The following is a 215,977-nucleotide window of genomic DNA, read 5'->3' as shown; positions in this document are numbered from 1 at the left end:
CTTACAAAAGCATGGTGCAGGTGGCATTCGAGAAAGTGAGAATGATGGGTACCTTGTAGATTTTCTTGATGATGTTGCAGGAATTTACGCTGTCACTGCATCATAGAAGATCCTAGAGATGGTGGTGTAACTAAGTACTTTACAAATGATGCAGCAATGGTTTTGCAATTCCCATTTAAAGACTGGTATGGCAGAATTAAATGCTCAGCTGGAAAATGAAGTGTAATATATTGTAGAACTATAAAACGAAATGTAGTATAATACAATTAACAAAAATACTTTATCATCCCTACTTTGAAGGTGTCACTGGTTGGAATGGTGATCTTTTGTTTCGTTTTCTTTTGGTTTTCCTTCCTTTTTTGGGATAGGGAAGACTTACCAGCAGTATGATAAATTTTTGTTCAAATTTTGCAGATTTGGAGAAGAAAAAACTTTCAAGTTGCAGTCAGCTCCAGCAATTTCTTCAGCAACACAACGCAATTGCTCACTGCCTCCCATTGGTGTTTGGCTTGTCCCCCAATGTTGCCTGTCTCCCTCAACCAACTCTCGTGGTTTCATTGTTTTTCAACCTACTTCACATTGTATGAAATATCCTTTCGGCCAGTCCTGGTTCTGTCTCCTCCCAGCATCTTGAGCTCAGCTGGTCCCCCTCGCTGGGAAGACAGAAGGAGAAAGAGGAATGTCCTTGGATCTGTGCAGAACTGCTCAGCAGCAACTAAAATACTGGTGTTTGATCAATGCTTTTTTTTCTCCTAAAGCTGAAACTCAGCATCATACTGGACACTAGGAAGAAAAGTCAACTGTTCCAGCTGAAACCAGAACACTGACTTTTCAAAGGGGACAGAGAGTGGTTCAGCAATCAATTCTTACAAGTCCATCAGCATGTATGAGTGCAACCAGCCTGGTGGAGGCATCTGGGCTGGCAAGGCCACAGCTCAGCCCAGAGAGCTGCCCTGCCCTGCCCTGCCCTGCCCACACACGCCCGATGCGCTGCAGCACCTCGAGGTTTGCAGCATCCCCAGACCAGAACCAGCCATCAGACCTGACAGCACTGCCCACAAGCAGGAGGAAAGCACAAGCTCTTACACAGCTGGAAGCAGCCCTGAGGCTGACACACACCCAAGCCCAAATCCGGACTGCCCCTGCCAGTGCAGCTTGGGTTCTTGAGGAATTTGGACACTGCCCCCCACTGGGGATCTGGCCAAAACGGTGCCAGGTGAAGTGAAGTCTGGGAAGGAGACAACCCTGCTGTCAAGGTCCCTCTGCCCACCTCAGCAGAAGCAGGGAAGGATGACGCTGACAAATGTGGGTGGGGGAATTTCTGATCTTTATTGTGTTGGTGTAGCAATTTGACAGATTGATACAATGGGAAAGTGTTATAACAAAATGTTATAACAAAGGTGTGATAACAAAAAGACTGGCACAATAGAAAGGTGCTGTAAAGGAAGGCAAGAAGATTGCTTGCCTGTATCAGAAAATTGTAGGTTTGTAGGAAAAAGCTTCACCAAGGAGAAATCTCTGGAAAGAGAACCTTCCCCAGTGGCAGACAGCCCTTAAATGGGGTCTAAGAGAGGGGCAGACAGACTCCACCCCTTCTGGTTGCACAGCTGAACTACCTTCAGCTGTGCTTCTAGGGCTGACCAAGTCCTTTTCCTAGCTGGTCAATCAGTGGTTTGGGCTGTGATTCAGCAGTTCCCATACAGTTGGACTCAGGACCAGAGAAAAGCAGGTGGGACTGGTACATGGCTACTCCTGTGCAGGCTTGGGGGCTGGCTGCACAGACTTTGGCTCTGATGTTGGATCTAGGAGTAGCTTTATGCCTGAGGTGGTCTCTGGTGGTGGGACTGGCTCCTGCTGCTTACTCAGAGCCAGCTGTGGAAATTTTAATCTCTGCGCCTCGCTGGGTAACGGCTTTCTGTGAGAGCCTGCGCTCCATGCACAGATCGTCCCCTTTGTTCAGGCACTGGGGAAGCCCTCGAGGACCTCAGTGTTGCCAATCTTTCTGATCTGCGGATGCTGCTCTGATCACGAGGAGCTGGGGTTCCTCTGCTCCCATGGCGTCTTCTTGGCCGGCTCTGGGAACTCGAGGCCCGACCTTGCAGCGGGGAGCGGCTTCGTGTGCGGCTTGTTCTCCGCTGCCTGGGACGCCTCCTGCGTGCAGCCCCTGGGGACTCTCTGGAAGATTCTGATGTGCCCCGTCTGGTGGAGGTGCGGGAGCAACACTCAGCACTTTGGGCTGCTGTTTGTCTGCTCCTGTGGCATCCTTGGTGCTGCTCAACCATATTCTCTGGTAAACATGAGGGAATTGTCCTGTTTTCTGTCCCCAGCTCGCTACTCTGGCAGCTGAGCTCTGGCAGCTGGGAACTGTATGATGGCTCTGATGCTGCCTGGCTAGTGGGGCTGGAACAGCTGTCCTCATGTTCCTGGAGGCTGTGGGATGGCCCTTGCCCGTCCTGGTTGGCAGTGCTGGAGCTGGCAAGCTCTGAGTTGCTGCTGGAAGCTGTAAGGGGAGACGGGCAGGTCAGCAGGATGAACCCCTGAGTTAGGAGAAGCTGACATCCCTCTTGGGGCAGAGAGACTCTGGCAAAGCTGCCCTGAGCACTTGCTGCAAGGCCTTGCCTGGCCCCAGCGCGGAGCCATGTGGCTGATTGCCTCTTACCGGTACCCAGGCCAGCACATCTGTCACACTCCCATGTGGCTGTGGTGTTGTTCAGGTAGGAGCACTCTCGGTGGGTGCCCTCAGCAGCACAGGAGCTGCACAGGAGCAGCTGCCAGGGCCTGGGGAAGCAAGGGGGTTGTGGCTTTGAGGACCAAGTGAGTCAAGCCAGAGAGAGCCTGGCACAGCACATATCTGCTGCTCAGTCCTTGCTCTCCCAGCCTGTGCTGAGGCTGAGATCCTCCACAGAGCTAGAGAGAGCTGCTGTGGTAACTCACCCCTCTTCTTCTGCCAGCTCCCTGCCTTCAGGGTGACGGCACCTGATGGCATCACAGCGCCTGTGCCTCTGTAGAAATGATGCATATGCATCATTGTCCTCCTGTTCTGGTCTTCTACAAGAGAAGGAAGGGAAAGTGATGAGGCCCCAGCATTGCCAGCATCAGATCCAAGGTTATCCCCTCTCATCCACCCCAACCCCATTTCCAGCTTCTCCATGAAGCTGAGGCACGTGCTCCTGTGACGGCCAAAGGCCAGGACTGCCAAGACATTCCCTGGCAGGCCCAGCGCTCACGCCTTCTCATCTGTATGGTTTGGCAGAAGGACACCAACCTGTCTGGGATTTGGATCCCGAGGATGGACATTTCCAATAAGAACAGAAGACTGTTTCGACATCCGGGACACCGGAAGCATGCATTGCCAGTTAAGGCCTGTTGCTGCAGGAGAAGAACAAGCAGGGTGAGCGAAGTGGTGCTTGGTGCTGCTGAGCACCAAGCATGTCTGCAGGGTGAGGAGAGGACTCCTACCTGGATGCAGCCCCGGTGGAACCAAGTGTGTCTGCACGCTGGACAAACCAGGGTGTGGTAGGACAAACTGCCCCCCACAGGCCCAAGGCAGATGACGCAGGTGGTATCTTTTGCTGGAGCTGTCACTGCTATCTGTCGAGGGCGGTGCTCAAAGCAGTAGGATCTGGGGGAAGATGGAAGGGATGGGCACACTGAGAAGTGATGGGTGGAAGGCAGAGGACCGTGAAGAAGCTCCAGGCCCTGTCTCTGGCTCTGGCAGCCTGCTGGGAGCTGTCGCTGCAGGATCCTCCCTGGCTTGGCTGCTGCTGACAGCCCTTACCTGTGCTGCCCAAAGAACTGGGTGACGCACTGCCCGTCCTTGGCACACGGCAGGTGGAAGCTTCGTTCACAGCCGCTTTCAGCACAGGTGATGGCAGCGCCCCTCTCTCCACAAACACAGCATTGCTGGAAAGAGCAGAACAGCCCCATCAGCAGCAGGCTCAGGGCCTCTGCAGCCAGCCCCAGACTTCTGGGCAGGGCACAGGGTGTGGGAATTGCTTGGTCACACTCTACAAAGCTGCCTGGCGGACAGGGCGCATCTCCAATTGCAGGACTTTGTCCTGGAGGCAGGTTGGAAAAGTTCCAATTGCTTTCTTGGTGTCCAGGCTAAGCTGATGTGAGCCCCTCAGGGGACAAATCTGCCTGCTCCATTCAGATCCTCACCTTCTGGTTTGCCTGCTTGGCTTTGAGTGTGATGTCATCAAGGGGGATGCCCACAGTTCCATCTCTTGAGAGTGTTTCTGCATAGAAGATGTTGGCAAAAATCTGTAGGAGAGAAAAGAGCAGGTTCTCATTAGGACAGGAAGGGGAGCATCTCTGGCAGTAATTTGGAAGGAGCCCTTGAGGGAACTCACCAAGCAGAACTCATGGACACGAATCCAACCCTGGCCAAATGTGCGCCCAAAGATGTTTGGGTCATCTTCTGCCCGGCCACAAAGCATGCAGGCTGAAAAGAAGAGAACAAATGTGAGCAGCAGTGAGCACCTTAGAGCCAAGTATCCCTAAGGGCCGTCCCCTGGGTCCTGCTCTCTGCCTGCCATGCTGGCTGAGGGGCAGAGCTGGTGGTGGTGGTGGAAAAGTTCCCAATGAAGGCTCAGTAGTGCCAGCAAGCAGCACAGCCCAAGCTGGGCCCCTTGCCAAGCAGTGGAAGGACTCTGCTGAATGGTGGGTGGGAGCTCCTGCCTGCTCCTTCCTTGCCCCTCATCCACAGGCACATCCCCCAGCTCTCCTCTGCCTGTTGGCAGGATCTGTGCTCAGGGATGCTGTGCTCTCACCTGGCTCCTCCGAGCCGGAGGCCTTCCTCTTCCTATCGGACATGATTGTGCGTTGATAGCGAGCACTGTGAGATAGCGAGCACTGCGAGAGTCCTTGCTCTCTCTGCGCCTCACCAGACCGCACTGATGCTCTGCCTGAGCCCGGCAGCCTTTGCTCTGCTCCAAGCTTCACGTGTCACAATGGCTGCTCTGTGACACCTACTGTGACATCACGGTCACCGCCTCATGGGCGCCTGTGGGCGTGGGCCCTTGGCTTCCATGCAAGATAGTGGCAGCTTCACAGCTCCTAGGTCTCTCATGCTTTCTCAAACAAGAAATGCTGCTGGTCCCTCATCATCTCCGCCAGACTCTTTGTAGAACATCCCTGCCTGTTTTGAACAGGGGAGGCAGGAATTGAATACGATATATTCCAGGCATGGCCTCACCAGGCCAGAGAAGAGGAAGAGGATCACCTCCCTCACCCTAACTTCTTGCAGTAGTTAGATCAGGGGACTAAACACACTGAAACCTACTTCTGACAATGATCTGCTCATGGGTTACTCACCCATTCCTATCATAACAGCTTCCAACAGAATTTTGTCCATCCTCCTAAAACGTGTCCCACATGTCCTGTTTTGCCTTGCCCAAGTCTTCAGACATTTGACTTTGCTATGCCAGAAGGTGTCCAGAACTTACTTGCTTCTTGCAAGTAAGTAATCCAAGACTCTCTGATGTGAAAAGCATTGAAGGCTTATTGTCTGCCCTCACAGAGTTGTTGCATTTCCTCAGCATGCAACAGCCCTTTCTGTTCTCTCAGATATTCACATAAAATGGTAATTTGTGCTACAGCTGCTGAAATGTAAGTCTGGCTTTGAAGGAGTAGGTGTCAAACACTTTCCATCTTACAAGCAATGCGTGTGACTTGAGAAATCTTGCTGTCAATCTCTTTGAGTTTTATCCACATGTTCAGGACCTGTTTGTCTTAGTGAACACAACAGCAGTGAGAAGAAACATTGATGCTAATCTTACTTTTGCTCTTCTGAAAGTCCTGTTATTCCTATCAAGATGTCCCCACAGCAAATCTTTGCTGGGACACCGTTCCAGGGAGCAGGTTGCCCCAGCCACAACCCTGCGCATGGGAACACAAAGCAGCCACAGACCATGGTTTTCAGGCAGGCAATAAGAAAAGAGTTAAGAAGACACTGAACAACCTTTGTTGATGTGAGATTCTCACCAGAGTAAAGAGGAATGGAAGAAAGTACAGTATAACATATACTTTCTTTTTTTTTTTTTTTTCCAAGGGAAAACAAGAAGTGCATAGTAGCTTTGGGTTATGAACATCTTGATTTCTTAATGCAGTCTCAGCAACTGGCTGCAGTCACTACAAGCTAAGTAAATTTTGGAACCTTTGGAAAACTACTGTTGCCCTTTCTGTAAGAAGCCATTTGTCTTAAGTGTTTTTAGTTCAGCGAGTCCAGAAGTCTCTGCTATGTGATGACAGGAAAAACCATAGTTGTATGTATATTCTTCAGTATATTTATGCCTTCAATACTTATGAAGATGACATTCCTTTGCTGCAATGGAGGTAAGAAGGGGCTAGAACATCTATGAACATCTTAAATCCACCAAAACTTGAGATATAAATCAGCATGCTGTAGAATGAAAACAAAATCCAGAGGCTTTTTCCCTTGTTTGACTTCACTCTTTTCCCATGCTTCCATGCCAGTCCCACGTGCACTGCTCTCCCTGTGTTGGGAAAGAGCATTGAATATAGAAAGCAGTTTGGAATCAAGGATCATGAAGCAAACGACATGGTAGACACCTGAAAACTCTGATGATGCAGGTTTGGCTCTCTCTTCTACATGCTACACTCATCTGACTTCAGGAACTTTGGTTCACTTTGGGCTGAGCACCTGTCAGCAGCTGGGATAACTGACTGCAAACCAACCAAAAATGGAATGCCTGGGCTGTGCTCAGCAGCAGCTCTGATGTTGGGATTTGGGAAAGGATTAATGTAATCTGCACTATTAAAGAACAGCAGGGAAGGAACACAAACATGCCTGTTACGTAGCCAAGCTTTATTTTACAATAGCTCTTTTCTGTAACTTTGCTATATTTTGAAAAAATACACATTGTTGTCTCTGCAGTGAAGTATGCCAAGTGGGCATCCCTGGTGGGGAAGGAGCCACCCTGCCTGTGTTACCTGGGAGACCAGAAAGACAGTAGAATGTACAATTGCAAGGGTCCTCTGTCAAAGCAAGCAAAACAAATCAACAAAAATATTTGACCTGGAATATAAAATTCCAGTGCTCCCAACTCATGCAAGTATTAAAGGAAAAGAGAGGAGGTTCAGGCTGAGAAGGAGCGATGAGGAAAGATTTGATTAGGAAAGTTGCAATGGGGGCATAATGGAGGAATGAGAACATTACAATGCACCAGAGGGTCTTGAGTTGAACACTGGGAATTGACTATCAAAATACAGACAGATGAAATTATAAAATGATGAAACCTGAGCACTGAATAATATTCTGCTGGGGATTGTTTTACTGTGCTGCAAATAGCAAATTTCAGCTTGTCTCTGCTTGAAAATCCTTTATGCAAAGAAGACCTTTGGCAACTTATACCTGAATTTGGCATTACAAAGTAACTTTAATCCTCAGAGCACTTTCTAGACAAACCTCACTCCCCATCGAACAGGAAGGAGGAAGGGACAAATTTTGTAATTTGTCTCCGAGGACTGAGTTATAATGGAAATATTTATGCAGCAATCAGAGAGCAGCTGTACACCATGCAGATAAACCTGTGAGAACTTTGAATAGCTAAATAGCTGTCTTGGGGACAGAGATCAGGGCAGCAGCCACTAGATGAGCACTCATTTCTTGCTCCAAACCCTGCCTGAGGCACAGGTTATGCAGGAGCTGGGCATTCTTTTTTTGCTGTTGTTGTAGGTCTTCACCCAGATGACTCCAAGAATCAGCTGATGGAAAACAGTGGGGTCCTTAGCTGGAAACATTGGTGTGTGGGTGCACTCTGGAGGACAAATTAGCCCATAGGGATCCCTGGAGCTATAGTGACTGGCCAGCAAAGTGAAAGCCTACGGAGAAGAGATTTTTCCCCCAAAAAAGAGCCTCAATCAAGAAGGATGGATAATTGCCTGGCTAATTTTACAAGGAAGAAGAAATACTGCAATCTGTGGGATAAAACCTTAACTAGATTCTGGAAGTGGTCCATGGATCACTCCTATGCTGTTGAGGGAAGGAGGCAGAAGCCCACCAGGGCTAATCCTTGACAGTTTTAGGCATGTGGCTCAGCTTTCCTCCCAGAGAGTGGCCAAGTACAAACGGAGATGAGAAGGGGACTGCCTGGGAAGGAAGCAATACTGCAGAGTAAGATTTTGTAGGATGGATTGAGTCACTTGGGAGAATCCCCTGATGTTGATGGAGTGGCCAAGGTCCTCTTTCACCTTCCTACTCCTTTCAAGGATGTTTTCCAACAATAAAAAAAAAAAAAACATTTCCTCACTGAATCAGCATTTAGACTGCTAAAACAGTTGAACAGAATGATAAAGTTCCTTAGAGCATTTTGCCTGGTTTGTTTTGTTTTGTTTTTTTCACAGCATGTGATTTCCAAAATGAAGGGTAGCCAGAAGATGGAATCTAAGATTATAAATAAATATTAGATCCTAAGAGGCTGTAAACAACTCAACCATCTGTAAATCCTACATTCTATGGGACAGGTCCTGCTGAAGGGGGATGAAAACTGAGTACAGACGCTGCTCTTTTCTGCTGTAGTAGTATTTTCCTGCTGAGAATAATGAATGGGCAGAGCCAAATTGCTGCCAGATGATCCCAATCAGCTGTTGTTTATATCAAGACCTGGAAGGCAGGTCAGTCAAGCTGCCCTGACCCTAATATTTTCTGTTGAAAAATAATCAATTTACAAGGCTGGGATGAGTGACCTGTTAGCCCTGTTTGTTGATCCAAAACATAATGGCTCAATGGCTTTAATTATTAAAGCCAGGAAGATACAACCATTGATCATCCCATTTAGTGCCATCTCTCTGGCTTAGATTTCAGAATTTTTATCAAGGACACTTGGAAGGAAAGAGAGAGAAATAAAACACCTTGAATGCCTGATCCACCGGCATCACCTCAATTTTGGACCCTGATATTGATGGTGCATCTCCTTCAGCCTGCATTACATCTTCTCAGAGCAATCAAGGGATGGCACTTCCCTGAGAACGCAAGTCCTGACTTTTGGCTAATAAGACATTGAAAAGACCATTTATGAGTTGACCCAGATCATCTTTTCTCTCCAACAGTTCAAAAAGCAGTTGGTAGAAAGGACATTAATTGAGTTGGCACTAGGAGGTAATTGAAGATTGTAATTACTCAGTTTTTATAAAGCTGGAAATGAAATAAGGATTTTAAGAAAGTAATAACTGAAGCTTTCTGCAGAGAGATCCCCTGGTGCATACACTTTAGCTAAGGGCCTAGGTTTTTAGAAATACATTTTCTTGTAGTTTTTACATCACTGTCTTGCTGGGACATCTCTCCTGAGCCTTTCTAGCTGTAATGGGCTTTGCTAAATCTGAATATACTTTCTCTCTGCATTCTGACTTACTGTGTTGCACTGACACATTCAATATAGCAATAATTCAGAGAACAGAAAACATCCCCATTTCTCTACCTTCTCTGCGCTCCTGGCTTCCCTTTTCAAAGCTGGCAGATTTCTGTCAGTCTCCCAATTTTTCTTTCTCCTTTGGATGTCATGAGAGAAAAGGATCTGAGTCAATATCTCAGAGGCATATGCACCTCACCTGGTAGCTCCTAGGCTTTGTGGACAAAAGTTGATGCAGATTTTCCCAGCAGGCTCAGAGCACATTTTATCTTGCTGTGTGTTTAGTTGCTTAAATCACAAGACTGCAACTGAAAGATGAACACCAGTGAAATGGCAGATTCAGCTTCATTTAAACCTGGTGAAATTTGGCAGAAGTTTCCCTCTCTGTTAACTTCTATCTAAATTATCTACTCCGTTCTTGGGAACTGGACTTCACACTACTGCTTGTGCCATCCCAGAATTTGGACTGAGAACTTGTTCCTCTATTTCAGTGTTAAAAGAACAAAGCAATCTGGCTCCCTTCACAGCAAGGCAGCCTGTTACTTTTTTTAGGACAGGATCTCCACTTCCACTGCAAAAGACAGGTCAGATAGACAGATGGACCTCAAGAGGAGCATTGCTCTTTGTAGTTCCTTCTCACCTAGCATACACTGTGCTTTGAACTCCCATTTCCTGCTATGCAATGGCCTTCCTTCTCCTCTTTATGTGTCGTAAACTGAATATTTACTCTTTTCTTACCTTCCCTCTCTGCAGAACCATATACAAGTTGAGTATCACACCATATAAATACGTTTAAGTAGTCCAGAGCTGTCTCTTGGCAGAGACCGTAAATTCTTTAAGGTGAGCAGCAAACATGTTCTGAATTTGTACCGTGCTTTGCACAACAATGCTGGCAGAATCAGGTATGGCTGTACCGAGAAGGAACATTGATCTTGGATGAATAGTCTGCAGCTCGTGTGTATATAGTGAGATGAAGAATCACGGATTCATAGAATCACTCAGGTTGGAAAAGACCTTAAAGATCATCGAGTCCAACCACAACATAACCAAACTACCCTAACAACCCTCCGTTAAATCATGTCCGTGAGCACCACATCCAAGTGGTTTTTAAACACATTCAGGGATGATGACTCAACCTAAACTTACCCTGGCGCGACTTAAGGCCATTTCCCCTCATCCTGTCACCTGTCACCAGTGAGAAGAGACCAACCCCGCTCTCGCTGTAAGCACCTTTCAAATATTGGAAGAGAGCAATAAGGTCTCCCTTATGGTCTGGTCCATGTGCTCAAACTCATCATTTGTAATATCCTTGTTTTTTGCTCAGTTGCTGTGAATGTTTTGTGGAAGAGCAGATGTCTGCACAAGTGACAACCACAACATCCACCTTTCGTGACAACCACAACATCCACCCTTATAGTGTGTGAACTGTTGCTCTCACAGTTTTCCCATATATCTCAGCTTGCTCAGCTCTGAGGGATATGAATTGTATCAGGCTCCTAGGATTGTTGTGGAGGCCGTTGGTGCCTGGTTGGAAAATAGAAAAGCACTTGGCAAACACTGAGCAGTGCTCCCTTGCCTGAGTCCCGAGGATGCAATAGAAGATATTCCTTCACTCATCACTCATGCCTTCACTCATCTCTGTACACATAGAAAGGATCCTATTCCTCCTTCACATGGTGGCATAATAAGTTTTTCTACATTTGATATTGTGTCAATTTTTACAAATGTTTTAATACATATTCAAGCTACAACTGCATTCAAACGTCTCTGGGCGGGGAGGACACATTCGTACTGGGAGGTGTGAAGAGAAAGTCGAAGCCTGACAACCACATTTGAGCTATGTCTTGTGCTGGCTCTCACTCAAGTGCAAACAGCTCATTAGGAGCAGGGTGCTTCTGTCCTGCAGGATGTAGAAGCTTGCTGGCTCAAAGCTTCATTTCAAGACAGGGGTCTCCTCAGTGCCTTCTGCTTAACTAGGACCGTTCCCTCCAGAGAAAAAAAAAACACTTTCTTGTCCTTTGCTGGGATGTGTCCATCTGGACTGCTTCTTAAATGGCTCTGTTTCCATTCTTTCCCTGCCACACAACCAAATAAAGATTTCTGGAGCTTTGGGAAGAGAAAATTGTATTTAAATTAATTGCTTGTGGTTCTAGATGTAGAACTTCTCTGCATTTTCTTCATCATGTAATTCATCTCTGCATTCACTTATTCGTCCCATTCGTTTTGATGAAAATTTGGTGGGGGTTTCTAAGACCTACTGACTCATCCTGATACATGCTGGCAATGTATTCGGGTCAATTAGACATCTGCCGGTTTCATATTCATAGGCCATGACATATGTTTGCTCAACAGGGTATGGCAACAAGGAGAAACTGAATTTGCATCCTGAACAAGGTGGCACAACGGTGTATCGATATCGTTTTTTAATGAGATTTGCTGGCTTTTGCAGACTTGAGATAGTGTAAATTTATGCTAAAATGTCAACAAATGCCAGTCAAATAAAGTTCTGTATCATGCCTGAATGCAAAAGACGCAGAGAGTTCTGGTGAATCATTTTTGTCAACATGTTAACTCCAGGAATCACATCGATTTACATTTAGTTATACTTGCCTAAGCCAAAAGCTCCGTTCTGTGAGTACTTTCTGCCTGTTCAGAGGCAGTTGTTTTAGCTTTAGGAGACCAATTTCTCTCATATATATCATATTAATAGAATCATAGAATGGTTTAGTTTGGAAGGGCCTTTACAATCATCTAGTTCCAATATCCCACCCACGTTTTTTGAAACTGTGAGCTTAAAGTGGATGACCTAAAATCTACAAGACATCAACATAGATCTGACAGTGTGCAGAATACACCATTGTTTTTGTAATAGGAGTGCATTTGGGAAAGGTGAAGGTATCGGTGCTGTTTGGTGAGAGGCAGATAAGCATAACGTAATTCCAACTGACCTTTCTCTGCAAAGCTAATTAGGTTTAGCATTGTCCCTGTTGAAATGATGCAGCTCTTCTTGCACTGCTTTCCAGTTTACCAAAGGTCTATTTTATCGTCTTTGTATTTGTGCTGATGTCCTCTAAGAGAGGTGCATACCCAGCCCTGGGCAACTGGCAGCCTAAATAGAAAGCACTGACTCCAGGCACAGCAGGAGCACAGAACGCCATGATGACTTTCCCCAAGTTGGGCCACAGAGTGGTGGCAGACTCACAAAGAGTCCAGATGTCCCAGATGGAGATGATTTAACAGGGACTCTGCCTTTTACTTACATGTACAATGTATGATGGCTGCTCCGAAAGCAATGCTTCCCATTTTATTATGCTGGACCACGATGTCTGAAGCAGATGTTGGTATGGCAGTCAAGGTTGAACCTTCCCACCACTATTTCACCACATTCTGTCACCATGTGATAGATGGCAGAAGAGGAGCAGTCTAACAAAACAGCATCTGACACGGAAATGTGCATGAAAAAAATAACGTAATGAAATCAATGTGAAAAAAAATGGAACTCAATGACATTCATTAATGCTTGTTGAACTATTCTGGACACCAAACAGTGTCTCCACAGCTGTGAGCAGAGTTAAGTGGTACATGGTGCCTTTCAGTAGTGGCAAAAGTGTGTGCTGATGCAGATTTTCATAAGCATGGCATACAGGCTCTTGTTCATTGCTAGAGAGGTTGCATATGCTAATGGTGGTGGCCATTATAAAACACAGTAGCCAAGAATTTGCTCTATAAAATACTGTTCTTGAGCTCTCTGTCTCTTGCACTTACAATTGAAATAAATACGAGGGATTACACTCAGAGTGACCTACATATGCACAAGTTTTGTAGCAGTGTGTATTAAAAATAAAGGAAGACAGGGAGTATAAATCTAGCTCCCTCAAAATAAAAAAACATCAGTCGTTAATACACAAGAATGTTAGAGAACACGGTCTATATGATACGAAAATTTCTATTATTTGCTCCAAGAAGTAGTTGTTCAAGAGTTTAGCTGAGTAACTATTCTTTACCAGTTGTTCCAAATGGAGAAAATTGTATATATTTTAGATAATTAGCTAATTTGACTAAATAATTAAGCGTTAATACTAAAGTTGTAAGTTAAATATCACAAAAAAAATAGCCTGGGAAGAATATACGGAGATTGCCTGCATGTTCAGAGATAAGATCAAAAAACACAAGACAAAGATGGAGTTGAAATTGGCAAGGGGCGAGAAAAATAGCAAGAAGGGGTTATGCAGGTACATAGGCAGGAGGAAACAGAGCAAGGAGAATGTAACCTCTCTAATAAACGAGAACAGAGACCTGGCTTCCTCAGAGATGGAAAAGCTGAGGTGCAAAGTCAGCCAGTCTGAAGATGACACCAAGCTGAGCTCGTGGTAGTGATGGTGATGAGAGCACGGTTGGACTAGATGGAGGAGCAGCTGAGGGAGCTGGGATTGTTTAGTCTGGAGAAGAGGAGGCTCAGGGCAGACCTCATTGCACCGTACAACCTCCTGAAGGGAGGCTGTGAAGAGGAATTTGGCCTCTTCTCCCAGGCAACAAACAGGACCCAAGGAAATGGCCACAAGTTGTACCGGAGGAGGCTAAGATCAGACATGAAGAAAAACTTTTTCCTCCCGACAGTGGTCAGGCACTGGAATGGCTGCCCACGGAGGTGGTGGAGTCGCCGTCCCTGGCAGTGTTCAGGAGGCGTCCGGATGAGGAGCTACGAGATATGGTTTAGTGGTTTGTGGTACGAATGGTGACGGGAGGACGGTTGGACTAGATGGGCCTGTATGTCCTTTCCAACCTTGTGATTCTACAATTCTATGATTCTATGAAAGGTTGCCCCCAGAAACCTTTGGTGGAGCTGCCACCCTCCTGCTTGGAAGCCAAGGGCCCACGCCCATGAGGCGGTGACTGTGATGTCACAGTGGGTGTCACAGGGAGGCCATTGTGACGCGTGAAGCTTGGAGCAGAGCAAAGGCTGCCGGGCTCAGGCGGAGTCACTGCGGCCTGGTGAGGTGTGGAGAGAGGAGGGACTCTCGCAGTGCTCACCGTCGACGCAAATCATGTGTGCTAGGAAGCGGAATTTCTCTGACTCACAAGAGTCAGGTGAGAGTGCAGCATCCCTGAGCCCCGCTCCCGACACTGGGCAGAGGGGTGCTGGGGCTGTGCCTGCTGCTGAGAGCTGAGAGGGGAGGAAGGGGCAGGCAGGAGCTCCCAGACAGGCCTGGGGCAGGGCCCCTCTGCTCCTTGGCAAGGGGACCCATCTTGGGCTGTGGCTGCCTTGCCTTGGACCTGCTGTGGCCCCTTCCCTCCACCGCCTCCAGCCAGCACGGCAGGCACAGAGCAGGACCCTGGGGACGGCCCTCAGGGACACCTGGCCCCGCCAGCTGCTCACCGCTGCTCACATTTGCTCTCTCCTCTGCAGTGTGCATGCTGTGTGGCTGGGTCGATTTCGACCTGGACACCTACGGGCGCTTATTTGACCAGATTTGGTTTTGGGTCCATGAGTTCTGCTTGGTGAGTTCCCTCAAGTGATCCTGACTGCTTCCTGCCGGGACGCTCCCCTTCTTCCTGTCCTCATGAGATCCCGCTCTTTTCTCTCCTACAGATTTTTGCCAACATCTCTTTTGACGAAATACCAAGAGACCAGGGAACTGTGCACATTGATTGTGCTGCCCTCACACGCAAGGTCAAGCAGGCAAAACAGAAGGTGAGGACCTGAACGGAGCAGGCAGATTTGTGCCCCGAGGGGCTCACACCAGCTTAGCATGGACGCAAAGAAAGCAATTGCAGCCTTTCCAACCGCCTCCAGGACAAAGTCCTGCAATTGGAGATGCGCCCTGTCTGCCAGGCAGCTTTGTAGAGTGTGACCAAGCAATTCCCACACCCTGTGCCCTGCCCAGAAGTCTGGGGCTGGCTGCAGAGGCCCTGAGCCTGCTGCTGATGGGGCTGTTCTGCTCTTTCCAGCAATGCTGTGTTTGTGGAGAGAGGGGTGCTGCCATCACCTGTGCTGAAAGCGGCTGTGAACGAAGCTTCCACCTGCCGTGTGCCAAGGACGGGCAGTGCGTCACCCAGTTCTTTGGGCAGCACAGGTAAGGGCTGTCAGCAGCAGCCAAGCCAGGGAGGATCCTGCAGCGACAGCTCCCAGCAGGCTGCCAGAGCCAGAGCCAGGGCCTGGAGCTTCTTCATGGTCCTCTGCCTTCCACCCATCACTTCTCAGCGTGCCCATCCCTTCCATCTTCCCCCAGGTCCTACTGCTTTGAGCACCGCCCTCGACAGACAGCAGTGACAGCTTCAGCAACCGGCACCCGCTGCGCCATCTGCCAGGCGACGGTGGGGAACACTGCATCCTACCACACCCTGGTGTGCTCGGTTTGCAAACATGCCTGGTTCCACCGGGGCTGCATCCAGGTAGGAGTCCTCCCCTCACCCTGCAGGCACGCTTAGTGCTAAGCAGCACCAGGCACTGCTCACGCTCACTCTGCTTGTTCTTCTCCTGCAGCAACAGGCCTTGAATGATGGCAAGGCGTGTTTCTGCTGTCCTGTCTGCCAAGACAATGCTCTTTTCCAAATAGAGATGTCCATCCTCGGGATCCAAATCCCAGACAGGTTGGTGTCCTTCTGCCTGGTTCTGCTGACATTAAGGCTGCAGTGCCAGGCTGTCTCGGCAGTCCTGGCCCTTGGCTGTCACATGAGATGTGTCTCAGCTTCATGGAGAAGCTGAAAGTGGAGATGGAGTGGATGAGATGGGATAACCTTGGATCTGATGCTGGCAATGCTGGGGCCTCATCACTTTCCCTCCCTTCTTTTATAGAACACCAGCACGGGAGGACAAGCGTGCATTCACATCACTTCTGCAGAGGCCCAGGCTCTGTGATGCCATCGTGTGCTTTTACCCCGGAGGCAGAGAGCTGGCAGAAGAAGAGGGGTAAGTTACCACAGCAGCTCTCTGTGGATCCGTGGGGGATGTCACGGAGCCTCAGCACAGGCTGGGGGAGCAAGGACTGAGCAGCAGAGATGTGCCGGGGACTCCCTGGCTAGGGACCCTTGCTTCCCACAACCCCCTTGCTTCCCCAGGCCCTGGCAGCTGATCCTGTGCAGCTCCTGTGGAGCGGAGAGCACCCACCGGCAGTGCTCCTACTCAAGCATCAGGATGAACATGTGGGACTGTGACAGATGTGCTGGCCTGGGTACCTGTAAGAGGCTATGAGTCGCGAGGCACGGGGCTGGGGCCAGGCAAGGCCTGGCAGCAAGTGCTCCGGGCAGCTTTGCCAGAGTCTCTCTGCTCCAGGAGGGATGGCAGCCTGTCCCTACCCGGAGCTACAGGTTCCTCCTGCTGACCTTCTGTCTCCCCTTACAGCCTCCGCCGCCATCTCGGAGCTCGCGGCACTCAGCACTGCCAGCCAGCAGAGCAGCCTGGAGCCATCCCACAGCCCCCAGGAACACGGGCACAACTGCTCCAGCCCCGACAGCCAGGCAGCATCCGGGCCATCACACAGGTCCCAGCTGCCGCAGCTCAGCTGCCAGACCAGTGAGCTGGGGACAACCTGCTCACATGTTCCTGACCATCAGGATACAGTGGAGCAGCACCAAGCACAGCATGGGAGCAGCCATACACCCACCCCAGCCACTGAAAGCAGCTCCTGCATCTCCACCAGATGGGGCAGATTGGGATCCTCCAGAGCAGCCACAGCAGCCGCACGCAGGAGGCGTCCCAGGCAGCGGAGAACAAACCGCACACAAAGCCGCTCCCTGCTGCAAGGTCAGGCCCCAGGATCCCAGAGCCGGACCAGAAGACCTCGAGGCAGCAGGCGAACACCATCTCCAGCTGCTCAGAACAGAACCCGCAGCACCACCAGAGCGGCAAGGCGGAGGTCCTCGAGGGCTCCCCTGCATTCACACCCTGAGGAGTGGCCCGGGCAGACAGGGGAGGCCCGCATGCGAAGCTGTTCCTCAGTGGCACAACGAGCCACAGATGTCCACACCCGGCACAGAAGAGGCGGCAGGAGAAAGCCACAACCACAGAGGCTATCCCGGCCATGAAGTGACTCCCGGGTCTAATATCGAAGCCAACATCCGCCCCCCATAAGCCCAAAAGAAGATGCCGTGTTCCAACAGTGCGGTCTATCCAGGCATGTTGTCACTCCTGGGTGCAACATCGATCCAACATCTGCTGACCCCCCGCACAATCAGCCCAAAAAAGGTGACATGGAAGCAGTTCCAACTGGCGGGGCATCCCAGTCACAGAGGCACTCCTGAGTCTAAGATCGGAGCCAACATCCGCACCCCGGCACAATTCGCCTGAAGGCAGACGCATGGAAACAGCCGTGGGCCAGTACCATGTGCTGGCTCTAGCCCCAAGTGTCCAACACAATAAACCCAACCATCCCCCACCCATTTCTTTGTCAGCTTCTTTTTCTCCGCTTGTCCTGATGTGGGCAGACTAAGGAGCTGGGAACACAGGGTTTCCTCCTCCTCAACACCTTCCTTGATGAGGCCTTCTTGCTTCAGCTGCAGCAAGTGTCACGCTTGCAGGCTCTTGTCCTGATGGGGGATTTCAACCACCCGCATGTATGGCCGCTGGGATAGCGGCACGGCGGGTGGCAGACAATCCAGGGCATTCCTGGGGCCTGTTGAGGATAACTTCCTGGTCCAGGCATGAGATGGAGCGAGCCGAGGTGAAGCCTTGCAAGAGCCGCTCTCCATCAGATTTGAGAAACCATGGCAGTTGGGTGAAATCCCCGGTGACTGGCAAAAAGGAAACATGACTCCAAGTTTAAGAAGGGCAGAAAGGATGAGCCAGGGACCTAGAGGCTGGTGAGCCTCACCTCTGTGCCTGGGATGATCATGGAGCAGATCCTCCTGCTCACCATGTGAAGGCACACAGGAGACCAAGAGGTGACCCGAGACAGCCAGCGTGGCTTCACCAAAGGCGGATCTTGCCTGACCAATCAATCTGGTGGCTCTTTGTGATGGAGGGTGGCAGCGGTGGACGGGGAAAAGGCGAGGGATGTCATCTCCCCGGCCTTCTGCAAAGCCTTTGACACGGTCCCTCACCTCATCCTTCTCTGTAAATGGGAATGGTATGGATTTGAAGGAGGCAGTGCTCGATGGATTAAGAAGTGGTTGGCTGATGGCAGCCAAAGGCTTGTGATCAACGGTTCTCTGTCTGGGTGGAGGCCGGTCACGAGAGGTGTCCCCTAGGGATCAGGGGGCTTGGGATGGGTGCTGCCATTGTCTGCATGTGTAGAGATGAGATCAGGAAAGCGAAGCCACAGAAGGATCTGAACTTGGAAGGGATGTGAAAAATAGCAAGGGTTTCTACAGGTACATGGGCAGGTAGAGACTGACCAAGGAAAGTGTTCCACCTCTGATAAAAGAAAACAGAGAACTTGGGTCCTGTGCTCTTCAACACCTTGATAAAGGATATAGACAATGGAGTTGGGCGCACTCTCAGCAAGTTTGCAGACAACACCAAGCTCAATGGTGCTGTCGATCCATTCGAGGTAAGGGAAACCATCCAGAGGTACCTGGACAGGCTGGAGAAGTGGGCCTATTGGAACCTAAGGCGTTGCTCTGTGGCTTGGGCAATCCCAGATATTTACACAGACTAGAGGAAGAACCCCTTGAGAGCAAGCCTGCAGAGAAGAACTTACATGTCCTGGTGTTCAAGAAGGTGTTCATGAGGCAGCAGTGTGGCTAGCAGCCCAACAAGCCAGCTGTATCCTGGGTAGTATTAAACAAAGAGTGGCCTGCAGGGAGAGCTAGGGGACTGTCCCCCTTTACTCACCTCCTGTGAGACTCCATTTGAAGTATTGCATCCAGGCCTGGGGCTCCCAGTACATGAAGGACGTGGAGCTCTTGACGCAGGTGCAGAGGAGGGCCACTAAGACCAGAGGGCTGGAGCACCTCTGCTATGAGGAAAGGTTGAGGGAACCGGCTTTGTTGCTTGGGGAAGAGAAGGATTCAGGAGACCTCATTGTGGCCTTCCAGTACTTGTACTGAGCGTAGAAACAGAAGGGAGCCCCTCTTCAACTTTTTAACAACTTGAAGCTGCAAGACGGCTGGTTGAAATTCAAATCTTTAAGAGCTGTTTTCACTGGGAACTGTGGAAAATGTTAGGTGCGTATGAAATACAAAAAGCAACACATTCACATCCTCTCACTCATTCACATTCTTAATTAGTTTTGTTTTGTTTTTTTTTTTTATTTTTATTTTTCTCCCAGATCTTCTAAGGAGTTCTTAGAGCCTCAGCATAAGCTGCTCATTTTGACCCTGGTGCATAAGTTCACCATATCTTTCTGACCCCTTTTACAACTGCTTACAGGGGTGGATAATGATAGGAGACAAAGGGGAATGGTTTTAAACTAAAACAGGAGAGGTTTAGATTAGATATTAGGGGGAAGTTTTTTCACTCAGAGGGTGGTGAGGCACTGGAACAGGTTGCCCAAGGAGGTTGTGGATGCTCCATCCCTGGAGGTATTCAAGGCCAGGCTGGATGTGGCTCTGGGCAGCCTGGTCTGGTGGCTGACAATCCTGCCCATGGCAGGAGGGTTGAAACTAGATGATTTTTGAGACACTTTTCAACCCAGGCCATTCTCTGATTCCATGAAATGTACTCATTAAAGAGAAAAATCTGCATTTTCTCCCATTTTTCCTGTGTTTTTTACTCTTAGCAAGATGCACTGGTGAAATCAGGACTTCAGGGAAATTCATGTGATTAAATAAATGAGGTTATATTGCTGGACAAAAAGGGATGTATCAGAATGTGAAAAACCTTTTACAGAAATATAGCAGTCTCATCTGACCTGTTTAGCAATGACTCCAGGCTCCTGCTCAATTGTTCCTCCTGAATTTTTCCCATCTCTATGTGCCACACTTCTCATCCAGAGGGCTTTTCAGGAAAGAATCTTTTCAGGCTGTGCTACAAGGCCCCTTTTCTCACACATCCTTCTTCTCTAATGTCCTGGCTCACTTTTTCCCATCTCTATGTGCCACAGAATCCATTGTGCAAATAGGGTAAGTCAACAAGGTGTATATGCAAAGCTGTATCATTTGAGACTTGCTACTTAGGGATACTGCAGTAAGAAAAAGGATGGAGAGCTAGAGTTCTGGGATATAAGAAAACAGGAACACTCCTTGAGGAGCAACAGAACAGGATGATGTTAATTACCTTCATTTTGATCTCATAATTCTTTGCAAGAAGTCGTGGTCATGGTATAAGGAAATGAGCAAATCTTTAAAAACCCTTTGTGTCAGTGTGACTAAGGACACAGGGATGTAGCCATCTGCTCAGCCAAAGACTATGCTTCATTACTTCAGATACTGGGGTCAGTGAGATGATCTCCAGAGGTTTGTTTCAGTGTCAGCTGTCCTGTGATTCTCTAATTTCTTCTATTTCATTGGAGTCTGATTGTAAAATAGATACAATAATGAAAGGAATTGCAATGCGAAGATAGTTTACTCATGGAGATACTCAGGCATACCAGCCACAGAGATTGCAAAATGTCCTATCTGTACACAAGTTCTGCACCAAAACCTGCAATTGGATGGTTGTTGGTGCGAAGATGCATTTTTTCCAAGGGACTAAGGCACTCCTGAAGGTACCTCAGGTGAGAAAACACACAGACAGATTGGGGATCTCAAGAGGAGACATAAACATGGAGGGCTGCAAGGAGAGAGAGGCTCTTCAACGTTTTCAGTTTCAGCACTAATGAAGAGCAGTGAGCGTGCTTACACTGAAGTTGCTTATTAGGAAAAAATTCTTTCCAGAAAGAGTGGTTGGACATTGGAGCAGCCTGCTCAGGGAGGTGGTGAATTCACTTTCCTTCGTGGTGTTCAAGAAGAGGATAGATGTGGCACTGAGAGACATGGTTTGGTGGGCATGGTGGGGATGGGGGTTGGTCTACGTGATCTTAGTGGTGCTTTCCAACCTTAATTATTTTGTTTCTATGATTCCATGATCAACGATTTTTTGGAAAGATGGTAATCCAGTGGAGAATGTTACATCACAGGATCTGGCGGACAATAAGCTTTACCTATCTCAAGAGCTGACCCTGACCATTTCCTGTTATCTAAGCCAATGATTCCACTGCTATTTAGAATAGTGCAGGAATATCCTTGCATAACTTTGCAGCTAAATTAATCCTTGGTTTGAGTGTGTGTGTGTGTGTATGAACAATAGATTTTCTGTGCTAAAACTATCAAAGCCTCTGACAGGCAGCTGCTCTGCTCCCTTGGGCAAATATCTTACAAGGAGCTGCTGCAACAGCCCTGATTTGCATGTTTGATGCATTGCTGTGTCTCAGTTTAAAAGGAGGCAATCTGCTGGGTCTTAGTTCATTGCATGCCTGTTGAAGCACTGGACTGCAGCACAGTAGCAATGGTGGAGTTTTTTTTGAGACACAGAAATAATTTTCTCTCCCAGGAGTATAATTTATATCTTGATTAATCTAAAAATTTGGGGGTTGTATGCTAGGGGATGCAGGGGGAATCTTTTAGTAGCACAAAAAAGGAAAGGAAAGCATCTGCTGAAATTGCTTTCATACTGGAAAATCAGCTACGCTTAAGGCAAATGCAGTGCCTCAGCAGAGCAGAGACAATTTCAGGTAATTAATGTTCTTCCTTTACCAGCACTGGGAAAATAGTGGACTTTAGCAGGAGATTTATACAACTTCATGCCAAAACTTGAAGCTGTGGAAAGAGGGTGATTCATAAGAGAAAGTTCAGAATTGGCATGCCGGAGCTAAGTCCTGAGTCAAGGACGCTGAGTTGTAGTTGAGGTTTAAGCCATTCTCTTCCATAGGTAGTGAGTTGCTTAAGTCATTTTTCTTATTCTGAGTCAGACATCCTCCTAACAAACCCATGTTTGGGAAATAGATGCAGTAACAGCAGGGAACTGAACTCTGCTTTACAGCTCCAGGAACACATGCCTGCCCTGGCATGTGACAGTGACAGCAGTGGAAGCAGTAGAATTTTTTTGTCATCTCAATGGATACCTTCATCAGCCAAGAAAGTTTCATCTTGGAGGTCAGAAATTAAGAACTGCAAAAGCCAATCTGAGATAAATCCACTCATGAAATGAAACTAAACGTGAAAAAGTCCCTATGAATTGCACTTGCAGTGACATAAGGTTGAGGATTCAGATGTTGGAGATTCCCTCACCTGCAGTAATCACTGACAGACATTTCTCTTCTCACCATACTCCTAGGGTATAGGCAGACCAACAGTTACTTATTTCTTAGTCTTCAACATGCAGAGCAGAGCAATGTAGTGTGAATATAACTAAAAATGGATATGATCAGGTTTAATGGAAGTAAGTCTAATTCTATTTCTTTTTCTTTTTTAGCCAACCTTTCCTAAGAGATGGAGTATTTACTCCATCTCACTTGCTACCACAGCCTGTCCTGGAACACAGCTGCCAAACTATTGTGATGAGTTGGCTTCTTGCAAGTATGTGGTAGGCTTGCACTTTTGCTGTTTGTGCTTTGTCCTCCAATGTAAAATTTTACCAGGCTCTTACATAGTCAATGGTTGTGCAAAGGATGCTTGAGAGATGTCCTGCTAGAAGTGTGGAAAAAAGAAGCAAAAGTTAATGTTGTGGTTTCTACATCCTTTCAACTTTATTTGTATCCTCTACTTTTTAATATGTTATCTGTCCTACATTTGATCACATGGGATTAGAAGAGCTTTCAGGCCCAGGACATAAAACACATAGATGTGTTAAATACATGCATGTTAACATTTGTCTACAAATCATTCCATTTGGTTATTTCTTGATGAAATAACTGAAGAGATTTTGGCAATGCCATACGATGTGGCTGTTCTTGACTACTTTTCTATAACAGGTTCTGGCTATTTCCAAACTCAGCAAGTGTTGTGGTTTTGGACATGAAGAAACTTCAGCCTCAGACAGATAGAGAGGACACGACCTGTACTAAACCTACTAATAAATTGCTCAAATCTAAAATATGCTACGTTTAAGGAAAGATTCCCCCTTTCTCTCTCTTTCTGTTCTTAACTCCTTTTGTAAATCAGTGTCATTGTAAATCACATCTCTCAGTTTTCTTGTCCTCAAGACAAACCACGTTTTCTCTAGTCACAGCTCCATACAGCTGCTTCTGGAAATTATCTTGGGGCTTGTGGTGGCATTTTGCTGTGCACTAAGCTGACATTGCTCAGTAGTGCTAAGGATTTCTAGGAGCTAAGTGCTCCCAGAATCTCCTTCAGTATGGTGCAGTTTTTTGGCATGGCCTCAAGCAAGAGAGGACAATTTGCCTGCCAGAAAGATAGGATGGTGCAAGGGTAAGAACAATGGAGATGAGGTTGATATAGAGGGCAAGGCCTGGATTTATTTTAAGGACTCTAGACTTTTGCTCGGCAGAAACATCCACAAAAGCTGCATGAGCAGAGACAGGAGAAAGGTGTGCATGTGTAGAATCATAGAATCATTAAGGTCAGAAGGACCAATAAGATCATCTAGTCCAAACCATCAGCCCATCCCCGTGACCATTCTAGACCATGTCCCTCAGTGCAACATCTTCACTTTTACTGAAATCCTCCAGGTTTGGTGACTCCACTGCTGAGCATAAGTAGAGATGGAAAACTGAATTTTGTTTTCATGTCTATTTTTGTGAATCCATTGCTCTTGACACGAGAAGTGCTGAATCAGAGCTCCTGGAAATTGATTCAAAACCAGAAATCATCTATTTACAATTTTTTTCTACTGGGACAAGAGACCTGACCAAGGAAGATGTAAATAGACTCTACACCTGTCCTAGGACTAACTTGACAGTGCCCTTGGATATAACTGATGCTCCCTTCATGTTTACAGACAAAAAGTTTACAACAAACTTTTCAGAAGCACATCTGTACTTATCCTTAACAGGAGGAGGACATGAAAATAGTTCTGTAGCTCTTAGGACTTCATTAGCTGAAAGATCCGTGTAGGTGCCTATTGATATTCACAGGTCGCCTACTGTTAAAAACATCACAACTCTGTTGGTAAGAAACCTCTTCCTCTAGACTGAAGTTCCGCTTCCAAATTGTCTGACCTTTATCTCTGCAGCTTGATGAGTTAAATCAGTGTCACAGCCCATGGAGCTGTGAGGTTCCTTTGACAGAAGTGCAGAGCCACTGTCAGGTCTGTTTTTCATGCTCAAGGATCTCACTGCTCCTGTAAGATGCAATTTGCACTCCCTTCACTTGCAACACCTCAGCGTGGAGGGGAGGGCACAGGGGGAGAATTTGGATCTCTGAGGTGCACAGAGGATTGGTTTGAGTGAGGTGCGATCCTATGGGGGGCAGAGGGGTGAACCAGAAGACCAGGGTTTATCGCCACCTCCACCACCTGTGAGGTACAGAGCCATTGCTGGGGTCAGCCATCAAACCCCAAGCAAATCCCAAGTGCCCTCCGAACAATAGGCTAATTCAATTCAAAATGGATTTGTATTCTTGCTTTGAGACACTTGATTTCATAACTATGATTAGCAGCATAAAAATAAAAAGAACATCTAACACTGATTAACATCTGAGTCATGGATTTTTGGGCTGTGTTACGCCAGCTGAATTTAGCTATTCAACTGGCATGACGACTCCTCTGTAATACTAAACTTTTCTGGCATCATTTGCCATCCTCATTCATTTGTGCATATGCTCAGCACGCGGTCCCAAAGCTTGCACAATGATTTTCCCATACATAAAAGACACACTGACCTTTCATCAATAAGATCTGTATCGTTATTTGACAAGAACAATGTGCTCAGAGAACAGGTTCACAATAGCTTCTATCAATCAAGCACTCTGTGGAAAATAAAAAATGACAATGGAAACTACAGCATTAAATAACCCACGTTGCTGGAAATTAATCAGGAATCTGGTGCGGTTGAAAAACTAATGTGTTTTTAATAAATTGGATTTGAGTATCACTTACAAGTTGTAGATTACCAGCTGCATGGAGGCTGTTTTGATTTGCACTGATAAACTCTGAGGGAGCTTGCCCTTGTATGTATTCAAACCTTTGAGGCTACTATAAACCTGCTGGGCTTGGTGACATTTAAGCTATGTGGACACTATTCTTTTAATACAAGCAGAACACATGCTTATAAATAAACCCAAGTCTCGGATCCTGCTCCCAACTATGCCTGAACAACCTAATGGTTAATAAAAACCTCTGAAAACCAAATTCTTCCCAACATGTAACAGCTCACCCTTAGAGGAAAAGATGAAAGAGAATGAAGAGCATATGACATAAATTAGCAGTGTCACTGGTTGTCTGAGCGGAAGGAACTTGGGTGTGACATGAAAAGGGAGGGAGAAGACCTCACCAGAAATAGCACAGAAGGCAGAGGACTCCCATATTTTCAAGTGCTTGCTACAGTGCTAATATTAACTCATTCTTCTGAGCAAGCTGGGAATGAGTAGCTACTTTTCCAGTAGCTGTTCCTTCTTGATTCAAAATTTCTAGTGCTCAGAATGAGGATAAGTTGGAATCATAGAATTGTTAAGGTTGGAGGAGGCCACTAAGGTCATCCAGTCCAACCATCAGCCCATCAAAGTTGTTCTCTTTCCATTTATTTTCAGTATTTGCTATCTACCACCAGCAGACCCTCTTCCCTTTTTTCTCCATCCTTTTGTTTCAATAAAAATAGAATATTTCCAGGAGTCTCCTCATTATCAGAATCAGGATTGAACCCCCTCTCTGTTGCTCAACCAATTGCTCAACCAATCTGTTGCTCTAGTGAGACGCTCATTGAGGACAGGAAGAAAACTGAATACTGTTCCTGGGATTTGGCTTATAAGGTTAGCACATGTAATGATAATTTCAGCTACTGAGGACTGCAGTCTTAACAGCACAAACACAGACAGTTAGCTTGGTATTTGGGGGAGTCCTGAGATTGTATCTATGCTACTGCATGGAATAAATATTCTTAAGTGAATGAAAATGCTGAAGACTGCACCTCAGGATTACATAGTAAATCTCCCTAATGGTGGGAAAAATTTGCAGGAAACCAAATAGTCTGTGGAATGCAGAGTAAGATTTCTAGTCTTTTCCCACCACATGACAGCAAAGCAGACAAAATGGTGAAGCAACAAATTCAAAGTGGAGGAAAATACTTTTTTTTTTGCCAAATTTCTTTGCCCTTTTCATGCAACAGTGCCCCATCCCTGGGGCTGTTCGAGGCCAGGTTGGATGGGGCCCTTGGCCGACTGACCCTGTAGGGGGCAACCAGCCCATGGCAGGACTTTGAACTGGATGAATTTTGATGTCCTTCCCAACCCAAGCCACTCTATGATTTTGTGATTCTACTTCATCAAGGATTTATTAGTTAATCTGCACTCAAACACAGTAGTGGATACGCACAGAAGTTAATGTGCATGCTTGAAATAAGCACAAATTTCCAGAAGAACTCGGAAAAGAATATATATATTTAAGCTTAGGTGTATAAGCCATGTCCTCACTCTGAAAGGATGGGAACAAACTCTTTCCAAGATGTATAGTAGTAGGTCACAGCTGAGCCTCCTGGGAGCCAACCACCACTGGCTGCCCTCAAAGACAACTGTAAGAGTTACACAGCCTGATGGTCTGGTCATCTCTGAGTGTCCCTGTGTGCCTGTCACAGACTTCTGATTTGAAGGAAGCTCATTCTTTTCCAGGACAATTGCCTCCAACATTGTTAGATGCAGATCTGGGTACACTACATGTATCATTCTCATCTGAACAGAATTCTCATTGACTTCAGTGGGAAATATCACTCTAGCTCCAGAGAATTAGCAAACTTCTGAACAAAACTCCAAACCTGATTGTGTAATTCCTGTTGATCTCAGCCAAAGCTGTGAGCATATCAGAAAAGAATGAGTCCCAGCTTCTGTGGTTTCTTGTCCAGTCTTATGGATCCTGGGCTCTCTTCTGCAATTATACTGATAATTAAGAAATAAATATAAATTTATTTATAATACAAATAAGCATAATATAAATGAATAGTTGATGGCTACCACTGTTAATATCAGGGATAAATTGAGCAGTAATCTGCAAAGGATGTTATTGCTATTATAAAAATAAAGATCTGTCTCCCCAGCCAATCAATTCAGCAGATATATACCAACAATCAAATTGTTAAAAATGACTTCTATAAATTACCCAGTCTTCCATCTAATGGAGCTAGAAACAGCTGTGAGACAATTTAGAGCTGATATAACCATACGTTGGGAGTGCTTTTTCATCCTGATGCCTTTCCATTCTCTTCAAAGCTGTTGTACTGTAGCAGGCATCTTTGTTTAATGCACCCATGTGAAAACAGACTGTATTTCACACCGTGGGTTAGCAGAGTAATTTTGGCAGAAACACTCAAGAATATATGCATTTAATATGGGTGGAATAATTCAATTTCCTCCTTATTATTTCAGCTATGCAGTTACAATCTCCTTAATTCTTCATTAAACCCTCAGGGCTTGGGGGATGTTGCTGTGTTTTATATTCTGCCATACTTCTTTCAAATGAACATGGAAAGACACGCAAAGGAGCAGTTATAATCATGTATTTTTTAGTCAGATATACCAGTGATCTCAGCTAAAGCAGAACAATTTAGCACCTTGCTTTGGTCATGGCAGCACCAGCAGCGTGGCACATTCATGCTGCTGACTGTTGTCACTTGGGGCTGATCATACAATGGGATTTATGGGTGGCACATTTTTCCTTTTGCATCCTCACCCTGGCTGTGCCCCAGCATGGAGTCCTCCAGCTGGAGGCTACCAAGTGGCACTTCTCTGCCTCCAAGATACTATCTGTGCATTGATGTAAGGTCAAATGGATATTTTCCATGCTGGCTGCTGCATAGAGTCCTCAGTGGAATAAATCAGGGAAATCCTGCCTGGGTAGGGTGGGGAATAGGCTGATGTCCATTGGAAGCTGTTCTAACATCTCTGGCAATCTAGTCCTGTGAGTTGCAGCTGATGGCTGCTCCAATGGCTTTCCCAGTCCCTAAGAAGCACTTCGCCTGTTGGTTTCCAGAAAGCTTTCCATGAGTTTTGCTCTCCATCATGCAGTGAGTTCTTACCTCTCTGCTCAAGGCCCTGAGCACATTGCTTCTCCTTGACTACCACACTACCAAACCACTGCCCAGATCCTAGATGCAAGAAGATGCTGCCATGGTCAGCTTAATGCAGAATGGACATCAGGTGGGAATTAACCTGAAAACATTCTGGTTGAAGAACTCATCTACGTGCAAAAGTAGATCTTCCAATTTTTTTCTGCTCTTTCTGATTCTGTGCAACTCTTAAGTTGCTTTGAATTAACTTATCATGCTTCTCATTTCAGGCCTTAAAACCAGCTCCAACTTCTTCAGCTCTCTGTACCCTAATCCATAAACATTTTCTTCTTCCTCACCTACCTTAATTCCAGTTTCAGTAACACTCTTGTCTTCATGAAATACATTCTACAAGGTTCATCCTCCTTTCCTGTTATAGCTCCATCTCTTTTCACTCCCTCCTGTTTATGCACCTCTCTCACATTAATTTTTCCCTCCCCACTTACTTCCATCTGATATCCTTTGTCTCCGTGGAAACTGCTTTCAAATTATTTCCACCTGCATGAGTGTACAAAACTTTACTTCTTTTTCATCTTCCACCATATTTCCCTTTTTCTTTCTGCAACTTGTCACTTCTCTGGGTGCTCTCCTGAGCGTTCCCCTCTCTGAAGGTACCTTCTTCTTCTCAGTTGTTCCAATATTTTGGAATCCTTCTCCAGATTTTATTTTTCCTATCAACTGATGATTTTTGGCTAAGGCAGAATTGAAACTATCCTGCACATCTCGCTAGCATCTGTCTTCTTGCACCTTCACCCACCTTTCTGAGCTCTCAGTTTGATCATCTTTTGGAGAGCACAAACTACGTGCATTATTTATCCACACTGGCAGACCTCAGGTCATATCAGGGGCACTATTTTATCATTCATTTATGCCTTTCATCTATTTGCTGTTGTTTAAAATGTTATTTGAATTTCCACTCAGGCAGCTCAGAAACTGTACTTTTCAGATTGAGCTTCCCAGAGCAGTCACTTTCCTCTAAACTCTTGCTATTACCTCCATTAACTAATACACCCAACAACACCATTTTTTTCTCTTTCCTTCTGGCTGATTAAACTGAAGATCATGTTTGACTTCCCTTTTCTCTCCTATTCCACTTAATGCTATAAACCGCCCCCCACCTTATTTGTCCTGACAGCTAAATTACCTTCCCACTTTTCCTAAAGCAATATGCCTCTGTCTATCTTTGCTTCATCAGACCCTAAAAACTTGCTATTGCAGCACTGATGTCAAGGCACTTGCTTCTCTTGGAACAAAGTATGTTGGGATACACAACTGGTTCTGAGAGACTGATAGTCGTGAGAATCCCAATCTGTGTCCTGCACTACATGGACCCTCTAGACATGCTGAAATGCTTCACTTGCTTTTAATGACATCTGAGGAGTTCAGATGCTCTAGAGCAGGTTATGATGCACTGAATTTTACAGCACAGGTTCAGCTTGGTATTCTTAGACAGGGAAAGGCGATCACGTAATAGATTGCAGACTTCATTGTAGATGTCCCAAGTGCATCTATGTGGGGGCAAGGTACATCTCTTTCCTGCAAAACGTTCAGCAACTTATTTTATGACTGAAAAGTGACAAATAATAGTCGTAATTTCATATGCCAACTGGCAGTAAGCAGTATCTCCCACATGCACTCCATCCACCCAGAGGCAGGTATCTTGCAGTGTAGGAGGTATTTCACACTTAATTCCACCCAGATCATGTTCTTCCCAGAACTGTATTCACTGCTTCCACAAGAGGGTAATTTAAGTAATAACACTATAACCTAAGCAATTCTGTGTTGTCAGCTGGAACGAGCACGTCACATTTTGATAGGAAGATGCCAGTGCCTTTCCTCTTGTTCAGCTTTTCTAACATGCCTCCCCATTAGAGATGTCTTTCTTGAGTAATGCCAAGACCAGCTAGAGTGGGTCAGAAGTGTCAGTGGTACCCTACTGCCATTAGACCAGCACAGCAGGGGTAGTCTTCATGGACATGCTTGACATACTCATCAAAACAGCAGGTGCACCAGATGTGGATATTGCCTAAACTTTCAGTAGTAACCAAGCAGTTATGGTACCCAGGATGGCAGTTGTACAAATGAAATGAGGATGAGGAGGAGGAGGGGGAAGAACAGTATTCCTGTTTGCTGCACTATACTGAGCTTAGACGTACAGTATTGTTTAGATGTTAGTTTGTATAATGCAGTTCTTATACATGTATCTAAATACCAAAAAGCCCAGTGAGGTGGGTATTTACCTTGACCAACTTGTCTGCCCATCTCTACAGGCAGCAGAGACAGATTGGTTCCCCAAGGGCAGTGCTGAGGAGTGAAGTGCTTTGAGCCGTGTGCTGGAGAAACTTCTGCCCCTACACAGAAATTTAAAAAAAAAAAAAAAAAGATTAGTTTCCCAGCTTGTCTGATTTAATGTAAAAATACAGATAAGGAGTATCTGTCGAAAGTACAACCACTGTAACAGGGCTCTGTTCTAAACAGAGATGTGTTTGTGTGCAAAGTTAAACACACCAGTGCATAATGAAGTGCTCTTTGTCATAACATGTCATGTTTGATATCATTAGGACCCAAGCTGATGCAATCCAACCGACCAGACTGTACTACCCTAATGATACATGCAGGGAACACACAGCAGTATGTCAGTGCACTTAGTCAGACAAGGCAATAAAATAAATAAAACAAAAGGGACCTCTTCTCTTGGCATCTTAGCAACAGAATGGTTTTGTGTTACAATTTGGTTTGTTTTTAGTTTTGTTGTTTTTTATTTTTATTTTCTTATTTGCAGCTACAAGTATAATATATATTTTATAATAATTAAATTAGTCAGAAAAAATTGGACAACTCCAGAACGGATGCAGTGCTGCTGGACTTCATATTATGCCACCACCATTTTATTTCAAAACCCAGAATGAAAACACAACATAAAATCACCTCTGGGAGGAAAAGACAAAGGGAGCATTTCCTACAAGAAGCAATGCACTACATCAAGAACCTGAGGTCTGCATCAAATGTGCTAAGAGGATCCCCATTCAGAAGGCATCACAGTGGTCCTGTTACTCCAAATTATGTTCTGAACTGGGACTCTGCCTTTGATACAGAATGCATCTCTGTTGTCATGTGTCTGTTGTGAAGAGACTCAGAGAAACAGGGAAAATTGGGTTGTTTCACTGAAAAAAAAAAAAATATATATATATATATATGGAAATATATAAATAAATATATATGTAAGTATATATGTATTTTATAGATATAGATATATGCATGTATATACAGGTGCAGTTTCTTCCTACTTATGCAAAGACCTGAATTTTGCAAGTGCATAGAAAGGATCTTAAGAGCAAATATCTCAACTCAATCTAAAGGTGCTCCTAAAGGGCTATGAGTCCCCTCTTTAGCAGGGCCTGTTGTAACAGGACAAGGAGAAATGGTTTCAATCTAAAAAAGGAGAGATTTAGACTGGACATAAGGAAAAAAATTATGATGATAAGGGTAGTGAAGCACTGCCACAGGTTGCCCAGAGATGTGGCAGACACCCTGTCCTTGGAAACACTCAAGGTCAGGCTGGACAGGGCTCCAAGGACCTGATGGAGCTGCAGGTGTCCGTGTTCATTGCAGGGGGACTTGACTAGATGATCTTTGAAGATCTCTTCCAACTCAAACCATTCTGTGATTCTATTAAACTATTAGTGAACAAGAGACCCCTCTTCATGGTTTCCACGTCCTTTCATCTTTTCACAGATCTCTATTACACCCTTCCCTTCCCCTTATCTTTTCCTCATATCCCCATACAGAAAAGCCGTGTAGCCCTTATAAACATTCCAGCCATGAAAACCATTCCACTGCTTGCCACCTTTCTCTCAACCCTTTCTAGCTCCACATTATCCTTTCCCATAATGGAAATCCAGTGCTATGCCATATTCATGGCACACTGGGGATATTTTCAGCAACACTGTGATGCTCTGCTGCATTTTCACACATGTCTAAGTGAGAGTGTACATTGGCAATGTGCAAGTGGAAAAGCAGAACACAGCAAGATCAAGGAGCTACACAAAATCCTTCATGCCGAATTGTACCAGGCCTTATTTACACTGGGAATTGGGGCAGTAGCACATATTAACAGTTAGGAAATATTGGCAAATGGTAAGAAAATTTAAGGATATCAACAGCAAATCAATGGCTGGGGGGAAGTATGGACAATAAGATGCCCCAATAACAAGGCTAGTGTGAAAATATAAGAAACAAATGAAACCTTTAGGATATGCATAATACCAAATAAAGCTAATAAAATTGGTGATTGTGGTTTAGGAAAATATGAAAAGCTTCATAAGTATTCATTTTTAATAGAAAGAAGACAGATTTTATATTCATGTCTTAGTGTAATGAGGAGACGCTTTTGATTTTAAGAGTGATTAGGAGGCATATTAAACAGCAACTATTAAAGTTAAACATACTTATATTAGCAGGCCATATAAGTAACTCCTAAGAGTATTAAAGAAATAACTGAAAGGCTCTCTGAGCTGTTAAGGGTGGATTTTTCATAAATCTAATACCAGTGGGAAAGCTCTAGAGGACTGGTAAAAGTTCATGCAGCACCACTATCCCACAGGATAAGTGTGGCGGCCTCGAAAGCTTCTTTTCTACAATTCCTTGAAAGGAGGTTGTGGCAAGGTGGGTATTGGCCTCTTATCCTGGGTGTCAGCGATAGGGTGAGAGGTGATGGCCGTACTTTGTGCCAGGGGACGTTCAGGTTGGATATTAGGAAACATTTCTTCTCAGAAAGAGTGGTGAGGCATTTGAACAGGCTGCCCAGGGAGGTGGTAGAGTCACCATCCCTGGAAGTGTTCAAGAAATGTGGAGAGGTAGCACTGAATGACAAGTTTCAGTGGGCAATATTGGTGGTAGGTGGATGGTTGGACTTGATGAACATAAAGGTCTTTTCTAGCCTTAGTAAGTCTATGATTCTATACTCAACCTGGGATAAAATTATGGGAAGATCGACATGGATTGCAATCAGTACAAGCTTATAAGGAGGTGGGATAATTGTGGCAATAGGTTGGCCTGTGTGGACTCCCAACAAGCAAGTTTAATTTTTTGCTGGTCTGCAAGCTTGGTTGTGAAAGATGACTGTGATGGCATAATAGATACAATAGAAGGCTCTGAGAGACGGACACTGGAGAACCTTGCTGTATCAGGGATTTGCTGGGGCAGGGCTTGGGGTAGAGCATTCTGATGGGGAATACTACTCTGTCCTATGATAGAAGGCACAGCTGGTGGCTGTGCTGCCTTGCACTTCCATAGAAAGATTTGCCACTCTTCAGCCAAAGTTGTGATTGGACAAAAGGGAATGGCTTTAAAATAAAAGAGAAGAATTTAGGTTACAAATCAGAAATTACTCAGAGGGTGGCGAGTCCCTGGAACAGGCTGCCCAGAGAAGTTGTGGATGCCCCATCCCTAGAGATGTTCAAAACCAGGTTGGATGGGGCCCTGGTCAGCTTGATCATGGCCATTAAGGTCTCTCCCAGCCTAAGACATTCTATGATTCTATGATCTAATGACTTCCCTTGGCATCAAATAACTATGCCTGTAACTGCTAGGACTTCACTGTGAAGTGACCCTGCAAGTCACATTTGCAGATGACTCAGAAATTGGAGACTGTAAGTACTTTCTGAGCTAGAGTGATCTGGCCAGGTAGAGTCATTTGAACTTGATTGTTAATGGAGTCACTGCAAGGTTATGGATCCAGCTCTGAAGAATGTAGGTCACGCTGACAAGACAGGAGACAGAATCTGAAATGGCTGTGTGTCAATGACAGAGCCTCACCTGGAGGTGAGCTCACAGCATGATGCTATTGCTCAAAGGGAAGATGTGATCCTCAAGCACAGGAGTGAAAGAAAGACCGAGAAATGAAAACACAGCAATCTTTCTCCATCCTTCCTATTTCTTTGTTCCTTTTGAAAACTGCCTTCAACTTAGTTGGAAGCCTAGAAATGCTTTTAGGAGCTTGATGTGTTAGAATTTGGAGCATATCTCCATGGCTCAGTGAAGAGTTCACAATGGACAGCCTCATAGATACCTGTGAAGTGCAGCTCTGAAAAGTCCAATTGCTGTTGGTGCTAAATCTGCAAAGCCTGTAGCTAACCTGTACAAATCTCCAAGATGCTGTATTTTACTCTATAGGCAATAATCTATGCCTGGACAGTGGTGACAGCAAAATTATTCTTCTGCTTGGCTCTATTCCAGTACAATACATGGATTTCTGCCAAAAAAGGCTATTGATTCTGAATGGCTTTTTGTTCAGGGGATTCTAAAGCAAGGGCTAGAGATGTGTTAGAAGCCATTTTAAAATGGGAACACTTCAAGCCAAGAAGTTGCCTCTGTACAGCCTTTGTGTTTTGTAGAATGGCTGCGTACATCTGAGTATGCATGTTTGAGTAGGTTTGAATTATGGCTGAGTAAGAAACTCCCTTGCTTTGGCTGGTTTTTGTTTCTTTATTCACCTGTTGCTCATGATGATTGAAATCAGAAAAACAGAGTTGTTCCAGGCAAGTTCAGAGAATGAGGTGAGAAAGTGACAAAAGATCCAGGCAGCGCAGCCCAAGAAGGGCATCAGACAGAAGTTCAGCACCAGAGCTGTTTGCAAACCCAATGGAGAACAGTGTCAAGTCTTGACTGAGAAACAGAAGATCGTAGAATCACAGAATGGCGAAGGTAGGACGGGACCTTAAAGGCCATCTAGTTCCAACCCCTGCCATGGGCTGGTTGCCCCCTACCAGATCAGGCTGCCCAGGGCCTCATGCAGTCCAACCTTGAGCACTCTCAGGGATGGGGCACCCACAGTTTCTCTAGGAAAAAGATATCAACCATATCAGATTCAATAGCTACGTTCAAAATCGAGGCGAGACAGATTATAAGGTGAAGAAGACTTGATCACAATTTACAGGCTGTAAACAACACCTTATGTGTGTTGAGCTGCTGTGACTAAGGGCGTGAGGAAGGTCAGGGGGGAGAAAATGGTGATGGATTTAGTCAGCAATCTGAAAGGATTGGAAGAAATAAGTAAGATCTGAGGGTCTCAACAGTTCTGGAAGTTATGACAAGGCATAAAAAGGATCTATGTGTCCAAAAGTTAGTCTCCTCCAGCTGGATCACTCATTTTGGTTGAGGCTATCAGTTTGCCTTCCACACACCTTGCCTCACCCATTGGTGTAAATTAGGTAGATCCAGCGATATCTGTAAATGTCTGAAAGCTTTTAGCAGCAGAGCATCTGGCTCATTCATTTGCAAAATGTTCAGGGATTAGTAGAGGTTAAACATACTACATAAATGTCAGATGTTGACAGCGTTACATTTGGTGATAATAAACTTTAAGCAGAAGAAAGTTCCCTTAAAATACCAACCTTTCACCCAGCAGTGCTCATGTAAGAGCTTAAAAGATGCTGAACATTACAGGCCTATAAATATTAGTAATGAAAAGGTTGAGCAACCTGTTAGAAAGATACTGTTCAGTGAATGAGCCCACTGAATCACAGCCAGTGTGGAAACCCAGAATTAGAGCTCTGGGTTTCATTTGTGTCTGAACTGCCCGAATTTAAGGTGGAAGAGCTGGCAAATCTTGTAAACCATTTATATTGGTAAGGTTAGCAATTTTTTCAACAAGAATGCTTTGGTCTTTAAAAAAAGCACCACCTTTTCCTCTTACAGAGAACATCAAAAGCTTTGGAAACAAGTGTTTTACTGGGGGAAAAGAAAGCAAAGAATGGAAAAAAAAGGCTATGGTAGAGGTAAAAATATAGAAATGACCCTCAAAATAGAATGAAAGCCTTTGGGGAAATGTTGACTTAAAATTTAAAGAGAAAAGATTAGATTTTGTTGATTTTTTTCTTTTTTTTTTCCCCAATGAAAACGGAATTATAGGATCATAGAACTGTAGAATCATTAAGGTTAGAAAAGGCCACCAGGATCATCCAGTGCAACCATCAATCCATTCCCACCATGCACATTAATCCATGTCCCTCAGTGCCACATCTGCCCTTTAGGACCATCTTCCCATGGATGGTGACTCCCCCACCTCCCTGGCCAGCCCATTCCAACACCTCACCACTCCTAATATTTTCCTAATATCCAACCTAAACCTTCCCTGGCACAACTTAAGGCCATTACCTCGTCTCATCGCCATTACCTGGGAGAAGAGGCCAACCCTCACCTCGCCACAGTGTTTTTCGCAGAACATCTTTCCAGCTATTTCAGAAGTTTATTTAAAAAACAAAAAACCAACAAACCAAACCAACCAACCAACCAATCAAACAAACAAAAAAATGGAATTGGTTTAATAAACTTTGAAAGAGATGGAATAGGGAGCAAAACTTGTAGGAGATTCTCAAAGGTAGGAGCTTTCTCCATGAGATTGTCTTAGTTTGACCCCACACAAATCCTGGCAGTGCTGCTCATTTAAACCATTCAAATTCTCCTCTCCTGATCATTTATCTCCACATTTGCATCTTGTATCACATCTCACACATTGCTGTAGTTCTTCTGGAAATTTTACTCCCAAGTCTTTTTCAGCAGTGCCATTCACTGTTGGACTGGGCTTTATTAGATCTCTTATTAGATCTTGCAGAAGTCCTTCAAGTGCTTTGGCTTTGACATAAGAAGCAGAATGCCAGCCCTTGGAAATCTTCCACTGTGTTTTTAAAAGCAGAACTAAACGATGCAGAAAGTTTCTACCATGCAAGCTGCATTCATTGGTGTGATCTCACCAAAACATTTGTTTTTTTAATTATTCAATTTCATTTATTTCATTTTTTTTCTATTTCCAGTGAAAACATAATTCTGGGGGAAAGAAAGCAAGTTTTATGAAGTTTTCTGTCAGAACCAGGCTTCTCTAAACATTTCTGAATGCTCAGCAGTATTATTATTTTGGCTGTTTCACTGGAACTGTATGATCTGGGTCAGATCCACAAACCCACTGAGGCGCTTGGCCTGAGTGAGACCACAAGGATTCAATTTCATTGGTTTTGAGGGCATGATGTAGAAATTGAACAAGGGACGGAGAAATAGCAGGCAACCCACCTTCCTCTGCTTCCTCCACTGGATTCCAGTGGTAACTGATGTATCTCCCAGAGCTGGGAAGGCAAGACAGGACTTACATCTCCCAATCCTCTTCTAACCATCAGACCACTTTAATAAAAATATCTTAGTTCATACTGATGATTCAGTATAGTTTTCTTCCAAAAGCACCAAAACGCAGTGTCAATCTTTTCTCCTGTTGTTTCCAAAAGCTGAATATCTATGGAAAATAAAAAGTGTGTATGAATTTACAGCAGGGTTTTTATTTCCCTTATTAGGTTGCAATACAGATTAGGCAGGTCAGTGCTGTGCTGTTCAAAAGTTTATTTACCTCACACTGTGATTTCTCCTTGAAAGAGTAAGGGCAGACTAACCTTTGCATCTTCAAAAGCTCTGACACTGCTGTGATTTCTCCAAGAGAAATTTGTATATTGTTAGGTTGGCAGTGAGCTGCTCAATCCATCCCACCAGAGATTCAGCTAATAGCTCAGGTGAGCTGAGAAGAGCTCTGGTTACTGGGCTGTTTCTGTACTGCATATCATTAATTAATCTACTACAGCTTGCTCTTTTTGAACTATTGTAGATTCCTTGCTTATACAGTCCGATCGACCTGACCCTAGGGAAAATCAATTCTTGTAATGTATTTTATTACATGCAAATATATCTATAGAACCTGAAACAGTACAAAAGCAGTTGGGATAGAAAGAGACAAGGAAAAATGGGCAGAAAGAAGGAGAAAAAGGAAGGGGAAAACATAACATTTCTATACACGAAGGTAAGACCTTCAGATCTGTCCGGCTTCAGTTTTTCCAAATTTGCACCATTATAACTGAAGAACTTGGTCTGATGGAGTGGAAATCATGGACCGTTTCTTCTTGAGTGTATTTCTGGGCATAGGAAGGAGTATAAAGAAACTGGGAGAGGTTAGCATGGATTACCCCAGCACAGATCACGGCTGACCAACTTGACCAGACTCTTCCTGGTGCTACCTTGTAGGAGCACAATAGACAGTGGATATGAAAACAAGAGTGAGTCAGACTAGAAATAACTACAGTTTTGTCACAGATTGCAGTCAAGCAGTGGTAGAGGTTTCCCAGTGAGACCATGCAGTTTCCATCCTCAGAAGTTTTCAAGATGCAAATGTTAACCCCTTTGCAGCCTGGTCTGATCTGAAGGGTGACATTGCCTTGCACAGGTTGGCATAGAGATCTCCTAAGTTTCCCTCCAGCTTGAATAATTCTGTGATTCAGAGTCTACATATTGTAGAAGCAGCAAAGACACAGTTGTTGCCATTAAGAGAACGGCAAATCCTCCATTTTCACTTGGTGAGCCCAACATTCAGAGTCACTCTTGAGAAATAGGGATGGGGATTCACATAACGGGGAACCAAAATTTGCTGGTGTGGGAGAGGGCATTACATGGGGTAATACTATACTGTAAAAACAACCTTGATTTGCCCATTGTTGGTAAATCTGCTTCTCTACAAAAGAATCGTAGATTGCAAAAAATAGGAATTGCATTAAATTCTAAGGGAGAAAATTGATTCTCTTGTCATCATTTTTACTTTCATTTGTATGTATGTATGATGAGTACTGAAACAGACCCACCAAGAGATTAGAAGTGCAGGCACTATAAAAAAATTTGTTAAGACAAAGGGCAGATATGGTGAGGGTGATTTTGTAGTACAGACGGAATTGTTGGTGTGAGCTGTTGAGCTGTTGGGTAATTTGTTTAAAATTGGTGAATTATTTAAAAGTGGCCAATAAAACCCCCGGAGCTTTGAACAGTTGGAGTTACCATCAGCTAAGTAAAGTTATCATAGAGCACTCGTGTCTCCTGTTGTCCCATTTTCAGCTATGCCTTTCGTATGAAATGGGAAATGTGTGAAGTTACCACAGCCAGCTGAATCCACGAAAGCTTTCCTGTGATCTAGAACAATACTTGAGTAGATTAGCATGGGTGCAAGTGCTAGAGATCGGGGTAATTATGTGAAAACACAAGTTTATAATGAGAATTTGAGCATGTGATGAAGATGTTTCACACAGGTGCCTTTCAGCCCTCTCTCACCGCTTTGCACCTCTGTTTTGTTTTCATAAGCCAACTGGAGAAAAGGGATAGGAAAATCCAAAAGCTTTGCTTTGGCTCCCTTCCCTCCAACAGCAGAGGCAATGACAAACCTGAGGTGCTCCCAGCCCTCCTTGAAGGGCTGGATTGATGTCCCTGCCTTGTGGTTAGACCCAGCTGGGAGAAGGGGAATTAGGCCTTGTCTTTCAATTACTGCTGTTTTGCTCAGGGCCGCACACTGAAGCCTCCCAGCGGACAAGTCCTTCTTACTGCTTATAATCTCTGAATTGTATTTGAAAATAAAGCTTTTAATTAAAACTGGCATTTCTCAGCTTCCCACTGGCAGCCGACATCTGCCAGCAAAGAGATATCCTTTGTGACACTCGCAGTACAGAAGCCCAGTGTTAAAAAGAGTAAACTAATTCCCCCCTCTCCTGCCATCAGACGAGATGTGAAAGACAAGCTCCTCAACACTGACAGCCATTAAAAATCCCAGGGCATTGCGCAGCAGCGAGGAGCTTAACCCCCCTGACCCGGCTGGATTCCAGCTCCACCATTCTCTATTTCAAATCCCCTCCTGCAGTTTCTTACTTGACTTGATCCCCTTCCCACCCTGTGCTCTATTGCTATGGGGAGTGGTTGGTGCAAACAGTTCAACAGCTGCTTGGGTGGCTCTAAGGCAATGGTGCTTTGTAGGTGGGCCATTCCCCATGCACCCAGAAATAATACAGTGCCATCTTTTTGCAATACTTTGACCAGAACACAAATGTCACAAAAAAATTTTGTGCCCAGGGCAAGAATTGGCAGAATCTTCTGCAGCTGTCATGGACCATTTCAAGCCAAAGTCCTGGTATAACCTAAGCATTTCAGTAATGCCATCTGAATTATCTTTCTTCATTAACATTCATGGATGTAGAGAGTCTTAACAATACTGGCAAGGTTCTTTAAGGATATCAAATTCACAGTGATAAAATCGAATCCTTTTATAACATCCTTTGAGTCAGATGGGAGACTTTTTGTGTTTTAAGTGAGGATCTTGATATGTAAATTAATTTTATTACATCTTTTTCTCCAGGGGTCCTGAGGGCAAGGTTTTTCCTCTGTCTGCTCACAGTCGTGTAGTCTGATGAGGGCACTTGTCCTCCTCCCTGAAGCAGGCAGTGCTTCAGGCATTTTTTGCACCAAATCTGTCATGTGCAGTGTAATCCTAGTCAGGGAAAGCTTGAAGATGGCAGATTGGAACTCCTTATTGGTAATATCTCTGGCACATTGGAGGTCTGTGTTGTGAGTTGTACAGCAAGTTTCATGATTTCTTGGAATTCCATCCACCAACAAAACATGATGTGAAATACTGTGGATTCAAAACCAGAAAATCAAAATCAAAATCTCTCCTCCTCCAGCACTGATAATCCCAAAGTGCCATGAAAGTCAAGGGAAAAACAACAGACAGAAAACAAATGTGGCCTCAGGAGTTTGCTCATAAATTTATACAGCAATAACACTGCATGGAATAGCCTCAGATAAGACATTAAAATCCAGAATCGTCTCTGCTATTGTATTATTTCTACCTGATACAACAGAGATTACCCTGTAGTTATTTTATGTTTTTAGCATATCTTTTTCTCCCACCATTACATATTTAAGAGCTCTAATTTATCACTTTAATATTGAGTTGTTTTGGCTCAGATGTTTGGACTATGAACTGAATTGCACCTACAAAATAGGAACCTCAGCGCACGTTCATTCGAGATTCATACTGAAGACAGACACTCCATACTTACACCTGCAATGCCTTGTGCTACAGTAATTACTTATATCAAGAGAAGATTCAGTACCCCTTCTGTGAACTAGTGCTATGCGGCACCAGCTCAGCCTAAAATTGTTATTTTCATTCCCTAAGCTTTAAAAGCTTAAGAGATCAAGGCTTCAGCATGCCAGGTACCCTACAGACATAAGGAAGGGACAGAGCACCTCAAAATACAAATGGGCAGACAGTGAAAAGATGCCCCAGCATCTCATGCCCCATTCAATGCTCTGTGCATTGCTGCGTTCTTCTTGATGCTAACACACAAGGTAGCCAAGAGATGAGTGCCCTGGAGTGGAATTTATCTGCCCTGACTTGGGTACACAAGTGTCAGATGGCTACATTTAAGTTAGTTACACCAGGTTCCCCTTATAAACAGAGGAAAGCAAGAGGCCCATCCAGAGGACAATGTATTGCATCTTAAAAACAGATGTCTAGAACAGCTTCTGAGAGCAGACACCTAATTCCACTGCTGTCCCTGTGCTGGAGTATGGATATACAGTGCACAATCCATTTCACTGTGCCTTTCCTATTAGGAGAGCAAAGACAACTCATCTGTCTTCAGTTTCAGCACATAGCCTCTGCCAACAGCCAAGCTTTGTTTTTGATGACTGGCTCTCTAAGCCAGGAAAAACCATTAGGAGTCTTTCCAGCCTTGGTTGTACTGGCTACATTTGTGTAGGAAGCCCAATAACCTTGTTTAGCCTTTTCCCTTAAAACTGCTTCTAGAACACTGCATTCAACTTCTGCCATGGTGATGACAATCTGCTTTAAGCCAGCCAACCTCAATATCTGGAGATAGTGAGGGTATGTGGAGAGCATGAGAAGTGACACCAGACCAAGAGAATCTGTGTACAACAGAAGCTGGGGATGCTAACTCATAGCCTGAACAGTGTTGTGTTAACAGTGCCAAGGAGAAATTGAAAGAATAGCATCAGCATTTCAGGAATATCTGAACTTCTAAAATCATGACAGGGAAATTGTGAAGCATGAAAATGAATCACGTTGTGGTGCTGCTTAGCAAACTGAGACCAGACTGCTTTCATCCTCATCCTAAGAGCCAGGTCATTATGAGAAGGTAGGGACTTCAGTTGGCTGTGAGCACAGTGCAAAAAATTGTCATAGCTTCAGTCCCACTGGCTGTAGGTGATTCAGACATGAATTCAGACATGAATCACTGTGAGGGACTTGAGGAATCCAGCTACAGGTCTAATGTGCCAAACCAGTACTTCAGTGTAGACAACAGCATCAGAGTAAGAAAGAACATTTCAAGGACAAGGCAATTTTGGGCCCCTCAGTACAAGAAAGACATCAAGGCCCTGGAGCATGTCCAGAGAAGAGCAACAAACTGTGAAGGCTCTGGAGCGCAAGAGTTATGGGCAATGGCTGAGGGAACTGGGATTGCTCAGTCTGGAGAAGAGAAGGCTCAGAGGAGACCTTATTGTTCTCTACAACTGCTTGAAAGGAGTTTGTGACCAGATGGGAGTAATAGGAATAGGATGGGAGGGAATGGGCTCAAGTTACACCAGGGGAGGTTCAAGTTGGATAGTAGGAAAACTTTCTTTTCAGAAAGGCTGTTTGGGCACTGGAACAGGCTGCCCAGGGAGGCAGGGAACTCACTGTCCCTGGAAGTATTCAAAAAACATGGAGATGTGGCACTGAGGGACTAGTGGGCATGGTGGGGCTGGACTGATGATTGGACTGGATGATCTTAGTGGATTTTTCCAACCTTAACGATTCTATGATGAGCAGTGCCATTTCTTCCTGGTCTTCCTGCCTTGGGTCTCTTCACATTGAAAAGCAGCACACTGGAAAAAGAGATGAGAATTGATACTATCCCAGTGGAAGATCCAATACAGAAACCACATGAATCTTAATGGAAGAGACTTGGCCATCTCTCGTACCTGTCTACTGAGTGGACATATCTGCAAAAACAGTCTGTTCCTCCATATTCAACAAACTGTGGCCTGTGGCCTGTTCTGTAACAGTCTTGGCAAAAAGTTCTAGTATTTTTCTGACTTATGCATTTCCCAAAAGGACTTGAGTGAGAGAAGGAAGAACTATATTCTCTCAAGGCTCTTCTGAAGAATCATACCCTTAAAATGTTTTGAGTTCCCTGAACAGCAAATGTGATAGAAGTGGACATTTACCCACGGGATGTGATGCTTCAGGCCTGAGCTGTCTTTCAGTGAGGGTCATTTCATTAATTCAGCCTCACTCTGCTACACTCAAGATTTTCTGCATTCAGAACAGGGCTCTGTGCTTATTCTAGACAGCCATTAAGAGAAAAGAAGAGTAATCCAAATTTGTATGAAGATCTGAACAGACAGAACCTGAGTTGCATTTAAAAAGTGAAGTACAATCAGCATTTCTACTAGAAATCAAAATATAACTCATGAAGTCTAAATCTTTCCTCACACTCAGCTGTCCGTGGAAATAGTAACATCCACTTCTGCAAGTTCCCAGTGATTGACTGGCAGTGAAAATCAGACAGAAGAACTGGCCTTAGGCTGATTTGTGAGATAGAACATGAATGATTGAGTGAAAGTTGTCAAATATCTTGCTTGCAAGTGAGTACAAACAAACAAGTCTCGTATTTCTTCCCATCTGAGGTGCAGAAAGTCACATAACACCAGAGAAAAGGGGTTGTGCCTAAGAAAGCTTATTTTTTGTATAATGATTTAAATTGCTTTATTGACGAGTCAATAATTAACATTAATTAGGAATTTTGGAATATTAGACTTTCAAAATATGAATTGGAATAACAGATTCCGGGCTTTCACAATTTCAATCTGCTAACAAATTATTGGCTCCATCTTTATTGTGTATATATTTCTATGTATATCTTTCTCCTTTTTTTTTTTTTTTCTCTTTTTCCATAACAATAGTTTGGAAGGAGAGTAGCCTGTTCTGGGTTTCATTCCCTTAGGGCTGAGAGCTCATGAAGCTGATTTTGTTTTGCCCTGCAGCATAATTTCCAGCCCTGAGCTGGCTTTGAGCTCAGCCAAGTACAGCTCTGAGGGTATCTTAAACTATCTGTCTTTGACTTGGCTTCACCAGTAATACTGACCCTACATCTTGCAGAGCAAAATTTTCCTCTACAGACAACAACATTATTAAGAAAATATTCACCACTTGATTTTTAAAAGGGAATCAAACACTCCTCTCTCCTCTCTTCTATCTCAGCTGCACCCAGGGCTGAAGAGATGCAGGAATTTCTCTCCCCCTGACAACACTGTCCCTGAGAACAAAACGAAGTGTAAGCTGGTTGCCAGTGTCATCTCCAAGATAATCAACTATTGACTTAATTAAAAAAATCCTTTTAAGTGATTCACGGAGATAATTTTTTTTAAGTGTTCCTCATTTGTAATTATTATTTCACTTGTGAATCTTGCACACTCCATTGAAAATGCCATATGGAAAACAAATTAGTTTGCTACTGTGACTAATGTTTACTGCCACTTCTGCTCTGAAGTTTTGGGCCAAGTTTCAAAATCATCAGACCTTTCTCTGGCAAAACTGCTGGTGAGACTGGTCTGTACAATTAAAGCCAGAATTTAAGTAAAAGCAGTGCAGTAGGAAATGGCAGCATGCCTAATCTGGTCACCAAGAGCAATCGAGGTATGTAACAGCAGGCAGATCTTTATTTAAGCAGTTGCCTGAAAGTATTTTATATGCTAAATATGATGGAATTTAAATTGCACTGCTTTCCATGGGAGAGGGATGATATAGCCTGGTTGCATCATGTTGCTGATTACGGAGAGCGTCACACTCTCTTAGGACCTTCACAACCTTGCAAGTCATTTGTACTTTTCCTTAGCTCAGGCTCTCAATTTGGAATAATACCATACTCTAGTTCTGAAATATGATTTCCTTAATTATACACTCGTACTGCACCTGTCACTCCTGTCTCATATATTTCCCCTCCCCTTTGCTGTTCCCTGATCCTCCAGGGTAACAGTGAGCACATTTTTTTCCTTGCAGTATTGCCCTTAATTTCACTGAGTGTAGGAGTTACTCATACAGAATAGTGACTCTCAGGGTTATACTCTTCTCTTTTTTGAAGTCTGGCCTTAAATTGGATTTTCTCGCACCTTCTGCTGTTTTCTCAGTGTACTCTGTACTGTTTCCCAGCAGTCAGTAGTACAAGAAATTCATTTACTGTCAAGGATTGGCCTTATACTGCACATATTTGCTCAGATAGAAGTCGTCGGCTTGCCTTCCGGCCATGTACAGAAGGTTATCGCAATAACTGTAAAGAATGGGATTTTACTTTTCCTTTCAAATGAACACTTGAGTTCTGTGGAATTGGAAGGGGCCAACTAGATATGAATGCGTGAAGCAGGCCAGAGTTTTTGGCTCCTCAGCTCTGGGTATCTAATGAAAGTTTTGATTAAAGTTGCTATGGCTGAGTCCTGCATGAGCAAATTCTGTTCTAAGCACCATATGGAATTCCCATTGGTGAGAGCTCACGCGGAGGATGCCATGAGAATCTGTATTAAAAAATACTGATTGCTAACAGAGATCAGAAAGGAGGACTTGGCTCTGTTGAGCAAAACACTTAGTCATCCAAAGATACGAGTACAAAGTACTGAAGGGTGTAGGAGTTGCTTAGGACTGAGGACTTCAGGGTTTGGACTGTTTGTATCATTATTATGTATTATTTATTAATAATAGTAAATCTAATCACTACTTGGAGGACAGGACAGTTGGCAACAGTAACTCTATTAGCCAAAATCATGAGTGTTTCAAAACACCATCTGTTGATGGTTACCTCTAAGCAATGAAAATAGAAACCAAACTGACATCGTGATTTACGATGGAGCAATCCAGGACTCAAGGATTCTGGCTGAGGACACACAGTTGGGCACAGACTTTATTATTTAAAGGACAACTGCTTTTTACCGTTCCCATTTATTTATGTGTGGATGGATGTCTTGGCTTCTTTTCCCCAATAGTCTTGTAAATTACCTCATTTTTGTCACATACAACCATTTGTTACTAAACCTAAGCAGAAGAATAGCACAGAAGTGTCCCTTTTGCATCACCAAATGTATCTCCCAATTATCACAGGCAACCACATCATACGGAGTGGAAGGTATTCTGCTACATCTACCTGAGCAATCTTTGAAATCAAAATAGACATCTACATTTAAGGTTTCCATCCCAGAGCAAAGCCTAGTATTTAAAATATAGGGCACAACACATATCAATTTAACAGAAAACCCTGTTAATGTTGCAAAGTAAAGCACTTGAAAATTAGGGAATGACAGATTGATTGTTGCCATGGAGAAGTTCTTGAGAGCATTAATCACTGACTTGAGTGCTGGGATTGAATAGTGTGTAGAAAAGAAAGCACGTGGCCACACACAGAACCACAATGTGAAAGCAAAATATCACATAGCTGCTCATTAGAGGAGTACCATTATCCTGCACACTGAAGGTAGGTGTCCTGTGCAAAGGAACAGTATGGGATCACATAATTAACATTCTACATCATGCATATGCACAGTGAATGTTCTGAGAGCTTGCTGGCATCTCTGAACATTTGAGCACTTGACTATGAAAGTTTGTTCTTTTATGCAGTTGTGGTTGAATGAAAAATCTGCATTTATTTCTCCTAGAAAAGATGTGCCCTGACAGAAGATTTGTTATAGTTTGCACTGCTTCATTTCAGCCCAAGGGTCCTCATTTACAGTGGAAGGAGGGCAATGTTCAGACTACAGAAAGCACGGTTAAGAGCCTGGAGATTTGGGTCATGGCTTCACTGTAAGGCAGGTGAGCAACTTGTGGGGCTCTGGGTCTGCTCCCTTGGGATTTCGGGCAGGAAACCTTGTGCAGCACACCATAGAGCTAGAGAGAAAAGTAGAGCAGGGCTGGGATGAAGATGTGCACCAGCCTGGATGTACAGGATGCTCCACAAAGCATCTTCCCACAGTGAAAACGCTGAGGTCCTCTCTGCTCTGACACAAACACGCTGTGCGATATTGAGGAAGACACTCTTCAGTTCTGCACCTCAGCTTTTCTATCTTTAAAAAAGGGTAACAGTGCTTAACCTTCCAAATGTCTTCGCGAGCAATGGGTAAAAATATATTTAAGCTCAGTATGTTATATGGATGCATTTATAAAGTAATTCAGAATTTTTCAAAATAGCAATCTACATTTTAGATGGCCATTTTTGTTTCTCCCTCCCTGCTTTGTTCCTTATTTACCATTTTAATTGATTAAAAAAAAAACAAAACTTACTCTTTTACTGCTCATTTATGTGAGCATTGGCTGCCCTTTACACACCAGTCACGTTTAATATTCCCAATTTTTATTTATCTGTTATTTACAAACTGCCTAATCAAACAGATTAACAAGCAAGACTCAAAACAAGACAAAAGATCCTGTGTTAGTCTCTTACTGAGTAAATAATCTGCTTGGGTCATGTATAATTAATCAATCTGCAGTTTCACAGTCAACCATTCCTGTCCATCCTGGCAAACAATACAGTGCTCTACATTTTGTTGTGGTCACCTCTGCTGCAAAAAAACTTAGCAGAATGACTCTCTGGAGAAGGTAGACAACTGCCAGCACAAACTGGAGTCTACTGGGGTGTATGAGTGGAAGGGCCAATGTGTGACCACTGTTCCCTCTGCTAGATTGAGTCAAACTCAGTGATGGACCAGACTTATTGTAACTGCCCACGCTGGATGCTCTGGCCTCTGTCAGAAGGAATAAAGCTTGACAGAAACTGGTGTGACAGGTTCCTTTGAGGCCTCAGCCTCAGCCAGCTTGCATTTCTGAAAGTCACACTTCCAGCACAGGCTGAGGGGCTTAACACTGACAATATCATAATATGGTTTCCTGAGTTACACTCTCTTGTTTGCGTAGGATGACCCCACACAGATCTGAGTAGATACCTCACTTTCCAAAGCAGTGTGAGAGTTTGTTCCCTATTTTCTTCTTCTACGTGCCTGTGATAGGCAGGTAAGTTGATAGAGAAGTCCTAGCAGTCACAGGCATAGTTTTTTAATTTCAAGTCATTAGGTCACCTACTTTGACTGATGCCATTCACAAATGCTATTCATTCAGTTTCAACCACTTAACCATTTACAAACAACTTCTGCCTTTCTAATGAAGAACTTGTGGTGCACACTCAGGTAGGGGCCAGAAGGTTTACCTCCTCCTGTGAGTTTGTCTCAGTTTGTTGTGGATCTGTTCTGCAAATTGCATGATTTAACATCCATTTGCTATTATACTTTATTCTCTCAGATTGAAAAGCTCCAATATTTTCTCTTTGTAAAGTGCTTAAGCACTACAATCAAATTACCTATCAATCTTCTTCGTGTCAAGATAGAAACATCAAACTCTCTGATTCACTTTCAAGCTTTGTTTTAACCTTTTAATTGTTTCCTGGACTGTCATCTGTCCTGCCTCTACTTTGGAATACTTCCAAATTTTGGGGGCAGAATGCCATTATTTGTGTTACTCATGCTATATGCAGAGGTAAATTCACTTCTTTACATAGTTACACCACTCATGAATTGTTCAATCTCCTGTTTAATTATTATGGCACTTCACTAACTTAGCTGACAGCCTCCTTGAAGATTTACTACTGGAAAAGTAAACAGTGTAAATGGAATACCCTGGATAGCAAACAGAGGACTTTTCCCCATTGATTCCCACAGACTATGTCTTGTTTAAAGCTACTATAATGAGATAAAGGGAATGCAGGTACTTTTCAATTAAATAAAAATGATCTCCTTGGGGGAAATTCTTCAAGACCATTGTGTGAAGAAAGAATCTAATGCTACTCCATTTTCTTTTTGGATACATGAAATTAAGATCACTTGAAGAACAAAATACTTCTAGCTTCAGGCAATTTCCAGCTAAGTGGTGTTGATCATTTTTCCTTCAGTATCATTTGGGGCATTAGATTTAACCAAAGGTTCACTTTTCTCCCAGATATTAACCATAAGATTGAGGCTAGTTCACTTGGGATGAGTTTCCCTGTGGAAATGACTATAGGAAGAGTTTTAATGAAGTTAGTATTCAGAACTGCTAAGTATTGCTTTTTCTCTTGAACACCAAGCTACTAATAATAGCCTTCCATTTTGGAATAGTTCTGCATGCATCCTGTGTTTCATACTTGTCCTTTCCTTTCGGACTATGTCAAACAATATAATAGGCATGCCAAATAAGCTTTTATAAAGGAAGAAACAAAGTCCTTTTAGTAGCTGTATTGATGATATTCCAACACACAATGACTTCTCTAATGCTTACTGGAGGGATTGGGGATCATGGAATCATAGAATGACTTGGGTAGGAAGAGACCTCAAAGATCACTTAGTTCCAGCCTCCCTGCTATGGGCAGAGTTGCCAGCTACTAAATCAGGCACTAGATCAGATCGTCCAGGGCCTTACCCAACACCTTTGAACACCTCCAGGCATGGGGTGTGTACAGCTTTCCTGGGCAACCTGTTCATGTTAAGGTTTTGGGCTGAGGCTGAGTTCTTCAGCATCGGAAAGTTCACATATTATTTGGGATTTGCAGTGTTGTGTATCTCTACAAAGCTCACCATAATCATCCTCTTCCTACTTGCTCACTCTGCCCACTGTTCAGGCCTATTCTGTGCCTAGGTGCCTGCCTAGGTGGTGAGGAAGCATAAATAATATGCAGAAGTATCAGGTAACTGTTTTCCAGAGAGGAATTGTACATTTCAGCCCCAAAAAGTTGAAGTAGTAGAGGAAGCATCTAATGATATGATGGAAGAAGAAGTGAATATTAACTGAGATTACTTCAAATCTCTTCAGGCAGAGCAGAAAGAATAGATAATGATCAAAAAAACCTGCTTCTGAAAATGCAGCTCCCAGCCCTTGTGACTCAAGCCCCAGTGGAGCGAGGCCACAGAGACTATCAATGCTGAGTCCTCTAGCCCTTGATGCTCTCTGCAGGAGGCACTTGAATGTGTCTAAGATGATGCTACAGCCCAGCCAAGTTTTCTGATGAATAACTCCATAGGGGGCAGAGGCCTGTTGAAGCTCATGAAACGTTTCTGCTGACATTGATGTTAAATACTAAATCCTTCTGCTTTTGTACCAAAGCAGCTTGAACCCAGTTCTGTGCTGCAGTCCCAGCCACTTGTCTATTTATGAAGGCAAGTGCAATGAAGCTGGCACAGAAGACCACCTCTGATAGGCAAACCCTGTCTTCAGCAATCACCTGAATCCATGAATCTCTTTGTGACATCCAGTACAATCCAGTTACAAACTTCCTCTACTAAGAAATCAATTTTTGTATTCCCTTAGACCTTCCTGTGTATTAAAGAGACAACTTCAGGAAAAACAACAATCCAAAAGACAAAAACAAAAAGCTTTTCTCTTTGCCCTGCATTGCCAGAAGCATCTTAATTTATTAAAAAAAAAAAAAAAAAAAAAAAAAAAAAGCAGATAAAACTGAATTTTCATTCTTTGTTTTCTATAGGCTTTTAGAAATTGAAGTGAGGCTTCAATTTCTGTGCCAGACTTGAAGACCTTTCTGTATGTCCAAATATATTTGTTTCTTCCAAGTATTTTTACTGTTCTTATTCTCTGTCCTGCTGTCCTGCAGACCTTGTCACATTGATAATGTAGCCTATTAATGTGTAGTAAATGTGATTTTTAGCAGCAGTCGAAGCCCATGGGCTTTGTGCTGACCCAGCACTGCAGCATCTCAAGATAGCTAGGCTTGCTGTGGGCTGAGCTGGGTGTCCTCATGATCACAAATGTCCCCTGCCCAAGGGATGCAAGCATGAGCTCAGTGGCCAAGGGCTGGGAAATGGGGCAGCTCTGACACTGGCACTGGAGATCAGGGGAAGGGGCAGGAGGTGGGAGGTGGGAGAAGATGATGAAGATGGCTTTGGGGATTCAAGAATGAGAAGGCAGAAACCTCACTCTGGCATCATAGTCTTTCCAAGGAAGGCCTTAGGGTGGAAATGACTTGTAACCCTATCCCTTGACTTGGCTCAAGGGAGACTGAACCTGTCAACCCTGGGATGCAGAGGAATGTTGGCAGCATGAGCATCACACAGAGATTAGGGGAATGGAGCAAAAAGGCTTTTCTGTATAGCAGTTCAAACTGCATTATTGATGAGTCTTCAAAAATATTAACTTGTTTGGACTACTATAATGTTACAATATTATCTGGTCTAACAAATTCTTTGCTCTACTCCATAACATAAATTTCAGTGCAACAAGTGAAAGCCTCTCATACCACAGACAGGTGGTTAGGCTTTTCCTTGAAAGTATCTTCATAGATAATGTAATGGATGCAGGATTGTTTCAAATACCTCAGCTGTCTGAAGGAGTTGAGCCTGATTTCTTCAGTGCAGACACATTGCTTGGCTGTTAGACCTCATACTAGGCACATATTCCTTCTTTAGGAATACAGTTGCATCGGGTTGTTTTGTTATCTCTAAAGGTAATTCAAGTATTGGTGACTTAATTATGAAGCTTATTTGAGTTTAAGGGAACCAACCTCTAGAGGGAGATATGAGCTGTGATAGGGCCATGACCTGTGCTTTTTGTAATTGTACACTCATCTGCAGATCTCATCCACCAGCACTCTTCTGGGAAGTACCACAGACACCTCTTGGCCAGATGAGTAATTCTGTTGCCTAAAAGCAGCAGGAGATTGTTGTCACAAACTGGATGAACCACTCAAGGAGACCGAGCACAAGCTTTGTACTGTGTGCCTCTTTGAAATAATTTGAGAAACCTATTTGTACAAGATACACTGGACACTTTGAAATGTTTTCAGATGCTCTCCAGTTGGAAAATGTGCTCTATAAAACTCAAAATATAACCTAGAATAGAAGTGCTTTCATCTGACTCATCTGACCAGACACAGAGGAGTGCATGAATGCACAGAGCAAACTGAAAGCAAACCATAGCCTACGAAGTGTATTGTTAGAGTGTGAATTCAGCTCCCTGCACAATGTACTTAGCTGTGCCTGGACTGCAGATGTTTCCTTGTGACAAAAGTTCTAATAGTCAGTTCTGTGAATGATTATTTGACTTTTTTTTCCTGAGTGTTAGTTTCCCTTTAGAAGTACACCTGTTGCATGCTAGTGGGTGAAGAAAGGGAAATATTCTTAGCTTATCCCTTGTATCTGCCCCTGCTCTTGCCCTTGTGTAAACTACAACCCAGGAACTCCTGAAGTGGCACAGGTGAAGGAAGGATGTGGGCACCATACATATCTCCGGCACCTTTGAAAACCAATCTGAATTGCTGCTGGAACTCAGCAACACTCTTGCACAAATACTTTCAGGTGGAGCCCCAGCTGGATCTACTGTTCCTGTTCAACCATGGTCGGCAGGAGACAGCTTCCTCACTTCTATTTGAGACTTCACCAATTGCTTTTGCTGTATCAGTGTCTACCACTGGTCCAAATCCCTGCTAAAGCAGGTTTACTATAGTGGGATGCATTCCACACTTCTGGTGTTCAGTTCATATAGCAGTGTATACAGAAAGCCATATAAATATTATTCACCTAACATTGTGCTTTTGCTCTTGCAGGCCTTATAGCAGTGTTTGGTAATTTCACAATTTCTCCTACTGACATTGCTTGGAATTGATGGAATCATGCTTCTTTTTCATTTGTTCAGTCAGTAGGGAAGGCCGAGCTCATCATCTGAACAGGCAAGCTAGATAAGACAGGTTTGGAAAAGAATTTTTATTGTTCCAAAGATTTCGTATTCAGATACTATAGACTTGAGTAAATTCTAATTGTGTTTCTAACTCTACATTTAATAAATGGACCATGGAGAAGGAAAAAAAGAACTGTGAGCAGTGGGAGGAAAAACAGGAAATGAGACCATGAATCAAATCTGGTCTTGGAAGTGACAGGCTGGCTACAAATCCTGCAGCTCACTCGCTACTGATGTGAACCACACTCGTCAGATAAAAGTATATCAACATAAATAATCACAGATTAATATGACATAATATTAATATATTAAGCTTGGAAGCCCACAGGCAAATCCAAGGGTCCTGAACTGTACAATATGCATTAACTAAATAAGCTTTGCAACAACTTCCTGTGGATAGTGCTGCAAGGCGTGGAACCCAGGCTGCCCTCTGTGGAAAGTACAGAGATCTCTGGGGTGATTTGAGTATAATCGTAATCCAGTATCAGTGTGTAGTAGCCAATAGGGAAACAAAGAATAGAAAAATAGCACAGGTCCCCTAGAAGTGTTCTTGAGGAGATAGTGGTATTCTGAAAATGGCACTCATCACATGGAAGTCTAAAACACCGACTAGAAATCCAGTTTCATGCCTGCAATGTGTATGATGAGTTGAATTTGACTTTTTTGCTCAGAAAAATAGTTATTATTTATTGATGAGGTTGTTACCTTTCATTGCACAGGAAACCAAACCATATAGATGTCATATCAACTGGTAATTGTTGCAGATAGGGTGCCACTGAGCGTGTGGCAAAATTCAGAAGTGCCCCTGTCTTAAACTAATGTGAATAAAACACTGTGAAAAATGAAACAATGATTGCAGCATCGATGCTGAGATAAGCCATGGTCATTCATCCTCTGGAAGAGCTGAACTAGAATTGAAAGGGAATGTATTCTGTCCTCTATATAACCAAAGCTCTTAAATATGTATGAAAAACTCGTTTAGAAGAATTTGATGGTTCAGCTTAATGTGCCCTGTAGCCGTAGCAGGTACCAAAAGTTGTGCCAACAGTACCAAAGGAGGCAGGATCTAGCACACTAGGAATGCACTGATGATACATTATTTACAGATGAAGTTTCATCTTAGAGCAGAAAGCACGTGGGCTGTTACATCCAACAGGAAAGAGTAATTTCCAGACCTGGAGAACTTGCAGACTTTGCAATTCTGATCAATGCTGACAGGAGGAACCTAGGTACTACCAAAGTCCATCCATGCTGAACATTTCTAAGGACTAGATTACCATCAAGGGACAACCATTTTAAGTCATGCAGTACAACACGCTCACCCTGGCAAGGACTGAACTGGATGACCCTCTGCAGAATAAAAACTCACAGTGGGTGTGCAATGAGCCTTTATATGTCATCTCACCTATCAAGTGTTTTCGTGGCATTTTATAAACCTCGAGACAACAGTCAGAAATTTAATACTGACATGTTCCTGGGTTCATTGGGATTTATTTGTTAGTGAATGTCTGGCAACCCTGTCCTTCACTGCTCTGTGGCTTCACATTGTAGCTAACATCTTGAGTATTGAGTGGTACAAGACCTATTTCTACCACAAAGGAATATGTTAAGGCAAGAGCAAATCCAGACTGGACAAGAGCACTGCTTTTTAATGAAGTATCAGTTGTTTATTATCTGCCCATGGAAATGTCTGGAGTATGTGGAAAAGATCACAGCACCATGAGAAATAAATGTTTTAAATTTAGTAAAATACTGCTTGTTTTTCAGCTACACGATGAAATATTTGAAGCCAACCAGTTTGAGATGGATTTTCAGCTTACACAATTCATAAATACTTTCAGATCAAACAAGAATCAGAAGCAGTTAATAAGCTTGTATTGATTGCTATATTTTTATGTGCCACTTTGCTCTTGCATTATCTTTTCTTCTTAGTAGAAAAATACTCTCTAGGAAGCACTAAAGGGAAGTAAGACCAGCATTCTACTTTGGCACTGACTTACTGCATGTCCTTGGTCATGTCACTTTATCAAATATACTTCAGAAAAGTTTTGCTGTGACTGAAGATTAGGATGCAGTCATTTGAGGTAACACACATCAAAATAAGCCTGACTTAGCTGCACAGAACTCCTGTAGATGGATTAACACTGCTGAGTAGTAATGGAAATTATTCTGTGCTGAGCTCTTTTTTGATGCTTTACTTATGTCTGCTGCTTGCACTGCTTAGTCTAAACTAGGTTGTTGTTTTTTCTATGGCACATCTATATACCACATTGATAAACACTAGTTTTAAAATACGCATGTTACTCATGAGAACATGTAAACCGTTTGAAGTTATACACAGAACGACTTCTTTTTCTATTTGCAAATCACTTGTGAGAGTTGCAAAATAAACATGAGTATTTGCCAGTTGTTAATGAATGTTTTTTCATCTGCAAATGTGAAGTAGCTTTTTCTGCCATTGATTTGCAATAGTTTTCATCTGGCAGTGTCCTTGAAAGAGCTCTCAGATATGTTTGACAGTCCACCAGAAAAGCTTCTGACATATAGATTGCTCTGGCCTGCAGCAAATAGTCTTTCATTTCCACCTATTATAGGGGAACCATAAATTCTGGGGTACCTCAGCCCTGCTTTTTCTACAGTGACTGAACCTTATGGACACATTAAAATGACCCAAAGCAATTTGGGGTTGTAATTTCTGACCATTTGTTCTTTAAGAATGATCTCTCCCCTTGCCCACCATCTATGCATATATTACAGAGTTCTGTAATTCCAAGTCATTCAAAGCAAACATAAAAAACCACCGTAGGAAATAGGTGCTGTTAAAACCTTAATTCCTAAATATAAATCTTTCTGCTCAGTGAGACATGAGTATTTTCTCAGAACTCGTCAAGCAGAGGAGAGGACAAATATATTAGAAGACATATATTCAGGGTTGAAGAAGGCATTCCCACAGTAGTTCCATAGCTAACTGAATAAATACAATTTGACCCTGGTGCAGAAAAAAAAATACAATACCCTCAGCTTGCTGGTGCTAACAAAGTGTCATGCCAAACAGATACACAGTCCATTTATTCCCTTAGAAGTTTACAGCTACATGGGTGTTGAACTTCTAATACTGGCCCTTCATAAAAACTACTTTAACATTGATAAAAACAGGCATCAACATTACGTCACACACATCAAGAGAACACACATCAAGCTCATCTGTCTTGGATATAGTTTCAAGCAATTTTTATTTGGTAGTAAAGTGGCTATCAGCCAATGCTTCAGCAATATCTTAAGCCCCAAGGAAGGCAGATACTGCTGAAATGCCAGCTGACAAACACTTTAAATCCAAATAAAAATTGCTTGAAAATATATTGAGAACATGTGAGCAGTGCTGTTGATACAACCAACATGATGTTTATATCTACTCAGAGAAATGAAATGAGTCAGTTGACACAGGCTGCAGTAATCCATTGTGATCAGCAGTAAACACATTGGGACAGACATCTTGCAAAGGAGTGGAAAGGATCAGTGTAATTTAGTACAAATAGTACTGCCTTCCTCAAGCTAGGAAGAAGACTTGGAAGGGGGGCAAAAAAATCTGCTGTACCAAATGCATCCCACTATAGTAAACCTGCTTTAGCAGGGACTTGGACATGATGATCCTCACTGGTCCTTTCCAACCTCTACAAATCTGTGATTCCATGAAAAAAAGACTTTGTAAATTATTATGGTTATTATTATTCTTCAGCAGTGCAACAAGTCCCAGAAGACAAGAGAGGCTTCACTGTGCATTATATCTTGGCTAATAACAAAATGCAGTGAATGGGTAAAATAAGTGAAGAGGCCAGATGGTAGAAGAGGAAAAATCACGTATATTCATGTACGCTGGAAAAGACTTGGAGGTACTGGTGTATGGTAAGCTGGACATGAACCAGCAACATCCATATCCTGGGCTGCATAAAAAGCAGCGTGGTCAGCAGGTGGAGGGAGCTGTTCCCCCTCCTCTGCTCTGTGCTGGTGAGAACTCACCTGGAGCACTGGAGTCCATATGTGGAGTCCTCAGTACAGCAGAAATGTGGACCTGTCAGAGTGCATCCAGAAGAGGGCCACAGAAAAGATCCAAGGGATGGAACATTTTCCTTACGGGGACAGGCTGAGAGAGCTGCTGCTGTTCAGCCTGGAGAAGAGAAGGCTCCTGGGAGACTTGAGAGCAGCATTTCAAGATCTAAAGAAGGGGTATGAAAAAGAAGAGGACAGATTCTTCAGCAGGGTATGTTACAAAAGGATAAGGTAAAAAGGTTTCAATCTAAAAGAGAAGAGATTTTACAGAAATAGTGGTGAAGCACTGGAAAAGGATGCCTGAAGAGGTGATGGATGTCTCATCCCTGGAGACAGTCCAGGTCAGGCTGGATGGGGCTCTGAGCAACCTGATGTAGATGTAGGTGTCCCTGTTCAATGCAGGGAGTTGGACCAGATGACCTTTAAATTTCCCTTCCAACCAAAATAATTCTATAATTCTGTGAGATATACCTGCTATGTAAATGTATTTCTTGCCTCACATTTAGGACAGAGAAATTCAGAGATGTTTCCGACATTACTGGCATCCAAAATGCAACATGTTTTCCGAGGTTATACACCAGAGAACACCTTGTTCTCCCCTCAGGCCTCCCCCCAGCACAAATCTCTGCAGTTCTGGCAATCTTGGCAGGCCACCAGCCCCATCCAACCTACAGAACAGATGTTACCTGCAGAGCAGCCAGATCCAAGTGAACCTTTTATTTTAGGCTGAGGAGAAAATACATTATGTGTTACTAACATTATTCAGTTCTCGGAACGAAGATTACATGTCTAAAGGGCTAATGGTAATTACTGACAGGAGTTAATGGTCCAAGAGGGTTAATGGTAATTTTATAACGTTATAAAAATGGATTGAGGTGCCAATTTGGACTGGATGACCTTCAAAGGTCCCTTCCAACTCAAACATCCTATGATACAGGCTTAGGGCTCCAGCACAGCCTTGAGGAACACTTCCCACAGGGGCCCATCCTGAGGCACTGTAACATCTTTGGGATGACAGATGTACAACTACACCCCAAATCCAGAACGTACCTTCACACAGGGATAGCCACATTGGGCCACGACGAACGGCATTTCCCCACATGCACAGCTCCCTCAGCCTGGGCCAGAGAGAACTACACTACCCAGCGGGCCATGCGCAGGAGCCCAGCACTCCGCCCCCGCCTGTCAGCGCTAAGGATCCTGGGAGTAGTAGTCTGTGTCCCTCCCTCGGGAAGTTTAACTGAAAAAGTTTCCTCTGCCTTTCCGGGTGCCTCGCCGCTCTTCGGCGGGTGTGCGCGGTTTCCATGGCTACGGCCCCGCTGCCAATAGGAAGAATGTTTCTAGGCGCGGAGGGCGGGGTGAAGCGAGCGACGGCCCAATGAGAGGCGGCGTTGTTGAGGGGCGCGCTGGCAGAGGGTACAGAGAGTCTCCTTGGGGCCGTCCCTGGCAGCGGCCTGGTAGCGCCGGGCGAAGATGGGCGCCACCGGCAGCACTCGGCGTGTCACCTTCGAGGCGGACGAGAATGAGAACATCACGGTGGTGAAGGGCGTGCGGGTGAGAGCGGGGCTGCCCCGGGCCTGGGCGTCTTCTCTGGGACAGATTCTTCTCCGTTCTCTGAGGGGCACGTGGGGCCTGGCCTGCCCGGCGCTGCCCCTGCGCCTCTCTCGTCTTTCTCCCCGTTTTGTGCCGCTGTGCTGCCGGCGTCTGCCTCCCGTTCCCTTCTCTCCTTGAGCTTTGCTCGTTTCCTTCTCTTACTCCTTATTATCCTAAAGTCTTGCTGTCACTTTCTCCTTTGGTGAGAAGCTTGCTGTGACTGTGCTGGCCCCTCGGTCTTGTCTCCAAGGGCAGCACGGTGCTGAGAGAGATGTGTGACTGGAAGAACTTGTTTTGTGCCTTCTCTGATCTCCACGTCTCAGAGCTGATCATTTTCCCACGTTCTCTTACAAGCTGTGTGAGCCAGCAACATGCTCTCGCAGCCCAGAAGGCCAACAATATCCTGAGCTGTGTCAACAGAGAGGTGGCAGCAGGGAGGGAGGTGATTGCCACTCTCTACTCTGCCCGTGTGAGGCCTCATTCGGAGAACTGTGTCAGGGTCTGGGGTCCCCAATACAGTGGAGCTGTTGGAGTGGGTCCAGAGGAGTGCACGAAGATGATCAGAGGGTTGGAGCACCTTTCCTGTGAAGACAGGCTGAGGGAACTGGGCTTGTTCAGCCTGGAGAAGGCTCCAGGGACACCTTATTGCAGCCTTTCAGTATTTAGAAGGAGTTTATGAACAAGAGGGAAACCAACTTTTTATGCAGGTAGATAGTGATAGCACAAATGGGTGCTTATAATCAAGGAATGGTTTTAAACTAAAAAAGGGGAGATTCAGAGTAGGTGTCAGGAGGGAACCTCTCACTGAGAGGATGGTGAGGAGCTGGCATGGGCTCCCTGGGGAAGTTGTGGATGCCCCATCTCTGGAGATGTTTAATGTTAGGCTGAATGGGGCCCAATAAATTCTGTGATTCCATGATTCCGTATATCCAGTTTTCAGTTCACTCTACAGAAGCACTCACGTTCTTTCCCTGTTTGTGGCATGCTGTTGCCTGTAACACAGCAAAGGGCAGATAGCTCGTGGCACAAGACACTGCAAAATCTTGCAGCACAGTGATTTGTCAACAGAAGACACTGCAGTTCATAGCAGGAATGATAAGGTGTCTTTTATCCCTGCTGATAGGGAGGAGTGTTGCACAACAAAGGATGGTGGTAACTCCTGCTTTTTCTTTTGTCATACTAATATTTCCCTGTTCTGGATGCGTAATGGTCTTGGTCAAATAGGTGACTGTATCTTAAGTTACTATTTAATTACTGTCACTATTAAGTTACTACAGAGTTTATCATCTTTGTAACTTCATTTGATTCCTGTGCTTGGTGAGCATTTGTTGGTTTATTGTTGGCTTCAGCTGCTTCAGTACTAGGAAGTGCTGTTGAATTTTCTGTGTTGTATCGTATTGAAACTTCTATAAAGTATTCTGTATCTTGAAATATTGACTATGAAAACTGCATGTTATCACAGGTGATAGGGAAATACAGATTCATTAATCAGTGGGATATCTGTAAGTGGTTCTCTTTATATACCTAAGACTAATTGTGTCAAGTTTGGTTGAAAGATTTGATATTAAGGCAAGAAATCATATGATGGAGGAATTTTACCTTTTCAATTGCGTGTTAGAGCTCAAATTGTAGCAAAACTTCTCTAATGCAGATTTCTGCCAGTGAGAAACATTGTGCTGTAAAGAACTCTCCAATGAAAAATAGTTTTTAAGGGTAGTCGAAGCTGTGTTCATGGTGTTCAAGGAAAGTTCTAAGTTGAAAAATAAGAACTTACATGATGTTTTTTTCTGTTAAATGTAGGGTTGCTCCAGAAGTAATGCCTTCTTTTTATTTCTGTGGAGAATATATCAATTACAAAGAGCATAATAACACTGTTTAATAGAGCAGTTTCTCAGCTGCAGAACTTTGTTTTTCAGTGTGATCATCACTATTAGCTCTGTATTTTTGCCAGTGATGAACAAGAGCCTGCGTGCTGTGCACTAAAGAATCTGTACCAGTGGAAGTAACCTGCTGTTGCCACTGCTGACAGGCACCACCACCTCACGGTGCTCACATCCACTCTTTGGAATCCATAAACATTCAGCAAGTGTTGATGAATGTCACTGGGTGCCATTTTTGCCACATGGAGGAGTTCAGTTCCACCTCTTTGCTTCATACGCACTTTTGTGTCAGATACCGCTTTGTCAGACTGCCCCTCTTTTGCCTCTCTTGCACAGCAACAAAATGTAATGGGACATTGGTGGGAGGGTTTAACATCTACTGCCATATCACCAACATCCACCTCTGACGTTGTGGACCAACGGGCATTATTTCCAGGGCAGCCCTTGTGTTTTTTCCTTGGGGTACAGTAGATCTGATATTGGGCGCTCCTCTTACTCTCAGTTTGATTTCATGTGATTTGTGACAGTGTTTTTGGGTATGCACGTGTTAGCAGTAGGCTGAACCCTGTGGGTGACAATCCTTGCTATGACTGCTGTTGCTCCAGTGCTTTGGGAGCCCTATTGGAATGAAGTTCCTGTTGGCCCAGGTGCTCTGCAACTGCACAGTGTGGTGTCTGACCATCATCCAATAGCAGAGAAAGGCAAAAAGGCTGATTTAATAGAAGCAACGATGTGCTGGGGGATCGTGGTGTATCCTGTGTTTGATTGTACAGCTTTCTTGTGTTCCACGAGAAGCAAAATGTTCTGATTCTTTGTACTCGCAGAGAAGTGCCCACCCCACCAAGGAGGGGAAGGCTGCTGGAAATAACTTATGTTGTTCTGTTGATAACATTTCAGCTGTCCTTGTGTCTTATTCTGAAGCTCTGTCCTATTTTATTTAATAAGTTTTACTTCGTTTTTGTGAGGGCAGGGGGTAATGGAGGTGAAGGAGGAGATGCAGGCTGACTGATGGGGCTGGGGGTTTTGTTTTCCAGCTATCTGATAGCGTCATTGATCGGATGAAGGAACCTTCTTCGCCCAGTGGAAGACCGCAGTCTCAGCGCCGATCACCTGGTGCAGGTATGCATTTATTTTCTCTGTTCTAGTGGAGGAAAAAAAAAAAATGAAATGTGTCATTCAGATTACTGTAATGAACTCATTGCCATTTCATTGATCTGGCTTTTATCTGACATCCAACATTTTTCCTTTCAAAGAAAGAAGCAGTTGATGGCTTTTAGATGAGTTACATTACTCTTTGGTTTTCTTCTAACAGTAAAATTTAAAACACAGCTGTTCTATAGGCTTTGTTTTCTAAGTTATTATCTGTTCTTAAAAGCTCTTCTTCATTTTTATTTATAAAAAGGCGTATACCGAAGTATATATTGAGTTTTGAAGTGAAAATTCTTGTGCACTTAATCAACATTGAGTTTTCCTTATAGCGAGTTGCAGTTGAAATACACTTAAGCAAATGATAACAGAATGATGTTATTCCCCTGTTGTGGAAGAGCGAAAATGAGTTGTGTACATTCTGTACAGATTGCTGTCTGAAAATGATGGCTTTCCTTATATTTTTATTTCATTACTGAGGTCTGTCTGCATGTAGTCTAATTTAAAATAGTTCAGCACTGTGGACACGAAAATGAATGGCAGAGAATTGGATTTATGGCAGTGGTGCCTTGTGATTTACGTCTGTTGACTATGTGGGACCTGTAAGGTTCAAGGAAGGCTTCTTACCACTTCTCCAGAAATATTCCTGATGTCAGTATTCCTGAGGGGCCTACTGCCTTGTTATACACAAAGCAGAACCCCCAGATCTCACCTCATGATAAGAAGCATGTCAGAGGCGGACCTTGCAGCAAGACTTGAATGAGTGTCATCTTTCATCCAGCTTAAGCATAGAAAGTTGGTTTCCTTTTGCTTAACTGAAGATGTTTATGGAGTAGAGGTGGCTTTATCATGGCTGGGTTCCTTCTATAGTCAACGGAAAGAAAAATGTATTTTTGGGAGACAATTCATGTATTTTGTTTGAAAAATCTACTTCAGGATGAGACAAACTGCCCTCTAGGAATACCAGGGTGAAGAGTTCAGGTGTCAGAGTCTATGTGCTTCAGGTGAACCTACCCCAGCATGTTTTATTTTATAATGATGCTCCCAAATGTTGCTGCTCTAGAGGTTATTTTTCAGCTTTATAAGTGGTAGAAGTGTGACATGTTGAAGACTGAATAAAATATCAGTGCTAAAAAAGCCTCAAGTTGTCACCTGGCTGCTGAAATGTAGATTGCTCAATAAAATTACTTAGGATTTGGAGCTTGCCTAAGTAAGGTTTAGATGAAATAGGGCTGTAGTTTTGTGTCTGAACTGCCGGGTTGTCCATCTTCTCTTGTTTGAATAGCATCCATATGATGATGTTAATGTGTTTTACTGTGGTGGAGAATTTATTTTAAGACAATGATTTATGTGAAATAATATCTGTGCATGCTAACTGCTTACACTGTGATACCTGTTGCTTTTCATCCTTAAATGAACGGAAGTAACCTCGAGAACAAGAAAGTGGGATTTTTGGGATGTGATTGCAGGGATGAATTTCTGAGGCATTCCAGCCTTCTTTACTCATCCACAGTTTGCACATAGCTTGGTCTTCTGCTTCTCTTTGTGTGTTGGAAAACTTTTTTTTTTTTCTTTCTTCACTGAAAGGTTTAATGAATCTCTCGATCCTTTGCAAGCCTGGGAGATGTTACTTGTATTTCTGCTTTAAGAGCCAGTAATTGAGGTGGAGTGCTTGTATTTACACAGGATAATCAAGGTTATACCTCTGTTGCTCAAATGATTTGTATTTGAGAAGATTAAATTATACTTAAGTACACGTTGCCATACCATCTATTCCTCAGCCACTGAATGACTTTTGATGAAGAATTACAAACAATCGAGTTTCTTTGATGCTGTAAGAGCAGTCAAGCTACTTACTTTGGATCTAGGGACTGCACTTGTTTGATACAGTGTCATTACAAGGACACTCCTATCAAAGCCAGTGCTCTGGTGATTTGGTATTGAAGTATGGCTTTGGGGGCTGGATCCCAAATCTGGAGATCTTCCTTCTGCTATGATGCAGCTGTGCTTGGTGTTGGTTTCTTCCTTAAGCCCTCTTGCTGCTGATGAGACGTGTCTCCCACGGCTCCTCCTGCATATGAATCTGGTCAGAGTGACTTGCTTTTCCGTCTGGGTGGATCACCCACAGCTTCTGAAGAGAGTTTTTGACGAGCGGTGTTGTTTGAAGGCTGGTTCTGGCTGCTGGATTCCCAGCTGCCTGATTTCAGAACTTGGCAGTTTCTTAGCCTGCATTTACATCGTGGTGCATTCTAGATAAACGACGCTTGTTTCTCCCTCTAGAGTTTTCTAATTTATGTAGACAGTAGAAACAATCCTTAACTCAAGTCTTCGGTAGCTTTTGGTTGAGGAATAATTGATTGGATTACGTGTAAAAGTGTGTATCTTGCTGCTTGCTGGTATATGATGTATTTATTGACTTCAGTTTCGGGTTGGAAAATGAAATTGCATACATTTACAATGAAACCTGACATCTAAATACTGCGTCTTAAAACATCCTTGCTTGCTCGGATCATTTTATGACTGCTGAGTAATATTGAATGCGCTGAAATATTTAACAAGAGTAAAATCTTTAAAGTATGTCTGTAATTCCTAAAGCGATATTGATGAAAAGTAATTTGGTCAGATGAGAGGTGGTTTTTTTTTTTTTTTTTTTTAGGATTCATTATACCTAAAGCTTCAGTTGGAACAGACAAAGGGAATGGTTTAATTCGTTTTAGTATAGTGGATATCTAGAAAGCTTGTAGTCTATTATAAGTGAGTTTAAAAAACGAAAAAGTGATTAAATTATCAAGTTTCTGCATCTCAGCTTTTTTTTCCTTGGTTGTCATTACAGAAGCAAACTACACTGTGGACGCAGAGGATTGTTTTATTTATTTTTAACTGTATGTTTGCTGTTGTTACCATGCCTATGAAAAGACAGTAAAGGACACATATCACAGTGCTGTGTGTTGTGAAGGTGTGAAATAAGGCTGGTACTGCTGGTGCCTCTGCAGAAGTTGGATTAGATTTGAAATGCTTCCCGTGGAGAAAAATGTATTTCACAACCGTGTTTGTTTGTGTGGAATGACATCTTTTCATTGTGTGCTCTGTTGTGTTGGTGTCCATATATTTTGGTGAAGTTTCTGGAGCCCATGGTATCTCAGTTCAGTTAGAAACACAAGAAAGCATTGCTGAGATGGGCAGGAATGTGCATTTGAAGAGTTAGGTTCTAGTTGAAGATGCAACTGAAATTGAACTAAACTCTAGTAGAGTAAACTTAAGCTTCGTCAAGCTTGTTAGTAGGATCCCATGGGAGGCAGCTCTGAGAAATGAGTTCAGGAAAGCTGTCAAATCTTTAAGGGCGACCTCTTCCTACTGCAAGAGCAGTCCATCCTCATACTCAAGGGAATGAACAGATCCCCATTTAATGAGACCACTCTCAGGATGGAACTCATGACAGGGCTCAGGAGGAGCTTTGGCAGGAGATAGAAGCAGAAATTTACTACGAAAAGATGGGATCTTTCTATGAGGTAAGGACAGTAAGCGTCACTTACTTCAATCTTGACAAGACTTTCAGTGCTCTTACAATATTACTGCATCCATATTAGGATGTTAGAATGTGGATGGCCAAAAGACAAGCTAGATTAAAAAACTTTGATCAGGATCAGCAGGTTGTGGTTAATGGGTTTCCCCTTTCTGGAGGCTGGCAACAAATGATCTACTGCTGGAGCTTGTCTTGTATGACAGATCTAATCTTCCAGAACATGTATAAAGGTGGAGTGCATATTCCTTAATGCAGGTGACTCCAGTTAGATCGACTCTGACAATATGCTCAAGGGCAGGGCTGCCATCCAGAGGAACCTAGGCAGGCTGGAGGAGTGAAGCCAACAGGAGCCTCATGAAATGTAACAAGGATAAATGCAAAGTCCTGCACCAGGTGAGAAGCAATCAATTGCTGCAGTGCAGGCTGTGATGCCCTCTAGGGAACAGCTGTGCAGGAAAGGAACTGGATGCTGGAAGGCAGCATACAGTGTGTGAGTCAGCTCTGTGTCCAGGAGGCAGTTAGCTAGCAGCATCCTGGGCTGTAGAAATGGGAGCAAATTAGCACAGCAGGGGAAGGGGTTTTCCTCTTCTCTTCAGCAGTTTTCTGATCACCTCTAGATTACTGCATACAGTTTTAGACCCATCAGTACAAGGCATTGATCAGCTGGCTTGAGGTCAGCAGTGGTCAGCTGCTGAAGTGTCTTCTCTATGAGGAGAGGAAGCTTGGCTGCTTCAGCTTGCAGGAAAGTAAGATTTTGGAGACATTATAATAGCATCCTTCCTATAGCTTATTGAAATGGTGGCAACAGCTATTTTATGGTGATGCACTGTATGAGAATAAGAGATAGTGGATGGGAAAGCAGGAGAGATTCAGACTGGAAATAAGGAAAAACTATGTCATGGTGAGGCTGGTCAGGCACTGGGAGAGGCCTCCCAGTTGAGGCTATGCAGCCTTCATCGTTGGAGGCTTTCAAGGTACAAGTGGTTAAAACTTCTGGGCAACCTGATCTGATCTCAGGGCTGACTCCGCTTTGAGCATTGCATTTGACAAAGTTACTTCCTAAGCCTTTTGTAATCCCATAATTTGGGTGCAGAGTGTGAAAATAAAATGCTTGGCTGCACCTAACAAATTTATTCTTTATAATGCAAGTGGAAACGGTTAAAGTCACCTGGGCTGGTGCAGCGTGCAGTTCCAGGAGAACATAGCTGAGAGGTTTTACACTGCAGTTACTTGGTCCAATATTTAGGAAAATCTTATTTCAACACTAAAGAATGACAGCATATATATGTATTGTCCTTACTCCTGCTGGTGGTGTTTCTGGAGAGTTGGATGCTGGATGAAGAAAATAAAACTGTTTTCTGATGACAAGTATTCTTGGAGGCTGTGCTGTGTTGCTCGTGACTTTGAGTTGTGTTGTATTTACATGTTTTGTGTATATCTGGAGGCTTACAGAATTTTGCTAAATTTATGCTAGTTAAGCAAGAATCTTCTGGAAATAAATCCTTAGTTCTGTGCCCTTTTATATATTTGCTATTTTCATCTATTTTTTGTTGCAGTAACACTTTTTCTCTGCATAAATGGAAGATTAAGTAAATTGACATTTCTGTGATGTTATTGTGTAACATTGACTCTTATTTCTAGGAAAGAAAGAAAAACAACTTATAACCTTAGGAAAAAAAGATATTTTTGATGCCTTGTTGTTTGTCTTGCTATGTACATCTCTTGCTATACTTGTACATCTCTGACTGTTTCTTTCAGCCACTGGCATTCTTTTAGCAGTAGCCAAGAAAGCCTGGTCTCTCCATTTGCTAATACTTTGTCCTGCTCTATCTGCAGCTCTGGGTATTCTTTAATAGTTTTTAGGTGTAAAATCAATTGGGTTGGAATCCCCAGGCAACAAACTGAGCTAACCTATGGGCCACCACAAGTAGCCTGAATGGCCCAGATTTGAATCTTATACAAACCACCACACTTGTGGTTTTGCACTAATTTCCCTTTGACTGTTCTTTTCTTTTTTCACCAAGTTTAGAGAGATTTGTGAGAATTTCTGAAGCTTCTCATCATGCTATTGTGACAGAAATATATAATAAGACTATACAATTCTGTGGTATTTCAGAAAACATTCTGCAGGCATAAAGGCATATCCTTATGAGGGAAGTGGTATAAAACACAGCTTCATCTGATCATCATTGCTTCTCACTCCCAGGCTTTTGTCTGCACAGGATATGTAGCTTTTTTGGTGCTTGATTTAAAGCTGAGCAAAGTTCTTGGGTGTTCTTGGATGTGATGCTGCAGTGTTCACTCATGCTCTCACATGGCTTGTTATATTGCCACTTAGTTGTCACTGAGTTTCTTGGAGATAACATTATTTTCAGTGATGTATATTGATATTCTTTGGGTTAAAGGTTCACTATTGATGGAAGTATTTTATTATCAAAAGGTGAAACGTCTTGTAACTCACTCGACTACTAAAGATGCCTAACTTTTAGTGCTGTCACTCTAACAGCAAATCTTTAGCTGAGCCTGACATTCATGTCACTGGATTGCAGGAGTATAGGGAATGTAGAATTATGCATGGGAGATGAAGTAAGTATTGCATAAATTTAACTTCTCACTGTCTGTGTGACACACAAGGTGTTCTGCGAATGCTTTCAGATGGCTGGCTATGTCCTTGTAAAATAGTTCTTAAATTAGAAGGATAAATGAGTAACTAATGCAACCCGTACTTCTGGTTTTGTTTTCACCCATAGTAATTGGAAGATGAAAGCTGTGGGAGGGCTTAGTTCTTCACTCTGAGTCCTGAAAGTACCGTATTAGCTGTGTCACAAATGGTGTGAAGAGTTGGATAGATGTAATGAGAATGTTAGAGAGCAGGGAAAAGTCCACATTTAATTGTTTGGAAGACTTTCACATTCGTTGAATGTGAAAAAGTTACTCAGTTGTATGGGAGCAGTGCCTAGAACCTTGCTGGTTTCTTATGGTGAGAATGCAAGAGTCTGTATGTACAGACTTAATGTGATGCTCATGACCTATAAGAAAGGTCATAACGAGGAACCACAGGGTTACTAAGAAAAATTTCTTGGCAGAAATAGTGATTAGGCATTGAAACAAGCATTGAAACAGTTGCCCAGGGAAGTGGTGGAGTCACCATCCCTGGAGGCGTTCAAAAAGAGGGTCAGTGTGTCTCTGAAGATATCTATGGTTCAGTGGGCAATATTGGTGGTAAGTGGGTGGTTGGACCAGATGATCACAGAGTTCTTTCCCAACCATAATGATTCTATTATTCTGTGGTAGGGAGTACTCTGTTGCCCTGTGTGCCCAATGTTTGTCAAATTTAAACTAGTTGTGATTCTTCACTGAAATACTGTCTTTGAGATAACATCACAACCGTGCCTTCAGGCTGCCTATTTTGAGTTTTGTGTGCTCGTACATTCTGGACTGCAACAGTTGTCTTAAGTGACCAGAAGCAGGAGCTGTTGAAACTTCTCAAGCAAACATCACATATCCTAAGGCTACAGTCTTTGAAGAAGTTTTGCAAATCATGTCTAACTTAAGGGTTTTTTTTCTCTGAAGCAGCTTCTTTAGCAACTTCACTACTGGTGTTTTAAGTGCAAATGACAGTGGGAAGGAACGAGCACAAAGATGCTGTTGCTGGAACTGGAGAGTGTGGAGATGGCTTGAGCAGGCTGGGATGTGGGAAGAGCACCAAGTCTTGTGCATTTCAGCTCTGGGGATTACACCATCAGTTAAGGGAAAAGCTGAATTGGGATGATTTGTAGCACAGGCTTCTATTTGAAACTATTATGTGGAAATTCTTGGAATGGTATCATTGAGTGCCAGAGATGTTATAATTGCTGCATACGGTACAACAGTCCTTACCTTTCCAGGTATTAATTTTGACAGTGTTTTCTCAGAAGTACACTTAGTCCAATGTGTAATAGTCCAGAAAATGGTTTGGATTGTTTTCTGTAAGGTAGTTTGTGTTGCTGCTCATAATAATGATCTTGAAATAATCCTTAAGTTGTCACAGGCTAGGTTTTTATCCCTAATAAAGAAATAATGTGCTATTCAAGGAAGGAGTCGCTGTTTTCTGTTTAACCAAAAAACACCACTTACAGTTAAATTATCAATAGCAAAGCCCAGAAAACCTACTTAACCCTTGAAAAACCTTACTCACCTCTGAAGTGCACTGTGTGATACAGGTACACTTAAATACGGTCCAAGAATGGCATTTGCATTATTGTTATCCCAGAGTTTGGCGTGATGCGCATTTGACTTGTACAACTTTGCAATTGGAAGGGCCCCATGCAGAGGATGTCTATCTCTCTCTCTCTTTTCTTTGTTTTATTGTAATGTAATCATTGTGTTGAACTTTGTATGAAGAAGTGGCCCATTTGTGGGAGGCATTTAAGGCTGGAATTGAACTAATCGCTCCCCTTACTTTTCTTCTGCTTTTTTTTTTTACTTCTTGTTGTTCAGTGTTGTAAAAGGAGCTAAAAAAGCCAATTCTGAAAGCTTTCAACTGTTCTGCAAGTATAGGCATTGAATTTTTGAGAGCTTATGGCATTGAGTTGTTTTTTCTCTTTTGCATTCTCACTCTGACCTTCGTGTAGGTCTACCACATGGGTATTGCTGTGTGTTAGGTGGGCATCTGATGTAATTAGAGGATCTTGTTTTACAGTTGATAAAGAACTTTGCTATTCCGAATGAAATTTAAAGAGAATAGTCTGTGTGAGGTCCTGTCCTATCTGTGCGCATAAATACGTAGGTCTTAGGTCTAGATAGATTCATAGAAAAGAATTGGCTTCTTTTATAGTTATTTTTTTTTCTGTTACAAATGGTTTTCTGTGTTTGTGGCTTTTGGTGGATAGACAGAATTTAGCTGTCAACTGGCACTCAATTAGAAGTGTCATTTTTTGTTTCCATGTATTCTTTGAAACAGTTAAGTCTTGTGTACTGCACACTGTGTGCTTTTTTGGTCTCAAGTGGATTTGTCAAAATTAAATTTCATGCTATTCTGCTTAAGGCTTCATGTGCTCTATTAGGGTTTACCGAGTGCAGGCATTTGCTCCAAAAAATCTTTCTGAGGAGTTGTGCAGTGCACGCATAAAGCAATTTTGTCATAGGTGGTGTAAAAAGCATAGCCAAAGAATTTGCTTAGAAAAGGCTTCTTGGTTGGAACCGTCTGCTTTTTGATGTTAAAAGCACAGGATCTGTGTGTGCTACAGCGCAGCTTTCTAGTACTTGGGGGGAAATTCCTGGAGGCATTCAAGGCCAGGCTGGATGTGGCTCTGGGCACCTGGTCTGCTGGTTGGTGACCCTGCACATAGCAGGAGGTTGAAACCAGATGGTCATTTTCAATTCTGTGATTCTATAAAAATCAACTGCTTGTTGTGGCATGTGAATCTCATACTAATTTCTAGTGCTACAACAAGCTGGATTTAAAAACAAAACAAAAACACAGTGAAACTATCTCAAAAAATGTAGGAAAAGAACCTGGAAAAAAAAAAAGAGATTGCAAAGGGCTCTGTGAAATGTGTACAAAATAGCATTCGGTAAATAATTTTAGGGTCTAAATGGTTATGCATTTATGCATGGAATTGGTGCTTTTACTCGTGCTGAGCACTGAATTGTTTGGGAGTGAACTCCTGATAAAGATTTAGACCTTTGATCAGAGTCTTAGGCTGAACTTGCGGAAAATGCTGCCAGAATCCATCATATGTTTATAAGGCAGACTTGGGGAAGAGACAGAAATCACAGTTCACACGTGCTGAAATTCTCGGTTCGTACAGAGAGTTGAATGTGCTGGAAATTACCCAGAGAAGAAGAGCTCTGAACAATTTAACATTTCCTGTGAAATTTCTGCCTTTGACTTCTTCAGTCCGTGCAGTGACGAGGCACCAGAACAAAACCCAGCTATTTCTCCTTTGTCCTTCAGAGACCTTTCGTGGGATTAGAGGTTGGAAAGGGTCAAAAAGACCAGATAGCTGGCTGAGATAAAAGGGTATGTAATTGAAATGATTGTTAGAGTAGAAGTCATTTGGAGCAGCTTGAATAGTTCTGCTATCTTGAAGAACAAAATCAAAAATATTGATAGTCTTAGTGGTGTAAAGCTGAGAAGTAAATTAGAATACTTGGCTTTTACCATTATTTGTCCTGATAGCTCTATGCCAAGGAATTGTCGTTCTGCTCTGCAGCATCCTCTCCAGTTTTTCAGTAAAATATGTTCTTGCCCAACTCTCCACTGACTACAACTGTCAATAAAATGAAAATAAGTGGGGCACTGTAATAAGGGCAGAATGCTTCAGAATATTTCTAAACCAAGCCTTCGGTAAGAAGTGATTTTAAATCACATGAAGAGGAAGTGGGTTCTGAGTGCTTTTTTTTCTTTCCTTATTTAAAAATGCCACTTGTTAGGTGTTATGTTACTCAGAGGCCTCCTTATCCTGTGTAAATAATACGACTTGGTGGTTTTAATAGATTACGCTACTTTTCTTTCTATCATGCTTTATATACAGGCAATCTTTGGCGTGATGTTAAAGAATACTTCAGAGGTATGGTTTATCACATTAAGATGAAAAGAGAAGCTTTGTTTTATTCTTTCATCTTCCAGCTGCAACCAAGTGTTACTAAACCTCTTCATCACCTGTCAGATCAGACAAGTTAAGTATATTGTATAGTGCTTTTTTTTTTTTTTTCCCTGAAAGCTTTCTACTACTTGTTTTTTTAGTTAAACAGGAGGTAACCACTTAGAGACATTTCTCCTACCTCAAGGGAGCTGTCGGCAGTTTCATTTACTGCTACAGTTTCCTTTTTTTTTCTGAGACTTCTGCATGTTTGCATGTATGCTGAATTTCTTGAGCTCATGTTGAGATATATTCCTGAAGTTCTGAGGAGCACCAGACTGGAAATTTCAGTTTTCAGCTACTGCTACCCATTGTTTTAAAACTAGAAAACAGATGAAGGAAATTCTTTTATGGTAGAATCATAGAATGGCTTGGTTTGGAAGGGACCTCAAGGATCAGAAATCTCCAACCCCCCTGCCACATGCAGGGCCACCAACCTTCACATTTAATATCAGACCAGGCTGCCCAGAGCCCCATCCAACCTGACCTTGAACACCTCTGGGGATGGACGGGGCATCCACAACCACTCTGGGCAGCTGTTCCAGCACCTCACCACTCTCATAGTAAAGAACTTCCCGCTGACATCCAACCTAAATCTTCCCTCCTTCAACTTCAAAGCATTTCCCCTTGTCCTGCAGTTATCTACCCTTTCCAAGAGTTGGTTCCCCTCCTGTTTGTAGGCTTCCTTTAGGTACTGGAAGGCTGCGATGAGGTCACCCAGCAGCCTTCTTTTCTTTCTTCTCTTTGGCCTCAAGGTTTGTTGTGTATCTGTTTTAACATCTGTGTGTTTGTTCTATTATCCAGCAGTATTTCATAAAGCCAATTAATTGGATTCTCATTTTTAGCTTTGTAAGTGCTTGATGTCACCTGCAAAGTAAGCATCAAGTCTAGGGTGAAGCATTGGGGTTTATCCCATTCTGCGAAAGTCTTCTATTTCTCTTTGCTCTCAAGAGCTCTCTGCAGAAAGAACATTCATGAATTGTTCATCTGTGATGATTTTTTAATTATTTTTTCTTTCGCGTCTGTGAGAAGGGATAGCTTTATTTAAGGGAAAGGACTCAATTATCCTTGATGATACTGAGTGACACTTCTCAACAGGCAGAGATGGCACTGAGTGTTCTGCAGTCTAAGTAGGAAAAGCAATATGTGCAGAAATTGGCTGGAAGAATTAGAAAGGCCATGATAATTATTTAAGGGTGATTTCAATCAGACACCTAAGGAATCTGATTTTTGGAGAAGGAGCACTGGATGATGCCTCATGTCTCTGTCAACTAAGTTTTGACCAATTGACTACTATGGCTACACCCAGTTCACTTTTAATCTGCACTGTTATTTGCGGAAAAGGGGGCAGAATGTTTTAATGGAAGGAAGAAATGAACCTCATGAATTCCTAAATTAATGGGAAGCATCTTTGCTGACAATCAAACTATTATTTTTTTTGTGAGGACAAACAGCACCGTTAAAAAGCTGTCAGTGGGGAGGGGTGGTACATCAATTTAAAGATCAGTCATTTTGAGAAGTTGTTTTTGTTAATGTGTCTCATTAACACATACATTTTTAATAACAAGTAGATTGTAGTTGCAACGACTTAAAACATTTCAGTGTGGCCTTCCAAGCATCTGAAGGGAGCCTACAGAAAAGCTGGGGAGGGATTTTTAATAACAGTGTGTAATGACAAAACGAGGGGAAATGGCTTTAAGCTGGAAGGGGGTAGATTTGGGCTAGATACTAGGAAGTCATGCTTTACTGTGAGGGTGGTGAGACACTGGAACAGGTTGCCCAGCGAGGTTGTGGATGCCCCCTCCCTGGAAGCATTCAAAGGCAGGCTGCATGGAGCTGTGAGCAGCCTGGTCTGGGGGGAGGCATCCCTGCGTATAGCAAGAGTTGGAACTTGATCTCAAAGATCTCTTCCACCCCAAACCATTCTATGATTTTTTTTTTTTTCATTTGTGAGTATTTTCAGTGTTCAGAAATGATTGCAAGTGTCACAGTTTTGTATGTAGTTTTCATTTATGATTACAAGCAGTTGTATGGGGCTAAATGCTGGTTTGAGACTATTTCAGTCCCATACTTCAAGATTAACAATTTTGTAGCGCTTGATGATGAATACACTGGCTTCAGCAAAACTGGCTTTGTAAGACACATTACAGTGTTTTGTAGTTCTCTTCCATTTTCCTCAACAGAGATGAATCCTTGCTCCTGTGTACCTTAACACCCTCCATAGTCAAAGTGCTTTGATGTTCTTCCCTCTGTAAGTCAGTGATTTTGATTGACAAGACCTTCTGACAAATGCTGATTACATGTTCTTATACTTTAGGTATGGATTTAGTTTCTTTGTATATTCTGGTTGTCATCTGATTCGCCATCCTGTTGACCAGACTGCATGCTCTGTAGTTTTCATCTGAGCTGAATAAACAAACTCTGGAATTACTGTTTTCTCTGCGCTGAGACAAAACATCAATGTTATCAGTCTGTTATTGTAACTTGAATGAATCAATTGGAGATTAGGTGTGAGAGCGCCACAACAGCTGTTAAAGATCCACTTATTTATCTCTGCAGGCTTCCCTTTGTATCTAATTTTAAGTGAAGTGATTGCTTTCAGATTTTGTACACAGATTCAGTGCTCATCTCGCTGGTTAAAATTATGATTTGATGTGGTTAAAAAATGGTTATATTTTCTGAATACTGGCTTCTACTGGATTTTTATTTTATACTCTTTAAAACTTAGTGATAACTTTGTTAAATTGCTATAAACATACAAGGTAGAAGTTTGGCATCTTGCTTTATATTTGTACACAACTCCAACTGCTGAGAAATCACGTTAACAGGATCAGCAGGTGTATTGATCAGTGTTATCTTTGTATAAAACGCTTTCTTTTTTCCTCTTTATCCTTTCATTAACCTTTATAGGTAACAACCTACTTTCTCTGCATGTTCCCCCCCCCCCTCCAGCACTGTGATTGCCTTAAGGCCTTTCATATAACTTGGTTTTATCTCTTCTCTTTCCCACAATAATTTTCAAAGCTGTTAACCAGTTCTATCCAAACTTCTCAGAGGGATTTTCTAAATTCTCAGCGTGTAAATAAATTCTTCATCTTTTTAGAAGTCACTTGGTGACAAATGGTACAACCGCAGTGCTTCTGAATAAGGTTACTGATCAGTATTACAGACTGCCTTCGTACTGGTGAGCAGCTTTACAAAATGAAAATAACACTGCTGTTCCTACAGACAGCGTGTTCTGTATTTTGACCATTAAGGCTTTTCTTGTGCTCCTAGGAATTTCCTCAAAACGAAAAGGTTGAGCAGAGCTTCTTGCTGAGTGATGCTGATCTGTGACGCAGTATTTACAATGAATGCTTCTCACCACAAACACTCATACCTCACAAACAGTCTTTTCCCATCATTATGGTTTTTGCTGGCTTAATTGTAGCTTGCCCTCCCTGGATTCTGTACCTCTTCCCTTTCACCTTATCAGTGCTTTAAAATTGCTTTTTCCCATTGTCGTCTCTTATCTTTTGCCTTGCTGGACTTCTTCTCTAGCCCCTTTCCTTGAAAAGGCTCAGTCTCCTTGGTTGGAAGGGTAACTGCAGTGTTCTCTGATGTCTATCCCTGTCTGGAAAAACTTGGAGCACTATGAGGCATGGAGGCTTCCTGATGCTTATTGAATGGCAGAGTAGGGAAAGTCCTGCAGTGCTGGAAGGTTGCAGAAAAGCCCATCAGTGAGCTGGGGGATTTGGGAGAGCTTGGATAAATAGGAAGGGGGAGATTCTTTAGGGCAGTGAATGTGCCATGTGAGGTTTTGGGATCTGATACTGCTCTTTGTGTGCTTCCTGATGCCTGGCTGTTGCATGCATCTGAAATTTGGTATCTGGAAGGAGCCAGGTGCAGAAAGATGTTGTTCTTCAAAAGCAGCTGTGGGATGGGACAAATAAGCAGTTGCTCTGCTCCTGATAAAATAAAAAGAGGATTTCTTAAGTTGTGATGTTGGCTTTAAGTAACAGAGCACAAGTTGGTAATGGGCACAGGTATCAGTGAGTGATGGTGTTGGTATGGGATAGTCCTTTGGAACCAGTTTTATTCTGCTACTTACTATGTGACCCCCTCAGGAGACTGGGAGGCCTGTGGTTTGTGCCCTGCTAGGGGACAGGTAGGTAAAATGCTTCTGTAATGGACTGTGCAGCTGATGAGCTGATACAGAGATGTACAGATACAAAGCCATGTGTGAAGCTTTGGGCCAGTTATAGAATTCACTTTCCTGGTTTAAATAGTACGGTGCCCTGAAAGAAAGCAGGGTTAATGTGTTTATGAGAGAAATGGGGCCTAAATCCACAAGAAGCCAGGTTATCGTTGATTTTAGTGCGAAGGAAAATATTGCTGGTTGTTAATTTTGCAGAGCAGGGAGAATTTCCTTTGGCACTGGGAGCTGTGAATAAGCAGCAAGCTTTGGAAATTGTGGAAAGGATTGAATGTCAGAAAGCTGAAGCATCGTTGTCATCACAAAGCTGTATCCACCATCAAATACCAACCTGTGGTTATCTTTCATTGTGTTTGCCCTCTTCTTCCTGATTGATTGTTCAGTTTGGTTTTGTTTGGAATCTCTTTGTGGCTGTTAGAGAAGGACTGACTATTACAGAGCATGCTAAGATCATTTGAAGTTATCAATACATGGGTGCAAATGGAAAACACAAAAATCAGCTTAGGTTGGAAAGTTAAATGAATATAGATTTATATGTTTCAAGACGTTTATTTGAAGAGGGGAAAAAACAGTTCCTTACACATATGGATAGTGACTTGTGCTGTGTATGAGATACACAACGATAGAAAACAACATTAGTCTGTCTTTATCCCATTACATACTCCTGCTCATCCCGTTCAGTCACTCATTGAGTCTTTACTTACCATGTTTTCCAATGCCTAAAGCTACTGTGAGCTGGCGTTCCCACCAATGGAAAGGTATGTGAAATTACTCTCAACAGAGGCCTTTTTGTCTGAGTGATGAATGACTTTGTGAATCTTGTTCCTGTTGAAAGCCACTGCAATCCTGAGCTGTAATTGGCTAAAATTGACTTTTCAGTGCTGCTGATAGTATGCAATCACAGCTGGAGAATCTTCTTTAAAGACAGTGGCAGTAGATGGAACATGAAAATGTGCTATTTATGTAGCCTTGACAGTACAGACAGTCCTATTCTGGAATGCTGGCCTGGGCAATAGTAGTTATAATTCTTTGCAGTTAATGGTAACTTCTAAATGTAAAATTAGGGAGATGTTTTAGTTTATGTGCTTTTTACTCAGCTGTTACACGTAGTTATACCTGATATCACACTGTCCCATGTAGTGGTAGAGGATGTTGATTGAGATACATGTTATAAAATAACATAATTTCAGGCGTTTTATTTACCCCAACCTGCCCAAGTAAGAATTCAGATAAGGCTGACTATCACAGCTTCTGTAGCGTTCACTTGGTTCCATCTTATTACTTCTGTGAAACAAGATTGTTTTTATTGAAGTTTCTTTGATATTACCTAGCTTTAATCAATAACCTTCAAGTTTATTATTTGTGTTAACAAAAATTGTGGGTTCCATTGCAAATGTAGTGATATTAAAGTGGTATTTAGTGGCATGGCAGTACCTGAAGGGGACCTATAGAAAAGCTGGGAAGGACTTCTTATAAGGGCAGGTACCAGCAGGACGAGGGGAAATGGCTTTAAGCTGGAAGGGGGAAGATTTGGGCTAGATACTAGGAAGTCATGCTTTACTGTGAGGGTGGTGAGACACTGGAACAGGTTGCCCAGCGAGGCTGTGGATGCCCCCTCCCTGGAAGCATTCCAGGCCAGGCTGCATGGAGCTGTGAGCAGCCTGGTCTGCTGGGATGCATCCCTGCCTATAGTGAGGTTGGAACTAGATGCTCTGAAAGGCCCCTTTCAACCCAAACCATTCTATGACATACATATTCAGAAAACACTGCTGTCTATTAAAAATGAGGCAAATATTTTCAGATTTCACATTGTTTTTTGTACACAGGGTTAGATGTGATTTTTTTTTCTCCAAGAAGATAGAAGGAGTAGCAGTAAATTTCCCCATACAGTCAGATAAAATAATTTCACTGTAAACTTATGAGCCATGAAGATCAGAAACAAGACAGCTTAAATTGTCTTGAAAGGACACTACATGTTTAATCCAACTGAAGGCAGTCTGATAAAATCCTTCCCATTATCATCTACAGTGTGTTTGTTTATTTTTTAAATGGTGAGTTATGGGAACCTGATGCTTTTATCCATTGTATTCAGCAACAAAACACTTACAGCTGATGTATAGTAGGAAGTACCAGTGCAGACAGCTGAAATAGCCAGTCTCTCACCTGTTGCTTGAAATCTAAGGACGTGCTGCTAGTGGTAGCCTTATAAAGGTATGTGATTCTTCTGTATTTAATGTATACACAAGCATGTTAAATGAAGAGGACAACAAACTGGCTTATGGCTAAATAGTGATGAAACAAATTATTGTGTGTGTGTGTGTGTGTGTGTGTGTGTGTGTGTTGCAGAGGCACATGGGAAGTGTGAGTTATTAAGAAAACTTGGTTGAAACGATTCACAACTTTGTAACAATAATGACTTGAATTTATATCCCTACATGAAGATTTATTGTAACTGACAAAGCATGATTCTTAGAGAAAATGCACGCTTGTACCTAATTTTTAACTGCCTTTTTTTTTAAATTCAGTCTTACTGGTGATGAATTATTTATTGTATCAGCTCTTGGGTGTTTCTAGATGGATACTTCATATTTCATGTTTCTGTTCTTGCAGTATTTCCCTATCTCTGTCCACCTGTTATACGTAATTTAAGTTCTTTACGACAGGAAATCTTTTGTCATGATGTTTTTTTTTTCCCTGCAACTAATTTTAAGTTTGAAGAAAATTCTAAGCATAAACATCATTCGAGGCCAGGCTGGATGGGCTTTGAGCAACCTGCTCTGGTGGGAGGTATTCCTACCTACAGCAGGGGGTTGGAACTAAATAATCTGAAAGGTCCCTTCCAACCCAAACCATTCTAGCATTCTACGAAGCATCCCCTTATAGATCTTTTGAGGGTTCTCTGCATTGCGTTGAAATTCTTTCTCCATGCACACATGCACACAGACATGGGTTTTTAATAATCATGAAGTCTTACAGAGGAATTGCACCAACACAAAATCATGTAGTAGAAAAGCTCAGCCAATGGGAATGAATCTCAGGAATGAATTATTGGTGAATAGATCTTGTAAGCACAGATAGAAACCCATCGAAAGAAATACAAGGCAAAACCTTGCAGTTCAGCTCTCTCCTGTTTTTTCCAGACCACCCTTATTAAGTCTGCACTGATTCACTATTGGGATTTACTGCTGAAGTTACAATAATGGAATACTGGAAAGAAGATGTTCCAAATGCAGTGTAACCAACTTTGCTTCGTTATTTCTAGATCATCTACCAGCTTATTGCTAATTTAAATGAGTATAAATTGGTTGAGATCCGCATTTACATTGTAAAACAGATACTGTAATATATGCAAGAGCGCCTTTTGAAACTAAAATATTAAATAGTTTTAAATTATGCACACTTAATTGCATTGTTTTTTGTATTAATTATTCTGTGAGCTTGCTTAGGTATCGCTGCACATTACCAATATTTAACAGTTAATACAAAATCCTGTCCTTGGAGGCGCGCTCTGTGTTTGTACTGAATCCCTGATTGCTGGAAGTGGCTGTAATTCTGAATTGAAATGGAAGAGCTGCTGTATGTTTTGGTAGCTAAATTTGTACGAGTCTGAAAACTGAGCTTATGCTTAACTATATTATTATTTAAAAAAGATGTTGTATGGTAGGAAGGCCAGTGCGCTGTTTGCAACAGTTACAATCCCTAAGAGATTGAAGGCTCTGAGCTGAAGCTTTTGTGAGCACACAGTTGTACATGGAGGAGTGAATGAAGCTGCCTTGCAGTGATTCACCATTGCTCTTTAACCTGGACCTCACGTAATCTATTTTGGGAATAGGATGAATTTATGTCCGTGGTTCGTCAGTCACTTGAGATAATTTTGAGAATGCAAGTAAAGGCTGCAGTGTTTTGATTAAATGAATAAGAAATAATATGAACACTTATTTCAGTCTAGTCTACTGGAAGTTATTGTGTGCTGCTTAAGCGTGTATTCCTTGTTTAGATTTCTCCTGGTTAGAAATGAATTCACAGATCAAATGTTTTGTCTTTGCTGTCCTACTTAGACAGCTGCTGTTGATATTGATGGTTTTTTGTCTGATGTGTGGAATTTAGATGTGGTCCAAACTGGAGAGCTTATAAAGTGGAAAGAATAATTTGAGAGTATATGCATATTATCTTTGCATGTTATGGATTTGATTGGAGTATGTGTAGGAAAACGTTTTAATTGCAGAAGACTCATAACTTATTTATAAGCCCATAGCTTGATGTCATGAATCCATCAGGTTGCCACTGTGCTTTCTGATTCAATATTTATGGCTGTTAGTGTGCTGTTAGGAATCTTCCTTGTGACATCTTCATTAACTTTAACGTCTACAAAGCTGTAGTTGCTCTGCCAGCTCCTGAGAGAGATGATGGGGTGGAAACCAGCCCTAGGGTGGGTTGTCCCAGGTGAGGTGGTTAATGCTCATCCTTAATGCACGCAGGGACATGAGAAATGCTTTGTTGCAGCAGATCAATGGTTTGAATGGCCTGATGCTCTGTTGTCAATACCAGGTGCTACGGAGGTGAACACAAGTTCTGTAGTGACTGGGGAATGTTCTTATTTTTTGTAGGGGGAAAAAATAAATTCCTTCTGGTATTGAAGCCAAATTCTCTGACTGCACTTCATATATTTTATAGCCTGTTGTTGTTCTTCAGTGTTTTACTCACCTTTTGATTTTACTTGATTTTAGTTTGGCTTCAACAATTTGAAGAAAAAGGTGCCTGTTGTTCATTTCAAGCAATACAAAATCTGTCTTTTAAGTACTGCCCAATCAACTTTTCTGTGAGTCTTTTCAACAGTGTGTTATGGAAGAGTGAATAGAAGCCCTGAACTGCCTGTTTTGCATTAATATCTGGCCCTCTGTCTTCTCTGTGTTGAGTCGTTCCGGGTTTTCTTGCCGTTATTTCACAGAATATTGGGGATCATGGAGTCCAATCTCCCTGCCAGATCAGGAACACCTAGTGCTTTTCCAATGGGAAAGGGCTGTGTGGTAGTGCCATATGTCATATATAATCATTATATAATAATATATTATATATAATATATATTATGACATATTATTTTCAATATATATAATCATTATTTCAACTGAATCTAATGGGAGCTTAATGCCCTGATGTTTCTGTAAGTTTTGATAGGGCTATGTTGAAAAAGAGACCGCATGACCAAGACCTTTGTGCCTCATTCACTGACTGTCTTTGTGTTGTTAGAAAAGCTGAATGAGAAAGATCAGTAGATCTGCTTCAGTCTCTGAATATTGTTTTTCTAAGCATTCTCTAAAACATGTGTGATTGTACCAAACCTAAGTGTCTCTTAATAACTTAATGCACCTGCCCTTTCAGGAGGATTTCGTTAAGGTGCCTGATGGTAAATGCTGTTTCCATTAACTTTTTTTTTTTTTTAAATCCCAAAACTAACAGGCAGACTCCTAGCTCTGCAAGCTAGAGGTTGTTTGATTAATGTGTCTGTATCATATTTTCTCTATCTAATCGTTTTCAAGCTGCAAGTAACTAATGTGTGTTGTTTGCAGCTTTGGGTGCTGCCTTCTTGCTATGCTGTGCTATCTTGTTAAATACTTCTTCTATAAAACAGCTTTAAGCAAGAGAAGTTATGAATCTCTATCTTTTGATTTGAATGGACAAGGATGAAGCAAATGGAAGAAAGTACTGTCCAAATGCATGAGTTGCATACATCCTAACGCAGCAATCGATAGTAGACATAGAGTTAGGGTTGCTGTTGTCTTCTAAAGAATTTTGCTTGTTACAAAGCTCTTGGCTTTGGGTCCGTGGTGCTGGTCGATGGCTTTTGAGTGTTCCAACATGGAGGTGTGTTTCTTTTTCTTTTTTTTTTTTTCTTCTCTGAAGCCTCTGTAACTATTGGGAAATGCTTGAGCTCTTCAGTACCCCTAGAAGCCATCAATGAGGACTGAGGAGTTATAACTAGTCTTTTGGACTACTCTGTTAGTCTTGGGCCCTGTGAATATGTATGTTTTATTTTTTCATCTGATTTTGAAGGACACATAAAGAATGTTAATTACTTTGTACACTCCTGTCGTTCTGTGGGCTCTTTTTCTTAAAGCAATTATATTACACTTCATGTAGATTACAGAGAACAATATCTATCTGTATGAGTGAGGTATTCTGCTCTTTTTTTTATTAAAATAGCTTTGATGCAGAAATGCTGTTGCACTTGCATAACTGTTGGTCTGCTTGTGTGTTTGTCAAAACCCTGCTGCAGTGTAAATGTGCTGCAGCTTTTATTTTGGAAGTTTTCTTTCTGTTGGGCACGGCCATAGGTTTTAGCCATTAGATAGCTGTTGGCTGTAATTTATAGTTTTTCCAGATCTCTTAAGTCTTTGTCTTGAGTGTTGAAGAAGCTGAATGTACCAAGTCCACGTATTGGCATGTCACTGAAGTACACAGAAATGGTTTGTTTAAAAATTGGTGAACTTACCTTTGCTCATCTTCAAGTTAAATTCTGTGTGTGAAGGGGAGGAAATGCATCTTACGTTTGTGAGTTTGTGACTTACTATTAGACATAAATATCTGTGTATCAAAGCATTTCAGAGGAGGAGGTAGCCAGATGTCAAAGCCCAGGTTCCTTCATCCTGGCGGCATCCAAATGGCAAAGGTTCTATAACCAAATGGCAATGATGGTTCTCTAACCATCATTGCTTGGTCTGTGAGGCTCCAGACAAGAGCTCTTTGTTTTAACTTGGCTCTTACACCAGTGTTCACGTCTGTGGTGATGTTACACAGGGCAGGATGGTCAGTCTGTTAAGCACTGTGCAACCTGCTGCTGGAGCTGAGCAGGATAAGGAGCCTATTGGCAGTGCAGCTGGTGGTACTCGATTTCCATTATTGCAGAGAGAATACAGCTTATCAGACACCATCAGCATCCCCAACTCGCATGCTAAGAGGACAGAGTTATTTCTGGGTAGAGCACTATGGCTTTCAGAGTATAGTTCCCATTACTGACCATCTATCTAAATTGTCCTGTGATGTGAACTGTGCATTAGTGCATTCAGACTTGGTGAAAGGCAGAGATGCATTTTACCCTCTTGTAGGAGCACAGCAAAGCACTAAGGTTAAGTGTGACCTTCCTAAATATAGTTGTCTGAAAATCTTCCAGGTTTCTCTTCTCTGGGATGCAGTTAAAGACGAGTTTGACACTGATTACAGTGTCCTGAAGAACTTGAAATACTAAGGGGATAGGAATAGCTAAGTAATTTTTGGCAGCTGTTGAATGCTTATTGTGTCCTGATTATGCTTATTTTCGCAGACTTATATCTACCATATTGTGATATTCTCCACTAGCTTGCCAGCTGTTTGGTTTTAACGTCCTGCAGTCTGAGCAGAGATTTCCATTGCAGGGAAATAGTGTTGGTTTTACCAAGAACAGTTCCATTTTATTTCCTCATCCCCATTGTAATAAATTAACTTTTTTCGTTCTAAAAGCTTCTTCTCCCAGAACAAATCTCTCCTACTTATAAAACTGCAATTTTTTACCGAAACATCATAAACTTCCCACTGGGGAGCTACCTAATTATATCTTACAATAATTCTATTGAGTGATCTATGGCTCCAGTTTTATTCCCTATTAGTATTTGGCAGATCGATGGGCAATCTAATTGATTGTTAAGGTCAAATGTCTTTATTGGCTGATGCCTGAATCTCTTCTTATTATGACTTTAAAGGCTATTTTATGGTCTGTTGAAGTTCCTGTATTTGTTTTTGTGCATCAAAGCAATAAGGCTCATGATATAAATGCTGGTGAACAACATTCTTACACAATGTTTCCTGTATTCTGAGGCGCAGTATTAAAAGAATGTGAAATATTGAGGTATCAGAGTTGAACAAAACTGCAGTAAGAAACACTTGATCATGGGTTTTCAGATTGTTCTGTGAATAAGGTAGCTGTGATGTGAAATACATTTTTTTTTGCTTTATGACAGCTTAATCATTTCTAAGTGTACAAACGCAGAACCTTGACAGCTTTCATTTTGGCTTGCGGTGCTTACTGAGGTACGGGGAGGTTCATGTGTGCTGCAGTACGAAACCAGCATCCTTGTGATTGCCTGATATTTGGCTGAACTTTTTGTCTCTTTGGGTGAGTGTTCTCTCTGATCTTTGTTTGGAAATGTACAGGTGTGGTGCAGCAGCTTGGTGTCTCCCAAACAGAGGTTGTGAGCATGTACTCGTGTAGCCTCAGATCAGAAAATAGGGGAACAGCGATGGCAGTCAGTAGAGATAGTCCCAATAAAATGGACATTTGCTTTTCTTTCAGGGTTTGTAGTAATTTGAATGTCTTTTTAAATATATATATATTTAAATTTTCATATATAATTTGACTTCAGAGTGAATTTTACAGACACTCACTTCACAGAATCACAGATTCAGGCTCACAAGTGTCCCCTCGTCCTTTCCTGTTACAACTCCATCATCTGAGTAAGCTTTTGCTGTGTCTGGCAGAATGGCTATCGATTTCTTTACTGCTTTACTTAGGGTGCTTATAACTGATTTAGTTGCTCAGGATTCCCATAGAATCAATGGAGATGCTTCGTTCATTCATAAAACTTGTTATTATGAACATCTGCTTTAGATGAGAGACTTGCACACTGGGCTCTTTTAACTGTAAAAGGAACGTGGGCTAATGATGCTGGGTAATGTTTGCAGATCAAAATGACTCCTGAAGTCAGTATCACAGAGATCATGTTTGTCATTGGTTGTTTTTTTTTTTTTTTTTTTTTGTGCATCCTTTTGGTTCACAAAATCTGATTGCTGCTTAATGTAAAACAAAAAGTTGGTTCCACAAAGGAGATACCAGAACTGGGGACTGCCCTGATTTGTGTTGTGATCAATAGGCACCCTCAAAAGCATTTCTTTAGCTGAGAAATTTGTCCCAAAAAAGCCTAACCCAAATACTTACTTTGTCTTTACTTAAATTTGATGCCAGTTTGGTGATTGATGCACTTTGCTGGAGTATGTATGACATTATAGGCTCAAGCCTGACCATCTGAGGAAGTCTAAATTGAAAATGTTCCACTTCTGGGTAAATCTGCCTCTCTCTTCAAATTATTTTTTATTTTTAAGCATTACTTGAAAGGCAGATGTCTCATTTTCCTTTGCCCCAGTATCTCCACAAGTTTCTGACTGTTGACAATTGTTGAGTGCTGTCGCTGTGCATGAATACAGACACAAACAGTAAGGACACTGCTTTGTAACTGTTAACTTGCAATTGATTCCTGCCTTAAAATGCAGTTGCTGTCTTACAGTTACTTAAGCTAGTGTTTTGGTTTCTATTTCTGAGGAGATTGTCCCACATCTGTATCTTGGTTTTTGGAGTGAGACTGCATGTTTTGTTGCTCTGTGGGTCCAGAGAATGGAATTTGAGCCAGCTGCTTCATATGAGTAAGGAAACTTTACTGATGCCTTTTACTGGAAGGTATAAAGTAACTCTACAGTACTTCTATATATATAGTTTTTATATATTTATATAAATATATTTATAATTTCTATTTATATAATATATTAATTATTATATATTTATATATTATTTATATATTTATAATATATATTATATTAATATATATAATATAAATTATATTTATATTTATATATATATGTGTGTGTGTGTATATATATATTTTATATATATACGTGCATATGTGTGTGTATGTATGTGTATATAGCGTGTGTGTGTGTGTGTGTATATATAGCAGTAATTACAAATCAACATTGTCTGCAACTTTTGGTTACGAAGCCAATGCATTTTCTGAAAATGGAGAACATTGTAAATACTTGTAAGAATGAGCAAGTATTGCTCAATCTTAACAGTATTTGATTTGTTTTATTCCTGCTGTGCTTGTGTCAATTTGCCTTTGTATGGAGGAAAAAAAATGTATGAAACTATCTCAAAAATGAGCAAATGTCTGGTTGGTTTGTTTGTGTTCTGATTGAAACAACCTTTCCTATGGAAGTCTGCTGAAACATGTTTAATTGCTACAGCTTCAGTTGAAGGAAGTGAATGCAAAATTTCTTATCTCTACAGTTCTGTGCTCATGGGTGCACAGATTGATGCTATTGAATATGAACAGTGTAGTAGCTTGCAAGACCGAGCACTTGAATATCAATTCAGATTGGATATTAGGAAAAATTTCTTCCCAGAAAGAGTGGTGATGCATTGAAACAGGCTGCCCAGGGAGATGGTGGAGTTGATGTCTGTGGAGTGTTGAAAAGACGTGTTAATGTGGCACTGAGGGATGGGCATGGTTCAGTGGGCATGGGGAGGATGTTGATCGTTAGGTGGGATGATCTGAGTGGACTTAAGGAGCTTTTATGATTCTGTGATCAGTGATGAAGGGAGGCTGTGAGTGCCCTGTCCCAGAGGTGTTCAAGGCCAGGTCGGATGGGGCCCTGGGCAGCCTGCTCTGGTATTAGATATGAAGGTTGATCCTTGGGGTTCCTTCCAACCCAAGCCATTCTGTGAAGGGAGTTTTTTGTGTGTGTGTGAACAGAAGTCTCACTGAATGGCTTTTGGTAGACTTGGATGTTTTTCAAGCTTGTAGAATCATGGATATTACACTGTATGTACTTACACTACTTGTGTGTGGGAAAGTTAATTATAGACTTGAAGAATTCCGCTGAGTCAAAGTAAAATAAATGCTTATTCTGTGCCCACCTGCTGAAGTGAAATGAAGAGAATTTGAGGCAAAAACTTTTTTTCCAACAAGAGAGACTAAAAATATCAGTACGTGAGATGTTAGAAATGCTCCATAGTTGAGGAAAAATGTGTATAAAAATACTTGATTAATTACATAGGAATTTATTTCCCTCTGTTTCATATGAGTAAAAAGCATGTTTGCCTTTTCTACTTAAAGCTCAGGTGTTTGCCCTGATTTTACTTTATAACAGTGTGTGTGTGTGTGTGTGTGTATGTATATGTGTGTATATATATATATATATATTTTTTTTTTTAAGAAAAATGTCCTTAATTTAACTATATCACCTTTAATTTAACTGTATGCTTTTTCATAATTTTCAGAAGATACTGTTAATGGAAAAGTTGTTTAATAAGTATAATTTTTAATGGCTCTCTAGCGTTGTGCATTAAAATTTGAAAGGCAGTTAAATCACAAGAAAGCACTTTGCTTTATAGAAAAAAAAAAAAAAACAACCAAAATAATGTATTATGTAGTTGTTTCCGTAATTAGGAATATATTGTGTTCTGTTAACACTTCATTTAATTTTCTTTTAATTGTAGTTAATGATGAAGAACTAAAGAAAAGAATTGCAGAAGAATTGGCATTAGAACGAGCCAGGAGAGACTCTGAAGCTCAAAAGAGAAGGTTTGTTGGTTAATAATAGTATTTGAAACAAATGTACTTAATGCTTTTATTACTGCTATTTACCTATTTATTATCAGCAGTTAAATTTTGTGCCCTCAAGACAAATGGTAGGTAAGTCCCTGGGGCTATATAACCAATTTTGATATTAAATACACATTAAAAGCAGAAAATCAGCTGATGCTGTCTTGTCAACGTTCTGTATCCATTTTTACCTGACTTCTTTGGTCTTTTAAAATCAATCTTTCTTAACTTCTCTTTTTTCTTAAAATATATATATCATTGTAGAACGATAGCAATAGGGAGCACTGTACAAGTGGATTACTTATAATTCCTGTGTTTTATGTCTTCTGTTTGATCAAAAGTATGTTTTACCAGCAGTAGAAATGGTAGTTGTTGTTATTTCTGTGAATTCTAGATTTCTGTGTTGCAGAATGTTTTCAACTGCTTTAATATTTCATGTCTTAGCACTTTGAAGATGCAAAGTATGGTAGTTAGATGGTTTACCTGAAAAAAAAACAAAACAAACAAAAAAAACAACCCTTTTTGATAGCTCTTTTGCATGAAAAACCGTTACTTTATTAGTTGTGTATTTTCAGAGCCTGTAGAGATTGTAATTAATGTGAGAAACTTCATAGAAACACACAGAACGTAGCTGCAGAGTTGGGTGTAGCATTTCAAAAATATATTCCCTCTGTTGAGTGTGATGCTGGTAATTATTAGCAAGTAAAAACTTCCAGTTTGAATTGGACATCAGTTTGGCTGTATGGTGAACTTGGTGGATTTGTGTGGTAATTCATAGTTCCTTTCAGTGATTTTGTTTAGAAGGTAATACAACACACAGATCACAAATATTAACCTGCTCATTGTCTTCCCCTCTGAGAATGGGAAGAAAGACTCATTATGATGGATTTTAAAAATTAGGGTGTAATTAGTGCTACTTAAACTGTCTGCATATATAGCAGTTGTTTTCTAGACATCATTATATTGTTATTTAATTGTGTTAGGCTGATGGAGTATGTAATTAGCTAGGACTATATAAATGCCCAAGAAAATGAATCGGGCTTTTTTTTAATCAGCAGTAAAGGAAATCAATATGTAATAGAAAAATCTCTCCTCTTTGAACTGGACTTTGAGAGGAAAGCTTGTGTTGTATTCGAGCTGAATGTTGGCTGCTTAGAGTTCATCTAAACGTGTTTACAGTATGGAAATGTTTGTTTTGTAACTTCAGTATTTTGTCCCTTGACACTTCTCAGTGATTTTCATCAGGTTTTCCGTAGCTCAGTTTCTGTTGTGCATTGGCATGTGGAAGGTAAGGAGCAGGCTGGCTTTTCACACGCCTGATGGTGTGTTTTACAGAGGCTATTTGCTGTTTTACAGGGGCTATTGCTGTGTTCTCTTAAACTTGGTTTGAAGAATCTGTGCTTTTGAAGTGTAAACTATCAGACTAAATCTAAACCAAAAATATCCTCATGAAAATAACATGTTAAAAATCTTCTTAGCAGCTTTTGTGTCTTCACTAGGTGTTTTTTTTTTTTTTCCTAGAGATAATCAAGAATTTCTTATTTTACTTTCTATGTACTATATATATATGATTAAAAATAAATACTTGGCTGGAGTGTAAAGGCTCTTGTCTCATAAAATAGATTTAAAAGATGGAAGTGTTTACTTAGCTGTTACTTGAGGTGTTTTACAGACAGAGCTCTTGTTGAAGTTTGTGTTGTTAAAAACACTGAAGAAGCACTGTAGCAAATGGAGCTGTTCTCCTTCAGAGCATGTTCTTCTGAGAGTGAAGTGACTGCTGCTATGCCGACCTCATGAGGAACAGATTTCTGTTGTTCGGATTCAGCATACCTACCCCTCCTGTTCTATTCCAATTGAGAAAGCAATCTCTCCTGAATTCAGGGCCATGAGAAATGTCTGTGCAGTGTTCAGGTTTTTTTTTTTTTTTTTAAGTCAAGATCCATACTTTCAAGTGGGAAAAGCCTGCAATTTTCTATACAGCTCAGGTATCTATCAGTCTTCTGGACACTTACATACTTTTAGAGCTGGTATAATTTTTCATCATTACTGGACTTCAGTTTTGAAACATAAACTTAAGAGCTCAGTGTACACTGTTCAGATAGAACATTTTATACCTTTCACTTTGGTGCAATGCAGAGACTTCTAGGTAATACAGACAAGAAAAACCTAAAAATACTCCTTTTGTATTTAGTTATGTAGTAAACATGAAAGCATATGGATGGTTGTAAGATGGAACAAAACCTGTGTACTGTGCTTAAAACATATACTGGAATAAAACTGTTACAGAGGACAGTTGTTAGCATGCATAGGGTATATTCCAAGAGCAACTGGAAGCCATTCCAGAGTTCAAGAGCTTTAGACTACATTATTCAAGTCTTCAGAACCTGCAGCTCATGGAAGCAATAACAGAAGTACTTTCTTTGTTGTATCAAACGTGTTCACGAATGATGTTGACAGGTAAGGGTACCACACCTGGAGGTTGATGGCCCTGTCTGTGGCAGGGGGGTTGGAACTGGATAGTCTTTGGGGTCCCTCCCAACCCAAGCCATTCTGTGATTCTATGGTGTTAATCCTTGAACACGTGAAAAAAGGAAGTGAAATGTAGGCTTCGTAACCTATACGAAGAATGCAGAGTACAAATGCACCAGTGTTTAAGGCTGGTTGGATTGAGAAGGATGGTGTCTGATGTCTGTGCTGATAGCGCATTGTAGAACGGTGATTCAGTAGCTCTTTCAGCTTATATTTCAGGCTCTTTGGTAGGCAAGTGAGCAGAATGAAGCCAGACCTCTGCATTTGGATGAAAGATCTGCTACTTTTAACTGGTGAGAAGCAACTTGGAATGCTGTAGTTCTAGTGTTTAAATTTTTTGAATAGTTATGGTAGGGGCATAAGCCCCATAATCAGTTAATTTAATGGATGCCGTAGTATTAAAAACTACTTTGCTTTACACTTTCAATGCCTTTAAAAAAAAAAAAAAAAAAATTGATAACCTACTACTTTTTTCTTGACTATCTTTAAGTCAAATATTGATGGTAGGTGATGCTGATATCCGTAATGTTTTTGGTAAACGTTTTATGAAATAAATAGAGAAACACAAAGGTTATGTATTTAGAAAGTGTGTGTATCCATTGCCTTCTCAAACACAGTTTTGCTATCTTTAAGTAAAAAATTAAACATAGGTAAACTTTTGACTGTCAGTTGTCTAACTCTATATAATGGATAATTTCAGAACTGTTTCTGTATGCATTGATCACCACATTTTGATCAGATGTGTAGTATATCCATGTAAGACTCTGAAAGATTTTTTTTAATTCACTTGCTGTGTAGTTTATTTATTCATACATACATAGGCAAATGGTTAAAACTTCCCTGAAACTATGATAAGTCTCTCCAGGATTTTCTTCTCTTAGAGTCTGGGAGTATGCAGTGGTTGGGAAGCGTCATAAATTAATGCAAAACTTAATAACTACCGTCATGAGAACATGTGTGGCTTGTAATCTGTTGATGGAAATTGGAGTGCTGCCAGTGACTGAATTCCCTCATGTTTAACCATTCTGGGCCAGAACACCACCTCATCTCACATATTGCTTTCCCAGGCCAACTAATGGACAAATGTTGCTGGAAGTGCTTTACTAAAGCTGCCTTCTGGCTGAATTTCCCCTGGGAGTTTCTCTACTTAATTTGATAGACTGGAGGAATAAAGTCTCTGTCTATAGAAGTACTTATTTATTTCCATCTCCTTAAGTGAAAGCAATGTTTATCCTCTCAGAAAAAGGCAGAGTTATATGTGGATGAACTTACTTGTGTTAGAGGTTGGGTATTTAGTCCTTGAGTCTGACCAGTAGGTATTCCTATCCTCTCTAATCAGTTCTGGAGATTAAGAATAGGTTAGCAGAACTTTGTAATGATACCACATTGGCCAAAAACCCCACTGAAGATGCAAAGTTTAAGCTAATGCATTGGTTCTTTTACTCAGCTCAGCTGTTGTCTCTCGCTGTGGCTTTAGAACATGAAGAAAGTTTCCTCTCAAGAGTCATTTAATTTGAAAAGTCAAGCTGGTTTTTATTCAATTGCAACAGAACTTGCGGTGACTGCATTAGTAGATGTGACCAGTTAATGTGTTGGAGCTACAGTCGTATGATAATGCTCAAGCTAATTTGTAGGTTGTAATACTATTAGTATTAGGAACAATAATATAGAAATAATACTGCTATTACAGTCATAATTACTAGAGAACTTACTATTTTGAACAGAATAGGAAAGAATATAGTGTGCTATTTCCCCTAGATTAAGAATACCATTAATATTCTCATAGTCTGTTTCCAGTTCATGTCTGTACCTACCATTAACTCGGAATAATACATTGCTTTTATAACGTTGATTACTTAATGAAAACAGCCAGTACCTCAATGATGTATTTGAGGCTTATTGAACAATTACTTGAGCATATTTAATGGCGTTCTGCTATGATGTTTCTTACTGCACTGGTATATATGTATATATATATATGGACTCAGAAGAAGTGAAAAAGCAAGCTTTTGTCCCCTCTTAAATACCCGCCATAGCCTGTTAGACATCTCTGAAAGAGAAGCCTCCTAAAAGAGAGAATCATAGAACCACAAAGTTGGAAAGGACATAGAAGACCACCTAGTCCAACTGTCGTCCCATCACCATTACTATCAGGAGCCACTAAACAATATCTCATAGTTCCTCATCCATACGCCTCCTGAACGCCATCAGGGACGGCGACTCCACCACTAATTCCACTCCAGCTAATTCCCTTGATTGCTCACCACCTTCCTCCAAGGTTGTCCACTTGCCTGGGTAACATCCCAGATCTTCCTTGGAAGGCTGCCTGTCCTTCACGGCTGACAAGGATCACCTCCAGCAGGTGAGAATGGCCAGCCGGGTATCCACCAGAACACCCAGGTTCTTCTGTGCAGAGCTCTTCTGCAGCAGGTCAGCCCCTTGTCTGGACTGACGTGTGCAGATATTTCCCCCCCAGGTGCACCACCCTGCACTCACACTTGTGAAACCCCACCAGGTTCTTCTTTGGCCAGCTCTCATCGTGGCTAACCGTCGCTAAATCGCAGCACTGCCTTCTGGCGTGTCCGCCACATCTAGGCACAGGCCAGGGGCACGCTTTGTCCCTTTGTCCCGGTCCTTGGTGAAGATGTTAGTGTCCTCCCAGATTGGCAGGGTAGGTTCTGAACAACCCATCCCGTCCAAGCTGTGGAAGTTTGCGCATTTGGAAAATACAGCGGAGTGTTGTTTCATTTTTCGCTGAATCACAGCAACGGGTTGATTTGGAAGGGACTTTTTCAGGCCATCTAGTTCCAAGCTCCCTGCTACAGACAGGGACACCTCCCAGTGGAGCAGGTTGCTCAAGGCCCCATCCAGCCTGGCCTTGAATGCTTCCTGGGACGGGGCATCCACAGCCTCCTTGGGCAGCCTGTTCCAGGGCCTCACCACCCTCCGAGTGAAAAACTTCCTCTAAATATCTAACCTAAACCTCCCCTGTCGTAGCTTAGAGCCATTCCCCCTTGTCTTATCACTATCAACCCACCTCAAAAAGCCGCTCCCCCTCCTTCCCTTCGAGTGCTGGAAGGCCACAGTGAGGTCTCCCCAGAGCCTTCTCTTCTGCATGCTGCAGAAGCCCAGTCCCCTCAATATTTCTTCAAAGGAGAGGTGCTCCGGCCCTTTGGACGTCGCTCCCTCTCCTGGCAAGCAACCCCTTGTTTCACGATGCCCAGGATACAGCTGCTCTTTTGGGCTGCAGGCGCATGCTGCTGCCTCACGGCCAGCTTCTCGTCCACCAGGCCTTCTCCGCAGGCCTGCTCTCAAGGAGTTCTTCCCCCAGCCAGTGTAAGTACCTGGGATTGCCCAGCCCAAGTGCAGCACCTTGCACATGGCCTTGTTGAACCTCGCTGTGTTCCCATGGGCCCACTTCTCCAGCCTGCCCAGGTCCCTTCCCTCCAGTGGATGCACTGCGCTGCTCAGCTTGGTGTCGTCTGCAAACTCGCTCAGGGTGCGCTCAGTGCCGTCATCCGTGTCCTTGATAAAGGTGTTGAGGAGCACCCATCCCAAGCCCCCTGATCCCTAGGGGACACCTCTCGTGACCGGCCTCCACCCAGACAGAGAACCGTTGATCACAAGCCTTTGGCTGCCATCAGCCAACCACTTCTTAATCCATCGAGCACTGCCTCCTTCAAATCCATACCATTCCCATTTACAGAGAAGGATGAGGTGAGGGACCGTGTCAAAGGCTTTGCAGAAGGCCGGGGAGATGACATCCCTTGCCTTTTCCCCATCTACCGCTGCCACCCTCCATCACAAAGAGCCACCAGATTGATTGGTCAGGCAAGATCCGCCTTTGGTGAAGCCACGCCGGCTGTCTCGGGTCACCTCTTGGTCTCCTGTGTGCCTTCACATGGTGAGCAGGAGGATCTGCTCCATGATCATCCCAGGCACAGAGGTGAGGCTCACCAGCCTCTAGGTCCCCGGCTCATCCTTTCTGCCCTTCTTAAACTTGGAGTCATGTTTCCTTTTTGCCAGTCACCGGGGATTTCACCCAACTGCCATGGTTTCTCAAATCTGATGGAGAGCGGCTCTTGTAAGGCTTCACCTCGGCTCGCTCCATCTGAATGCACCCCAGGCTGCCGTTGGTGGTCTTGGCCACAAGGTGGCACTCTGATGGCTCCCGCCCGCCCCACCGGGAACTAAGGCGGGAAATCCTTCTCTACAGAGCTCCTGTCCAGCGGGTCAGCTCCTTACTTTACAGAAGCGTGCCCTGGTTCCTCCCCAGGTGTAGGGCCCTGTACTCAGCCTTCTTGAACCTTCGGCAGGTTCCTCTGCGCCCAATCCTCCAGGCTGCCCAAGGGCTGCAGAGCAGCCTTTGCACAGCCACTGGGAAGGTGCTGAGGAGGAGGAAACCCTGCGATCCCTCTGATCATCTTAGTGGCCCTTCCTGTACTGGGGGCTCAAGGCCTGGACACAGTATGCCAGATGGAGCCTCACAAAAGCTGAGTATAGGGGGAAAATCACCTCCCTTTCCATGAAGTACTGCAGAGATTTGAGTAATGTTCAAATACAACTGGGAGAAACCGCTTTTAGAGGGAGGCTTCTTGATTACTGTTGCCATTCCTGGGGTAGAAAATGGTGTTGCACACTGGAGTGAGCAGCTATACGTGTCACATAGAGCTCTGCTGTCGGTGCTGCCACAGCTGATGGAAACTTATTCTGTGTCCATACACTTTCATACAGTATAACTTGTCTTCCATGAATGCTGGGAAGATTAACCTTTCTCTAATATAATATTCAGTATACTGGGGGAAAATAATTGACTACTGATTTGAGAGAGCAAAACTTGGATATTTACTGCGACAAACAGGACTTTGGAAAAGAGAAGATATAAATTGCATATGAACTGGAGAGAAAGACTAATCTAATGACATCCAATAAGGGCCTCCTATCTCTGAACTTGACGTGTAAGTTTGTGTGACTCTTGTTCCCCATTTTGAAAGTGCTCAGCTGGTTACTCAGCAGAGAGAGGACTTCAAATAGCAGTCAATAAGATTGTTGAATAAGCTTTTCTGAAGTGCAAAAAGAGATGCATAGTGGTTTGGTGACAACTATTTGTTTACCAGAACAAAATATTCAAGTTTGATGTGCGACTGAAATCATAAAAATCAAATAATGACAATAAAGTAAAACCTACTTGCATTGCCTGCAGAAAAGGCCAGTTCAGCCTTGGGACTGGGGAATATTCATGGAGAAAAGAGCGTATTTTGCACTGATTCCACTAATTGAGTTTCTCCTATTCTCCCTTTGTAGTTAATTTCTCCTGTTCTCCCTTTATAGTTATACCTCTTTCTCCTTTTCACAACAGAAGTGCCTCTGTCCTATCACATCTAGCAGAAGGTTTAGATGTGAACTTATTCTGTAATGTTACTGAGGTCCAGAGGACTGTGGGATAACTGCTCTGCCAGAGGAAAGGAAGGGATGAGCAAGGTCAGGCTGGGTCAAAGCTTTTCAAGTGTGAGAAGAAGCCAAGACTAAATGTGAAGATGTGAGATTTGAGCACAGTTTTGGCTGTAAAACAAGTACTGTGGACAGGTGAGATATTGTAACTGATCCACTGTCACCAGCCAACTGTTAAAAATGATTATTTTATGATGGAGGCCAAGTCAATTTCAGAATGGGGCTGTATCGCACCTTCTGCTTTTTATAACCTCCAAAGCATAGCACGTGATCCCACCTGCAAAATGCAAAGGGAATGAAAATACTGGTGAGACTGAGAGTTTGGAAATACCTGACTGGTTTTCTTTGTTATTGTCTTGGAAGAAAAGAATACTATTTGGTGATGGTAGAGTTACTCTCCACGATTTTGTTCTTGGTCTTATTCTCCATTAATGCCATTATGCCTAGTTCTCAGTATATGCAGAGATGAATTTTGGAGGCGTGGATGGAAATAGGAGAAAGAGTTGCTGTAATTCACTCCAACCTTTATAAACCCCCATTTTCAAGGGGTTTATTTTTCGCTCTGATTTTAAAACTTGGCATCTCAACTGACAACTTCCATGCAGAGCTTCATCTTGATAAGTTTATTTCTCAGGGAGATTGGAAAATGACTTCAAGCCACTGAGTTTATTTGGAGAGAGCATCAACAAAAATAACACTGCTTCGAAGTCTCAGATTCAAGTAGGGAGGAGGGCAAATGTTTCCCCCTGGCAATTTAAAACAAATCTTTGCTTTCAAACTGCTGAGCTCTTTCATTTTGAAGAGTAGCAAATGAGTAGACAAAGCAAAGAAACACTTAAAATAATAACAATAATAAAATGTAGTAACTGTCCCTTCACTTTAATGAAGAATTAATCTTGTCATAATTTCATGACTGCCTTTGCAGATCCCAAGAGGAGTGATATTAAATTGGAAAGTATTTTCAGCTGGAGTTATGAGAATATCGGGAAAAGTCTCAACTAAATACTTACACAAATTATGCAAAACAGTTTTACTATTCTGACTTATGTTCCTTGCATGCCTCTGGCATAAAGGTAGAAATTTGTTCATATGTTCTGTCTTTATATAATAGTGATTTATATGCACATATTTTAAAAATGGTAGACTTAAGTAGTATAATTACACCCCCCACACACACACTTGAACAGTCTCCCCTCTCCCCTACTCACTCTCCCTCTGCTCAATCACTGCCTTCCTTCTGCCATAAAAAAAATGAAGAGAACCCACAAAACACAAAGAACACTAATAAGGAAATTCAACTGAGCCAACTTCTGTAAGGGATCAACAGACTGAGAATGGCCAGCTTCCATATTGCACCAGGTATTGCCAAGCTGTCCATGGAAATCATGTTTGTAAGTTGAGGGCTGTATATAACGACTGGTTTTGAAATTAGTGTCTTTGATCTCTTGATCAAGAACTGGCATATAAAAGAACGTGGCCATTAGTAAAGCTTTCAATTGACAGTTATGCTGAGGCTGAAGGGCAGCTGGAAAAAGGAAGTTAATGGAACATTCAACTGAAGTTATTAGTCAGATTGTCATGGGTGATTTTGAAAGTACAGCATTTGAAACAGAGGATAATTGGGAGAATGGAAATAAATGGTTAAGTGGGCAAGGTGGAATGTAGTTTTACCCAAGATAAATTGTGCAGATTATGGTCAGTGTGTTACACTACCCAAAAAAAGAAAGACAGCAACCCAGAATTCCTGGTGTAGAGCAGCTAACTTGATATTTTGCTCTCTTGCATGCTGTTACTACTGGATATGAAAATGCAAGAACTGTAGAATGATTTGCGACCCATCAAAGATGAGATTGTAATGGGATGAACTGGAGAGGGAAATTAACATTATAGCAGAAGTTTACTTGCTGCTGATGCTTTCATATTTTCACTAATATTTCTAAGAAATGGTTCACAAATTTTATGTGTATGTGTGGTCTGCATTAAGGAGGGTCATCACGAGGAAGAAATGGATATAGAATCAAGTAGTGGAGTTCTTGTTAAATTTAATGATGTGGAATACAAACAGAAAAAAAGAGTAGTATAGTGTCAATCCATACCGAAATCTCTATGGAGATACATGAAACAGGTGATTATGAATATTTCTTTATGTTAACCCACAAGATCCAGAGCTGCTCCAGCTCTCATTAGATGACAAGAAGGAAAGCCTAACCCACATTCTAAACACATAAATTTATTCTCATTTTCTTTCTTCTCATTTGTTTCTGTATTTTAGTTTAAAGCTTTTGATGACATTTTTAAAACTCTAGCATTTTTACTTTGCCTTGCTTCTTTTCTATTTTACCAGTTCTGATTCTGTCTTTGTTAATGAGATCTGTTCAGCATGCAGATCACAGAATTAGGGAGTCATAGAATGGTTGGGAGGGACCTTTCAGATCATCAGGTTCCAAACCCCGCTTTGGGCAGGGATGCCTCCCACCAGGCCAGGCTGCTCACAGCTCCATGCAGCCTGGCCTTGAATGCTTCCAGGGAGGGGGCATCCACAGCCTTGCTGGGCAACCTGTTCCAGCATCTTCTTTCTTGCTATTATCTAGTCTCAATCTACCCTCTTCAGTTTAAAAGCGTTTCAGAAGCCACTTGGGTAGAACAAAGTTACAGGAAAGTTGTATTCCAGTCTTAAATTTAGAAGAGGTTTCTGTTCTCCTGATATTGATGATATTTTCTCTCAGAAAATATCTCTCAGATTTCTTTTCCAGAAATCAATTCAGGATGGATTTTTAGAGAGAAGGGATGCTACCTAAGTTAGAAGTAGCCTCTTTCACCTGTAGTATGCAATGACCTATGTGAATTGAAATTAAGTTTTCAATGTTTTCATTTTTTAGGAAGAAGTTTTTCACTCAGAGGGCGGTGACACACTGGAACAGGTTGCCCAAGGAGGTTGGGATTTGGACAGTTTGGTTTTAAATCTCTGTCCTTGGCCACGCTTTGCAGAAGAAGATCAGCATTAGATAGATAATCATAGAATATCCTGACTTGGAAGGGACTGCTGTGGATCATATAATATAGCAGATTTGGCAGTCAAGTGAGTACTAGAATTGGAGCAAGAGAGATACCCATTTCATGCTTCTCAGACTCCAGTTTAAGTTATGGCTAAAGGTTTTCCTGGTGTCTCTAGCATCTTTTCAAGTCCCTTGTTAGCTCCAGTGATTTTCAACATCTTTCTATGGCACATTCTGTATGCATTCATTAAATATTGAAACTCAGTACTTGGAAACATTATTCATTCATTAATATTGCATCGTAGCCTAAACTGCATTGTTCAAAACATTTTTGGATGTTATGCAAGTCCGTCAGAATGCATTAAAAAACTCCACTGCATCAAACTAGGCAAAAACCAGGATGAGCGGTTTCTACTGTAAACATGTTGTGCTCTTGTTTTTAATTATTGTAAGCTTTCTGGGTTGAGGAGGTGTCGTATAGAAAGGAAAATGTTCAGAGATCATGAAAGATGAAGGATGCTGGATTAAATTAACAGTAATTTAAAAAACAACTAAATGTACAGATGTACTTCTTCAATGCTGCAATGTTTTAGCTTTGTGTCTTCTTCCATGGGCTTCATCCTTCAAGATCACTTCCAGCATTTAATCCCAAAATATCTCCAGATTTTTCTACATTTTATAGAAAAGAAGATGATTTTCTTGATAGTGGGCTTTGAAACAGGAAATACTTTGTTTTGGTTGTTGTAGGTAGCGAAAAATGACAGAGTTCACACTCTAAACTTGAATGAGTTTATCTTGGATCACCAGAAATCCATCAGATTGTGTAACTCGGAGACTGTAATAAAGATGCAACAACTGGCAAGTAATCATTTCCCTAGAAAATAACAGAAAGGATATGTTTTGCTTTGATAGTGTAATAAATTTTCAATATCTGGAAATAAGAAGGGCTGAAAATGATACATCACTGTATTTGCTTTTAATACTGTAGTGTTTACCACTTTGGGGTTTCCTGTGGATCGTGGAATAGTTCAGAACAAAGTCTGTCATGGCTGTCGAAGCTGAAAGCACAGAAGACTGTTGGTGTTATTCTGTTTGTTTGTCATTTAGACTTTCAGCATTTTCTCTGTGTTGCTGTTTTTCATGAATTAAAGGGTGCTTTTTTGTTAATGACAACCTCTAACACCTGCAGGTGTTTTCTCAAGAATGACAGAAATGGATTTTTTGGAGTAAACAAAAGAGTGATTTCTTCTGGATTGCAAATTAAATTATTCATCTTGTTAGTGTGGCTTACATGGTTCATGCTGTGCAAGATTACAGTACCATGTCGTAATTTCATGTGGTTTCATTAACAATTCCCTTTTCTTGAACTCTTTTTTAAAAATGGATCTAAGAAGCATGAAAGGTTTTCTTCGGAGTGCAGTGAAGTTGTTGGTTTTTGTTATGTTTTTCTTTCCTGGAAAACATATTTATATTTCTTAAAAAGAGATTTTAGCAAATGCCACATTTAGAGGGGCTTTGCTATTTTTTCCTTTAAACTTCTAATTCTGCTTCACAAGTGTTTAGAGACTGGAACGGGTTGGGTATTTCAACTTTTCTCCAATTTCTTTGATGGTCAGATGTAACTGTATTTGGAATATCTGTGTTTAGAAGACAGCTTGGTTTTCTACTTACCGTAGAATCACACAATTGTTCGGAAGTTGGAAGGGACCTTGAGAGGTCCCCTAGTCCAACTCCATGTGTGTAAATTATGTTGTTATTTAGAATACATTTAACAAAAGGATTCCTGTGCCTTAACACAAAGAGAATCATACATATCATTATAGGCATGCACTGATAAGTTTTTCTATTCAGTGTTCATCAGTCTGGATTTACTGAAAGTGTATTTCCAGAAGGATGGGAGCTGGCAGGAATATGTTATTTTGAAGTATCAGAGTTACAAGATGCCTATCCAATAGGTTGTGTCAGTCCCTGGCTGCATAGTTGTGCTCTCTGATAAAAACTAGATTGTATTAACACTGAACAGGTCCAGAAATTGAACTTTGTGTGTACTTGATTGTGAAAAAAATTAGGATGGGATGCATGCATTTTCCTATCTTCAGTGTGTACACAGAATCTTCACAGAAATAGCAAAATGAAACTTTAATTTTTTTTTTTTTCCTGTTGCTTTGGTTAATGAGATTATATAGTTAATACTTTTAATTACCTATCAACAGATCTATGGACAGATGGAGATATCACAAAAATCAGTGTTAAAATCAATAGGAAAAGGAAGAATAGGAAAGATATGGATTCACTGTTTAGTAGGGCAGGGTGTCTGGTGACAAGGGACAGAGAATAGGCTGAGATCCTCTGTGCTATCTTCATCTCTGCCTCAATCTATATTGGAAAATCCAATGTACAGGAATCCCAGGATGCTGAGACCAACATGAAGATGTTGGGATCTGATCACTGATGAGTGATGATGGCATGGAGAAGAGCATTGCAGCCTTCCACTACCTAAAGGGAGCCAGTAAACAGGAGGGGAGTCAACTCTTTACAAGGATAGACAGTAGCAGGACAAGGGGAAATGGTTTTAAGTTGAAGGAGAGGGAAGATTTAGGTTGTATATGAGGGGGAAGTTCTTTTGTGAGAGTGGAGAGGTGCTGGAACAGCTGCCCAGAGAGGCTGTGGATGCCCCATCCATCTCTGGAAGGCCAGGCTGGATGGAGCTCTGGGCAGCCTGGTCTGGTATTAGATATGGAGGTTGGTGGCCCTGCATGTGGCAGGGGGGTTGCGGCTTCATGATCCTTGAGATCCCTTCCAACCCAAGCCATTCTGTGATTCTATGATTCCATGATTCCATGGCTTACTTTGGTAACTTAGTTTGAATCATTTTAGGAACACCTACACAAACTGGACATACATAAATCCATGATGAGATTCTGAGGGAACTGACTTGTGTCATTGTGAGGCCACTCCCAGTTTGCTTTGAAATGTGATGGTGGTCAGAAAAGCTTCCTGAAGATGGTAGGAAAGCAAATGTCACTCTCATTTTCAAAAAGGGCAAGCAAGGAGATCTAGGACTAGGACAAGAGGCAATAGAAACAAACTGGAAAACCTGAAAATCCATCTGAATAGTGGAAATTACAAGGCCAGTTGTCAGAGAAGGCTGCCCAGAGTCTATGTGAAGGTTCCAACAGAGGAGATATTTGAAACCCAAGTGGACATTGTCCCAGGTAGCCTGCCTTATCTGCGCCTGCTTGAACAGGGAATTCAGAGATGATGGCACAAAATCCCTTTCAGCCCAAATGATGGGGTGGTTCTGTGCGAGCTGCAGGCTGTGCTTTTCATAATAAAGCAAGAAACAATCATCACGTGTTTACAAGATGTGTGAAAGAAGTTACCATGTAGAATTCATGAGTGTTGGAAGACCTGGAGGTAATAACAAGATAACTTAATAGTGTAATAGTGCAGTGCAAGAATAAACGCTTTTCATGGCATTAACTCAGAGCTCTGAAGTTCTTAAAGCCAGTAGAAAGGGAGGAATTTTTGGTTTCTGTATATAAGATTGTATGCTGTAGGACAGCTGAGAGCATGAAATACTGTGAAGTGTGAATCCAGACTTCAGTATGAGTAGGGTTTTGGTACTTTCAAATAGCACTATGGAAAAGTGATAGGTTTGCATCCTTTATTTCAGTAAATAACTGCTGTAACTAGATGGCTGTGTGCTTCTTGAAACAGTATTTCATAATTATTAAAAGTATTTTATTCCAGCTGTCAACTCCATAGAAAAATGTATAGCAAGCAGCCTTATCTGCTGCTTCAGCAGCTTTTTTGAAGCTCTTTCCTTATAAATGATCAGTGTAATGCATAATGTCTTTTGTCTGTTAACTAAAGCTTTTGGCTTTAACATGAGAGCTGTTATACTGAGCCTTCAATTGTGTTGTAATTAAAAATGCCATTTTAAGTGGTCTGTTTCTGTGGCATTCTTGGAGTAGTGGACTTTACTGTCAAATTGTGCTATTTAATTGCTTATCAACTGCAGATACTGAGTTATTTATTTATTTTACTTTTGGTTAGTTAATAATATAATTTATTATGGTAGATTTAGCTGGTGTTTGCTTTCATTCAGCAGCAGTACATGTTGAATGCCAGTAAAATGAATTTGTAATGTCAAGGAAGGAAACTACTGTAAGTTGATGCAAGCAAATGTTTGAGATCAGAATGTAGCCGCCTTCTGTTTGTTTCATTAAGCTCCTACAAGCTACCCAATTATGTAACTCAAATAAATGCAAATTACTTCAAAATCCTACTTCTTATTTTAAAACTCCTGTGAATTTAAATCAATTGTGATGGGCATTTAGGACATTGTGGATGAAAGTTGCCCTAAGTGAAAAAGTCTAGGGGATGCTGTAGGACGTCAACTAGTTGTCGTTTGTTGTGTAGATATGATGGCATACATTTCTGATCTAGTGGTTGGCAACCCTGCACACGGCAGGGGGTTTGAATCTACATAATCATCGTGGTCCTTTTCAACCCAGGCCATTCTATGATTCTGCGATCACATGAATGAGGATTAAGGTAGAATCACAGAATCACAGAACGGCTTTGGTTGGAAGGGAGCTGAAAGATCATTTACTTCCAACGCTTCTGCCATGGGCAGGGTTGCCTGCCACTACATTGGATAGGTAGATAGGAAAGACTTTTTGCCTTCGGGTGCTGTCATGTGCAAATCATTACATAATTGCATAGTATGCCTTTTTTAAAAAAATACATTATAATGCCTCACCAAAAAATGAGCAAAATTTTTGTGCTCCTTTCTTTGGTTGAGATGGTCTAAGTGCCTTGTTTACAGTCGAGGCATCTAAAATCAAAGTACCTAATCTATTCTCTAGTGCTTTTTCCCTGCGGTAAACCTGTATTTTGTCTCACTTGTTGGCCCCTAAATGAAGGTGTTGGAATGGGTCAGTTACTAATTGAGCTTGGAAACTATGTGAATGTTCCATTCTCCAGAATATGAACTTACGCAGTGGTCTTTCAGGTAGAGCAGGGGCAGCAGTAAGATTCTTTTGTTTATTTTATTTGTTCATTAGTTTTTTTTTTTATCTGGGTGAAGTTGATCAGTTTTTGCAAAACATTTCTGTGGCTTAGCACCAAAACTGGAAGCTGTAGGGTAAGCCAGGGAATGCTAACAGTTTTTTGGCTGGATATTTATGCTGATGATGTTGTACCTTTCTACCATTATAAGTGTGTTTTTCAAGAAACGGGGAAATCACATTTTTAAGGAGGAAGGATGCTCTGTAATAATTCAGAAAGCTGCTTTTGGGCGAGCTGTTACAAACATACAGCACAGATAAGATCTTTCCGTTTTTGATGTATCTCACATCATTTTTATTGGTATTAATGAGCTAGCTAATATTTAACAATCTTTTATTCATCAGATACTTGGAAAGAACACATCACTTATCTGTTTAGTAATGTCTTCTTGATCTTACATCTGCAGTGGTAGCAAAAGAGGTGAGGGAGAATGGAACATCTCTTTGGCCACTTCAGGTCAGCTGTCCTAATTCTGTTCCCTCTCAGCTCCTTGGGCTCCTTTCTGAGAATGGCCTTGGCCCTTTAGCAGCCTTTACAGATATAGTCTGACTTCATATACTTTAATTACTGTGCTGCTAGGTGTAATATGCACAAAGAACCAGGAGAAAAGCATGTACGGGAAGTAAAATCTATAAAGGGTGAGGAAGGAGTTTACTTCAATCTCTGGGAATGTTAAGTGCTTTCTCTGTTGTTTCTCCTAAGAAAAAGCTGCTGAGATGTCTATTTTGACACTTTTTAAACAAAACATTATTTCTCCAATGGAAAAGACGACCAGAATGTTTTGACTGAAGCATTGATTGTGTGAACGATTTGATACACCAATGCTTTTGGAATAATTTGGGGGACCTTGGGAAATCACTTAATGGAATTTGGTCCATGTCTACATAATCAGACTTTTCCTAGAGTAATTGAAGATGCCGCTTAATAAACTTTTTATAAAGACTCCCAGTTGGTTGCTGCATTTCAGAGGGTTGTCTGAGCACTGAAGTAATACATCTTGTAATTGTCTTTTTCCCCCCCCACCCCACTTAGATATTTTCCCCGGGGAAGAATCTAATGTACTGTAATGCTCATACCTTTTACAAAGTGACCCTACTCATTACGATTTGCTCTCCGAAGCTCCCTTGACAACATATAAATGCACTGAGAATCCTTAAGCTTTGTCTCCTTCACTCCTGGAAAAAATACATTTGAAAACTTGTGTTTAATTCTGCCATTACGGCTCTGAGTTCCTAAATGTCAGTGCCTTGCTCTGTGTCACAATGCACGCTCAACAGATAGATTCTAATAGCTATATTCTAATAGCTATCCTATTTATACCTACTTTCATAAAAAATAGGTGCAGTGTGCATAGTAAATGTTTTCAGTAAAGTTATGTTTTGTGATGTGTAAATGTTCAGACCTGATTGTGACCTTCCGATACTTGAAGGGAGCATATAAATAGGAGGGGGAATGGCTGTTTGCAAGGGTGAATAGTGATAGGACAAGGGGGAATGGTCTTAAATTGAGACAGCGGAGGTTTAGGTTAGATATTAGGAGGAAGTTTTCCACACAGGAGGTGGTGAAACACTGGAACAGATTGCCCAGGGAGTTTGTGGATGCTCCATCCCTGGAAACATTCAAGGCCAGGCTGGATGTGGCTCTGGGCAGCCTGGTCTGTGATTGGCAACCCTGCACACAGCCGGGCATTGAAACTTGATGATCATTGTGGTCCTTTTCAACCCAGGCCATTCTGTGATTCTTGGAGTTTCTGGGGCTGGTGGTAACTGTGTTAACTCTGTTGCAATAGGTTCTATAGCTCTTTTCATTTCCTCTCAAGTTGCTGGGAAATGTTTATTCTGATTGTTTCATCTGTTTCCCAGCTCTGTAAAGCAGGTACCACGTTTAGGTTGATGGTGTTTCTGGAGATCAAAAAACATTATCCCGCTGCAGAAAAGAATGGTGATTTTAGGAGAAAGTTGGATTGTGGGGCAGGGAAGAATTTCCTTGAAAAAACATTCCTTAAAAGCAACAAACTGAGTACTCCTCATGAAAACAAACAGAGCTCTGTACATACCCATAGTACTCAAAGATGCTTTTTCACAAACCCTTGAACGATCAGTGCTCAGTGTGATTTATGAAGTAGCATTCCTAAGGCTTGTTGATTTGTGTTTTTGTATTTTGATGCTTGAATCTGAAATAATCCGGAATTTCATGTGAATTCATGTTCTGCTGTTTTCAAAAGCCTGTAATAATTTGTTACAGGGACGGCTTTCAAAGTGATTGTGTTTACATCTCTTAAAATGAATTTAGATAATCTTTCCATCTGAATTTCCCTGTCTTCTGTAGACTGAAACAAGAACAAGAGTATGTACGTGACGAGTTTGGCAAAATCCTGGAACGAGAAAGGATTTCTTCAAATGAGCACCTGACCCGAGCCATCCTTCGTGAGAGAGCTGCGACAGAAGAGGAGCGTCAGAAGGCACAGCGCTTTGTAAGTTCAGGATCTCGTAGAATGCTTGCATTTCTGAACAGCCATCTCTTCTGACTTGTTTCAAACTATTAGTAGAAGCAGAAAGTGTAAATCATAAGTGTTGCCTTGTGATTTATTTAGTATAGAGTAGTGTGATAGAAGAATAGTTGAATAATAGAATATGATAGAAGAATAGTTGATGGTCTAGGTCAGTCTTTACTATTAGAGTGGTGAGGTGCTGGAACAGGCCTGCCCAGAGAGGCTGTGGATGCCCTGTCCATCCCTGGAGGTGTTCAAGGGCAGGTTGGATGGGGCCCTGGGCAGCCTGCTCTGATATGAAATGTGGAGGTTGGTGGCCCTGCCTGCGGCAGGGGGGTTGGAGATTCCTGATCCTTGAGGTCCCTTCCAACCCAAGCCATTCTATGATATGATTCTATGAATCTGCTTACTAAGTTGAATTATCGAAGAGTTACAGAATACAAGATCCTCTTCCAGAAGTTAATTACTTTCATATTTCAAGGAAGTCCATAATATTCCTCGTTTGAAAACTGACTGTCAATAAGGAATCAAAAAGTGTAATTTTGAAGTCTCCTTCATGCTAGAAAACAAAAAGAACTGTTTAACTCTTGTTGATTGCCTCACACCTTGGTACTGGCTTAGTGAGAAATTCTGTATCAAAGAATCCTATTTTAATAGAGCTGCTGTATAAAAACTTCTGGACAAAGCAGTTACAAAACGCAGCTGCCTGTTTTCCTTTGAAAACTGACTACTGTATATTTCAGTCAATTTCAAATGTCTGGCAGATTCACAGCTTCCTATGTAACATTTCCTTGGTATATTGAGTCTGTACTGAGCTTTCCTAGGAGTGACAGTCATTATGCTCTGAGATACAAATATCACTTAGGATTTCTTCTAAGGTTGCCAAAGTATAAATGATTAACGGATCATTAACAAGAACAAGAGTTTCAAATAACTTACAGGAGCATTCCTTTTGTGGATTAATTATACCAACATCTATATAAATATCTGCATCAAAGATGAATTCAAAGCTTTCTAAGAGCTACTGGTGGGTAAGAGAGGCTACCAGTCACTTCAGTAATCAATAGCTTTATCTATACTGTGTAAATACAAATCTGTTGCCTCTACTCTCTTTCCAAACCATCTGTGACTTAAATTTCAAACAAACAAAAACCAAACAATAAAAAATTATTAGATAAATTATTAACATTTTGGAATTTGGGGGAAAAAAGGAAAATGGAGGGGAGTTATGTCTAAGATAGAGCTTTAGTCTTATGCCTTTAACCCTCAGGTTGTTAATGTGAAGAATGGATAAGGGCTTTGTGGTCTCAGCCTAATGGAGAACTGAAGAGTTACATTGGGGTTTAATATTTGCATGACTTAGCTTGAACTTTGCATCTTTCACTTAGTGCTGTGCTTAGCACTGTGCTTTTGTGAAGCATGTGATGCCTTTCTCATCATCCCAATGCCTGAGAGATACCTAATTATGATATGAAACAGGTGTATTCAGTTATTATGTTGATTGTATTGTTAATTTGCACTTAGTCTAGAATTTTTAAGGTAGAACTGCCTACATGAAGGAATCCCCTGTGAGGTTTTAAAAGATCCTGGAGTTCTCTGGTGAAGTTCCCTATGTAATTCTGCTGAAACTACTGTAATTTTTTGTTTGTTTGTTTCCACCATAGTTTGTTATTAGCTGTTTATTCATCTAATGTATCCAACTTGAATTTATAACATTTGCAACATGAGGATACGTCTGTGTGCTCCGTTCTTCAGGTGGAGTGAGTGATCCCACATGCTGGTTAACTGCTAGAGCAGGTTGATTTTTTTATTTAGTCCAGATTTGGTCACATCTGTCAGATTCTTTATTGGAGAAAGGACTAGTGTTTAGGAAATGTCAATAGCATTATCTTCAATGTTAATTCCTTTGCTGCTAAATTGTTTAAATAGTGAGCAGGCAAAGATGGTAAAACAGGAAGAATGTTTTTGTACACAGGCTGCTAATTCAGCTTTAACAAATAGACATGAAATTGTTAGATTGAAGTAATATTTCCCAATCTTAAACCATTTAAAACTGGCTGCTGCTTATAGGTTCAAACAGGAAACTTTTAAGTATTAGAACACCAAAAGTTGGCATTGGCTCTTCGTACAGATGAAGAAAATTGGCAAGATGAAGCTGACAGCTAAAAGAGTAAAAGCTTTGCAGGTGATAAGAAGTAAAGATGTCATTTGTCTTTTTAAGCAAAAGTGTTGCAATTCTGAACAAAGATATCTAAAGGAATCCAGCAGAGCTTGAACAGCAAGGTAAGGCAAAGGAATGCACCCTTAAAAAATTGGAAATAATTTTTAAGTGAGCAGAATGAGCACGTTAGACTAAATATTAAAAAACAAACCTCCCAGAATATTAATTGTGACTAGAAGGATTCAGTCACAGAATCACTGACTATCCCAAGTTGGAATGGACACACAAGGATCATGGAGTCCAACTTCTGGCTCCACACAGGAGCACCCAAAACCCAAACCCTACATCTGAGCATGTTGTCCAAATGCTTCTTGAGCTCTGGCAGCTCAGGGCCACGCTCACTGCTCTGGGCAGCCTGTTCCATGCCCACTGCCCACTGATGCAGAACCTTTCCCTAACCCTCAGACCCTATCACTGTCACCAGAGTGCAGAATGTGTGTGTGCAAGCCCACAGACTCCATGGAACTGAGATCCCAGCAAGGACTGTAGAGTCAGAATATCTCTGGGGAATGTGATGTGTGATCAGAAGAGATGAACCCATAGCAGCAAAACAATTCTGAATTAATTCTTTCGTATATGCCTTTAAAATGGAGGAACTTTGCAAGCTGCCGTGCCAGAAGTTTTCTTTGCAGAGATTTCCTCAGACAAAGCCATTGATCTGAAGATTCAGTAGAAAACACTAAGGAAAATTGATGGTTTTACCAATAACAGCTCTTCAGGCCTGGGTGGTATTCATGAGGCTTTGAAAGAAACTTGATGATAGATGAGCTAATGATAGCTGAGCTACTTACATGCTGTGTAAGCTCTTAGGGGAAACTCCCTCAGTACAGGGTGGGGAATTGGCTGATGGGATATCAGCTTCTTAAAATATGATTCTGGGGGAGATCCAGACACATAAAACTCAGCAGTTCTGATGTTTGTACCAAGCAAGGTAGGAGTGATAAAATTTAGAGTCGCATTTCCAGATCCTCAGGTGCAGAATGTGCTTGAAGTTGTGCTTGAGAACTATCTGTAGCAGTGTAGCATGTCAAAAATATTTCTTTCTTCCATACCCTTAGCACATACAGGGTGATATTTCTTCTGTCCATCCTTCCTGAGGCAGGACTTCATAATGGATTAAGGCATTTATTTCAGGCTGACCACAGAAGAATTTTGAAACGGGATTGACCCCCTCTGAGTCTGTGTAGTGTTCCATACTTGTGACTGCTCCAAGAATACTTACATTGTGTTTATGCAGGCAGCAGACCTGTCTTCCTTCTCACTATTTGTGGTTGGAGGCCTTCACTACACATCTAAGCATTGTGGATAGTTGAGCTGGGCACAGTGTTGTTGAGTGCCTTTCAATGCGGTAGCTTTGCCATAAACAGCGTATTGATGTTCCATCACTGCAGTCATTATGAGAGCCAGGGTGAGACACAGAGAACATGTAGGAAAAAATCAATAGTTATCCAAAGTGCAGAGGACCTGTTGTATTTCCATCTCCTTGTAATGACCTGGAGTTTACTGTTAACATGTTTGCTTCACTGTCTGGACTGAAACAAGCTGTCATTAAGACCCTATATGTTAGAAAATGCTTTTATTGAGCTGCCAATGACATTAAAGTCTCATTTCCCTTTGAAGAGGCACAGAAATATTGTTCTGTTCATTTGCTGTAACCATAACATTAAAATTTGATTACTGCTATCATTAGAAATCTGTATCCATACTAATATAATTATATATATTTCCCCATGTATTGTTCAGGCTTTCACAGAAGTACCTGTTAGAGAACGAAGTCTGGCGTTGCTGAGGTATTTTCCTGTTGTGTAAATTATTTGCTATATGAGAGAGTCTATTAATAAGCTCTGTGCTCAAAAAGTCAAACTGGCAGAAGTATCCTTACTTTAAAAAGCAGTTTCTGCACTTCAGGTATATGTGGTAATCAATCTATTGGATTTTTGAGGTAGGTGTAGAATTCTTTTTTTTTTCTTTTTCTTTTCTGAGCACTGAAATCAATAGACAAAATACATTCTTTGATATGTTAGAGCTGAAGCACGTTGAATTATGATAGGAGTGAATTTGAGCTATTGTCATAATTGAATACATTTTGTTAAAATGGAGCGTTTCCATCTCCTCTGTCTCAATGTAAGGATATTTTCCCTGTCATCCTTGGGTGGCACGTCCATATCACTGCGTGTGCGTGCTGTGCAGCCTTTCCTTTAGTGTTGCATTTATTTTTCCTGTCCCCAATTCATTAGCTTTTTCAAGAGGAGGTCCTCTATTTTCTCTAAGCAGATTATGTGCTGACTCTTCCTGCTCTTTCCAAACAGTCCTGTGCTAACCATATTTTAAGGATGACTTCACTAGAAAATACCAGGGGGAAGAATTACTAAACGAGTTAAAGCATTAGTTCTCAGGAGAAAAGAAGTCTGTTTACAAACCTGCAGTATTTATTACATACCTCATTTAGCTCATTCATCATTTTAATAGAAAAATGAATCTTTTCAGATGATTCTGAAATAATTCGAGGTAAACTACATAGCCTGAGGCAAAACATGATTGCTTACTGCAGAGAGGACGAGGCTGTTTCTGGGAAATACGGTATGATTGGTGGCTATAATTTACAATTTATGACAGTGAAAATACTAAAGGCTCACATTCGAAAATTAGACTTAAGATTTGAAAACAACATGGTGCAGAGCTAAACCTAGTGACATTTCTTTTGTCTCTCATTCTTCAGTTTTATAATGTAGAAGTATTTGTGCCCTTTGAATGCTTATATTTTTTCAGATCTACTGGTAAGATTTGATTCAGTTTCACGTGGTACTTTGTTGCCAAGTGCTTTTTCCCTTGCCATTTAGAAATAGCTGTTTTGTTGCAGCAAATGATCCCTTTGCCTTCATGCTCATGATGTGGGAGAGAGAGTAAAATTCCAATGAGGAAGAAGAAGTTGTTTTTGAATGCTGAGGATGAGATCTACGGGTCTTTTATTGGCTTTGTTTTGGGGGAGAGGGATTTGGTTGCTTTTTTACAGAAGCAGAATACACTGAAACAATCATTTACACTTTAAAAATATTAAACTCCATTGTACTTTACATGCTTATCTTCATTTGAATAAACACGATGTTATGGATATGGCTTATGCCTCTCCTGACACACATTTATTTTCTCACTGACTCTCCTTCTCACTGGCATTTCTGATGCAGCTGTAAGGTGTGTAGGATAGGAATCTGGCTTTCTGTCTGTTCTGGGATGCTGTATACATGATATGAAACTACTGCACGAACAAGAAGGTGCTACTATGCAAATAGAGATCAGTCATGTTGGTTTCCAGCAATGCAAGAAATGGGACTCACTACCAAATATTTGCAAACTGTGAGTGGTTTTCTTATCTGGCCGGATGTATGTGCCTTAAGGAAATGCCCGTTTGCATGTTTAAAATTACTTTATTAATGAGTGAACAATCTTTTCCCCCTTGATGTAGTTAAACAGTAAAAATAATTTAAAATAGCCTGTGGGTGATCATAATGTTGTTGCTGTAGGTTGTAATCCAAGTATGACCTCTGTCATGTCAACAGTTAATGCTTTATTTCATCTCTGAAACTGCCATTAAATGCCCATGAAGTAGAATAAGAAATTTCTTACCTGTTTCTCTTTTCTGCCCCTTTATAACATCTGTACTGACATTAAAAATATTTGTTTCAATGGAACAATACAAATAATTTTCTCTTTCCTCTGGTTTTTGACTTGACAATGTTGTAGACCTATAATTTTTTATTCTTATATCTAGCAATCATTTTTCTCCCTCAAAGTTAGACATATAAGAAAAAAAAAATACAGTAAAAATAGAAAATTTTGAAGGCAAGGAAAGTGCACAAAGTGAATATTTATTTCCCTCAAAGTTTCTGTTTGAATGGTGAGAGAAATGTGTTTTGTTAGTCAAACAGCATTTAAGAGCTTGCTTTTTTTTATTTTTAAATTCATATATAGCAAAACCCAAGATACTTGACAGAAGCAAAATTAATCACTGTGTTATCTCAGCATCGAGATGAAGATCTAGTGCTTTACAAAGCCTGCTGCTCCATCAATTTGTTCTTTTGGTTGAATTCAAATTGAGTTCATTTTTATAGATTCGCTGCATAATACTCTCCTCTCTCCTCCCTCATTCATTAACCAATTTGTTCTTGCTACTCCCTTTTTATTGAACAGCTAACAAAATTGCTATGCTATCTTATCAAATGAATGTCATCATTCCTTGTCATGCATGGGCAAAAAGTAAGCATATGCATCCTTTTTACATATACATTTGCTTCTTCCAGAGAGAATACCCATTTCTGCCCTCAAGATACCATGAAAGGGATGTTTTAAATAGCATTCTTAAGAAGTTTTTGGCACAATGCTTCTATAGAAGTATTCCTATCCAAACTCCATTTCAGGGCACGTATGCACTGCTGGTTGCTGGACACAACAAAGGCCACAGAGGAGTTGAAAATAGCACATATACAGTCTCTTTCATTTCTTCATAAGGATTTGCCAGCTCTTAAGATTCTCTTTCTGACTTTCATTTAATATCTATTCAGTCTGAATTTAGGCTGATTTTGGCTGGGCAGATATTTCTGTTATGTCTCCTTTAGAATACTTTAGTTACCTTCCTATCTTTGGGTTGAATTAGAAGACTTAAGAGAAGAAAGGGAGGAGAAATGAAGAGCAATTTGTTTTACTAATGACCTACCCTTAAGTAATGCCAGGACTCTTGGAACAACACATGGTGGACACAACGTGGGTGTTTTGTTTGGGAACACCATCTGAGAGAAGGGAAGCAAACCACTGAAAGAGTATCATTTGGAAGATATGCAGCAGTCTGTACCTTGAAAATAGTAATAAGGAAAATCAGTAGGTTGATTAGTGGTGGTGATGTTGCTGTTCTCTGGTGTTCACTCTGTATTAGAGTTTTTCCTATAATCAGGACTCTACATGTTCTGTTGTAAGCAAACTCTGACACAAAAGCCATTTCTTGTAAGTAGAAAATACTAGAATGAAGCTAGAAAAAGATCAGAAGAGTGATGAGGCAATAGAACAGGTTGTCCAGAGAGGTGGTGGAAGCCCCATCCTTGGAGACATTCAAGCTGGAGCAAGCTCTGAGCACCTGATCAAGCTATGGATGTCCATATTCACTGCAGGGGAGTTGGACTAGATGGCCTTTAAAGGTCTCTGCCAACACAAAAGATTCTGTGATTCTTTAAAATCTTGAATTGGTCAGTTTCTGAGGAGATTGATAGCATATGTTCTTCCAGTATTTATATTTACAACTGTGCCCAAGATTAGGTTTCAAACTTGAGTATAGTTAAGGGTGACAGGGTGATAGGTTAGTAGTTAATTTAGTTTATGTTGTCCTTTTTAGGAGAAGTTGAGAGTCTACTTTCATGTTTGATTTACGCTGGAAACCCTTTTTGCATCCAGGAGCCCCATTGCTGTATTCTTTTACATCTGATTCCCATTTAGAAAATGAATGTCTTTTCTATAAGGGGAAAAGCAGTTTGTTTTTATTCAGTTTTGTTTTGCTTTCCCACTGAATGCTTATTCTGTAGTACTCTCAATTAGGGAATGGACCGTTATGCAGGCTGTAAGGCATGGGAATGACCTTCCAACCCTCGTACCAACAGGGCAGTGTTAATGAAGTATCTTCCTGTTATGCAGTTCTGCAAAATGTGCTTGTATTTCTGTGTTTGTATGAGGGAAAGAAAGTGCATTTTAGAAAAACTCTGTTAAATATCTTCAAACAAACAAACCCTTAAACTTTAATGTTAGAAAGGCTGAAGTGAAAGGACTGTCCATATATCAACATTTTTAGCAGGGATGTCATATTCTCCTTACAGCAAAACACAAACAGGAGTGGTGCTGGAAAAGGTGTTTTTGTTTTGTTTTGTTTTTTAACTTTCTCTGTTCTTTGTGCACTTTGGCATTTCTTTATTTATTAGTGCAAAGTTGGTTGACTTGTATTTCTGCTCCGAGTTATTGAAATAGTACAACTGCAGTGTTTCCATAGGTGAAATAAATGGTGATTGTGAAATACTGTTGTATGCCCTGTTTATTTTATTTTTGTAGTTCAAAAACAGTTTTTAAGATTGAAGAGACAGGTTCTGTTGCATCACATTCATTTGTCTGAGTTATCACCTTTGGCTAGAAGCAAGCCTGCAATAGATGACATGTAGTCTTCAGGAAGGAAAGATTTAACCTCCCACCACGGATATCATTTTATCAGTTTATCAGAAGAAACAATTAAATGCATTAGATGGCACTTTTTGGTCACAGTTGCTATTAGTACTGTCACTGCTGTGTGCTTTAAGGTACTTTAAGTGAATCAGTAATTATATTGATAGAGTTGATAATAGTGTGAATTCTAGAAAATATATTGTGACAAGGAATAATATTTTGGGGAAAAAAGAAGTTACAGATTGAAAACTTTCTCACTTTTTGATGGGATTTCATCAGTTCTGATTTGTAATTTTGGTATAATCTGTCCTTTGGTTTAAGCAGAATATGACATACCTGTTGAAATTACTGATATGTAGACTGTCCTTTCCCTCTGTCTTTTCCAAGCTATTGTATATCAGTCCTGCTGGCTGTCTAGCAAAAGGTGAAGTACTTAGATATTGTAGCAATAGGTGCTAACATATCCAAAGTAGATGTACGCAAATCCAGTTTAAAAGGATCTATTAGAGGGTGAGGAAGGTTAAGTCTGTAGGTTTTTATTAAGATTTGTCTCTTCTATCCAGTATTACTTGTATTGTCATAGAATCATAGAATCACCGAGGTTGGAAAAGGCCCTCAAGATCATCCAGTCCAACTGTCCATCTGTCAACAAAAGTTCTCACTAAACCATGCCTCAACACATCGTCTGATCATGTATTCTACACAGATTTGCTAGCATGTGCATAGAAAAAAATACTTTGCCTCATGGATTTTTTAAAGAAGGGAAGACATTAAAGTGGAAGGGTTGATAAATTGGGGACGTTAATATACCATTTTATTTAAGTAATAAAAACTATTCTCTTGACAGGTCTATTCTGTAAAGACTGGAAACTGTTTAATTTCACAGTTCCCAGTAGCACAGTATGTCATTTCTGTCCAGCACAGTGGAATGGAGTTTTTAGCTGGAAATTCAGTCTTCTTTGAAGAAATATATGGATAATAGTCTTCATATGGATATTTGCATGCGTGTGTGCATGTAATGTAATCTAGTAAGTTGAAGCCAAACCATTCTCTTTTCATGAAGTAGCTGCTGCTTAAAAGTATACGGACTTCAACACATGGTCTACAGAACATTTTTCTTATTTTACATGAATTTTGAAAGCAAAATCTGGTTTCAGTTGTTAAGTCTGCTGTTTCAGCCACTTCGTAAGGATGATGTAGTAGAAAAGCGTCAACGCTCACTTTTAGGAAGCCATGGAAGATAATGCTGTGTACTTGTTGCATTACTTTTTGATTGATAGGGCTGATGCTTCTAACTTGGCTTTGATCTTGGCAGATCCTGCAGCCTGTTCACGTAGTGATCGCCACATTGTCTTTTTCTTAGATCTCTGAATTCAAGTCAGGTTTGTAAATAAATAAATAACAGATTTTCCTTCCTTCTCATTTTCTTAATTATCATGCAGATAAACAGTGGGGTTCATGACATTAGGATAAGTGTCTTATGATTTTGCCTTGGATAAAGAAGCCTGTGCAGTTCTCCCTTTCCCCCCCCCTTGGGCTATGCAGCAGTAATAAATGAGCAAGTCCAGAGTACTTTATGATAGATAGTTAATGGTGCTGCGCCTGAGCCAACAGGCTTGTTTCCGCAGCAGCTGTCACAATTCATAGTCATTAGCATACCTTTAATGGTTACATTTCAAAATAATTTCTGCCAGAGCATTTAGCATACATAAAGGGAAAAAGCCATGACATTGAGGAAGGAGTTCTAGAGGTGTAGGTGAATTTTTTTAGACTGAGTGTAGTACTGGAGAACAGGCATTCAGAGGGTGTAAGAGTGAATTGAAAATTTATTAAAGTAATTTTGGAGGTAAAATACCAATCGACCTTCAAGGCCTATTTGTGACCAGGAGTCTATCTTTAAACCCGTGAACATCCAGAGCCTTCTGTGCTGTTTTATCGAGTGCTTCTTGCATTTACATCTGCAGAAAGACTGTTCCGAAATCTTTTTGATGGGAAGGGAATAGTTGTGTGTGACTGTGATACCAAGTCATTTCTAGCTTGTAAGGCAGAACTGAAGGGCCACCAAATGTTCAAATCGAAGTCGTGACGGCAGACATCACAGCACCAGCTTGATGTATCTGCTGTTTTGATGTAAGAGAAGAAATACGTGCATCTAATATCTATTAATGAAGTTTTTTGAAGGCTTTTGAAGATAGGCAGGAAGGATGATGGGAGGAGGGGTAATGAGCAAGTGCCACATCTACCTCAGCAACAGGGGATCTTCTAAGAAGTACTCTGATAAATAGGTTGGTTGGATTTTTGTTTTACATTGTAATAACTCATGTTTTAATTTTCCTTCTCACTTTCATCTGTCTGTTTAAAGCATGAAAAGAAAAATCACAGTTATTTCTTTTGAAAGCAGTGATGTTGGAAGATACTGAACTTGAGAAAATCCTTCTTTGAACACACTACCTCCAAGCAAGCAGGAGTGCCTATTATTTTCCCTTCTAATTTGCTCTCTCTAAAATATCATTTAAAATTTGTATGTGAGCAGATTTGACCCTAACAAAAATAAGGACTATTAGGTATGAAGGTAAACTTTCATTCTCCTGAAGCAGATGTTTTTACTTTTCAGCACCTTTCCACTGCTGCCAGTTTTATTTCCACGTTCCCATTCATTTTGGAGATTCATGGAAAAATTCATTTGTCTTACTGCTCTAAATCATTAGCAGTTGATTGAGACTCATTGACTTTGAATGCAGTGCATTAGTTGTAGCAGGAGAGGAGGATGACTGCTTAATTATTATTACCCATTATGTCAAGGGTGTGACCTTAGAGTGAGGTCACAACCCCTGATAGATCTCTCAAAATCTGCCATATGTTTGAAAAATCTGTTGTTTTCTTTTTTGATGGTCAGTCCTGGTATGTTAGGGAAAGAACATCCGTGTAGCCTTAAGAGTAAGAGATCTTCTGTTGGAAGATGAGCATGGAGTAATCTGTGGAGACTGAAAACTGGGATGGTCCAGATTAATAGAAATGTTGATCAGAATTAGCACGCTATCCATGTTTTATCATACAAAGCAGGTTTTGAGAGGACTTCAGTGCCTGTTGTAACCAGTGGCTAAATTGTTGGAACAGATAGGATGAATTTATGTTGTGTCATTGCTGCCCCATTTAAAAATTTGATAGTTGCAGTGTGCTCAGCCACTGGGCAACTTTTAGGTAACTTTTTGATTTTTGCTTGGTTCATTTGACATTCTTGACCGTAATTCTGGTTTCCCCTATAAGCAGATCTGTCAGTTGGCTAGGATTACTAAGATTGCAGAATCAATGCCTTCGAAGTTAAATGTTTTGCTCTCTTAGTGATGCTTACTGTTAATGTAAAAAAAACCAAACTGTAAGTATTGTGAAAGTTAAGGCATTAATGTTTTTCAGTCAGAATGCAGAACTGGTGAAGTTGTGTGATTGTATTGGTGTTGATTTCTGTACTCTAACCTCACTTTCAAGGCATGTAATCTGAAGCATTAGCTTATCTGAAAGCATTGTGAACTTTTTTTAAACTATTATGTCATTTGTGTTGTCTCACTGTAGTGGCCTGTAGCAAAATGTGTGTGGACTATGCAGTGTTCAGGGATGGGATTTAGCAGAGGGTTATTAGAGTTAGGGATAGCATGGCTGAGTTGCAGTTGGATTTGATGATCTTTAAGGTCTTTTCCAACCGAACAATTCTATGATTCTGTGATGTATAATAGAAAAATCTGGGTGTAATTATAAACCAGGAAGCATTGACAGTACCACACAAGAGTGTAAAGGTGGTAAATATCTTAGATTTAAATATTACATAAACACAGTGTTTAGAGCTGAAGTTCAACAGATAAGGAATGCCAGATAAAATAGCTTCTGAAATCATAATTTTGCTGTTACTGCTGTTTTGAAGTAGCTTACTAGACTGTAATTTTCTCTATTAAAAAAAAAAAAAAACAAACTTAAAGAAAAACTTTTTTTTTTCTGTTTATCTTTTCAAAGTCACAAATAAGAAAAGGCCTTTAATTTCACCTACAACTTAATTACTGGGGAGAGGTATATAATTGTATTACCACTTAAAAAGTGGGGCCCTATGATCCAAATGAGGTTCAACAAGGTGAAGTTGCATCCATCCCAGATATGAGTACAGACTGAGAGAACTCACTGAGAGGAACCCTGCAGAGAAAAATTTGGAGGTTCTGGTGAGCTGGACATGAGCCAGCAGTGTGTGCTCGCAGCCCAGAAGGCCAATTGATCTTAGAATCATAGAATCACAAGGTTGGAAAGGTTCTACAAGATCATCTAGTCCAGCCTTCCTCCCATTCCTACCACAAGCCACTAAACCATATCTCGAAGCTCCTCATCCAGAGGCCTCCTGAACACTGCCAAGGATGGCGACTCCACCACTCCGTTCTTCATTTTCACATCCTTCTTTTCATTTTATTCTCGCCACCTTCTCTCTTCCTTTCTTCTTTCCCTCTACAACCTCCAGGTCTGTCAGTTCTTAGTTTCAGGATGAGGTACTACTTTGTTTCAGTGATGCCTGGGAGCTAATTGTACCTTTCACTTCTGCTGCCTGATGTTACAATATTTTGGACCTAAAGGAAAGAAGAATTGCAGGAGAAATCTGCTTTAACACCTGCAGGATTCCTGCAGGTAGTCAGGTTGCACATATTGGCTTGTGGGAGCGTGCACATGATGGCTGAAATTATACAGAACCATATTGCCATGCTTCGACAAAAATTATCCAACCTGAGCTGTGCTTTTTTTAATTTGCTTTTTCCTCCAGAGGCTTATGGACATAGTGAAGTTTGATTTTGTTTTATTGGAGGTGGAAGAAGAAAGTGCCCTGATGTGATCTGGACTGCTTTCCTGGATGATAGCAGTTTCCTTTGGAAGCTATGTGAATGCTGGAACCTAAAGAAATTTCATTTATTGTTAGTAGAGAGTGTTATCTCTAAGTGAATGGAATGCATTTGGCCTAGGCCTTCAGAAAAGTTGGAGGTGATGTGTAACATCTTTAACTCTTTTTCTCTTGCTTCAGAAAGTCTGTAGCTTGAGGCTCTGTAGAGCTGGAAATGAATGGAAAGCAATCTTTTTTTTCTGGGGGGATGATACAAGTGGTACAAAGGCAAGGAGAAAACTTCACCATTCACAGAGCTTGTATTTCATTCAGGTTTACTTTTGAGAATGTACAGGGTGAACAAACTGAAGCAGGGACATCTCCAATCTGTGCTGCCTTAGATGCTAAGCATTTAGATTTTCCTTTCTTACTGCTGGCTGTCCTCCCAAGTATTGCTGCACAGCCCATTTCAAGCAGAGGTAGGTTTTCTCTGCCTACATTTTCAGCAAGGCGTGGGTCTGATCAGCTGTGCCAGAACTTTGCACCCTGGGATCTCTTTATAACTGAGGGGAAATGGGTATGTTGGGGGTGTGATTCTGACATGTTTCAGATGTCAACTTGATGATGATGTTGATTGCCTTGTAGAAGGAGCTTAAATGTGTATGTCTTACTGTATGGATTATTTAGGCAATTAAGGTTGTTTGGACCTGAAACGTAAATATCGTAACCCTTCCTGCATCCACGTCACACAAAATACACTTACAATAAATCAGAAAATGAGTCATAATGAAAATTACTCCCATGAGCCTTGTTTTTTTTATGACCTTTGTCCTTACTTATTTATTTATTTTTTTTTGAAAGCTTTGTCTAATGCACCAGAATAAATTACTTCTTCATAATCATTTGTGAAGAGCTGGTGGGAGCTACTGGTTTTGCACTGGCTACCTAAATCCCTTATGATGCACAGTATGTTCTGTAGTTGCATCGTTTGGAGGTTTTAACTGTGAAGTGTTTAAATCCCTTTTGGTTTTGCCAGTGGGTAAGCACAAATTCCTACTCATTCACATGTTCTGGGAGATTGGAGCACATTCCTCATGACTCAGTGACTGAAAGTCGCAGTGGGAAATGAAAATTGATCTTAGTGCACCTTCCCATAGCAGTGGTTTTGATGCTGCAGTGTTGGACCACATGTAGGATGTAGGGCTTTTCCTGTATTTCTGAAGGAACTGAGTCTTGTGACTTATTTGAAGTTCATGCAGTTCAACAGTGCATTCTCTGCAGGGTGCTACAATAACACTTTAAGATAATAACATATAGGTTATATGAGTAATTCCTCAAAGTTAGAGTTTATAGAGAACAATTTTTAAAATGGTTGCATCTGTCATGATTGTAAATGGGTCGGGGATGTTTCTGAGTGCAGAGCTGACAGCAACAACAAAAATCAGAACTTCTACTACCAGTGAGGAGAAAAAAACCTATTTTATACTCCATTAAACTGTTACACATCATAAATAATTTATGCTCACCTTGCTCTGTTCTGCAGCAAAGATGATAAACTAGTCATTCTACCAGCATTTTAATGAATATAATAGTTTTCTTGACTTTCTCTGAAACCGAAACCCTGGTCATTATGTATATGTAAGTGGGTTAAATTATGGGAATACGTTTTAAAATGAGTCGTTCAGTCTTACTCTGAATTCCACAGGTATCTAGAAATGGATCCAAGTTTTGTGTAGCTTCCTTCATCTTATTTACAATAGTAAAATTTATATTAGTTATTTCTGTCATTCCCAAAAGTGTGTAAACACCTCCCTGCAATATTGTGACATTAGAATATTCCAGTTGGAATATGGGAATGTTAGTTGTTTCGTATGGTTTGTAATAAGCTTTCAGATAATAGAGATATTTTCCCTTAGCCGTTGGGGTTATTTTGTGTTATGTAGAATTTTACAGTCGAGTTCAGATGAAGTTTTCAGAAGTATAGGCAGTTAGCTTTATATTCAGACATTTATGCCCATCTTTTGTGTGGTGTTTGGTTCTTCTGAGTATGCTGCTTGTATGTTCCAGTGAAATGTGCTCGATGTTCTGAAAATCTAAATAGCTGAAATTGTACTTCATTTAGCATTGCCTCATTTGCTTTTGTTAATGAAAGTGTAAAATGTGATATTCCTAGCAGGTAGCAATCTGGTCAGGTGAGTGATTCAGTAGAGGAGACGGGGACTCGTACTTGGCTTTCAGCATCACTGCTGAATTTGTGTGAATCCAGAGTGTGCTGTTAGTAGAAATTGCTTTTCAGGTTCACATTTTGATAGCGTGAATTCCTCTTTAAACTTTCTATTGAAATACTATCAACTTTTCCCCCATTTTCATATCCTGTGCAGTGCCTTGAAATCTACTTTCCAGTGCTCTTGAACGTAATAACTGAAATCTCTTTGGAGAGAATATTCTTTCTGACAATTAACTTTTATTGTTGTTTATATGTCTAGAGAAATTACAGTGTCTGATCCATCACCGATACTCCTGATGGAGCACTGATGTATATGTGTAAAGCTCTGTGTATTTCCTGTCAAATGAGGATTAGTTGGCTTTAGTCTTAAATGCATCACCTTCAACTGATTTAGCTTTAAAAAACTAATCAAGCAGTTTTGTTTCTTTGGAAATGAACAGGTCCATAATTGCCTTGTAATAAATATGTTTTTGCCCATCATTTCCTGCTCCCTTGTAATTTTTTAGACTTTTCAGATTGGATGAACTATTGCAGAAAATAGTTTGCAAAGAATTAAATTCATGGTACTCTGCCAGTTGCTTACTTTGACTAAGGACTGTCCTCTGACAAATTAGTGATCGTTCTCTTTCTGTAGTACATTGCAGAAACAGCAACCGCCATATTAAATCTTAATCAATAACAATGTTTCACTAATTACAGGAGCGAGTTTATATATTGGATAAATTGCTGTTTGCAAATGTTGTATTATATTAACTAAAACAGCTAATTACCAGCAGCAGAATAAACATAAGGTTTGCTAAAAGCTTCCATCCGTAGCTTGGAGCATTGCTGCTGCCTGGTATTTCAGTCAATGTGGAAAATAAGGTAATGACATTATAAATACATTTATAATGCAGGACAATTTCTTCTAAAATGCATGTAAGTATTATTGCTTTACTACGAAATATGATTTATTTAATGCATTTCAGCCCCCATAATATTAAGATATAATTGAGATGGGGGGGGAGGGAATTGCATGCAGTCAGAGCCTGCATGAAAGTGAATCATGGTCTAAATTGCTTGTAATTTTGAAGGCACTTTGGGGAATCGTGAAATTTATATAAAGCCGTCTTCAGTTTAAAAAATGTGAAGAAAACAGCCATCCAGTCTTTCAAGTTTTATTTGATTTTAAGTATTTTTTGTACGCAAATGAAAGACTGGATCAGAATGAATAAACGGAGATTCTAAAGTCTTACACACATAAATAGATACCGACCCTGGAGGTGTTCAAGGTGTTTGGACGTTGTGCTGAGGGACATGGTTTAGTGAGAACTCTTGGTGATGGGTGAACGGTTGGACTGGGTGATCCTGTGGGTCTTTTCTAACCTTGGTGATTCTGTGATTCTATGATTCTAAGATAAAGAAACAAGTCCAACTCTGTAGATAGACATTAATAGTGATTGTTCAGTAAAACAGCCAGCAGTGCGGTGTACCTTGGATAGAACTACTAGCATGGGCATACAAAGGGAATGAATGATAATACAAATAGTGCCAGTGATCTTAACTGGAAATCATTTAAATGCAGCTGGGAGTTCTGATGATTATTATTTTGAAAGACTGAAAATCACAAGTCTTATCTTCATCGTTTAATTACCTGCTAAACAATTGCTAGTGACTTCACTAAATCAAGAAGCTCCCAAAGAAGTAACATCAGTAACTGCAGCCATGCTTGAGCAATTCCAGTTTCCTTGGTAGTGGCCACCAGCCTGTGCTTGGCCCAACATACATCACCGGTTGGAAAGGCATCAGTAGTTTGACTCAGCATGTTTTTTGGTCCAAAGATGTAATAAAGAACTCTTAGTAACCCATATATCTGTGGCAAGATTCACTGTATCTCAGTAGATGATAAATCTAGTTTTTGTAAAAATTATGCTGTTTTTGAATTCATTATATGTAGAATAATTAAGCTTCTTTTGGATCAATGACTTCATCCTTTAAAGTTGTGTAATTTCTTCTTGTGTCAAATAATTTAATAAGCTTGTGGAATATAAATAACGTATCATTGCCCATAATTCCAGTTGGCAGCTAGGATGTCAAAGGGCTGAAGCTGAAACTGGGAGCCATGTATACATCTCATCTCTGCCCTTTCTTATCTACACAAACTTCACTCTCTTTGGTAAGCACTCTTCTAGGTCCAGTAGTATTAGTGGAGAATGCTACAGGCTCCAGCAGCCCCTCGCCATTCCCCCTTGCTAGAGGTGAGTGTCCCTCACCAGCTGGCCTAGTAGCAATTCAGGCAAGCTCTTCCCTAATTTGCTTTGGGCAAAATCTATGTGCTGAAATAGTTTAAACTGTTAGAGCTAAACTGTTTCCCTCGCTGCCAGATTCACATGCACAGCTCTGCACTGCAGGCACATCAGTGGGATCAGTAACCTTTTCAGTGGGAGCAGCTGCACCTGGAAGATGATGTTGAATCTCATTTGACCCAAATTAATTTAAATCTCTTCCAATGATTAGTTACTTTGTTAGTAGTACAGGCTGGAAAATTCTATGAGGCTTTCTGATATTAACTCCAGATTACTGGATGTAATCACGTTTTTAATAAATGAGAACTTTGAGGCTGGCAAAGCACATTCGGTTTTGTTTCATTAATTAAAAAGCATGGTGAGGATGAATGATAAACAAAAAGAATTGGTAGCTTGACTGAAATGCTGCAACTCACTTCTCTCTGTATACTTCCTGCACGCTGTTGTCAAGAGATTTGGTAAGGATTGATTAAAATGGTTTGAAAGAAGGCACTGTCTCCGGAAGTTCAAGGTAATTGCTATAAGTATTTTTATTAATAAAGAGAGCTTGCATAGAATGAATTCTATCTTGGGGGCCCTCCAAGGGCTTTTACAAGCTAAATATATAATTAACTGCATTATCTCACGCTATTCATAGATACAATTTTTTGGTGCGTGATAGAACACAGTAGCAATTTACTGTGTGTAGACGTACTATGAGGAGTTTCCTTTAAATGTGAAGAATATAATACTGGAGTTGTCAAAAAGCAATGATACTAAGTTGATTTAGTGCTAGACAGAGAGAGGGGGGCAAACGGATATAAAACCAATCAGCAGCACGGGTTCAGGTACGCAAGGCAAATATTGGACAGGACATTGCTTTAGTATCTACTGTGATTTGCAAGTTTGCATAGATTCTTAATGCTATCTATTTGGGACCTTAACTTCATTTTGAAGCATTAATTGCAAGCCTATTGCTTTTTAACATAATTCCATATTTTTTGTTAAATCTAATCTGGTTTAACAATTGACAGTTGGACTTGATGATATTGAAAGTCTATTCCAATCTAAATGAATCCATGATTCTATGACTCCAAGGTGATAACTGCATTTATTTATTTATTTCGGAGTAGCTTTGTGTAGAAGCCACAAAATTTGTAACTTAAAGTTGCTGGAAACTGCAGGAGGAGCACATGATGATGGATGAAGCAGAGTGGATCCGCTTCTAGCTGTGAGCTGAAGTTACTTCAGAATAACTGTAAAATGAAATGTCCCTCAAAAATAGTCTGCTCCAGCTTTGAGTATTCAAGACTAAGTGTTGAAGGGTGGTATAAGAATGGGAAACGTAGTACAGTCCGTGAAATAGTGCAGACTACTGTGGTATAACGTGTGGAATAAGTAAAAGAATGTAGATCATCCTTAGTACCCTTGCACTTGCATCTCCTTATAGAAGGTAATAACCAGACTTAAAATGGACTGATTTAGTTCTTTTTCTGTACTGTCTTGGTTCTCATGTATCAGTGGCTTCCCCTCCTGTGTTTGTTCTGGGGACACTGGATTCTTCAGTAAAGAACCTCAGTGATCACCTCTGGCTGCTCCTCTCCCAACCCTCCCAAGTCCTGTCTCTCTACCTGATGATACCTTGGGCTTTCCAATAAACTTGATGACCACATGATGCCTACCTACCAAGTGGCCAGTCGAGATGTGAGCTTAGCACTGATGTCAGCTATGTCACCTTTATCTGCTTCCTCTCCCTCTTCATCCCCATGACTCGCTATACCACTTAGAATTACAGAATAATTAAGGTTGGAAAAGCACACTAAGTTCATCTTGTCAGCCCATTCTGGGGTTGATGGGGACAGTCCAGATATGGCAGCAGAAGGTTTGCTTTTGTTTCTTGGCGAGCAGCAAATACAACAGAAGTGCTGTTGGTTGATGCCAGGAATGTTTTTCTTGGAAACGCCTAACAAAGCAGTTAGAGCTTATTTAAATATACTGAACACATAGTGTGCATTTCTACAGTGTAACAGTTTTACTGGAAACTATTTCTGATGTGAAAAATAAAGCTTTTTTCCCTGAAGCCCAGTGATTTTTGTGCTCTTTAAGCCTTCAGCTAGTTGTTTTCACGACTCCTAACACAGTGGGAAATTGGCTTCTTTTCCCACAACACCTACTTGCTCAGTAGGAATATTGCTTTGAAACATGCTGACGTGGTTTAACGTGGATGCCTTAGTGTATAGGTGCCTGCATCTGAGCTTCACATTGTCGTCATTAACGCAGTATCTGAGTGACTGTGAGAAGAGAGGTTTCTTTTTACTGACTTATGTTGTGCTGGGTGAAATTGCTTTCTAAAAGCAGAGGTAGTTCTTATGCTCCATATCTAATTGCTAGGTTGTTATGATGGATAATTTGTGTGATCGTACTGAGGCTTGGATCTAAAATGCTGTTTCAAATAGCATATAGAAGTGCATGCTTTATCAAGCTGTGGCCTTCATAAAATTTGACTTCATAATTGGCAAAATAATGAAATAAATGGCCAGTGATACAGCAAGATGGAAAAAAATGGTGGCTCTCTCAGTGTCTTCCAACCATTTGTTCTGCAAATGGTTTGGAACGTTGCAGTCTTTTTAAACAGTTGGTCTTTGTGAGTAGTGGAAATTAAAGGAATTGGGGCAAAGTGTACAAACTAACATCCAAATTCTTGGTGCTAATGGTAATTTCCCTGTCCCAGCCCGTAGCAGTCCCTAACAGCAGGTATAATCATGATAGCCTTGGGTTGGAAGAGACCTCAGAGATCATCCACTTCCCACCCCTTTGCCATGGACAAGGTTGCCGACCACTCAGACACATCCAAGGACAACCTGATCTAGTGAAACAAATTTTCTTTTGCCTAAAGGACGGGGTTTGTCACGAACGTCATTTAATTCAGACCTCAGACTTAACTGCTAGGTGTGATATGTGCAAGTTCTTGGGTTAATGCCAGATACAGGAGGTACGTATTTGTGCTATGTGCTAAAATGCATGTAAATGTCTGTGGGGGGTGTACTTACATACGTAATTTTTTTTTTTTTTTTGCCAATTTGCAAAATAATTAAGTCTCAAATTCTGAAAACTGATACAATTACAACACTAGTGTTTTGTCCTTCCTCAAGCAATACGGAGATGCAGATTTGCTTCCAGGGGGAAATAAAAATCTCGTTTTCTAGAGCAGAAGGTTATTGAGAAATACGCAGGGCATCTCTGTATGCGCATATTGTTTGAACTGTCATTCTAAAGAGTAACAGCTGTATTTTCTAGATTTCCTGTGTCATGTTCTCTTTTTATTTTTTTCTGGCTTTGCTGTGTAGCTGCTGTCAGCTTGGAATCCCCCATGTGGCAATTCCCTGCAGTGCAGCAGCCAGAGTGCTTTAATTTGCAGAATTCATCACTAATATCTTTTGTCAGAAATGGCAATGAGAAGGGGTTGAGGAGATGTGAACTGACAGGCTTTACTTTGAGAGAAAAATAGTATGGAAGGCAAATACAGAATGTTTTGTCCTTTTCCTATTAGTTATTTTTTATTTCTTCTTCTACTTGAGACGGAGAAACTGTTGTAAAGCTGGAGGGTGTGGTAATATGCAAAATGCCAAAACTTGTATATTTAATTATAATAAGGATTTACAAATCAAAGTGTTTTGCACGTTGTGGTACAAAATATATTTTTTTCCTTAGGAAATTCAACTTTGTTGCTAGAAAAATGGAGTGAAAGTGACTTAGACAAACAATAGCTTGTACTTCCAAAGAAAAGGAAGTTTTTAACAGCAGAAGTAATTTTGTCTGGCACTGTGGAGAACTAAAGCATGTGCAAGGCACTGAGTTTATTAATCTCAGTCCTATGACAATAGTTTTGTAGTATCACTCTTCTCCTACACAGTATTTTATTTTCTACTGACTCTTTGCCCATGAAGAGCTCTGCATACGTGCATGTTTATTTGGTGAGTCTGGAGTTCTTTCTCACATTACTTCTCTTCTAGTACTTTTCAGTACTGCCTATAATTGGCTTTTCTCGGGCTTGTTGACTCAGTGGCTGAGGACAACATTGTGTACACAGAACTTCTATCATTTCTTTCATTATTCAGCTTTATGTGTAATGACAATTCCATTTTAAGAGTTTTTTTCAGCTTCTTTCAAATCTTGTTTATTAGCTCAACTAAATTAATATTAAGGGCTGTATTTGATATTAAAGATTTCTTTGAGAAACTAGTCTGTGACCTTAAACTGGTGAGTGCAAATGATAGCTCAGATAGCAAGTAATTTTCAAAGACTAAGCTTCAGCAAACTGAGCCTTCCTTCCGTAATCACGTCTCTTGTATTTAATTTCCGTTTACATGACCTTCCATTATCATTTAGCTATAATCCATATAGCAGTTGTCTGCGTGATAGATAATCATCTAACATCAACTTCAGTGTTTTGGAATAATAAGAGATAAATTAGTACTTTCTGTTCATATTGGACTTCTTACAGCCTATTGCTTTCCACTGAATTCTGCAATAATTTTGTACAGAAGTAACAAATACAGTTGTGAGCTTGGGAAATTTCATCAATAGTTCTTTTCATTTGGAGAAGAATCAAATAAACAAATAGAATCATAGAATCACCAAGGTTGGAAAAGACCTAAAAGATCACCCAGTCCAACCGTTCACCCATTCCCAATAGCTCCCACTAAACCACGTCCCTCAACACAACATCCAGCCTTTCCTTGAACACCCCCAGGGTCGGTGACTCCACCACCTCCCTGGGCAGTCCGTTCCAGTGCCTGACCACCCTTTCCGAAAAGTAATACTTCCTCATGTCCAGCCTGAATCTCCCCTGCCGTAGCTTGAAGCCATTCCCCCTGGTCCTATCACTGATGACACGAGAGAAGAGGCCGACCCCCAGCTCACTACAGCCTCCCTTCAGGAAGTTATAGAGAGCAATGAGGTCTCCCCTGAGCCTCCTCTTCTCCAGGCTGAACATTCCCAGCTCCTTCAGCCTCTCCTCATCAGCCCTGTGTTCCAGACCTCTCACCAGCTTTGTTGCCCTCCTCTGAACGCATTCCAGGGCCTCAATATCTTTCTTGCAGTGAGAGGCTCAAAACTGGACATAGTACTGGAGGTGCAGCCTCATTGGTGCTGAATTTAGGGGAGCAATATAGGGGAATAAACAATGGAATAGGCTCCCCAGGGAGGTGATTGAGATCCCTGGATGTGTTTAAAAACCATTTGGACGTGGTGCTCAGGGACATGATTTAGTGGAGTGTTGTTAACATTTGGTTACGTTGTGGTTGGATTTGATGATCTTTAAGGTCTTTTCCAACCTGAGCGATTCTACGGTTCTATGATTTTAAACATGAGGAATCTCCATGTTATCTTGAAGTCAGAAGTTCTCTGGGCTCAGCTTAAAAGCTTCTATGGATCTTGAACTTCATTGAGTAATGAGGTGGAGAGGAAGAGAGAAGGGAACCTCAGATTTTAGCTGAAAGTTATCAGACGTTTCTTAAGTATCAAAATTCCACTATAGGAAAGACAGTCTTGTTCTCACAAATACAAACATTGTTGTACTGATTGGTAAAAGCTCCTAATTAAATTTGATTGCTAAAGGTGCTTGTTAAGTTCCTCCATGCATGTGGAGCCCTGAACTTCTCCCAGTACCTCCAAACCATTGGTGGGATGAGTTAACGGAAGCTTGCAAGATAATAGAGGTGTTTCACTTTTCTAGAGCTGATGTGATCTTTGGTGATAGTGAAATTATACCCACAAAAGGCCACGAAAAAGCCTGTACAACCCATCACCATCACTCTTGTGAAATACTTTTTCATGAGGAAACCACTGAGTTACTGTGTCCTAACGACAGCATTCACAGAATCACAGAATCACAGAATTGTAGGGGTTGGAAGGGACCTCCAGAGATCATCGAGTCCAACCCCCCTGCCAAAGCAGGTTCCCTGCACCAGGTAGCACAGGTAGGCATCCAGGCAGGTTCTCATTCACATGATAATTTTCTAATGTAACAGATGCAGAAAAACTCTTCTTGGCGTAACTAAATGCTACATCACAGTTAAACCTCAAATAATGCATATTTTATTCTCCATTCAGTTTGTCCACTTTAATGACATGTAAACATGAATTTAGCAGTGCACCTAAGGAAAGAATCATAGAATCGCAGGTGTTGGAAGGGACCTCGAGATCATCAAGTCCAACCCCCTGCTGAAGCAGGTTCCCTACAATAGGTCACACAGGGATGGGTCTTGAATATCTCTGAAGGAGACTCCACAACCTCTTTGGGCAACCTGTTCCAGTGCTTTGTCATCCTTGCCACAAAGAAGTTCTTCTTCATGTTAGTACAGAACTTCTTATTTTCAAGTTTTAGGCCATTACTCCTTCTCCTATCACTACACACCACCAAGAAGAGCCTGGCCTCATCCATTTCCCTCCCACCTCCCTTCAGATGTTTATAAACATTTATCTGATCCCCTCTCAGTCTTCTTTTCCCTGAGCGAACCCAGACTGAATACTGAATATATATTAGAAACCTATCAAGCTGATAATCTGAGAGAAAATGCAAATATTTGGTGTCAGATGTGTTGGGGTTTTTTTGTTGTTGTTGGTGGTTTTTTTTGTTTGTTTCTTTTTTAACGTAGATTTATTTTACATTGGTTTTTTGTTTATTTTTAACTTTTTTTTTCTTGCAATTTTAAACCAGATGTGAGGTTTTCCTCCACTAAAGGAATGCATTCCAAAGTTTGGAAACAGTGAAAGATACCAGACAAAGATAGAACTTTCCACGAATATTTATAGTCAAAAACAGATAATCCTATAAAAGAAATCCAGAACCTGGAGGTGTTCAGGGCCAGGTTGGATGGGGCCCTGGGCAGCCTGGTCTAGTTTTAAATGGGGAGGTTGGTGGCCCTGCCAGTGACAGGGGGGTTGGAGCTTCATGATCCTTGAAGTCCCTTCCAACTTGGGCCATTCTGTGATTCTGTGAAATCCTGAGCTCCTGTTGAAGATTTCGTTCTCACCAGGCCTCAGTGCAGGTCACTCCTCGTAGAGTTTGGGTTTCCCTTGTGATTTTGAGGCTGTTCTGTTGTACCTGTAGGGCTGGAGCCACACGCTTTTATTGCACTGTGATGTGGGTGGAGAAACAAATTGGGATTTAAGAGCCACAGCTTTGGGGTGCTCAGTGTGTGTGAGAGGTACATTTCCAGGGACGGCTACTGAAGCAGAGAGCTTCAGACTGCCCATTACTTTGTTTCTCAGTAAAAGAGCCATGAACTTGAGGTTTGGAGCACAGCTTGGTGCATGCACCCACCTCCTGAATGGTAGCTGCAGCAAACTGAAGAATGGAGGATTCTGTGGAGGTTGCTGTGATATCATTTAAGCAGGAAAAGCCTGTGCAAATATTAGGAGGGAAATCATTACATGTAGTGTGACTGTAGCACATTCTCTTCTATAACAGAAGCAGCTGATAAATTGCTTTTCTGCAGAAACTCACAGTTTGGCAGCTGCCACTCTCTGTACCCAGGGCTGCTCAAAGGGTCTGTGGTTAACAAAGCAATACGTACAGCTCAGTGCTGACAACAACTAATCTGCCAGACGTGAATAAAAACATCACTGGTAGGGCTGCCAACTTTTTAGCAGCTAGGAGTTATTCAGAAAGAAAACCAGAAATACTGTTGTGCAGTCACAGAACAGCTGGGACTGGATGGGACCTCCTGTCCCAGGGGAGATTTAGATAAGACATAAGGAAAAACTTTTTCTCTCAGAGTGGTCAGACAGTGAAATGGCTGCCCAGGGAGGTGGTGGAGTCACTACCCCTAATGGTGGTCAAGAGGCGTCTGGATGAGGTGCTAAAAGATCTGGTTTAGTGGCTTGTGGTGGTAATGTGAAAGGAGGACAGTTGGACTATGTGATCTTGTAGGTCCTTTCCAACCTTGTGATTCTATGATCCCGTGGCCTCTGGAAGTGATGTAGTGCAACCACCCTGCTACAAGCTGGCTTTGCTAGAGCAGGCTGCTTTCTTTCCTCAAAATCTCTCTTTAGCAAGAGTGTTTTTAAGAGGATCAGAACAAACAACTTAATTTAAAAAAAAAATTAAATGCCATATTTTGATGTACAGGTTTTTTTTGTGTTGACTTATGATGGAGGTCTTAGCATAATCATCACTGAGATATGACTTGAAGCACACAAAACTGAGCAAAAATATAAACTCTGTGAAGTACCCTCAGGTCACATTTTCAATACTGTTTCATTTTAATGTGTGCCATGTGATCTTGCTTGTATATGAGTGAGTGTTGCTTTGTATTCTTAGCATCCTTTTGTAACAGCCTGTCAAATACTCCATTAAAATATTTTTCTTTTTGTAGAAAAAGAAACTGAAATATGGATCTAAGTCTATGCTGCAGCACTAATAGGGGGTTGGGAAGATAAAACTCTTGTCCTTCCATTTTTAATTTAACATAAAAAATCACGCTTCTCTTTCTAGTTTGATTTACTTTTTTAATCACAGTTGCATTCCAGTCAGTACAGAATGACATATTGGGTACAATCAATATTTTAATTCACATTCTTCTTTTCACTGTGATTTTCATATTTGTAATAATTAAAAATAATGTTTGGAAGCGGGAGCTGGACTTCAATCGAGAGGAGCATCTGAGATGGGCAGAGAATGCTGGAGAAAATAGTAATTCTTATTTATTTTTCACCTTCTGACTCTCCTAAGCACATTTAATCCATGCATTGCTCAGCCCTGCTTTCATCTATTATAAATGATTTTCATTTGAGCGTGTCATTTTACTTTTTCCGTTACGATGAAGATCAAAGTGACACAGGATCACCACAAGTGTTGAGCAGCTCTTTCAGTCCGGGACCTTAAAGTAATGGGATTAAGTTAATTTGTTCCTGTCTTAGATCTCTCTCAAGGCATGTGGCACCAGGATGGTTGGTTATTGTTGCATGCTGAGTGCGTTGCAGTATTTTCAGTTGTAAATAAAGATATGTTCCTTCCAAGAAAAAATATTTGAAGAGTAAAAACTGTGCTGGTGAGTATTAAGTCAATAACGTTTGAACCTCAGTTCCTTAGCACAATTTTCTTTCTATGGTCTTATGGGAGAAGGTTATCCCAACTCTCCACGTCGTGCTGCAGGAGCTCTCTGTTTTTCTATTTGCCGTTAATAAATATTTCCATTTCTCTGGCCTTTTTGTGTCTTCATAATTTATCACAGTCTGAGCACGCTCAGCTCGTGTAGCCCAGAGCAGGAGATGAGCTGTGACTGCACTTTTACCCAAGTCTTCCCCAGTACTCAGCCTCAGATATAAACAGCTTTTTACTTGTTAAGCCTGTAAATGTCTTTGAGCAGAGAGAGGAATAAAATATTTGTCAGAATTATTCCTCCCATAAATTTTAGACAGAAAATCTGAACTTATGTGAAGGGAAATATAATGATAAAAGCTATTGCTCTTCTGTAGCTCAAAAGACCTTGTATGTACCTGTGCTTATGCTCCCTGATCTGTTGGTTTGTACTATTTCTCTGTGCCTTTCCTTTTGAACTTGTAACTACTGGGGTAGGTCTTTGTCTGTACAACTTCTTACTTTGGGTTTCTATTTTTTTGTTGTTTGCACAAAAATACATCTCAAAAAGATGAATGAAGAGAAATTGAGGGAACTGGGCTTGTTTAGCTTGGAGAAGAAAAGGCTCTGGGAGAACCTCATTGTGGCTTTCCAGTACTTGAACGGAGAGTATAAACAGGAGGGGTATGACTGTTTATGAGGTTGGATAGTGATAGAACAAGGGGGAATGGTCTTAAACTGAGACAGGGGAGGTTTAGGTTAGATATCAGGAGGAAGTTTTTCACCCAGATGGTGGTGACACACTGGAACAGGTTGCCCAAGGAGGTTGTGGATGCCCCTGGATCCCAGGAGGCATTCAAGGCCAGGCTGGATATGGCTCTGGGCAGCCTGGTCTGCTGGTTGTCGACCCTGCAGGGGGGTTGAAACAGTGATCATTGTGGTTCTTTTCAGCCCAGGCCATTCTATGAATTATCCTGGTCTGCCATGAAACGACAGCAGCAGTGTAGAAATCAGTGCCTTCCCTGATCATCAGCTCATTGGAGGAAGAAGAGGTGAGATCCCACCCTTCCAACGCTCTGTAAAAGAAGTGCTGATTCCTGAACACAGGTTTGGTTCTGGATATCTGACCACAAAAAAATCCTTGTAAGTGGCTGCTTCCTCAAAATCCATGGGTTTCCTATGCATATTGGTCTCACTCTTGAGGAATGGCACAGGCGCTGAAGGTTTTCTTACTATAAGAACAAGAAAGTGAGCATACTTTTACTCCAAAATAAATATTCTAGTGGCAAACAAGTATATTTTCAGAGAATGTTGGAGTTACTTAACATTCAGAAGCTCAAGTTAAAATAGAGCTACTGTTGTAGCTGTGGATAAATTGCATAAGAAGTTAAAGCAGGGATTTGGACTTCTTAATTGCAATAAATCTTACAGCTTGAAAAATAATACACCTGCATTGGGCAAACAAACTTTTTCTCCTCAGCACAAATACATCACTTCAGACATATTTGTATGTGTATACATACGTAACTTGAGTGTTCCTTTATATATTATATTTATATATACGTATTTCCTTTTCAACCCTGGCCATTCTGTGATTCTGCGATTCTATGATTCTATGAAAAATAAAAGGCTTCTACAAAATAGTACATGAAAATGTTAACTAGCATCTTAGAAAAAAACAAAAACCAGCTCCTTTGTGAGGCCTGAAACTTTTTTCAGTCTTATCCCCGCATGAGGCTTCCAAATGTTAACCAGAATTGAATCTGAATCAAAATACAGAGAGAGCAGCAGCACTGCATACAAAAAACAGGATGAAATTTTTAAAAGGATCAGTGGTTTTTGTGAAAACAGAATGTCTTTAAGCAAATTTGGTGGGACCAAGACTAGACCTAGATAATTCTGCAGAGATTTGTTTGTTTGTTTTAAACGTAACAGGGAATGAAAAACGGAGAATATCTGACTAATCTCTTCTTTGTTCACCTCCCAAAAAACATTCAAAGCCTTAATGCAAGCATTCCCAAACTGGTAAGAAGAGCCAATCGCATCTTCATAGAATCATAGAATGGCCTGGGTTTAAAATGACCACAGTGATCATTGAGTTTCAACCCCTCTGCTGTGTTGGTGACCCTGCACCAGACCAGGCTGCCCAGAGCCACATCCAGCCTGGCCTCGAATGCCTGCAGGGATCCAGGGCATCCACAACCTCCTTGGGCAGCCTGTTCCAGTGTGTCACCACCCTCTGTGTGAAAAACTTCCTCCTAATATCTAACCTAAACTTCCCCTGTCTCAGTTTAAAACCATTCCCCCTTGTTCTATCACTATCCATCCTCGTAGTTATACCCCTCCTGTTTATATGCTCCCTTCAAATATTGGAAGGTGGCGATGAGGTCTCTCAGGAGCCAAGGGGAGACAAGCTAAACAAGCCCAGTTTCCTCAACCTTTCCTCATAGCAGGGGTGCTCCAGCCCCCTGATCATCTTAGTGGCCCTCTTCTGGACCCGCTCCAAGAGCTCCACGTCCTTCCTGTCCTGGAGCCCCAGGTCTGGATGCAGTGCTGCAGATGGGGCCTTAGAAGAGCTGAGTAGAGGGGGATGATCACTTCCTTCTCCCTGATGGTTCCATTGCTGTCCCAAGTGCACAGGGCAGGAGGAAGGAATGCATAATCAGAATTGCACAGGGACAAGTTTGGTTTGAATAGACAGATTCCAATCTGATTATTGCTGCCTTTATTTTATCTATCTTTTGGTTTTGATTATTTTTAATCTCAATATACAAAGCAGCCCAATTTACTTGGGCCACTGATGAGGTGCTTTTGAATCATTTTGTTACAGAACTGCCTGCAGATTGATCTTAAAATTAGCGTTGGCCTTTTCTGCTATAGTAAAACCTTGGAGTTTAAATTCCCAGGTAAACTACTCAGGCCGTTCTGTTTTTTTTTACTGACTCCAATTAAGTAAGAGGAGATATAAAACTATTTCCCCACCATTAAAAAAATACTGCTTGCTGTGTGTTACATATAAAGATTTCATAAAAGTAAATAGGACTCTCTTTAATTTTAGTTTATAGGAGCAGAATTTATGCATCTGTGCCGATCCTTGGCATAATGGAGATTCATGCTCATCTGTTCATCTCTTCTTTGGAGTGTGTCTGTGCTGAGCTGGGACTGTATGTCACTGGTGGCAATAACATTTGTGCTTCTTCAACAGTTACCTTGTCGGTATTTCAGAGACGGAATACATTTTAACTTCTACCTGTAAATATATTGCTCCTTCCACCTATAAATTGAGGCTGTGAACGTGGCAGACGTCTAATAGGGCTCAGTAGCATAAAGAAAGAAGTGAAAAATAGTCATTGTGGAGACTGCCTGTTGCATTTTGGTAGGTAGATTAAAGTTAATGAAGCTGATGTTCAGTTGTGGCAACGAGGGAACCCAGTTTTCATGGGAAACCTTTGTAACTGTTACTGGCAGGTGGTTAGGACACTGATGTTGTGTTCAATTTGAAAATAGCCTTGCCTTTTCTTAGCACCTTTTAAGGCACAGGTTCAGTAATAGCTTCAATGAAACCGTACCAATATCTATAATGGTCAAAGTTGACTTTCGCTTCTAAAGAGATAATTATAATTTCCATAATTTGACTTCAACTCTTATAACGAAGCTGTATTGACATCGCAGCTTTTCTTTCTAAGTATACTGCATCCAGTCCTGGTGCCCCCAGCACATGAAAGATGTGGAGCTCTTGGAACGGTTTCAGAGGAGGACCACTAAGATGGTCAGGGGGCTGGAGCACCTCTTCTATGAAGAAAGGTCGAGGGAACTGGGCTTGTTTTGCTTGGAGAAAAAAGGCTTCATGGAAACCTCATTGTGGCCTTCCAAACATTTGAAGGGAGCGTACAAACAGGAGGGAGAACGGCTGTTTCTGAGGATGAATAGTGATAGGACAAGGGGGAATGGTCTTAGACTGAGACAGGGGAGGTTTAGGTTAGATATTAGGAGGAAGTTTTTCACCCAGAGAGTGGTGACACACTGGAACAGGTTGCCCAAGGAGGTTGTGGATGCCCCTGGATCCCTGGAGGCATTCAAGGCCAGGCTGGATGTGGCTCTGGGCAGCCTGGTCTGGTGGTTGGTGACCCTGCATATATAGCAGGGGGTTGAAACTGGATGATCGTAGATGATTTCAACCCAGGCCATTCTATGATTCTACGATTCTATGACTTGGCTGTGTTCTCTCTCTCAGTAACTAACTCAACATCTCCAGTCTCCAAAATCTGGATCACGCCACTACATGTTGATAAATGTACAGAGTGCCTGCGAGTGTTTTGTTGCATACAGATAGTTTTCACACAAAGATTCCAACAGGAGTGTCTAGAAAAGTCAATTATACATTTCCTTTCCGGTGTTTTTTTCTCTGAAATCTGGCTCACCTTGCACTTCACAAGGCAGCGTGGGAAGAAATAAATGGATAAAAGAAGTTCAGCTCTTTCCTGACATTTTCAGTCAGTCTTCTAGTCCATCTGCCCCTGGTCGCATCCCCATAATTTCTGTATTTGTTTGATATCAGACCAGGGCACTTGGGAAACAGTGGGACGTCCTTCAATCCCTGTTCAGATTGTTTCACTGCAGGACCATACCCTGTTTAATAACCTGAATTGGGGTGTATTGCACTCTGTATTCACAAGGGACGAATCAACGTTTTATTAATCTTTTGCCTATTTATGATCAGTCATGTTTTGTTCTGCAGAATCTTTTTTCTTCCTATTTAAGGACAGAGGAAGGTTGTTACTTTTCTCCCGTTTCTGAATTAATCCAATTTTAACAATTCTTTGCTCTTCTCTGTTTCATGCAAATGCCAGAGATGTTCCTTCTGTGAGTAGTTGGTATGTTTCTCCACGTTTAGAAAATTAAGCACTAATTCTCACTGTGGCCTGGAACAGTTTGTATTGCAGGACAAATAAAGTTTAAGCATGCATTAAAAAAAAAAACCCTTCACCAATTCAGAGAAGAGCTTTGCTTTCTAGCGCTCTAAATGCCGGGCAGTACACAAAAGATTGTGTAAAACTGACATGTTTTAGCAACTCCCAAAATGCAGGAGGTTTTTCTTTTTTGGCTGTTATTATGAAAGTACTTGTCAGCTTATATTTTCCTGAAGCACTCTATTGACTGGGATGAAACTGCTTTTCTGTAAAGCTCTTGTAAGTGCTTGCTTTCACTCACAAACTTTCTCACCCACAACATGAAATGGACTTGTTAGAAGAATAGTATTCTTGTATTAAAAATGTGGGGATTGTGGATCCTCTGTGAGCTGTGCATACAGCCTTGGGGTCCTTGCAAGCATCACCAATATCTAGGAGGAAAGAAGCCTTTCCTGAGGCTGCACAATGAGTTGTGCTTAAGGTGCAGCTCACACTGCTGCACCCCAGATCTGTGCTTACTCCATGTTAGGGACGTGATGCACGGCAGGCACTAAAGGCACTGTGTTGGATATCATTTAAATGGAAAGCCCTTGAGGCAGAAGCTGTTTGTGCTGGAGTCCTAATTCTCTTCTGCTTAAAACAACAAGCAAACAATAAGTTGTCAATGTCAGGATAGTTCCGGTGGCTAGAAACATTCACAACTTTGGAAGTTACAGCAAAGGTTAGCACGTTTTGCTTATTTGTTACTATTCCTTTTAGCATGCATGTTCTCTAAGAATGGAAAAGATCCAGATATACCTCAAGGAATGGCTTATTGGATGTTAATTATTGTCTGCAGTCTTTTTTTAACCCTCTTGTCTCTCAAATATGTATTACATTAAGTTTTGCAGGTGTTCTTCCTTCCACTAATTGTCCACATTGCATTTGTGTATTGCTGAATGCAGAAGGATTCTAATCGATGTCTAAGGTCGAGCTGCTCTATTTGTGGTACAGCAATAAGCAATAGGAAAAACCAACATAGTAATTAATAGTTTCTCTAGTGGTGGAGCATAATGGGACATCCTCATCCATTTCTACCCATCCTTTTCAGTGATAATATTTGATTTTCAAGTGATTGACTCATTGCTATTTCTCTCAAAATTGCTGGCCTAATTTATACTCTGCATATATTGTTATTTAAGCAGCCAAAGTGACAAAGCAGAGTAGCAATGACAATTTTACCTTTTTCTTACGAGGTAAGAGCACAGGTCCGAGGAGGGACACTGAGATGATCAGAGGGCTGGAGCACCTCTGCTGTGAAGAAAGGTTGAGGGAACTGGGTTTAGCTGGGAGAAGAGAAGACTCTGGGGAGACCTCATTGTGGCCTTCCAGTAGTATAAACAGGAAGGGGAACGGCTGTTTACAAAGGTGGATAGTGGTAGGACAAGGGGGAATGGTTTTAAACTGAGACAGGGGAGATTTAGGTTAGATATTAGGAGGAAGTTTTCCACACAGAGGGTGGTGATGCACTGGAACAGGCTGCCCAAGGAGGCTGTGGATTCCCCATCCCTGGAGGCATTCAAGGCCAGGCTGGATGTGGCTCTGGGCAGCCTGGTCTGGTGGTTGGCAACCCTGCATACAGCAGAGGGGTTGAAACTAGATGATCATTGTGGTCCCTTTCAACCCAGGTCATTCTATGATTCCATGAAGAGAAGAATGGGAGGAAGCAGAAAGAGGAAGGAGGACACTGGAGTCGCTGTCAGTGTTGCTTTGGTTCAGTAAACTTAGAGCTTGGACACACTGTCCTTGTCTTCATTGTATTCCTCAGCACTTTTGTGCTTTCTTTTTCAGTCTGAAAAATTGTGCCTTTTGCTTCATGGATTTCTCTGTCTTATGAACAATGAGCTTAATGGTAGGAAATTTGCTGAGCTGAGAGCTCAGCAGTCTTTTTTTTTTTTTTCTGCAAAAGCCTTTTGAACCAGCTTAGTATTCTGGTTTCAACGCTATTTAAATTTACTTGTTAGCTATTTTTTTTTTCCCTGCAGAAGAAGTGCTTTGTTTCGCTTTACACCCCAAGTTTCATTTGACAATAGAGTAGTTCCTCATACCATTTTGGCCATTACCAACACAGATGAGAGGCAGCTCTGCAAGACTTCTTGGAGCTTTCTGGTTAGATCTGCAGAATCCCTGTATGGATAGCAATTCTGAATGAAGGAAGAGTTGTCAGGCTGTATTTTTTTTTTTAATTATTTTTATTTTTTGTCTTTTTAAATACAATGTTAAAACAGCTTTCTGAAGTGGCTACATTTGTCTCACAGAATCATAGAATCATAGAATGATTTGGGTTGGAAGGGACCTCAAGGATCAGGAATCTCCAACCCCCCTGCCACATGCAGGGCCACCAACCTCCACATTTAATATCAGCCCAGGCTGCCCAGGGCCCCATCCAACCTGACCTTGAACACCTCTAGGGATGGACGGGGCATCCACAGCCTCTCTGAGCAGCTGTTCCAGCACCCCTCTACTCTCTCTGTGAACAACTTCCCCCTGATATTCAGCCTAAATCTTCCCTCCTTCAATTTCAAACCATTTCCTCTTATCCCACTATTATCTACCCTTCCAAAGAGTTTAAACTCTTTGAAAGACTCAAGCAAGGAAAGGAGTAGTCTGGAGACTCTTTATAACATTCAGGAGGTATGAAAAGGATGGAGAGTTTCATCCTCATCTCTAATAGTTCATGCTTGACAAACTTCAGTATTTTAAATTGTTCTCCAAATGATGAGGTGTACAACCTTCAAAGGAATCCATTCTCAGTTATACCTGATAGGTATAACTGTATAACTGTGATTGTTTTTGGAGTTAATACAAACATCTCAAATTTTTTTTTTTTTTTTTTGCTAAGCGATTGACTTCACTGATAACTCGTGGCAATGAGTTCTGCAGGTTAATTATGCATTTAATTGGTTTCAAATTTGTTGCTTTTCAATTTCACTGTTCACTGAATATCTCTTCAGTCTTGTATGATGAGAAGGAGCCCAGCTTACCTTCTCTGAATGTGTACCTGTCCTGTACCCTTCTGTGCACACAAGGCACTGCTAGTGGTGTTGATCATTGGGCATCTCCAGCTCCTTATTTTATGAAGCTTTTGAGTGTAGTGACCAGAGCTTGGAGAAGATCTGCTTTTAGTCCCAAGTGATGTGATCACAGTGTGTGGTACTGCTTTCTCTTTCTCTGTTTGTCAGTGTATCTCTTTCCGTCCTTGCTCTGCTATTGTTATGGATTGGACAGGTTTTTATTGGCTTGCCTGCAGGAATATGAAGTCTTTCTCTTGGGTTTTAAAATGAGATTAAAAATGCTTCATATGATTGGTACAGGCTTTTGTTTTCTTCCTCATTGTATCCTCCCTTCTTCCAGGCTGCCTGCTCCTTGTCACTTAGATAGCTTTGGTTTTGTTCTACCTGGTCTTTCCTGATCTCTGGTAACATGAGGTGAATGAAGATGGTCACTAGTTTCAGTTGTTTCAACATTTTCCTTTTTCTAGATGATTGAAATCACTGGGATTGTAGATTGCCTGAAACATAGGACATTGACCACAAGCTGTTCTGGTTTGGTTTTTTGGGCCATTTCAATCTAGTAATTTTCACTGAGCCTTTGAGAATTGCATTGGATTTTATGATTGTTTGCTTTTCATTTTTCTTTCATGTACGATATTCCCCAATTGTTTGTGAATATCACGTTCATCAGCAGTTTAATGAATTCTTATTGTCAGAAAGAGTGTAGCACCACGTTTCTGTTACAGCCAGTCTCTGCCCTTTTGTGTTTCTCTGTCTAAATGTTCTGTCAACAAATTGACATGACAAGGAAGTCAAAATAAGATAAGGAATACAAATGTTAGCATCAGGCCATCTTTAACATGTATCTTCTGTCTCCAATTAGTAATTTATATCTGTAAGTTTTTTTAGTTGCTCAGTTCCAAATTATGTGCATACTTGACATGCGCCATCTGAACTGAGCCGGGCTTTAAATTAAAAACCACATATATATCGTTATATTTATCCAGCATGTTCATTAGAAAAATCAGGTGCTTGTCTTCCTTACTGTCCTGTATTAAATCTGCCTTTGTAAATCAAATTTTCTAAATATTTTTGTAATTTTTCCATGCTTAGAATATTGTTCATATCTGATAGAATAATGCCGCCAGCAGAGCTTGAAGTATAATTATGTTAAACATTGCACAGATGTATAGTGAGTTCCAGGCTCTGCCCTAGAGACTTTGCAATCAAATGAGAGGAGAAATCAAAGTGCAGTGAATGGAAGTTGGATGCAGAAATTCAATGACATGTTATAGGATTTTACAAAAGGAAGATGCTCACAAATAATCAATATATAAATCAATCCTCCCTTGTTCTAGCAGCTTGGGGCAATAATTCTCTTGTGGGCTTATTTCAGAATAATTTGCTTCAACTTTAAGGAAAATTTTGAAAGATCGGGGCTGTAATGTGCTAGTTGAAAGGGAAAAGAAAGGATTCGTGCTGTATACATGCTTCCTGCATTTCTCCACTTTGCTTCCCAAGACTTTGCTTTCTAGTTTTGCTAAATGTTAGGTGATATTTCACATTTCAAACAGATAAAGTAGCTTTTCTTATGAAACAGAATTTTCAACCCTGGGTAAATATTTTAGGGAGGTGATGGAAAGATCTATGTATCAGTCCTATATAGTGCTTACATTGAGGTTTTTGAAGTGTTAGAAAGTTGTCCATGGGATAAATTTGTTGTACAGCCCTGATATGTATGGCATATCAAGTCACATATTTTCTTCACTGCGTCAATTTTTTTCTTTGTCTTGATGGAAAATGATCTCTTCTGGAAGCTGTAGCTCTCACAAAACTGACCAAACTGATATTCCCTCAGCAGTGCTGATGGTGAGCACCAAAATATTGTAGATTAATTAATTCATGTGCGTGACTTAAAAGATCAGCTTGTTGCTGAGTGGCAACTTCTACCTTAAATTATCTCCAGTTTGCAGGTTTTTTGTCAGGCTGATTAGGAAAATCTCTGTTTCAAGATAATGGTAAATAGGATGGCTTAATTATTTAGGAGACAATGGGTTCGGATTGTTTGCTTATTACAGAAAATAAGAGTTCGATTTAACAAGATTTAATTTCGGAGAATCACAGAATGGCCTGAGTTGAAAAGGACCACAGTGATCATCCAGTTCCAACCCCCTGCTGTGTGCAGGGTCACCAACCAGCAGACCAGGCTGCCCAGAGCCACATCCAGCCTGGCCTTGAATGCCTGCAGGGATGCAGGGGCATCCACAGCCTCCTTGGGCAGCCTGTTCCAGTGCCTCACCACTCTCAGAGTGAAAAGATTATTCCAAAAGATTATTTCCATTATCACAAAGATATTTTTCAGTAGCATTTTCATGAATATCCAAAAACGAAGGTCTGTTTATATTATATCTTTGAATTTGAGAAAGACCTGATGTAGCTATGAGTGATTCCCTTTTGTGTCTTAACCAGAAACCAATAGCTTGAATAGCTGAGAGAAAATAAATGTACCTTTTTTTCTCTTTTCAATACGGCCTTTACCTTCTTGAGCATCGGCATTGCTTTGCTTCAGTGAAAACTGGTTCCTGGGGTAAGAGGTCAAGCAGCCATTTCGAGTCGTGCAACTTCTGTTCAAAGGAAATCACATCGATTTAGGTATAGTTTTGATTGTTTGATACCAGAATTAGGATATTTGCAGATGTAAAATAATGCTGGGGAATGAGTGATCAGTCCCTGATTCTGCTAGACTTCTGAAAAATAGAATCATAGCATAGAATGCAGAGCAAGTTTTCAGTGGGATTTTAGGAGACTGACTTTGAAGTGGGTTCTAGTGAAATTTAGTGCAGTACCTATGAGAATTATTTCACTGTTTACCTTCAGTCTACTGAATCTTTAATTTACCAAGCAAATAATTAAATTATGGCTGAAAAAATTTAATGTTATAGTATGAAAATGTTAACAACAGATGTCAGATTCCTGAAACAAAAATGAAGTGTTCCTCGATACGCAGCATAAAATGTTTCAATACTATCTCTAGTCTAAGCAGTTATTAAGAAGCTGAGATTTTGTTTGATGATTTTGGGGCAGTGATGTGGCCTGAAAATCTCTTCTGAAAGAGTGTTGAGTCCTTATGATTTCCTTTGTTTTATGTGACTCATTGTTTTACAGTGCATCAAATACTGGCTCCCAGTGCTTGTTTATAATTTTCTTTGCCTTTCTGCTGTTTATTTCATCTAGGAATTTCAAAGTGCTTCTATAAAATTACGATTAGATCATTTTTAAACAGTAAAAATTAGAGAAAAAAAAAGACACAAATATTAGGAATGCCTAGAATAGTGATATGATAACGTAGCTGGCAGTAGAACACGATCCTACATCTGCTTGCTGACAGTTGTTCTTTCTGAATTTTACAGACTAATAATTCTCTTACTCTGTTTTTACACAGAGAAATCCAGTTTGGCACATGCAGAACAGTCAGTGGCTGCTTCCTTAAGATTAGTGGAAAACTGTAAATGTTTGACATATGACTGTAACATCAGAAGCTGTCAGAAAAGGTTGTACACATTACTTGAATTACTACAAATACCTGGCAGCAGTACAGATAATCTTTAATATGCTTGATCTTTTAAGACTACATTAGTTAAATGAAAAGAATGTATATAGTTTCAGAAAGAAGTCGTGCCTTTCCTTTTTTTCCGCTGGCATGCATGAATGCAATACAGATTTGGTTAGTGTCTGTTATTTCTTTGAACCATGACTGGATGGAAACATGAGGCTTTTCTGCAAATTGCTAATTAATATAATAGCCCTTAATGTATTTTAATGTTCATTTTCAAGGATATAAAATCTTCAAGAAAGTGAAATCTTCAAAACGCTATTTTGTGCTGAGCAATCCAGATGCTTCACCAGTGAGGAGCAAAGTCTGATAACTGCAGCTTTTCTGTAATACTTCCATTGCTCCTTTCATGGTAGCTTGGTACAGCTGAATGACCATTCTGCCCCTTGTTTTGGGGGCAGAAACATAAAATAATTCAGGATGGAAATAGCCTAGAGTCTCTCAAGTGTTGCCAACTCAAACTCTGACCACTGCCATTGATTCTTCTTCTCCATGGACTTAATTTGTACATGGAGACCTTGCAGAGGAGGAAGACATGGTATAAGTTGAGTTATTCAGTCTCCATGCTCAGAGATTTTTTACACCCAACTGGATGCAGCCCTAAGAAACTCAGTCTGGCCTCTTGGTTGATCCTGCTTTGATCAGGAGCTTGTATTACGTGGCTTCCTGAGGTCCCTTCCAACTGAGGTTATCTGCTGGTCCCACTGAGTACTGGAGCCATAGGTCTGCCCTGCTGAAATCATCCGCCTGGTTCAGCAGTTGCCCAGATGTTCCTCATTCAGCCTCTTCTAAAGTAACGATAGATGCTTTTTTAGCTGAGACAAAAGCATCCCTGAATGTCTATCTTGCTGGATAGCAACTTGCCCATGAATTCCAGTTGCATATTCCCAAGGCTTACACAAGAAATTGGAGTCTCATTGAATCATAGAATCATAGAATCTGAAGCTTTTTTGTTTAATGCAGTGTGCGGGGGGAGGGGGGGTGTTGAATGTGGTTTTTGATGTTCAGGGTTGTTTTTTTTTGTCTATTTGGTCTCTCTTTTTTTTTTTTTCTTTTTTTTTTTTTCTCTTTTGGTCCATAACTAGATTTAGTAAATGAAGCTTAATGTCATGTGTTCTGGATAAAATAGATCCTAACTTGTTCATAAATTCAATTTTTTAATTTTCTCCATTAGCTTACTCTTAATGTGATCTTTTTTACTATTCATTCTTCTAGGACTTCATTATTTCTAGAAAATGTACTGTAGCACATTTACTGGTAATTACAAAAGCTTGTTTTAATTACAGTTGTCAAAGAATATGTTTTATGATGCATTATTGTTGCTGCTGTTTCTAATTCATAACTATTTTCCACCTTTACAAGTGGAAATGAGCAGGGCTTTTTTGTAAGTAATGTGTTTGGATCATTTTTTGTGGTTAGGAATGATTTTATGAGCTGTGATGTCTTCAAAAGAAATCATGTTGGGGGGTAAGGGAGAACCATATGCTCCTAATAATATCCATAAGTTACTTCTAGTACCCATTTAGGATGATGTGTGTATATATATACATACCTACATATGAATGCATAGCCTATATATTGGTTGAGTTAGAGGGTTAAAAATTCAAGTATCTTGTAATCCAGAGTAGGTTAAGTGTGGAAATTGGGAACTGGAAATTGGGATGCCATACACAGTTAATGAAGATTGGAGTTTTGGTGGTCATAATAATGTATATGAGAAACCAATCTTTTTCATCTTAGAGTTTATCAGCACATAAAATGTGAATGCATCACACTACACGTGGTGAATGTAGTCTGCTGCAGAAGTGTTTCCACGTAGAGCATCTTGGTGGACATCAAAAGCTGAGTTTTGCCATGTCACCATCACAGTCTGTACATGAGTGATGTTAGTGTCGACAAGCTTGTGAAATCCCACTGTTTTAACACAAAGATACACTCACCCAGCAAGCCTCTGTTGTAAAACAAACAGAACATCTTTAGCTACTAATGAAAGATAATGTTTGGAATGGCATTTGAGATCTGCTCCCCTGCAGTTCTGGTTTGTCACCCTCACCCTGCCCTGTCAGCAGTTCTGTCACATCCTCCTCTTCTGGAGTTACTGACGGCCAGCTCTCTGCTGCTACTTTCTTTGCCCATTACTCCGTTAACCTTTTTTCTCAAACAACACAGGCTTTCCTTAAGTCCTGTAGATATTTTCTGTGATCTTTCCCTTCACTCCGTGGCTAAAAAATGCTGCAATTCTGTAGTCAGGATTTTATCAGGCAAATCCCTGTAGTCTTGTAAACTCTGACAGAGCACACTTTCAGCCCCTGGACCTGATGCTGCTTGCAGCCTTGAATATCATGAAGGAAGCCTGGTCCTTGGTTGTCTTCTTGCTCCTTCCTTCACTATATGTGAGACTTGGTCCCTTTGTTGTCCTCTTTAATAGTATTATCCTGTTTACAAGGGTAGATAATGAAAGAAAAAGGAGAATGGTTTTAAACTGAGACGGAGGAGGTTTAGGTTAGATGTTAGGAGGAAGTTTTCCACACAGAGGGTGGTGACACAATGGATCATGCTGCCCAAGGAGGTTGTGGATGCTCTGTCCCTGCAGGCATTCAAGGCCAGGCTGGATGTGGCTCTGGGCAGCCTGGTCTGGTGGTTGGCAACCCTGCATGCAGCAGGGGGTTGAAACTGGATGATCATTGTGGTCTTTTTTAACCCAGGCCGTTTTGTGATTCTATGATTGTATGATTCTTGCTCCTTCCTCCACCATTTTTGGGGCCTGGTTGTTTGGTTGCCCACTTGTCCCTTTGCTATTTTGAGGTGGTGCTGAGGCAATCATCATGAAGCAGCTTAGCAAGGCCTAGCAGAGCATTCTGTCCCTTTTCAATGGCAGTTGATGCTTTGTATAAATTCAGCATTGCACTCTTATTTTGAAGCACGCTGTTCTTTTGCAGACAAATGCAAACTGAAGTGATCTCAGGGGCGTACTTCTGTAAACTCCATGGATGTTAATGAATTTGGAGCTTGGAGTCCTTACTGAGGGGCAGCTGTAAGCTGGGGACTTTAAAAGCTAATTTTGAAATCTGCATATAAACCTCTCCTCCTAAACTACCTGGTATTGCTTTATCCACTGCAACTCCATAAAGAAAAGCAATAATAACAGACTAAACACATCTCCAACCTTTCTGCATCCAGCTGCCTGGATTCCTTTGTTCTTTTTATTCAAAGATAATTATTAGTCATTTGTTTTCAATTGTCTGCTTGTTTTCTCAGTCCTACAAATGACAGAACAAGTCCGTATGTGTTGTAACCACAGGCTGATTGAGGCTCGAGGCACCTCAGATCCATCTGATCCCCCCTCTGCCCAACAGGGCCACCAGGGCTGTGCCCAGCCCCACATCCAGGTGATTTGAAGATCCCCAAAGAAGAGACCTCTCAGTGTTTGAGTCCCTTTGCAGAGCAGCTTTCCCTACATCCACATACAGGATGACGTGCAGGAGTGTTTTGTAGGCATTCATGGAATCTCAAGCCAGTGCTGTGCCAGATCCAGATGCTACTTCTGAAAATGAAAATCAAGTTGACCTTTAAATCTTGGTCCAACTTTCTACTGATTCTGAAGAATAATTAATAATAGAGAGTTGGTTTTCACTTTTAATTTTGGGTTGCCTTGGCAAGCTGGGCTGCTTCTCAAAGGTGACCTTCTGGAGCTCTTTTCTAAATAACACCCAAGAAACTGCTTTGTTTATTAGAGTTACTTTGTGAAGAAGCAATGAACCTGGTACAATATCTCATTTACAACTAAAGTGCAGCATTCAGCTAATTGAATACACGGCTACTGTTAATTATTTTGTTACGGCTAATTGGTATTCACTGGGATCGTGTTGCTGCGGTGCCATAAATATATTATTACCTTAAAGTTTTTATTTCTTCAGTGAAATCTCTTCTGTTGGAATATTTACGTAGTCTTCTGTCTAAATGTGTTTATATTTATAAATATATATATATTTATATATATATATTTTTTTTTCATTTTGCTGTGTCTGTATTATTTTACAAATACCAGAGGCTTTAGCTATATGGAATACTGTTATATTGGTTTTTTTTACTGGCCTACCCAATCTTCCAGTTTCTTTCACTATAGACGGAACTGCACCTTTGGCTTAATGTACTATTTAGTGTTCTTATAATCTAATACTTCTACTTTATCGGTGATACAAAAGCTTGGATAGGTTCAAGGCAAAAGGCACTGTGAATATAGTTTGCTGCTTGACCCCGTGTCCTTAGAGCAGTAAAATCCAGCTGTTTTGATCACTAATTGACTTGGGGGAAAAGGATAGTAAACAAATAGACAGGGCAGAAGTTCTCATTCAGATGGATATCTCCTGAATAAATGCTGTTTACATTCCTCTGGTTGTACTACCTTTTGTATATATATTTAGTGATCAGATACCAAGCAACAAATAAATTTTCTGTTTTAATGGTTTTTGATCAGCAAGACTGACACAAATTGGAAGAATTTGGGCTAAGGTATGGGTCCTATGGAGGTCTCCTGGCAAGTTTTTTTTTCAGATCAGACTTTCTGACTATTCTATGACGATGGTTTTAGAATTAATTTTATCTGTATATGACAAAATTACAGGTCAGTAGATATGAACCCCTAAAGCAGTATTTTCAAACAGAATTTTAGTTTTCACCTATACGTACTCAATTTCTTGTTTAAATAGGAATGGTCAGTGACAGTCTAATTCTGTCAAATCCATTTTTCATCGTTCTCTTACTTTATTTCTGCTGACCCATATAATAGGATAACATGAATGTATGAATTGCAGATGCAGTATCTTAAATGATCCATCTTAAACATGCTTGTGTGTGGTGTGAGAGCTGAAGCATACTTTACTATCAAGAGCATCTTGTGATAATTTAGTTAAAATCAACACTAGAGTTTTTGAAGTAATTTTTTTTTATTAATGCTTTCTATTTGGATTCTTCCATTATGAAGATATCCAGAGCAATATGCTGTGATCTGGAAACTTTTTATTAGTTATTTTTCAGCTTTCATGTCTTCCCTTCTCTATATTTCTGTTTTATGAAGAAAAATACAAATGGGCAACTTGCATTGCTCTATAAAAGTTTTTTTGCCATTTTTCTAGGAACATAGTTATTTGCCCAGACATCAGTAACAGAGAGCTTTTCTTGATGCAGAACTTTTAAGATGAGTGGGTCTTAAATCCCTTAGCACTCTAAGGAATAACCTGCAAAATATTGGGAATTGAAAATAGTAGATCATGTAGATAAAACATAATTTTGCAGTTACAAAAGGTGTAAAAGCTATGCAGAAATGCTCCAAGTTCTTCTACAAATGAGAAATGGGACTGGATCATGGTGCAGCCTACAGCTACGCTTTGATGGCATCGTGAGAACACAATCGATGGCTTTAGCATTGCTGTACAAGATGTCTGGATTTTTTGATTGAACTTACTAGGATCTGTCTGTTTCATAAAAAGCGCATTGTGAATATTCAATTGTGAATGTTGTTTCTCATTCTTTCACTGCTCATCTTTATCTATCAGAGAAAGGTTCTGCTAATCTCTTACCATTGTTTTCTTTCTGTGAGATGAAAAGAATTGATTCTGATTGATCAGCTGGACTGGAGGAGAGGACGGGGTTCTGATATGAAGCCTTTTTTCATTTCCTCCATCGTTGCAATGTGTATCTTTACCTGTTGTTGCCAGAAGTGTGGCAGGTGCAGTAAATCATGCCAATCTTGCTCTTTTTAAAATATATCTTATTGGTTATCCAGTGATTTTATTCCTTAGTTTCAGGATATCCGTAGAATTGTGTGAAACACGTTTGAATTCTAAGAAGTAAAGCTTAACTAAGTTCTTGTGAGAGTAATGGAACATTAATTTTTACCATTCCTTTGTCACTGGCCTATTTAACTGCACTCGAACAAAAGGCATGAGTTTGCAAATATTTGAGAGATCATGAGGTGGTTATGCATAAAATGACTGCATATGGGAAGCTATGATAATGCATTGAAGTGTAGTATTAAATGCCGGGAAGGTGATGGTTTGGGGAGGCACAATCTGGGGTGAATTTTTATTTCTTATGACCGGGACAAAAGGCAGGTTTGAGAGGCAATTCATGGATTATCTGGGAAAAGCAAAACCATGATCAATGCAAAGCGTGCTAGTTAGATTGATTTAGCCTAATCAGCTTTGGAAAAGCATGTAATCAGTTTTCTTTAGTGTACAAAAGCTGATTTAAATGACGGCAGACAGAGCTGTAGCATGTGCTCCATGATTCTATACTGAATGTAGGATAATAGAGGAAGAGCAAGATTTGGTTAAACCAAGTAAAAGCGAAATTTGGCTGTGTGCTTTTTGTGTGAGCAGGGATGTTTTTGGTGAAGTTGCATAAGAAAACGTCTTGTCTTGACATCTTTCTAAGGGAACACCTCCCCTATGAAGACAAGCTTGAAGGAGCTGGGCTTGTTCAGCCTGGAGAAGGCTGTGAGGTGACCTCATTGCAGCCTCCCAGTATTTAAAAAGGGATTATAAACAGGAAGGGAATCAACTTTTTACTAGGGTAGATAGTGATAGGACAAGGGGGAATGGTTTTAAGCTCATGGAGGGAAGATTTAGATTGGGTGTCAGGGGGAAGTTCTTTACTATGAGAGCAATGAGGTGCAGGAACAGGCTGCCCAGAGAGGCTGTGGAGGCTCCATCCCTGGAGGTGTTCAAGACCAGGTTGGATGACTGAGCAGCCCAGTCTGGAGGCTGGTGACCCTGCCTATGGCAGGAGGATTGGAACTTGATAATCCTTGGTGTCCCTTCTTACCCAAGCCATTCTGTGATGATTCTAAAATTGTGTGTGGTTTTCAAACTGTTCTGGATTACAGATGTGCCTGACATAATTACATTATTACATAATTACATTATTATGCATTCCTTCTCTCCACTGTTAGATAATCAATTTAACTTGAACTTTTTGACTTTTTGCATGCTTCAGGAGATAGAAAAAAAGGTAAGTGCTTCAGGAAATTCTAACCAAAACCTCGAAGTCTTTATTTTATTCATTGTCTAACATCCAAGACAAACCTTGAGGAGGAGAATTAAGCCCTGTATCTGTACAAGAAGTGCAGCACAGTGTCTGGTATAAGGAAGTTTTCTGATACGCTTCTGTGAGCATGACCTATAAACTCTGGGTAGGAGGAGTTTACATTTCCTATTTTTCGTGATGCAGTTAGGAAGGGGAACTGTTTGCAGTTAACTCTGTGTTACCAGTACCTGAATGAAAGTGTTAGTGATGAATGACTAATTTTGAGTAGACAGTTGTGGTAATGGCCACTGATGGTTAATTATTGTTTGCTAACGATGCCTTATCATTAATTAGGTAGGGTAATATGGTTGCTCTGGATAATCTTTAAGATCTTTACCCACCTGAGCAGTTCTATGATTCTCTGACTTTATAAAAGGATTATTTGCCTGAGTTTGCATTGTATAGTTGACGTCATAGTTGATGTTTATGTACATTTGGTATGCATGTGTGTACTTTTAATCATAGGATCAATATAGCTTGGGTTAGAAAGGATCTTAAGGAGCATCCAGTTCTGACCCCCTGCTGTGGGCAGGGATGCCAACCACTAGATCAGGCACTAAAGCAGGTTGCCCAGAGAATGTATTAATGTATTCTGTAATTCTTAATGAGTCCCTATAATATGCATAGTAGAGCATATTACAGATGAAAAGGAAAAAAAAAATCAATTTGCTCAGTAGTGCTGAAAACATCTTAACATGAATACTCTGCATTATTTTAAGGTACTGAACATGCAAATGACCATACGTTAAAGGGTTTCAGCTTAGCTGGATACTTCAAGTGAACTAGGAGTTTCCAGAAGAATAATAATTAAAGAGGACATCAGAGTTTTAAATACGCTTTTTAGATCTGCTTTTGCAAATGTGCAAGCATTTGGTTCTTCTGAAACATTCACATGTTCAAAATTAAGTGCAGGCTAAACGCTGCTACGGTTGTAGAGAAAAAGCACTACTTCAAAAATCCTCCTTTTACCACAGCCTGCAAATGTGCAGATGCAAGTTTAGCTATTCTCATGTCAAAATGCCCACTCAGTAACAATTTGCAAATAAAAATTGAGCGAGTGTCTCCATATACTCTGTTGGGTAGCTTGAGCACATTTCCCTAAGTTGAGAAGTGATCTACAAAGTTAATAACAAATTTTGTCTCAGCATGGAACGCTTGGTTCTGCCTTTCTGACGTGTCCAGCTACATTTGAACAAACCATGGCACAGCTGTTGAGGAGGCAAGGGAAGAACAGTACAATAGACAATCTCTTCCCATTTTCAATGCAGCAATCATCATCTTATTAATGCACTGTTTGGCAAAAACTAATAGACTGCAGTTTTCAATCACTGTGTATTCCTTACTGGTACAATTTATGGTAGATGTTTTGCTTTGTTAGTGATGCTCTTTCCTGATCCAGTTTTATCTTTCTATTTCTTTTTTTAGGCCAGGCAGCTGGAGGAGAAAGACAGAGAACTAAAGAAGCATGATGCCTACTACAAAGAGCAGCTGGCTCGACTGGAGGAAAGGGTAAGCCTTTCTTCCTTCTTAATGAAGAGTTTTCTGTTTATTTCTGCTACTGACTTTCTGGTTAGGTTTTATTGTTAAACAAGATGACTTTTCTAAGGAGAGGAAGATTAAAGCTGTGGCTAGAGAGGGGTTTTTTTGGTATTAACTGCTACTGTTTCTGGCTTATTTTATATTGACAAGATGGAGGCTTTAAAGTTGAGGATATTCTTTTCCTTATTACCTAAGTTCTCATGTTTCAATGAGATTTTATCTGTCATAGCAATTACATATAGAGAATCATTACCTTCCTACCAGTACAGATGAAGAACCAGTGCAAGTAAATAGGCATCACCAAACAGTCTGAAAATCCTATGTGAAGTGGGAAGATACTACTGAATTTCATTACTTGCACTGTGATCCACAGTTACTCCCATCAAGCAGCTCGTGGTTCCACCAAACCCACCTGCAGTTTAATATTAACTGCAGGTTGTTTAGGACATATTTAAAAACGTACTTTTGTGTCTCTTTTGCGATAGAATTGAGACTAAACTGTACAGAACAGTTTGATATTGTGGGAAGAGCTTACAGTATATTTAATAGGAAGTGCTTCAAAATATTACTGTTATTTATTTATAGAGTACTTTTCTATAAGATTCTATTTTCAAACTAATTGTTATTGCCATCATGTTCTAGATCCCAGGTTTGTTGTAACCTTCAGCCTCAATATGTTTTCCTCTTTCTCCTTCTTTCTGAGCCTACTTATTGTTTAATTTGGATTTTTTGTTAATTTTGAAAACAATGTTAATATGATATATATTCATTTGTGGAGTTTAGCAGGATAAAGAGAAGAAGATTGCTTGTTTTTATGGATTAAAAAGAAGAGTGTGTTGCCTGAATTATCAGTCTGTATAATTGATCTTAATGAATATTTTAAACAGAGGGCATACCAGATTCCATCTCATTATTTTGATCAACCTTTTTGAATATTGCATTAATAAGGGCATATTCTTGGCAATGAGGAGCAGTTTGAAAGGATGACGTTAAATTATTTTAATGATTCTAAAAGTGTGTTATTTAAACAGTCACAAATGAAGATCCCTCATTCAAAATCCCCACAGAATAGCTTCATAGTTCTCAAGCAGTTGACTGATGATAGAGCTGAAAGTATCTGTAGTAAGTCATCCAAGCTAGATCCAAGCATGGTTGTACTTGTTCACTTAGTTATTGGTCTTCCATTCTGTTGTTGAAGTCCAAGTAGTGTTGGGGTAGGCCAGGTTGGGCAGCCTGGTCTAATATTAAATGTGGAGGTTGGTGGCCTTGCTTGCAGAGGGGAGCTTGGAGCTTGATGATCCTTCAGGTCTCTTCCAACCCAAGCCATTCTATGATTCTGTGATTATATGGAGTAACTGATGGCAAAGGACATGAAAAAAAAACCATGGTTCTTTGCTTGTGTTTTACCTTTTTAAGGTGCTATGCAGCAAATAAGGTTTTTATTCTTTCCTATTTTTAATCTTAAAGTAGTTCATTGGTACAGTGCCTTCACTTGCTGCTGTTAAGTGGCCACTTCCAGCGTGGAATTTCATTTTAAAAAGCATGTGAATATATCTTTGTTGCATAGAAATGATGTAGTGAACTATAAACACCTGTGTTTGTTACTGCTGAAATGTTGTCCCTTCATATCATACGGGTGATCTTCGCCAGCTCTTGTTCCACATCTTGATCTTAAGGTCTCCAAGACTACAGCAGACAGTTCTGAATTGACTCCCTTGTTCTGTGGGTGATGTTTGCTCTGTCTTCAGAGTTGAGTTCCTGTGGTACTGAGGCAAATCTTTACTTTCTGACTTCGGTGTCATGCTGGAACAGGTTGCCCAAGGAGATTGTGGATGCCCCATCCCTGGAGTCATTGAAGACCAGGCTGGATGTGGCTCTGGGCAGCCTGGTCTGGTGGTTGGCAACTCTGCACATAGCAGGGGGGTTGAAACTTGATGATCATTGTGGTTCTTTTCAACCCAGGCCATTCTGTGATTCTATGACTTTCTATTTGTAAGTAAAGAACTTTTGCTTTGCTAAGCTGTCATCAGGTTTGTTTTCAAAGTACATGTGCATATCTCTTCTACACAAAAAAACAAAACAGTTGTTCAAGCTCTAAGAGGAGGTGAACTCTGTGCTCCAAATCGGGCTTTGAACTTTTTCAGAGATGTGGAGATTACAGAATGAAAACCTACAAAAGCAGAGAGGTCGTGTATCTTGCAATCCAAGCTTCACTGAGGCTGGTGCCTGCAGCCGTTATTAAGGTCATTTGTGAGTTTCACTATTGCTTATTTTTTGAGCACTGGGATGGAAATAGAGCTTTAAGAAAAAAGAAAGGTCTGTAAAGGCCTTACGTGCTGGAAATTACAGAGCACAGTAACTGGCTGTTTGTTTGCTCCTAAGCTTGTCCTGATTTCAGTGGAAGGTGCACGGTGTTTGAGTATGTGCTGTTCAACAGAGAAAAGCTGAGAGTGGAAGGTAAGATGGGAGTGGAGCAAGTGGAGCTCAGAGAGATAATGTCAGTATGAGGAAATGTGCAATATTGGGCTGTCATTTGTGACAAAGAATGCTAATTACATTCTCAGATCATTCTTACATCAAATAAACACACTTTAAAAATACTTCAGCAGCGCATATGTGGTATTTCTGTCTGTTGCATCACTGAATGTCAGAGCTCATCTGTATGATTAATTGGCTTTTTGATTACCTAGCTTTTTCAATTAGAAGCTTCATATTTGTGTTCCTCAGTGCTGCTGAAAAAACAGTGCAGACGTTGATAATAAAGGGAGACGACAACAGAACAGATTAGTGTCAGCACAGGGTGCTCCTTATGGAGAAAATTATTATACATATTCAGTGCCAGATGAAGTCTGTCAATTATAAAATATTTCAGTGACTGAGTGAAGATGCTCAACCTTTTGAGGAGATTAATACAGGACAAAATAACTGCGCACCAGTGACAGCTGTGATACTAAAACATAAACAATTCCATTCTCTGGGGCAGTATCTGTTCATAAATTTAGTTTATGTGCTAAAAACCTTTTGATACTTTCCAAAAACCCGGCGATTCCCCTAACAGCTGCCAGTGCTTCTAGGTCAAAGATAGCACATAAGCGATGAGTTATTACATGCTCCACAGCAGCAAAGCAAAATGAGATCGTTTAACAAAGGAGTTAAAGAATAACCTTCTGTATTCTGTATATCTAACTAGAGTGTAAGGCTTTATTTAAGAGTTCACACATCAAGCTTTGAGAAAAATCTGTGATCCTTCGTTATGTGTTTACAGGCTAATGATGCTTCTTGACTAGAGCAAACAAGTGGAGGGCAAGACAGCAGAATTCAGATGGTGAATGTGCACGTATCCTACATCATTTCAATTGCTTCATACAATAAGCAGACCTTAGTGGTATTTTTAGCCATCTGTTTTTTCTTTTAAAAGGTAGTGCAGCAAGAAATAGGAAAATGAGCATCTCAGATTGTGCAGCTTGGGACCTTGAAGATTGTGGCCTCTCTGTAGCGTTGTCTCATGTACATCTACACCGATAGACACACACACATATTCTCACACACTTCTGTCCATCGTTTTTCTGTTCAGCTTCTCTGCGTCCATCATCCTTCCATTATGCCACTGGATTGCATGTAAATTCAAAGCCCTGGTGGATATAGACTTCATAACTACTTTTACATCCCTACTATAACTGTGATGTATAGGTTCCAGCCAACATCAACAGTTGCATTAATTTTGTCTGCAGAGCAGCTGACGTCCTGTCACTCCTTCACCCAGTTGCTTTTGCTTTAGAATGTTTTTAATGCATGGGAAATCGTGACTGCATGCTTTCCTCTTCTGCTTGGAGTTCTGGCATCAAACACAACGAGGTGTGTCTGCGTGCTTCTGCAGCTTACAGAGAGTCATTCAACTCTCCCTAGATCGACCTTTCCTCAACAGATCCAGCTATTTTCATTTACGTTACGCTGCTTCATAGTACTGTTAAGCGTCGTTGCAAGAATCATGCCCCCCAGTCATGGGAGCAGAAGGAAATTAATTTTAATAGACTGCTGTATGACACAACTACTTAGTTTATCTATGTGAATGAGCAAGATGTGTATCCCCATATTAATCAGGATATTTCTCTTTCAAGCTAAGCTACTGTGCTTGCAAATTTCCTAGAAATGCTTTCAGTGAGTATTGTTTAGTATGCATGTGAATATGCATGCAGCATAAGGTAAAGAAAATAATTCTGTTAGCGTTTAGAAGTTTCAGCATTATGTTATACTGCCCAGTAGTCAACAAGTCACTGCTCCCTGTGGTTCTTGGGGGTTTTCTGATTTCTGTGCAATCCCTTGCTGACTTCAGTGGCCTTTTTGCAGGGAGCTTCCTGCACTGCACAAGGCTTATTGCCAGATCAGAGCCTGAGAATATAGACATAAGTTCTGCAAATGTGATCCTCTTATCTGCATCCATTTCTTTCACGACTTACATTTTTAGGAAGGATTTGCAAATCAGAGGTTCAGCACTTAATTTGGGGATTCTACTTACCATGTAGGCTGTCAAGGAGCATTAACCTTAAGGTAAGATGAGCACACAGAGCACGAAGCTGTGAGCTGATGGCACATACTATACCAGGTGTTAAATAGTATTATCCATCCTGCTTGCTACAGTAAATAGGATTTCACTATTATGATGTGTCAGGATTTTCAGAGAAATCGAATTTACTAGACACTAAACTGCCATTCTCACTGCTGAGCAGCTTTATTCTGGGATCTTGTGTTCATGCTAATCCTGTTGGTAGGAAATGCTTATACCAATTGTACGGGGAAATTATAATTTAATGATCTGTTCCTTTTTTCTATTCAAGTCTTAGAATGGACCAGTGTGCTTTGCAGTGATAGAGCCAGTGCTCAGAAAGGAGATAACATACAGCTCAGCTTCACAGCCAAGTATTGGCTTTTTGTATGTGATTATAATGAACATAAGTGCTAGGATGCAAACAATGCGAGTTCCACATTTGTTCAGATTCTTCAGAATCTTGTTTACCTTTTCAAAGTCTAAACAACCAAATAATCAGAGTCTGTTTGCTGTGTTTTTTTGTAAACTGTGGTTTGCAAGATGTGAATAATAGCGAACTATTATAAGGCACTATTGTAACTGCAATCATTTTCATTCCCTGTGATGTATTTTAGCAGTTTAGACATTTTTTGTTTCTGTTTATTTCAAATTATCAGTTTGTTGACTGTCTTTGATCTCACATGATTGTATCAGAATTCCATAACCAGGAGAAGATTCTGTTCTCACCTCTTGTGTTTAGAAGTTTGTATTCGGTAGAGCAAACATGTTTACACTCCACACATTCGTAGCGTATTCTTTCATGTCTTTCAAAATCAAACAGCAGTGATGTAGGTACAGTGTTTTAAGACTTTGAACTGCATCTAGCAAAGCAGAGAACAGTTTTGGCTGATGATGCTGTGTTCTGAGCATTTGAGGAAGGCACAGAGAAAGCTCAGCAAACCTTTTGTCGTTGTTCCTATGAAGAAATGGAATTACCTCTAGCACACTGCTGACAGTTAGTTAGTTGCAGTTGTTGCTTCTGTGCAGTACGTGCTTTCTTTGTTGGATGCAAGTAACACCAGTAGGGTTTTCCAAATTGTCCATTGCAGTTCAAAATACTGGCCATATGCATTTATTTCCTAAACATAATGCGTTCTTGTATAACCACTGTCCTGTCAGCGAAATAACCTCTCAGTAGAGGCCTTACGTAGGATGCCAACATTTTATATTTTCCATAAAGGAATCTTTTTCGACTTCCCCAGCTTGTGGAGTTTCTCCAGTTTACCCTTGTAGAGATATTTCATAGTCTTCAGTCCAGAGAGATGACTTTGGCAACTGCAGTCCAGCTACAAATGCCTGATCCTTTCTGCTCTATTTAAATTGATGCTTCCACTAATATCTGTCTTAGCTTTACTAACTGAACTCCAGTGTTTCAGGAAAGTCATGTTTGCTGACATTTTACAGACCTTTCTTCTCTTTACACTTGAAGTGGGTATGCCAGTGTCGCATTACTTAACAAATTTGAACTTCAACCAGAGCTTAGAGCAGCAGTATCTGTCAGTGGATACTACAAAGAAAACAATTCCATCCTTCTTACTCTCCTCCCATTTTTATAAGATTTTCTCATTTTTTTTCCTTCTAACTACCTCTTCATTTTATCTCTTCATATTTATCTGCATAAACAGCTCAAATACGTGTATTACGCCGTGTCTCTCTGTACATATGTAGAGGGAGTGATGCTACGTACAGAAATACAGAGAGACAGACTGGAAGCGAGAGATTTGTAGATGTTGAAACTCTGTTATCATTTCTTCCTTGAACTACATTTGAACAGGATTAGGTCATGGTTCTGTCTGTGTATCAAACCAGTCCAACCACTGCATTAATCTACTGGCATTGAGTTCTATCTACTCAACTGAATTTAGCCATAATAAAGAGGAAAAGAAAATGTCAAACAACTCTGATTTTCAAACATTTTTCAGATAGAAGCAGTAAAATGTATTATGGCTTGCAGTGTAGCCATATACCATACCATTCTTATTTATGTAAGGCTACTGGTGGGACAATATTCAACCTCAACAGAGATTTCTTGCAGATTTCTCCAAATCAGTGCAGGAGGAGACCTGAATATAAAATCAAGACACATTAATTTCTCATTCTGTACTTGGGCCAGGAGACTTTGTAATGTCACCAGACATGTGCTGCACCAGAGAGATAAAAGCAAAAGTTCATGATAGTTTCCCAATGCTTTGTATTTCCATACTGCTCATGAACCCCCTCCCCCTTTTTAGTATTGACCAGAGCATAATGTTTTTGTCAGTTTAGCATAATAAAGCTGTCAGCCCAACCTGTGATCTTGCTTCATGTTGCCAATATTAGAAAATTCCTCTCTTCAAATTTCATTATATTTTGGGGATAGAGCTTTTGTTGAGCTCTTCTTGCCTGGCAGGTTGAGATTAGGAAACTTGCTACCAATTACAATATCTGAAACCTCAACCTGATTGACAAAGACAGACGGAGCTGTAGCCTTCTGACTGGAGTGCTGCATTAATGCTCTACCTCCATATCTTTCTGAGCCACAATCACTATTCTAAATAATTGTTTTTAAGCCTTTTTTGTTTAGTTTAGTTCTTTAACTCATTATCTTTTATTTGCTATTTTTAAATAAGTAGCTAATATGTATATCAGTTATTAAATACACACCCACCCATATATATTTTTGCATAAAACCACTGAAAATGTTTATTCTGAGACATTTTCCTATTAAAATACCCCTTTCACTATCACATATCCAATCAATAGCAATGCTGAAACGCTGCTTAATAACAAAATAATGAGTTGTTCCACACTGAATAGTAGAGATTGATGTTTCTCTAAATGTTTGCTTATAGATTATTTTTTCCATCCTGTGTGCATGTCTTCAAATAAATGGAGACAAAAACCAAACTGTGATAAGTAATATTCCAGGCTTTTCTGCCCCTGCAGTAAGACATTTGATAGCTGCTAGAATGTAGCAGATAGTTCCATCTAGGTTGTTTGCAGTCCTTTTTTCCTACTTACCCAATACGTATATTACCTTGTTTTCAGATAGTTCTTTGTTTGTTTGTTTGTTTTGTAATTTCAGTTTGGAGCAAAAGATGGGTAATTTCATGTTCACATTTTGTAAGTACTTGCAGAAGACCAAGGGGTAAGGGTATGTTGGATGCAAAACAATAATTCAGGCCCACGAGCAGGGGTGTGTTTGCATGAGCTTTCAAGACTTTGTTAAAATGCACGCTGCTTTTCGTTACGTAGTGGTGCTTTTTTCTTTATTTTTAACTCCATTGGTGCCATCTCTTCAACCCATCATCATTCTTGCAGCTTTCTTTTTCTGGCTTACTACCTTTTCATGCGTCACTTCAGTAATTTACCCCCAGTCTCAGCTAGAACTAACCACACAGGGTACCAGCTTTTTCTCTGATGCTGTTTATTTTTATTGGCAATCTCAAGTCTTCACTCCTTCTGCTTTATTTCATTGTACTTTATTGGCCTAAAATGTCGCTATAAAATCATCCTGAAGGCTCTTTCTCAGCCTACAGGATACCCCAGTGTTGTTTCCTGAAGAATTTATGCACTGGCATTTCCTCAGATGGGGAGGATGGTGGTTTTTATTTATGTGAAATTCCACTGTCTTGGTAAGACCAAACTCAGTGTGTGTTAAGCAGGTGTGTGCTCCAACAGGATGAATAGAGCTCCGTGAGTGGCTGAGCAGGGACGCTCGTTGGAATTGGGGATGCTCAAAACTTCTGAAGTTCAAATTCCTGAAGATTTTGGTTGTTGGTGTGGGTTTCCCCCAATACTGGAAATACTGTACTGGGCCCCCAATACAGGAGAGATGTGGAGCTGTTGAATACGGTTCAGAGGAGGGCCACAAAGATGATCAGAGGGCTGGAGCCCTTCCCTACAAAGACAAGCTGAGGGAGCTGGGCTTGTTCAGCCTAGAGAAGAGAAGGCTGTGGGGAGACCTCATTGCAGCCTTCCACTATGTGAAAAGGATTATAAATGAGAGGGGAATCAACTTTTTACAAGGGTAGATAGTGATAGGACAAGGAGGGGGTGGTTTTAAGCTCAAGGGGGGAAGGTTTATATTGGATGTCAGAGGGAAGTTTTCCACAGAGTGGTGAGGTACTGGAACATGCTGCCCAGAAAGGATGCTCCATCCTTGGAGGTGTTCAAGACCAGGTTGGATGGAGCCCTGGGCAGCCTGCTCTGGTTCCAGATCTGGAAGTTGGTGCCCCTGCCTGTAGCAGGAAGGTTGGAACTTGATGATCCTACTACTTGATCAAGCTATTCAATGATTCTATGATTCACTGACCCAATAGACGGTGAAATACTGTTTTTCAGGAAATGGCTTTTTATATGGTATGCCTGTTTATGTCAGCCCTCTGTTTTCCTACCTATCGTCTTGCTTTGTAAAGGTGATTTCTGCCATAAACCCATTTCTGGTCCTGCAGCTCACAAGTCCTCACTGCTTGTATCTCACTTTCTTCTTAACTCTTCCTTGCTTATACAGTTTTCACCACGCTGGGTGTCACCATTTGCTAACTTCCAACTGTATTTTAACAGCAGGAATTTGATCATGTTCCCATGATTACTAGCCATTGCTAACCACTGTTTTTCCCTGTGATGGTTTCGGTTTCTCTTAAAGCTTCTTCAGTCATAGTGTTTGTGAAGTCTGAACACATAAGCATCTGCATCCCATGAATAAAAATTGCAGATGAGGATAAACTGTGAGACAAGTGGGAATGCAGGGAGCAATACCAAAAAAACAAAGCAGCGCGTTGGACATCTCCTTCAGTCCCTGTCTGCTTTATTCTCACATATAAAATCATTGCTGGGTGCTTGTTAGGGTAAGTTGTTCATCCAGCACTGCTTGGTTTAATGAAAACAAATTAGTGGATGCATACAGTTAAATACAAACATGTCAGCGTTGCCTAAGTCACCCTTAGTGATTGTGTCTGCATCTGTTTTCCTTGATAGCTTCAGCTGCGCTATTTCCCTTCCCCTTCCTGAGAAGCAACAAAAAATACCATGAGAAAAATGTTTAATAGGCAAAATGGAATAAACCAAAGAAATGTGTCATTGGAATGTCAAAAGGCGGTGCTTATCGCATTCCGTTGGGTATGGCAAGGAGTTGTAACATATGTGTGGTTAATGAATAAGCAGCTTTCCTTTCTCCCATGTCTGTTCCCTCCTCCCACCTTTTTTCCTTTGTAGAAGTTTTGGTACAAGAGCTGTATTGTAAGTTAACACTGTGTTTAACACAACCCTCAGTGAGACGGTTTGCTTGCAGTTCTTTGTCAAAGTATCACGTAGAAAATACTCCAGCTCTAAGTAGAACCTTGTGACAGGTAAGCCAGTGGATGTTAGGGTATCTGTTAGAGATTTCAGTGACTATACAATATGAGGAATAATTGAACTGCAATAATTCTTTAATCTCTTGCACTTTCCTGGGAATCTGATGGATGTGTATTCCCTTAAAGTTATTTATCTTTAAAATATATATTGCATACGGTTTTCCAATGGCCCAATTATTTCATTTTTTTGGACAAACTGAGCAACAAATGAGAAGAAGCACACTTACAGGTCAATGTGTTTTCACTTGTTTTCTGTTCCCAACCTTTTGTGTATTCGTATTTGAAAACAAGAAGTACCCAATTTAAATACACCTTCCATTTAAAGGGGTATCAGTGACAAGATGTGCATTAAAACGTTTTCTGAGCATCTTTTCATATTAAAAAGTTCCCTTTTCATTCAAGGCAGTAGTTAGTGATTTTTCTCATTACAAGCAATAATAATTATGTGAAATGCTTCCCTACATTTTTGTAAATCATCTTGTAAACCCAAAGGCTGAAACAGCCTTCCTGAGCACATATCGGCTTCATTTTCATTGCTGTCAGTCTGAGTGATATTTTAATTTTTCTGCCCCTAAAAATACTCCAGTCCTGTAACAGATAGATAAATGAGAGAATCCCCAGGAAATGCTGCAGAATGTTTCTATTTGCCAGCACAATAAATGCAGAAGCTAATAAATGTCCTCTTACATCAGAAGGAGGCGTATAATGAGTAAATGATGGGAAAAGGAATTTGGGAAATAAATGATCAATCCAATCTAAGTCGACAAACAATTTCTTAATAACTTGGCCTTCGGTTGGAGAGAGGGCTGTGCTCAGCACAGAGGAGAAGGACTGTTTCCATCTGGTGGCTGATAGATTTTGTGAGGCTGTTTTAGCTTCACTGAACAATAAGCTGTGATTCACATACAGCCTTTCTAATGCAAAGTTGGGATAGTTTGCCATTTGTCTGTGGGGGCCTTTAGGGAAAAGGGACCGTTAGCAGAATCTAATCTTCATTTCTAATTCCTTACTGTAAGCATCGAGTTGTCCTTCAGGACAAATTATGGGAAAGGGCACAATTCCACAACATCAGGCAAAAGCAGTGCTCTGCCCTGTATTCTCCCCTATTGCTGGTTTATTTTGTCTTTCTCATCTGATTTTATTGTGCTCTTCATGTACAAGGGATTAAGTCCAACCTAGCTGTGCTTGTGGTGATATTCTTAACATCTGGGAGAGTCCAGCCACAGAAAGAGCTGAGCCAAAACCTTAAGGTATGACCACAGACCACAGGCCTGCTGCAAATGAAGGGGAAGATAAACGCACCAGATTTTGTGCAATGTTCTGACATGGATCTCTGCTTTGTCTGGGCTTGTTACAGAAGCCAAAGGTTAAGTACAATTTTTCTCTGTTGCATTACCCGTGAAGCTCCCTGAAACCAGCGCTCTAGCTTTAAAGGTGGGAGAAGGAGTTCAAGATGAGCAGGAGGGCTATGGGAAGAAACCTGGGGAGAACAGACAAGGAAAAAATCACAGTAATGGACTTGGTGACAAGCCTACTGACAACTTCTTTTCAGCTGAAGTTTTTGCTTTGAAGAGAGCAAAACCAATTTGTCTTGTGCATTACCCAGGTGCCTTTAAAATCCCCGACTCCCCGATCCTTCAATAAAGAAGGAACAGACAGCTGGCATTGCACTTCTGTAGCAGAGGCACCGTATTTGTGAGATCCTTCCTAGAAAAATGTGTGATCTTTACACTGATATTTCAAAGGTGAAGGTTTCTTCTTCCTTGTATTCTCTTTCACAGAGCTGTTTTTCAGCCTGCGGATGGGTTCTGTGGCTGGCAACGTGCTCAGTATGCTGTGGGTCCAGTTGGGCTGCGGAGGGGCTCGTGTTGCTCGTGTTGCTTTTAATTGGAATTTCCAGACAGCTTAGAAGTGGTGGTGAGCCATCGGTGGGGAGAGGGGATGGCAGCGATAATGCAAGCCTGGTGGCGTGTTCAGTTCTCTTTAAGTGTGTCACAGGGAATTGAAAGTTCTTCCATCTTATGCCTTTCTAACTGAAAAGCATTATACCTGAAAGCTGAGACTTTTCAATATGTTTCTATTCACATGCATATTGCTGTGCCTCAAAAGGCCTTTCCTTTTGAAATATGGAAAGATAATCATGTGTTTGAAATGAGTAGATACTCTCCTGCCACTTTTGAAATCTTTATTTTTTTCCCCCTTGTCAGAGAGTTTAACTGTTTGCATTACTGTGGGCCGTAATCATCTAGGCATATGTATTTATGCACACTAAAATACAAAAACATAGCTGCAGTAATTATGAAAGAAATTCAAATGAACCATAGCAGAAGAGTTCAAATGTGTGTCTAATGCTCAGGGAAGAATTACCATTTTTTTTAATGTCTTATCTTAACATTTCACTGTTTTGCCTGTTCGGTGTAACCCGGTTGGAAATTCTTTCTGCAACCAAATTTGTTGCCTTTTTGTCTATATATTTATTAAACACAAAGCCCTCCTTCCCACCCCCCAAATAATCCTTGCTCCTAAAACATCTGTAGTAGTGATGCAAAGTGTTTTTTGCTGATGATGCCATAGGTCTTTTTAAAAGCACTGCAGATCATTGTTGCTGCATGCCTGCTCACACGTTTATTTGTGCCAAGCTTGCCCCTGATTTCAGTACTTAATCCTCACTGGCCTGTAGTCTTCAGAAGTAAAATCCCATCGGTGTTCTGCAGTGGTTAATGTCCAAACCATAACTGCTGCTTTTGACGGTGCCAATGAGCTGTGTTAGAGCAACTGTCCCAGTTTTTTGAGACAATGGAAATGTTGCCTTTAAGTATTGAGGAACAATTTGAAAAGAGAGGGTGATAATTCCATTTCTGCTTTATGCCATGGAAAATTCACCATTTTTTTCTTTGCCTCAGTTTCTCTGATCATCAACAGCAGAACAGCGTAATCATCAAAATAACACATCAGGAGTGAATTCTCTGATAACTCGCTCACTTTTCTAGGGAATAAATAAGAAATAACGCATTTTATAGAATTTAACATATATAGTGTTTTGAATTAACCATGTCCAGGCCTGGGGTCCCCAGCACAAGAAAGATGTGGAGCTCTTGGAGCAGGTCCAGAGGAGGGCTACTGAGATGATCAGAGGGCTGAAGCACCTCTCCTGTGAGGAAAGGTTGAGGGAACTGGGCTTGTTTAGCTGGGAGAAGAGAAGGCTCTGGGGAGAGCTCATTGTGTCCTTCCAGTACTTGAAGGAAGCGTATGAACAGGAGGAGGAATGGCTGTTTGTGAGGGTAGAGAGTGACAGGACAAAGGGAACGGTCTTAAACTGAGACAGGGGAGGTTTAGATCAGATATTAGGAGCAAGTTTTTCACACAGAGGGTGGTGACACACTGGAACAGGTTGCCCAAGGAGGCTGTGGATGCCCCTGGATCCCTGGAGGCATTCAAGGCCAGGCTGGATGTGGCTCTGGGCAGCCTGGTCTGCTGGTTGGCGACCCTGCACACAGCAGGGGGTTGAAACTGGATGATCATTGTGGTCATTTTCAACCCAGGCCATTCTATCATTCTATTCTATGGTTCTATTCCATTCTATGTTACTATTTACTCATTTCTTGGTCAACTTATCTAGCAAGCAGGCTTTTAAAGCATGCTTCATAGTTGTTTTTTTAACAGAATTTTTTTTTTATATTCAGTAGGTTACACTGGTAGCAAGCACAGCCTGCCAAAATGTCCTTTCTTAGAATTTATGTATTGTTGAGTGAAGCACGAAGAGAAAATAAGGGTGTTTTGGAGGAAAAGCCACTGTCTTAAATCAGCACTCCAGGCACTCCTTTTTCAGGGGGTACTGTGGTACTGTGTGGATCACTCAGCAGCCCTATCTGTCCTTACTCATGAGATAGTTCTCTGCTTCCTGTAGTTGAAGCTGTTCAACTCGTTGAGGCTTTTGCTATCTTGTCCCCTGTACTACCAGAAACAGATAAACTGTTTTTTTTTTTTACTTAACCCTACCAAATAATGCATTGCTAGCATGAAATTTGAAATGAACGTGAACCATATTGTATCCATTTACACATTTCAGACAACTTTCGTGGGCTTCCTTTCTTGGTAGGATTTTACTGCTGCTACTGCCAGTTGGTTTTTGGAAACTTTCTTCAATTGTGCATGTTTCAGATAATGCTGGAGACTTGAGGATCTTTTGTGGCTAGACAGGCACGGGTGTCTCAGAAGGATTTCAACAGAGCAAAGCAAACATTTCTGATATAGACAAGCTGAAATATTGGATAGCGGTGCAGGTTGAACTTCATTTTATTAGGAAATGTGGAGAAGTGTTAAAAATGTTTTAAAAAATGCATTTTCAAAAGCAGAAAATTGCTTCTGTAAATTGGGAAAACTTCAGTCAATTTTTTTTTTCGTATGGTTGTTTCCAATAATTGATGAAGGGTCTCAGATATTTCTCACATTAAAAGAAAGAACTTCTTTAAAATAAACAAATAATTAAAATAATCCTTACAAGATCCTGACTTTTCTATTGAAAAAATAAAGTGTAAAATGCTACATATGCCATCCCATACTATTGGTGGAACATTTTTAAAGTAGAGTTTATCCATGGTTAAGAGGAAAAGCATCTATTGATAAGTTGTAGAATCGCCATGGAGTTTTTCAAGAAAAGGGTAAATGTGACACTTAAAGACGTGGTTTAAGGGCATGGTGGGGATGGGTTGGTGGTTGGACCAGTATTATTTTCCACCTTTAATGATTCCATGATTCTGTAATAATACTTGTGGGGGTGGATGATACCTTTCTATTTGATTGGTTAATACAACTTAAGGAAATTTTTGGGAATGTGGATGTTTTTCAGGTATCTTTGAATTAACTGGCAATGTCCTACTACTCTTCTTGGTCAGGCTTTAAAGACTAGCTTGAAAAGAGAGAGACTAAGTAGAAAGCTTCACTGTATGTGTAGCATAAATGCAGTGCAATTCCTGGTGGCATGATCCATAAGGCACAGATGTAAGCAATATAATCATCCTTGGAAGTGTTCAGGACATGATTTTTCAGTGTCCTCTTCTAGTTGAGCCTGATTTGGGTTAGATGGCCTGTGAAGGTTCATCCTAAGCTTTCACTATAAAATGAAGTGAGTTTTCGCTATAAAATGAAGCTTGCTGATTGAGATAATTTAACTTCATGCTTCTTACTTCTGGAGAATGGAGACCTTACATTGCATTAATACAAAGAGATTCTTTAGTGTGTGGTAAGCTTACAATGATGCTGATCCTACAAGGCATTGCCAGGTCTCACAATAACCAAATGGATGTTTTTCCCGTGGTAGGTTTAAGATAGCTGGCTATGAGGGCACATGGAGGATTTTGTTAAGGAGCTTCATGTGGGAAAAGGAAGAACATGTCCTTCTTGGTAAGACCGAGTGGCTGTCGCACATTTAAGGTGGGAACATCTAGTCTACATTAAGTATCTGTGGTCAATCAGCAGTTGCTGATGAGAGATAGCTGCCACTGAATGGTTATCAATCCATCCCCTTAGTTTGGCAAGAGAATGACTTGCCTTGGTTCTGTTCGTATGTTTTGCCGTCAATTATCAAGGAATCACAGTTTAAACATCTATCTAAGGGCAGGAGAGGTTTTTCATGATGAATTCCATAGAGACAAGTGCTGTGGAGCACTGCCACTATGGGCAGGGGATGAGCAGATCTGCTCTGTAATGCCATCAGTGACCGACAGAGAGAAATGAGTTCATTTGCCAAAACAGATGGATGGTGTGAAGGGGAATATGCATAGAACAGAGATTGTGTTCCTAAAAACATCTAAAAATCCATTCAGACTAATGAGGAAGAGGTGTCTTTGGAGGGTTGTGGATTTCTAGAAAAATAGAGATAGTGAAGCACAAGTGATGGCTTATGAATGGAGAAGAAAAATAAAGAAACCAGTAGAAGAATTTACATATGTAGGGGAGAACATGCACTAAATAACTTCAGGAAGGTTGAAAGGCAGAATAACAGCTATGGCTTGAAAAATGGGCTGAGCACTGTGGGAGGGGGAATTGAAATTGATGGTGAGAATATACAGAACTGCACCAAAAAAAAAAAAAAAAAAAAAAAAAAGGCAGGAAAAAGAAGCCAGGTAGTGAGAATAGTTCTCAGAGGTCATGAAACATAGCTATAACTTGTGAACGTTGTCTAGGTCTGCATCTGAATTATTTGCTGCGGTATAACTTCCAGCTGTAGGCATTTTGTGGTGCTACTGACAGCAACAGAACCGTGTTTTTCACTTCTGAAGCAGCGTACTTGGTGCTAATGATTACACTGTGGTATGCTGAACACTTTCTTTTTCGTAGGTCCTGGATTTTTTATTTAGCATATTTTTGAGTGTGAAGGCCACCTGCCTTAGTTTTGGCTGTGTTTCTTTCAGAAGACTGTTTCCAAACAAAATGAGTCTTCTGGGATATGCTGTTGTAAGAGCACTGAAAAATCCTCACATTAGTTTGATTTAAATTTGCTTATACCTCATTTCATTTCTTGCTTACCTAATTATCAGCATAGCTCTTAATGTAGACTGAGTAGGAAATATAATTTTCTAGGAGTCTGATCATTACCAGTCATCCAAACAAATCTGTATGATGTTTTTCATCAAGCACTTTTTTACATCCTCAGCATTTGTACTGTAGCAATCTTGATCTTTTCACACTGCTCAAACTAGTCTAAAGCAGCTACAAGAGGCTATCCTTGAAGTACTTCAGTCACTTCATAGTCACCAAAAGCTGTCACTGGTACGTAGTTTTGTGAGTTTTGCTTAGCTTTAGTTTTACATCAGCTGCCAGTCAGTTGATATTTTGGGGTTCAGAGACTTTCTGCCTGGATATCTTGTAGGTGGTTTGACATAAGTCATGAGCTAGTCCAACTGTCCATCTACCAGCACTAAACCATGTCCCTGAGTACAGCCTCTAAACATTTCTTGAGCACATCCGTGGACGGTGACTCAACCACCTCTCTAGGCAGCCTGTTCCAGGACCTGACCACTCTCTTGGAGAAAAAGGATTTCCTAATACCCAAACTGAACCTACTCTGGCACAACTTGAGGCCTTTTCCTCTAATCCAGTCAATAGTTACGCAGAAGGGGCCAATCCCCACCTTGCCACAACCTCCTTTCAGGGAGTTGTAGAGAGCAGTAAGGTCTCACCTGGGCTTTCTCTTCTCCAGGAAAACAATCCCAGCTCCCTCATCTGCTCCTCATAAGCCTTGCACTCCAGATCCCTGGCCAGCTTCACTCCCCTTCTCTGGACACACTCCAGATGTCTTTCTTGCAGTGAGGGGCCCAAAACTGAGCACAACACTCAAGACATGGCCTCACCAGATCTGAGTACAGGGGGATGATCACCACCCTGCTCCTGCTAGCAGTGCTGTTTTTGATACAAGCCAGGATGCCACTGGCCTTCTTGTCTGCCTGCCCGCACTCTGCTGGCTCATGTTCAGTTGAGTATTGACCAATACTTCCAGGTCCATTTCCTCAACATAGTCTTCCAGCCACTCTGCCCTAAGCCTATATTGTTGCATGTGGTTGTTGTGGCTGAAGTGCAATCTTTCGTTGGCACTTAGTCCTGTTGAATTGCATCCCAATAGCCTCTGGGCAGCTATCCAGCTTGTCCAGATCCCTCCGAAAGGCCTTCCTTCTCTCAGGCAAATCTACGCTTTCCCCAGCTTGATGTGATCTTACAACTCAATGACGGTGCCCTCAATTCCCTCACTCAGATTATCAATAAAGATATTAAACAGGACAGGTCCCAGTACCAACTTTTGGGGAACACCACTTATGACCATTTGACAGCTGGATTTAACTCCGTTCACCAGCACTCTCTGGGCCCAGCTCTCCAGCCAGTTATTTACCCAACAAAGAGTGTACCAGTCCAGGTGACGAGCTGCAGCTTCTCCAGGAGCATTCTGTGAAATTTGCTGAGGCCTGGGTAGATATGTTGACAACCTTTCTGTCATCCACCAGGTAGGTCACTTGATCATAGAAGGAGATGAGATTGGTCATGCAGGACCTGCTTTTTAAGAACCCATGCTGGCTGGGCCTGATCTCCTGGTTGTCCAGCACACGCTGTGTGATCTCATTGAAGATGGTCTGTTGTCTCTGTGTCTTCTGTGGCATCGAGGTCAGGCTGACAGGCATGTAGTTCCCCAGATCCTCCTGTCAACCTTTCTTGCAGAAGGGATTCACACTGTTAAGCCTCCAGTCCTCTGGGACCATTCCAGTTGACCAGGACCATTGGTAGATGGTGGTAAGTGGCTTACCAATTCACCTCTGCCAGCTCCCTCATCATCCTCAGGTAGATCTTATCTGGTCCCATGGACTTGTGACAGTACAGGTGAACTGTCAGGTCTCTAACTGTTTCCACCTGTATTGTGGGGAGTTTATTCTGCTCCTCATCCCAGACTTCCAGGTCAGAAGGGAGACCAAGGACTTTTAAAGACAGATTATGCCTTCAGGCAACTGAGTAGCGATCTAGCAACTGAGTGGTAGATCTAATAAACAAAGCTAAACCCAGCTACTTTCTGTTTATTTGAAAGAAGCCAATCCTTAATTCTGTATGTTTGACTTCAGCCACAAAATGAATTTCATGTACAGCTGCAGAGCAGACTACACACCCACTAACTGAAATAGATTTTCATTCCGGGATTGGACATATCACTGAGTGTAGGCATGCATGTCCATAGAAATATTCAGTTCGGAAGGGGCCATGGGAAGTCCAACCATCTGCTCCAGAGATTGTCACTGAAGACAGACAAGGTTGATCAGGGCTATCTGTCATCAGATCCTTGTCAGCCACAGAGGCTGGAGATACCACAGCCTATTAGGGTCTCCATCTCTCTTCTTAATTATACTTGGAAAGAAGTATTTTTCCTTATACCCATTCAGAAACTTAGTTGTCTTGATTTACAGCCATAGCTCTTGTTTTCCCACTGTGCATGTCAGTAAGGAGCCCATCTCTTTCTTGTTGATGAACTCTTAGGGCTTTTAAGGCTGCTAGATCGTAGAATCATAGAATCGTTTGAGTTGAAAGGGACCTTTGAAGGTGATCTAGTCCAGCTTCCCTGTAATAAAACAGGGATACCTACAGCTTGATCAGCTCAGAGCCCTGTCTAGCATGGGTGTCTCCAGGACCAGGGCATCCACCAGCTCTCTGAATAATCTCTTCCAGTGCTTCACTACCTATATATATATATGTAAAAGGGCTTTTTATCCAATCTAAATCTCTTTTAGTTTGAAACCATTTCCCCTTGTCCTATCACAACAGACCCTGCTAAGGAGTCTGTCCCCTTCTTTCTCACAGGCCACCTTTAGATACTAAAAGGCTCCTCAGATCTTCTCAGAGCCTTCTCTTCAGCCTCAGCTCTCTCAGCCTGTCCTCATTAGGAGAGTTCTTCCATCCTTTGGATCATTTTTGTGACTCTCTTCAGGACATGCTCCAATAGGTCCAGTGTGCTCCAGCAGATCATTCCAAGACTTGCTCTCCTCCAGGCTGAACAGTTCATATTCCACTTGCGTCTCCTAATAGGGCGTGTGCCCCCATTTTGGTGTCATTTGCAAACTTGGTGAACTTGTGTTCCATCTCTGCACCATTAGATAAGGCATTAGGGAACACTGTGCTGTAGACACTTGAGAAACTCTACATGTAACTGACTCTTAAGTGGAGACTGATGATCCAGCCACATTTTCACCTGCAATTCACAGAAGAAATTTTCTATTATTCTTCTGGACACTTTAATGAGGTAACTGTCTGCCTCTGAAAGCTGACCAAAATGAGTCTGAAACATGTGGAAATGAGTGATTGTCCCACACCACTCCTCTGACTGTGGAGATTGAGCAACATAATCTCAAAATCATGGCTGCTGTAGTCCATAGGAGGGCTACATTGGCCTTGGAGTTGTCTTTGTAATAAGTTTGCAATAACAGCTCCTTGGGTAAGCTCAAGTTTTCTTCCCCTGCATGTAACACCACTGTATTTTGTAAGAGTTATCCACGCAGCAGATGAGCTACATCTGTGTGTGAATGTAATGGAAGACTTAAGCTAAGCTGCCTTTGTGCTGCTCTAGATATGGGATGCTCTGTGTGTCCATACTGATGATGAAAACTATCTGCAGTGCAGGATTGCAGTTTTATATTGCCGTATTTGAAATAGCTGTATCCAGCTAGTGGGGGTGGGGAGGTGAGAAGAAAGAAACATATTTGTACTCTATGCATTGAAATAAAGTACTGAGTTCTGTATGTAATCCATAGATGGCTCATGATCATCCTAATTTGCCTGTGAGCTGGTGTTGTTCCTTTTAACATGGCTTTTGCTATGCAATAGTTGCTGGTTGGACCCCTGTTTGAGAATTAATTCAATAAAGGTGACTAACAATGGGAATTTTAAATCCTATATGAATATGCTATTCCTAGTGCCATAATCTGTACTCAGCACCACTGAGAGAAGCAATTCCTCATCATATATTGCCTGGGCATCATTCCTGACAGCAACAATAGCCATTCCTATATGCTTTGAAGACAGCATTTGTCAACTTGGATAATACTCATATGCCTTTCGGGAATTCCAAGTTCCAGAGACTAGGCCAGGAGGGTGTACCCTTGGTGGAAGAAGATCTGCTCAGTACTTAAGGTGCTTAAGCAAACTGAACATTCCTAAATCCACAGGTTCTGATGGAGTGCACCCATGAGTGCTGAGGGAACTGGCAGTTGTCACTATGAGGCCACTCTCGATGTCTGGCCGATCATGGTGAATGAGAGAAGTGCCAAAGGCTGAAAGAAAACAAATGTCAAGAAGGAAAAAAAGAGGACCCAAGGACCTACAGGCATATAAGCCTCACCTTGATTCCCGGGAATGTGATCAACAGATAATCCTGGAAACCATTTCCAGGCACATGAAAGAGAAAATCATCAGGAGCAATAATCATGGGTTCACCAAGGAGTAGACATGCTTGATCAACCTGATAAGCTTCTATAATGAAATCACTAACTTCACAGATGGAGAGGGAGCAGGGGATATTGTTTTCCTGGACTTCAATAAGAAAACTGTCCTCCATAAAATCCTCATAGAGAAGCCGTTGAAATATAGGCTGTATGAGCAGTGAGGTGGATTGAAAACTGTCTGAATGGCTGGGTCCAGGAGGTGGTGGTCAGTGGTGCAAACTGCAGCTGGAAGCCAGTGATGAGCTAAGTACTGTAGTGGGTCTAGTCCTCATCAGTGATTTGGACAATGAAGTAGATTCAACCCTCAGGTTATGAGGTTTTCTTCTTGGAGATCTCCAAACTTATCTGGAAATAGTGCTGGGCAGCCTGCTCTGTGTGTTCTAGTTGAGCAGGTTTGTCATAGAATCATATGATAGAATGGACTGGGTCGAAAATGACCACAATGATCATCCAGTTTCAACCTCCCTGCTATGTGCAGGGTCGCCACCCACCAGACCAGGCTGCCCAGAGCCACATCCAGCCTGGCTTTGAATGCCTCCAGGGGTGGAGCATTCACAGCCTCCTTGGGCAACGTGTGGTTGGAGCACATGGACCCAGAGGTCCCTTCCCACTTCAGCCATTCTGTGTTTCTTGCATTTTGGGGATGGAGGTGGGTGGAAAGTCTGCTTTTGGTTGTGGAAAAATAGTAACCAATGGATACCCTTAGGGAGAATGTAATTTATAATGTGTGAGAGTGAAAGGAGTGAGACTAAGAAGAAAAGTTGTAAATAAGAATGATTTAGATTAGGCATCTTGTCATCAGCAGGAGATGTAAATATAGTTGTGCATTTACACATGCATCTCTAAGATTGAGAACATTTGTATTAAAGACTGTACTACAATTACATGCAGATTAGATGCTTGGCTGAATAGCTGTAAGAATTTTGAATAGATTTGTCCTTTTCACAAAGGTTTTCATTTTCTTTGGCAGTTCTGAGTGTTAACAAATTAGAGATCAATGCTCTACTAGGGCAGAAACGTGAAGTGCAGCATATCTTGGAAAAAACTTTAGAGGCATTAATAATTGCAGCTAAAGGTATTAGTGGTGCCTGAAAAACAGGATTGGAAATTCAAAAGAAATGGTTGGAGAAAAAGCTATTTTGCCCATTTTCTGCTGGGAAATGAGATAGATCTTGTACACCATTTAGATACTCTTTTTCAAACAGAATGTATAGTCTTTGACAAACACATGTAATGAAATAGAGGAAATTATGTTGGGAAGTGAATTGTCTGCTGGCAGAACATTTGCCAAGATGCCATGTTTTCTTTCCTTTGGGTAGGTTGCAGTTCTGTCTCTGGCATCTTCAGCACTATTTTAGGTACCTGTTTCACTTGTAATCCCTCGGTAGAAACAGTTATTTGGTGGCGTTGGTGTCCACCTGCAGTCTCTAGTAGTTCAGACATGCAATCTGTTAGTGGAGCACTGTGGTCCAGAGCCAATTTCTTTAAGAGGAGATGACCATAGTGGTTCTACAAAGCCGTGACAGTAAAGGGCAGAGGAGAGGGAATTAGCACTCGAGTTTCAGCTGACATGGAACATACTTACCTCCAGGCAAGCTAAACTAAACTGCTGAAAACAAGTCTTGGTCTTGTTGTTTGGATGTCCTCTGCAGGGTGAGTTCAGAATCCCAGATCATTACCTGAGCTTTTCTGGATTACAGGGTTTCTCCAACAGTTTGTCTTCTCTCTCCCTACCTCACATCTAATTCTCCTCTTTCTTGCAGTTATCATTACTTTCTGCTTTGAAAGCATGTCCCCCAATGCAGGCATGTCCCCTGATTTGTGCATATCTCTTTTGTTTATGTGAATGTCTCTAAATAGTCCTGAGAATCCTCATGCCATGGTTGTGGTCTCCCATCAAGGAATTTCTTGGCTGTTTCTCTGGGAGCTCCAAAACTCTGGAAGTTATCTTTATGCTGGAGCTCAGAATTAGAAAACTAGTTCGCATTGGAGAGCAGCCATTCTCTTATGTTCAATTTGTGTAGATTATCACAAAAGATGAATAACTGATGTTTTCAGCCCTGTAACCAGATACAGAGAACTTTCCTGCTCCATCCAGTTAGGTCTTCTGATGAAGGCAGAACAGCACCAAACACATTCAGCCTATTCATTCAAAATGGGTTCAGAATAGCACATTAAAAAGCCCAACAAGAGCAGAAAGCATAAGGTGTGGTAGATTCCCTAAATAGGGAGTTGGACCTTTCTTGTTTCATCTCCGGAGCTGAAAAATGCAACAGTTGGCTGCATAGTGCAGCTGGACTGAATGAGAGTGGTCATAACTTCTATGAAAATAACTTGTTTAAAAATTGAAGCAAAGGCCTGGTTTGATGAGATTTCAAGAGAAATTACTTCCTTCATGTATCACTTTAATAGCATTTGAGGTAGAATAAAGATGCAGTATTATGTGGGAATCTGTACGCTGTTATATGCTTGGCTTTCCCTGGTTGATTAAAATAAATTCAGAGACAAATAGAGGTTTTTAATTCAAATAAAGATGCAGTAAAAATGGCCATATATTTATAATGCAGTAAGTTAATATGGTTTGGAACTTAGATATATGCACACTGTTTAGCACTGCAATAGACAGCCTTATTGTCTTACTGTCATTCCCTCTTCCCCAGTTCTTCCTCTTTTTTTGCACATTTGTTGCTTTTATTGGCAGCTCGGAGATTAAGCATGACCGTGTTGTAAAGGCATTTCTTTCTGCAGTATTTCTTGCCTTTTTCTTTGTAATCCATATAGTCAACTTTGTGTGCCTAACAGTGGGGCATAATCTAGTGATCATGCATCTTACACAGTGCCTCCTGCTACCCAAACCACTGTTCTCTATGGGTTTTCTTTGCTGTGATGTCTCACTTTGGGCACTTGTGGCTGTGCCTGGCTGCTGATCCCTACTTTGTGGCACCGAAACAGAGTGGGGACTGTGGCTGCCTTGAGGTTGGGTAAAAATCTGTGAAGCAACTGTAGGCTTAAGAACAGTTTCTTCCTAAGGGCTTTGGAAATCTTTTCATTTAAGGCCACATAGGTCTCAGGCTGTGTGTCAACAGAATGAATAAAACAAAATGCTTCATGTTATCTACAAATGAGTTCATAAAGGATACTGAGATGAAATGGCCAGAAGTTCAATTATGGGATAAAAGAAAGCCCAGCTTCAGCAGCAATGGATTAAAAAGAAGCAGAGAAAACTTTCCAATTTGCCATTTAAGGAGCATGGTAATCTTTGCCTGCCGATGCTTTGAGTCCTTCCGTGGGGGAGGATGACAAGGAAAAAGAAGTCTTTAAATTAAAAAATTCTCCCCTGATTCTCAAAGGTGCCAAACAGCCCAAGCTCTTCATTCCTTTGGTGGGTGGAGCAGGTGCTGAGCTGCTCTGAAGTCAAGCTGTGCTCATTTTTGTCTTTCGCAGCACTAACTTGAAGCAAAGGCCACATTTGTCTCCTTTGTGTGGAAGTCACACGACTTTTCCTTTGTCAAATAAACTGTTAACTACGAAACTATTAAATTAAAAATAAAATAATAAAAAAAAAACCACCTTAGATAGAATGCATAAATGTTATGTTCATATTGAATTTGATCAGGGCTTCACAAGCCAAGAGGCTTAAAAGGAAAACTTCAGTAGCAAAAAAAGAAGTCACGGTACATCTGCAGTGAAAACAGCTTCAACACGTTTGTTATAAAATAGTGCATATAGGTTATGTATCTTTAGTGAAATTAAATGAGGACTCTCAAGTTCTCTTGGTTCTTTTGAGAACCTTTTATCAGCTCGGATGACACGAGATCTTTCAGAACTTGATCATCCTGGAAATCTGAAGATTTTCAGCCGAGAGTAAAAGATGCACTTCTGCTTTGAGGTCCTGCATGCAGACAAAACAGCTGACCTCCTCAAGAGCTATGGGACTTTATTTCCTTACACAGACTTTTGAAATCAGAGCCGTCTAGTTAAATAATCATCCTCCTATTCCTCCACAATATGCTCTTTAAGGAGTGTCTGCTCCTACTTTTGTTCAGGGAAGTTTTGGTTTTTTTTTGAGGGCAAACATGAGGAGAATACTTCTTTTTGCAGAGCATATTTTGTTCCACCTGAACTACAATGTGCCCATATCCTTGCTAAGGCTCTGTGTATTTATTAGGGGAAATTGGATAGATTTAAAGTTAAATTGCAGACCTCTTTTCTTTGGCTTCTCTTCCATAATGCCAGCCTACATCTCCCTCTGTTCCCATACTTTTCTAAAGCTTTTACAAAAATCCCGACCTTTCCTTTAAAAGAAGGATATTAAATGAGATGCACAGCAAATGCTGATTATCAGTCGTTTTAATTTGGTTGCATCCTGTGTTATCTGCTTAGTCTTCGAGCCATAAACGCTTAAGTAACTTAACATGTGGTGGTCCTATTCAGGCTAATTAGATTACAGTCACATGTAACATTAGTCACTGCTGTGAGTTTTTGCAGGCTTTTCAACAGAACTCCTGTAATTGCATACTGCCTGCACTGTAAATAACACGAAGTTACAGTAAATAACACAAAGTGACACTGTTTTGAAAAATGCTGATGTGTTATGTTGGACCTGAAGGTTAAGGATTTTGTGCCAAGAAGCAAAAAACTGTGCCCAGTTTGGATCATTTATGTTTTGGGGTTGGTTTTTTTAATTTTGTGCCTAAACTTTTCCTGTTCCAGTTAAGCAGAACAACTGATATTCCTATTAAAGTATCCATTTATGTATTTGTTAAAGCAGTGTTCTCCCTCCTCTGGCTCTGATTTTTGTTATCATAGCAAGAACCTTTGGCCATACAAATCCAGGCGGATAAGCAGAGGAACAAAGCCACGTTTCCTACATTGTATTTATCTGCTTGCAAGTTGGAAAAATCAGCATAAAAGGCAGTGGGCTTCTGCAGTTGATGCAGATCTCTAATGTGTAACCACACCTGCTCATGTAATTGCTATGAATTCCCCATATGATCCCATGTAATCAATACGCACAGTGCTTGCTGTGCATGGCATCCATTATTTATTTCAGAGCATTCAAACTCCACAAAATTGAGGTGGGCCCTTCTGTGTTACCATTTCCACAGTATTAAAGAACTGAAAATAAATGTCTTAATTCCTAAGGGTAAAGCTTTTTTTTTTTTTACACATAACAAATGCACGGTGGCTAAAACCAAAACTATCCCAGGTTCTATTTGTGCTTGTAAGAGGAAGGTAAGGATGACTTGGATTCTTAGTTTGGGGGTTAATTACCCCCTGTTTCAGCAGCTTAAATCTTAAATCTCCACATTGAGCTACTTTCTGAGCCCCTCTTTCTGTCAGCAGTGGTAGTGAAATTCAAGCTATTCTCCATATTCTGTGAGGTGTGAGATCTGCTGGCCTGAATCCTCAGTGATCAGACTAGATTCTTTGAACAAGCTGAAGTTTAGTCATCAAGAACCACATTTGCCACTTTGTTTTGATATTGAAGTCAAGCAACAAGCCCACATTGTGTAAGAACTCCATAACAGATGCAGAAATAGCATCTTCCACATAATCTGGGAGGATGATTAATTGCCATAACCCTGACATTTCTTGTTCCCTTCTGGAAGTTCCTCGCCTCCTTCATAACATAATTCCTGCACTTTCATACTTCTTTCAACAAATAAGACCATAATAAAGGTCTGCAGAAAGGCATGGTTTTATTATACAGCTTTGGAGAAAAGTATAAATGAGAGGAAAATGCTGCATAACTCTGTAAGCAAAGATTGTTTGATAATGTGCACTCCCAAAGGACCCAAATCGAAGACAAAAGGAATTCAGCTGTATTGTTTGCTACCATTTTAGTAGCATCGTTAAGAGAATGGAACGGGCTGCCCAGGGAGGTGGTGGAGTCTCCTTCTCTGGAGATGTTCAAGACCTGCCTGGATGCCTACCTGTGCGACCTGCTGTAGGGAACCTGCTTTGGCAGGGGGGTTGGACTCGATGATCTCTAGAGGTCCCTTCCAACCCCTACAATTCTGTGATTCTGTGAATCCTTGAAATACCTAGAAAGGTAGATTCCACATATTTAACAAAGGCACGTTTATGACCTTAAACACCTGACATATTTTTAACATATTCTTAACATATTTATAGAGGTATTTTTTAGATATCTGTCTATGTAAGTGGAATGTAGCTTGGAGAAGAGAAGGTTCTGGGGAGACCTCATCATGGCCTTCCAGTATTTGAAGGGAACATATAAACAGGAGGGGAAATGGCTGTTTATGAGGGTGGACAGTGATAGGACAAGGGGGAATGGCTTTAAACTGAGAATGGGGAGGTTTAGGTTAGATATTGGGAGCAAGTTTTTCACACAGAGGGTGGTGACACACTGGATCATGCTGCCCAAGGAGGTTGTGGATGCCCCTGGATTCCTGGAGGCATTCAAGGCCAGGCTGGATGTGGCTCTGGGCAGCCTGGTCTCGTGGTTGGTGACTCTACACATAGCAGGGAGGTTGAAACTGGATGATCATTGTGGTCCTTTTCAACCCAGGCCATTCTATGATTCTGTGATTCTATGATTCTAATCCAAAATCACTCCGATAATCTGCCACTGCTGCTAATCTCTGAATTGGACCACAGTTTTTATCTTGCACTTGGAGTTGAGCAGTCCATGAATATTTGGACTATACATACACAACATAAATACAGAGACTGGGGAAATTACCCGTGTTAGCAGTGCTGTGTTTTATCACCATGTTTTCTGAGTTTAGAGGAATGCTCACTGCATTCTTATCTGGAGGATTAGAGAGGACTTCTGAAATGGTATTTCCTCTCTGGGTTATAGAGAATATCTCTCTGAAAGAGAGACCGAATGACTTTCAAAGGAAGATCTTATCCAAGAAACACGGCACACTTTATCTAAGATAACAAATGATTTCTTGATAGCTTGAGTCTACTGTAGGATTGAAACTTCTTGGCATATATAGCAGCTCAGCTGATCACTTGAACTGCAATTAAAAAGTAGAACAAGTACACTCAAAATATTGTTTTTGTGTCAAAAACGCTCCTTCATGCTTGAAAATGATAAAAAATTGCAATCGATCCTTACAACTGTTGTGTTCATCTTTATTGATCAGGCCAAAGAAAGACAAATCGCAACCCAAATAAGATTATAGTAAATGTTAGCGTCGTAGGGGACTGTAGGATGATAGAGAGCTATTCATCATCTCAAATGGTGACCTGTCCGCACTCGCCCCGCAGTCAGCCTGCTGTCTAATCACATCCCTATTGATTGCATCTATGTCCAAGGAACCTGGACCCGGCTGTCATTGGGCAGCTGGGATTGCCAAACGCGAGGGGGTCACTGGTGTGAGGAGGATTTCATTTTCATTTTCTTACTGGCCAGCGGTGATTTATGAAAAAATAAATGACCCCGAGTCGCATGCGTGGAAGCCTTGATTTCGGTACAAATGAATGATTAAGTCTGAAGCTCAGAAGCAGGGCTGCAGCAGACCACTGTGCTCTTTGTGATCCGTGCGTGCCCTTTGACCATGGGAGACGCAGCAAGATTTGTTATCATTTGCAGTAAAATATTGGCCAGGCGATGCAATTGTAGCCGTGTTCAGAGTTGGTGTTACTGTCGGTGATTTCTGTACGTATCGAGTTCATAATTCACATGGAAGGACCTTGGAAGGTGATTTCCTCAAGTGGAAAGGGAAAATGTTTTTATTTTTCTAGCTAGCGCTGCACGCGTTGTAGTTTCCATCAGATATTTATACCATAGTGGGCTTTCTTCCCTGCATTTCTCATAACCCAATTAGGCACAGGTACATTTTGTTCGGGACGTGTTTGCTACCTTACTGATCGAGGAGACTGTCATCTTCAGCACTTGCAAAAGAGTGATCTTTCCACTTAAAGGGCTTTTTTTTGCTTATTTTCTGGCAGTGTTTTAGGCACACTGCTTTTTCAGTGTCTTCAGTAAATAACTTAAAGCGCTTGCTTTACCCAAAATAGAACTGGAATGACACTTCCCAGGACTGTATTGTTCCAATGCATGTATGCTAAATGCTCCAAAGAAGCACAATCGTGTTAAGGAATGAATAACCTTAAACCGTAGCATTAATAGGTAGGTTGTTAAAATAAGGATTCAAAAAGGCTTTTTCAGTAATCACACAGCGTGTAATTGTAAGAGTTTTGTTGCCATGTTAACGTGCCTTCCTGGGATGCCAGATGACTCGAGAGTTGCAAAGCTAAGAAGGGGATCTTGCAAATGCCTAAAAAACCGTCGTGCTTCTCCACAGCATTGTTGGCTCCTCCATTCACGGAAAAATAATGTTCCAGAGAACTTTTGAACTGCTTTAACTTTTCATTATTCCTCCAACTGTGAAGCCAGGTGCCTTTGCTATTACATCTTAAGTCCAACTGTGCTAGGACTATAAAAATCTCTTTAAAAATACCAGGTATATATTATCCAGACATGAAGCATCACAACATTATAGTGATTTGTCTTTGAATATTGTATGTCCCACTGAGAAATTTGGCCATTTTCCTGTATAGAAAAGTTCTACTGCTTGATAACTCAATTTTGTCTGACCTGCATTTTGGAAATTGATCATTCGCACGTGCATAGTTTTGCACTTTGTCCGGAGGAACCCCAGGCATATATATATATACAGACTGGAAGGAACAGTCCTTGCAAGTAGCCCTGCAGAAGAGAACCTGCTGGATGAAAAACTTAACATGAGCCAGCAGTGTGCTCTTGCAGCTCAGAAAGTAAACGGTATCCTGGTTGCATCAGTGGCCAGCAGGGACAGGGAGGAGATTATCCCTCCCTACGCTGCCCTCATGAGGCCCCATCTGCACTAATGCATCCAGGTCTGAGGCACCCAATACTAGAAATACAAGGAGCTGTTGATGAGGGTCCAGAGGAGAGCCATATAAATTACCAGAGGGCTGGAGCACCTCCCCTATGAAGACTGGCTGAGGGAGCTGGGCTTGTTCAGCCTGGAGAAAAGAAGGCTGCAGGGTGACCTCATTGCAGCCTTTCAGTACCTAAAGGGAGCCTACAAACAGGAGAGGGGTCAACTCTTTGAAAGGCTAGATAACAGCAGGACAAGGGGAAATGCTTTGAAGTTGAAGGAGGGAAGATTTAGGTTGGATGTCAGCGGGAAGTTCTTTACTGTGAGAGTGGAGAGGTGCTGGAACAGCTGCTCAGAGAGGTTGTAGATGCCCCGTCCATCCCTGGAGGTGTTCAAGGCCAGACTGGATGGGGCCCTGGGCAGCCTGGTCTGGTATGAAATGTGGAGGTTGGTGGCCCTGCCTGCAGCAGGGGGGTTGGAGCTTCATGATCCTTGAGGACCCTTCCAACCGAAGCCAATCTATGATTCTATGAAGCTGTTGAAGTGAACTTGGAAATGTGGGAAATTAAACTAAATTTCTGCAAGAGGCATTGTCAAGGCAAAGAGCAAAATGAAGAGTCAAGCTGTGGTTAATTTATTGTTCAGCCTTGGAGCCTGACATTGGTATCGTGTGCAAACTAGATGGGGATGTATGTGTAAGTAACACAAAGAGACGCATACAAAGAAACAAGGATTCAATATTTTGATTTTTTTTCCTCGTGCAGAAGCTTCACAGGTTGCAATATTTCCTAGTGCTTAACTGTGTGAATTGTACCCTCTGTATCGTCAGTTTCCTTCTTGAAAGTCATCTCTTTCACAGAACCTTCCAGAGCCAACAGGACACACTTATCAAGAAAGTCTGTGGAGCTTTGTAGCTTTGTAGAGATGAGGGCTCTTGGGTGTTTGTCATTGTATGTTTGTTTCCTTTTTGTTGGTGGTTTGGTTTTGAGCAGCTGAAATGTGTGAAATATCTAAATTAATGCTACTTACCAGGTGTTCACATGTATAATAACAGATGTTATGTGAAAACTGTATTATTAACTTTTTTTTTTTTTTTTTAAACTGTACAGAGTGCCCAATTCTACAAAGTAACCACAGAGCAATACCAGAAAGCTGCCGATGAAGTGTCAGCCCGGTTCAAGTAAGTCTTTTCTACCTTTGTGTTTGAACCTGGCAAGTAGATGAATTCTTCTCCGTTTTAAAATGAATCGTAACTCCCATTTCTGCTATCACAGATCCTATCAGTCCGTGTTGGAAAAAATGCTGGTTGTTCAGATGAGAGAATTTTGAAGAATTTGGAGGCCAGTGCATAGTAACCATAAGCTGCATAGAAATTAGATGCACAGTTAGTAATGTCCTAATTAATCTGCATTTGATAAGAAGTATCCTAAAAATATATTCTTTAACACTTTTTTCTCTACTGGGACAACAAAAATGTAATTCCAACTTTGCATTACAATAGTATTCATCCTGTGCTTGCATGACATGAAAGGATTTAAATTAGCAACTTCACTTTGCCCCTACCAGTGAAGGTCAAATTAAATAAATTTTATTAGTCCTGAGGATGGTTAAATGAAGATGCAGTAATTGATGTATCAAAGTGACTCTGACCCTTAGCCTTGGACTCTTCCCTTTTTGCTAGTTCATCCATTAGGTAGAAGGTTCCATTTATCATTTCAATGAGGATACAAAGAGAACTTCATACAACCTTATAGTCTCAGCAGTAACCAAGAAATGCTGTGCAAAGGGAATTATTTTGTTCCTGTTTTTAGGTTTTTGGAGGGTTTTTGTTTTGCTTTCGATTTTGTTTTGTTTCTCTCTTTGATGAGAAAGAGGGGAAAAGGTTCTTTTTGAGCTGCTGATAGTGATGGAAACTTCTTAACTGAAAGATAAGATCATTTTAATATGAGGAGTTGCTAATATTCTCAAGTGTGTATGTGAAATCTTTGTGCTGGTTAATGATGCGGAGTTTATATAAGTGAGGACTGAATTCGTACGTCCCTTAAGAGGGACAGAGTGACCATTGACATTGGTGTGATTTTAATATAATTTGGAGGGTTCTCTGTTACAGATGGGAAGCCTGGTATGTTGTCATTCATTGTCATTATTTTCATGTGTGTGTGAACCTCATCAAGGGGGAGTATTTTTCCTTCCCTTGTTATGTTCTGTTACTTTCATGTTTTTAAATCTTAATTATTGCCTAACCTGCCTTGTACTATTTCAAAATGGGATGTTATTGTTATTTGAAATGGTAGTTGATAGCTTTATGTTATTATGGCCAGAGGTAGGAAATCTGTTTTTAAAATTAAAATTAAATTTTAAAATCTGTTTATTTTTCCTTGGTGTATAATCAATTTCCTGAATAAATCAAATGCTTCTGGGTTCTTTTTGCATACAGAGAACTGGCTAAGGGACCAGTCGGTGTCGAACAACAGCTACACATTTTAAGAAAGCCATTTTAAAGGATGCTTCAGTCTATCTGCATAATGGAAAGAGTATTTAACAAAGAGGGCTTTGATAATTGGAGATTCCTATCAGTTGAGTAGATTGGTCAGTTCTTCATTTTCTAGGTTCTAGAGGTACTGCAGAATGATAGAATCATCAAGGTTGGTGAAGTCCTCCAGGATCATCCAGTCCAACCATCCACCTATCACCAGTATTTCCCACTAATCCATGGCCCTCAATACAGCATCCAAGCATTTGTTAAACACAGTAGGTATCAACTATTTGACCAGTCTTCATTGCAGTCCCAGTACTGAAACTGCAATGCTTTCTTTGCACTTCAAGCCAGTTTTTCTTGAAAATTATTTGGAGCTTTCAGATGAGTGCATCTGATTTTGATCCATTGCGTTACATACAAAAGGAAAATGTTATCAGAAAGAAAAGAAATTTGAAATAAGGACATAAATTGGAATAGATTTGATGAAGGGCATAAAATCTCTGTGTTACTGTGCCATTTAAAATTCTTGCTTGTGTAAAATCCTTTTAAATGGCATGTCTTTTTTACTGAAGGTTTAAATTCAGCAGACGTAATTTTAGCACTGCCTTTTGTGTGTAGCTTGATGGATAAATTATGAATGATTTAGTGAGACCTAAAGATGAGCTCTTTCGGCGTCGCCAGGCACTTCTCATGTTCAGTTTAATTGCATGTGAGGATTGTGGACAGAGTTTCAGGCAGGGGTGTTTAAAGAGCTTGTTTAATTGGCTGTAAAAGGAGAATTAAATAAGGTTGAACTGCTAAATTTTGTTAATGCATAAACCAGTGTGCTGCGTGTCAGTGTGATTTCAGGTTCTAAGTGAGAGACTAATAGATCTAATTGTGGAATTATTACAAAAGTCTCCTTTTTAAGCATCTGCAATGCAATGAGTTACTAGCTGTTATTGAGATAACTTGTATTACTACAACTATTTAAACTGTATCTCTTTCAAGAGCAAAGTGTTCTGGTTAATTACTTAAATATTTCCTGGATTTTCCTTTCCTTCCTCCATTTAGTCCTTGCAATTACATCAGCTGTGGCTTCATCAGTCTTCAGGGATAGTTCAGTCCATTGCAGGGGAATATCCAAATATTCCATATAGGTTTTGTATCTGAGAAGTGACAGCTCTTCTGTACTTTGTCTGCAGACCTTATTGATGCCTGTTTATTACCTTCTGCAGCGCTGCCTGGATTAGACTGATATTCCAAATGTTCATGATAAATGTTTTATCTCCGTGGGGTCCTGATACACATTGATCAAATTCTGAATTATCAAATGGTTCATCTCTTTAAGACACTAATTCACATTGATCAAATTCTAAATGACCGGCTTCAGTCAGTTCCTGCAGTACACAAATTACATTAAAACAACATTACTAGGGCATGCTGCCTTTTCTAATGTAGGAGTTATGTTACCCGCAGTTACATTATAACCAGAATTATTATATTATGAAGATGTCTCTGTTATAATGAGAAGTTTACACAAGAAGAAAAGAATGTGATGTTACAGGAAGAGCCAGGCTTTAGGCAAAGATTTGGACTTTTCACTAATCAAATTGTACATTCATATTCATTTTTTTTTCCGTAATTTGAAGGGCTGGAAGCGGGAAATTTGGCAGCTGCAATGGTGACATTTTATTCCCCCATGTGTTTAGAGCCAAGTAACGTCTTGATTACTCATTTAGGAAAAGAGTAAGCAGAGAGCACAAATCCTGCCTAAAATAAATATTTCTCCTTTATTTCCTGTGTTTTTTGATTCCTTATGGTAGATTACACTTCATAGCTATGCACTAATGCTTGTTCAAAATATTTAGCCGTTCCCATCCTCTTTCTTAGCTAGCATAAAGTTGCTTCTGGCTGCAAAAAATGTGGCAAAACCACATTCCTTGGCTGTTTGTTTGGATTTGCATTGCCCTGGTGGTGGTTGTGCAAAGCGAAGCATGAATCACACAGATTCATAGAATCACTGAGGTTGGAAAAAGTTGGACCATCCAGTCCGACAGTCAACTCATCTTCACAATGCCCACCAGGCTATGTCCCTGAAATGAATCATAGAATGGCCTGGATTGAAAAGGACCACAATGATCATCCAGTTCCAACCCCCCTGCTATGTACAGGGTCCCCAACCAGCAGACCAGGCTGCCCAGAGCCACATCCAGCCTGGCTTTGAATGCCTCCAGGGATGCAGGGGCATCCACATCCTTGGGCAACCTCTCCAATGCACCACTGCTCTCTGGGTGAAAAACTTGCTCCTAATATCCGACCTAAACCTCCCCTGTCACAGTTTAAAACCATTCCCCCTTGTCCTATCACTATCCACCCCTGTAAACAGTTGTTCCCCCTCCTGTTTATACACTCCCTAATGGAAATGGAGTAGATGAGGGAACTTTGTCCTGGTGTCACTTCAGCATCACTTCTACATTCCTGTCTCTGCAACACAGCCAAAACTGGCTCTCGTGCTTTGCAGTGCAGTGTTTAGATATGTTTACATAGGTAGGCTGCTAGATGAAATTATCCCCTGCAAACAGAGAATTCTTTGCGTCACAAGCTACAAGGATGTTTGAGTATTTACCCTAAATTTCAAGTTTTGATAGTTTTATTCCCTCACTGTGAAACATCTGATGATGAGCCCTGCCATCAGAGGAAATATCTCCAGGGAACTGTAGGGGTTTGTTTGGTAATACACGGCAAGGTTTGAGATTTGCTCAGGGTGCTTCACACGGGTGCAGTCTTTTAAGAATTCTTTACAAAGCAAATCATTCTATTTCTGATGGTTCTGGCTCGTTCCTGTTGCTTTCATAATTTGATCTTTGATGGAGGTGAGGCCTTATGGCCAGTCAGGAAGCTGTAGTGGTCTTGAATATAGTTCAGTTTGGGGAATGAATTGGGACATGGGGATCTCAAAGGGCGGTGACGCACTGGAACAAGCTGCCCAAGGAGGTTTGTGGATGCCCCTGGATCCCTGGAGGCATTCAAGGCCAGGCAGGATGTGGCTCTGGGCAACCTGGTCTGCTGGTTGGTGACCCTGTACATAGCAGGGGGCTGTCAGGTTGGCAACCCTGCACATAGCAGGGGGTGTAGAAACTAGATGATCACTGTGGTCCTTTTCAACCCAAGCCATTGTATGATTCTATGAGGAGTATTAGGCAACACATCAATATCATGCCTTCCTTTACTTACTGGCTTCTGTGTCTTGAAGCTTGGTTTGCTAATGATTGTTGAAGGTAAAAAAATAAAGCACTGTCATGTTGTGTGGTCATATGTAATGACACAAAGTATTCCTTTTAGTTGTGTTTTAGCTAAAATTCACAATGGAAACTGTAAGTGAGGAGGTTTGTGATGAAGCCACATTAAATGAGTAACAGTGGCAGTCTCACAAAGCAGTGATGGACACTAGAAATAAAAATAGTGCAGTTCAGAGAGAAGATAAGGTTTGTAATGACTCCTTTGGACTGAAAGCAGAGAATGTCAGGTCATTTCAGGGCACATATGGTGATTTTTCATGGAGTCTTCTGTGCGATCTGTAAATTAGTAATATTGATGGTTCCTTAATGCAAATATCTTTGGTAACTACCATGTGATACTCACATCACTGTAACACAGAAATCCATCCTAGATAACCATGTAAATAGCTGGTGCTGCTCCCTCTACTGAGGGAGATCTGATGTTGAGAAACAGCTTTTTCTGCTACCTTAATTAGAATTTGTTGCTTTTAAAAACTGACATTATAAGTGCAGAGTATAAATTATTTACAAAGTATTACATAATATTTCCCAATAATAGAAAATAGAACTTTATGTAGAAATCCTTGGACAGAGCCTTCAGTTTTGCCTTCGAGTTGAGCTTCCTTTGCTCAGCAGAGAATCATAGAATTGCTCAGGTTGGAAAAGACCTTAAAGATCATCAAGTCACCGAACATCATCAAGTCCAACCACAAAGACAGGACTGAATAGAAACATCCTGAATTTATTTCTTCCCTCACAAGCATAGCATGCATTGGAGTGCACTGTTATGAAACAGTTGTTTGGTAGTGTTACTGTAGTTGTAGGTAGTTGTTGGTAGTGATACTGTTGCTGATTGATAGCAATTGTCTTACTTTTGTGTATGTTTATGTGTAACTAATTATCGATTTCCTTGTCGATCATCATGTAACTAATTATCGATCATCCTTATCACATCAGCAGTTGCAGTGTCCTCTTCTCAGGCTGAAGAAGCAAGAACAAGCCAAAAAAACCCAACACAACAGCTTTACTTGTATCTTATTCAGAAAGTCAGTGAGAGAAGCACAGCTCAGCACAGCACTGTTTGGAAACAGTGCTGTGAGTCACAGCTGGGGACGATGGTTCTGAGTTACCCAAAACATCCCACAGATTAGCACAGGGCTAGTATAGGTGTAAGTTATGCTAGGAGTGCTATATAGCATTAACTCTGCTTTTTGCAGTGGCAGAGTTCCTTCTTTCTGCTCCACTGCTTCGTCTGCTTTCTGGGAGCCTCAGTGCCCCAAGGCTGCTTTGCTGTGGCTGCTCCAGCAGTTGTGTTCACAGCACACAGAGGGTGACACAGAAGTGAGTTGCTTAAATAGAGTTAAGCATTGCTGTTGGCTGATAGCATTGCACAGTAATGCACTTAATGAGAGAAGTGTAAATGGTGTTTTGTGGAGTGGAGGTGATGCTGTCACCCCACCTGGTTTTGTGGCAGTCTGAATTCAGAACACATAAAGCTGCTTAAGGTGGGAAAAGAAGTTGATAAAGAGACTACAAATCTTTTCTGTCTCTTATTTATTTAGTACATCCCAAATCCTGTTCCTTTTGAATGCAAAAGGAGTAAAACTAAATTTCTTGGCTCACCGCTTTCAGCCAGAACTCAGGCCTAATGGTCTTGTCTCAAGGCTCCTTGAAGGGAGGAGGGGGAAACGATTGTTTAGCATGAGTTGATAGTAATAGGACAAGGGGGAACGGTTTTAAACTAAAAGAGAGGAGACTTAGAGTAGATGTCATGAGGAAATTCTTCTCAGAGGGGGTGATGAGGTGCTGGCACAGGCTTCCCGGAGAGGCTGTGGATACCCCATCCCTGTAGGCATTCTAGACCAGGTTGGATGGAGGCCCAGGCAACCTGGTCTGGTGCCTAATACAGTGGTTGGCAACTCTGCCCATGACAAGGGGGTTAGAACTAGATGATTTTTGAGGTGCCTTCCAACCCAAGCCATTCTATGATAATTATATAATATTATAATTGCAACTCTATGAGTCATGAATTTCTGCCTTTGGATAGATTTGCCTGTTGCTTCACTGGATTGGTGGAAGGACGTTGGCCAGTAGTTATCATTTTCTCAGCTTTCATCCAACCCATGGACATACATAGGAGAATTTCGTTTGAAAAGCTTCAGAATCAAAATTCTATAAACCCTTTATCCAGTACATTTACCTACGAAATGATCGGTTCATAAATGACAACTTCAGTTTTCCCTGCAGCAACACAGATATTTAACTTTCTCCCTTTGATCGATAGAGCCCATTAGGAATGAGAGTGCTCAACAGAGCTGGATGAAATATTAATTGCATGCTTTTTAGATGGATGCAGATTCATCCTGAGCAAGGTGGGAGCAGGAGATTCTGGCATAATATCTGTGTTTCTGTGGTGAGCTCAGAACCATGAGTCTGTTTGCCTGGGTGCTTGTTTTCATTGCAATGTTTGAACTGCAGTGTCGACTTTAAATGTGCTTATTTGTGCTGCAGATAGTTCTGAAGCATTGAGTGCATTTCTGAGAGTTATATTATTATTTTTTTTTTAATCCATTATTGAAAATGTAGGTAGGGCATTAGCTAAGAGGCTCAAGCCAATTTTTTCCGTGTTTGCCCTAATCCTTTTTTCCCCAATCTCCCTTTTGGAAATCCTGGCTACATTCGTTAAAGCTCTCCTCATCCCATCGCAGATTTTTCACACTGTTAGATGCTTTACAGTCTGTAATAGAGAAAGCAATCGTAACATTAATTTTGGGAAAGCACAAAGTCTTTGGAGAAGAGAAGGCTCTGGGGAGACCTCATCATGGCCAGCACTTGAAAGGAACATGTGAACAGGAGGGGGAATGGCTGTTTGCGAGGGTGAATAGTGATAGGACAAAGGGGAATGGTTTTAAACTGAGACATGGAGGTGTAGGTTAGATCTTAGGAGGAACTTTTTCACACAGAGGGTGGTGGCACACTGGAACAGGCTGCCCAAGGAGGCTGTGGATGCCCCTGGATCCCTGGAGGCATTCAAGGCCAGGCTGGATGTGGCTCTGGGCAGCCTGGTCTCGTGGTTGGCGACCCGGCACACGGCAGGGGGGTTGAAACAGTGATCATTGTGGTCCTTTACAATCCAGTCCATTGTATGGTTCTCTGATTCTATAAATAGGAATTTTATTTGATATGAGTTAGTACGTAAAATAACAAAAGTTTTTTGGTAAAGCAGTTTTGTAGGATAAGCTTTCTAACAGATGTGGGCAAACTATGCCTGTTTATCCAAATGCCCTTTTCCTCTTCAATTGCATCAGGTTGGTGTGTTAGGAGGAGAAAGCACATGCCTGTGTTTCAGCACACCGCGGGCTTTCTGTATTTGCTTACACAGCCGCGCTAAGTAATTTTATAGACTTCTCATGAAAGTGAGCAAGTGAAACTCTTCCTTCATGCATCAGTGGCCAACAGCTAAATTGGCACGCTCCCTACTTCTGTGTCCTGGTAATCAAGCAAGTCCCCTGAAAATTGATGGATGCACTCATTAAGGGCAGTTCTTGCTGCTGGCTGCAGTTTCCTGAGCCGTTTGGAGCCGGCGAGCGCTGACGTTTCGCGGCGCAGTTGGCACATTGTGCTCCACGCGGTGCATCTGGCTCCCCATTCCCTTTCAAGGACTAAAGCCTCTTGTTTTAATACGTTAAGCATCCTTTGTTGGGATTTTGTGTGCACACAAATAAATGATTTCCCACTTAGGGTATTAAAAACCGGGGAAGGTTAAAATCCACAGTCTCTTCCCTTTGTTATTAATTTGTTCTCTGTATAATCTCGTGTTGCTGAGATTTGCCAGTACCTTTTTAAGGACGTTTTTATGAGTCTAAGCCATCTGCAGGACCGAAGCCTACAAATCTCGCAACCCCCACTTCTGAGCACACAGCAGCGAGCCTCTCTTTCTGGAAGGGAGCAGGATTTACAGAGTTGATGGTACGGCTTTTTTTTTAAGACTCATACACCTGTTTCCGCTTAGAGGGTGAAGAATGAATTGCCAATTACCTCTACATGTTCCAACACGACACTTCATATTGCAGGAGCATGTGCTACCTGCTCAGCCAAGGCCCCCAGCTATGTAACCAGCCGTTCCGAAACCACGGAGTGGAAAGATGGAAAGCAACCCTCCATCGGTCGCTAATATTTGTGCGTGTGGAAGCCAGGTCACTGCCACTGACCTTTGTTTTCCCAGCAGAGCTCTTGAACAAGATGAAGTGATCAAAGCAGGATGCCAGCACATCAGCACGATCTCATTACTTTGTAAGCTGCACGTACAGATGCTGCTGCTGCTGCATCAGGCGATGCTGATTTACATTCACAACACCTCCATTACCGCTCATTTGTTGCTAGTTGTAATTAACCACTTCTTCCCCCTTTTTTTTTCCCCCTCCCTTCCCGTACTGTTGGGCAACAGAGAAAAAATAGACTACATTCATTCTGTTTAGATTCCATCTAAGTGAATTCAAAATTGTCAAGCCAAAGTATACATTAAACATTTTAGGAAATAATATCAAATCATATGCTTTGTGGCCGAGTGTGGTTACACTCAGAAAATCACATTTGTAAAGATAGAATTAAGATGTCTTACGATGCAGTTAAGCTGTCCTGTTGGCTTCAAGTTCACATGTGGTTAAGTTCAAAAGTAAAACTTCCCTCTTTAATTGCCTATAGTAAAAATTATTACCTGGACTTGAAAATCGGACACTTTCGTTGGCGTTGAACAAGTATCTTCCACTCACTCTGTAATTATGGAAAGCTAAATGGCAGAAATGTGTTATTTATGTTTCCTGTATGGGAAGTTGACACTGGGCATGTGGAGAACAGAAATGCTTTAATAGCTCTTTCTCTGAGCAGAGGGACACTTTTAATTGCATTGTATCTTCCATTATTGCTCTTTGTCTTCCTGTTTGCTCAGGGCAGTCCAAATCGCAATGAATCTCAGAGCATGGAGAGAACCATGCAGATTTTGACCTTAGCGAGCAGTCAGGGCTTCAGCGAAAGGTGACAGTTGGACCTGGAGCATTTAAGAAGCTGGTCCTGTGTCTGTGCCACAGTACATTCTGTGCAGAGCTACAGCTGTCAGCATCTGGAGCAGGGGATGCTGCAGCTGTTGGCAGCTGGAAGGGCAACACTGGATTGCTGTGTCATGGGTGTCACCTTTCTGTTTGGATGGAGGAGGAAGTCTGTCTCTTTGCTGCTGTTCTGTGCTGCTGATAGGCTCAAACAATTAAATACAAGTTTGCCAGGTTGTGCTCAGTTTAATTTGTTGTGCAATAGAAGAAAACGGTGCAGCAGGCAGTTGGCAGCAGGTTTACTACATGGATACAGCATCACGGAGAAGCCTTTATTATCTCAGTGTAGTATTGATGCTTTTTTATGAACTAGAATGCCTAGCAAATTGTTTCCTAATGTCAATTTTTCCTTAATTAATTCATCTAGATGCTACTGTAATAAAAATAATGAAAGGAGCTTCATATATGTGACCTAAGTGCATTCAGTTATCCTTAAGGTTAGGGGACTGAACTGAGATCAGAGAGGTAACATGAGCCAAAGCTGAGTCTCGAATTAAAAGGTCATCAATTGCCATTTTTCACACAAACCTTATAAGCTGTTCTTTTTAACATAGTACATCTCTTTTTGTTGACCTCATTGGTTTGGGCCTCATTTACAGGTATGAGATCAGAAGTCCCCAAACTTTTCCATCTATAACTAGCATCAAGTAGTGGCATTTTGTTTTTGTTGATCCTGCCAGTAGCATAAAATAATTTTGTTTTTCAAAAATATAATCATAGAATCATAGAATCCTTAGAGTTGGGAGAGACCTCTGAAGGCCATCCAGTCCAACTCCCCTGCAGTGCACAGGAACACAGCTCCATCAGGTTGCCCAAGGCCTGATCCAGCCTCTCCTTGAAAGTCTCCAGGGACGAGGCATCAACCACATCTCTGGGCAACCTGTGCCAGTGCCTCACTGTAAAAGATTTCTTCCTTCTATCTAACCTAAATCTAACCTCTTGGAGCTTGAAACCATTTCCTCTTGTTCTATCACTGCAGACCCTGATGTTGGTTATTAAGCGCTTCCTAGGAGTTGACCACAGCACCAACGTGTGCGTTTTTTAGTAGCTTTGAAGAGGAAAGCAGAATCAGTTGTGTCCTCATGAGCATTATTACTTTATCACACCTCCAAATGTGAATATCTTAGCACTTTTCCTCCTTCAGTCAGAGGAAATTTTACATTCAGATAACTGAATTTTAGACATTAGTGACTTTTTGTGAATGTAGGGCTTATTATGTGAATATAAATATTTTTCCCCACAAAGTAAAATCTCAAAATACATTTGTATTCTTCTTAGCTTAAAATTTTCAGCAAGTTTTCACAATTGATATCTCCTTAAATGCAACTGTGCAAGTTGGTTAATGGATCAGAACACAGCCATGTTAGCCACAAGAGCTAGCTTTGTTGGTTGGAAGCACTCAGATCCAACAGGATAGTCTATGTCCCCAGCAGAAAATTCGTGTTTTACTTATTTCCCTTGAATTTCCCTTGAAATACCATTTGTTATTTAATGTATACTCTAGACAGGACTTTTTTTTTACTGATGTTCTGGCTGCATTTTCTTCCAGATTTGCTCTGTTATTCTCAGTATTCCTCATTGCAAAATTCTGAATTATTTTCTGAATATGCTTTTTGATTCTTTCAGTGCTTATCACTGCATCTTAAAGCAAGAGTCCTGAGAAACATACAAGAAAATACATATATTGGTTGTAGAATCATAGAATGGCTCAAGTTGGAAGGGATCTTAAAGACCATCCAGTTCCAGCCATTAAATATCCTAACCAGTTTTTGGGATGCTTCTACAACTGCTAACCACGTGTTCACACTTTCTTGAGCATAGTCTTCATTTTTAAGGAAATCAAAAGCCTTTTGCAGGTATTTGTGAAGAGGGCATTTCCTAACTATTTTTGTTTTACTTTGGGAATTTAAAACATGTAGACTTGGATAGATAAGACCTGATATTAATGTGTCACGGCACATTTAGAAGCTTGAAGAGCACCCCGCCCTCTCAGCCTAAACGAACACGAAGAAGCACAAAGGAGACATTCTTCCCTCTTAATGCTTATGGAACAGTTAAGCATTAGTAGCTTTTGCCAATTCAAGTACTGTGCGTCTCTACGGAGGAGCTATAACTGGAACTGGAAAACTTGTCAATATTTTAAAAAATAGTCCTAATTGTCATAAAAACGCACTCTCCCACACTGTCCTCTGCCTCTCCATTAATATGCCTGCAATATAAAATCAAAGTAGGGTCCAAAATCACGCATTTAAGCCCCGGGGGATGGGACTGAACAAAACAGATAAAGCTAATACGTGTATATTTAAGGAGAATATCAGAGTGCCATGTCTGTGGCTATAAATACTACAAAGATACAGCCCTTTGTCAGGGGTGTGTTAAGTTGGATAATACTGCATAGCAAATGCTGCCCTGTGCCATATGCATTACTGGAAGCACGAGAAGATCAGGATCGAAAGATTTTGCGAGACAGCCTTTATGGATTTGTGTGTAATAGACTGCTTCTCTGTCTACACCACTTTACTGTTAATGAAATCTTGCTCTTACTGGGCTGGTGAAATGCAGCCCCTTTTGTTCCATCACATATGTTCTTTTCCCTTTGCCTTGACTAGATGCTGTACTTTAGCAAAAAAAATTGTTAGAACCCTTTCAGTAAGAATATGTAGCCTGCACAACCAGTGTTGAATTTTAATTCTTTTCAGGTAATTCAGTGCTGTGCAAATCTAGCTCAGACCCTTCTTCCACTAAATATTTGGCTCTTTTAGGTAGAGACATTGCAAATCTTTTTCTGGGCAGTCTACAAAGGAGGTTTTGGTGGCTCTAAAAGAAAATTGATTGAGGATAGAGCAAATCTATGTAATGGCACTGTGGCAGTTTGCCTTTCTTTGAAACACAGAGGGTGGTGACACACTGGAACAGGCTGTCCAAGGAGGTTGTGGATGCCCCTGGATCCCTGCAGGCATTCGAGGCCAGGCTGGATGTGGCTCTGGGCAGCCTGGTCTGCTGGTTGGTGACCCTGCACACAGCAGGGGGGTTGAAACTCAATGATCATTGTGGTCCTTTTCAACCCAGGCCATTCTATGAATCTATGATTCTATGAAATCTGAAGACCTTTTGGTCCTTCTCTATACATAAAGTAATTCTATGTCAAACAGGAGCAGTCTTCAGGTACCTGCTAACTCTTATGTTTAGGCAAATAAAGTTTTATTGCTTCTTTTTGGTTACTTGCAGTATGTATATGTGTGAAAGTCAAACTCCACCATCAGCTCTTGTTCTGTGTATGCATTGTAAACTGAGTTTTTCAGGTAATATCCAAATACATTTGTATCATGCACTACTCCTTTCTCTCCTTAATAGGGCATCTGTACTACTGTAATAAGTTTGTGATTCTGTCAAACCTTCTGTTAGGTGCTCAGGTGTAAAACACTCTGGGTCACTGAAAAGGACAATCATTTTATCTAATATTAAAGAAATTGAGAGAAACAGTTTTATCTTCAAAACTTTCCTTGGCATTTAGCACGGGTCCCAGTTTCCAGCCATTTAAGAGATACATTGAGCCACTGGGCTGCTCCTCTGCATGCATTAGTAACAAACTCAGTGTAATATGGAACAGGCTTGCCGTATCATGGACACGTTTATGAAGATTGATAACAGCCAGGGTTCAGTGTTAACTTTTATTGTCAAACAGGCTGCAGGAGAAACTGCCTCGTATTGCTTTTCCTTTGATTTATGAAAAGGTTGCTACATGAAAAAGACATCACATAAAATAGCTCTGCTGGCAGTAGCATTATAAAATAGGGCCGTAAGTAGACCAAACAATAACTAAGTATAATTATCTTCATTATTGTCTCTCTGGGCTCTATTTACCTTCGCTAGGATGCTTTCACTCACCACGTTAAGGTGGACCAACCTTTCCCATCAAGTGTGTAAGGATGATAAAATCCTACTGTTTCAGATAGGTGCTACCCCAAAGAAGACCTTTGTGCTTTGTGCCATCTTTACTCCACAAAATGAAGGAGGTGATTCCAGTTTCACCTACTTGTGCATTCCAGAGATGGTACTGGGAGGAAGACGAAAGATGTTCAGAAAAAAAAATCTGCTTCTATTACCGTTTCCATCAGTGAGGTATTTTACTGGAAATTACCCATTCTCCAGAATGGGTTATTTCAGACTGTGATATATTTAGACCCTTTAAAATCCAAACCCAGACCCCCAGCATAGTGGTGGAGATCGCCAGTTTCAAGCTGTAGAAGATTACAAAGAGAATTACTTTATTTCTCTTTCCTTCTGTAAGGAAGTGTGCCAGAACAGGAGGAATCTCTTAGTAGCAATTAGCAGTAAAACTAGTGAAAATCCTAGAGAGGATGACCCAGGGAGCTACTGACCTGTCAACCTCCAAGATCATGGAGCAGATGCTCCTGGAAGCTATGCACATGGAAGGCACATGGAAGAGAGGGAGGTGATACAGGATAACCAGCATGGCTCAGCCAAGGGCAGGTCCTGCCTGATCAACTTAATAGCCTTCTATGATGGCATAACTGTCTTTCTAGACAAAGGGAACAGCCACTGGTGTCATCTATCTGGACTTCAGTAAGGCCTTTGACATGGCCCCCCACAACATCCTTCTCTCCAATTTGGAAAGATATGGATTTGTTGGGTGGACTGTTCAATAGATGAGGAGCTGGTTGTGAGAACATACCCAGAGAGTGGTGGTCAATGCTCAATGTCCAGATGGGGATCAGTGGCACGTGGTGGTGTCCCTCAGGGGTCAGTTAACATCTTCATCAATGACATCAATGATCAAACTTCAACCAGTTTGCAGATGACACCAATGTCATAAAACACAAAAGCGTTGCACCACCCAACTATATGAGACCTTGGTGAAAAATAGGGCCTTAGAAATCATACACTATAAGATTATAAAACACAAAGGGTTAAAATGACTTCTTTGGATCAGGTAAAAGTTCAGTCGTGTAACTAAGTGCCTAATTAATTCTGTCAGTGTACAGTGAATGTATTAAGGAGACCTTTGTAAGGTGTGAGATGGCACTGGCAATACACCCCACCCTTCTGGTGTTGAACTGCTTTTCCAGTACTATCATGTCTTAGAACAGCCCCATGGAACCACAGCAGGAAAAATAACAGAATGAAACTTGAATGCTGTGCTTCACAACTCTTCTCTCAAAGTGCAGTTCATGGTTTGTTCACGGTGCATTTTCCCCACTGGGATGCTAGAAAGGATGTTGAGTATTTTCCTTTATTTCTACAGAGCATTGGACAAGCACATTAAAGCTAAGATATATTACAACAAGGTCCAGTATGCACTTAGCAGCATGTTTGCAAGGTGATTATTCCTCTTTGTTAACACATTATTGTTTTTGCAGCACAGCTGATGATATTTTCTAAAAAGATTGACTCGCCACAGCCTGGTTGCAAGACCTGGGAAAGCACACATAATCTTTGTAGCTTATCAGAGTGAATCCGAGCCTCCTTTTTGTTGAAAAATTTCATGCCCAAATGAAAAATTGGCATTTATTTTACTTTCTCTTAACTTTTAAGATTGCAACCTTCAGTTCCCTCCAGTAATCATCGCCCACGGGAGCAGTGATGCTTGAAGTGTTTAACTGTTGATTGCTTTTCCTGCACACTGCTTTTCCTCATAAAACGTCTTATGTTTGTGGTCAGTAGCAGGCTTTCAGGCCTCTTATGGCTGAATAAAATAGTTAAACACATATTGCTCGAGAGAGTAATATTTGGATAATAACGTGCCAAGAGTTGGTGTCCTATGGTGTTTCATATTTAGTGCAGCAGTTGACCTTTGCTATAGATAAGAAATGTGTCTCCTTATTACAACACACTTTATACCACCTATATAAGAGGAAAGCTGTTTTTTAGTGGAGTCGTGTAAGGTGCTGTGAAGATTTTATTATCACGAGTTTGGGATGATGATGTTACTCATGACTGTACAAAGCCTGAAGTGAATTGTATAGCCCTTGGGAGATACACAGCAATAATAAATCCACAGTTGTGTATTTGGTTTATGCTGCTCATTTGGTTGGTTAGTCTTTACTCAGATCTGTCTGTGTTCTACTCTTTGTGTGTATGTGCTTTCACACACACTGTGATGTAACATTAGTATGGAAAATTGAACACGGGGCATGAATAAAATTAAAATGATAATGTTATCCATTTTAATGGATGGTTTATCATGGTGTTGTTTCGCTACTTTTGTATAGAAAAAGATTTTGAACTATTGCAAAAAGTTCTTTTTCTTTAGAAATTTGAGAGGTTTTGTTGTATTTTTACATAGTATGTAATGCTAGTCAATACACCCACGTAGTCCTGGAACAGCAGTGGCTGCAGACCAATGGCATCACGCATCTATCAGAAATGTCAGCCAAAGCATCAATTAAATTTCCCAAGGACTGAATCTGCTTTGTGATGAGCTCAAGCTGGATCCGAGGAGAGCAGTAATTCCCTGCTGCTTGCTGTAGCTCCTTTTGGAAGATGCACTGCTCGGACCTGCACAGTGCCAGGAAGCACCCCAAAACTCATATCGCTAAGAAATGGCACCACCTGATGTCGTTGGCCATGGTGATCTCTGACTTTTCTGCTCACAAACAGCTGAGAGAGTGGAGTGTTGCCAGTCTTCATTAAATAACTTTTTGGGAGGAGTAATGAGACGGATCTCAAGTGATGCCGCATGCAAACTCAAAATAAGGTTTGAAATGCAGTCATTACAAAGTGACTGCATGTGCGTGGATGGATGGGGTTGTGTTCAAATCAGGCTGAGCAGATTTATGGTTGGATTTGTTTGTTTCCCATTCTGCCTTGTTCTTGGACAGGCTTCCATGCATCCAAGATGATCATTCTTTCCTAATTTACCAAAATAGAAGCTGGTTTTAATCAGTGCAAGATCAAGAAGTTCTTTCTGTTGTATTTATCTCATGTATTCACATTACATGGGTACAGCGTATTCCATCTAGATTAAGCTGAGCCTTTCCAAGCTGATTTTTATTAAAGATTATATTTGCTGTATTATCTTTATAGTACAAAGGCTTGTATGCCCAATTAGAAGACTAAAATTTGCACTGCTGTCGTCCATGTAGGTGTTTGTTTTAGCATTTAAAGCTTATATCCTAGTATTCAGTGAAAACTGTTCTTCAAGCTCCAGGGTTAAAAATGTGCATCCCAATTTGGGTAATTCCAGCATGTGGTTCCCCTTGCAGCTGCAAGGACCAGCTGTGTGTAAGGTACATTTGTATAATAATTTGTTGGTGTATTGGGTGGTGTTTGTATTTTAAGGCATTGGTTTGTATGTTTTCTTCCAGGAGGAGAATTTTAGTAACGAGTTATTTGGGATAATAAAATTCAAGGAATATCAATTTGAATAAAAGTGTTCCATGTAATGGTGTCTGTCAGGCTGGATGGCAGTCTCATTTCTTTGATGAAGGTGTTCAGAGGACACACAGACTCGGCAGGTCAGATCAGAGGTCCTTCTAGCTTATCAGGCAGTCAGTAGGAGTAAATATCTCAGGAAAAGTGGAAAAACAGGGGAATTACACAGGGATGCCATTTAACCTTCAAAAAAGAAGTGCAGTGTGGCATTCCCGAGCCGAACATTGTATTTTTGCTCTTAATCCTTTGATGGACAGTACCTTATAACTGGCTTCAGAACCCAACTGTGCTTGTGATACCCCAGTATTCTCTTGCAGTGACTTCCAGGTTTTCATTATGTGTTGTTTAGAAAATGCTTGAGTTGTTTCTTTAGTTGTAAACTTGCTGCTAGAAAACTTCATTGGCCAACTTCACTGGAAAACTTCATTGAAATAATTGGAATAATCCTTATGCCACTGATAATTTCATACAACTGCCTCATGTTCACTTGCGATTCTTTTTCTAGGCTGGACAGATCTAGTCTACTTAATGTAATGTTCTAAAATGTTGAAAATTTACCTTAGCAATTGGTTCAGTGGACTAATTAGGATTCACAACCAGGAAATCTTTTCTGATCCCCATTCTGATTTAATCCTATCGGAAGTCCCAGCCCAACAAGGAGTGTAAGACTGTGCATAACTCTGTACATGCAAATGTGAAATTACTCACTTCTCAAGTTGTGCTTGTATTTATGTGCTTTGCCAGATTTGGGATTGTAAATTCTTTCTATTAATCTCTGCAGTGCTCTTTCTTCCCTGTATTCAAGAAATAAATTATTGCACTACAAGGAAGCATTTCCACTTTGCTTATATTAAAAGCTGAACTCCTATCCTATCCTACCAGGTGGGAATCACAGAATCACAGAATGGTTTGGGTTGGAAGGGACTTTAAGAATCATGAACCTCCAACCCCCCTGCTGCAGGCAGGGCCACCAACCTCCTCATTTAATACCAGCCCAGGCTGCCCAGGGCCCCATCCAACCTGGCCTTGAACACCTCCAGGGATGGACGGGGCATCCACAACCTCTCTGGGCAGCTGTTCCAGCACCTCACCACTCTCATAGTAAAGAATTTCCCCCTGACATCCAATCTAAATCTGCCCTCCTTAACTTTCACCAGGCAAAGAAAAAAGCACCTAAAAAGGTCAAAGCGCTGTCTGCCAGTCCTCTTTGTTAAACCAGGTTTTCATCAACGTATTAAACTTGACTTAGTGCACTCTAGACATAATTAGTTGTCTGTCTTCGAGTGGTGCATGTATAAGAACGTGCTGGAATGTGTCTTTCCTCCTCATCTGCATCCCTAAATTTCAGAGGTCAGACTGCTGAAAAGAGGTTTATATTTGCTTTTAAGAGAGTTGAAATAAATGAGAGGATGGCAAACATTTGCCAAAGCTTTTGTCAGTGCTGGAATTTTAGGCCAAAGGGTCTAAAAATAACATGAACAGCATTAACACTGAAGCTGATCCTTAATAGCACCAAAAATACATATTCTGGGGGCAAAGTTTGTAGAAACAGAATATCCCAAATTGGAAAGGATCATAGAGTCCAACTTCAGGTTGTATTCAGACTTCTGCAGAAGTCATTTATTTAGTGGCACCATGCACGTTTGGCATTTTTTGAATGTAATAGAGCAGGAACAACTGTAGTTCTATTCTGCCACTTATCAGAGATTTGCTGGGAAAATTCTTTCCTTTGCAGCTTTTGGAGAAGTCTCACTATGTAGTCAAGAGTAAATAAAAGCAAGAAATCAACTCCACAGTACGTGAACTTTTGCTGGCAGCACTTCCCACATGGTAATTTGGAGGGCTTTGTGTGGGCACAGTTTGATTATGGACTGCTTCATAACATCAGTTACAGACACTCAGAAATCAGATTGTGGTATTCCTTCCAAATGATCTTTAGAAGAACATAACCATTTGGTTTGTGCTTTACATGTTTCATAATGCACTTGCAAGTCATCACCCACTTCACATGCAAAGACAGTTTTGAAAAATTATTTAATGTAAGGAGTAAATTAATTGAAGAGCTAAAAATAATGGTGTAGCAGAAAGGACCTTCATTACCATGAACCCTTTCATGCTTTTTTTTCTCCTGCTATCTGTTTTGCAACTGTTTTCTATACTGTTCAACAACTCCTGCAAATTCACTGAGCATTGGGTCTGTGGAATTCACTCTTTTGGGATGAGGTAATCTTAGAAAAAGATGATCTCCTCACCACCACCTTTTGTGTAATGCTGGGAGATACCACTGTCTGTCTGCTGTTTCACACTTCTTGCTTGCAGAGAATCATTAAGGTTGGAAAACTTTTCCATCAGAAGAGGGATGGCCAGCAGGGACAGGGAGGTGACTGTCCCCCTCTACTCTGCTCTTGTGAGGCCCCGTCTGCAGTACTGTGCCCATTTCTGGAGACCCCAGTACAAGAAAGACAGCTGTTGGGGAGGGTCCAGAGGAGAGCCACTAGGATGATCAGGGAACTGGAGCACCTCCCCTACAAAGACAGGCTGAGGGACCTGGGCTTGCTCGGCCTGGAGAAAAGAAGGCTGCAGGGTGACCTCATTGCAGCCTTTCAGTACCTAAAGGGAGCCTACAAACAGGAGGGGAATGAACTCTTGGAAAGGGTAGATAATTGCAGGACAAGGGGAAATGGTTTTAAGTTGAAGGAGGGAAGATTTAGGTTGGATGTCAGGGGGAAATTCTTTACAGAGGGAGTGGAGAGGTGCTGGAGCAGGCTGCCCAGAGAGGTTGTGGATGCTCCGTCCCTGGAGGTGTTCAAGACCAGATTGGATGGGGCCCTGGGCAGCCTGGTTTGGTACTAAATGTGGAGGTTGATGGCCCTGCATGTGGCAGGGGGGTTGGAGCTTCATGATCCTTGAGATCCCTTCCAATCCTGGCCATTCTGTGATTCTGTGAAAACCTCATCCAAGTGTCAAGTCTTCCCCGCCATGCCCACCAAACCACATCCCTCAGTGCCACATTTACCCTTTTCTTGAACACCTCCAGGAACAATGACTCTACCACCTCACTGGGCAGCCTGTTCCAGTGCCTCACCACTCTTTCTGAGAAGAAATTTTTCCTAATGCCCAACCTGAACCTACCCTGACACAACTTAAGGCTGTTAACCTCTTATCTTACCACTGCTACTTGGGAAAAGAGGCCAACCTACATCTCACCAGAGCCTCCTTCCATGGAGTTGCAGAGTCTTCTCTATCAAAGCTCTTCTTGTTTGCCACAAGTTGCACCAGAGGAGGTTTAGATTAGACATAAGGAAAAACATTTTCCCTCAGACAGTGATCAGGCTCTGGAATGGCTGCCCAGGGAGGTGGTGGAGTCGCCATCCCTGGCAGTGTTCAGGAGGCATCCGGATGAGGAGCTACGAGATATGGTTTAGTGGCTCCTGGTAGTAATGGTGACAGGAGGACAGTTGGACTAGATGGTCCCGTATGTCCTTTCCAACCTTGTGATTCTATGATTCTATGATTGTTCTTCACTGTTACTCCCAGTTAGCTGTTTGATGTCTCTCTGAACAACCCAATAATGATACTACCTTCCATCCATTGTGCATTCCCATGCATCAGTGCATTGCTTCTTTACGTACACTGTAAGCAATTTGAGGAAGAAACATATTTTTTTGTTACTTTGTGTGCTGCTCAGCACTAGTGGGCTCTGATAGCAGCAGCAGGAGCAAGTAAAGCAGGTCAGGACATTGGCTTCAGCTCTCCTGTGCTGCTAAATTGGGTCTACCAGGTAGCACAATCCTTTGCAAGGCTGGATTTTGAAGCTAGCACTTCCCTGGATGGCACCCAGCATAGTGCACGTGCTGGAGACTGTCCCTGGGTTGTAATTTGGCCACACATATGCTGGTTTGTAGGGAAAGAGTTTGCACATAGTGTTGGGTTATGCTGTGCTTTGCCTGACCTCAGACCCAGAGCATCATTTAACTGAGCAGCACAGGGCTAGCACTGGATGCCAAGGGTTACACAAAGAACAGATGCTTCTGATGAGTGTCAGCATTTTAATGAGGAATCAAATTAAGCCCTGGATACTTCTGGCCATCTAATGGTACAATTTTTTCATAATCCATGCTGGTTTTTTGTTGCTATTTTTTTTCCTATATTTTATGACAGTTGCCTGAAGTCCTGATCTGGTGAGATTATGCCAGATACCTGCACAGTTGGAAACTCATCAGCCATTCAGATTCCTTCAGTCAGAATGTCAGTTTTATCACAAAACTTACCAGGGTGATTTCACATTTCCTCTTTAGTAGACATTTTGTTTGAATGCCATGAAGGGGCTCCTTTTCTCAGAGCCCCCGGGAATACGATAAGCTAAGCTCTTTGAGAGAGGCTAGATGAGCACAAAGTTACTCTCATTAAATTTTCTCTTCGTGCTTTAGCATAGAATATTTCCTTTTAAAGCTCTCCCTTATTTTCTTTTGTGTCTTCATCCCATTACCTTTATGAGATTGTGGTGCATCAGCTTGATGGAAAAGGTGGGCGCATGGCTGCCTCGGAGCACACAGAAATATTTTGCTGGCAGATGAGATGCTTGAGGAGCAGCTGGGAAAGCGAAAGCAGATCGAGTAATTGTAAACTTAATAAAAACACGTTAATAAAAGCATGCCGTGTGGTGCAGGGCGCAGATCAGGCTGCTGTTCATATTGACTCTGGAGAAGAAAGGTATTTTAAATTTCACGTGTATTGACTCTGGAAAGTAGTTACTGAGTTGCATTGAATGGCGATAGAGATCTGTCAGAGTGTCCTTCAGTCTCTGTTGACCACTACAGTATGTATTTTCCCAATTGTTTTCTTCAATTCAATTGTGAAATTCCTAAATGAGAAAAAATAACTAAAATTTGGACAACTTCCCCGCTGTATATTCCAAAATACACCCCTCAGAACACGAGGTGAGTTCAGAGGAGGAATCTCCTGCTTCAATAGGGCCAGGTCTGGAACCAGACCACATTGCTCGATCCATTCAAGTCTTAAAAATCTTTATGTTTTCCCTGCAGATTCCTCATAACTACTGTTTTTGTATTGCTTACCTTTTCTTACAAGCTTCCTCTTCAGTCAAACCCCACCAGACTCTTAAATTCTGTAAAATTATCATTATTTACAGGAACATTGGAGAAGCTATCAGTGAGGGAGATGTTTCATTTCCCTTTTGAGGAGTTTCCTTGCTGTTGGCCATTTCTGACTGTTCTGAGAGTCCTGCCATCCATCACCCACCAGAAATCAATCACAGACCTTTTGCTTGCTTTACCATAATGTGCAATGCAGCCTTTTTTCCTGAGCGGGAGATCCTGCCCTGCATGCTTTATGGCCATCTAATGTTGGATAGTAATCTCATTTAGTGTTTTCCCAAAAGTGCAAATAGTGCATTAGGGGAGCATAACAAGCACAGCAGATCAATACAGAGCTGATGCTCGCCTTGAACAGATTAATCCAAGAAAATGGACTTCGTTGACTTCAAGAAAGTGGTTCTGTTTGCTGCATTGACCAGCACTGGGACTGCGTTGCTGGAGTGGGCTGAGGGCACAGCTGGAAACATCACCAATGGGAAATGATGAGATGAAAATAAATCAACATGTCTTACGGTGCTCCGGTACTGTGGGCACTGTAAAGTATCCATTGGAGCATTCCAATCAGGAATTATATGTGGGCGCTGATGGCATGGCTTAGGGAAAAATCAATCGACAGAGGGTAAGAGCTGAGTCACACATTTACAAAGAGCATCCACAGTGCTTTGTCTCTTACTTCTATTTCACCCCAGTACAGCCATACACTCTGCTGAAGTCAGTCAGTGTACAGCATTTTGTGGTCGTACATTTTGATGCCTGACACGCTTTTGAAATGCTTGCTGATAGCAGTAGAGGGGGGGATTAAGGGGAAATCCTCATCCACAAGAGCCTGCAGAAGTTTGAACTTCCAGATCATAAAGTGTTTTAAGCTCCAGGGACTGTGTTTAAATTCTGTTTTAGGTATTTCACAAATGCACAGTAATGAATGAAAGGAGTAAGAGAGCTGTTTTATATCGGTATATCCTGTAAAATCAAGGAGACTTTGCATTTCTTCTTTAGTGCTACATCTTGAGTGATTGCCAAGAAGTCAATTCCCCCAAGGAACAGCACTGTGCTTCACGTTTCATTTTCTCACTGTACTAAAGCAGAGATCTGCCCGGGCCAATCAGCAAAATAAGAAAGAACAGAATATTCATCTGAGGATGCAGCTGCTGATAAGTCCTGTTCTTTTTACGACCTCATTGAACTAAAAATAATGTGGGCTGCAATGGATGTTGGAACAGCCATAGTCAGGCTTTCCTGGTAGGTTAAATGGGAAAGTGTATTAAGTATGCAGTTGCCACACATAAGACAAATGGTATTATATAAACCTTAGCTGCTGTTTTTCTGTGAAGTTTCAAGTGTGGGTTTGTTTTTTTTTTGCTGTTTGTTTTTTCCTACCACTGAAATTCTTTATTTTTTGGTGTAAAAGAGGTATAGCAGTGAGTAAGGACATTGTTTAGTGGGGAAGTGTTGGTGGGTGGTCGCACTAGATGGTCTTGGAGGTCTTTTCCAGCCTTGGTCATTATGTTATTTTAGATTTTGAGTACCTTAAGAGTTGTTTATAAATTAAATATCAGATTAGCTTAAAATTACATTGGAATTCTGAACGTTTTGCCAACTTTTTGCTTCCAAAATAGGAGTTGTATTTCTATTTCAATTCTGTGTCACTGTGTGGATAACATTATACAGATTAATACAAATGACAGGATTTTTGTCCAAGAAAGATTTGGTTTTGCAGAATAGTTTCCATTCCTTTGTGTATTACATCAGCCAAAAAGATGGCAAGAGTAATTAATTCACACAGTAAAGAAAACAGACAAAATTCCTAAATAACTTGCACATCTGGCAGCAGGGTTACAATTGAGGTGATGGGTAGAAGAGAAAGGGAGGAGGATGTGCCGAAAATAGAGGCTATCATCAGATCAGCAAAAGCAGATTGTGTAATTTGCTGATGGCAGCAGGTTTTCTGTATTCTGTAGGTCAGCCCAGTGGGTGCTTTCTGTCTTCTGCAGCAGCAATATTTAATAAGAAGCGAGACTGTATGGCCATAGGACTATACAGCAATGAAGCTTAGTGAGTCCTGCATTTCTCTGACTATTTTTCTTAATGTAGGTGAAATCAGACATGCTCAGTATGATCCTCAGTTCAAAACACAGAATTGTAGAATGGCCTGGGTTGAAAAGGACCACAATGATCTCCAGTTTCAACCCCCTGCTGTGTGCAGGGTCACCAGCCACCAGACCAGGCTGCCCAGAGCCACATCCAGCCTGGCCCTGAATGTCACCAGGGATGGGGCATCCACAACCTCCTTGGCAACCTGTTCCAGTGCCTCAACACTGGAAATAAAAAAACTTGTCCTCGTATGAAGTTGGATGCTGATTTTCTCTGCCAGTTAGAACCAAGAACTACTAGATCAGGATGACTCTTGTGGTCCTAGCAGCTCACTTTCCCATTTGGGTCTGATGTTACCCAGATTATAACCCAAACAGCTCTAAAAGCAGCCTTCCTTTTGTGACTTTAAAGTGTTCTGCCTCACTTCTATTATTTAAAGTTGCATCTCTCCCAAAATGTTTTTGAGAAAGAAACCAAAATCTTCTTTCTTCTTTTCCCAGGCGATATGAGACTCAACCAGTCTGTGCTGATCTTCAGGGCAAAATTCTGCAGTGTTACCAGAAACATGCTCAGGAGACCCTCAGCTGCTCTGCACTGGCTAGCCAGTACCTGCATTGTGTCAATCATGCCAAACAGGTGAGTGTAGGAGTCTTGCTATTAGAGTAATTATAGAAGGCAAAAAAATAAGAGGAAACAGATTATCCAATTAGTCCCTTGTACATGTTAAGCACTACTGTTCCCTGCGTGTTTGTTCTCACAAGCTCTGTGGTGTCCTCTTTCAATTTACTTAAATAATAGGGTTTCCATCTCTTCCCTTGGGAAACCATTGTTTAGTGTAGGAGCTAATACTGTTGGCAGATGTTTCCTGGTATCTGCAGGTTTAGGCAGTCAAACAAGGGGATTAAACTAAGTGGTACTATTTGTCATAAATACCACCACTTTCAGTAACAAATTAATGGATGTCTCAAACTAGATTGCTCACCAGCTGGTAGTCTTGATTTCTTTTAAGTTAAGTATTCAGGGTCTAATGCTGACGTTTGCCTGCTCTTTCCCCGTTTACATTCAGTTTGCTACTCTACATGTTGCTACGTTAGATTATAAACATATATGCTTCATTAGGGCAGCAGAGGGGAAATGACAGTACTATATAAATGTTCCAGTTAAAAGAAGCCAACATTTCTAAAGATTATTCTTTTTAATCAGCTTGAATCTTTCAAATACAGACGTGCATGTGTTGATTTCAGTTGTGTTCTTAAAGAAGCCATTTGGAAACATGCTTATAGGCCACATATAAAATCACAGAATCATAGAATCACAGAATCAGAAAACAACCTGAGTTGAAAGGGACCACAGTGATCACCTAGTTTCAACCCCCTGCTATGTGCCAGGTCACCAACCACCAGACCAGGCTGCCCAGAGCCACATTCAGCCTGGCCTTGAATGCCTCCAGGGATGGGGCATCCACAGCCTCCTTGGACAACCTGTTCCAGTGTGTCACCACCCTCTGTGTGAAAAACTTCCTCCTAATATCTAACTTAAAGATGTAGGTAGAAAGTAGTTAAAGAAGTCTGTTAATCTTTGTTTCTGATAAAATCTATGAGTTAATATTTGAGCGTGTGAAAATCATAGAATTGTAGAATCATTAAGTCTGGAAAAAGACCACTGAGATGATCCAGTCCAACTGGTCAACACATTCCCACCATGCCCACTAAATCATATCCCTCAGTGCCACTTCTCTGCGTTTCTTGAACACCTCCATGGACAGTGACTCCACCACCTCCCTGGACAGCCTGTGCCAATGCCTCACCACTCTTTATGAGAAGAAATTTTTCCTAATACCCAACCTGAACCTCCCCTGACACAGTTCAAGGCTATTACCTCTTATCTTACCACTGCTACCTGGGAAAAGAGGCCAACCCCTATCTCACTAGAAAGAATTTGGCTGTCATCATTCACTCTGACCTTTCTGCAGTTAAACTCGTGCAGTCTTGCTCCGGTACCGCTTGAGATCTTCCTAGAGTTAATGCTTCTCTCGGTTTAAGTGCTCTGTAAATTTTGGTGGGAGACAACAGTTGCAGTGCTAACGCTGTTTCTGCACTCCGCAGCACTTAATTCATTTGTGGGGTGCTATTATTGTAATTCTTTGTTTATATAGTTAGTGTGCTCCTGTCTGAATGGGCAGCCTGGCAGTGCTGGATGACAAGCTCAGCAGCTGCAGCTTGTTCTGTGAATGTGCTGCAATGCAGGACGAGGACAATTTGTGGGGCTGCCTGGGCAGCTCTGAAATCATCTCATGATATTAAACCTTGTTATCATCAGTAGAAACTTTGACCCAAGAGGATACCTGTGGTAAAGTATAAAAATCAATGAGACGAACCTGTCCCTTTCAGATTTACCTCCTTCGTTACACCCTTGGATATTTCTCCTGCACGCTTGTTAATACACTTTAATGCACTCAGCTCCTGTGCTCCTTCACTGCCTTTAGAACTTTACAGCCTACTGCATCTCTCTGCTCATAAAAATCTTTCCTGATGTCATAGCCTGAGGGTCTCCTTTCTAAAGCTCCATGCTCACACACCCAGGTGTGAGAGGTGCAGTAGGTTTTCCCCAGGTCCCTTCCTACCATGGCAAGCAAGTGTTGATGTTTGTATGTATTATTTTCAAAGCTTGCACTTAAGTGTGATTTTTTATTTCAAAATCCAGTGTGAGGTTTCTAGAAAAATTATTTTTTGAGACATTCTAGAATCACAGAATCATAGAATGGCCTGGGTTGAAAAGGACCACAATGATCATCCAGTTTCAACCCCCTGCTGTGTGCAGGGTCGCCAACCACCAGACCAGGCTGCCCAGAGCCACATCCAGCCTGGCCTTGAATGCCTCCAGGGATGGGGCATCCACAGCCTCCTTGGGCAGCCTGTTCCAGTGTGTCACCACCCTCTGTGTGGAAAGCTTCCTCCCTAATATCTGATCTAAACCTCCCCTGTCTCAGTTTAAAACCATTCCCCCTTGTCCTATCTCTATCCAACCTTGTAAACAGCTGTACCTCCTTCTTAGAAGAAGAAAATAAAGGCTAGTAAATTATATTAGGTCGCTGTGTAGTTGGCATCGCTGATGCTTGCGTCATCTGGAAAAGTCATTTACCGCATTTATAACTATGCTATTTTTAACAGGAACTGTAGATCTTAATTAATTATACGTGTTTAAGCTATAACTGAAGTTTATATCTGGTAGAAATGTTTTCAGAAGGCTATGATGAGGGCGAATTAATTCATGTTCAGAAGGTGCAGGAAAAGGAAATTGCATAAATCTGAGCGTTAAGTTTCGGAGTCCTTTTAAACACCTTTTTTTGTTGAAGATCTTCAGCCAAGCCTGTCAAGGAGTTAAAAGGGTTTCCTAAATGCTTCTTATTCTCTTCCACACGTGCTTCAAGATGAGAATTCAGAGGTTTCTCTCTTATGATAACAGAGAAAGAGGAGCCTTTTATGATGGAAATATTTGCAAGCAGGAATGATTGTTTCTCATAACGAACATCAGTCCTCTAGAGCTCATCCTCCATGTGTTGCAGCTGTAATTGTAATTATTTTTACTCGCTGATTGCCTGGAAGTCCAGACAAGCAGTTACTTTGAAATAATTGCCAAACACCTCTATAGAATACTGCAGAATTACCTATTATGTCTGCTTGGTCGGAAGAAAGAAGAGCAGGATAAATAGCAGATTCAGAAATGAAAAAGTTAACTGACATTGGCTACAAGAAACAAACAAAGAAGAAAATTTGCTAGAGGGAATAGACCAAGATATTGAAAACCAAATAAGTTAACTAATCCGATTTCCTGGCGGTGAGTCTGGGCACTTGTGCTGAGGCTGAGCACACTCTGTGCTTTTCATAAATTGAATTTATTGACTCCTCTTTCTTTCCTATCTTGCTTATAATTATCTCACCCTCTCTTCTGTATGCTCCTTATTTCTCATCCTGTCTGTAATCTCATGTCTCTATCTGTCCTTTTCTCCCCTTGTTAGAAAGTCCCAGAGAGCTGTTAATTCAGAGGAGTTTGACACATTGCTGTATCTTCAGTTTAAATCTTCTCCCAAAGTCATGAGAAGCTAGTGAGATAAATTAAGCTCTATTATTAATGTTTGTATTTTATTATAATAGAAGCAGAGAGAAAAACTGTTTAATGGAGCCATTAAAGGGAAGACATTAGGATTGTCTGTGCCATGGATTTGTGTTCCCACTGCTGAAGGATCTCCAGCTATTGCAGCATCTGCAATAATATGGACCATCCACTGGCATTTGTATTGCTTGTCCTAATCTACTTCTTACTGATGTGGTCAATATGGCTGTTGAATACTCAATTTTATTTTTCCTTGAGCGACAGGGAGTCCTAATTCCTATACAGAAACACAACAGCAGCATAGCTTGATGACATCTGTGCAATGTTTTCCTATTAGACCTCTTATTTCACAGAGGTGCAAGTGTCTGCAGGCAGGTTAGGTCCAAAAGTACTCGAAGGAATGATAACAACAGCTGCTGTTGTCTGACAGCCTGGCTACAAAATGCTGTCCTTCAGCCTCTTCAGTCTTGTAACCATTACTTTAAGTTGTAGGACAGAGTGGTCCTCAAACACGCATCCTCGTCAGAGTAACCATTTCATTCAGCCTCATTCTCCAGTATTTTCACTAGGTACTGCCTACTGCCTAATGGAAGGATATGTAAAATGAGCGTGGCTGTGAACTGAAATGCAATAAAAAGACACTGTCTTTTGTGGACACCATTTAGCACTACCTTGATTAAATGATGTTAATTATGAGAGGTTCAGACCACGTTCCCTTCACACCTGCATTGATGTCATGAACAAAAAAAAATCAAGGAAATAATGTAAATATGTGAAGTAATTAAATGTTGTGGGCAGAAATATGCACCTAGTGAACAAATACCTGTGATTTCTTTCCCTAGGACACTAAATGAAAGAAAAGTAACAGCATTTTTTTCTGCTCTTTCGGGAATTTCCGGTGTTAATTTATGCAGTGATAAATTTACCCCACGTTGATGTTCAGCCCAGCAATGGCTTGGAGCAAGTTTCTGCATTACCGCTGCAAAAGGAGACTTCCAGTAGAAATAGCCTTCATCAGTTCTACAGAAATCTCTGAGGGGATCCTGTCAGTAAACTGAGATGGAGGATTTTCTTAATTAATACAAGTTTCCCCTATCTTTGTTTATAAAAGCAGTGAGGGAGCCTAAAACTGATTCCTTTTATTCTGTTAGAATGAACCTCTCTATCATGAGTTCTGGGTATCATTTGTGAACAGAGACGTTCAGCATCTTTCCATGTGCTCACTGTTGACTCCTTGGGCTGTATCTTCATCCTTCTCGCAGTAACACTGCTTGATACAGTTGAGTGTTTCTCCATATGATTTTTGGAAAGGCTGTGAGGATTTAAATCATAGAATGATTAAGGTTGCAAAAGACATCCAGTCCAACTATTGATCCATGCTCACCGTGACGCCACGCATCACATCCACCCTTTTCTTGAACACCTCCAGGAATGATGACCACCGCCTCCTGGGCAGCCTGATCGAATGCATTAACATTCCTTCTGGGAAGAAACATTTCGTAATATCCAGTCTGAACCCGGCACAACTTAAACCTATTGCCTCTCATCCTGAAAAGACAACACATTTCCATTCCCTTTTTTGCTAATTTTCCTGAGCTCTAACTTCTGAGGCTCCGTGGTGTGCAGATCTGCAGAGAATGTTCCCAGTCTGGCCAGATAGTATTCCAGTATTTGAGTCAGCTATTTGTAGGTCTCCTGTGAGATTTCAAATTTCACATTTGGGCCTTTTCCTGACAGAAGCCCAAAACATTGTCAGATCCCTTCCTATCGTTTTTTACAAGGAGATTCATAATTTCTTCCCTATTTTTTGGATACTGAAGGCAAGAACAGTAGATTGCTTTGGTCAACTTCATAGCCCACCAATGAGTGTAGATGATCTCTAGCATGCTAGATCCTGCTTTCTATTCTGTTCTAGATATGTAATATCTGTACATCTGCTCATTTTTAAAGACCCTTCATTTATGGTTCATGACAGTAGGAAACTCTTAATACAGCTCTGCATATTATCCCTGCAAGTCTGTGTTTTCACAGTAGAGGCCAGGACCTCTGAATGGAGTCAAGACCCTGTAGCAGAGCTTGCTGGTGTGGCAGTAGGAATAATTCTTGGAGTACTTGACAGATCTATCCTTTTAGCTCTGGGTGGCCCGACTGTGCACAGGAGGTGAATAATGAAGTGAAAGTTCAGTGCGACATGTTCAGACTATCAAGATTATGATGATGACTCGGAATATAGGAAGAGTGTAGGTAGGGGACATACTTAGTGCTGTGTGACTTCGGGATATATTTCCTCCAGTATGTAACTGCTGGGAACAGGATTTATCTTACTGTAAGGTCAGACATTTTAATTTCCTTAATAGCCATAGCATGACTGGAGCTATGATAGCATTAAGATGAATAGGAATCGTTCCTGCAGCTCTTCAGTCCTCCAAATGTCTGACTTGTTGAGCCCTCAAATAGCTCCATTCTGCCTCTGTGACTTGTCTCTGCAATGACATGCATGTTAACAGTGGTTCTTTTTTTGTATTTTAATTGGGAAAAAAAAAAATTGCAAATCCCAAATTCCGTGTGTTTCTGGAATAACTTTGATTATTGAAACACGTGTTTCTCCCTCTCTCTTCCCTCCCCTCTGACCATTTTCTCAGCAGAGCATGCTTGGGAGAGGAGGATAAAGGCATTGTCCAAATCAAGCACAAGACCATCAACTCTAATTTCAGCAGAAGAGCATTTTTTCCCAAGAGTGATATGACAGCCCATTTACAGGGCAGACCAATAAAGAGAAGAACTGGAAGAGCCATTTCAAGAGCAGCAGCCATCACGGCTCAATCAGTGTGGCCATTTGAAAAGCCAAGACCTATATCTTATTACATCAGAAATCATACATCCGAAGACACTGTTCAGTCTTAGTAAAATCCACTTATTGGTGATTGAAGAAAGGAAAAGAAAAGAACCTCTCACTGACCTTAGAAAGGGGAAATATCCTTCAAATGCTGCTATTTCATTGCAGAATCTCCTTGAAAACTTCTCAGTGTCAGAGACATGGGTATGTAACACTTGGTGTGCCGGGATGTGGCAGCGCATTGTGAGTAAGTCAGCTGCTGCTCCTCGCCGTATTTGTTGCTTATATAAAGTTTTTCTTACAGTGGATAATGACATAAATTTTACTTTAACTTATTTCGCAAATGATGTAGTCTAATGAAGTCTCTCATCAGGCCTTCTGCTGGAATGATGTTAATGATCCAACGCTTACGATTTAACACGGCCTTCATGAAATGATTCTGTTGTGCTCTTCACTCTGATAAAGTACTGATGAATATGCCTCATTCTGTACCAACAATAAATATATTTTATGAACAAAGTTGATGTTTCACTGTCTCTCTTTCCGGTTCTCAGAGGCTGGTGATGTTCCTTTTGCTGTGCTGTTATGTTTTTCCAGCAGATGTTATTACAGAAGCTTTAAAGCATAGGATTTTGTGCATCACCGGCCTTGGTTTCAGGAATACTACTTACATATTACTGTTTTCTATCAAAGCAACCTAAAACGATGCCATGTGATATAGCATGTTGTCATTCATGGACTACCAGAGCTTCCTTTCTTCGGAGTATGTGGGAATGGAAGGGCATGCAGCACCCAAATCTGCAAACCTTCTTAATACAAGTAATATTTTTGG

At 41.1% G+C, this 215,977-nt stretch overlaps 4 protein-coding genes across 5 annotated transcripts; 3 read left to right on the top strand and 1 right to left on the bottom strand.

Annotated features, from left to right (window-relative positions):
- Positions 1-1,395: 1,395 nt before the first annotated feature.
- Positions 1,396-4,815, bottom strand: LOC128079507 (PHD finger protein 7-like). Its single transcript, XM_052680796.1, has 6 exons — positions 4,773-4,815; positions 4,353-4,444; positions 4,162-4,263; positions 3,779-3,903; positions 2,935-3,048; positions 1,396-2,814 (listed from the first exon to the last, which is right to left on the bottom strand). Exons 1-6 carry the CDS (start codon positions 4,813-4,815, stop codon positions 1,884-1,886), a joined length of 1,407 nt encoding a protein of 468 aa, XP_052536756.1. The 3' UTR covers positions 1,396-1,883.
- A 7,878-nt stretch (positions 4,816-12,693) lies between these two features.
- LOC128079506 (PHD finger protein 7-like) lies at positions 12,694-16,285 on the top strand. Its single transcript, XM_052680795.1, has 7 exons — positions 12,694-12,712; positions 14,779-14,870; positions 14,962-15,063; positions 15,321-15,445; positions 15,602-15,764; positions 15,856-15,962; positions 16,168-16,285. The coding sequence occupies exons 1-7, from the start codon at positions 12,694-12,696 to the stop codon at positions 16,283-16,285; spliced, it is 726 nt and encodes a 241-aa protein (XP_052536755.1).
- Positions 16,286-16,553: 268 nt separating this feature from the next.
- Positions 16,554-17,835, top strand: LOC128079469 (serine/arginine repetitive matrix protein 2-like). The gene has a single exon (XM_052680735.1). The coding sequence runs from the start codon at positions 16,560-16,562 to the stop codon at positions 17,394-17,396; it is 837 nt and encodes a 278-aa protein (XP_052536695.1). The 5' UTR covers positions 16,554-16,559; the 3' UTR covers positions 17,397-17,835.
- A 40,652-nt stretch (positions 17,836-58,487) lies between these two features.
- CHCHD3 (coiled-coil-helix-coiled-coil-helix domain containing 3) lies at positions 58,488-215,664 on the top strand. Of its 2 annotated transcripts, none has more exons than XM_052680736.1 (8): positions 58,488-58,643; positions 61,597-61,681; positions 87,352-87,436; positions 105,838-105,982; positions 152,902-152,985; positions 183,859-183,929; positions 208,697-208,832; positions 214,952-215,664. In XM_052680736.1, the coding sequence occupies exons 1-8, from the start codon at positions 58,563-58,565 to the stop codon at positions 214,976-214,978; spliced, it is 714 nt and encodes a 237-aa protein (XP_052536696.1). In that variant the 5' UTR covers positions 58,488-58,562; the 3' UTR covers positions 214,979-215,664. The 2 variants fall into 2 exon arrangements, with proteins under 2 accessions (XP_052536696.1, XP_052536697.1); XM_052680737.1 differs by having other exon boundaries at positions 58,489-58,643; positions 214,955-215,664.
- Positions 215,665-215,977: the final 313 nt, after the last annotated feature.

Source organism: Tympanuchus pallidicinctus, unplaced genomic scaffold (genome assembly GCF_026119805.1).
Source record: "Tympanuchus pallidicinctus isolate F22 unplaced genomic scaffold, pur_lepc_1.0 scaffold19, whole genome shotgun sequence".
NCBI lineage: Eukaryota > Metazoa > Chordata > Aves > Galliformes > Phasianidae > Tympanuchus > Tympanuchus pallidicinctus.
Note: the sequence above shows the minus strand (reverse complement) of the source record. Positions and strands in the feature narration are given on the sequence as shown.

Coding starts and splice junctions, on each gene's coding strand:
- LOC128079506 (XM_052680795.1), top strand. Junction 15,064..15,320: donor TCAAGCAGGCAAAACAGAAG/GTGAGGACCTGA, acceptor TGCTCTTTCCAG/CAATGCTGTGTTTGTGGAGA. Junction 15,446..15,601: donor CAGTTCTTTGGGCAGCACAG/GTAAGGGCTGTC, acceptor ATCTTCCCCCAG/GTCCTACTGCTTTGAGCACC.
- LOC128079507 (XM_052680796.1), bottom strand. CDS start 4,815: ATGTCCGATAGGAAGAGGAAGGCCTCCGGCTCGGAGGAGCCAG. Junction 3,904..4,161: donor CCAAGCAGGCAAACCAGAAG/GTGAGGATCTGA, acceptor TGCTCTTTCCAG/CAATGCTGTGTTTGTGGAGA. Junction 3,049..3,778: donor CAGTTCTTTGGGCAGCACAG/GTAAGGGCTGTC, acceptor CTTCTCTTGTAG/AAGACCAGAACAGGAGGACA.
- CHCHD3 (XM_052680736.1), top strand. CDS start 58,563: ATGGGCGCCACCGGCAGCACTCGGCGTGTCACCTTCGAGGCGGACGAG. Junction 61,682..87,351: donor GCGCCGATCACCTGGTGCAG/GTATGCATTTAT, acceptor TTTTAATTGTAG/TTAATGATGAAGAACTAAAG. Junction 87,437..105,837: donor TCTGAAGCTCAAAAGAGAAG/GTTTGTTGGTTA, acceptor TGTCTTCTGTAG/ACTGAAACAAGAACAAGAGT.
- LOC128079469 (XM_052680735.1), top strand. CDS start 16,560: ATGAGTCGCGAGGCACGGGGCTGGGGCCAGGCAAGGCCTGGCAGCAAG.